Source organism: Hemitrygon akajei, chromosome 8 (assembly GCF_048418815.1).
Source record: "Hemitrygon akajei chromosome 8, sHemAka1.3, whole genome shotgun sequence".
Lineage (NCBI taxonomy): Eukaryota > Metazoa > Chordata > Chondrichthyes > Myliobatiformes > Dasyatidae > Hemitrygon > Hemitrygon akajei.
This window is the reverse complement of record NC_133131.1, coordinates 113,847,558-114,115,541: the sequence shown is the minus strand read 5'-3', so window position 1 is coordinate 114,115,541 and position 267,984 is coordinate 113,847,558. Positions and strand designations below refer to the sequence as shown.

The 267,984-nt window shown below is 41.0% G+C and overlaps 3 protein-coding genes and 1 long non-coding RNA gene across 7 annotated transcripts in view; 3 read left to right on the top strand and 1 right to left on the bottom strand.

Annotated features, from left to right (window-relative positions):
- The window catches only part of btd (biotinidase), a 10,037-nt gene extending 8,804 nt beyond the window's left edge, over nt 1–1,233 (bottom strand). The window contains exon 1 of one of the 2 annotated variants that reach the window (XM_073054410.1): nt 643–1,233. In XM_073054410.1, the coding sequence (XP_072910511.1) occupies nt 643–849 (207 nt within the window). In that variant the 5' untranslated portion in view covers nt 850–1,233. The remainder of the gene's footprint in view (nt 1–642) is intronic. The other variant, XM_073054409.1, reaches the window with a different exon arrangement.
- A 9,735-nt stretch (nt 1,234–10,968) lies between these two features.
- On the top strand, nt 10,969–17,193 carry LOC140732169 (uncharacterized). Its single transcript, XR_012100008.1, has 3 exons — nt 10,969–11,028; nt 12,411–12,534; nt 16,853–17,193. It is a non-coding gene; the product is annotated as an uncharacterized lncRNA (long non-coding RNA).
- Nucleotides 17,194–24,404: 7,211 nt separating this feature from the next.
- Nucleotides 24,405–132,999, top strand: hacl1 (2-hydroxyacyl-CoA lyase 1). 3 transcript variants are annotated; one of them, XR_012100007.1, is made up of 18 exons: nt 24,405–24,542; nt 31,706–31,810; nt 31,910–31,950; nt 32,062–32,142; nt 34,159–34,231; nt 40,843–40,920; nt 42,567–42,661; nt 44,387–44,499; nt 51,592–51,727; nt 64,213–64,318; nt 65,966–66,049; nt 79,536–79,637; nt 94,384–94,538; nt 96,173–96,331; nt 104,091–104,198; nt 128,788–128,974; nt 131,331–131,443; nt 132,270–132,999. XR_012100007.1 is itself a non-coding variant. In XM_073054408.1 (18 exons), exons 1-17 carry the CDS (start codon nt 24,459–24,461, stop codon nt 131,361–131,363), a joined length of 1,740 nt encoding a protein of 579 aa, XP_072910509.1. In that variant the 5' UTR covers nt 24,405–24,458; the 3' UTR covers nt 131,364–131,383; nt 132,270–132,999. The 3 variants fall into 3 exon arrangements, 2 of the variants coding, with proteins under 2 accessions (XP_072910509.1, XP_072910508.1); XM_073054408.1 differs by having other exon boundaries at nt 131,331–131,383; XM_073054407.1 differs by having other exon boundaries at nt 131,331–132,999.
- Nucleotides 133,000–166,933: 33,934 nt separating this feature from the next.
- Nucleotides 166,934–267,984, top strand: part of LOC140732165 (E3 ubiquitin-protein ligase HECW1-like) — a 453,787-nt gene continuing 352,736 nt past the window's right edge. The window contains 1 exon segment of the mRNA XM_073054406.1: nt 166,934–167,101. Within this exon segment, the coding sequence (XP_072910507.1) occupies nt 167,072–167,101 (30 nt within the window). The 5' untranslated portion in view covers nt 166,934–167,071.

Below are 267,984 nucleotides of genomic sequence, written 5' to 3'. Positions count from 1 at the left end.
CTATCCATTATTTCAGTCTGGTTCTCTTTCTCTCTCTTTCCTCCCCTCACTATAATCTCTCCCCAGCCTTACCTTTCTTTCTCTTTTATTTCCCATAATTCTCCACCTTCCCCCCCCCCCCCAGCCCATTTCCCTTCAGCCTATTACTTCCCAGCTCTCTACTTCATCCCTCCCCCCACTTCTTATCCCCTCTTGACCATCCCGTGTTACTTCACTTCTGATGAAGGGTTTCGGCCCGAAGTGTTGTTACTACCTCCTCCCATAGATGCTGTCTGGCCTGCTGAGTTCTGCCAGCATTTTGTGTTTTTATTAACTGAGATGATGTTGTTGTGGCACCACTCATATTTTCAATCCTCCCATATGTTGATTAATCACCGCCTCCGATACAAATGCATCGCTCCTGAAGGCCCCGCAGCGTTTCTCATGCAAATTAATTCTACCCCTAACTTCAGTGTTTATAGGTGTTACTCATCAGATAACTTTTTATAAAGACTCCAAACGTCATATTTTATTTCCCTGGCCCCTGATTTTTCGTCAGTCGGGCTTCTTATTGGAAAGAGTAAACGAATAAAGTTACACACACAAACTGGCGGAGGCGCTCAGCAGGCCAGACAGCATCTGTGTCACTTTACTACACTTTACCTGCTTGCTCGCTTCATACACTTGTAGTTGGTAGATGTCCAGGTTTTCCCTCATGTGCCTCAGCGCTGCCTGACGTGTGGGACGGACCTTCGGACTTGGATTCAGTATCGATCTGTGTTCGTAGACCGCCGCGGTGTAAACATCGATTCCGCTCACTAGCGTACATTGGCACGCCAAGAGCAGCCAGCTCAGGCTCTGAATGTCCATGACTGGACCTGGGATGAACACTTCTGTTTTTAGCGCAGCTGTCTGGTCAATAATTAGCTTCAAACGCGGGCTGGGCAAGGTGAGGTACGGGTGCAGAAAATCGGGAAAATAAAATCGGTATCACTTCCGCCCCCTAGCCCCCCATGTCACTTGTACGTTCGTAAACTTCAAGTACCCTTTTGATTTGCTAATTTATTCTCCCCCTTTGCAACGTTACAGTGCACTCTAGAGTCGAAAGTGTGCACGTCTCACTAATAAAAGCGGTGTTGTCCATTTCCGTTGCGCTTTGCACCAATTACAAGGAGTCTTTTTTAAATTCTGTTTATCAGCTAAAGCAAACTTATCTTCTGGAATACTGGCTGCTGGTCTGGTCTTCTTTCACACGCAGTACCTCCGCTCACCAATACATTATCCACGGCAACACTGCGCTACTGAGTTAAAAATGAAATTGTTAATGAATCACCTTTTGTTCAAACATTGTCATTTTAGCCCATATATGCAGCCTCAGCAAAAGGACTAGGAAAATAGCTGTTGATGAGATGGGAATAAATTAAGCCATTAGCAGCTACATAATACACACTGACCCAGAAAAGTTTAGTACCCACATAAAAGCAAACAAATGGTAGTTATCTAAAATAACTGCCAGAAGTTTCTTGAATTCAACAGCATAAACCTTCAAAATCAACATCCCAAATGTGTGATATTACAAAGGCTCTGCCACTATACGAGGGGTGATTGATACGTTTGTGGCCTAAGGTAGGAGTCAATTTTAGAAAACCTAGCACATTTATTTTTCAACATAGTCCCCTCCTACATTTACACACTTAGTCCAGCAGTGGTGGAGCATACGGATCTTGAACCTCCAGAAAATGTTCACAGCAGGGGTGATTGATAAGTTCGTGGCCTAAGGTAGAAGGAGATGAGTTATACAGCTCTCGTTACATGCACATGCAGTTCAACTCTTTGAGTGATTATGCAGAAAGATTTAAGTTAATAACTCATTGGGGTGATTGATAAGTTTGTAGCCTAAGGTAGAAAGAGATGAATTATTAAATTCAAACTTGGTGGCTTGGAAGATGGTCCCTTATTCTTGGTGGCTCAGAAGACAGTCCTTATTCGTGGTGGTTTGGCACTTGACTCAGGCTCGGAACTTGCATAGCCGCTCTGCTGAGGTGATGAAGCAGCAGCGAGTAGATGTAAGCCAGAGTTTTTATGCTGCCGGTTCAAATGAGGATCAGCTGCCCTAATCAAGAAGCCCAGTGGAACACTGGGAAAAGGAAATTAACTGAAATGAGTCATCAACGGACCAGACCATGACAACCATATGCATTTGATTTAATCTTGCATCATTAGCTTTAGGTCATGGTAAGTCCCCAATACATATAACCAGTATTTACTAAAACTCTTCTTAACCCCATTGATGAGGCCAGTTTTTATTGTAATCCACAAATGCCCTTGAGAAGATGGTAGTGTTGCCTTGTCCAACTTTGCAGACATTGAAGGAGCTCACACAGTTGAATAGGAGATACCAGATTTTTAAAGCAGTAATGAAACTAGATGGTATATGGTTTGGAAATTGGTGCTGTTCTCATGTGCCTGCTAGGTCCTTTCGAACAGTGGAGTTACAGAACTGGAAGATATTGTCCAAGAATCCGTGATGCTGTTGGGGGGGGTGGGGTAGGACAAAGGATAGGAATAGATGTCAATGAAATGAGATGCTGAGTCATGGTTCTTGATGAGTTCTAATGGAGTTGCAATTCACTGTCCCTTATAGTGGTGAAAAGCTTCGGGGAATCAGGAGTCACTTACTTACCACAGAACGTCCAGCCCTTGTTTCACCTTTATATCCTCTGAATTTGTAGAGGCAGTTAAGGTTCCACTCACTTGCAAATCCAGACTGCTGATGTTCCAGGATCCAGCTAAAGGTGTTGCTGTTCCAATGCCAGAGGGAGAGGGATAGATTCCATTTTGAAGGAAATTGTCAATTTTGTGTGCCACTTATTGTGGCAGGAGAACAAGTATGTTGTGTTCTCCTCATGTTTCAGTGTGAGACAGTGTAATAATAAGAGTATTTTATGTATCTAGGTTTAATGTTTATAACATTGGAATTCAAATCCATAAATTCCGACGGCCCAGTCAACGGCAGGAGCAGGCTAAAGTGACGAGGTTTCTTGCAGGTTGGTGGCACTTGTTTAAAAGGAGAGCTTCACGGGCGTTCGGTCTTATTCTGATGCAACAGCAGGGCACAGCGAGAAGGTTTCTCGCAGGTTGGTGACATGCTTAAAGGTACAGAAGGGATAAATGGGGCAGCCATTGTTGGGAGTAGGCAAGTGGTGAACATAGAAGTGTCAGGCTTTGCCTCAAGGGAGGCTTCAGCTTGAAAGAGGTGTTGGCTCTGGGTAAGCTACCGTTAAGGTTCCTTTTTTTCTGTCTAACTGTACCTAGTGTAGTAACTGGCTGTTGTGTGTTCTTCATGCTGGATGTTAGAGTGCTGGGAGACACAGAATCTCCGAGGGAACTACATCTGCATGAAGTGCATTCAGCTGCAGCTCCTTGAAGACCGTGTTAGGGATCTGGAGTGGCAGCTGGATGACCTTTGGCTTGTATGGGAAAGTGAGGAGATATTTGATCAGAGTTGTAGGGAAGTAGTCACCCCAATGTTGCAGGAGGTGAGTAGCTGGGTGACTGTCAGGAGAAATGGAGATAGACGGTTAGCACAGAGCACCCCTATGGCCATTCCCCTCAATAATAAATATACTGTTGTGGGGAGTGACCTCCCGGGGGAAATGCCACCGGGTTATTGGCACTGAGCATAGGTCCGAGGTGCAGAAGGGAAAGGGGGAGAAGAAGGGAGCAGTAGTGTTAGGGGTCTTAATAGTCAGGGGAACAGACTATTCAGTGGATATGAATGGGACACCTGGATGGTATGTTGCCTCCCAGGTGCCAGGGTCAGGGACGTCTCAGATCGCGTCCACAACATTTTGGAGAGGGAGGGAGAGCAACCAGAAGTCTTGGTACATATTGGTACTAATAAAATAGGAAGGAAAAGCAAAGAGGTCCCGAAAAGAGAATTTAGAGAGCCTGGTAGGAAGTTGAGGAGCAGAACCTTCTGGGTAGTAATTTCTGGATTGCTGCCTGTGCCACGTGCCAGTGAAGGTAGAAACTGGATGGTTTGGCAAATTAATATGTGGCTGAGAAGTTGGTGCAGGAGGCAGAGCTTCAGGTACATTGATCATTGGGATCTTTTCTAGGGGATGTATGACCTGTTCAAAAGTGACAGGTTGCACCCAAACCCAAAGGGAACCAATATTTTCGTGGGCAAGTTTGTTAGAGCTGTTGGGGAGGGTTTAAAGTAATTTGGCAGAGAGGTGGGAACTAGAGTGAAGGGACTTGGGATAGGACTGATGGTGAAAAAGGAAAGACAGCGTACAATCAGGCTGTCAGGAAGGGCAGGCAGATGGCAGGACATAACTGCAGGCAGCAGGGTGAGTATCAATGTAATAGGGATGCAGAATCAAAAAGGGTAGCAAATACAGCACTAAAAGTGTTAAATCTCAATACACAGAGTATAAGAAATAAGGTGGATGATCTTGTAGCACTTTTACGGATTGCTGGATATGATGTTGTGGCCATCACTGAATTGCGGCTATAGTTGGAAGCAGAATGTCCAAGGTTACACGTTGTATCGGAGGGATAGGAAGGTCAGTGGAGGAGGTGGTGTGGCTCTCTGGTAAAAATGGCATCAAATCAATAGAAAGATGTGACACAGGATTGGAAGATGTTGAATCATTGTGGGTTGAGTTAAGAAACTGCAAGGGTAAAAGGACCCTGATGGCAGTTATATACAGGCTTCCCAACAGTAGTTGGAATGTGGACTACAGATTACAATGGAAATAGACAAGGCATGTCAAAAGGGCAATGTTATGATATTCATGGGAGATTTCAACATGCAGGTCAATTGGGGATATCAGGTTGGAAATGGATCCCAAGAGAGTGAGTTTGTTGAATGCCAATGAGATGTTTTTTTAGAGCAGTTTGTCATTGAGCCTACTAGGGGATCAGCTATTCTGAGCTGGATGTTATGTAATGAACTAGAGGTGATTAGGGAGCTTAAGGTAAAAGAACAACTTGAAATTTGATAGGGAGAAAGTAAAGTCTGATGTAGCAGTATTTCAGTGGAGTAACAGAAATTACAGTAGTGTGAGAGAGGAGCTGGCTAAGGTAAATTGGAAGGAGCTGCTGACAGGGAAGATGATAGAGCAGCAATGTTGTGAGTTTCTAGGAAAAATGAGGAAGGTGCAGGATTGATGTATTCCAAAAACAAATAAACACTCAAATAGCAAAAATAGTACAAATGTGGCTGACAAGGAAAGCTAAAGCAGATGTAAAAGCAAAAGAGAGGGCATACAACAAAGCAAAAATTAGTGGGAAGACAGAGGATTAGAAAGCTTTTAAAACCCTACTGAAAGCAACTATAAGATTCATTAGGAGGGAAAGATGAAAATGAAAGCAAGCTAGCAAACAATATCAAAGTAGAAGCTTTTACAAGTATGTAAAACATATAAAGAAGATGAGAGTGGATATAGGACCACTAGAAAATGAAGCCAGAGAAATAATAATGGGAGCCAAGGAGACGGCAGATTAACTAAATGAATATTTTGCATTAGTCTTCACTGTGGAAGACACTAGCAGTGTGCCAGATGTTGAAGGGTCTGAGGGGAGAGAAGTGAGTGCAGTTACTATTACAAGGGTGCTCAAAAAGCTGAAAGATCTAAGGGTAGGTAAGTCACCTGGACCAGATGAAGTGCACCCTGGGGTTCTGAAAGAGATAGTGGTAGAGGTTGTCGAGGCATTAGTAATGATCTTTCAAAAATCATTGGGCTCTGGCCTGGGGCCAGAGGACTAGGTAATTGCAAATATCACTGCACTCTTTAAGAAAGGAGGAAGGCAGCAGAAAGAAAATTATGGACCAGTTAGCCTGATCTCAGTGGTTGGGAAGATGTTGGAATCAATTATTAAGGATTAAGTTATGGAGTACTTGGTGACACGGGACAAGACAGGCCAAAGTCAGCATGGTTTTCTGAAGGGAAAATCTTGCTTGATGAACCTGGTGGAATTCTTTGAGGAGATTGCATGTAGGATAGGTAAAAGGGATGCAGTGGATGTTGTATATTTGGACTTTCAGAGGACTTTGATAAGGTGCCACATGTGAGGCTGCTTACCAAGTTAAGAGCCCATGGCATTACAGGAAAGTTACTGGCATGGTTAGAGCATTGGCAGATTGGTAGGAGGCAGCGACTGGGAATAAAAGGATCCTTTTCTGGTTGGCTGCCAGTGATTAATGGAGTTCAGCAGAGATCAGTGTTGGGACCCCTTATTTTTTTGTCTAGCAATGACTTAGATGATGGAATAGATGTCTTTGTTGCTAAGTTTGTAGATGATACGAAGATTGGTGGAGGGGCAGGTAGTGTTGACAGTGTTGTTAAGAAGGTGTATGGTGTGTTGGTCTTCATCAACCATGGGACTGAGTTCAAGAGCCACGAGGTAGTTAGACCCCACTTTGAATACTGTGTTCAGTTCTGGTCAACTCATTACAGGAAGGGTGTGGATGCTATGGAGAGAGTGCAGAGGAGATTTACAGAGATGTTGCCTGCATCAGAGAGCATGCCCTAAGATAATAGGTTGAGTGAACTTGGCCTTATCTCCTTGGAGAGTCGGAGGATGAGAAATTACCTGATAGAGGTGTATAAGATGATGAGAGACATAGTTTCAAGATGCTTGGAAGTAGGTACAAAGGGGATGTCAGGGGTAAGTTTTTCACACAGAGAGTGGTTGGTGCATGAAATGCACTGCCAGCAAAGGTGGTAGAGGCCGATACAATAGGGTCTTTTAAGAGACTCTTAGATAGGTACTTGGAGCTTAGAAAAATAGAGGGCTATGTGTTAGGGAAATACTAGGCAGCTTCTAGATTAGGTTACATGGTTAGCACAACATCATGGGTCGAAGGGCCTGTAATGTGCTGTAGATTTTCTGTGTTCGATGTTGTAAACAGGTAGGCTGCAGAAGGACAAAGACAAATGCAGCATTCCTATTAATTTCAAGAGGTCTAGAATACAAGAGCAGGGATGTGATGCTGAGGCTTTATAAGGCATTGGTGAGACCTCACCATGAGTATTGCGAGCAGTTTTGGGCTCCTCATCTAAGAAAAGATGTGCATTGGAGAGAGTTCAGAGGAGGTTCACAAGGATGATTTGGGAATAAAAAGGTTATCATACGAGGAACGTTTGATGGCTCTGGGTCTGTATTTGCTGCAATTTAGAAGGATGAGGGGGATTTCATTGAAACCTTTTGAATGTTGAAAGGCCTAGACAGAGTAGATGTGGAAAGGATGTTTCCCATGGTTGGGGAGTCTAGGATAAGAGGGCACAACCTCAGGATAGAGGAGCATCTATTTAAAACAGAGATGGAAGAAATTTCTTTAGCCAGCGGGTGGTGAATTTGTGGAATTTGTTACCACATGCAGCTGTGGAGGGCGTACTTAAGGCAAAGATTGATAGACTCTTGATTGGATACAGCTTTAGAGTTTCCGGGTGAAGGCTGGGGAGTGGGTCTGAGGAAGGGAAAAAAGGATCAGCCATGATTGAATGCTAGAGCAGACTCAATGGGCCAAATGGCCTATTTCTGCTCTTATGTCTAAATCACAATGCTACAGCACAGTGTACTTATTTTGCTGTAGCATACACAGTATTTCACACATAAAAATGAGATCACACTTCCCTGGAAGCCATAATGAGGACATCAGTGATCCTATATCCAGACTTCAGAGTGAAAACTTCTGATGAATCACTTGGTAAGGTTTCAACTGCAAAAGAGGGCATCTCAGTTCCCAACTGAGTTTATAAGTGTAAAGGAAGAGAAAATACAAATGGAAATGTGTTTAAACACAGCAGAACCAGCCAAGAGAGCATGTACCAAGTCTGTGAAGGGAAAATTTAGGATGTATGTCAAAAACTAGTTCATGGTAAATATTAGTAATTAACATTTTGTTTTGGAAGTGTATTAATAGCTGTAAGTTACCAGGAGTAATTGGGGATCAAGTTTTTGGCATGAGAGATTCAGAATAAGATTTATTATTTATCAAAAAATGTGTTGTTTAGTGGCAGCAGTACAACGCAAGACATAAAAATTACTGTAAGCTACAAAGATAAATAAATAAATATTAAAAAGAGCAATAGTGAGGTAGTATTCATGGACCATTCAGATAATCTGACGGCAGAGGGGAAGAAGCTTGTCTAAGATGTTGCGTATGGGATTTCAAGCTTCTGTACCTTCTCCCCGATAGAAAGGAAGGCACATCCCAGAAAGTGAGGGGCCTCAGTGATGGATGCAACCTTCTTGCGGCACCATCTTTTGATAGTGAGGTGATGCAATTGGTTGAGTCTTTAACTTTCTGCAGCCTCTTTTGATTCTGCACATTGGAGGCTCCATACCAGGCTGTTATGCAACCAGCCAGAATGTTCTCCACCTTACATCTCTAGAAATTTGCTGGAGTCTTTGGTAACATACCAAATCTCCTCAAATTCCTAATGATGTATAGTGCTGGCATGCCTACTTTGTGATTTCATCAATATGGTGGGTCCAAGATCGATCCTCTGAGATGCTGATACCTAGAAACGTGAAGCTTCTCACCCTTTCCACCGCTGACCCCTCAGTGAAGATTTGTGTGCGTTCTCTTAAAGTTCCCTTCCTGAAGTCCACAATCAATTCCTTGGTCTCACTGACTCTGAGTGCAAGGTTGTTATGACATCACTCAAACAGCAGATCTAGGTCATTCTGGTATGCCTCCTGTTACGTACCCCGTAACTGGGTCACTTACCAGCAAAGATAGAGAGGTCTGTTGAAGTCTGATGGTACTATTTTTAACAGTATTTATTGATAAAATACACAAAAATAATATCAATGCAAACACACAGATAATATATGTCGTCAATACTAAATCTAAAAGCACGGGTATAATAATTATCAATAAGAAATAGCTCTATCATTGTCTAGGGGATAATGTATTGTCTGATGGGAATATAAAAGTCACTTTAGTTCATTCAGGCTGCAGCCTTTGGTTGGAGTCGAGAGAGAGATCTTGGAACTTGCCAGAGTTTTTCCTTTTTATGATGTCGATCCTTCAAAATGTCGTTGGTGTCCTTTTCCTTTTCAGCTAAGCCGTCTTCCGTGGTCAGTCCCGCCAATCCCGGCAATGGGAAAGGACGCACGCGGGCCCCACCGGCTGTCGCTATTAAACGCTGTCACGGGATTTCTAGCGTTTCTCCTGGTGCGTCTAAAGGGGTTGTTCCCCAGACCCTCTTTTATCCTTACTCACGGGGTCTCAGATGTCAATCAGGTTGGGATGATGCAATCCCTCAGCCAGCCCCCTCTGACCATTCCCTGGGGGCTTCAATGAATAGTACAGTACTCAATACACAATTCTGTCTCCAAGAGACAATGGCTGTTATCCGTGGCTTTGTATCGCGGAGGCCAGGACACATTCCAAACACCTCTCTCTCATTTCCTGGGTCTCCTGACCTGAATTAATAGCGACCTTGCGATTCTCAAAAAGGAGGGGGCTACTTTGTACCCTTCGGCCCCTCAGAGTTGGGGCACAGGCGTAACACTCCTCATCTTCATCTGAGATTCTGCCAACATCAGTGGTGACACTGGCAAGTTTATAGATGGAGTTTGTGCTGTGCCTAGCCACACAGTCATGAGTGTTGAGAGTTGAACATGCATCCTTGAAGTACACCTGTGCTGATTGTCAATGAGTGATGGTCAAATTAGTTTTCTGAAAAGGGCAAAATGTATCAAGTATATAATGTGGAAATGAAGACTTAAACCTTATTTACAATTCCATGAAATTAATTCAGGGAAATCTTTACCTCCCAAAGAATTAGTCCCCGATACACATACTGAATAGTCATGATCTTCCCATCCTATAGTCAGATCAAAAGCAATTCAAATTAAAGAGTTAAAAAATACATTTAGAATGGATTAGATTTATCAAGAGAATTGATGGGTTAGTGAATGAACTGGGGGAACAGCTCATTTGCTTTCCCGGTTGTAGCTGCAGGTACAGATTCCAAAATAATGCTGATGATCAACATAAGCACTTAAAGCATTATGAATTTCTGCCTGTTAATCAACAGTTCTGCAGATGCTGGAAATCTAAAACAAAGTAGAGAATACAGAGCCAACACAGAGTTGGAGACAATTCTTTGATGTTTATTCATGACAAATGTTCTCTGACCTGAAACATTGACTGCTTCCCTTCCCACAGATAGAACCTGTCCTGTTGAGTCTTGCAACTATCCTGTATTAATTTGAATATCCTGACTTCAGACTGTACAGCTAATCCTCTATGATGCTTGTTGTTTTTACTGAAATTTCCAACTTGAATGCTAGGCTATTAACATATTAAAGGTTGTGAATCATGCTTTCATATTTTGATCCAATATTTGAGTGGACACTATAAATTTACTTCCCATCTAACCAGATTGCTACTGTTGCTTCAAAGGAACCAGGATCAGAAATGCACAGAACAGAGCATATGACTGAATTTCAATAAACATATATAAATATATAGTAGACGTAATTTAAACATATATCATTTTCAACTGAATTGAAGAGATTTCAGTTTATTTTACAAATGATTTGTGGATAAATTTGCACCCTGTTAGATGCCTAAAAATAAATCTTGCTTATAATTTCTTTTAATCAATGCAGAATAAAAGATGTTACAAGCTTTTTGCGATAATGACGATTATATTTTCATAGGAAAGGCTGCATAATTCAAAAAATAAAACTAGCTAACTAATTGAATTACATTAATTTAAAGTAGTTCTAAATTCATAATTATACTTTCAGTTTGTCACAGTTCTGCATGAAATCATATGTTCTAGATACAATATTCATCTGAAAAGGGCAGGTAGAATAAATTATTTTCAAAGTCTTACTTTGTTGTTTGGTCTGGGCTTCTGAAAATGTACTATTTGTGCTTAGTGAGTCATGCATATGTCAGTGGATTTCTGAGTGGGCTGGGGAAGGTGTATAAATTGTAGAATTATTGCAGATCATAGATCAGAGGCAGAAGCAGAGCCTTTGCTTGTGCACAAGTATCAGTCTCCTAGATAGGTAAGAACAAACTGTGGAAATCTACTACGTACTACATTTTTTTCTGATTCCTTTATTAATTGTACTCTTATGCTTTATGGTTCAATTTTGATTGGAACAAAAAAGAACAGCAGATTTTGGAAATCTGCTTGAGGGACCCTTTGTCAGAACTGGAAAAGTGATCATTCATTTTGTTATCTCCACCTTTCCCTCTCTGCAAATTAAAGTGCACTTGTCTTCTCAGTGTTCAGTTCTGATAAACGGTCCCAATGCTCAGTCAGGCAACATCTGAAAAGAATAAAATATGTTTGAAATCAATGGCATTTCATCAAAACTTTGACCTTATTTCATCAATTGCATTGCTGTTTAAGAATTGATTGATGACAACTTGGAAGGGAAGATGAAACAGTAAAAAAAAATGGCTGGCTAATCTTTTTGTATCGGGGTCAAGCTTACTAATTTTCTTTATCTTACTTCAAACAGCTTTCCTGTTAGAGAAAAGAGTCATCGTGTTTTAGACCAGTCTCTTCCAGTGCCTTCTTCTGCTCATCAAAGAATATTTCCTGTGTTAGGATCATTTTAAGAGAAAGGAGATTATCTCAGGTTGCCTAATATAATTGGCACTTCATTATGGCTTTTGACTTTAACCTGGTTTTTACATTAGACCAACATCAGAAGCCTATTCACAAGTGGCTGACAGGATATATGGGATAAGCCAGTCTGTTCCTTCCATCATCCCTGTGGGCTTCCAGTGACTGGCTCTCAGTACCACCCTGAATGCTGCATCTCCACTTTGAGTGAACAGCGTCCACAAATGCGCAGGACTCATGGTTTTGTATTTCTTTAGAAACCTTGCCTACATCCTTCTCTCTTCATTGTCAACAATGATCTATGATTTAGTCAATGGTCTTCATTCTGACCTTTGTACGTTAATCAGTTCTTTCACATCATCACTCTTAGTATCAAAGGTTTCAAAGGTACAATTTAATGTCAGAGAAATGTATACAATATACATCCTGAAATATTTTTTCTGCGCATCCAAATCACTCTTCACCATTCACTTGATTCTCAAGATGTTTTTAAAACAGTGAAGGGACTAGCCAGTGTTTGTATATAGTGGATGTGTGTTCAATAGTGGGTAGGTTCAAAACCAGTAAGCCAAAGGAAACTAAGTAAATAAACTAGTCTCTAAGAAATCTAACTAGTGATCCAGGAGAAACTTCTTCATCAAGACAGAGGAAAGAATTAAGCTGAGGGGAACTGCTGATGTGCATTTATCTGGAAACTGCATTGTAAATATAGAACAAGAAATATATTCTGTTGGACTGAGATAAAAAGTGTGGTGTTTAATCTGCTGTGGATTCTATGTTTTTGACTGTGTAAACAACATTCCTTATTATTAGGATGAACAGTATTCCGCTCCTCATTCCCTTTGCATTTATCTTCCTACTGGTATGTGTAACCCCTGAGCCAATTGGAAATGAAGATGGATGGAAATCTTTAGAGAAGCAACAAAACAGGGACTTGGTAAGTGTTTAGCAGACAATAATGTAATTACTTAGCAAGCAATCTTTGGAGGAAGGAGGGATACAAATTCTCCTTTAAAATGGGTGTGATACTTAATAAAACTTGGCATTGGCATTCATCAACTAGAAGGACAAGGAGGATAGTGAGCTCAGGGAGGAGGAGGATGATATTCTAGGGCATGTGATATCCAGAAGAAGGTGTTGGGTATTTGGAAGAACATTAAGGTGGATTAACCCATTGGGCTTGATGAGGTCTACCTCAGATTATTGAGAGAGCCAAGGGAGGAGGTTGCTGGGGCCTTGACAAAAATCTTTGTATCCTCCTTAGCCCAGTGTGAGGTTCCAGAGGGCTGGAGAATAGCCAGCGTTGTTCCCTTGTTTAAGAAGAGCAATAGGGACAATTCAGGATGTTATAGTGAGGTGAACCTTACATCAGTGGTATTGAAATTACTGGTGAAGATCCTTAGGGAAAAGATTTACTCACATCTGGAAACATATGGACTTGTAGGAGTGTCAGCATGGCTTTGAATGGGAGAGGTACATGGACTTAAGAAAAGCATTTGATAAGACCCCTTACGTTCGATAGGCTGATCCAGAAGATTAAGGCTCATGGAATCCATAGATTGGACCCAAAACTGACTGTGGCATAGAAGACAGGGAATACTGGTGGTGAGGTACTTTGAATGTTGATCTGTGACCAGTGGCATTCCATGGGGAACAGTGCATGGACTTTATCATCTGCCACTAATGGTTTGGATGAAAACTTGGGTAAACTAATGGAGAGGGTTCTTAGGGTCAAGATTTATGAGCTTTTGGAGAAGCACAGTCTTATTAGGGATAGTCAGCATGGCTTTGGGAGTGGCAGGACTTGCCTCACAAGCATGATTGAGTTTTTTGAGGAGGAGACAAAACAAACTGATGAAGATGGAGCAGTGGATTTTGCGTGTATAGAATTTAGTAAGGAATTTGACGAGGAAGACTCATCCAGAAACTCATGGGGCTTAGGATCCTTAGAAACTAGGCAGCACTGATTCAGAAATGGCTAGTTGGGGAACTGAGCTCAAGAGCTGTGGGGTAATGTTGCAGTTCTATAAAACTGATTAGATCACCATTGGAGTATTATGTTCAATTCTGGTCACCTCATTATAGGAAGAAAATGGATGTTTTACAGAAGATGCAGAGTTGTTGCTGATTGGATTGGAGAACATGTTCAATGTTCAAGGTTCAAAGTAAATTTTATAATCAATGTACATATATGTCACCATGAACAACTCTGAGATTCATTTTCCTGCAGGCATACTCGCAAATCCATAGAATAGTAACTATAACAGAAACAATGAAAAATCAACCAGAGTGCAGAAGACAACAAACTGTGCAAATGCAAATATAAATAAATAGCAATAAATAATGAGAGAATGAGATAAAGAGTTCTTAAAGTGAGATCATTGGTTGTGGGAACATCTCAATGAATGGGCAGGTGAGTGTAGTTAACCCACTTGTTCAAGAGTTCGATGGTTGTGAGGTAATAACTGTTTTTGAACCTGGCGGTGTGAGTCCTGAGGCTCATGTACCTGCTGGTAGCAGTGAGAAAAAAGCATGGCCTGGGTGGTGGGGATCTCTGATGATGGATGCTGCTTCCCTATGGCACCATTTCATGTAGATGCACTCAATGGCTGGGAGGGCGGAATCCACTACCTTTTGTAGGATTTTCTGATCAAAGGCATTGGTGTTTCCATCAGGCCATGATGCAGCCAGTCAATGCGCTCTCCACTACCCAGACTCCTAAGGAAGTAGAAGCGCTGCCATGCTTTCTTCTCAATTGCACTTACGTGCCGGGTTCAGGACAGGTTCTCTGAAGTAGTAACACTCAGGAATTTAAAGTTGCTAACTCTCTCCACTTCTGATCCTCCAAAGAGGACTGGCTTGTGGACCATTGGTTTCCTATCCTGAAATCTACAAACAGTTCCTTGGTCTTGCTGACATTGAGTGAGAGATTGTTGTTACAACACCACTCAGTCAAATTTTCAATCTCCCTTCTGCAAGCTGATTCATCACCACCTTTGATTTGGCCCACAACAGTGGTGTTATCAGCAAACTTGAATATGGTGTTGGAGCTATGCTTAGCCACACAGTCATAGGTGTAAAGTGAGTAGAGCAGGGAGCTAAGCACACAGCCTTGTGGTGCACCTTTGCTGATAGAGATCATGGAGATGTTGCCAATCCAAACTGACTGGGGTCTACAAGTGAGGAAATCCAGAATCCATTTGCACAAGGAGGTACTGAGGACGAGGTCTTAAAGTTGATAGATTAATTTTGAGGGGATGGTAGTATCGAATCCTGAGCTGTAGTCAATAAAGAGCATCCTGATGTACGCATCTTTGCTATCTGATGTTCCAGGGTTGAGTGAAGAGCCAATGAGATGGCATTTGCTGTTGACCAGTTGTTCCGGTAGACAAATTGGAATGAATCCGAGTAATCTCTCAGGAAGGAGCTGATATATTTCATCATATATCCTATATGAAGAAATGTTCAGCAAGCAAGGGCTTTTCTCTTTGAAGCAAAGGAGGATGAGAAGCAACTTGTTGGAGGTATTTAAGATTATACAATGCACAGATTGAGTGGACAGCAAGAGTCTTTTCCCAGGCGGCAATGGTTAATACCAGAGGATAAACTTTTAAATCGAGTGAAGAGAAGTTTGGGGAGATGTCAAAGGTGTTTCTATTTCACCTAGAGAGTGTTAAGTGCCTGGAACATACTGCTGGGGCTGGGGTAGAGGCTAATACAACAGGGATAGGCACATGGATGAAAGAAAATGGAGAGAGTGGAAGAGAAGAGTTGGATAAATCATAGAGTAGGTTAAAAGGTTGGCATCACATTGTGGGCCGAAGGGCCTGTATTGTGTTGTACTGTTTCATGTTCTAAGAAAATGTAGATGGGCTGATTAGTAAGCTCACCAAAGACATAAAAGTTGGCAGAGTTGTGGATAGTGAGGAAGGTTGTCAGAGGATACAAAAGGATATAGATTAGTTGGAAATATGGGCCAAGAAATGGCAATGGACTTTCCCCTTGAGGTGCTGCACTTTGGGAAGTCAATTATAGAAGGAAATTATACAATAAATGGCAGGACTGTTAAGATCATTGATGTACAGTATGATCTTGGGGTGCAAGTCCATAGCTCCTTGAGGTTGGAAACAGAGAGGGTATCCTTGCCTTCAACAGTTAGGCATGGAGTATGAATGTTGGCAAATCATGTGTCGACTTCATTAAACCTGACCTAGCCACTTTTAGGATGTGGATGCTTTGCAGTGCGTGTAAGCAGCCTCACCAAGATGACGCCTAGATTAGACTGTATTAGCTATAAGGAGAGGTTGGACAAACTCAAATAGATTTCTCAGGATCGCCAAAGGCTGAAGGGGCAACCTGATATAAAATGTTGAGAGATATGGATAAAGTAACTCTGCTATTGATGGCCCCAAGCCTGGCTGTGAAAGGAGGAAAATTGGAGAACTGTTTAGCAATCCCATCCTGTAAAAACCCAGAACTACAGGAACTCCTTCCTTCCCTGGGAGAGGGAGGATCCTCGTCTAGAAGATGTGTGAAGTTGTGTGATGAAGTTGGAAGCCACAAGGCCAATCAACCTTTGGCCCAGGACAGATGATTCTAGCAACTTGCTGCTGGCGGCCTATGCTCCATGGGGGAAATGTGGGCTGAAGAAGAAGAGTGGATAAAATAGATATCCAAAGTTTTTCTCAGGGTGTAAGTCCTCGAAGGCAGATCCCTGAATTAAGAGGAGAAAGGTTTAAAGGAGATTTAGAAGGCAAACTGTTTTACACAGAGGGTAGAAGGTGCCTGGAACACGTTGCTGGGGAGCTGCTGGAGGCACTTCGACAGGCAGGAAATGAAGCGAAATGGGTTCTGCGTGCATTCAGATATGATTAGGTTAAATAGGCATCAATGTTGGCACAGGCATCGTGGGTTGAATGGCCTGTTCTTGTGCTACACTGTCCTATGCTCTATTTGAACTAGCCTTTACAGTATTATGCAACCTCACCCTCCACATCCATGTCAACCTTATTGCCCATTCATTTGTACCTCTCAATGCTTAACTAAATGCACTTATTGTATCCGACTCCACCTACAGATAGGATAAGGCATAAGTATTTTCCAATTTGCTTGTTATCTTTAACTTCTACTGGTGAAGATACAAATGATTTTTAGACAATCCAATTCTTAATACATTGGAAAACACAGTGGCAATATTGGAATTTAAATGCTTACCTTGGATAATTATTTTCATTTCTTTTTCTACCACTGAACAGTTTTTCCGAATCCTTCAGTCCTATTTCACTGGTAGAGGGATGAGTTTTGGACTTGGAAGAAAAGAAAAGCTTCATGGAAGATATGAAAGCAAAATTGGTTCATATGATGACAAATTCAACAACAATCTGGAAACTAAAGACATTTTCAGTGGTTAGTTATCCATTCAGTGGGTAATCAATACTTGTTCATTAGAAAAAAAGATTGTCAGAATTAATGTATAATTATAGTAAGTGCCAGAAGAATGTCTACATCAGTTGAGACTGTAAACTGCAAAAACATTTTGTTCAGTTTGTTGTTGCCGATAATAAAATATTTAAAATAACGGCCCAGAACACACTTACTCCTATGACTCAAACATATTTTGATTTTACTTGTGCACAAGGAAAATAGTATCTTTCACCCACACTGTTCTGAGGCCAGCACAGAAAACTTGCTCTTTATTATACAGAATTGGCTTAGCAGTTATAGATATTGACCATTTGGTAAATTTGGCACACATCTTAGGCGCATATGTATAGTTTGGGCGCCTGAGACTTTTGCTCAGTAGTGTATTCATCAACGTGGAATGGAGAGTGAATTTTTGTCAATCTGGAAGAAGCAAAAGATGTTGGGAATGGCGAGTGTGGAGTGCCGTGGGAGGGGTGTGGGATGGATAGTAAAGAAGCAGTGGCAAGAGCAGAGGGTGCAGACTCACCGAGCCCTGAGACACTATGCAAGGTAATTTGATTCCAAACAACTGGGTTATTGATCATTACAGAACGTACCTCTCAGAGGTTCCCAACCTTTTATATGCCATGGACCAATACCATTAAGCAAGGGGTCTATGAACCCCATTTTGGGAACCCCTGGTCTCTCTGGTGCTTCCTGCACCCTCACTTCTCCCTTCCCCTTTTCACAACCATGATTCCCCTCTCCCTGCCCCCTTCCCTCACTCAGTCCACAATAGAGACCCATATCAGAATCAGGTTTATCAATACTCATATGTCATGCAATTTGGCTTTTTTGTGGCTGCATAAAAGTGCAATACATAAAATTACTACAGTACTGTGCGAAGTCCTAGACACCCTAGATATACGTGCCTAAGATTTTGCACAATACTGTATACGTTTGAATTCTTTGCTTGCAGATTTAATTGCCATTCACAAAAGAGATGGTAAAGTCAATTGAACGTTCAAGCGGACAGCTGCTGATATTTTGAAATTATTAAAGACAATTGTCCCTGAGTTTTTCAAATCCTTCCATTATTCCTATCTCATTTGCAACTTCCACACTCCCTCCTCTTTGTCCTGTAAAAGACAAAATAAACCTTATTGAATTTCAATAGCACAGCGTCCCTGAAACTCCATGACAGTTTCATCAAGGTCAGTTGGCTGTTGATAACAGGGGAATATGTGCAACACTCCTGGAAAATAATGCCCCACCTCTCTTTGACAACAGAAAATCTGGTGCTAGTTGATCTTAAATGGCCGCAGTATGGATTGCCAGCAGTTCAGCAGTAATGTCATTGATGGCCTGGCTTGTGCCATGTAGCACTAAGGCTGTGTTAGTAACCTATTTCCCCAGTAGCGCTGAGGCCATGTTAATGCTTTCATGAACCAGTCTGGCAGGTTCCCAGACAGGAACACTACAGTCCAGAAACACTCAGTCTCCATAGTCCTTCAATGGCAGCCCCACACATAAGGATGTAGAGAGAGCGTGGAGATGGTACATCTATGGTACTACGTAGGCCAGATAACATCATCTCCTCCATGGCTAAGCATCACCCAAATATCCCATTTTAGAAAGGTTAACACTGACAGCCAGTGATAGGCCTGCTGGCTATTCCCAGTAAGTACCATTAGTGGGATTCAGATTCAGAGTGTCACCGGTAGTATAGACATAGCATGTACTGTACTGCTAACTAGTCTAGTCTCATCCCTTGTTGGTTACAGTAACATACTTCACCGCTAGCCCCATGAAGCAGTTTCAGAGAAGGATGATTATGCAATGATTGTAAATAGTTTGATACCAACTCTCTGAACTGTTGCATCGGCAAGAGACATTCCTGTGGACAGTGTAGTCCTGGGCTCCCTTTGCAGTTCTAATACTGCTATCAAAGTAAAACACAGAATCAAATTCTCCGTGATTTAGGAGTATAAACACATTGGCAATCCACCTTCTGAATGTATAGACCCTCTCTAGAGCACACCCAACATAACCTGACTGGTTAGTGCACAACACATATTCTTAAATAAGGTGAAGAGAGGTATTAGGAGTATTAACGTAGTGAGATACTTCTGCATTTAGGCAGAAAATGGATGTCCAGATTACCCAAAATGTATAATGCATGGTGATTACTCAAGGTGGCAAATAGGAAAGATCAAGAGTCCAGTCCATCAGTCCTTATCATCAGTTCTACTGGCCACCTGTTCCCTAGTCCAATGGCATCGCTGTCTTAATGTGTTTTCCTTGGACGTTTAAAGCAGTATATGTGGTCAGCAGCACTTGGAATGGACCTTCCCAGCAGGGCTCCAGGCAGTTCTTTCAGCGGTAGGCTCTCTCCAGCACCCAATCTCCTGGCTGGTAGGTCTGATACTCTGCAGCCAGAATGATCTTCTGGGCTCCAGGCACCTGTTGATGGGAACTTTTAGGACACCTTCAAAAATCAGTACCTCAAAAAGGCGGCATCCATTATCAAGGACCCTATCGCCCAGGATATGCCCTCTTCTTATTGTTGTCATCAAGAAGGAGGTACAGGAGCCTGAAGGCACACGCTCAACATTTCAGGAGCAGTTTCTTCCCCTCTGCCATCAAATGTCTGAAAAGACAATAAACCTATGAACACTACCTCAGTCTTTTTCCCTCTCTTTTTTCAGTATTTATTTTATTTAATTTTCTATTGTTATATATACATCTTATTGTAATTTATAGTTGTTATTATTATGTATTGTAATGTACAGTACAATACAACACAGCATACTTCACAACATATGCCAGTGATATTAAACCTGATTCTGATTCTAAACAGCATTTCAAAGCCCCATAAGACTGAGTGTGGTAAGAGCAGGTGAAATGATGCTTACACTAAAAGGCTTTCGTCAACTCATATAACTACATCTGTAAAGTGAGGACCATTATCACTTGACACTTTTCTTAGGGATCCCAAACCCAGGAATAAACAGTTACCATTTCTCTGAGTTGGATAAGCTTTTACCCATGGAGATAAAATAATAACACATGCACAAGCACAACCCATTTAGGTTACTGCATAAAGTCTGCTTGGAGATGCACAAACAAATTCCAGGCCTCTGATAAATCATACAGTTGCTGCTACTTTACTTGCTTTGGTCAAGAATCTCTCATTTTCAATTGTACCCATCATCCTTTATAGTCTTATACATAGTGTGCTTTAGTCCATAAAGTCTTTTCAGCTACTGATGCATCATGCTGTAACTTTTACAAATTTTCCAAAGAATTTGGAAAGTATTGGTAGCCTGATCACAATGGAGTACGACGTGGCCGTAAAGATCTGCTGTTGCTGCCTTAGCAAAGGAGTCAGCTCATTTGTTCCTTCTAGTTATTTCAACATTCCCATTATTTAGAGTCACCTAGTTTATAATGGCAATTGTAGTAAGTAATTGAAAAGTAGGAAAAGGACCACTATGTTTTATCAGAGTTTCGAAGAGGTGAGGAACCCACTCACTTCCCTTGTTTGTCCATTGTCATGTAGTACCCCTGAAGCACAACAAGATGCAGTGCACCAGCTACAGGCTTTCGGCAAGGCAAAAAGGTTCAGCTGCTTGAGCAGAACAGGACCGAAGGTGCTGTATTTTATTGTATTTATTTATTTAGCGATACAGCGCAGAGCAGGCCCTTCCGGTCCTTCAAACCTCACCACCCCAGCAAACCTGATTAACTCTAGCCTAATCACGGGACAATGTACAATGACCACTTAAACTATCCAGTCAGTATATCTTTGGACTGTGGGAGAAAACTGGACGACCTGAAGAAAACCCACACATTCCACAGGGAGGACCTACAGGGACTCCTTACAGAACAGCACCGGAATTGACTCTGAACTCCAGAATGCCCTGAATTATAATAGCATTGTACTATCTGCTATGCTACCATGGTGTGATGTACACACTCCACATCTTCTTTTGTAAGAAGATTCTTTTATTAATCTTCTTTTGTAAGTCCAAGGAGTGTTGTGTGTTATGGGGATCATTGAAGTGTTGAATTGATTTATGAGGGTATGCTGAACACTGTGTTGATAGGCTCACGTTGCATGTGAAGAAAGAAAGGCTGTGTGGAGACAAAAAAATCAAAGGAGTTGTTTTCTCATGGGGTGTTCCATGTCTGGGAAATTCGTAGTTATTCGGTGTCCTTCCCAGTTTCATTGGACTTCGCCCAGAACGGAAATCGCGATCAGTGCCTGGGATTCATGAGTGAGTTGGAATTCGGATTTCCCCTGACAACAGCAACAATCAAGAAGAGACTAAGAATTGTGAGCCCTAAAATCTTTTTGGAAATCTATGTGACTTGCTACATAGTATTTTGTGTGGTTTATTTGTGCTTTCTATTTTATGATAATAAATTAATCTTAAATTACTTGTGCAATTATTATCACATCTCCTGGACACTCAAAATGTTGGCTCTGATCAACCCAGCCTGCTACATAAAGGAGGTAAGAAATTCTGGAGCCCAAGATATTTGCTTCATCTTTAGTCACAGCTGAAGTTCTAAAAGACTGGACTGGGGTTAATGTACTGTTATTTAAAAAGGCTAGCAAAAGCAAAGCATGGATCTATAGGCCAATAAGTCTGATATCAGTGGTGGATAAGTTACTGGATGGAACTCTGAAAGATAGGATCTACCAACATTTGAATAGACAAGGTCAAATTTGAAATAGTCAGCATGGCTTTGTCCATGGGAAATCATGTCCGATGAATCCCAATGGTAGGAATCAGAGGGTGATGGTGGAAAGTTGGTTCTTGAACTGGAGGCCCATGAATAGAGGTGTGTTATAAGGATCGGTGCTGGGACCTTTGTTGCCTGTGGTTATTAAGGTTGTAAACAATTCTAAAATTGGTGGTATTGTAGACTGTGAGAAAAGTTAGGGGATCTTGATCAGTTAGGTAAGTGGGCTGAAGAATAGCAAATGGCTTTCAATCCAGGACTATGTGAGATGTTGCGTTTTGGATTAGTTGGACAGGGTAGGTCTTAAACAATTAATGGTTGGGCCCTGGGGAACAGGGGACCTAGGCTAACAGGTGCAAAATTTACTGAAACGTTATCACAGGTAAACTGAGTGGCTTTTGTGGCACATTGGCTTTCATCAACCTGTGCACTGACTATAAGAGATAGCATATTATGTTGCAGTTGTATAAGACTGATGAGGGTGCACTTGGGAGTGTTGTATTCAGTTCTGGTCACTCTTTTATAGGAAAGAATTCAGCAAGTTGTAAAGAGTACAATGAAAACTTACGAGAATTTTGCCAGGACTCACTGGCCTGAGTTATAAAGAGAGGTTGGGCAGGCCATAACTTTATTCCTTGGAACATAGGAAACTGACTTACTTCCCTTAGCTCCCTGTGGAGTTCATCAATGCTTTTGCAATCCATTGCATTACTGTACGGGGAATTGGTCTACACAGCTTCGCCAGTGCCCTGTTGTCTGGCCTTACCCATTTCTACCTCTCTGCCGGGCATGTAGGGCTGGACTTTGAGAGGCATGGGCAACTGAGGGGCGAGTTTATTCATGTGCATAAAATCAAAAGCGGTTCAGAGAGGGTGAATGCCTGCAGTCTTTTTCCCCAGAGTAGGAGAACCAGAAACAAGAGGGCATAGGTTTAAGACGAGAGATCAAAGATTTAAAAGGGTTCTGTGGAACTCCTTTATCACAAGGAGGGCAATGGGTATATGAGACCAGCTGCCTGAGAAAGTAGTTGAGTTGGGTACATCAACGACATTAAGTCACTTAACTCAAACACAAATTAGCAGAAGAGCATGAAGTGGAACATGCTCCACAGCTGGTGGATGTTTCGTGGTGAACAATAGAACCTATCATGCCATAAACCTGTCAGATAAACACTATTGACATCCGTCCTCAAGAGCTGGCCAGGTTAGACTCGTCCATTATTTTAGGACGTTTATCCCAGTCCTTTCACTTTGGAAAGGTGTTACTCCTGGGGGAAAACCGAGCAGGGATCCTCAAAATGACCTGGTCCTTAGTTTTCAGGTGCAATATTAGCAACCCAATAATGGCCTTCACTATTCTGACACATGAGTTTTATTTTATTCCACACTTACTTAATTAAGTTTTGCAGCTTCATGGTCAGACTTGAATTTGTGCTCCAGATGTTATTTCCCTTTACTTCCAGAGAGGAACCATGCAGAATCAATCTAAATTTTTGCTCAAAATCCACTGTGCAAGAAGCAAAGTTACAACTCTCCATCACTCCTTTCTTCCTTCTTGTTTTACAGCGGTTGGCACCCAGCTTAATGGTGCATTACTGCCACCTCCTGCTCCGGAGTGTGGACCAGACGAGACTTACATTCTAAATCCCTTCACCCATTCACACACACACATACCCTAATCTACACTTTATCCTTTCTTCTTTGGCCATCCTAAATGCCCTATTCCTGCTTATCCATCATATCCTATAAAAAAAAACCCTGTATCCCTTAAGAAAGCTAAAAGTACCCTGACCTGTGTTCTCTCACCCATGCCCAGTAACCCTTTTAATGTGAATTCCTGCACCTCCAATTCCCTTAGATTAATTCTCATCATCTCTCTGTATCCCATACTTGCTGCAACTCAGAATTACATATTCTACTGACTCCTCTTCCTGACATTCCTCACACAATCCTGTCTGGTGTTTCCCTATCATTTTCAATGTTTTGTTTAGTGCACAGTGCCCCAGCCTTAACCGAGTCCACACAGTTTCCTCTCTTCCGTATCCACTGCATCCCTAGTACCTGTAGCACTCTTTTGTATTTGATATAAATGCCTCCCTTTCCCCTCTCTGTCCCATCTTTCTTGCCACATTTGGATTATTTTTCCCAAATTATACACTTCGCCTCTACTTTGCTAATACTAATGTGCATTTCTATATTTCCTTTCTTTAACACCCTCTTTGCCAACTCATCCACCCTCTCATTCCCCTTCACCCCTACATGAGCTGGAAGAAACCCACAGAAATTTAACCTGACCTCCCTGATTTGTAACTCTTGTGACTGACTGAAGGATTTCATAAAGTACATCTTGCCGGCTGTTGAGTGAAAACCCCATCACTCCGACACGCACGACACGCACTCTTTCATCCGGAATGACGTTCTGGTCCTGGTCAACCAGACATCATGTCCCACACTCGGATTGGTCAATAAGGTATTATATCCCACACTCGGATTGGTCAATAAGGTATTATGTCCCACACTCGGATTGGTCAATAAGGTATTATGTCCCACACTCGGATTGGTCAATAAGGCATCACGTCCCACACTCGGATTGGTCCCGGTACTTGTCATTCAGGACTCAGCGCTGCACGCTCTGATTGGTCGCAGTCCTTGTCACTCAAGGCGCTTGAGGCCGGTGCTTCTTCCCTTCGTTGCCTCGGCAATCTGAATGAAAATGGAAGGGACTGGGGTAACTGGAGAGTTGGAGGAGCTCACTGGAGCTCAGGTTATAGCAGATGCTCTGAGAGAACAGGTGAGTGATGTTAGTAGCATCAAATTTATTCACCGACATGAAGATGAAAGCTGCGAAACCATTGCAATATTTTAACAATGCCATTTTGTAACTATGATTAATAGTTACAAGAGCCTCCGACTCTTCGACCAGACTCACTACCAGACCCACATGTACCTTTCCCACCCACCTGACTTCACCTTCTAGTCACCCTACTTCCCCTTTCTCCACCTTTTTCTTCTGGCATCTTCCCCCTTCCTTTCCAGTCCTGAAGAAGGGTCTCGGCCCGGAACGTTGACTTTATTTCCATAGATGCTGGCTGACCTGCTGAGTTACTCGAGCATTTTGTGTGTGTTGCTTTGGATTTCCAGCATCTGCAGAATTTCTCGTGCTTATGATCCACTCACTGGCGGGTCCACTCACTAAGCAGGTCAAGCAGCATCTGTTAGGGGCAAGGAGAATTATGATATGCTGATGCAGGATTTCCACTCGAAAGGTCAATAATTTCTTTCGCACTCTCCCCTTTCCACGGATGCTTCTTGAGTCTCTGAGTTCCTCCAGCATTTTGTTTGGAATAGCCATTCTGTGGTGTACTATACTTCTGTAGTTTATTCATCAATGCTTTTAGTTGATGTGTTTTAACTTAAAATCACTTACCTTTTCATGCTTAGACTTTTTTGCTCTTTAAATTTTTTTACCATTTTGTATCTTCTTAATATCTCAAATTATGACACATTCCTCTTATTAAAATTAATTCTGCTAAATGGTGTTCTCTTGAGGGCATCTACAATCCTCCCTATTTTTGTGTACCCAAATATTTGGATAGCAAGCCTCTATTTTTTTTTAATCTAGAGCCTGATCTTGTTTTGAAGTCAGCAGGACTGACTCCAATAATGATTCCTGGAACCTAAGCCACATGTATTATCAGATGATTATTAAACAAGATCAGTTGTGCCAAGTATGAGGCAATAACCCTGTGAGTCTCGTCTTATCAGCCTGCCACAGGATTGGGAATAATGATACTCCACTGTTGATGAGCTACCATCATCACTGGACTCTTATTGTTTGTCATTTTCTGGCTTCATTATTTCTGGAAGAACCAGCTGTCTAAATTTTCCTAAATGTTTCTTTCATGGTCAAAGTCTGGAACACAGGAAATAATGAAGAAATATTGCAGCAACAGAAATGCTCAGTGCCTCTCAGACCGTGGGGGGGGTGGTATGAGAACACCTATCACTGATCGACCCAAAGATTCATCATAAATTCAGATAGAAAGAGTCTGAAATGAAAATATCGTGCAGCATCTACGGAGAGAAGAAGCAAAGTTAACATTTTTGATGAAATTATAGAATTGGAAAGAATTAAAACTAAAATGAGAAAAGCAGGTAATGGGCAAGAAGAAATGCAGTGAACATTCTGAATGGTAGAAGTGATGGCAAAATGGGCTGGCAATGAAAGATATATTCAGAACAGAGCAACACCGTGGTGCAGTCAGCCTCAGCTTCAGTGACCTGGATCCAGTCAATCCTGACCTCCGCTGTTGTCAGTGTGGTGTTTGCACGTTCTCCCCATAACCATGTGAATTTCCTCCAAGTATTCAGTTTTCTTCCACAACCCAAGAATGCGAAGGTTGGTAATGTAATTGACCTCTGTAAATCCCCCCTTCGAGGGATGTGATGATGTGGTCTGTATGGGTGGCTCAGTGTAGCTCATAACACGTGACATCATAAACTGGTATGATCAAGAAGCTGAATCTGGGGAGAGTTTGATGAGAATTGGGGAGGGGAAAGTAAAGTGGGTGAGCATAGGATTATATACATTAAATTAATAAGCAGTGCAAAAAAAACAAATAAAAAAAGTAGTGAGTTAGTTTTCATGGGTTCAATGTCCATTTGGAAACAGATGGCAGAGGGAAAGAAGCTGATCCTGAATCATTGAGGCTTCTGTACCTCCTTCCTGATGGTAGCAATGAGAAGATGGCATGTCCTGAGTGATGGGGGTCCTTGATGATGGACACCGCCTTTTTGAGGCACTGCTCCTTAAAGATGTTCTGAATGCTACAGAGGCTGTTGTCCATGATGAAGCTGACTATTTTTACAACTCTGCAGCTTACTTTGATCTAGTACAGTAGCCCCACCCCCCCAAACCAGACAGTGATGCAGTCAGTTAGAATGCTCTCCATGGTACACCTCAAAGGTACATTCAATGTCAGAGAAATGTATACAATATACATCCTGAAATCCTTTCTCCTTGCAAACATCCACAAAAACAGAGGAGTGCCACAAGGTATGAATGACAGTTAAATGTTAGAACCCCAAAGCCCCCCCACCCATAAGTAGCAGCAAACCAATGACCCCCACTCCCCACCAGCAAAAAAAAGCATCAGCGCCCCCCACCAAGCACTCAAGCGTGCAGCAAAGCATCGATAAAGACACAGACTTGCAGTACCCCAAAGACTACTCGTTCACCCGATAATTCGACAGGCTCTCTCTCCCTAATAAGGGAAAAAGAAGTGTCCCCGTTTCACAGCAAACGGGGGTGGGGGGGGGACATAACAAAACAACTCGCTGATTTATGGTGTTAAAAGTCTGTTGTGTCGCTTCACTTGAAGGAGACTAGTGTTGAAATTGCAGGGGCTCTGGCGGTTATCTTTAAAATGTCAGTATCTACGGGTGAGGTGCCGGAGGATTGGCGGATAGCTCATGTTGTTCCGTTGTTTAAAAAAAGGCTCTAAAGGTAATCCAGGAAATTATAGGCCGGTAAACTTGATGTCGCTAGTAGGTAAATTATTGGAAGGAGTACTAAGAGATAGGATCTACAAGTAGTTGGATAGACAGGGACTTATTATGGAGAGTTAATATGGCTTTGTGCATAGTAGGTCATGTTTAACAAATCTATTAGAGTTTTTTGAGGAGGCTACCAGGAAAGTGGATGCAGGGAAGCCAGTGTATGTTGTCTGCATGGACTTCAGTAAGGCCTTTGACAAGGTCCCGCATGGGAGGTTGGTTAGGAAGATTCAGTAGTTAGGTATTCATGGTGAGGTAGTAAATTGGATTAGACATTAGCTCAATGGGAGAAGTCAGAGAGTGGTGGTGGAAGATTGCTTCTCTGAGTGGAGGCCTGTGACTAGTGGTGTGCCACAGGGATCAGTGCTGGGTCCATTGTTATTTGTCATCTATATCAATGATCTGGATGATAATGTGGTAAATTGGATCAGCAAATTTGCTGATGATACAAAGATTGGAGGTGTAGTGGACAGTGAGGAAGGTTTTCAAAGCTTGCAGAGGGATTTGGATCAGCTGGGAAAATGGGCTGACAAATGGCAGATGGAGTTTAATACAGACAAGTGTGAGGTATTGCACTTTGGAAGGACAAATCAAGGTAGAACATACAAGGTAAATGGCAGGGCACTGAGGAGTGCAGTAGAACAGAAGGATCTGGGAATACAGATACAAAATTCCCTGAAAGTGGTGTCACAGGTACATAGGGTCGTAAAGAGAGCTTTTGGTACGTTGGCCCTTATAAATCAAAGTATTGAGTATAAGAGTTGGGATGTTATGGTGAGGTTGTATAAGGCATTGGTGAAGCCAAATTTGGAATATTGTGTGCAGTTTTGGTCACCGAATTACAGGATGGATATTAATAAGGTTGAAAGAGTGCAGAGAAGGTTTACAAGGATGTTGCTGGGACTTGAGAAACTGAGTTACAGAGAAAGGTTGAATAGGTTAGGAGTTTATTCCCTGGTGTGTAGAAGAATGAGGGGAGACTTGATAGAGGTATACACAATTATGATGGGTATAGATAGAGTGAATGCAAGCAGGCTTTTTCCACTGAGGCTAGGGGAGAAAAAAACCAGAGGACATGGGTTAAGGGTGAAGGGGCAAAAGTTTAAAAGGAACCTGAGGGGGGGCTTCTTCACACAGAGTGGTGGGAGTGTGGAATGAGCTGCCAGTTGAAGTGGTGAATGCAGGCTCACTTTTAACATTTAAGAAAAACTTGAACAGGTACATGGATGAGAGGTGTGTGGAGGGATATGGTCCAGGTGCAGGTCAGTGGGACTTGGCAGAAAAATGGTTCGGCATAGCCAAGAAGGGCCAAAAGGCCTGTTTCTGTGCTGTAATGTTCTATGGTTTTTCCGAGCTCTGGGCACACAGCCAACAGCCAGCTTGTGCTTTTGATCTTCCGTGTACTTCCACAACATATCAGACGGCAGTATCGACCCCAAGTCCACCCGCCTCCAGAGCCACGAAATCCGGGAACCCTGAAGGCACGCTAATCTTCTAGGCCACATTCTTAAGATGCAAGCAAAGGAGTCACCGTTAGGCACCATCGTCATCCTAAGCTTCACCTATTATTTGTACCATGTAGAATGCTTGAGATGGAACTAAATTGAGAGGTGACCAAAGCCTGTGATCATATTTATGAACTGAATAAAAATGTAGCACAAAGTGATCAGAATCAGGTTTATTATCACCGGCACGTGACATGAAATTTAACTTAGCAGCAGCAGTTCAATGCAATACATAATCTAGTAGATGAAAAAAATATTAATAACAAATAAACAAGTAAATCAAATACATATATTGAATAGATTAAAAATGCGCAAAAACAGAAATACTGTATATTTTTTGAAAAGTAAGGTAGTATCCAAAGATTCAATGGCCATTTAGGAATAGGATGGCAGAGGGGAAGAAGCTGTTCCTGAATCGCTGAGTGTGTGTCTTCAGGCTTCTGGACCTCCTACCTGATGGTAAAAGTGAGAAAAGGGCATGCCCTGGGTGCTGGAGGTCCTTAATAATGGACGCTGCCTTTCTGAGACACCGCTCCCTAAAGGTATCCTGGGTACTTTGTAGGCTAGTGCCCAGGATGGAGCTGACTAGTGTGACTCACCTCTCCACTGATAAGCAGTGAACAGAGACATACAACACAGAATCGGGCCTTTGGCCCAACACATGCATGATGAGTAAAATGCCTATCTAAGCTAATCCCAGTTCACCACATTTTATGTATATTCAGCTAAACTTTGCCTATTCATGTACCTGTCCAAATTTCTTTTAAATGTTGATGTTGTACCTGCCTCAACTACTTCTTCCACCCTGTATCACCCTGTGCACGAAAAAGTTGTCCCTTCTTATTAAATCTTTCCCTTCTTACTGTAAATCCATGCCTTCTTAAATTCTGATATCCGAAGCCAGGGAGAGACTGCATGCATTCATCCTATCTGTGCCCTCATGTTTTTATACGCCTCTAAAAGATCACCCCTTACTCCGCTGTGTGCCAAGGGATAACATCCTAGCCTGCAAACACTTCCTATAATCCCGTCTCTCGAGAATGGGCAACATCATCATCAATTTTTCCTGCACTCTTGCCAACTTAATGCCATCTTTCCTATTGTTGGAACCCACACGACATTCAGGCACCGGTGGACTTGAATTTGATCACCAATGCTCTACTTGACATTGAATAAAGGCACAAAGTTTGCAGTCAGTTTGGAAGGAAGAGAGAGGGAATTGGTGATGGGGACTGAAGAAAATAGCTTTGACTCATTCTGATGTTTTACTGAATTTTGCTTATCCTGGATATCAGAAATACAGTCGGCCCTCCTTATTCGTGGGGGATTGGTTCCGGGTCCCCCCTGCGGATACCAAAATTCACGGATGCTCAAATCCCTTATTTAACAAGTATCAGTGTGGTGGTCTTTAGGACCCAGCGGAACCCCGGACTTTATTTAACATGTCTCTGTGCAGTGGACATTAGGACCTGGTGGCGCAGCTCTGAATCTGCAGTGTTTCTGTTCACGAAAATAATCACGATTGCATTGATAATAAGGTGGAAGTAATAAAGTGATCGGAAAGTGGTGAAACACCATCGGTCATTGGAAAAGCGTTAGGCTACAATCGGTCAACGATCGGAACAATTTTAATGGAGCGTTAGGCTACAATCGGTCAACGATCGGAACAATTTTAATGGAGAATGTGAAAGGCCCTGCCCCGATGAAAGCTACAATTATTACTAAGCTACGCAGTGGTTAAATTATTGAAAACGTATGTTTAAGTATTTTATATGCATGGAAAGATAAAATATGTACTATATACTAAGAAAAACGTTTGACTCTAAATAATATCGGATGTACCCATTCCAACTTCAAATCCGACTTAAAGACAGACTCAGGCATGGAACTCATTCATAACCCGGCGACTGCCTGTACTTTTAAGTCATTTCTAGATTACTTATAATACCTAATACAATGTAAATGCTATGTAAATAGTTGTTATACTGTATTGTTTAGGGAATAATGACAAGAAAAAAATAGTCTATACATGCTCAAGCAATGAGTGCTGGAGAGAGAACTTCCGGGTTTTCCCGATCCGCGGTTGGTTGAATCCGCGGATAAGGAGGGCCGACTGTATAGTAGAATAATTCAGAGAAAGTGGAGGAGTCAGGAAATATAACAGTGAGTAAGTTGGCTGTCAGAAGTGAAGCCATGGAATAGAAGGTGACACTGAAAATGGAGGGAGCACACCTAGGACTAAGGGGAGATAATTGGAGGTAACAATTAGGATGAGAAGTCATTGATTCACAATGAGAACAAGGGATGAGAAGTGAACAAGGGATGAGAAGTCATCACTCATTGATTCACTGTTTATGATCAGGTAGATAAAAATGATAAAAATATAAATAAAACAGCATGATACATGTTTATTAATCTGGTTTATGGTGGAGAGGATTGAAAAAAAGATATTTCAAAAGCTATGGCTGCTTGAGAAGGACAATTAGGGATAAATTATATTTGCTGTAATTATATCAGAAGTCATGAGCGACTTTGATCAGTTCTTTGATGAATTAATACTGGCTTTATACACATGGTTTTAAAACAAAGGATACTAGAATAATGCTATCAAGAGCCCTGAAATAAATTTAAGGTACAACCCATGAGAGAAACAGTGCATAATGAGAACTATTGGGTCTACTACAAGTACTGTACTTCTAAAGCTGGCCTATTTGACCAGGACATCACTGACAGCATTTTTAAAACAAACTTTCCAACCTCATTAAATTATGTGATATTTATTGTTTTGATTATCCATAGCTTTAATATGTGATCTAAAGAGTATATTTTTCTTAAATTCAGACGGTTTATTTACATTGCGGTAAACATTAGGTCAGTTTTTTTCTCTTTGTAGGGTATTCAGTACATGTTTGGTGTTGTTGGTATCCCAGTGATTGAAATTGCTATGGCAGCCCAAGCTGTTGGAATGAAGTACATTGGAATGAGAAATGAACAAGCTGTAAGTAAAACAGTTAACTTTATGTTGCTCCTTAACACAGAATTCCTAAAGCAAAGGCCTGGGATGTTTCACTGGCTCTTTGTTTTCTTGTCCAAACAGGCTTGTTATGCAGCTTCTGTGGTGGGATATTTAACAGGAAGGTTAGTCTCTCTGTGGTTGACTTTTAATTTCATGGATTTGCTGCATTGTAGTATGTGTTTATATGTGATTCTGCTATGTAAAAGTGATTGTAACTAATCTTTCTGTTTCAGACCAGGAGTTTGCCTTGCAGTCTCTGGGCCAGGTCTTATTCATGCTCTGGGAGGAATGGCAAATGCAAACATAAACTGCTGGTAACTTCACCAGATTATTGTATTTGCATATTTCAGTTTGTTCTGTGAAAAATACTTCTGCATAAGATACAAATATGGAAAGTTAGCTGATAAACAGTAACTTTTATGGACTCTGTGTCTTTAATTGGTATTATGATTATTTTTAATGGTCTTGTACAGGTCAGAGAATGAACCTGAGTTTATCCTGGTCTGTATAATTCAACTTCACATTGAATATTATGTTAGCAAATAAGCATTCATGAGGAAGAAAGGATAGGGATGTTTTTGTAATTTTGGTTTTTTTTTGGTGTTGTTCAAATGAACCTGAAACATGAAACTTTTCTAATTTTTCTTTGTCTCAGCCAGAGGAAGCAGGTGCTCCTTCAACAGGAATGTTCTGGTTGAGCAAGGATGAGGGGGAGGAGATGGTGAAGTCATGTATTGACTGGTGGAATAAGAAGAGTTGAATTTATACAAGACTAATACAAATCATAAACGAGAAAATCTGCAGATGCTGGAAATCCAAGCAACACACAAAATGCTGGAGGAACTCAGCAGGCCAGGCAGCATCTAAGGAAAAGACGTTTTGGGCTCAAACCCTTCGGCAGGACTAGAGAAAAAAAAATTCTTTGGTCCTTTAACATTAGTCATAGAAACTAAGACAAGAACATTTGATCCATTGTGCCTACACCAGCTCTTTGACTCTTATCAAATTTGTCTCTTGCCCAATTGACTTTTAATGCACAATCATCATTGCACAAATAGTGTTTACTATTGGGATTTTTACTATTTTGTGACATTGATCAATATGAACTCTTGGTGCTTTTACCCTGCTGATGAAATGTTATAGATATAATCTGAACTGGAATTGATGTAGAGTCACAGGTGAAAAGATGGTAGCTCACTGCTATCTGTTCAAACCTACCACTCCCTGCATAATCAGTACTGCAACAGTATACATTTTGACCTGGAATGAATATAAGTTCACCTTTGGGGTTTGGCGTTTTCAGTGCAGATTGATGGCTGTGGACTGTTTTCCTCTGTCTGTCTGTACCGTCGTTAATGTGAGGCAGCACAACTAACTACGGTACACAAGGTTTTGAAAAAAATATGATGATGATGTGGAGAAATATTGCATGTCATTTGTGGGGAAGGGATGAAAAGGAAATAGTTGACGTTTTGGATCAAGACTGTGCATCAGGTCTGAGTCCCGATGCAGTATTCCAAATGTCGATAATTCCTTTGCTCCCACCGAGCTTGCTCGACTCACTGAGTACCTCCAGTAGATTGTTTGCTCCAGATTCCAGCATCTGCATTTCCAAGGAGAAATTACTGTGCATTTTATACATTTAAGCTTTTCAGTTTGAATAATTTGTTTAGTTTTGCAGTTAACACTATTCAATCTGCCTTGCATCTCAAAGACAAAGAATTGAATTTTATGGATACGGCTATTGTGAACCACACCTGCTTTACTTTAAAAATATTGGTGGCCTTTGCTGAATTACATGGCCTCCAGAGTGATTTTAAGCATCACATCATCAGAGAAAGGATGAATTAATATTTTTAGGTGTTTACTTTGTATTGAACCTGATTCTGATGATGAGACTTCCCCTATATTGTTACCCTTTTGAATGTTGGCAGGCCTTTTGAAAAATTCTGTCTAATATTTTTACAAAAGGCAAAGTGCAGAAATGACATAGATTGCTGATTATTTGAGGAGGGACTGACAAGGCTTTAATCCTGGTGTAGCTACAAGTCTCATTAATTCAGGTTAAGAGCAGTTGTTCTACACTTTAGCCTTCATTGTATGTATGAATTTTCCATACTCTAATCACTAACTAGAAAATAGTTTGTCAGCTTTTATGCATTTCAAGACTTGTACATATTTTAATATGAAAAAATTGCCTGAGAAATTGAGGTGACAAAATTAATTCATGTCAGCTAAAACTGTTAAATAGTAGTTCTTTTGAAGGTGTAACCCTTTGGCATGAGTGAAATTTGAAACATTTTTATTCAGTGGAATTTAATTATTTTCAGGCCTGTTATTGTCATAGCAGGATCATCTGATACAAATCAGGAAACGATGGGTGCTTTTCAAGAGTTTCCACAGGTTTGTGAAATTTGTCAACTCTTTAGAATTATGATTATTTTACCCTTGCTTATTTTGGGATGTTTGAAGTCACTGTCGAGATCACTGCTTGTGCAACTGAATTCATTGCATTGTATGATAAAATATTTTAATGACTAGTTAATTGTTTTTTCCATTACCCTGAATTTCACTTTTTTCAGTTTTAAGATAGAAGGCATACGGTGTATTGGTGTTCATCAATTGTGGGATTGAATTTAGGAGCCGAGAGGTAATGTTGCAGCTATATAGGACCCTGTCAATATGATCCTCAGGGTATCATACATTGAAAGGAATTCCAACAATTTCATCCTAGAAAAGATTGGCACGAAACCAATACTTCTGGAAACCGTTATCCAAAGGAAATTTCGTTATTTTGGACACATATCAAGAACTGATGACACACTGGAACGCACTGTGTTCGAAGGCAGAGTAGAAGGAAGCCGCTCCCAAGGCAGACAGAGGACAACCTGGATCGACAACATAAAGATGTGGACCAGCCTCACTACCAGAGATGCAAGAGGTTTGACTGCAGACAGATCACAGTGGAAGAAAGTGGTCGCCGAGATTCTGGCGGAGTATGGCACATGATGATGTTGTTGTCAATATAAGAAATAATGAAAAAAATAAACACTTGAAAACTTCTATAGATGTACAGCAGAGAGCATTCTGACAGGCTGTATCATTGTCTGGTATGCAGCAGGGGAGAGGGGTTACTACACAGGACCGAAAAAAAGCTACAAGAAGTTGTAAAATTAGTCAGCTCCATCTTAGTTACTACCCTCTGTAGCATGCAAGACATCTTCAAGGAGCAGTGCCACAGAAAGGTGGCATCCATTATTAACAACCCCCAAAATCCAGGACATGCCCTCTTCTCATTGTGACTGTCAGGAAGGAGGTACAGAAGCCGGAAGACACACACTCAGCAATTCTGGAACAGATTCTTCCCCTGTACCATCAGATTTCTGAATGTACATTGAACCCATGAACACTACCTCACATTTTTTGTATTATTTCTGTTTTGCACTATTGTAATCTAACTATTTAATATACATACTTACTGTAATTGATTTACTTTTTTACATATTATCATGTATTACATTGTACTGCTAATAAGTTATCAAATTTTATGCCACATGCTAGTGATAATAAACCTGATTCTGATAACAATTTTAGCAAGTAATATTTGACTAAATTGCTACACTTTAGGCTGCTAAACAAGATACGAGCCCATGGTATACAGGAAAGATACTAGCATAGATAGAAGACTGGCTGATTGGCAGGAGGCAAAGAGTGGGAATAAAGAGGGCTTTTCTGGATGGCTGCCAGTAACTTGCAGTGTTCCACAAGGGTTGGTGGTGTGATTGCTTTGTTTCATGTTATATGCCAATGATTTGGATGATGGAATTGATGGCTTTGTGGCCATGTTTGTGGATTATACAAAGATTCGTGGAGAGGCGGGTAGTGTTGAGGAAGAAGGGAGTCTGTAGGACAGATTGGGAGAATGGGCAAAAAAGTGGTAAATAGATCACAGTGTAGGGAAGTATGTGGTCATGCACTTTAGTAGAAGAAATAAAGGCATAGATTATTTTCTAAATGGGGGAGAAAATTCAGAAATCAGAGGTATAAAGGAACTTCGGAGTCCTCGCTCAGGATTCCCTAAAGGTTAACTTACAGTTTTAGTCAGTGGTAAGGAAGGCAAATTCATGCTAGCATTCATTTCGAGAGGACTAGAACATGAAAGCAAGGATGTAATACTGAGGTTTTGTAAGGCATTGGTCAGATCATTCTTAGAGTATCCTGAGCAATTTTGGGCCCCTTATCTAAGAAAGGATAAGCTGGCATTGGAGAGGGTCCAGAGGAGGTTCATAAGAATGAACCCGGGAATGAAAGGGTTAATGTATGTGGAGCATTTGATGCATCTGGGCCTGTACTCTCTGGAAATTAGAAGAATGAGGGAGCATCTGATTGAAATGTACCAAATATTTAAAGGCCTAGACAGAGTGGACGTAGGGAGATATTTCCTATTGTGAGAGAGTCTAAAATGAGTGGGCACAGCCTCTGAATACAAGAAAGTCCCTTTAGAACAGACATGAGGAATTTCTTTAGCCAGAGGATACTGAATTGGTGGAATTTATTGCTACAGACGGCTACGGAAGCCAAGACATTGAGTAGACTTAAAGTGGAGGTTGATAGGTTCTAGATTAGTAAGGTCAGTTGATTGTCAGTTGAGTAGTATAGTTAAGCAAGTTGAATATAAGAGTCACATTACATCTGTATAAAACTCTGGTCAGGCCACACTTGAGCTATGTGTGCAGTTCTACCAGCTGCGTTATGTGTAAGTTTTGAGAGAGTGCAGAAGAGGTTCACAAGGGTATGCCCTGGGTTAGAGAATATCAGCTTCAATGAGAACTTGGGCAAATTTGGATTGCTTTATTTGGAGCACTGATGGCTGTGGTCTGATCTTACAGAAGTATATACATTTAAGAGAGGTATAAATAGGGTAGATAGTCAGCTTTTTCCTAGGATAAAAACAGTAAATGGGAACATAGAGCAGTACAGCCTTCGGCTCACAATGTTGTGCCAACCTTTTAACCTACTCCAAGATTAATCTAAGGCTTCCCTCCTGCATAGCCTTCTATTTATTTTCAAATAATAGAGAGCATGGGTTTAATGTAAGAGGAAGAAAGCTTAAAGAATGTGATCAGTGTGATAGGTGCCTGGAAACAGATGTAATAGCAGTGTTTTAGAGGTATTTAGAAAGGGACATGAACTGGCAGAGAATGGAAGGATATAAATCATGTGCCAGCAGATGGGATTAGTTTCAACTAGCATCATGGTTGGCACTGACATTGGGCCAAAGGGTCTGTTCCTGTTCTGAACTATTTTAGAGTCACAAAGTCAGAGAAAAGTACAGCATAGAAACAAGTTCTTTGGCCCATCTAATCCATGCCAAACCATTTAAACTGCCTACTCCCGTCAACCTGCACCTGGACCATAGCCCTCCTTACCTCTGCCATCCATGTACCTATCCAAACGTCTCTTAAACATTGAAATCAAGCTCTCGTGCACCACTTGTGCTGACAGCTCATTCACACTCTCATGACCCTCTGAGTGATAAAGTTTTCCCTCATGTTTCCCTTAAACTACTTTTCACCTTTAACCCATGACCTCTAGTTGTAGTCCCACCCACCCTCAGTGGAAAAAGCCTGCTTGCATGTACCCTATCTATACCCCTCAGAATTTTGTATATCTCTTATCAAATCTCCCCTCAATCTTCTAATTATCCAAGGAATAAAGCCCTAACCTATTCCATCTTTCCTTATAACTTGGGCTCTGCAGTCCCGGAAACATCCTTGTAAATTTTCTGTGTATTCTTTTACCCTTATTTATATCTTTCCTGTAGGTCAGTGACCAAAGCTGTACACAATACTTCAAATTAGGCTTGTACAACTTCAATAAAGTATCGCATCTCCTGAACACCTTGTCAGGCCCTGGGGATTTATCCACCCTAATTTACTTCAAAATAGCAAACACTTCCTCATCTCTAATCTGTATAGAGTCCATGACCTCTCTGCTGCTTAGTCTCACTTCTATGGACCCTGTGTCCATCTCCTGAGTAAATACAGATGCAAAGAATTAATCTAAAATCTCTCACCTCTCTTTTGGTTTCATGTATAAATTATCTTCTAGAGGACCAATTTTGTCTCTTGCAATCCTTTTGCTCTTAACGTATCTGTAGAATCCCTTGGGATTCTCCTTCACTTTGTCTGCTAGGGCAACCATATCCCTTCTTTTAGCCCTATTGATTTATCTCTTAAGTATTCTCTTGCATTTCTTGTACTCCATAAGCACTTCATTTGTTCCTACCTGCTTATACCCACTATGCAACTCCTTTTTATTTTCTCATTTGCTACTAGCAGATCAAATGTCACACACTCTCTTGCTGAGACTTCTATGTACTGTTTAAAGAAGCTTTCCTGTACACATTTGACAAACTCTGTCTCGTCTAGTCCTTTTACAGTATGAAAGTCCAAGTCAATATGTGGAAAGTTAAAGTTAGTTACCACAACAACCTTGTGTTTCTTGCAACAGTCTGCAATTTCTCTACTAATTTGTTCCTCTAAATCTCGTGGGCTGTTGGTCACACCTTTTGTCTTCCCCAGTTCTACCTATAAAGCCCCACTAGACAAGTTCTTCAGTCTGTCCTGACTGAGCACTGCCATGACATTTTTCCTGACTGGTAATTGTGGGCAAGTCCCTGAAGCCAGCCCCACTGGACCCAGAATCTTGTCCTCCCTCCCCCCGAGCACCTGAATTCGGCCTCAGCAACAACAGAGGCTACAGAGGGTTGTAGAGTCAACCATCCCCATCAGAGGTACAAGCCACCCCACTATATAGGACCTTCTGAAAAGGCAATGCTTTAAGAACACAGCATTCATCTTTAAGGACCTTCAGCATCCACGGCATGTCCTTTTCTTATTACTACCATTGGGGAGGAGGTACAGGAGCCTTAAGACACACAGTCAACATTTTCGGAACAGCTTCTTCCCCTCTGCCATCAGGAGGATTCCAGAATCAGAATCAGGTTTAATGTCACTGGAATATGTTGTGATATTTTTGACCAGAAACATCATGTCTACAGTCAATACTGTGGACTCCAAGGGCTGGTCCCTTCTACGTACACACCAGTGCTGTACCAGAGATTTCTAAAACTCCGAAATCTACCTATTCTCAAGAAATAAAATAAATTGATCACTACCTCAGAAAATAGCAAAAAAAATGACTAGAAAGCTATAGACTACAAGACCTCTAAAACTATATATACTGGTGTACCAGAGAGACTGGACATACCCAGTGAATGTGGTACAGTCAGACATTATCTGCAAAGTCTGATTCTCTCAGCATAACTAACCCATTTGGGTAAACAATTCCAAAGATCACCATTTGTTTGGAGAAAGAAAAACTTCATTCTGTGTTTATTTAGTTGATAGTTAATACACTGCTGTGGTTTATTCTAGTACAACAACTAAGATATTTCATTGGCTCCAAAAAAGTGTTTTGAGATGTCCTGAAAGAGGCATTAAACTCTTTCCCTCCAAACTACCCGTGTAAATACAGGAGCTTCTGTATGTTTATCCATCACCTTTTTAGTGAGAAATAGTAGGGTGGAAAGCCTGATCAAATGTGACCTTGCTTGGTTTGGAATATGGACGGGGAGAGATATCTTGTGATGAGGATGTGACCAGTCCTATTGTGATGGTGAACAACTTCCTTGAACCCATACAGTCCTTCTGGTGAAGACATTCTCATAGTGTTGTTCGGCAGTTCAGAATGGTGGTGTTTGCATGTGATTGCTGTCCTTTTCCTTCTTGGTGGTAGAGATTTGGAAGCTGTACTGGTGTACCCTAGTCAATGCAATTTATAAGTAGTGAATACTGCATGTTAATGGAGGAGGGAATGAGTGTTTACAAAGGAGGATGGGTTACCAATCATTGCAGATGGCTGGAGCTTATTTCAGCAGTGCCGTGTATAAAATCATTGAGAATTTAAAGGCTACACGCTCTAAGAGGAGTTGACATAATCTCTCCCTGAATGTCACCTTGCATTTTGCTCAGAAGCTGTGTAAGATGGATGTGGCTGAATAATTCAGTATAAATACTGAGTGTGGGAAATGGGATGGAGGGTAATCCCCATGAACTGCGTGAGGAATCATTAACGGCGTGTGCTCTTTGGTTGTCACAGAGGAGCTAAAGGTGCTCCAAAAGCTTAGAATTATCAATGTAATAGGGGTAGGTGGAGCTAATGATTTTCATCACGTCCTCCTGCACACATTTGAGGATAATTTAGGGTTTAATAATTATGCAGGAACCAACTTTCCAGCGTGCTTTCCAATGTATTCTGAAATGAAGACTCATTTACTTATTATTTTAATATATAATAGACAAGTAGTTAATAGTCTGAGAGTTAATTATCAATTGATTTTTTTTGCTATTTTAAAAAAATTGATCAGCTGCACTGCAAAATAAAAGTCAATAAGGAAAGCTCACTTAAACAGGTTCAAGCAACAATGTTCAAAGAATATTTTATGAATGGTGTGAGGAGACATTGTATTGAGTGGTATTGAGTCTTGTAAAAGAAGGTCATTCTATTGACATTAATTAAAGTTATTCTTAATTAAAGTCATCAACAATTCTTTTTTCTCTTTTCCCCGTGTGTGTGGTTGTCTATGCCTCGTTGGCTGGGTTCTGCAAGGTTGGCAGTATTAGCTTTCACACCCTCCATACTCCACTGCATCTCCCTGCCACCCTAACCTTCCCAATTAGTTACTAAACAGTAGGTGCACTTGATTAATTTCCCAATTGTATACCACAAGGATTGAAATAGTTTTATTTATATTTAGATCCTGAAAGTCAGAGTTCTCAGTACTTTGTGTTCTCAATAAAGACCAATTTGAGAGATCCTGCTTCTGTGTCTCTGTGACATGCACTATGTATGCGTTCAAACTGTAAAACCTGCTTCATGATAAGGTTGTGTTCTGTCTATGTAAGCCAAACTTTATTTAACTGACTTAATCACATCATTAATTTTGGCAGGTGGAGGCATGTAGACTCTACAGCAAATTCTCGGCTAGACCAAGCAGCTTGAGATTTGTACCGGCCATTATTGAAAAGGTAATTTGCAAATCAAAAGGGATGGTATGTAAGATGTCCAGTTCATTGAAAAAGATCGCTGTAAAAGATACTTGGAATTGACCACGGCATTCAACCCTTTTTCATGGAGCAGTGGTTTCGTGTGGAGCAGGAAGCTGTGACTGAAGTTGCTGTGGAGGAACTCAGCAGGTCAGGCAGCATCTAAGAAGAGGAATTACAGTTAATGTTTCAGGCTGAAACCTTTCATCAGGATTCTGCAGATTTCCGGCATCTGCAGAATCTTCTGTTTGTGACTGAAGTTGTAGTGGTGACACAGGAAGGTCATTGCCCATGCTCAGAGATATTAAATGGTACACAATACCCACATCTTATTGCTTGTGTAATATTCTATTGTGCATGTGAAGCTTGTGAGAGTACTGGAGCAGATTTGAAGGATAGTTTTGGTCAGCTTTAGTGAGCTGCAACCTATCCAGGCAGATGGCAGAGAGTTTACAATTCCCTCTTCCTCTTAGTGGCTGCCATGTTTAATTTTTCATTGTTACCCACTTCAGCCCCTTTTCTCCTATCATTTTGTATTCCCCGTATCATTGTCTTGCTATCCCCTCTGTAACAAATCCTTTCTCCAACTCTGACCATCTTCCCACTCTCTCCACCTCATTGACCTCTCCCAGATGGATTTCCTCTGCAATGTTAGAAGGTCATGCAGGGAAGTCTTAACTTAAAAGTACCTTCAGGGGTGGGGTATTGAAGTTGTTTCAGTAGGCCAATGAAAGAGTGATTGCTGGCAAATATTCTGACTTGCAGCATAAATGGATATACTTGAAAGTAAAAAGTTGATAGCGATCATTAATTACTGTAAACAGTACTTGTTCTTAACTATCTCAGTAAAGTGATCTCAAAGGACATACTTCAAGATCTTTTCTAAAAGGTTCATCTGTTATTAATCAAATAGTTTTTGGTAAGGAGAGCAAAATTGTTTTTTTTCTTCACACCAAATGGATGAGAGAAAGGGGGAGAGGGATGTTCCTTTTCTCACATTTATATTTGGAGGAATTCCTGCGATTGATGATTGTGGATGAGTATTTTACTTTTTGGTGGGTTTTTAAAATTGGATTTATTTGATCAGAAACAGGCTGGTTATGCGTTTGACTAACAATGAGCAATTTTTATCAAGGTTGTTCACATGTTTAACATGCATGAATTTCGTCTGCAGGAAGCAGAGTTTGTTGCATTTTTATGAATAAATCTCTGTACAAAGTAAATATATAACTATGCACATAGAAATTATAATGATTTCAGTTAATTGATGAGGGAATTCTGTGTCTTGGGAGATGGCACTTTCAGAAGGTCTGTTAAGTCCTGCTATATTGATTAGTTAGAAAAGACAATTTCAAAGTCACACAGGAAAATTATACAGATGTCCTAACCTATATTTTCTCCCATCAACATCCTTTACTAAGTAGATATTTTGATTCTTTTAATCACATTGCTGTTTGTGAAAGCTAACTTTCCACAAAGTAATTACTTTGACATATTTTTGATGTTAATGCTGTGACTACTCATGAAAGTTGTTTAATTGACTGTAGGTGTTTTGTGTCATTCTGAGATGGTGATCTGTGCTATGTAAATACATGTCATTCTTTTTAATTCTTTACCATTTTTTAAAGGCAGTTAGAAGTAGCATGTATGGGCGTCCAGGAGCCTGCTATGTTGATATCCCTGGAGATATGGTGACTTCAAAAATCTACACTACCTCGCTGAGGTAAGTGTGCATGCCAAGTTAGTCAGATGTTGGTCAATCGTTCAGACTCAGACTCAGGTTTACTATCACTGACATATGTCATTAAATTTGTTGTTTTACGGCAGTAATAAAATGCAGTAAGTAAGAACTATAAGAAAAATAAATAGTGCAAAAAGAGAGCAAAATGATGAGGTAGTTGATAGTTTCACGGGCTGTTTATAAATCTGATGATGGAAGGCAAGAAGTTGCTCTTAAGACATTGTGTATCTTCAGGCTCCAGTACCACCTCCTTGATGGTAGTAGTGAGAAGAGGGCATGACTTAGAGGCTGAGGATCCTTAATGATGGATGCAACCTTTTTGAGGCATCCCTTTTTAAAGATGTTCTCAATCTTGGGGAGGCTAGTGCCCATGATGGAGCTGGCTGAGTTTATAACCCTGTGCAGCTCCTTCTGATCCTGTGCATTGATGCCTCCATACCAGGCAGTAACACACCAACTAGAATGTTCTCCATGGTACATACGTCATAGGAGCAGAAATCTCCTGTTTCTACACCTGTAGAAATTTGCTAGAGTCTTTAGTGACATATCAAATCTCCTCAAACTTCTAATGAAATTTAGCAGCTGGTGTTCCTTCTTTGTAATTGTTTCAAGATGTTGGGTTTAGGATAGATCTTCAGAGAAGTTGACTCACAGGAACTTGAAACTGCTCACCCTTTCCACTGCTGATCACTGCTGATACTGGTGTGTGTTCCCTCGACATTCCCTTCCTGAAGTCCATAATGAATTCTAGTCTTACTGATGTTGAGGTCAAGCTTCTTATTGCACCACCACCTCTGTCTCACTCTGTACACCTCCTCACCATCTGAGATACTGCCAACTACAGCTGTGTCATCTATGAATTTATAGATGGCATTTGAGCTGTGCCCAACGAGACAGTCATGGGTATAGAGAGAGTAAAGCAGCGGGTTACTCACGCATCCTAACGCGCACCTTTGTTGATTATCAGCGAAGAGGAGATGCTATTTCTGATCCAGACTACTGAAGACTCCCAATGAGGAAGTCAAGTATCCAGTTGCAGAAGAAGGTACAGAAGCCAGGGTTTCGAAGTTTGTTGATTAGTGCTGAGGGTGTGATGGTGATTGTTTCAGAAATTTTAATTTATTCAGTCATTCTGCTTATCAAAATAGAAAAATATTATTGAAACTTAGCATGCCAAGCAGCATGTGTGGAAATGAAAACAGCAGGTAATTCAGATTGTTTATGCTCATTGATGTTTCTTGTCCTGAGATTTTTATCTAGTGTAGAAGGAATTCTTTGAACACCTTTGAACACAGGATCTTTGAACTCCTCTTTGGTAGTAAATTTCACAACCCTGAGCTACTTGAAACAATAGCTGGCATTTGATCCACTGACAGCATGTTTTGCAGTTTTGGCATTTCTTTGTTTTACCAATTTACAGTTTCAGTCATTTAATCATAGTTTTATTAAGAAACCATGAACGTTTGAAATTTTTGTCTTGGCTTTTACTGTGAGGTAAATTACTAGCCTTAATTTATCACACACTTGTAAATGCCGCCTTTTGTTCTTGATGTTAATGGTGTATTGTAGAATAATGTGATTGATTTTGCAATGAAACATGCATCTGTGACCCTATAGTGGGTGCTTGTTCTGTAATGTTGAAGCTTATTGTGTGTTTCAAGACGATAAGAGACAGGATAATCAATCTAATTAACTTTCTCCCTGTAGAACTGTTCCGTGTTGTTCCCATCCTCCGTTGGCTTCAGCAAATCCCACTGCAGTGAGAGAAGCAATTTTGATCATTAAGAATGCCAAGAAGCCCCTTGTTATCATCGGAAAAGGTATGGTGATCAAACATCGTATTTTAAAAGAGAGGAATTGGAATCTCTGGCATACAGATAAAGGAATTCATTCTTCTTGCTAATGGATTCCATATAGGCAATGGTAATTAAGAATAAATTATACAAAACTAATCACTTCCCAATATGAACAGTAAGAAAGTTGTTTAAAAAGGATTGGTTTCAGGTAACTACATTTCTGAACAGTAGGTGGCAGCAGCACTCTGAGTTGTACACTGTAGGGTGCAGAAACTGACTGCACAGCAAATGAAATTTACAGTAAATACATGGGGGGGGGGGGGCTTCAGGCATATGCAGGGGGTGGTAGCCTACCTGTTCGTTTGGCTTCCTCAACAATCATCTTAATGCAGAAGTGGGTTAAATTTTCCATTTCTACCTCATGCATATTTAGCTCTCTATGCATTTGCAGTTCATAAACAGGCAGATACAAGGGACTTTTTAAAAAGATAACTGACCTTATGAGTATTAATCAGCTTCCAAACTTCTTCATTTTTGAAATTGCTTTACTGGGCATTGAGAATGTGGATCACACATCAAATAATAACGGGACCTGGCAGAGATGTCCAATTTCCTTGAGTCCCTGGAATTTGTGGAAAGGGACAGATGGATGATGGGGGTAATAGTTGTTTGCATGCCTTCTCTTTGTTGGCAAAAGCCACTAGGGGAGGGATTGGATATTGTCTGCCAACATCTCACTCCACAGAGCCAAATAACACCTGACAATACTGAAAGGGTAGGACTTATAAAAGTAAACACTTATGGAAATCGCATATAGTTGTAGGATGATTTTAACTTTCCTAATATTGACCTGGACTGCTATTGTGCAAAGTGTTCTGATGCGGCAAAATTTGTTAAGTGTGCCTAGAGAAGTTTTTCTCAAGCAAAATGTAGATTACCCTTCTAGAGAGAGGACAGCACTCAACCTCCACTGGAAAGAAAGCTGAGCAGCTGGCTGAAGTGTCATTGAGATCAGTGACTATAATTGTATTAGTTTTCAAATGGTTGTGGAAAAAGTAGTACCAGTCTACAAATTACAGCCCTAAATTGATGCAAGACCAGTTTTGATGGTATTATGCAGGAACTTGTAAATTTGATTGGGAGTAGCTGTTACAAGGTAAAAGGACATCAGGCAAATGAAAGGTTTTTAAAAGTGAAATAGGGTTTTAATTGTGTTTTTCTGAAGAGGATTGTCAAGGACAGGACTGCAGATGTTGTGTAGATGGACTTCAGCAAAGTCTCACATGGTAGACTAGTCCAGGGGTTAGATCTTGTTGGATCTGGGAGAATACAGAATTAGCTTGATGGTAGGCACCAGAGGGCAGCACTTGAGGCCTTTTTATCACATTGGAGGCCTGTGATCACTGGTGTTGCACAGGGATCAAGTGCCATATATACGAACAGTTGGGATGATATCGCATATGGCATGATTAGTAGATTTTCAGATTTCACTCATATTGGACGTGTGGTGAACATTGAAAAAGGTTGTCTGAGGTTACAGTAGGATCCAGATCAATGGGGACATTGTGAAAAGGAATGATAGATGGAATTTAAGTCAGACAAGTGTGAAATGAAACGTTTTGGGAAATTAAACTGGAGAATAGTAAATGACAGACTTTGACAAAGTCCCACATGGGAGGCTGGTCAATAAAATTCAGTCGCACGGCATTCAAGTTGAGCTAGTAAATTGGATTAGACATTGGCTTGAAGGAGAAGCCAAAGAGTAGTAGTAGATGGCTGCCTTTCTGACTGGAGACCTGTGACTTGTGGTGTGCTGCAGGGATTGATGCTGGATCTATTGTTGTTTGTCAACTATATCAACTATCTAGATGGTAATATGGTAAACTGGATCAGTAAACTTGCATAGTGGACACCGAGGAAGGCTGTCAAAGCTTGTGTTGGGGTCTGGAGCAGCTGGAAAAATAGGCTAAAAATGGCAGAAGGAGTTTGTAAGACCATAAGATGTAGGAGCAGAACTGGGCCATTCAGCCCATCAAGTTTGCTGTACCACTTCATCATGGCTGATCTATTTCCCTCTCATCATCATTCCCCTGTCTTATTAAGACCATGAGACATAGGAGCAGAATTAGGACAATTAATATGGACAAGTGTGAGGATCAAACCAGAGAAGGACATACATGTAGTAGTGGCTTTTGTCCCATGTTAACTGCTAAGGTTAATAAAATGGCTTCCCTGTAATGTAAATTAACATGGGGTCTCTGTTGTTCTCGGCAGCAGCTTGTTTTGGTTGTTATACTGATAATGGGTTTACTGTCCAATGGGAGAAGTGTCAATACTCCCCAATGCCATTACAATTCAACTGCCAGGACTTAAGAACTTTTTTTTTAAAGCTATTATTAATGCTTTTTGAGTTAGTGATTTAGATGCATATCATATTATTACTGAGTTAAGTATTGTATGTAATGAGTTTTTGCTACAACAAGTGTATGGGACATTGGAAAAAAATGTTGAATTTCCCCATGGGGATGAATAAAGTATCTATCTATCTATCTATCTATCTATCTATCTATCTTTCTTATGTCTGGGAACCTGGGTTTTCGCGCGCTGGGTCAGGGAGGCGGGCGAAGAGGATGGACGTGTGGGAGTGGACAGAGTCCCAGGACAGCGGATACTGGGATTTGGTGGTTCGGAGGTTGTCAGAGGCTCGGAGGTCGTTGTGGAGGGTCCGGAGGTGTGAGCTCCAACGCAGTAAACTTTCTTGTGCACAAAACTGATAACTTTACTGATTTGGTGCCTTTATTTGTTTCTACTAACCCATCACCAAGAAATAATTATAAAGTGTTATCATTTACTTGCATATTGTGTACTGTCTGATATTTTATGTTGTGGGTTTGTACCGCGGAGCATCACACAGTATCCACACCAGTGAAATTACAGTGTTGGTGGGGTCACCGCCAGTTAGACGAACAGGAGTCAGTTTGGGGCATAGTTGCTACATACATATTGTATGGTAGGGGATTGAAGCATGTGGTAGAACATAAGGGATCTGGGAATACAGATCCATAATTCTTCGAAAGTAGCTTCACAGGTAGATAGGTTCATAAAAATAGCTTGTGGCACATTGGCCTTCATAAATCAAAGTATTGGGTGTAGGAGATGGGATGTTATATGGAAGTTTTATAAGATGTTGGTAAGGCCAAATTTGGAGTATTGTGTGCAGTTCTGGTAATCTACCTGCAGGAAAGTTATCAATATGATTGAAAGAGTCCAGAAAAAATTTACAAGGACTTGAGGACCTGAATTATAGGGAGAAGTTAACTAGGCTAGGATATTTTTTTCTGGAATGTAGGAGAATGAGAGGAGATTTTATAGAGGTACAGTGTACAGAATTACGAGAGGTAGAATTCTGAGATAGGGAGACTAGACCTAGAAGTCATAGGTTAAAGGTAAAAGGTGAAATATTTAAGGGGAACCTGAGAGGGTTCAGTCAGAGGGTGGTGCATGTATGGAATAAGCTGCCAGCGGAAGTTTTGGATGTGTGTTCAATTGCAACATTTGTGAGAAGTTTGGATGAGTGCATGGATTGAGGGCTGTGGTGCAGATGTGGTTTGATGGGACTAGTTGGAATAACAGTTCAGCAAGGTCCAGATGGGCCGAAGGGTTCTATGACATGGCCTTGGGATGTTTTATACAGCAGTGAGAGCTAGGGGTGCAAGTACGTAACTCCCTGAAATAGTTGATAAAAGTAGATGGTGGTGAATAAGATGTGTGCATGCTTGCCTTCGTTGGTTGGGGATTTTGTAACTATTCTGTCAGACTTTAGTAACACTATACCTGATGTATTGTGTATAGTTTTGCTCACCGTTCTATAGGAAGGCTGTGGTTAAGTTAGAGAGGGTGCAGAGATACTGATACGAATGTTGCCAGGATTAGTGTTTTTGTGTTTTAAGGAGGGACTGATTAGGTTGATTGGTGAATTATAGAGGTTTATAGTGTTACGTACCCCGTAACTGGGTCACTTACCAGCAAAGATAGAGAGGTCCGTTGAAGTCTGATGGTACTATTTTTAACAGTATTTATTGATAAAAATACACAAAAATAATATCAATGCAAACATACAGATAATATACGTCGTCAATACTAAATCTAAAAGCGCGGGTATAATTATAATCAATAAGAAATAGCTCTATCGTTGTCTAGGGGATAATGTATTGTCCGATGGAAATATAAAAGTCACTTTAGTTCATTCAGGCTGCAGCCTTTGGTTGGAGTCAAGAGAGGGAGATTTTGGAACTTGCCAGATTTTCCTTTTTTATGATGTCGATCCTTCGAAATGTCATTGGTGTCCTTTTCCTTTTAGTTAAGCCGTTCTTCTGTGGTCAGTCCCGCCAATCCCAGGCAACGGGAAAGGACGCACGCGGGCCCCACCGGCTGTCACTATTAAACGCTGTCACGGGATTTCTAGCATTTCTCCTGGTGCGTCGAAAGGGGTTGTTCCCCAGACCCTCTTTTATCCTTACTCACGGGGTCTCAGATGTCAATCAGGTTGGGATGATGCAATCCCTCAACCAGCCCACTCTGGTCATTCCCTGAGGGCTTCAGTGAATAGTACAGTACTCAATACACAATTCCATCTCCAAGAGACAATGGCCGGTATCCGTGGCTTTGTCTCGCTGAGGGCAGGACTACATTCCAAACCCTTGAGGATTCTCTCTCATTTCCTGGGTCCCCAGACCTGAATTAATAGCGATCTTGCGATTCTCAAAAAGGAGGGGGCTACTTTGTACCCTTCGGCCCCTCAGAGTTGTGGCACTTTCGTAACAATAGAATCATGCAGAGCATAGATAAGTTGGGTGGTCATAGCCTTTTTTCAAAGGTGGGGGGGGGGAGTAGTCTAAAACTAAAGTGTAGGTTTGAGAGAAAAGATTTAAAGAGAAACTGAAGGGCAAGCTTTTCCCAGATAGAGGGTGCTGGGTGTATGGAACGAGCTGCTTGATAAAGCTGTAGAGTTGGGTACAATTACAATATTTGGATAAGTGCCTGAATAGGGAAAGCTGTGAGTGATGTGGGCCATATTCTGACAAATGGGACTAGTCACCTTGGTTGGCATGGATGAATTGGGCCGAAGGGCCTTTTCCATGCTGTATAACTCTGTGACTTGGAAAAAGCAACATAACTAAAACTGTGGCTCCAAAGAGGAGAAGTGTGTGGATCAAAGTACAGACATCTTAAATATAGAATTGATAATTATTTTCTAAAATTGGAAGTCAGCCAGAGTATCACCTAAAATGGCTTTTTTAAAATCTCACTTCAAGTTCCAGTGTGGGCTGGAACACCCAGCTCCACTGCAGTCCCTCTCACCCTTCAGTATTTCCGAATTGAAGACAAAACTGGAATCTAGAATGAAAAGCAGAAAGCTGAAAGAACTCAGTGGTTCAAGCAGCATCGTGGAGGGACATGGTATTAACCCACAGACAAAAAGTGCTGGAGGAACTCAGCAAGTGGCATTGACATTTTGGATTGATACCCTACGTCAAGACTGGGGGGAGCAAGAAAGAACCGGTTGTATATATCAGCATGCAGCAGGTGGGATGGAGGATTGTTGATGATCGATGGAACCATTTGGGGAAGGGCTAATGGGTGAATGGAACTAGATGCGGGGTGGGTAGATGAAATGCTGGTAAATGATATATGGGGCCCAGCTGGGGAGGGGATGATGAGCAGATGGAACCAGCTGGGGGAAGGGAATGGGAGGGATCAATTAAAGGATAAGGTAACTAGGTGAGCAGGTGAGTGTTTGTACTGTAAGATTGTACCAGAGGTGGGGGCTGCTGAAATTGGAAAACTCAATATTTGTGCCATTGATTTGGAAAATACCCAAAACGAGATGTTCTTTCAATTTGAATTTGGCTTCTCTGTGGCAATGGTAAAACAATATCCTTGTAAATCTCAACCCAGCATATTGATTTATTCCTTTTCCCTTTGCAGATGCTGCTTGACCTGTTAGGTTTCTGTTTTAGAATCTCTGAATTGGTTGATTGTTTGCCTGACTTCCTGTTCTAGATGAGCTGGAAATTCCTCTCTAGATTCGTTTGACATGCTGTACGTAGTCTAATGTACAGAGGAATTTCTGGGATGTTATGTATTCATCTCAGGAAAAACATAAATTACTGTTTCTAGAATAAACAGTAATATGAGGGACCACCTACCACTTAATTTAGGTTTAATATTCATCCCTTGAATTTTGCAACAATTAAATAACATAGAAAGATCTCAACACCAGGTAATTAAAATTGTAGTTGAAACATCTGCAATGTTCCTTCTGGCTTCTCCATGGATCTGATGTGCAAATATATGGGACTTCTAGACTTGCGCTGTGGTGTTTAGCAACATTTCTGTGAATGTTATTCTGTGCACTGTAGCTGTGAATGGTGCAGGCCACTTGTGTACAAAGAGGCTTTCACAGCACACACGTTGGTGGCTTCTGTGTTACTTAATTGAGATCGTAACTGGTCCCAGGAAGTGAAATCTAGCACAGAGAATGGACTCAAACTGAATGGGTCCCTTGCAACGTTTCTCCTTCAATCTCCCCAAATCCTCACCAATCCTTTTACGCCCTCATCCCAAATTACAACTCTGGCACCCTACCTCACAATTATGAGCCTAATATTCACCGGTCATTTCCCTAGGTTATATCTACCACACACCCGACCCTGGTCCTGGCCTCACCAGCTGTGAGGTTGAGCCCTCCCCATTTTCCCAGCTGCTCTCCCCACTGTGTGTAACCTGCCCCTCCTAGTTTTGATCCACTGTGACCAATGATTTGAAACTCCCGTGCAGGGCAATCCCATCTCACCTCGTCCTGGGGTCTGTATGGCATGGAGGGAAAAGGTGTTTTTTAATGCTCGAACTAGACAATCTATTATGCACAATGGTTTGTGCTATTTTTGCAGCTTTGTGTCCTTAAGAAAAAATTTGCACCATTGAGCTAATATACCCTTAAAGAGCTCAGAAGAATTTCTAAACTATTGTTTTTTCTTATCATAGTTATATTGGAAGCATTTGTTCATGGGTGCACACATGAATTGGAAGACATATTCCTTCATTTTCTTAAAGGTGCAGCCTATTCTCGTGCTGAGGAATACATTAGGAAGCTTGTAGATGTCTGTGGATTGCCATTTCTGCCTACTCCAATGGGGAAAGGTGTGATACCTGACGACCATGTAAACTGTGTCTCTGCAGCCAGATCCAGGTTAGTGTCTGAAGCAAAGCTGATATTTTTCCAAATTTAAAGAGCAACTCAAGGTTTCAACACATTCTGAAAGTTGAGCGATCTCTAAGCCGGGAGTTCCTAACTTTTTTTATGCCGTGGATCAATACTGTTAAGCAAGGGGTCTGTAGACCCCAGGTTGGGAACCCCTGCACTAAACAACCTTAAATTTACACTTAAGTCAAATTTCCATTTCTGGACTAATCTAAATTGTATACTTTATGCACTGAATTTGCCATCATTTTGCTATTGCTGACATGTTTGTGGCTGCCAAATTGTATTACCTTTAACTGATCTGCTACATGTTTGTTATCATCGTCACAATTCATGCACTTGCCTTTTCCCATCTGCCCACGGCAAGAATGTCAGTCTCATGCTCTCCTTTGTCAAGTCTGTGAATTTGACTCTATCATGGTTTGAAACTTGAACAGAAATACTTAAGCAATTACTGAAGGTTTTTTTTTCAGTCAACTTCACTAGGTAGTGTGAATGCATCAGATATTTTCCTGTGGCCCAGAGTCAAGGGTGCTAATGTCAAGGATAAAATCAAGGTTTGTAAGTTCTTCAGATTTCCCCTTCAAGAGGGCACTGGCTGCCCTTCTGCCCTGTAAGTTCCCACCACCTCAAAATGTTACCTGACTGCCAACATTTTCCAGTTTTAGTTAAAAATTTCCATTAGTTTCATGCCTTTGAGAATGCTTTAGTATGATTAGCTGCTCAGCCAACTTGATTGCATCACAACTGCTGGATGCTAGAGGCCCAGCTGAACTGGTACATGGCAATGCTAACTATCAGAGAAGTGGAAATAATGATCACAGGATTTGTAGAGAGAACTTGTAGCAAGGTTGGTAGGAAATGCTGTTGCTTTGTTGTTGACTGGAAATAGCGTCCAATTAATTTTCTGCATCTTTCTTTCTTAAACCATCCACTCCAAACCCTTTAACTTTTACCATCACCATCTTTTTTAATCTCTGCTACATATTGAAGGCATGTGCACTATGGTTAAGGCTAATATAATGATTTTTGAGTGAACTGAATTTACAATTTTGTGAGTTCATCCCATATTACACCATGCTGGGAATTACTTCAAAGCTGCTCCTTTTCACCCACTGTAATTTAAAATTTGACAAGAACCTATATAAACAACTTCCACTCCAGTAAAGTTAACTTAAAACTATTTACGTACTTGCACATCAGTTACACGTTTTACTTCAAAGAGCCGAACTGAAATGGATGGGGATGTCTAATAGTAAACAGACACACAATTGTTCAACAATTTTAATTATAAACTGGTTTAAGTGCAGTTTTCTTGTGTCATTTGCTGCAAATAATGATGTTCTGAATAATGAGATAAATAAACACGAGAGAATTTGAAGTGAAAGCTTGAAATTGCTTAATTATTTTGGAAGAAAATCGCACTTGTTTCCAATTGCTCAAGGAGTGAGCTTAGGCAGTTTAAATTTTGAATATTAAAGTTACTATGTTCCTAATTTTAGTATTTTGTCTGCTTTATTTCATATTCCATTTTAAATTAGAACATTAGAACCTTGTGTTGACATTGATGAAGGAAGGTGTGGTGTTATGATGCTGTTTAGAATAATGTTAATTGTTACCTCTTAGTAAAGTGTAACTTGTATTCTGATATACCAGAGTATTGTATGAGGCAGTGTCTTCCAACATACCAAAAAACTTTTTTAGGTGGGCAGCTTAAGCAGTCAGGGAGGTGTTTTGAAAATTGTATGCATGAATATTAACTGGGAATTAGAGATAAACCATATCATCATCTATACAAACTTTCACGTTGATATATGTGAGCAGATAGCTATGCTAGGACAAGGTGATGCCATCTCTTAAGCATTTGCTTTTACTTTCTTTAAATTTGCTTATGTTCCCTAATATTCATTTAGAGCAGAAGGTCACAGTTCTTGATTAACTATGTGAAATCAGGGCTATAGCAGTTCATCTGATCCAATTATATCTTCCCACATTTTTTAAACATAAAACATAAAGGTACAAAATTTAAAACCTTTTTACTTTGTGCATGAAGGAACAAGATATGTTAGATCTGGTATTATGTAATGAGAGCAGATTATTTGATGAACTGGTAGTTAAGGGGCCTTAAGGAGAAAGTAATTAATAATTTGATAGAATCTTATGTAAAAATTGAAAGTGAATTGAGTCCTTTTTGAAACCAGTCCCTTAAGTCTGAATGAAGAAAACCACAAAGACAAACATTTGAGCTGCCTGTGATAGGTTGTGAAATTACATTAAAATGTGAGAGAGTAAACAAGCCACAGCTAATAGTTAACATTTTGTATATAGTTTATAGGTAATATATATCCCATTTAAGGCAAAAACAAACCTCAGTAGGAAAACAGTTGTACTCACTGCAATGTTGCCACAAAAAGCAGTAATCATGAGGACTGGGAGATTTCAGAATACAAAGACACTAATTGAAAAGGGAAAGCATAATTTAAGGGTAGGATAGGAAAAACTGAAGTAGATATGAAGATAGTGGATGCAAGTTGCAAATGTTACAATGCTGTTTAAGGAAAGAGAGAGGGGAAAAATGAGAAACTATAGACCAGTAAACATGATAAGATAGAACTGTTTATTAAGGAAATATTAAAATTTTCTTAATATTTTGGCATTGGGACATGAAAATAATGGCATTGGGACATGAAAGGGAAGTAATGTAGGCAAAGTTCGAAGTAAATTTATTATCGAAGTACATATATGTCAACATATACAACTCTTGAGATTCTTTTTCTTGTGGACATACTCAATAAATCCATAATGGAATAATAACCATAATAGAATATAAATATCACACCAACTTGGGTGTTCAATCAGTGTGCAAAGGACAAACTGTCCATAAAGAATTAATAATGCTAATAAATAAACAAACAATAAATATCAAGAACATGAGATGACGAGTCCTTGAAAGTGAGTCCATAGGTTGTGGGAACTTTTCAGAGATGGGCAAGTGAAGTTGAGTGAAGTTATCCCCTTTCGTTCAAGAACCTAATGGTTGAGGGGTAATAACTGTTCCTGAACTTGGTGTGGTGAGTCCTGAGGCCCCTCTACCACATTCATGATGGCAACTTCATGATGGCATTTTCACTTTGTGTAAATGTGCTCAGTGGTGAGGGTCTTACCCACAATGGACTGCGCTGTATCCACTACTTTTTGTAGGATTTTTCATTTAAGGGCATTAGTGTTTCCATATTAGGCTTTGAAGTTTGTAAAGTTTTATATGCGATGCCAAACCTTCCTAAACTCTTAAGGAAGTAGAGAGACTGTCGTGCACTTACTTGCCTGGCCCAGGTCAGGTCCTCCAAAATAATGACACCGAAGAATTTAAAATTGCTGACCCTCTTCATGTGTGATCCTCTGATGAGGAGAGGTTTACAGACCCTTGGTTTTCTCTTCCTGAAGCCAATAATCAGCTTCTTGGTCTTGCTGACATTGAGTAAGAGGTTGTTGTTATGGCACCACTCGGCCAGATTTTCAATCTCCCTTCTATACATTGATTTGTCACTACCTTTGATTTGGCCTACAACAATGACGTCATCAGCAAACTTGAATATGGCATTGGACCTGTGCTTGGCCACACAGTTATGTATAAAGTGAGCTAAGCATACAGCCTTGTGGTGCACCTGTGGTAATGGAGATTGTGAAGGAGATGTTGTTGCCAATCCGAACTGACTGGGGTCTGCAAGTGAGGAGACCAAGAATCCTATTGTAAAAGGAGGTATTGAGGCCAAGGTCTTGAAGCTTATTGATTAGTTTTGAGGGGATAATGGTATTGAATGCTGAGCTGTAGTCGATAAATAACATCCTGATGTATGCATCCTCACTGTCCAGATGTTCCAGAGTTGAATGAAGAGACAATGAGATGGCATCGGCTGTGAACCTGTTGTGCTGGTAGACAAATTGGAGAGGATCCAAGTCACTTCTCAGGCAGGAGTTGATATGTTTCATCTCCAGTTTCTTAAAACAATTCTCACTGTGGATGTAAGTGCTACTGGACGATAGTCATTGAGGCAGGTTACCATGTTCCTCTTAGGCACTGGTATAAGTTACACCTGCTTGAAGCAGGTGGGTACTTCAGACTGCCGAAGTGAGAGGTTAAAGATCTCAGTCGATCAGTACAGGTCTTTAGTACTAGACCAGGTACCCCTTCATGGCTGGATGCCTTTCGTGCGCTCACCCTCCTGAAGGCTGCTCACATGTTGGCCTCAGATCCTAAAATCACAGGATCAGCAAGAGATGTGGGAGTTCTTGATGGTTCTTCCATGTTTTGACGGTCAAAACAAACATAGACGGCATTGATCTCAACTGGAAACAAAGGTCTGTTGTTGCCTATGTTGCTTGATTTTACTTTGTAAGAGCTGATAGCATTCAAGCCTTCCCACAACTGTTGGGAATTCTTTGTTGATTCAAGTTTAGTCTGGAATTGCCACTTTGCCCGTGAGATGACTTCCTGGGGATTGTACCTGGACCTTTTTTAACTTTGCTGGTCACCAAAGTTACAATGACTTGGTTCTTGCAGATCTCGTCGTTCATCCAGGGCTTCTGGTTAGGGAAAGCTTTGATGACTTTGTAGGTACACAGTTGTCTACAACTGTTTTAATAAAGTCTGTGACAACCATGGTGTATTTACTCAGATCCACAGTTGAGTTCTTGAATGTGGCTTAGTCCGTTGTAAAACTGTTGTAATTTAGCAGATTTTGGAGTTTCAGCGGGCTTTCAATAAGTGACATAAACACAAGGGAGAAACAAATTTGGATTTTTAGTATTGATACAGATTGAGAATGAATGAATGAGTCATTTTTGAAGTATAATCAATGAGAGATTGTGAACGCAAGATGCTGCAAGGATCTGTGCTGGACTCCCAGATGTGCTTAATTGATATTGATAATTGAACGAGGGTAACAAAGATAATATATCCAAGATTGCTGATGATTCAAAGCTAGGTGACAGCATAGGGCATGGAAGATTTAAAGAGTTTTGGAATGGATATAGAAGCATAATAGAATGGGAAATGTGAAAAATGAGAAGCAAACTACTTATCAAAATAGAAATGCAGATTGTTACTTAACTCTGATGCCCTTGAGGTGAAGAAACTTCAAGACGGAGTGCAAGCCGATGTTCAATTCCATTTCACAGATGAAAGTGTCCATTAATCACCGATTAAAGTGTTGAGGAAGATTGAGACATCGAGGAGAATGTGGAAGACGATCAAGAGTTCAGCACCGACTGTTCTTGCTGCTGCCACGAGGGGGTCTGTGGGTGGCCTATCACTGTGTGTCTCGCTGTGGGACACTCTGGTGCTCTGAGAAAATGTGGTGTCTCTCCCTTGGGTGGTGAAGGAGGATGTTACTGTGGTTTTGCATTATGGATTGGAGTTTTGCGTTTATAGATTGTGGACTTTTTTCAGACTTATGGTTTCTATATTCTGTGTTTTTCGCCCGTTCCTTTCTATTTTGTTGTGCAGGGGGGTGGGGGTATGGGAGTTGTTGTTCTTATTGCGTTCTGTTAGTATTTTTGTGTGTGGGGATGGGTTGTTGCATTCTATTTGTACTTTTATGTGGGGAAGGGAGTCTGGGGCATTGATGTTGTTTGTTGTGCAGGGGGTGGGTTTGATGTTTCTCTTTGGATGACTTTCAAGCTTTTTCTTTGTGGCTATCTGGAGAAGAAGAATCTCAGAACTGTATGTGGATACATACTTCGATAATAAATGAACCTTTGAACATTTAAAATATTCACAAACTGAAAGGTCTAAATCGAAACCTTGTTATGTCTATGAATAGTTGCATGTTAACATGATGGTAGAGTAAGCAATTAGGTACATCATCGTAGCATAGCAGTTAGTACAGTACTATTGCAGCTCAGGGTGTTGGGAGTTCAGTTTTGGTGTCCAAAGCAAGTTTGTACGTTGCTTCCCATATATGCTTAAGTTTCTTCCGGGTGTTCTTGTGTCTTCCCATAGTCCAAAGACAAACCAGTTGGGAGGTTAGTTGGTCATTGTAAATTGTCCCGTGTTTAAGCCAAAGTTAAATTGCTGGGTTACTGGGTGGTGTGGCTCGAAGGACCAGAACAGTATGTAACTTTAAATAAAATAAAAGTAAAAGGCAAATGTCCTTTATTCCAAAAGGATCTGAGTGCCAGAGTTGACATATCTTAAGAACTTGGAACATAGAACAATATAGCACAAGGAGAGCCCACAATGTCTGCACTGACCATGATATAAATATAAACTAATCCCATCTGTCTGCAGTTGGTGTGTATCCCTCTATTGTTCCACTGTTTATATGTTTAAAGGCTTCTACCACCTTGCCAAAAGGTGTGACAAAGGCACCAATAGGTTCAATAGGTACATTTAATGTCAGAGAAATGTATACAATATACATCCTGAAATTCTTTATCTTCACAAACATCCACAAAAACAGAGGAGTACCCCAAAGAATGAAGGACAGTTAAACGTGAGAACCCCAAAGCTCCCCCCCAGCTCCCCCCTTCCACGTACAAGCAGCGGCAAGGTAACGACACCCCCTCCCCCACCAGCAAAAAAGCATCAACGCCCTCCACCGAGCACTCAAGCATGCAGCAAGCATCAATAAAGACCCAGATTTGCAGTACCCCAAAGACTACCTGTTCACCCGGTAATTCAACATACCACAGGCTCTCTCTCTCCCTAATAAGGGAAAAAGAGGTTTCACAGCGAGAGGGGAGACATAGAAACAACTGGCTGATTTACGATGTTAAAAGTCTGTTACGTCTACGCCCAAAGAGTCAGCCCCAGAAAGGTTCAGGTCTCTGGACACACAACCCATGGCAGCTAACCCGCTGCTCCTGATGTTCCGTGATCTCCTGCAACGCTTCAGTCAGGAGCACACTGTCTATTTTTAAAAAAGCAAAATTGCCTCACAAATATCCTTTAAACTTTCTCCTTCCCACTTAAAACTATGCCCTCTAGTGTTTGACATTTCCATCCTGGAAGAAAGACTGCCTACCCAGTCTTCCTCTTTCATAATTTTATATACTTCTATCAGATTTTCCCTCAGTGTCTGGTACTCCAATAAAGAAAATACGAATTTGTCCTACCTCTATAGCTAATACTCTTTAATCTGATAATCATGCTGGTGAACCTACTTTATATCTTTTTCAAAGACTCAAGACTTGCACCCCAAGATCTCTCTTTACATCTCGCCGACAGTCAGTACCAGTGTACCTTAAGGATGCATGCTTAGCCTCCTGCTTTGCTCTCTCTACAGCCCTGACTCTGTGGCTACTGTTACGAACCGGCAGGTTTTGTTTACTGTGGACTGTCACTTTAAAAGAGCACTTCAGTGAGGCAGGACTATGATGGTGTTCACTGACTGACTAGCAGCTTGTTTACCTTTCAAACAACAACACAGACAGTTACGGTCAGAAGTCAGAAGAAGAGAGAGAGAGGAGCAAACCTGGAAAAGGTAGCAGCTCCAGCTTGTCGAAGCTGGGGATTTGGAACTCTGCCATACCCACGAGGGTGGGTTGATTATCGATCCAGTGCACATGGAATGTGTGGCTGTCACTTCGTGTAATCCATAGGAGTGGATTTAGGAATGTCCTGTGGGACCACTCTAAGTTAACCCTTGCCTGGGTATATTATGTGGTAACCCCTTGAAGACGACATCCCTGACATCCCTGATACCATCTCTGATGGTAATTCATTGGCCGGTTCATTGGCTATATTTAAGAGGAAGTTAGATATGGCCTTTGTGGCTAAAGGGATCAGGGGTATGGAGAGAAAGCAGGTACAGGGTTCTGAGTTGGATGATCAGCCATGATCATACTGAATGGCGGTGCAGGCTCAAAGGGCCGAATGGCCTACTCCTGCACCTATTTTCTATGTTTCTAATTCGTACGTGGATTTGGAACGGCTCGACGAAGGACCTTCCACCACATATTTATTAATTAACATCGTGGAACCTGTGGAATTCAACATAATTGCCTTCTCTCTACATAATACCTTGGATTACAAATATCCCTCTCCCATTATTTATTCCTTGGATTACTGAACTTTCCTACTTTACCATCTCAAGACTCTCAGCCTTGTTCCCCCAGGCTCGATAGTTTGGCAGTTATATTTATACATATTGATACACATAACACTGTTAATTTTTGTTTATCTTGTTAAGTTACAATATTATAAGTAGATACTAATAAAGATAGTGGTTTAAACATCAAAACCAGACTCTAGGTGTAATGGTTTGTTTCTAAAATGTTACAGTTTGTAACACTACGCCATCCATCAATTTGCAATTGATAAACTGTTGTTAGCAGATGGTAATGAGTTTATAGGAGGGAGATAGATCTGCTGGTAGAGTGGTGTTGTAACAACACTCTTGCACTCAGTGTCAGCAAGACCAAGGAATTGATTGTGTAGGGGAAGTCGTGGAATCACACACCCACGACTTACTGAGGGGTCCACAATGGAAAGAAGGAGCAGTTTCAAATACCTGGGTGGCAGCATCTTTGAAAATCTTTCCTGGCCCAGCATATTGATGCAATTACGAAGAAGGCATGGCAGTGGCCATATTTGATTAGGTGTTTGAGGAGATTTGGTATGTCACTGAAGACGCTATCAAATTTCCACAAATGTACCAGCATTCTAACTGGTTGCATCACCATCTGGTATGGAGGGTTCTCTGTACAGGATTGGAAAAAGCTGCAGGAGATTGCAACAACCCTTTACTCGCTGTTAGTAAGACCAAAAAGCTGATTACCGACTTCAGAAGAAGGAAACCAAAGGTCCGTGAACTAATCCTCAAACGAGCAACTTTACTAGGTGTCGTAATTTTGAGGACCTGTCCTGAGCCCAACATGAAACTGCAGAACTGCAGTTACGACGAAAGCACGACAACGCCTCTACTTCCTTAGTTTTCCAGGATTTGGCACGACATCTAAAACTGTGACAAACTTCTGTAGATGTGGGGTGGAGAGTATATTGACCGGCTGCATCACAGCCTAGTATGGAAACGTAAAATGCCTTTGAATGAAAAAATCCTACAAAAAGTAATGGTTTGGGATAAGTCCATCATGGGTAAAACCCTCCCAACCATTGAGCACATCCACATGAAATGCTGTCACAGGAAAGTAGAATCTATCATCAGAGACCCCACCACCCAGGACATGCTCTTTTCTCATTGCTGCCAGTAGGAAGAAGGTACAAGAGTCTTAGGATTCACACCATTAGGTTCAGGGATAGTTATGACCCCTCAAGCATCAGGCTCTTGAACCAGAGGGGATAACTCTCTGGTTCATTGAAATGTTACCACAACCTGTGGAGTCACCTTCAAGGGTTCTTCCTCTCATGTTTTCAGAATCAGAATCAGGTTTATTATCACCGGCATGTGACGTGAAATTTGTTAACTTAGTAGCTGCAGAGAGAGAAAAAAATAATAATAAATAAAATGAAACATAATAATAAATAAACAAGTAAATCAATTAGGTATATTGAATAGATTATTATAAAATGTGCAAAAACAGAAATACTGTATATTAAAAAAAGTGAGGTAGTGTCCAAAGCTTCAATGTCCATTTAGGAATCGGATGGCAGAGGGGAAGAAGCTGTTCCTGAATCGCTGAGTGTGTGTCTTCAGGTGTCTGCATCTCCTACCTGATGGTAACAGTGAGAAAAGGGCATGCTGGAGGTTCTTAATAATGGACACTGCCTTTCTGAGACAGCACTCCCTAAAGATGTCCTGGGTACTTTGTAGGCTAGTGCCCAAGATGGAGCTGACTAGATTTATAACCTTCTGCAGCTTCTTTTGGTCCTGTGCAGTAGCCCCTCCATACCAGACAGTGATGCAGCCTGTCAGAATGCTCTCCACAGTACAACTATAGAAGCTTTTGAGTGTATTTGTTGACATGCCAAATGGCTTCAAACTCCTAATAAAGTATAGCCGCTGTCTTGCCTTCTTTATGACTGTGTTGGGACCAGGTTAGATCCTCAGAGTTCTTGACACCCAGGAACTAGAAGTTGCTCACTCTCTCCACTTCTGATCCCTCTGAGGATTGGTATGTGTTCCTTCGTCTTACCCTTCCTGAAGTCCACAATCAGCTCTTTCGTCTTACTGACGTTGAGTGCCAGGTTGTTGCTGTGGCACCATTCCACTAGGTGGCATATCTGACTCCTGTACGCCCTCTCATCACCTCCTGAGATTCTACCAACAATGGTTGTATCGTCAGCAAATTTATAGATGGTATTTGAGCTATGTCTAGCCACACAGTCATGTGTATACAGAGAGTTATCACCAATCCGCACAGACTGTAGTCTTCTGGTTAGGAGGTCGATCCAATTGCAGAGGGAGGTACAGAGGCCCAGGTTCTGCAACTTCTCAGTCAGGATTGTGGAAATGATGGTATTAAATGCTGAGCTATAGTCGATGAACAGCATCCTGATGTAGGTGTTTGTGCTGTCTATCTAGGTGGTCAAAAGCCTTGTGAAGACCCATGGAGATTGCATCTGCCATTGACCTATTGTGGCAATAGGCAAATTGCAGTGGGTCCAGGTCCTTGCTGTGGCAGGAGTTCAGTCTAGTCATGACCAACCTCTCAAAGCATTTCATCACTGTAGGTGTGAGTGCTACTGGGCGATACTCATTAAGGCACCCACGTTATTTTTCTTTGGCACTGGTATAATTGTTGCCTTTTTGAAGCAAGTGGGAACTTCTGCCCATTAGCAGTGAGAGGCTGAAAATGTCCTTGAGTACTCCCGCTAGTTGGTTGGCACAGGTTTTCAGAGCCTTACCAGGTACTGTACCAGGATCTTCTGCCTTGCGAGGGTTCACCCTCTTTAAAGACGGTGATATTCATTGTTTATTCATTTATTGTTATTATTTCTTCTTTTAGTATTTGCACGATTTGTTGTCTTCTGCATTCTGGTTGTACTTCCTAGTTTCGTGGTCGTTCATTGATTGTGTTATAGTTATTATCTTATAGATCTGAGTATGCCTGCAAGAAAATGAATCTCAGGGTTGTATATGGTGACATATATGTACTTTGATAAAATTTACTTTGAACTTTGAAATTCTGCCAGCTTTATCATAGGTACTGATCTCCACAGCAGTATGTCCCTGAGGACATCTTCAACAGGTGATACCTCAAGGGGGCAGCATCCATCATTAAGGATCACCATCACCCATGAATGAATGTACACTGAACCAACCCATGAACACTACTTATTTAATTACATTTTATAATATATTTGTTATTGTAATTTATAGTATTTTATATATGACACTGTACTGCTGCCATGAAACAACAAATTTCATGACGCATGTCAGCGATTTCTTTGTTTAGAGATGCCGTGTCAAATAGGCCCATCTGGCCCTTTGGGCCTTGCCATGCATGTGATATTAAACCTGATTCTGACTTCTGTGATCCGAAGGATCCAGCAATTTACTGTATACTTTATTCTAATGTGACTTCCCTGAATGCAACACCTCACACTTGTGTGGATTAAACTATATCTGCCATTTTTCTGGTGCAGTTTAGTCCAGTCTTATTCTTCTTCCCTCTCTAGAGAGGCCCTCCATTTCCCTTTTGATTCTGTCGCCATCATCAGATTTGAAGTGAGTTCCAAATCTGAGCTACTCTCTGAATTAAGAATGATGCTTTGGCAAAATTTGCAATCTCTGCTCCTGGTCCTTGAACGGTCCACTAGTAGAACGGCATCACTGTTTTTACAAAATTTAAGCCAGACGTGATCTTGTACACCTCTGATTAATCTCCTCCCAACCTTCTGTGCTCCAGGGGAAGAGTTACAGCTTTTCCAGTGCAGTAAACCTTACAGCTGAAATCCCTTATCCCCAGATCTATTGCAGTGTAAGTAGGTTCTATAGTAAATCTTAAGTGTATTTTCTTTTAATTATTCGCCCAAGCTATAGTTTATTTACAAGAAAGAAATTGTCTAATTTAGTAGATGGAAATGATTGCTGGCTCTACTTGTCATTTTTTGATTGCCTATTTCTTTCTCTCAGAAATCTGGACCCAGTTCATGGTTCTGAAATGTAATTCATATTGCATTTACTGACTCAGCATCTTTATAATGAATTATTGCCAACTTGTTTGCTTCTTGTAGGATGACAGTACTAGAAAAAAGTTGCATCAAATGTTTTGTATAACTGCATTGCCTCTTAATATTAAGCAATATCTAGTTATATAGTGGAAATGTTTTGTGACCCCAAAATGATGCTGGTGGTGAATTAGTTACTCTGCAAGTGGGGAACAAAAAGTCTAATATGATTAGACTCACAAAAGACCCAGAGATGCCACATTTAATCTATATGACCCCAAGCTTGCGATGCTCTAGAAAATTTTGAGGGCCTATTTTCTTCCCAGAAATAATAATTAAGGGATATATCATTAATTAGTCTGCAACCTGAAATAATTTTCAGAATTTTATTATTCCTCAGAGCCTTGTTGAATGCAGATGTGATTCTGCTGTTGGGAGCCAGGTTAAACTGGATGTTGCATTTTGGCCAACCGCCACGATTCGGATCAGATGTGAAAATCATACAGGTATTATATGCTAAAACACTGATAAGTATGCTGTTCTGGTTAGTGTCTAAATTCATGGTGCTGATGTTTGCCTTCAACTGTACTGTATATTTAATTTGTATTCTCCTCTAGTGTGTTTATTTAGATTAAGTTATAAGATAATTTCGTTTCTAAGCCATTTATCTCACTCTCTGAGTGATGCACTCTTAGTTTTCTGGTGTTGAAATGTTGACCTTCAAATGAGTGCATAAAGTGCATATCACAAGGGAGTCACCACACCATTGTGGAGGAATTTTTCACTGCAAGGAATGCTTGACAACCGGGCTTCCTTCCCTTGATAAGAATCAGTATCCAACCTTACCTGCTGCAAGTCCATATAACTTAAAAGTGCATTTAGACAGATTCCTTGCACAGACGGCTAGTAACCTGATGACCAATATGAGGATAATTTGGAATTCATTTATATTGTTACTTATTTAAAGATCATGCATGGTAACAGGTCCTTCTGGCCCAATGAACCCATGCTGTTCAATTGCACCCATGTGACCAGTTAACATACCAACCCATACGTCTTTGGAATTTGGGAGGAAACTGGAGCACCTGGAGAAAACCCACATGGCCGAGGGGAGAACGTACAAGCTCCTTGCAGACAACGGAGTGAATTGAACCTAGGTCGATGGTGGTGTAATAGCATTATATTAATTGCTACACCACTGCGTCACCCAGTTTGATGCACATCAATAGAAATGAGCCCTGGTAATTAAAATATTTTTGGGCCTCAAGCACGGCGAATTCAGTGCTCACCGTTGCACCTCCATGCAGTAATTCCATCTTTCATTAAGATCTTCCCATTTATGTCAGTGGATGCTGAGAAATAGTAGTTCTGCCATTTTTAGGTGAGCCTCTAAGCAGCCAGAGAGATAGAATATTGGAGCCTTAGAAAGAGATTAATTTCCTTTCTTCTCTTTCGTAGTTAATAAATGGCACTGCAGCATGCTATTGTGTACACTGCATTGAAGAGAAATTTAATTTATGGAATGTTTGTGGAGGAGGAGAGTGTTTGACATTATTAGGTATACAATTTAAACCAGCATGTGCCTCAAAGCAATTCTGATGCTAGTCTACTCAAAGAAGTGGGAAAATGCCAAAGCTGAAATTGATTATAAAACAAGACATGCAGTAAACTATAACACTTTATTTTTGGTGAGGCAGAGGCATCAATTTATTCTTAAAGAATTGGAAAATAAGCATTTCAGTTTCCAGCAGCTTTATAAAATGCTTTATATCTGACCTTGTTCAGAAGTCTGATTTCTTTTTCCCCAAACTGAAATTGGAATGTTACTGCGCATGTTAATAGGGAATTGTCGATCACTGAAGAAGGCATTGCTCTTTTAACTTGAGCAGAAAAATGTTGAAAGTGCAATGCAATTCCTGAGAGAAATAGAAATTAACTTTCAAGTACAATACATCCCTCCCTAAAATATTTATTGCTTTTGGTTCTCTCAGGTGCATATTGACCTGGTGTGTGTTTCAAACATTTTCTGTATTTTGGAACTTTAACATTTGTTTTCTTCCCCTCTCATCTCATTTTAATTATATTTTGTCTAATGTGTTTTAAATTTATTACTCTTTAGAAATTGAATATTAACTTCTATATGCTTTGTTTAGGTAGACATTTGTGCTGAAGAATTAGGAAATAATGTGAGACCTGCTATTGCCTTACTTGGTGATGTGAAATCTGTTGTTCAGCAGGTAATGTGTTTTTCTTTTTCATAATTACTTGGGTTTTCCATTTCTTTGCTTTCTTACACACTCCCTGGAAATTTTTTTAGCCATGGCAACAATATTTTGCTCAATGGCACATCTGACTGGGCCACACTAAGTGTGTTATCAAGGCCTACTGTTCTCAGCCAAGCCTTCACCCTATTTGAAAACACTCTAAAAATACAAAGGCAACCTCTAGTTTCTTTTCTGCACTGCAAATTATCATCTTCAATGTATTTTCTGATTCCTCACTTCTGATAAAAATACAAAGAACTCATAGACTTTGTCACGAATGTTGAGGTCCTTTTGTGCTTCAGCCCCCTTCCTTTGGCGTATCAAGCCAATCAATCCTCCCTTTCTTAGCCCTGAATTTCTTCCATGGTTTCATTAAGCCAATATCCCACACTCCCAGTCCTTTACCCATGAAACTGTTAAATATCCAACTTCCCTTTTGTGGCTATAAACTAAATGCTAAAAATATCCTATAGGTTAGACATGATCTGTTCAAGGTGAAGCAGAGTTTATATCTCAGGTAAAGGCACTTACTAAGAAAACTTTATTCTGTTTTCTTTCCATATATGCTCCCAGACATTTTGAGATCTTAAACTTTTATATCAGATTTCTAACATTACAGTTTTGGCTTCTGGTGATATTGATAATAATTCTTCTCCTTGAGTACTGTTTCTTTCTGTTTCCAAATGCCTCTTCCAAAAGCTGTAAATGAATGCAGTAACTATTCCTAGTTCTTCTCAACCCGTTTGAAGCCCTTGACATGCTTGATTATACCATTTTCTTTTAGTCCCTTCCAACTTCATTCATAGGTTGAACTCAAGTTGGGAAGATCACAAGCACAAGAAAATCTGATGATGCTGGAAATCCAAGGCAAAACACAGAAAATGTTGGAGGATCTCAGCAGGTCAGGCAGCATCTATGGAAATGAATAAACAGAGCTCAGTCAGGACAGACTGGAGAACTTGTATAGTGAGGTGTTATGGGTAGAACTGAGGAGTAAGAAACGTATGACCATGTTAATGAAGCTATATTACAGATCACTCAACTGTCCTAGGGATTTAGAGTAACAAATTTGTAGAGGGATTACAGACTTTTGTAAGAAACATAAGGTTGTTATAGTAGGTGATTTTAACTTTCCACATATTGATTGGGACTCCCATATGGTAAAAAGACTAGATGGGATAGAGTCTGTTAGATGTGTTCAGGAAAGTTTCCTTAACCAGTACGTAGAAGTCCCATGGAAAGAGTGTGCAATACTTGATCTGCTGTTAGGGAATGAGATGCTGGTGACAGCAGTTTGTGTAGCGGGACACCTTGCATCTAGTGATCATAATGTCTTTAGTTTCAAAGTAAGTAGGGAAAAGATTCTAAAATGAAGAAAGGCCAATTTTGATGGTATCAGAAAAGATCTGGCAAGTGTGGATTGGGACAGGTTGTTTTCTGGCAAAGGTGTACTTGGTAAAAGTGAGGCCTTCAAAAGTGAAACTTTGAGAGTACAGAGTTCGTATGTTCCTGTCGGAGTAAAAGGCCAAGATAAAAGGTTGAGGAAACATTGGTTTTCGAGAGAGATTAAGGCCCTAGTTAAGAAAAAGGAACAAATATGCAGGAAGGCACAAATGAGGTACTTGAGGAGTATAAAATATGCAAGAGAACACTTAAAGAAGTTAGCAGGGCTAAAAGAAGGCATGAGGTTGCTCTAGTAAACAAGGTGAAGGAGAATCCTAGGCTTCCACAAATATATTAAGAGCAAAAGGATAACAAGGAACAAAATTGGTCCTCTAGAAGATCAGAGTGGTAATCTATGCATAGAGCTAAAAGAGATGGGGGAGATCTTAAATGAATTTTTTGCATCTGCATTTACTCAGGAGACGGATACAGAGTCTGTAAATATTAAACAATGCAGCAGTGAGGCCGTGGACCCGATACAGATTACAGAGGGGGAGATGTTTGCTGTCTTGAGACCAAATTAAGGTGGATAAATCTCAGAACCTGACAATATGTTGCCTTGGATCCTGTGGGAGGCTTGTGCAGAAATTGCAGGGGCCCTAGCAGAGATATTTAAAGCAACCTTAGCCATTGGTGAGGTGCAGGAGGATAGGTAATGTTTTTCTGTTGCTTAAGAAAGCTTCTAAGAATAAAGAAATTATAGGCCAGTGAGCTTGACACCAACAGTGGGTAAGTTATTGAAAGGTATCCTAAGGGATCAGATATATAAATATTTGAATAGACAGGGACTGACTCAGGATAGTCATTGTGGCTTTTTGTGTGGTAAGTTGTGTTGAACCCAACTTAAAGAGTTTTTAGAGTAAGTTACCAGGAAAGTTGATGAAGGCAAGGCAGTAGATGTTGTCTTCATGGACTTTAGCAAGGCCTTTGATAAAGTCCTGCATGGGAGGTTGGTCAAGAAGGTTCAGTTGCTTGGCATTTAAGTTGAGGTGGTGAATTGGATTAGACATTGGCTTTGCAGGAGAAGCCAGAGAGGGATTGTAGATAGTTGCCTCTTTGACTGCAAGCCTATGATTACTGGTGTGCCACAGGGATCAGTGTGGGGTCCATTGTTTTTTGTCATCTATATCAACAATCTAGATGATAATATGGTAAACTGGATCAGCAAATTTGCAGATGACATCAAGATTGGGAGTATAGTGGACAATGAGGAAGACTGTCAAAGCTTGCAGTGGCATCTGGACCAGCTGGAAAAATGGGCTGAAAAATGGCAGATGGAATTTAATGCAAACAAGTGTGAGGTGTTGTATTTCAGGAGACCAACCAGAGTAGGTGTTATGCAGTGAATGGTAGGGCACTGAAGAGTGCTGTAGAACAGGAATCCAGGAGTACAAATCCCAAATCACTTGTGAAAGTGGTGTCTCAGGTAGATAGGGTCATAAAGAAAGCTTTTGGAACATTGGCCTTTATAAATCAAAGTACTGAGTACGATGAAGCCTAATTTCATTGTTTAAAGTAAAATTGTCATTTAAAGTAAAATTGGATAGGTATATGGACCGGAGCGGAATGGAGGGTTATGGGCTGAGTACAGGCCAGTGGGACTAGGTGAGAGTAAGCTTTCGGCATGGACTAGAAAGGCTGAGATGGCCTGTTTTCGTGCTGTAATTGTTATATGGTTATAATTTGGAGTATTGTGTACATGTTTTGTAATCTTCCTATAGGAAAATTGTAAATGAGATTGAAAGAGTACAGGGAAAATTTACAAGGATGTTGCCGGGGCCTTGAGGACACAATTTATATGGAAAAGTTGAATAGGTTTGAACTTTATTTCCGAGAACAGTGGTTCTCAACCTTTCTCTGTTCATGACCCACCTGTGACTTTCATTTACCTCTATGGTTCCCATCCTCCATGGTCTCTGTCAGTTGCTAATTTTTTTTGTCAACTGTCCTAATTTTGAATGAACGACAGTTGAATGTAAGAACCCCAAAATGCCCCCAGCTCCCCTCCCTCCTGCGCGTAAGCTGCAGCAAGGAACAATCCCCCCTCCCCCATTAGCAAAAAGAAAGCGTCAGCACCCACCACTGAGCACTCAACCGTCAGCAAAGCAATGACAAAGACACAGACTTGCAATTACCCCAAAGACTTTGCGTTTCACCCTGCATTTGACACACCACAGGTTCTGTCTCTCCCTAATAAGGGAGAAGGAGGTGTCTCCGTTTTTTCCCCGGCAAGCAGGGAGACAGAACAAACAACTCGCTAGTTCACATGATGTTAAAAGTCTGTTACGTTGCTTTTTCTGAGCTCTGTTCCCAAAGATCTCAAAGATCCCGGGTCTTTGGGCACACAGCAGTAGATTTTCCGACTCCCCCAACGACACATGGGTCTGGCGTGACACCAACCTTCGATCCGCCCATCTACAGAGCCCCGAGATCTTAGGCTTCCAAATCCAAGCCAGACTCTCAGGCCGAACCCTTGTGGGCAGTCCTGAAACCCCGAGAACGGGTCCCATTCCCTCAAAGAACCGAAGTCAGCATGTAATTCCAGGTCAGGGTCTTCAAAAGAACCCTGAAAGGGAAAAATAAAGATATTAAAGATGCAAATAGAACTGTTTCTGAAGATGCAAGCAAAGGAGTCACCACTTAGCACCATCTTGATTTTGTTTTGCCTCTCCGTATTGCCTCTCCATCAATATTTATGTTTTAAGAGGTTATTGGTGTATTATACATTAATTATAATGTTACAGGTGAATATGAAAAATTATTTCAAAATTATTTCTGCTAAAGATGCTTTATTTATAATATTCTTCCAACTGGCAGTGGAAGAAGCGCTTAATATTGTTACTTTGGGTCTTCAGTGAGATCCTTGTGACTGATGCAAACGCGAGTTTTTCAATATCTGGTTGCAACTTGGTTAAAGGAATTCAAGATCACAATGTCAAGTCAGTTATGAGCTTTTGAAAGCAGGTGAATAGCTTGACAAAACCACATTCTAGATAAAAGGTGGGAAATCCACTTAAAAACAACTTTGCTTTCTCCTAGAGCTGTGGAAACTTATTTTGAATATCCATGAGTAATTCAGAAATTTTGCTTGTTGTTTGAATCTTGCTTCAGTTGTTATATCACTCGGCAGCTCAGTAAGACGTTGTTACAATGTGGTGATAACGTCATTCACATTCACCCCAAATGGATCCACCATCCAATCTGGAAATAGCTCTCCAGCAGGTCTCAGAACTGAAATTCCATATCAGTGTGCAGTTGTTTCAAATGATCATCATCTTGCAATTCTATTTTAAGTGGCCAGTGAAGGAAATTGCATAAACACCCATCATCCAGTATTGCTGCTGAAAAGTTTAAGTTTGCCAAAGAAAGTGGTAATAGCCTCTTTGCATGATATGAGATTACAGTTTTTTCCTTGAAACTGATTAATAAATTAGTTTTCTTAAACATATCTGACAGGTAAAATGTCAGACCTAGCAGCGAAAATTTGTTGCATAAGCCATTAATGTTTACCAGTGGAATACTGTTTTCTGAGAAATAGCTCTTGACTTCTTCAAAATGGTTTCATATTTTGTATCTGTCAGTATTGAATATACATGTAAAAATAAAACTAGCTTTTTAGACAGTATTTTTTTCAAAATTATTTAGTATTTTATGCAAATATTTTTAAAGTGCTATTATATATGCAAATTCTATGCGGCAAAAAAAGTGTCCTTAAAGAAAAGCGAATTGAACTTCCTTTCAAAATATGTTAAGTATCAGGGATTTAATGGAGGTTGTAGGGTAGAGATGCAGTGGTAGAATTCACATGTTTGTGCCTCTCTGCAGTTTAGCCTTTGCTAGAAGATGACCCCACTGCAGTAACTGCATCCTTCATGTCACAGGCTCGAGTCAGGGGAAGGCAAACAGAATCAGCCTCCTGCTGCATGGTTGCTGATTGACCTTGCTGCAGACAGACCCACTCAATCTGCAGTTTGTGATTTGGGGGTGGATGTGGAGCAGGGCTTAGCAAGCTGTTCTTGTGCAGGGTCAAGCAGGAGCAGATATAGCGATTGACATGCTGCACACAAACACACACACACAGCTGTTTTGCTTTCTCACTTGTATCATCTAGCATATTTTCCCATTCAGTTCATTCTTGATGATAGTATCTGTTAGTCTCCCGAGAGCATGGATCTGCGCCTGGAAGCTTGCTACAGTCTGTGTTGGTAGAGCAGCATCTGTTTTGGCTGTAGAGGCCTACACAGGAGTGACAGTCTCGGCTGCAGCAACTGCACTTGAAGGTGCTGTCCTCCGGTGTTGTCTTGGTGCTGTTTTTTGGGCGAGTGTGCTTTTCTTCAGCAGGAAAGCCTCAGCTTTTCTTCTCCTCTTTTTAGACCTCTGCGTAGTTCCAGCCTCCAGCGAGAGCAATCGCTTGCAATGTCCTCCCACCTCTCGACGTTCATGTTCAGTGACTTAATGTCTCTCTTGCACACATCTTTGAAGTGAAGATGGGGCCACCCTTGTGCTCTCTTGCCGGAGGCCAGTTCCCTGTAGAGCAGGTCTTTCGGGATCCTCCCATCTGACATGTGGTGTAGGTGGCCCAGCCAGTGGAGACCACGTTGTTGGAGCAGGGTGAAGAGGCTGGGTATTTGAGTGCAGGCCAGGACCTCATTGTTGGTGACTCGGTCAGTCCACTTGATGTCCAGGATGTGTCTCAGGTTGCGAAGGTGGAAGATTTGAGACGCTGCTCTTGTCTGAAGTAGAGGCTCCAGGTCTCGCTGCCATAAAGCAGTGTGCTGAGGAGCGGGCCCTGAAGACTGCAATCTTGGTGTGTGTCGTCAGCTTTCTGTTCTCCCAGGCTCTCTTTGTCAGCCTGGCGAATGTTGAGGCTGCTCGTCCGATCTGTCTGTTGATCTCAGGGTCTAGGGAGAGACTGTTCGTGATGGTGGAGCGAAGGTATGTAAACTCATGAACTACCTCCAGCTCATAGTTGTTGATAGTAATGGCGGGGGGTGCTCAACGCCTTCGCCCAACACGTTGGTTTTCTTCAGGCTGATGGTCAAGCTGAAGTCCTGACGGGCTCGTGAGAAGCTGTCCATGAGGTGTTGCAGTTGCTCTTCAGAGTGTGTTGCCAGTGCTGCGTCATCTGCAAACAACATGTCCCGGATGAGTACTTCATGAATCTTGGTTTTTGTCCTCAGCTGGAACAGACTGAACAGCCTCCTGTCTGATCTGGTGTGGAGGGAGACACCATCAGTTGATGTTCCAAAGACGTGCTTCAGCATGACTGCAGAGAAGATGCTGAACAGGGTGGGGGCAAGCATACAGCCCTGCTTCACACCGCTGCGGATATTGAAGGCCTCCGAAGAAGAGCTGTGAAACTGAATGACGCCCTTCATGTCTGTGTGGAATGACGGAACTATCCTGAGGAGCCTCGGGGGACAACTAATCCTGGCGAGGATTTTGAACAGGCCGTCTCTGCTCACAAAGTTGAAGGCCTTCGTTGACCTCAGTTCATTCAGAGTTCTAATTAAACTGCAGTGCATACATCCATTTCTTTTTTCATTTATACTGCAATTTTAGTCATATTTCATTAAAACAGAAAACTTATCATGGTCTATTCAGGCCCCCAGTTTCTTGTTGTTTACTTGTGGCTCCATGAAGGACAATATGGCCCATGATGAGAACCACTGCCCTAGCGCATAGAAGATTGAGAGAAGTTTACAAAATTATGAGTGGTATAAATACAGTAAATGTAAACATGCTTTTCCCACTTGAGGTTGGTTGAGACTGCAACTAAAGGGCATGGGTTAAGGTTGAAAGGTGAAATGTTTAAGGGGAACATGAGGGGGAACTGCTTCACTTAGATGGTGTTGAGAGTGTGAAATGAACTGCCAGTGCAAATGGTAGATGAGGGATCGATTTCAAAATTTAAGAGAAATTTGTATAGGTACATGCATGGGAGAGTTATGGAGGGCTATGGGCTGGCTGCAGGTGGATGGGACTAAGCAGATTAATGGTTTGGCACAAACTAGATGGGCTAAAGGGCCTGCCTCTGTGCTGTAGTGCTTTATGTCTATGAATCTATATTAAAACTGTTAGATATTGAGATATTCAAAATTTAGATCTAAAATCTGAAGTGCAGGAGTTACAGTGAAATTGTCCAATCAGTCCAAAGAATATAAGCAATTTGTTCTAATCACAATTTTGGCAACCCATTCCTGTATCCCATGTTTCTCTTTATTCATTTTTCAAAATAATTAGATATATTTTGTTTCTTCAGAGTGATTTGAAGTTGTAAGATTGCATTCAAAAACCTCTTGAAACAAATCGATCTCATCTGTTAAGAATGTGCTTTAAGTGAACATAAATAATTACTACTCTATAAGGCACTTTAGACGTTCAGTTGCCTTGCCTTTGCAATCGTTTCTAAAAATACTTTTTTTTACTTTGTGGAGACCTAGCTGTTCTCTATTTTGTTCAGTAAAGTGCAGACTAGCTCCACTAGGAATAAGCCCAGAATAGGCCAGTGTATTTTTAAATGCTGCATTGGATCATCTATATTTTGCAATGTCTAAGAAAAATGGGTCTGACTGAGGATTAGTTGCTTCAACTGGCTCAGCTAAGAGAAGAAGGTAAGTGCAATTCCTTAAAGAAAAAAATCTAATTCTGGAATCAGTGATCACATCAAGCATATTGAAGAGAGATATTGCACATCTAAAATCAACTCTCACAATTGACTAATGAAGATAATTAATTGGGTAGTATGTCAGAGAGTAAGGGAACATTGTGGGAGGGTGCTGATGGTTGAAAATACTTTATTAGGAGTTTGAAGCGATTTGGCATCTCAACAAATACACTCAAAAACTTCTTTAGATGTTCTGACAGGCTGCATCACTGTCTGGTATGGAGGGACTACTGCACAGGACCGAAAGAAGCTGCAGAAGGTTGTAAATCTAGTCAGCTCCATCTTGGGCACTAGCACAAAGTACCCAGGACATCTTTAGGGAGCGCTGTCTCAGAAAGGCAGCGTCTATTATTAAAGCCCTCCAGCACCGAAGGCATGCCCTTTTCTCACTGTTACCATCAGGTAGGAGGTACAGAAGCCTGAAGGCACACACTCAGCGATTCAGAAACAGCTTCTTCCCCTCTGCCATCTGATTCCTAAATGGACATTGAAGCTTTGGACACTACCTCACTTTTTCTGTATTTCTGTTTTTGCACATTTTTTAAATAATCTATTCAATATACGTAATTGATTTACTTGTTTATTATTATGTTTTATTTTTTTTCCTCTCTCTGCTAGATTATGTATTGCATTGGACTGCTGCTGCTAAGTTAACAAATTTCACATCATGTGCCGGTGATAATAAACCTAATTCTGGTTCTGAAATAACCAGGGGAGGCAATGAAAATGAAGAGGGGTGCTATAAGTGGCAGCAGTGGAGAAGATGAGCAGTGAGGAGAGCAGCCATCTGGGAAAAACAGGAGTGTGATTGTGGTAGACGCAAATAAACTTTATCCATTTGGGGCATAAACTTGGGAGTTTTGATGGGGAAGGAAGAGTGTGGTTTGCATTCAAGGTGCACTTCTAGCAGTACCAGAGATAAAGAGGAAGTGGCAACAAAATAGGCCAAAGGGACGGGAATGTGAGAATGATGGCAGGCCACAATATTGAAGGTCAAAATGGGACCCCAGTGTAAGGCTGTAGAGAGCATACATCCATCAGACTGGTGGCATTATATTAGACTGAGCAAAACTTTCAACCCCATTTGTATTCTATCACTCAGATCCAAAATACATTTTCCACAATGTGGCCCTCTGTACACCATGCTGCTATCTCAGCTCATCAATAGCTACGATACTTACATGTGCCTTTGCTGCTAGACCAACCCATTCCAGTGCTCTCTTGACAGTTACATGTCCTTTTGTATTTGAGCTAATCCTAATCTCAGCTCCATCACATTTTGCACCAACTCTTCATGAACTTCACATCCTTGTGCTCATGGAGGAGGATTCTCTCTCGCTTAGGCAATTCTTTGTTCTAAAATCACTCCATGATCTTCACTTTTCTCTTTTTCTGTGAATTCATGTGGCCCTATGACTCTCTGAGGTCTATGTCCTTCTGCATTGTGTCCTCATGCATATTCCTGATTATATTCGCTTATCTGTTAATGGCTCATCATTCAGCTGCTCTGGCTTTAAATTCTAGAATACCCTCCCTCAATCTCTCCAATTATATAATTGTCTTTCCACCTACTGTATCTGAGGAGATTTTGAAAGTGAAACTCTTTGCGAAAGCTGTCCATTATTTCTAATATATTTTTGTGGCACAGGATTGTTTTATTTGATATTGCTTCTGTGAAATCTTATAAAATAAAGATTTGTGTTTGTCATATTCTGTTACAGCATAGAAAGAGACCACTAGATCTCAGCTCTCAGAGTAACTCCATCAACCCTGTTCCCCCATTTGTTTTCCAGTAGTCTTTCATTAAAGGCAATCATCTCTGATTCTCGTACTGCCACTCATTTTCATTAGGGTTAACATGCGGTCCCCAATTAATGTACCACCATGATTTGGGATGTGGGAGGAAAGCAATGTAACTGGGGGAAATCCACATAATAACAGGGAAAATGCAATCTTTAGAGTTCACAGGTCAGAACCAACCTGGTTCATTGGTGTTAATCAGGCAGTTGCGTTGCCTGCAGCAGAACTGTGCTGCATTTTTCGCAATTTCCATCTCTTACACCATGGCTTTCTTTGTTATTTGGAAATTATTTTTTGATAGGACTTCATTAAGGGTGAGTAAGTCAATGGAATGGCTGTCCTCTACCCTGCACCCTTTCCCCACCCCATAGCCTGTCTCTGAGGAAAATTTGAAAGCATTTCCTAAACCAATAACAGTTTTAAAATTAGTATGCAGGAAATAGTATTTTGCCTGTTGGGTGAGAGAGGAAAACTAGAAAAATGTTTTAAAATATTTTCAATGATTTGGTTGGCACAGATTGTAGTTGACAAATATTGCTGTTATTCAAAAATGCATGTGGACTAATTATATATACTTTGTATATAAATAGAGCATAGTATAAAATTTATTTATTGCATTAAGTTAACTGTGCAAGAGTTTTAGCTAGTTCTGTTGTACATTATTTAGTAATCAGAGTGCAAGTCAGAACAAATACAACCTGCAATATTACTTAAGGCTTGCCAACTGTACTCTGTTGATTTCAACACACTTGTGGAATAACTGCAACCTTGGAGGGGTTTGAAAACAAATAAATTCAGTTTGGAGGGGTGTGTAAATTACAGTTCTATTCTTAGTGATTGTCCCATGATCCTAGCTAGCCTTCAACAATACCTTAAGTATAGGAAGCTCTAATTATCTTAGTGGCAAGCATAATGATTTTGTGATCAATTTTTTTCATTATTGATTAACAGTAATTTTCAATTTAATGAGGTGAAGCATCACACAACCTTGTTGATTTTAAGTCTTGCAATCAAGTAAGATGATAAATAGTGACTTTGGTCTATGAATGTGCTGCATGTAGATTATAGCTTGGAAAGTCAATGGGACTTGTGAAGCAAGCTGTGTAAGTAATTAGCACTATGGCTAAGAATCAGCACTGCTATAACATGCATAAAATGCTGGAGAAACTCAACAGGTCAGGTAGTATCGACGGAGAAGAATGGAGTCGACATTCGGGCCAAGGCACTTGGTGTTGCCTGATGATCTGAGTTCCTCCGGCATTTACGTATGTTACTCTGCATTTTCAGCATCTGCAGAATTTTTTGTGTTTATAATCAGCACTACTGGTTTTTAATAAACTACTAGTGGAGGCTTCTTATCGCAAAACTTGTATCAAGGATCAAGAGACTTTAGACTTATCACTGCAGCACAGCACAGATGAGTTTTTCCTCCAAAAAAAGAACTAAAATTATTTACAAGACAAGATAGCAATAATACAATGCTGGGACTCTGACAAGATAGTAATTAGTGATATCTTAGGTTAGCAGTAGCCCTGATTGGGAAGTTATCAGCTGAAGTCCCACCTCCAGAGATTTGAACGTTAACATTTAGCCTGATGCAAGGCTGAAGGAAAATTACATTGTTAGAAGATTTTTTGGGTAAGATGTTAGTGGAAATGTTTCTCTTATCATTGTGGTAAGTAAAAGAAAAGAGTGAACAGGTAATTAAACATAAAGATAATCATTTCCTTGACAAAAATACACAAGAGAACCAATCTTGGTAGGGATTGGTGTCAAACAAAATTGTGTATTAATCTCAACACTTTCCTCCACCCCTCTTGCTGCAATACGGTATTCACTCAGCGGCTGAGCTCCAGGTCATCATTAACTAGCTCACTGAAACATGCACGTTGTACGTGGCTCCATGCTGTACATGGCTCCAATCCTCCCACTCTCCATAACTAGGCCCTGAAAAGATGTGGACCATTTCCATATCTTTAGAGCCACTTGTTGGTGAAAGCAGACTATGTTAACTGAATTCATCAACGATGTCAGTGTACTAGGTAAGTGTCTGAATATCAAGGCCTTAGAAGTAATGTTCTACCAGGCAGCATTCATTCTTGCCCATGTGTAATCTTCCACCTGTCGTAGGCATCTCAGTGCACCTGATGAGGTACCATCAAATGCTGCTCAGACTAATACTCCATCAGTACTCTTGAGTCATGTCCAAAGGGCTTGCAATGTTAATGTGTTTGACAAATGACTTCTAAAGTAATGTCCTGGTCCAACTTTTGTCATAGCAAGAGATTAGTAGGGAGACAGAGTAAAAGATTCAAGTATGTTATCAAAACTTCCTTGTGAAAATGTACCCAATTTTTGGAGTCCATATGATATATTTGCCTTACAACACAGAAAGAGGACAGTCAGCTGATCATTTGTGCTGGCTCTCAAAGCAATCTCATTAATCCCATGCCCCCAATTATTTCCCTGTAGCCTGTTCTCTCTCACAGGTCCATCAACATCCCTCCCCCAGCTCCTGATTCTCTTGCTGACCCCCAACACTGTGGGGAATTAGCAGTGGCCAATTAACCCCTCAGCATATCTTTGGGATGTGCAAAGAAACTGGTACACCTGGGGAATTGGCAATCTAATTAAAAAACAGAAGTGCACCAGTTCCCAAGCCAAATAGCCCCAATATGTGGTGGAGCCTCCAAATGTCAGGTTCATCTGCCATTTCAAAACCTAAAGAACTGAAATGAAAACTTGTCATCCATAACCCCAAGAAAGAGAGGGGAAACTAAGTAATGCATCTATGCACTTTGTAAACCTTTGTAAAAATAGTAAGTTAATAGTTTTGCATACATTCCATCAGCCTATTTCTGTTGTAGTGTGTTATATTTTTAAATAAAGTTGTGTCTTATGGTATTTTGCTTAAATTGGTGCTTGTGGAGGGAATGCCAGATTTGCATTGGTATAGGGTAGCAATAAACATCATAAAAACCTTACTGTAGATCCAAAAGTCTTCCTGAGCAATGCTACAGGATTCAAAAAGAAAGGATTAGCATTGATATATCTCTTGTTTATAATCGTGGGATGTTCTGTCAGCTGCAATGTACTGCAGAGAAGACTCACTGCTGAAACATTAAGAGTCGTAGTAGATGATATGATAGGCGGCTTCTATTAATATGTAATGGTTTTAAAAGGTTCTACACTAATGTTTGGTCATTGCATTTTCACATTTTCTAACTAATACAAACAGAAAGCAAGATCTAATTACAAAACGATAGTAGTTTGATCAGTGTGTTTCTAGTAGAATGTATATGATGGGACTTAGTACAATACTTGGAATTTATGCCCTGTGTAATTAACTATATCTTGCAACTGATGTGCTTTTTAAACTTTGACCATATGAGCATTTCTATATGAGCGTTTACCATTTTAGGTTCTGTCGTGTGCGTTTCGCATTCACTGTGAGGTGGCTGCAGGCTATGGCACAAATTTCTGTGATCAATGTGCAGTGTATATGCCATTTTTAAATTCAGGAATGCAATTACAACTTTTGTTTTTCAGTTATTGGATTTCTTCAGGATTGCACCATGGTTTTACCCATCCAACTCCGAATGGTGGTTATTTCTGAAGGAGAAAATGAAAGCTAATGAAGAATTATCTAAGGTAAATCACTGAAACTGTTGAATTGCCCATAAATGTTTTAAGTTATTCAGATCTCTGTACTAACATGTATCATTTAAATCTTTCATCGGGGATAATCTACTTGAAATGTGACTCATTTACTTTCCATGGCAGTATTGTAGCTCATGACTTAGAGTGTCAGTTTTGAGTGACATATTAATTATTTGACTGACATATTACATTAGTTACCTGTTTTTGCTAACAGAAGGTGTTTTCACTGTTACCAAAAAAGTCAGCGCACGTCCCGAGCAGCCAAGCTCCTCCCCCGGAACTGCATTCTACTCGGCATTGCTTAAACACATGCCTGTGAGCATCTGTGCTTTATGTCGATTTATTTTGTGCATCTGTTAGCAAGATGAGTTCTAAGGTATCGGAAAAGCGTAAAAGAGCATGTAAGGGTGTTACACTTAGCGTAAAACTAGACATAATTAAGTGTTTCAGTCGTGGTGAACGGAGTAAGGTTATAGTGAGTTTGGCTAAGGGTTTGTGGAAGTTGACGAAGATGATGTTGAAGAGGTTTTGGTATCCCATGACCAAGAGCTGACAGATGATGAGCTGATGCAATTTCAAGAGGAAAGGATAACAATTGAAACTGAATGCAGTAGTGAACAGCTCGAAAGTGAAGTCGTCCAGGGACTGAACGTGAAGAAATTGCGTGAGATTTTCGCTGTGATTGACAACGCTGCAATGATTGAAGAAAAGTATGACTTTAATTTTGAAAGGGTACGTGGGTTTAGGGCATATTTGCAGGATGGTTTGAGTGCTTGCAAAGAACTGTATGATAGAAAAATGCGCGAGGCTAAGCAGTCAAGCATACTGTCGTTTTTCGAGCCTTCCACATCAGCCACAGCAGATGACAAACCTCAATGTTCGACATCGAGGCAGGCAGACAGAAGAAGGTGACCTGCCTGCCCTGATGGAAAGAGATGACAATGAGATGACACCCCAGTGTCCTCTACCTCCCACCACTGCAACCTCCGACGACTCAGCCTAACACACCATCATCAGTCTGCTTGCTGTCTTCCTGATTCCAGTAAGTGAAACTACACTGTACATACATTATTTCTACTTTATGTAGGCTGTGTATTTTTATGTGTTATTTGGTATGATTTGGCAGCTTCATAGCTTAAAGGTTACTGGAGAGAGTGCTGCTGAGAGCGCTTGCTTGAGATTTTTGCTATGCTAGACAGTGCTGTAATGATTGCTGAAAAGTATTTCTACTTTATATGGGCTGTGCATTTATCATATGCTGCTTTCACTGTTATTTTAGGTTTTATGTGTTATTTGGCATGATTTGGTAGGTTATTTTTTGGGTCTGCGAACACTCACAAATTTTTCCCATATTAATAAATGCTTATTGCTTCTTCGCTTTATGACATTCCGGCTTACAAACCGTTTCATAGGAACGCTCTACCTTCGGATAGCGGGGGAAACCTATTTATGTTTTTTTGGTTGAATCAATTGGTGGAATGTTCCAAAGTGCTCCGCTTCTGAGAAAAAAAGTGAATAAGAGAATCCTATCAGAAAAATTATGATATATTTAAAACGTACCCACTCTTTAAATTGAAAGTATTGCTATGATTACTCAGGCCATTTTTAATTTCTGGGTTTGATTGACCCTTGGTTATTTTGTGCAAGGCAGGATATTGCCAGGTGTGATGTTGTGCCATCACTGAAATGTGGCTGAAGGATGGTTGTAGTTGGGAGCTGAATGCCCAAGGTTACACATTGTAATGGAGGGGTAGGAAGGTAGGTAGAAGGGATAGTGTGTCTCTACTGGTAAAGAATGGCATCAAATCAGTAGAAAGATGTGACATAGGATTGGAAGATGTTGAATCCTTATGGGTTGAGTTAAGAAACTGCGAGGGTAAAAGGACGTTGATGGCAGTTTTATGTAGGCCTCCCAACAGTCGCTGGGAGGTGGACCACTGGCTACAACAGGAAATAGAAAAGGCGAGGAAAAAGGGCAATGTTATGCTAGTCATGGGAGATTTTAACATGCAGGTCGATTGGGAAAATCCAGTTGGTAATGGATCTCAAGAGAGTGAGTTTGTTGAGTACCTATGAGATGTCTTTTTAGAGCAGTTTGTCATTGAGCCTACTAGGGGATCAGCTATACTGGATTGGGTGTTATGTAATGAACTGGAGGCGATTAGGGAGCTTAAGGTAAAAGAACCCTTAGGAACCAGTGATCACAATATGATTGAGTTCAACTTGAAATTTGATAGGGAAAAAGTCTGATGTAGCAGTATTTCAGTGGAGTAAGAGAAATTACAGCAGTATAAGAGAGGAGTTGACCAAAGTAAATTGGAAGGAGCTGTTGGCAGGGATGTCAGCAGAGCAGCAATGACGCGCGTTTCTGGGAAAAAATGAGGAAGGTGCAGGTCGTGTGTATTCCATAAATGAAGAAATACTCAAATGGTAAAATAATACAGTCATGACTGACAAAGGAAGTCAAAGCTATTGTAAAAGCAAAAGAAAGGGCATACAACAAAGCAAAGAGGTCTATAAGATGATGAGAGGCATTGATCATGTGGATAGTCAGAGGCATTTTCCTAGGGCTGAAATGGCTGCCACAAGAGGGCACAGGTTTAAGGTGCTTGAGAGTAGGTACAGAGGAGATGTCAAGGGTATGTCTTTTACAGAGGGAGTGGTGATTGCGTGGAATGGGCTGCCGGCAACGGTGGTGGAGGCAGATACGATAGGGTCTTAAAAGAGACTTTTGGATAGGTACATGGAGCTTAGAAAAATAGAGGGCTATGGGTAAGCCTAGTAATTTCTAAGGTATGGACATGTTCGGCACAACTTTGTGGGCTGAAAGGCCTGTATTATGCTGTAGGTTTTCTATGTTTCAAAACTTAGTGGGAAGATAGAGGATTGGGAAATTTTTAAAAACCTACAGAGAGCAACTAAAAAATCCATTAGAAGGGAAAAGATGAAATACGAAAGCAAGCTAACAAATAATATCAAAATGGATAGTAAAAGTATTTTCAAGTATGTTCAAAATAAAAGAAAAATGCAAGTGGATATAGAACCACTAGAAAATGAGGTAGGAGAAATAATAACAGGGGACAAGGAGATGGCTGATGAATTAAATGAGTATTTTGCATCAGTCTTTACTGTGGAAGACACTAGCAGTATGCCTGATGTTGTGTGTGAAGGAAGAGAAGTGGGTGCAGTTACTGTTACAAGAGAGAAGGTGCTCAAAAAGCTGAAAGACCTAAAGGTATGTAAGTCACCTGGACAAGATGAACTGCACCCTAGGGTTCTGAAAGAGGTAGCATTAGAGATTGTGGTGCCATTAGAAATAATCTTTTAAAAATCATTGGATTCTGGCATGTCACTCCATTCTTTAAGAAAGGAGGAAGGTAACAGAAAGGAAATTATAGACCATTTAGCCTGACCTTAGCAGCTAGGAACATGTTAGAGTCAATTGTTGAGGATGAGGTGATGGAGTACTTGGTTACACAGGACAAGATAGAACAAAGTCAACATGGTTTCCTTCAGAGAAAATTCTGCCTGACAAACCTGTTGGAATTTTTTGAGGAGATCACAAGTAGGATAAACAGAGGGGATGCAGTGAATGCTGTGTATCTGGATTTTCACAAGGCTTTTGACAAAGTGCCACACATGAGGCTGCTTACCAAGTTAAGAGCTCAAGTTGGCTGCCAGTAACTAGTGGTGTTCCACAGGGGTCGGTGTTGGGACCACTTCTTTTTATGCTGCATGTAAATGATTTAGATGATGGAAAGTTTGTTGCCAAGTTTGCAGATGGTACAAAGATTGGTGGTGGGGCAGGTAGTGTTGAGGAAACAAGTAGGATGCAGAGGGATTTAGATGGATTAGGAGAATGTGCAAGAAAGTGGTAAATGAAATACAATGTTGGAAGATGAATGGTCATGCACTTTGGTAGTAGAAATGAATGTGCAGACTATTTTCTTAATGGGGAGAAAATCCAGGAATCTGAGATACAGAAGGACTTGGGAGTCCTTGTGCAGAACACCCTGAAGGTTAACTTGCAGGTTGAGTCGGTGATAAGGAAGGCAAATGCCATGTTAGCATTCATTTCAAGAGGTCTAGAATACAAGAGCAAGGAAGTGATGCTGAGGCTTTATAAGGCGCTGGTGAGGCCTCACCTTGAGTATTGTGAACAGTTTTGGTCCCTCATTTTAGAAAAGATGTGCTGGTATTGGAGAGGTTCCAGAGGAGTTTTACAAGGACGATTCCAGGAATGAAAGGGTTATTATACGAGGAACGTTTGATGGCTCTGGGTCTGTACTCGCTGGAATTCAGAAGGATGAGCGGAGATCTTATTGAAACCTTTCGAATGTTGGAAGGCTTAGACAGATTAGATGTGGAAAGGATGTTTCCCATGGTGGGGGAATTTAGGGCAAGAGGGCACAGCCTCAGGATGGAGGGGCACCCTTTCAAAACAGAGATGCAGAGAAACTTCTTTAGCCAAAGGGTGGTGAATTTGTGGAATTTATTGCCACACGCAGCTGTGGAGGCCAGGTCGTTGGGTGTATTTAAGGCAGAGATTGATAGGTTCTTGATTGGATATGGCATCAAAGGTTACGAGGAGAAGACCAGGAACTGCGGTTGAGGAGGAGAAGAGAAAAGGATTGGCCATGATTGAGTGGCAAAGTAGATTCAATGGGCCAGATGGCCTAATTCTGCTCCTATGTCTTCTGGTCTTAATATCAAAGATGTTGCAAATTTTGCTTATTTGTTTATGATGATTTTGGCAAGAAGTTCTGACAATTATTTTGCGATTTTTTTTGTTTATATATTCGGAATATGAAATATTAGATGTAAGACCATAAGACATAGGAGCAGAATTAAGCCATTCTATTTCACAGTTTTGTCATGGCTGATTTATTATACCTCTCAATCCCATACTCTTGCCTTCTCCCTGGAACCTTTGACATCCTCACTAATCAGCAACCCAATGACTTGGTCTCCACAGCTCTATGTGGCGATGAATTCCACAGATTCACTGCCCCAATCTTTTTTTAATGTTTAGCCATTTCCACCCAGATAATTCAAGATTTTGCAGGAAGAAAGAGAACAAATCTGCATGGAAAAAGAACAAATCTCTATTTTCTCAGTGTTAATCTAAAAGGATAGTAACAATATGGAAATCTCTGCTACACATTGACGCAAAATACACTATTTAAAGAATGTTACAATTTTTAATTCACAGTGACTAAATAAAATATAGATTTGTCTTTCAGTTTTAATGTAGCAACTCCTTCAATTAATATGTGAAAAGTATAAAAATGCCTGAAATAAGGCAAGCAGAAACTAAAGCCTTTCAATGCTGAGGCTGAGGAGATGAACTATTACACTTAAATCTAATGAAATACTCGTACAGTGATTAAAATGTATTTGTCCAGATTTTCTCTCTGACTAATCAGACTTTAGTTCCTATTTCTTTTTGCAGGTTGGCCATGAGAGACCACCACAAGCTGCCAAAACAGTGATGTGAATGAAACAATTGCTACAGTCATAATAATAATGGCCAGCTGGAAGTTTTTCATGCACATTGTTCTTGCTAGGTTTCTGCTGGTGGTTTTAACTCTGACTGAAGAATCTACTAAATTACCAGTTTAGTCAATCAACAATTCTACTTTTTCCTCCTCTTTGTGCTACCAAATCAATATTTTAGACCATGATTCCTTTCAACTTGTCTACTTGAGTCTGAGTCTCCAAAATATGGTCAGAGTTATTGGTTTCTGATGAGTATTTCATTTGTGCAGCTAAAACACTGGAGAATTCACTATATTGCATCAGCCTATGCAGTTTGTGCCTTTGAATCATATGGTCTAAAATTGCAGTGCCTCTTGCAATCTTTGCAAACAAGATATCCATGGCTCCTCTCAAAAGGTACTAAACTGCCTCCTACCTAAGGCCCTGTTATGCTGAAGCAACTCCCTCTTTACACATTTCCAGTTTCCATAAAGAAGTAAGATTCATATAAAACAGCAAAATCATATTTGGGTTAGTAATTTGATCTATAAAAGAATGATGTGTCAAAAATTTTATAAAGATGAAAATGTTACAAAACACAGCTAATCTGAAAAACCTATCAGGTTTTCCATCTTAGTTCTAGCTGTTTAGAAATAAGTAATGATACAGGATTAAGTCTGAGGTAATGACCTGCTTTCTTTTAATCAGCCTTCTGCATTGTTCTATCTAATTTAGTAATCCAGATGGGAACAGCTTTGTGATAGGTTTTGATTTTCACTGTTGGATAATTAGAACAGTCATTAATCTGTGAATCATGTAACATCCCATTTGGTTACTGTTTGTAGTAAAACAAAATTATTTGTACAAGTAATTAATGTAACCATCTAAGTATCAGAAAAGAGAACCCTTTTGTATTTATAATGTACTTTATTAACGCTCAGAAATATTTATATGTTTATGGTATCCGTGACATGATCCCATAATGTGCACTGATCACGGATACTGAAATTGAATTTAGACCTTTGATTGAAAATGCAGCCCTTCTGAAAATTCATGGAAGTTTTAAAGTGTTTTTCTAAATTTGTTTTGTAATATGAGCACCGCTGATTTGTATTATCCAGTCTGAAATGATGTTAGGACATTATCAGCTATGTCAGGTAGAATTACATATTTGTATGGAGATCAGACCAGATCACGGTGGCATACTTTTCACTGATGGTCATTAATAAACTGGATTTCAGCATCATCCTATCATCCATCACTATCCATTTTCACTGGACTTTTTTTTTGTTCTATTTCAGAACTTTCCATTGTGGAACACAAATTATAATCTCCTTTATAATAGGATCTGGCATAGTGGATTAACTAGTCTGTAGTCTCTACAATGTCCACCTGCAGCATAGAAATAGGAGCAGGAGTAGCCCTATTTAACTCAATCATGAGTCTGAATAGACCAGGACTTTTTTATCAGGATAAATGGAGGCTGAATGATGACCTTGTAGCAGTATATACAAGGGAGTAGGTAAGTTGCATGGTCAGTCTTTTTCCCAGAGTCGGAGAATCTGATAACTATAGGGTGTAGATTTAAAGCGAGGAGAGAAAAATATAGTTGTGACCTGAGGAGTAACTTGGGTATACGGAACAAGCTGCCAGAGAAAGCTGTAAAAATGAGTTGTTTTGGAAAAAAAGAAGAGTTACATGAGTGTTGCACAACTCTAAGTTTATTCTTTGTGCAATCCCATTAAAGTTTTCCAAGCTTTCTGTTATTGTACAGTATATTATATTATAGTGTATTATTGTATATTTATAGTTTATTCCAACATTTTCTTATTAGATTAACTAATTTGTAATTCACTATATTCCCCATATTTTCTCTTCTCCTTTTATAAATTAAATCTGCTATCCTCTAATCTGTAGAAACTGTATTAGGATAAAAAAAACAATGAGATGACCACCAATGCATTCACTTTTTCTACGGCCATGTTCTTTAGTATTCTGGGTTGTAAATTAACAGGGCTTGGGGATTTGTCAGCCTTCTACTGAATTGATTTGTCCATCATTATTGCTTTACTCACACTAAATTCCTTTAATTCCTTGCTCTATCCTGTTCCTAATGTATTTAAGAGATTATTTGTACCCTCCATTGTGAAGATAGAGCCTAGAACATAGACATCTACAGCACGTTACAGGCCTTTTGGCCCACAATGTTATGCCAACCATGTAACTTATTCTAGAAACTGCCTAGAATTTCCCTACTGCACAGCCCTCTATTTTTCTAAGCTCCACGTACCTAAGAGGCTCCACCACCATCACTGGCAGTACACTCCACGCACCCACCACTCTCTGTGTGAAAAACATACCCCTGACATCCTCTCTGTACCTACTTCCAAGCACTTTAAAACTATGTCCACTCGTGTTAGATCAAGTGTTTGTTGAATTGTTCTGCTACGTTTTTGCTCCCAATCATAATTTGCACCTACATTTTCCTCCACAGGCATTCACATATTTACAGAAGCTTTAACAATCAGGTTTTATTTTCTGTGTAAGATTACTCTTGTACTCTGTTCATCTCTCATCCAACCCTTCCTACAAGCTTTAGGTTCTTCTTTGATGAATTGCAAAATACTCCCAATCCATACTGATTATTTTTTCTGGCCATTTTTTAGCCTGCTCCATAGATCTAATACTATTGCTAATGCCCTTCTTAAGCTATAGTTGAGTTGTTTTCCTGATTTATTTTTGAACCAGACAGGAATGAATGACTGAATTTTGAAACAGCTGCTGAAGCTGGTAATCTGGAATAAAAATATCCCAGTAGGCCAGACTATGCACAATTAACTCGAAGAAACTTAGGCTGATTTTACTTATTATTTTGCATTATTTTGCCCTATTAGTGAAATACCCTTTGTTTCTTCACATCACCCCACCTTCTCCTTTACCTTGACTAAGCAGTTTTCTCTTTTTATGTGATAAAGGGTACAGACCTGACATTTTAACAGCTTCTCTTTCTAGAGATGCTGCCAGACCTGTGGCCTGAAGTGTCATTCACTTGTATATTTTAATATTTTCAACTTCCCATACAGTGTCAACTCATTAAATTCTCTGGATCTTTCACAACTATAGATTCAGGAGTCTAGTTTCTAAATTTACTCTTGTATTCTCCATCCGAACTAAGAATTCTATCATACCAAGGTTATTCTTCCCTAAGGAAGCATAAGAAGATTGTTATTTTTTTCTTTCTCATTGTAGTCTAGGACAATCTGTCTCCAGTTAAGCTGTATTGATCTAAACATTCAGAATCAGGTTTTCTGTCACCAACATTAGTCATGAAATTTGTTTTGTGGTAGCAGTACAGTGTGGGCATAACAAATAGCATAAGTTTACAATTACAAATAAATTGTGCAAAGAGGAATAGTGATGTATGCTTATGGGTTCAAGGACCATTCAGAAATCTGATAGTAGAGGGGAAGATGCTGTTCCCGTCCTGAAACAAAAGCTGCAGAACCTGGGCCTCTGCAACTGGATCTTCGACTTCCTAACCGGAAGACCACAGTCTGTGGGGATTGGAAATAACATCTCCACCTCGCTGACGATTAACACTGGCACTCCACAGAGATGTGTGCTTAGCCCACTGCTCTACTCTCTTTACACCCTATAGTTCAAACAGCATCTATAAATTTGCTGATGATGCAACCATTATGGGCAGAATTTCAGATGGTGATGAAAGGGCGAACAGGAGCGAGGTATACCAGCTAGTTGAGTGATGTCACATCAACAACCTTGCACTCAACATCAGCAAGACCAAACAGCTGATTGTGGACGTCAGGAAGAGTAAGACGAAGGAACACATACCAATCCTCATAGAGGAATCAGAAGTGGAGAGAGTGAGCAGTTTCCAGTTCCTAGTCTCAATATCTCCGAGGAATTAACCTGGATGCAACATATTGATGCAGCTATAAAAAAGGCAAGGCAGCTGCTACATTTCATTGGGAGTTTGAGGAGATTTGGTTTGTCAAATGAAACACTCAAGAGACTACTACAGATGTACCATGGAGAGCATTCTGACTGGATGCATCATCATCTGGTATGGCAAGGGGGGCATGGCTACTGCACAAGATCGAAATAAGTTGCAGAAACTTGTAAAATTAGTCATTTCTATCATGGGTACCAGCCCCCGTAGCATCCAAGACATCTTCAAGGAGCAGTGCCTTAGGAAGGTGGTGTCCATCATTAAGGATTCCCACTGCTCAGGACATGACCTCTTCACACTGTTACTGTCCGGAAGGAGATACAGAATCACACACTTGGTGATTCAGGAACAGCTTCTTCCCCTCTACCATCTGATTTCCAAATGGACGTTGAACCTATGACACTAGCTCACTACTTTTTCATTTCTGTTGTTTTCTACTACTTATTTCAACTTCACTATTTAATAGACATACAGATACTTAACGTAACAGTTTTTTCGCTATATTTATCACGTATTACACTACTGTTGCCATGAAGTTAACAAATTTCATGACTTATGCCAGTGATATTAAATCTGATTCTGTTTCTGATTCTTAAATAATAAGTGTGGGTCTTCAGGCTCTTGTACCGCCTCCCTGAAGGTAGTAATTAATAAGAGGACATGTCTGGGATGGCAAGGGTCCTTAATGATGAACATCACTTTCTTGAGGCACTATCTTATGAAGATAGTGACAGAGCTGGGTGAGTCTACAACCCTTTGAACCCTCAAATGATTCTGTTCATCAGCACCTCTATACAAGACGGTGATGGAACAAGTCAGAATGTTATGCGTGGTACATCTGCTAGAATCTTTGGTAGAACAGCACTGTAGCATAGCAGTTAGCATAATGGCATTATGGTGCCAGGGACCTGGGTTCAGTTCTATCGCTGCCTGCAAGGATTTTGTATGTTCTTACCATAGCTGCATGGGTTTCTTCCAGATGCTCTAGTTCACTCCCGTACATGTTAGGAGTTTAATTGGTCAAATGGGATTAATTGGTAGTGTGGGCTTGTTAAGCTAGATGAGGCAGTTACCATGTTGTTTCTCAAAATAAAATAAAAACCATATCTCTGCAAAATCCTCATGAAGAATAGCTGCTGGTGCATTTGTCCTGAGTGCATCGATATGGTGCACATACAAACCGGAAACAAACATCTCCCAACTACCCCTTCCTGAAGTTCACAATCAGTTTATAGGTCTTGTTACCGTTGAGTCACCACTTAACTAGACAGTCAATTTCACACTTTGTGCCTCCTCATTGCCACCAACACTAAAGTCCTCGGTCAATGTGTAGATGACATTTGAGCAGTGCCTAGGCACACAGTCATGAGTGTAGAGAAAGTAGAGCAGTGGCCTAAATGAGCATTTTTGAGATGTGCCTGTGTTGATTATCAGCAAGGAGGAGATGTTGTCATTAGTCTGTATTAACTGTGAAGAATCTATCCAATTGCAGAGAGATCCAGGCTTTGATTCTTGTTGATTGAATTGAAGGTACATCCTAGGAATTTATCCTTCACAGCATTATTTCTGAATTGATTTGACCAGTCATTTACTAGATTATAGTTACTCACTGTTACTGTTGTACTGTATTTGTGTATTTCTCTAGTTTTCTGTTTACTTCCACTTCCTACGTTAACAGTGCTCTTTAGGAACTTATGGACAACATCCACTAACCTCTTCTGTCATTTGGAGTTTCTTACCCATACAAATTCCACATTTTGATATTCTAAGCCAAAACCCATCTTCACCATTGCATTTTAACATCATAATCTCACTTTTTTTCTTTTAGCCTGTCCTCCCTAAATATTAAATATTCCTACAAGTTAATTTCCCATCCTTGGTTATCTTGTAGCCACGTCTCCATTATAGTATCAATCAGTGTGTTATTTCATTTATTGTACTGCAAGCATTCCGGGCACTGAGGCATAATGCCATTACACTTATGATTTTAACATAATTGCGGTAGTCCTCTTTGCTTTTTATCTGCACAAAGGCCCTAAGTGCCACTTGTCTTTGTTTTCTCTGCTTTTCCATATTTGGTTCTACTTTTCCGTCTTTCATTTATTTTGATGTTTCTCCTTCCCTGTCTGTGCTCAGGTTCCTCACCTCCTGCCAGTCTAATTAAATCCTCCAGCACAAAACTAGTAAATACCTCCGCACCCCTTATTGAGTCTGTTAGTGCTGGTCCTGGTACTGCCCAAGTGTGATCCGTCTAATTAGTAGTGATCTCACATCCCCCAGATTCAGTGCTGAAGTCCTACGAGGTTCTACCTTCTCCAGCATTTCAAAACTTGAACAAGTGTTGAGACCTTGGTTTAAGATCATCACACAAGTATGATTAAATGTCAGTTCAGAATAACTTGGGTCTTATGATTTATTACTTGAACCCAAAATGTTTCTACCCCATGTTCTCAGGTAGCCAACTGATTCAAGCTTGCGCTCTTGGAAAGAATACAAATTTTGCATTCTCCACAGCATTTTCTCAAGATTACTTGATGGATATTGAATCTGTAGTATACTGACTTCATATGAAGATAAAAATACTTTGCCATTTTTCACATTTTTCTTGACTGTTGGATTGTTGGAATTTTGGCCAGAGAACAAACCGTTAACAGTAAGGACAGCAGTTTCAGCTGAGAGGTAGTTTCTTTGACAATGTAGCACCTGCTCAATGTGAAGTTGAGTGTTTAAATGATTTAATAACACTTAAATGGATAAGCTTTCTAAGTTTATTGAGTGCTGCCACTATATTTGTCATGCTAATAATATTCATTTCATCATTTTACATTGACCCACAGAGAAGCTTTTTACCATAACAAAATATAGATTTGTTGAAGTATGGAGAGTGGCCATACTGTTTTGAATATTAGTGCAGTTGGTTTTGTTCCCTCGCCCTTTCCATTCCTTTCATATACTTATTGCATTTTGTTTGGAAAAACTGCTATTGATTCTACTTCCATGATCTTTGAGACAGGAAATGTTAAATTACAAGTATCTGCTGTGAGAAAGAATGTTTCTTCATCTCACCTTAAATCTGCCTCCTTGTTTTCCACCTTCAACTAATGGAAAAATCTTTATTGAGACAATTTATTTTCTGATCACATTACCTCTGCTGTAAGGAGAAAAGCTCCAGCTTTTTCATCCTGCCTACATAAGTCATCTCTGGGACCATTCTGACAAATCCTTTGTCCATCCCTTCCAAGGCTAGACACTTTTTAAAAATTGTGTCTGGAAATGGACACAGTATCTGTGGTTGAATCAGTGTTTCATAGGAGTTCATAAGAACTTGGCATCTCTTCAGCATTTTCAAACTCTTTTCTCTGCTTATTCTACCACCTTTAAATATTTGTGCATCTATATATCTATGTCTTTTTAAAGCTTCACCACATACTCTTTGGACCAGGTATTCCCCTTCTTTCTCAAGGAGGCTTTGACTGCACCCTTGAGGAGTTTTTTTTTGTACATGCCCAACTCTCTCGCCATATGGCAGTTTAAATGAACAATGCCTAATGGAGCCAGCTAATTTAATTGGAACCTCAGTGCTGGAAGTATCAGCCTGGTAGAGCATGCTAACACTGGTTCTCTTATCCTTTCTTTGGATTTGGAGGATCTGTGATCTCAGTCTCTGAGACTGTTGTGAGAGTATCCGTCAGTAGGGTGCATCCATGGTAAGCATCTGGCCCAGGTGGCATACTTGGCCGAGTACTGAAAACCTGTGTTAGTCAAGTGCCTAGAGTGCTTACATACATCTTCAACCTCTCACTTCGGCAGCCTGAGGTACCTATCTGCTTCAAGTTGCCGTCAATTATACTGGTGCCCAAGAAGAATGTGGTAACCTGCTCCAATGACTATCGTCAGTAGCACTTGCATACGTCCACTGTAATGAGAGGTTGGTCACAAAACATATCAACTCCTGCCTAAGGAGTGACCTGAACCTGTTCCAATTTGCCTACCATGACAACAGGTCAACAGCAGATGCCATTTCATTGGTTCTTCCCTCAGCTCATGGGCACCTGGACAATGAAGATGCCTATGTCAGGTTGCTTTTCATTGACTACAGCTCAGCATTCAACACTAACATCTCCTTGAAACACATTACTATGCTCTGAGACCTGGGTTTCAGTACAAGTGGGTCCTCAGTTTCCTAACTGGCAGACCCCAGTTAGTACTGATTGGCAACAACATCAGCTCCACATTCACCATAATGCTGTATGCTTATCCCCATGCTTTAAACTTATGATGGTGTAGCTAAGTACAACTCCAACACTGTATTTAACTTTGCTGATGACACTGCTGTTGTTGGCTGAATCAGGGAGGGAGATTGAAGATATGGTTGAGTGATGCAATAACTACAACTTCTCACACAACATCAACAGAATTGAAGAGCTGATTATCAACTACAGGAGGAAGAAGCCATAGGTCCATGATCCAGTTCTCATCGGGGGATCAAAGGTTTAGAGGGTCAATAGCTTTCATTACCTTGGTGTTATGTCGGAGGATCTGCGCTGGGACCAGCACACAAGTGTTATCACAGACTTTCTGAAAAGTTCTATAGATGCACAGTGAAGAGTACCCTAACTGGTTACATCACAGCCCAGGGATCAAAAATGCTACAGTAAGTGGTGCATACAACTCAGTCCAACACAACAAAGCCTACCCCACCATTGAGTCCATTTATATGGAGGACTACTACAAGAAAGCAGCATCTGTTGTCAAGGATCTCCACTGTCCAGTCCGTGCCCTGCTCTCTGGACTAACATTGGGCAGAAAGTATAGAAGCCTTAGATCCCACATCACCAGGTTCAGGAACAGTTATTATCCTATAATCATCAGGCCCCTGAAATGGCATGGATAACTTCATCTACCGCTTCTCTCATCTGATTATATCTATAACCTGTAGACTCACTTTTTCTTTACTGCTCATGTTCTGAGTATTATTTTTATTTGCTATTTGTCTTCTTTTGCACATTGGTTGCGTGTTAGTCCTTGTCTGTTTATATGTAGATTTTTGTAAAATTCAATTGTATTTTTTCCTGTAAATGCCTGCAAGAAAATGAATTTCAAGATAGTGTATGGTAACATTATACATACTTTGATAATAAATTTACTTTAAACTTTGAACTTGCCAATTTTCTTGAAATCTATCCATGTTTACCATACTTTAGTTTCATGCCTTGATTAATTTGGCAATTTTTAAAATCTCACTCCATATGTGATTGTACTTAATACATTCTAACTTTTCCTTACTAGGCAATGGCAGTAAAGGACTCTCTGCCTATGAACTACTACACTGTTTTCCACACCATTCAACCACTGCTGACAAAAGATTGTATTATCGTTTCTGAGGGTGCCAACACCATGGACATTGGCCGTACCATCCTCCCTAACTACTTGCCAAGGCATAGGTAATTACCATTATAATAATATCAAGGTTACTTAATAGAAAACTTCAAAAAGTTGCAGAATATTTAATTTAACTTTTGTACCTCTACAAAACTCCCAATATTTTGTCCCAATGTTTCACATTAAAGGAAGTTTCAAAGAATGCAAATGATTGTATCCAAGAAGTTTTACATATTCTCAAAAGATGTTGTCATGCATAGAAATACTATGCTGGGTGCACACATTCACTCACACTTGGGTTGCAGCTACCAAAATGCATTTCTTGTCACATTCTTGGAGATACATTCTCTGATGACTTTTGATTTTCAACTAATTAATACTTAAAGGAGATAGGGAATTGATGTGATTAAATGGATGCTACAAGAAATGTTAACCTAAACACCAAGTACAGTGTTTGCTGAACATCTGAAAACTGGAATATAATGGAAATAATGATTTCAGTTCACACCAGTTGAAGAAACAATTTCATTTATAATTTTTCAGCTGTGAAAGCCAAGTTATTATGTATTTTTAAAGCAGAGGTTGATCGATTCTTGATTAGTAAGGGAATCAAAGATTATGGGAATAGGGTTTAGAGGGATAATAAATCAGCCATGATGGGCAAACTTGAGGATCCAAATGGGCTAATTCTTCTCCTATGTCTTATGGTCTTTTGCTCTGAACTCCTTGAGAAAGGACATATTATTTGTCCTTCTCTCCTGTGGCGTACTCTTTGCAAACAGAGAATACAATCCCAGTCCAAGGGTATGACATTCAAAAATGATTTGTTCACTAGATGTGGATGCTGATGAACAGACCTGCGTTTATTAACCATCCCTAATTACCTTTAAACTGTGGAGGCTGACAGGATCAACCACACTGGCTGGGCCTGGATTTACATGTAGACCATACTAGGGAAGGCCTGTGGATTTTCTTTCTTGAAGAACATTCATGAAGTAGTTTACAACCATCTGATAGCTTAATGAGTATTGTGATGAAGAACAGACTTTATTTTGAATTCCTCATTTAATTTAATTTGTATCTCTCGGTAGTCCAATACTCTAGTTGCTGGTCCAGTAATTTAACCGGCATGCGCTGACGTTTGGGAAGCATTGTGCAGTTTGGAGGTTATTTGCCACTCATCAATTATACCAAACTGTGAAGGTGTGTGAAGGAGCAAATATTGACAAATATTGCAGCATAATTCAAGAAACAAGACTGGAAATTAAATGCATTTTAACAAAGATGCAAATGAGATATACTCAGGTCAAAAAAATCAAACCACTTTTAGCATCTTAGAAAATATGAAGGTGATCAAGATGGGAAAGCAAAGGGATCAAAGGACACTGGTGAACAAGCCCTTAACGAAATCCCACATAAAAGTGGTAGAAAAACCACAGAAAGTGTTAGATGCTAATTCAAATTGTGATTATAAATTTGAGATTAACAATTCTTGCAGGATGTGGAACCAAGAGTGGAGACATGATAAAGATGAGTAATAATCTGATTGAAAGGGAAAGCAGGTTTGAGATGTTGAACTGTTGTTCCAGTACTGCTGTACAATTTCTTTATAATGTTGTTGCTTTTCAGCACGTATCTAATTTGTGTTGTTGCCATTAAAACTGTGCAAAATTCCATCTGCTGCCTTTTCTTTTAGGTTGGATGCTGGCACTTTTGGTACCATGGGGGTAGGCCTAGGTTTTGCCATAGCTGCAGCGTTGATTGCCAAAGATCAGACTCCACGTCAACGTGTTGTCTGTATTGAAGGAGACAGTGCATTTGGGTTTTCTGGGATGGAAGTGGAGACCATGTGCAGGTAATGTATTTAACATGGAGCATATGAAAGAAACGATCTTTTGTATTGTTGTGTATGTATCAGTGCTGGTGTTGAGAAAGAGATTATTTACGTTTTCAATATTTATCAATTGTGAAAACTCAAGGCTGGAGGTTCAAAGAAAAATTAAAATGGTAACATTAAAAATGATAAAGTTTAAAATTAAAATGCCATGAATTCATAAATAATGATTGTGCAACATCATGGTGGATTTTCAAGTGGTGAGACTATGGTAATTTCTTCAGTTTCTCTCTGGTGTATCCATTTCAGGACACTGTTTCTGTGGCTGATGAGGCCAGTGTGGGAACCACAGAGGAGAGAGAAGTGCTTGGTGGAGTGTGTGGGTGAGGAGCTTGGGAAGTGCCCCTTCTGCCACTGTTGCAGTGGTTCCTTGTGCTTCTGATCAGTGGATTTGAGGTTTTCAATGCCACTCCTTTTTCTTTGGACCAGGGATTTCCACTCTTTCTCAAGGAGGCATTGACTACATCCTTGAAGAGTTTTCTTTGTCCACACACATATTTCTCACTAAGTGGCAGTTAAAATGAATGATATGACCTGCCTGTTGGAGCCATTTAGTTTAATTGGAACCTCAATGCTGGAGGTGGTCCTGGGAGAGGATGCTAACACTGGTTCCCTTATCCTTTCTTTGGATTTGGAAGATTTTGCAGAGATAGCATTGATGGTATCTCTCCAGTGCTTTGTGGTATCTGTTGTAGGTTATCCATATTTCAGAGCATACCTCAGGGTACATTTCAGGGCAGGGATCATAGCTGCCTGGTAGTTTGTGAACTTCCTGCCAGGCTTGAAGTCTTGATCTTCAGACAACTGAAGGCTGTGTTAGCACATTTGAGGACATTCAGTGAATATCATTGTCTGCTTTCATTGGAAGGTGGCTCCTGAGATATGGGAAGTAACCTACATTTTTAAGTTAAGTGGCAGTGTGGTTTGTTTGGAGGATGCAGTGTGCTTCAGGGATATATAATCAGGTTATCGGAATGGCAGGGCCTTTTTAACTATTTGATTTTCAATGTGTATTTTTAACTTTGTGTCTACACTTAGGCATTTTATTTACTTGAATGTATTTTAATTGGTCCTGATCTTTCTGAAAACTCTGTCCGACATTGTTAAGTGATTTTGCTTTCTCACATTGCTTCAGCAGGAATCAATCATTATCTTACTAACATAAACAAAACAAAAATCAGGGTCCAAGTCCATAGCAGCTCAAAGCAGCTGCGCAGGTTGACTCTGTGGTTAAGAAGGCATTTGGTGTGTTGGCCTTCATCAATCATGGAATTGAATTTAGGAGCTGAGAGGTAATGTTACAGCTATATAGGACCCTGATCAGACCTCACTTGGAGTACTGTGCTTACTTCTGGTTGCCTCACTACAGGAAGGATGTGGAAGCCATAGAAAGGGTGCAGAGGAGATTTACAAGGATGTTGCCTGGATTGGGGAACATGCCTTATGAGAATAGGTTGAGTGAACTCGGCCTTTTCTCCTTGGAGCGACGGAGGATGAGAGCTGACCTGATAGAGGTGTATAAGATGATAGCCATCGATCGTGTGGGTAGTCAGAGGCTTTTTCCCAGGGCTGAAATGGTTGTGACAAGAGGACACAGGTTTAAGGTGCTGGGGAGTACGTACAGAGGAGATGTCAGGGGTAAGTTTTTTACTCAGAGAGCGGTGAGTGCAGGGAATGGGCTGCTGGCAACGGTAGTGGGGGCAGATACGATAGGGTCTTTTAAGAGACTTTTGGATAGGTACATGGGGCTTAGAAAAATAGAGGACTATGGGTAAGCCTAGTAAATTCTAAGGTTGAGACATGTTCGACACAACTTTGTGGGCCAAAGGTTTTCTACTTTTCTATGAGTCAGAGTGGCTATTTGAGATTTATTGCTTATTCAGTCCAAACATGTCTGATCCTCTATTCTCAACATCAAATTTCTTACTCTTTTCCTCTGCCTTTTGATACATCCTTCTGTAATAATTGGCCACCACCACTTTCTGTGATGGATAATTCCATAGGTTCACACAATTGAGTGAAGAGTCTGACCCAATATCCTGAGACATTGCCCCTATTTCTAGATGTCTCATCCTCCCTGTATCTGGCCTGTCAGGCCCTGTTGGAAGTTTCTACTGTACATTTCATTGAGATCTTCTCTTATTTTTCTAATTTGTGCTGAATACAGACCTAGATAACCGAACCTCCCTCTGGACAGCAGCCCTATATTCCAGGAATCAGACTGGTGAACCTTTGTCCCTTATTGCACTTCTTAGTGCCTCTTCACCTTGATCTAGGCTGCTGGACTAATACTCATTTTGTCATGTCTTTTACAAATCCGTGTGAAGTCAGCTAACTCAGGTAAAGCCTTGCTTATGAAGTGAATAATGAAGAATAATAAGTCACAGTCAGCACATGAAACTTCTGGGGGAGAAAATGTAGTGAATTACCAAATTATTTTCTCATACAGTAGATTACTTTTCATCTCATGTATGCAAGACTTATAAAGCAGCGGTGCTACATTTACTGCATGCAAAAAAACAGACAAAATTTCTGCTCAAAGGCATTGGTGTTCCCATACCAGGCCATAATGAAGCCAGTCAACACATTTTCCACCACACACCTATAGAAGTTTGCCAAGGTTTTTGAAAACATGTCTTATCTCCTTAGACTCCTGAAGAAGTAGAGGCACTGTCATGCTTCCTTTGCAATAATATTTATATGATGGGACAAGGATAGGTCCTCTGATATAGTGACACCCAAGAATTTAAGGTTACTGACCCTGTCCATCTCTGATGCTCTGGTGATTACTGGCTCATGGGCCTCAGGTTTTCCTCTCCTGAAGTCTACAATCAGTTCCTTGGTCCTATTAACATTGAGTGACAGGTTTTATTTATTACACCACTCAGCCAAATTTTCAGTCTCCCTCCTGTATGCTGATTCAACACCACCTTTGATACAGCCCACAACAGTGGTGTCATTAGCGGGCTTGCTTATGGTGCTGGAGCTGTACTTAGCTGCACAGTCATAGGTGTAAAGTGAGTAGAGCAGGGGCCAAGCACACATCCCTGTGGTGCTCCTGTGCTAATGGAGATTGTGGAGGAGATGTTTTCACAAGTGAAGACCCTGTTCCCCCTCAAGTCTTCCCTGCTATCAAATCATAGCTGATCTGATCTTGGCCTCAGCTTCACTTTCCTTCCTGTACCCTATAACTTTTGATTATTCTCTAGAGCAAAATTCTGTAAGTTAGTTCCCTAAGATGTTGGTGAGACCTAATTTGGAGTATTGTGTGCAGTTTTGGTCACCTGCCTACAGGAAAGATGTCTGTAAGATTGAAAGAGTGCAGAGAAGATATACAAGGATGTTGATAGGACTCGATGATCTGAGTTATAAGGAAAGGTTGAAAGGGACTTTATTCCCTTGATCATCGGAGAATAAGAGGAGATTTGATAGAGGTATACAAAATTATAAGTGGTATAGATAAGACATATGCAAGCAAGCTTTTTCCATTGGGGATAGGTGAGACTAGAACTGGAGGTCATGGGTTAAAAATGAAAGCTGAAATGTTTAAGGAGAACATGAGGGGGAGCTACTTCACCCAGAGAGTGGTGGGAATGTGGAATGAGCTGCCAGCGGATGTGGTAGATGCAGGTTTGATGTCAATGTTTAAGATATTTTTGGATAGGTACATAATGGAAGGGCTTATTGCCTGGATGCAGGTCAGTGGGACTAGGCAGGTTAATAGTTTGGCACTGACTTGATAGGCTGAATGGCCTTTTTCTGTGCTGTAGTGTTCTATTACTTTTTGTCTCTTTTAGGCCTTGAACATGGTTCAATCTCCATATAGAAAATTCTAATGGTTTACAACCCTCTGGGGGTGGGGTGTGGGAAGTTCTCCTGATCTATGCCTGAAGTCCGTTTTTGAATCTATTCTCCCTCAATCAAGAATCCCCATGTGAAGTAACCTCTTCTCACCATCCACCTTGTCAAGCTATTGACTACACTCTTCTAAACTTCAATTCTAATCTGTTTGTCCTATCCTAATTAGACAATTACTTCATCACAGAGATCAGTCCAGTGAATCTTCCTGTGCACTACCTCCTCTCCTCCATAAAAGTACATTGTTACTCTTGCCTCTGTAAAATTGTGGAAAGACTCCTGAACAGATGACATCCAGATCCCTCTGCGTAACAGTATTCTGCAGTCTCCCGTTATTTAATTGTTATTCTACTTTTGTATATTTACTATAAAGTGGGCGACCTTATAGTTCAGTTCTCCACCTGGCAATGTTTTTGATGGACATTTACTTCTTGTTTTTTTGCTAAGCTTGCTTTCTAAACACAACTATCACTTCTAAGATCAAATACAGATGTATCTGGTCATGGATGGAAGTCCGTCTTCAATTCTTAAAATGGAAATGGAAAATAGTTATCAGCTTGAAGTTAAAACAACTTTTCATACAAGCTCTGTATTTTGCAGATGCTCAGTCTGTGCAGAAGCAGGTACTAACTCACTGCACCTGGTTTATTATTGCTCAAGATGCAGTATGAACAATAGGTTGTTTCAAACAGACAAGCTGACTCTTAAGTTACTTAGTTCAAGGAAGTTTGCAGAACATATGGAGAATATTATTTAGCATATCAATAACTGTGTATATAGTTGAAATGTTTATGTACCCAGAAATTAGTTTTACAAATCTTCATCTCCAAAAAACTGCTTTTAGATTATTTGTTTTAAAAGGATATCTGAGGAATTGTCATATGTGTGTTAAGTCACCCAAATCGGAGAAAAAAGAAAGAGCAGTTGAAGTTTATTAGGAACGGGGTGAGAAATATCATGAAGAATCATGGGAAGAAACATGGAGTGAATGAGAATCCCTTCCTCCAGCTTCGGTTTCTGCATTGGGCAATTCATTGTCTGAGTTGTGGTATTGTAAATTCCGGTGTACAAGCTAACCCAGAGTATAAGCCGATCCCCCATTTTCAAGGTTAAAAAAGTGACTTTTTCATGTTACCTTTGTATAAGCCGACCCCTTTTGTAGAGGTTTTTGATTTAACCAGAAAAGATCACAAGATCTCACATCAGTACTCAGCTTTGCTGGATCCGGAGCCTGGAAATTTTGTGTACCAGTACCTGTTAAGAAAACAGGCCTACACATTGTAGAGCGTTATAAGCGAATTCTTAATAAATAAATCAGGGAGGGAAATATTGGATTAGGTTTCCAAAGTAAAAGAATCCTCTAAAATGTAACCCCCGTGAAACTATTTAATGCCCATCGTAATCTCGTTAAAACATAACACGGGGTAGCGGGATCAGTACGTGTACTCAGTATTGAGTTTGCGACCACCATGTACAAAAGATTAAAACGAATGTGATATGATGCTGGCTTCAAGCTGAAGGTTGTTGATTTTGCTAAAGGAACGAATAATTCTGCAGCTGCTAAGAAGTTTAGTGTAAACGAGAGAGAGAGAGAGAGAGTGGAGAAAGGCAGAGGACACGCTGAGGGAAATGCCATAGATGAAATGTACAAACTGCAGGAAAACATGCCAGTGGCCAGAACTGGAAGAAAAAGTGGATCACCAGCGATCGTCTGGATACATTGTTACCAGAGAAATGATTTGAGTTCAAGCATTGAAATAGGAGGGAAAACACCGTGAGGTCAGCGAAAATTTCAAAGCTACGTGAAGTTGGTGCACCCGATTTATGAATAGACGTTGAGGCAAAAAACAAAGATTGCTCAGAAAATTCCTACGGGGTGTTGTTGTTTACGTTCAAGAACGCTACTGGATGGATGAAGCGGGTTGCTTGAAGTGGGCTAAAGAGGTGTGGCATCGACGTCCCAAAGGTTTCAGGAAGGAAAAGTCGCTACTTGTCTGGGACATGTTCAAAGCGCACTTGTCAGGTGAGACACAAAAGCAGCATTGAAAGCTGAAAATACAGACATTGCAGTCATCCTCAGTAGCTTGACATCCGTGCTCCAGCCACGAGATGTGAGTTTAAACAAACCATTCAAAGAATTCATGTGTCGACAGTGGAACACATTTGACTCAATAACAGCCAGTAAATACGACCTGTCTTCCATGTATTCGTTTTTCCAAAGTTGGCACCTTCTGTATAAGCCGACCCCCTAATTTTAGGACCAAAATTTAGGGCCAAATTCTCGGCTTATACACCGGAATTTACACTATATCTTTTTAATTTATAGGCATTGTACCTGTGTTTTTGGAAATCCTTTGCATTTAAGAAATCTTTACTTTGGGTTTTTGAGCTTTGTGCTTTCTTTTAGAAATGGTTTGTGTTTTAGAAACTGGTTGTAATTTGGAAATGTTTTATAATTGTTTAAGATTCAAGATAATGATTTAGTGATTCAAGCTGAGATAGAAATGCTCTGTGAGAATTCAGAAATGTTTAGGATTGAAATTCTGAGTCTTAAATGTCTTTTGAGAATGTGTGGATTTAAAAGTGTATCACAGAAAACTAATGAATTGTGTTTTAAACTATTTTGGTAGCTGGAAGGGAGAGGGAGAGGTAGGGAGAGGGGTCCCACTACTCAAATAGTGGATATTGGCAGCAAAACTTGCCGAAGAGAATATACAGAGAAGTAAACTACTCTTTGCAGTTACAGGATAGTCTCCCTATAGTGGGCGTGCTCATAGCTATTTATATTGGATAGACTTAAGGTCTTTGAGTCTAAAACTTTGTGAACCCAATACCATCACAATTTTTGCCTACTTATTTAGTCCACCTACTTCCCTTCTGTATACTTCCAGTTGACTTCAAATTTTGCTTAGCCACCTATCTTTGTGTATGTATATTCGACCATAATGCATTCAATCATTTAATTTAATTTGCTAAAGTAGAATATAAATAATGGAGGCCTGAGAACTGACCACCATAGCACTCCACTAGTAGCAGTCTACCCACGTGAAGCTTCTGCTTATTAGCTACTTTTAATGGGTTGGTTAACTAACCATGGTGATTCAATGTTTGTGCAGCTTTCTCCTGAGTCATGTCATCCTCTTGCTCTGATTTTTCAGCTTTTGTAGTCACCTTTGGAAATCACAATCGATGATCTGATCTCTTCATACCAAAAGAATTTATCGTCGGCAATTTGCCTAGGTCAATTTTGTGGATTATTAAGCCCCATTTTCCTGCAGGTACAAACACAACTTTCAAAAGACAATTGTGCAGGTATATGAATTGGAAAGATCTGAACATTATGGGCCAGATGCTGGGAAATGGGACTACTGTATCTTGAATGGACATCTTGGCGGCATGGACTATTTGGGCCAGAAGACCTGTTTCCATGCTGTATAACTCCATGACTCTATCTTCAGTTACAGAAGTATCCTTTGTATCTTAAATAGCTAACTAAGAAAGTTCATTGTTACCAGTCTTGAAAATTTCTAAACCTTTTTGAAGAAAGTTTCAAATTTCCACTGCTTATATGTAGTTCCTACTATCACTCTTGAATTGGCAAGTTTTGGATCTCACCAGATTGAATTGAATACCTCCTGTTAAGCCACAATTTTATAAATTCTATGATATACAAAGCATCTTTTATGAGCTGTCATATTTAAGCTCTAAATCTCTGCTATCACTCTGGTGAAACTGTGCTGTGCAGTTGCTATCTTGACCATTTTAAAATTTGCTTTGCAGTCTTGTTGATTATGACTGACAGTTGGATTGTTGTATATTAAAAGGATGTTCTGATTAGCATTAACCATTTGCTTTATTTTAGATATAATCTGCCAATAATAATCATTGTAGTGAACAACAATGGAATTTATTGTGGAATGGATGAGTGCTCCTGGAAACAGATGGCAGAATTGGGTGAGCCTTCAATTGTGTGAGTAATGACAGTTTTTTTTGGGGGGTGGTTAATAAATCTCTTGATGTTTGTAATAAAGTGTAAAATCTTAGAGCTTCCTTTTGAAAGCATAAAGCTGTATCTGGAACTGATTAGATTTCTGCCAAGACCTACAACTGGCTGCTGTACAACAAGCCCTTCTCGACACTCAAGATTTAATTGACTAGTCTGTCAAACTTAATGAAACAGAGGTACATCTGCTTGCTCTATGCCAAATGTAGCACCACATTTCTGAAGTTAATTAGAAACTGGTATCTTGTGGATTCTTGGCTGCGAAACCTGAGTTTCATCCCAAGTTACTGGTTGGGGGTGGGGTGCGTTATGGAGGGAAATGTTTTTTCATTTGCTAATGATCTCATTTTATTATTTTAATTGTGCAAATCCATAATGAAGTCTTGTATTTTACTGCACACATCTTTTATATCACTTATATGTGATTGTCTATAAATAGCCAGTTTATTTTTAAGAAAGTATTGGGGGGAGGGGGGAACAAAAGCATATCACATTCGCAGTCAGAAAGCTAGCTATTCTATTCCCCTTTAATAAAATAAAATGCAGAAAATGCTGGAAGTACTCAGCTGATCAGACAGCACGTGTGGAAAGAGAAACCAAGTTACAATCTTCTGATGAAGGGTTCTGGACCTGAATTGTTAACTGGCTGTCTTTCCTCAGATGCTGCCTAACCTGATGAGTGTTCTCAACACTTCCTTGTTAAGAATGACCAAAAAACATTTCAATGCAATACGTAGAGAGTCCTACCAAGAACAGGTCAGTACTCAAACTTGGGGATATAAAATCAGGCAGGTGGCATGTGGTGGGAGAGCTCTTTGGAAACAGTGACTACAATTCTTTATGTTTCAAGTTAGCTAGGTAAAGGAATATAATTGGCCCTCAAGTTAGGAAATTGAATTTGGGGGAAGGCAGATCTCAACAGTGTAGGAGAGGACCTAGAAAAGTAGATTGGGAGATGATGCTTGCAAATAAAGCTACTACTCACAGGTGAGCCTCTCTTAAGGGGGAGCTAATACTTGCAGGTAAAACAACAACTCACAAGTGGGGCTCTCTTAAAAGGAAGTTAGTTCTTCCAATAAAATCAAAACTGTGCTGGATCTTTGAATGAATCCTATGTATGCCTCATTATAAAAGAGCATTTTACAGTTTAAAATTTTCTTCTCAGACCAGTAATTGAAGAGATTAGCAAATGAAGAATGGCTCCTCTTAGCAAATAAAGGGTTAATATGTGTGTGGAGCCAGATGATGTAGGTGAGGTCTTAAATGAATACTCATTTGTATTATCTCAGAAGAAGAGCCTGAAAGATAGTGAATTCAGGGAGGGTATATAGATAATCTGAATCAGATCAGTTAAAAAGAGGAGGTGCTAAATATCACGGGATATATGAGGGTTGATAAACCTGCAGGGCCTGATTAAATCTATTCCAGTTTGCAACGGGAAGCAACGGATGAGATAGCTGGGCTCTAAAGGAGATTTTTGCATGTTAATTAGTCATGGTTAAATGCCAGAAATTTGGAGGATAACTAATGTTCCTTAATTTAAGAAGGGCCGCAGGAATAGGCCATATAACTGCAGTTTGGTTAGCCTTATGTCAGTGGTAGTGAAATTACTGGAGAACATTTTAAGGGATGGTACTTATGAACATTTGGAAAGGCAAGGTTTGATCATGGTTTACAAAGTCCCACATGGTTGGCTGACCCAAGAGGTTAAGGTAAATAGATCGAAGGTGAGCTTGCTTATTGGATCCAAAATTGCCCTGGTGATAGAATGCAGAGGCTAGAAATGGAAATGCGCTTTTCTGAATGGAAGTCTGTGATCAGTGGTGCACCCTAGGGGGGCCCTGTGCCTGTATTCTTGTTTGCGATATACTCTCAGTAGCCACATCATTAGGTACAAGACTGGAACACTGTGTGCTGTTTTGCTGCTGAAATCCATCCACTTAAAGGTTTGACATGTTGCACATTTAGATATGCTCTTCTGCACAGCTGTTGTTACACATGGTTATTTGAGTTACTGTTGCCTTCCTGTCACTTTGAACTGGTCTGGCCATTCTCCTCTGACTTCTGTCATGAACAAGGTGTTTTTGCCTACAGGACTGCCGCTCGCTGGTTATTTTTTGTTTTTCACCCTATTCCCTGTAAATTCCAGAGACTGTTGGGTGTGAACTCCAGGAAATCAACAGTTTCTGAGATGCAACCTATCTGGTACCAACAATCATTCCACAGTCAAAGTCATTTAGATTGCACTTCTTTCCCATTGTAATGTTTGATCTGAACAACAACTGAACCTCTTCACCATGTCTGCATGCTTTTGTGCATTGTGTTGCTGCCTCATGATTGGATGTTTAGATATCTGCATTAACGAGTAGGTATACCTAATAAAGTGGGCACTGAATGTATATTAACTCTTGGATATGAATGTAAAAGATATAGGACATTTCAGCACAGTGCAGGCCTTTCACCCATTATGTTGCACTGCCCTTTTTCCTACTTTAAGATCAATCTAACCCTTCCTTCCTACGTGGTCCTTCATTTTTCTATCATCCATGTGCCTATCCAAGAGTTTCTTAAATGCTCCTAATGTATATGCCTCTGCCACCATCCCTAGCAGGATGTTCCCCACTCCAACCACTCTCTGTAAAAGAATTGTCTCTAACATTCCTCTATATTTTCTTCCAATCAACAGTGCCCTTGTATTAGCCATTTCCGCCCTGGGAATAAGTCTCTGTTTGTCCACTCTATCTATGTCTCTTATCATCTTGTTCACCTCTATCAAGTCTTTCATCCTCTGCTCCAAAGAGAAAAGTCCTAGCTTGCTCAGCCTATATGCCTGTTGTGACTGTGATCAAAGTCACTGGAGAGTAACTGAAAGCGATGATATAGAAGACTTTATTCATCACAGAAAGCAGGCATCATTGTGGAGACACTTGCAGAGGCTCCCAAACCTAAAGATATATTACATCTTGATCCAAGATGGCGGCACGACGCAGCTTGCAGTGGCCACTCCGGAGCTGATTATCTGTTATTTGTGAAGTGGGGTGCCGTGCGCAATCAAAATCGATTGAAAACGGACGTGGGAGCACGGAGGAACATCTGGAAATCTCAAGGAAGACCTTCTTCGTTGCTGCTGCTGCTGAGAGGTTCCGGGACTCTGCTGGGAAGAACAGGCCCGCAGTCCTCGGGGTTGCGTTGCTGATGGCCATTGGCGGGGCCGTCTTAATATGTTTGGCAGAGGATGGTGCTCGGAGAAGCTGTGCCGGAGGGGACGGTCGTCGGCTCGGAGGTTCGACGGACTCAGAGTCCGCTGCAGTCAGGTCACTTTCGGTGTGTGCTGCGTCTGCGAGGCTGGGATCGACGGAGCTTTCATTGTCTGCTGCGTATGCAAGGCTGAGTCGGGCGGCGCCGTGGAAGTCCATAGCGGGGGTATTCCCTTCTGCCGCCGGCGTGGGATGGCGTCTGTCGGGACCCTGGGGACTTGTGGAAACTGTGTGGTGATTTCTTTTGAACTTATAGTCCTTTAACATCTTTGGACTATTTTTACTGTGCCCTTGGTCTGTTTTTGTAATCAATTATGCTATTGTTTGCACTGTTGTAACTATGTGGTTTTGTGCAGGTCTTGTAGCTTTAGTTTTTGGTCTTGTTTGTCTGGTGGATTTGGAGCGCCTTTCTGGGGAACGCGCTAAGACGGTAGCACGATATTAATACGCAGCAGCCTCTCCGGACTCTGGATTGGGGATTGCCAAACGTTATGTAGATTTTCTGGTGTAGTCTGTTTTGTCATATGCTTTTGTGATATCATTCTGGAGGAACATTGTCTCATTTTTTAACTGCATTGCATTTATGGTTTCTAAATGACAATAAACTGAATCTGAATCTGATTTTTATACCCTTAGGATTGAAGGTAACAGTAGGTGATTTAGTGCAATTTCAAAAGATATAATAACATTGTTTACTTCAATACTTTTGGTTGACGAATGGTTCCTTTGAGATGTATAGTGAAGTACATTGTAATTGATAAGACACTTCTGAAGATTCAAAAGCCTTTCGAAGAAACTAATTAACATAAATATTCTAAAATCTTTTGACAACAGAGAACCAGGCACCCAAAATTAATGCTGTCAGGGCTTTGTACATAAATATCATAAGTACACAAAAATTATTGATCGCCTGTACCTGTGGCCATGTTTAATATGTTAAGTGATTACATCTGTTTGACTTGCCAGTTTGAACTCGAGTTACAATGTTGTAAATAACTTAGCAGTGTTGCCTGGTTTGATGCAAGCCAATTAACACAACCCCATTGTCTTAACATTTATCAGTTGCATATACAACCTCTTAGTCATTGGGCCAGTTTAACTTCAGTTTACTGTTTGCAATTTACAATAAGACTGAAGCCTAACTGCAAGTCTCCTGAACTTTCTTAAATTTACAACAAGAACTGAAAATTGGTTCTTGTTTGAATTAATATCTGCTATATAGACATAACTCTTGAATACTCCCTAACAATGCCTTCTAGTCCAGGCAGCAACCTTGTCAATCTCTACACCATCTCTAAAGCTTTCACATTCTTCCTAAAATAAGACAACCAGAACTATGATTAGTAAGTTTATGAATGACAAAACAAGTTGGTGGTTTTGTAGATAGCAAGGAAGGTTGTCTAAGGCTAAAGCTGCTTATAAATCAAATAGAAAGTTTGGTAATTAGCACAAGATGGTGCAATTTGGGAAGTTAAGTTGGGGTAGGAGAAAAACAATAAATGGTAGTACAAGAAGTACAGTTATACCAAGGGTCTTGCAGGTTCAAGCACAAAATTACCTGTAAGTGGCATCACAGGTTGAAAAGGTGGTGAAGGCGCATTGTAAGGGTAGGTTACTTTACAAAGTGCTGGTTAGACCGCACTTGTGGTATAGTGTACATTGGATAAAGGATATACTGACATTGGAGAAGTTCAGAGAAGATTCACAAGAATGATTCCAGGAATGAAAGGGTTACTGTATGAGGAACATCTGGCAACTTTTGGGCTGTATTTCCTGGAGTTCAGGAGAATGAGGGGGGATCTCAAAGAAACATTCAGAATGTTAAAAGGCATGAACAGACTAGATATGGCAAAATTATTTCCCATGGTAGGGGATTCTAGGACAAGAGGGCACAACTTCAGGATTGAAGGAAGCCCTTTTAGAACTGAGATGTAGAGAAATTACTTTAGTCAGAGGGTGGCAAATCTGTGGAATTTGTTGCCACGACCATCTGTGGAGGACAAAGTCATTGGATGCATTTATGGCAGAGATAAACAGGTTCTTGATTAGCCAGGGCGTCAAAGGATATGGGGTGAAAGCAGGGGAGTGGGGATGACTGGAAGAATTGGATCAGCCCATGATTGAATGGCAGAGCAGACTCAATGGGCCAAATGGCCTACTTCTGCTCCTATATCTTATGGTCTAATATCTCTGACTTCTTGTCCATGGTCCACTCATTTTGCCAATATTTGCTGACTGGGTCATACACTCTGTAATCTACTCCATTAACCTCACTACCTACCTTTACTCTCTTAAAATCTTCATCTTAGGCATCAACACACCCCCTCCAATATCTCCATTTTAAATTATTTATTTATTGAGCTAAAGTGCAGAATAGACCCTTCTGGCCCCGTGAGTCACACTGCCCAGCAATCCCCCGATTTAATCCTAGCCTGATCGGGGACAATTTACAATGATCAATTAACCTACCAACTGGTATGTCGTTGGATTATGGGAGGAAACTGGAGCACCCTGAGGAAGCCCACATGATCACAGGGAGATCGTACAAACTCCTTAAAGACAACGACGGGAATTGAATCCAAGTTGCCTGTACTGTAAAGCATTGTGCTAACCACTATGCAATCGTGCCGCCTCAATTAGGTAATCTTTGACCAAAAATGTTAGCTGTACACAGGTACAATTTTGGTCATTCAAAATGACAGAGTATAGAAAGACATGATTTTCCAGTGGGTAGAAATGAGACAGCAGCTGATGCTACAAAATCGGCAGGTGTTGGAGAAAATTGAAGGAGTTCACATTGAATATAGAGTGGCTGATGAGAGCACAAAAACCCACATTGTTAGTGTCAGTTTTGATTCAACAATTTATATAGAAACTAAATATTTGAAATCAATTACCTCTTTTGGCTTGGAATATTATAGTGCATGCATACAACTTCTTGTACTGAATTATGGAAGAGGCATTGAATGTTGGGTTTTCTTTCAGAGGATATCATCCCTGGTTTGTTTAATAAGCGGATTTCTTTTCAGGAGGTTATGTAAGTTCTTTTCATAACTGTTGGATCAAGTGCCCTTTTTAATAAAGAAGCTATTTATCTGGGTCACTGGATTGCTAATTTCTCCTCGCTCGATGCAACAGCTGATCCTTTTGTGACATGTCTCTCTTTGTTCTCTAATAAATAAATAATCTTGGAGACATACTGTCTGCTGCTTTGCCCTGTTCACAATTATTCTGACTTTATACTGTAGGTAGATTTTTGACATGTTATTTTGTATGTTTTCTGTTTCCACCAAAACCTGGACTATTGGCATAATTTGTGTCTCAAATGATGAGATAGGCAGCTTTTATTTATTTCCTAAACTAACCAGTATTATTAAGTGTTTTTTTTTACCTGGAACTTTTAACAGCCATTGAATAAATTTGTTTACCCCATTTTGTTGGGCTTGGTTAAAATGAAAATCTCTGAAAGAGCATTGGTTGGTAAGGATTTGGAACCTTCAGTCAGAAGAGGATGCAAAAGAAAAGGTGGCATTCTACTATTGATCAGAAGTCCATTGCTTTAGTTATCAGGGAGGATATCCCAGAAAACTCTTCAAGTGAGGCTGTGTGGAATTGTTGAATACAACGGGGTGATCACATTGGTGATATATAGTGCAGACCTCCTAACATAAGCAGATATGTAGGCAAATCACTGAGAGATGTGAGAGTAATGAGGTTTTAGTAGCAGAGGAATAACTAAGGGATACTACATCCTCTAAGGAGAAAGACATTGCAATTGCTGAATTCAGGAAGGGGGCAGTGAAAGTTCAAAGTGAATTTATTATCAAGGTACATATATGTCACCACATACAAACCTGAGATTCATTTACTTGCAAGAATACTCACTAAATCCAATAACCATAATAGAATCAATGAAAGACTGCACCAACAAGGAGGGCAACCAGTGTGCAAAAGACAACAATCTGTGCAAATAAAAAAATAAATAATAATAATAGCAAATAAACAATAAATATCGAGAACATGAGATGAAAAGTCCTTGTAAGTAAGTCCATAGGTTCTGGAAGCAGTTTAGTGATGGGGTAAGTGAAGTTATCCTCTCTGGTTCAGGAGCCTGATAGTTAAGGGGTAATAAGTGTCCCTGAACCTGGTGGTGTGAATCCTGAGGCATTTGCACCACTTTGCTGATGGCGGCAGTGAAAAGAGAACTTGACCATGGTGGTGGGGGTTCCTGATGATGGATGCTGCTTTTCTGTGACAATGCTCCGTGTGGATGTGCTCAATCAGGGGGAGGGCTTTACTGGTGATGGACTGGGCTGTATCCACTATCTTTTGCAGGATTTTCCATTCAACAGCATTGGTGTTTCTATACCAGGTTGTAATGCAATCAATCAATATACTGTCCACCACATCTATAGAAGTTTATCAAAGTTTTAGTTGTCATGCCGAATCTTTGGAAACACTTAAGGAAGGAGAGATGCTGCCGTGCTTTCTTCATGATTGCACTAAGGTGCTAGACCCAGGACAGGTCCTCTAAAGTAATAACACCAGGGAATTTAAAGTTGCTGATCCTCTCCATCTTAGAACCCCCAATGAGGATTGGCTCTTGGACCTCCAGTTTCCCCCTGAAGTCAATAATCATCTCCTTAGTCTTGTTGACATTGAAAAGATCAGAATCAGGTTTATTATCACTGGCATGTATTGTAAAATTTGTTAACTTAGCAGCAGCAGTTCAATGCAATACATAACATAGAAGAAGAAAAAAAATTAAATAGTAATAATAAATAAATATGTATATTAAATAGATTAAAAATTGTACAAAAACAGAAATTATATATATGTGTGTGTGTGTGTGTGAGGTAGTGTTCATGGGTTTGATGCCCATTTAGGAATCGGATGGCAGAGAGGTTGTTGTTGTGGCACCACTCAGCCAGATTTTCAAACTCCCTCCTATATGCTGTTAAATCACCACTTTTGATTTGGCAAATGACAGTGGTGTCATCAGCAAACTTAAATATGGCATTGGAGCTGTGGTTAGCCACAAGACATAAGTGTAAAGTGAGTAGAGCAGGTGGCTAACCACACGGCCTTGTGGTGCATCTGTGCTGATGGAGATTGTGAAAGAGATGTTGTTCCCAATCCAAACTGACTGAGGTCTACAAGTGAAGAAATCAAGGCCAAGGCCTTGAAGCTTATTGATTAGTTTTGAGGGGATGATAGTACTGAATGCTGAGCTGTAGTTGATAAAGGGCATCATGATGTGTGGATCCTCGCTGTTCCAGAGTTGAGTAAAGAGCAAATAAAATGCATTTACTGTGGTCTTATCTGGTAGTCTAGAATATGTTACTATTTAAAAAGGAGGTAGCAGAAGTGATAGTAGATAAATCCCCAAGCTTGATGAAATATATTCCAGGCAGGAAATATGTTAGGGAAAGGTGAAATGTTGTTGGTGCCCTGACTGATTTTTAAATCTTTGCTGACCAAAGTAAGGTACCAGATAACTGGAGGGCAGGAAATATGGTACCTTTATCCAAGAAAGTCAACAAGAGTAAGCCAAGTAACTACAAGCTTGTGGGTCTAACATCAGCATTACTGAAGTTATTGGAAAAGTATTGAGATATAAAATTAACTTACACTTGCAAGGCAGGTGGTCAGATATTCATCATACTTTGTAGATGGTCAGTATGGCTTTGTTCGAGGGGGTATCCTCTGACCAATTTGACTACGTTTTTGAAACCCAGTAGTAGGATTTAGAGGAGCAAATTTGTAGAGAGATTGCAGACAGTTGGAAAAACCGTAATGTTGTGATAGTAACTGATTTTAATGTTCCACATATTGACTGAGACCCAGACTTGCAAACTAGCTGGATGGGATAGAGTTTGTCAGATGTATTCAGGAAAGCTTCCTTAATATATAGAGGTCCCAACTAGATGGAGTATAATACTGGATCTCCTATTAGGGAATGAGAGAGGACAGATGACGGAGGTGTGTGTAGGGGATCACTTTCAATCTAGTGATCATAATAACATTAATTATAAGATAACTTTGGAAAAGGATAGTTTTGGTGCTCAGATTGAGATTCTAAATTGTTGCGAGGCTAATTTTGATGGTATCAGAAAAGATCAGACAAGTGTGTTCTCAGACAAAGTTGAAAAGTTGTGCTTGGTAAGTGGGAGGCCTTCAAAAGTGAAAATTTTCAAGTCTATTCCTGTCAGAATTAGAGGCAAGGATAGCGGGTTTAGGTAGCCTTGGTTTTTGAGAGAAGAAGGAGGTGCATGGCAGCTATAGGCAGTGAAGAACAAATAAGGTGCTTGAGGAGCATAAGAAATGCAAGAGAACACTTACGAAGGAAATCAGGAGGGCCAAAAGAAGGCATGAGGTTGCCCCAGCAGACAAGATATACAGATATATTAGAAGCAAAATGATAACATGGGACAAAACGGGCCCTCTTGAATGTCAGAGTGATCATCTACATGTGGAGCTTAAAGAAGTGGGGGAGATCTTAAGTAGTTTTTTTTGCATCTGTATTTACAAGGGAGATGGACACAGAGTCTATAGAAATGAGGCAAAATGCCAATAAGATGTATAGACTGTACACGGATTATAGAGGTCGAGGTGCTTGCTGCCTTGAGGCAAGTTAGAGTGGATAAATCCCCAAAGCCTGGCAAAGTGTTCCCTTTGTTATATATGTAATATTTTGAATATATTGTTTGCATTCTTTATTTGTTTAAATAATTCATTATGGGTTATATGTAAAATTACATGAATTGCATACATCATGACACTGCCATGTGATATGTGCATGCCTCACTTAAAGTAAAAATGAAACTAAAATCTTTTCTCCTGGGCTCCCATGTTTTTCTTGGAATTAGTTTTGGAGTTACAAAGCACAATACCCTTAGACCCAGCGGGGGGCAAGTGCAGAAATTGCAGGGGCCCGAGCAGAGGTATTTAAAGTGTCCTTAGCCATGGGTGAGGTGCTGGAGGTTTGGAAGATAGATTATGTTGTTCCATTGTTTAAGAAAGGGCATAAGAATAAGCCAAGAAATGGTGGGATGGTGAGCCTGATATCAATAATGGGTAAGTGATTGGAAGATATATTAAGGGACTGTCACTTATATAAAGGGACTGTCCCAAACCCAGCTGTGAAAGGAGGAGGGTTTGGCATAGGGAAGCAAACCCGTCCCGTAAGAACCCAGAGCAACAGAAGTCTCAGAGGCCTCATCCCTGGGAGAAGAAGATGGGCTATACCTGGGGACAGCTTGAAGGACTGGACCTGGAGAGAAGACTCTAGCGAGCTGCTTTCGGCCTATGCCCCAGAAGGAGTGATGGGCTGAAGAAAAAGAAAAAGAATTTTAAGTGACTGGATAGATAAAGTATTTGAATAGATAGGGACTGATTAGGGATAGTCAACATAGTGCATAGTAGGTTGTGTCTAACCAATCTTAAAGTTTTTCAGGGAAGTTACCAGGAAAGTTGATGAAGCAAAGGCAGTAAATAATGACTACATGGAATTTAGCAAGGCCCATAACAAGGTCCCGCATGGGAGGTTGGTCAAGAAGGTTCAGTCACTTGGCATTCAGATTGATTAGTAAAATAGATTAAACATTGGCTTTGTGGAAGAAGTCAGAGAGAAGTAGTAGATGGTTGCCTCTCTGACTGGAAGCCTGTGACTAATGGTGTGCCGCAGGGATCAGTGTTATGTCTGTTGTTGTTTGTCATCATTGTCAGTGATTTGGATGATAATATAGTTAACTGGATCAGCAAATTTGAGGGTGTAGTAGATGGTAAGGAAGAACGTCAAAGCTTGCAGTGGGATTTGGATCATTTGGAAAAATGGGCTGAATAATGGCGGGTGAAATTTAATGCAGACAGGTGTGAGGTGTTGCAATTTGGGAGGACAAACCCGAGTAGGATTTGTGCGGTGAGTGGTAGGGCACTGAGCAGTGTGTTAGAACAGAGGGATCTCAGAATACTTCTCCATAGTTCCTTGATAGTGGCATCACAGGCAGCCAGGATTGTAAAGAGAGCTTTTGGCACAGTGGCCTTCATAAATCAAAGTATTGAGTACAGGCGTTGAGATGTTATGTTGAAGTTGTACAAGAGATTGGGGAGGCCTAATTTGAAGTATTGTGTGCAGTTCTGGTAACCTACCTACAGGAAAGATATAAATAAGATTAAAAGTGTGCCAATAAAGTTTACAAGGATGTTTCTGGTACTTGAGAACCTGATTTATAGGGAAAAATTGAATAGGTAAGGACTTTATTCCCTAGAGCATAGGAGAATGAGAGGAAATTTTATAGATAAATACAAAATTGTGAGCAGTATTGATAGGGTAAATGCAAGCAGCCTTTTTCCATGGAGTTTGGGTGAGAATAGAAGTGGTGGGTCATATGTTAAGGGAAATAGGTGAAATGTTTAAGAGAAACGTGGAGGGAACTTCTTCTCTCAGAGGGTGGTGAAAATGTGTAACAAGCTGCCAGTAGAAGTGATAGAGTGGGTTTGATTTTAACATTGAAGAAAAATTTGGATAGGTACCTGGAATGGAAGGGTATGGACCATTATGGTCTGGGTGCAGGTCGACGTGATCAGGTTGTTTGGCAGGGACTGGATGAGCCACATGACCTTTCTCTGTGCTCTAGTGTTTCATGACTATAGGTAACAAAATGTAATGATAAGGGCAGTGGTCTCAGAGTAGGGAAATGAGGGCATTGTGCTTGAGATTTGTAACATGGACTTACAGTAGTAAGGCATTTGTCATGATCCCAAATGAGAAACTTACTCAAAAGGTTAGAATCCATGGAATCCAGGACAAGTTGGATATAAAATGTAGTAGGTGGTGGTCGATGATGGTATATTGTTTGGTATGTACATTAATGACTCATATATGAATGTGGAGGTATAATTATCAAGTTTGCAGATGACAGAAAAATCAGTGGTGTTGTTGACAGTAAGGAAGATATCACAGTCTTCAGCCCACCATGTCTCTGTCAACTTGTCTATACTAATCCCATTGATCAGCCCTTGGTTCATAGTCATCAAGTGTTAGTCTCAAAAATTATTAAATATTAAATGTCTTCCTCCACTGTGTACTCAAAGCCCTCCATTCCAGATTAAAGATATCCTCTGGCTGAAAAGCTTAAACTCAGATCCACTTTAAAACACTCAATCTTCACCCTATATGCTGATAAATAGGTACTTGATGGTCAAAATGGATATCTTGGGGCAAGGGGCCTTTTGCAGTGCCATATGACTTATAATTCTATCATTGTCGGTAGTTAACTCACACCTGTTTATGAGTCATTATTATTATGTTCAGATGTCCTTTGCTCGTCCCCGAAACACATCCATTTTCCAATCTCTGTGGTCAAGCTAATTTTGCAAGGAAGTGATTGTAATGTTATTCAGCTGTCATTCTTAGTGGGAGTTAAACTTGGAAATTTATTTTGGCTGCACATATCATTTCTGCTCATGTGCAATGCATGTAAACTTTGGAAGTGTGTGATTAAGAAATATGTACAGGTTTTGCCTGCTATTCGAAGGTAGAGCGTTCCTATGAAATTGTTCATAAGCCAAAATGTCGTAAAATGAAGAGCAGTTACCATTTATTTCTATGGGAAAAAATTTGTGAGCGTTCGCAGACCCAAAAATTAACCTACCAAATCATGCCAAATAACACATAAAACCTAAAATAACAGTAACATATAGTTAAAGCAGGAATGATCTGATAAATACACAGCCTATATAAAGTAGGAATACTTTTATGCAATTATTGCAGCCCTGTCCACCACAGCGAAAGTCTCATGCAAGCGCTCTCGGCAGCACTCGCGGCAAAAACACGGCGCAAGCACTCTCGGCAGAAGCACTCTTTCCAGAAACCTTTAAGCTATAAAGCTGCCAAAACATACCAAATAACACATAAAAATATACAGCCTACATAAAGTAAAAATAATATATGTACAGTGTAGTTTCACTTACTGGAATCTTGAAGACAGCCAGCTCGCTGATGATGGTGTGTTAGGCTGAGTCGTTGGAGGTTGCTGTGGTGGGAGACTTGGGTGTTATCTCATCGTTGTCTGTTTCCATCAGGGCAGGCAGGTCACCTTTCTCTATGTCTGCCTGCCTCGATGTTGAAGGTCGAGGTTCGTCATCTGCTGTGGCTGATGTGGAAGGCTTGTAAAACGACAGTATGCTTGACTGCTTAGCCTCACACATTTTTCTGTCATACAGTTCTTTGTAAGCACTCAAACCATCCTGCAAATATGCCCTAAACCTGCGTACCCTTTCAAAAATTAAAGTCATACTTTTCTGCAATCATTGCGGCGTTGTCAATTGCTGCGAAAATCTCACGCAGTTGCTTCATGTTCAGTTCCTGGACGACTTCACTTTCGGGCCATTCGCTACTGTGTTTGGCTTCAATTGTTATCCTTTCCTCTTCATCAGCTCTTCATCTGTCAGTTCTTGGTCATGGGATGCCAAAACCTCTTCAACATCATCTTCGTCAACTTCCACAAACCCTTAGCCAAACTCACTATATTCTTACTTTGTTCACCACGATCGAAACGCTTAATTATGTCTAGTTTTATGCTAAGTGTAACACCCTTACGCACTCTTTTAGGCTTTTCCGATACCTTAGAACTCATCTTGCTAACGGATGCACAAAATAAATCGACATAAAGCACAGATTGCTCATAAGCAATGCCGGGTAGAATGCAGTTCCGGGGGAGGAGCTTGGCTGCTCGGGACATGCGCTGACTTTATTCATAACATTGAAATCACCTTCTGTTAGTGAAAACAGGTAACTAACATAGGTCTTTTGTAACAGCGAGGTGTTGTAAAGTGGACGTTCACAAAACGGGACACCTGTACCCCAGATTTTCCTGCAAGTATACATTCCCAGCTGACCACAGAAGAGTCAGGGAATTCAGTCTTCTGCCTAAGTTTGTGCTAATGCCAATGTCCCAAACTATCCAAGACATCCTTCCCATTGCTTGTTTTGACTGCACTCTGACATTGATCCTCCATGTGTTTCTCAGTAGTTACATTACACTGCGAAATCAGCTTACAGGATACAGTTTTAGTAACTCCCTTCAGCTTCAGGACATTTGTGGTATTTAATAATTTAAATGTGGTAATTTACACTTAATTGTCTCTTATATTTTCTGTGTTTTTATTTTTCAAAAGTATATGTGAACCTTTATGAATGCCTTTAACATATATCTTCAAAGTAAAATCTAATTGACAGTGGATGTGGTATATTTAGATTTTCAAAAGGCTTTTGACAAGGTCCCACACAGGAGATTAGTGTGCAAACTTAAAGCACACGGTATTGGGGGTATGGTATTGATGTGGATAGAGAATTGGTTGGCAGACAGGAAGCAAAGAGTGGGAGTAAACGGGACCTTTTCAGAATGGCAGGCAGTGACTAGTGGGGTACCGCAAGGCTCAGTGCTGGGACCCCAGTTGTTTACAATATATATTAATGATTTAGCCGAGGGAATTAAATGCAGCATCTCCAAGTTTGCAGATGACACGAAGCTGGGCGACGGTGTTAGCTGTGAGGAGGATGCTAAGAGGATGCAGGATGACTTGGATAGGTTAGGTGAGTGGGCAAATTCATGGCAGCTGCAATTTAATGTGGATAAATGTGAGGTTATCCACTTTGGTTGCAAGAACAGGAAAACAGATTATTATCTGAACGGTGGCCGATTAGGAAAAGGGGAGATGTAACGAGACCTGGGTGTCATTGTACACCGGTCATTGAAGGTGGGCATGCAGGTACAGCAGGCGGTGAAAAAGGCAAATGGTATGTTGGCATTCATAGCAAAAGGATTTGAGTACAGGAGCAGGGAGGTTCTACTGCAGTTGTACAAGGCCTTGGTGAGACCGCACCTAGAATATTGTGAGCAGTTTTGGTCCCCTAATCTGAGGAAAGACATTCTTGCCATAGAGGGAGTACAGAGAAGGTTCACCAGATTGATTCCTGGCATGGCAGGACTTTCATATGAAGAAAGACTGGATCAACTAGGCTTATACTCGCTGGAATTTAGAAGATTGAGGGGGGATCTTATTGAAACGTATAAAATTCTAAAGGGATTGGACAGGCTAGATGCAGGAAGATTGTTCCCGATGTTGGGGAAGTCCAGAATGAGGGGTCACAGTTTAAGGATAAAGGGGAAGCCTTTTAGGACCGAGATGAGGAAAAACTTCTTCACACAGAGAGTGGTGAATCTGTGGAAATCTCTGCCGCAGGAAACAGTTGAGGCCGGTTCATTGGCTATATTTAAGAGGAAGTTAGATATGGCCCTTGTGGCTAAAGGGATCCGGGGGTATGGAGAGAAAGCAGGTACAGGGTTCTGAGTTGGATGATCAGCCATGATCATACTGAATGGCAGTGCAGGCTCAAAGGGCCGAATGGCCTACTCCTGCACCTATTTTCTATGTTCCTATGTTTCTATGTCTTAGCGTTGTTCGGCTTGAGGGCACAGTTTATATGTGCTCTTTCCGGTAAGACTCGTGGTGGTAGCTTGTATGTTTACATCAATATGGAATGATGCAAGAACTCTGTGCTGGTTTCCAGATAATGCTCATCGCTAGTGGAGTTTATAACTGTTAGATGTAGACCATTTTATTTACCACGGGAATTCACCACTGTTCTTATAGTCAGTGTCTACATTCCCCCCCAGCACTCACACTAAGGAGGTGTTATGTGAACAGTATGGGGTTATTAGCGAACTGCAGAATGCACACCCTGATAGACTGTTTATTGTCAATAGACAATAGGTGTATGAGTAGACCATTTGGCCCTTCGAGCCAGCACCGCCATTCAATGTGATCATGGCTGATCATCCACAATCAGTACCCCATTCCTGCCTTCTCCCCATAGCCCTTGACTCTGCTATCTTTAAGAGCTCTATCTAACTCTTTCTTGAAAGCATCCAGAGAATTGGCCTCCACTGCTTTCTGAGGCAGAGCATTCCACAGATCCACAATTCTCTGGGTGAAAAAGTTTTTCCTCAACTCTGTTCTAAATGGCCTACCCCTTATTCTTAAACTGTGGCCTCTGGTTCTGGACTCCCCCACATCGGGAACATGTTTCCTGCATCTAGCGTGTCCAATCCCTTAATAATCTTATATGTTTTCCAAAGAAACTTCCTCACATATTTATTTAGCTCTTGAAAAAACTTCTGGGGTAATTGTATTGGTAGTGATTGAAATAAATATTGTAATCTAGGGAATATATTCATTTTTATGGTATTTACTCTACCTACTAATGTTATTGGTAATACCATCCATTTATCAAGATCTTCTTGAATTTTTTTCAATAATGGTAAATAATTTAATTTGTATAAGTTCTTTATGTCATTATCAACTCTTATACCTAAATATTTTATACCATTTGCCGGCCATCTAAATTGGGTTATTAATCGACATTGACTATAATCTCCTTTAGTAAGAGATAAAATTTCACTTTTATCCCAATTTATTTTATAACCTGATATTTTCTCATATTCTTCTAATCTATAGGATAATTTACGCAACAAGTGCAATGGGTTTGTTAGATAAAGCAGAACATCATCAGCAAATAAGTTAATCTTGTATTCTTCCTGACAAAAGTGGGAAAGACAAAAATGGGAAAGTGACTTGAATATTAAAATTGAAGAAAAAAATTGGTCAAGACTATGTCTTGAGAGTATGACAAATACAATAAATGTCCGATTAAGATTAGTGCAATACAATTTTTTACATCAATTATATATTACACCACAAAAAATAAATAAATTAAACCCAAATTTATCTGATCAGTGTTTCCCATGTAACCAAGAAATTGGTACTTTTTTACATTCTATTTGGTCTTGTTCTAAAATTCAATCTTTTTGGACAAATTTGAGAGTTTTATTGGAACAAATTATTGGAATACAACTTCCACATAATCCAATATTACTTTTACTAGGTGATATTGAAGGGATAAAACCGATATCCAAATTGAATAAATATCAGAAAGAATTTATAAAAATTGCATTGGCAGTAGCCAAAAAGGCTATTGCAGTTACTTGGAAATCGGATACATATTTAAGTATAGGTCGTTGGAAGAAAGAAATTTATGGCTGTATTCCACTTGAAAAAATTACTTATAATTTAAGAGATAAATATGAAACATTTTTGAAAATTTGGCGCCCTTATTTACAAAAGATAGGATTAAATATATAGGTGCTCCGAAGATGAAATAATTGGTTACTTGGGGAAAGAAATAAATATATATACTAAAGTTATTACGAACTCCATGGAGCATGTGGGGATCTTCCAATATCCAGGCATTCCTTCTTTTTTTTTCTTTCTTTCTTCTTTTTTTTCTATAGGGATGTTAGGGGGGAGGGGTTAAGGGGAGGGGGGATGGATAACATACATTTTCTTTTTCATACACTTTTATTCTGTAACTACTTGAAAACACAATTTTAAAAAGTTTTAAAAAATAATAATCTTATATGTTTCAATCAAATCTCCATTCATCCTTCTAAATTCCAGTGTATACAATCCCAGTCGTGAACGTACGCTGTACTCCCTCAATAGCAAGAATGTCCTTCCTCAAATTTGGAGACCAAAACTGAACACAATACTCCAGATGTGGTCTCACCAGGGCCCTGTACAACTGCAGAAGGACCTCTTTGCTCCTATACTCAACTCCCCTTGTTATGAAGGCCAACATGCCATTAGCTTTCTTCACTGCCTGCTTTATCTGCATGCTTACTTCAGTGACTGATGAACAAGGACACCTAGATCTCGTTGTACTTCCCCTTTTCCTAACGACACCATTCAGATAGTAATATGCCTTCCTGTTCTTGCCACCAAAGTGGATAACCTCACATTTATCCCACATTAAATTGCATCTGCCATGCATCTGCCCACTCACCCAACCTGTCCAAGTCACCCTGCATTCTCCTAACATCCTCCTCATATTTCACACTGCCACCCAGCTTTGTGTCATCTGCAAATTTGCTAATGTTACTTTTAATCCCTTCATCTAAATCATTAATGTATATTGTAAATAGCTGCAGTCCCAGCACTGAGCCTTGCGGTACCCCACTAGTCACTGCCTGCCATTCTGAAAAGGACCTGTTAATCCCCACTCTTTGTTTCCTGTCTGCCAACCAATTTTCTATCCAAGTTAGTACCCTACCCCCTATACCATGTGCTCTAATTTTGCCCACTAATCTCCCATGTGGGACCTTATCAAAGGCTTTCTGAAAATGCAGGTACAGTACATCCACTGGCTTTCCCTTGTCCATTTTCATAGTTACATCCTCAAAAAATTCCAGAAGATTAGTCAAGCATGATTTCCCCTTCGTAAATCTATGCTGACTTGGACCGATCCAAATGTGCCGCTATTTCATCTTTTATAATTGACTCCAGCATCTTCCTCACCACTGATGCAAGGCTAACTGGTTTTTAATTCTCTGTTTTCTCTCTCCCTCCTTTCTTAAAAAGTGGGATAACATCAGCTGCCCTCCAATCCTCAGGAACTGATCCTGAATCTATAGAACATTGGAAAATGATTACCAATGCGTCCATGATTTCTAGAGCCACCTCCTTAAGTACCCTGGAATGCAGACCATCAGGCCCTGGGGATTTATCAGCCTTCAGTCCCATCAGTCTACCCAACACCATTTTCTGCCTAATGTGAATTTCCTTCAGTTCCTCCGTAACCCTAGGTGCTCTGGCCACTATTACGTCTGGGAGATTGTCTATGTCTTCCCTAGTGAAGACAGATCCAAAGTACCTGTTCAACTCGTCTGCCATTTCCTTGTTCCCCATAATAAATTCACCCGTTTCTGCCTTCAAGGGCCCAACTTTGGTCTTAACTAATTTTTTCCTCTTCACATACGTAAAGAAGCTTTTACTATCCTCCTTTATATTCTTGGCTAGCTTACTTTTGTACCTCATCTTTTTTCCCCATATTGCCTTTTTAGTTATCTTCTGTTTGTTCTTTGAAAGTTTCCCAATCCTCTAGCTTCCCGTTCATCTTTGCCATGTTATTTTAAAGGCAAACACGAGGAAATCTGCAGATGCTGGAAATTCAAGCAACACACACAAAATGCTGGTGGAACACAGCAGGTCAGGCAGCATCTATAGGGAGAAGTGCTGTCAACGTTTCTGGCACTTATCCTTGCAAGCGGAACAAGTGCTACACCTGCCCTTACACTTCCTTCCTCACCACAATTCAGGGCCCCAGACAGTCCTTCCAGGTGAGGCGACACTTCACCTGTGAGTCGGCTGGTGTGGTATACTGCATCCGGTGCTCCCGGTGTGGCCTTTTATATATTGGTGAGACCCGACGCATACTGGGAGACTTGTTTCGCTGAACACCTATGCTCTGTCCGCCAGAGAAAGCAGGATCTCCCAGTGGCCACACATTTTAATTCCATGTCCCATTCCCATTCTGATATGTCTATCCATGGCCTCCTCTACTGTCAAGATGAAACCACACTTGGGTTGGAGGAACAACACCTTATATACCGGCTGGGTAGCCTCCAACCTGATGGCATGAACATTTACTTCTCTAACTTCCGTTAATGCCCCTCCTCCCCTTCTTACCCCATCCCTGATATATTTAGCTTTTTTCCCCCTCCTTTTTTTTCTCTCTCTCTGCCCATCACTCTGCCTGTTCTCCATCTCCCGGCCTCCCATCCTATGATCCTTTCCTTCTCTAGCTCTGTATCACTTTTGCCAATCACCTTTCCAGCTCTCAGCTTCACCCCACCCCCTCCGGTCTTCTCCTATCATTTCACATTTTCCCCTCCCCCTCCTTTCAAATCTCTTACTCTCTTTCCTTTCAGTTAGTGCTGACAAAGGGTCTCGGCCCGAAACGTTGACAGTGCTTCTTCCTATAGATGCAGTCTGGCCTGCTGCGTTCCACCAACATTTTGTGTGGTTTGCCATGTTATACTTCTCTTTTATTTTTATACTGTTCTTGACTTCCCTTGTCAGTCACGGTAGCCCCCTACGCCCCTTAGAATCTTTCTTCCTCTTTGGAATGAACTGATCCTGCACTTTCTGTATTATTCCCAGAAATACCTGCCATTGTTGTTCCGCTGTCATTTGGCTGGTTCCTCCCTCATGGCTTCATAATCCCCTTTGTTCAACAGTAATACTGACACTTCCGATTTTCCCTTCTCCCTCTCAAATTGTAGATTAAAACTTATCATATTATGGTCACTACCTCCTAATTGCTCCTTAACCTCGAGTTCCCTTGTCACTGGAGATTTTAACCACGCAAACCTCAAGTCAGTGCTCCCCAAATTCCATCAGTATGTGGACTTTGCAATGAGAAGGGAGACATGTTGGACCTTGTTTACACAAACATCCCCAAAGCGTACTGGGCGGAGCCCCACCCCCACCTCAGTTACTCAGACCACACCTCTGTTATGCTTTTTCTTTTTCTTTTCCAATCTTTTTATTATTATTATTAATAACATAATAAGATTAATACATAGATAATGGGATTACAACATACAAATTTAAACTGAACATGAAAAGATACATAAACAATAGTTACAATATAAATGAGTCTTCCCAAATCATGAACGATACAAGTAACATATAAACAAAGCAAAACTAGGTATATCATAATATATATTTTTAAAAAAGAGAAAAAGAGGAAAAAAATTTATGCTAGAAAAACTAATCTAACAATCTAATAACTAATAAAGAGAAAAAAAGAAAAAAGAAAAAAAAAGGGAAAAAAATGATAAGAAAAAAGGGCTGTTTATAATATCTGACAAAAATACAAAATCATCAGTGTCATCAACTCCGATCCTCTCAACATATGTAAAATCAAAACTGGAAAAACAAATAGGCTTGGAACAGGGTCACATTACATCATATGAAAATATTGAATAAATGGTCTCCATATCTTTTCAAATTTAATAGAAGGGTCAAATACAACACTTCTAATTTTCTCTAAATTTAGACATAACATAGATTGAGAAAACCAATGAAATACGGTAGGAGGATTAATTTCTTTCCAATTCAACAAAATAGATCTTCTAGCCATTAATGTAAGAAATGCAATCATTCGACAAGCAGAAGAAGATAAATGGATTGAGTCCATCATTGGTAAACCAAAAATTGCAGTAATAGTATGAGGTTGTAAATCAATGTTCAATACCGTGGAAATAATATCAAAAATGTCTTTCCAATATTTTTTCAAAAGCGGACAAGACCAAAACAAATGAGTTAAAGACACTATCTCAGAATGACATCTGTCACAAATAGGATTTATATAGGAATAAAAATGAGCCAATTTATCCTTGGACATATGAGCCCTATGCACAACTTTAAACTGTATTAATGAATGTTTAGCACATATAGATGATAAATTGACTCTCTGTTATGCTAATCCCAGCATACAGACCGCTCGCCAGGCGCTCCAGACCAGTTCAGAAGCAGGTGAAAACCTGGCCAGCAGGAGCCATCTCTGCTCTTCAAGACTGCTTTGAGAACACTGACTGGCACATGTTCAGGGAGGCTGCAACCGATGGCAACTCTACCAACTTAGAGGAGTACACAGCATCAGTGACCAGCTACATCAGCAAGTGCATTGATGACGTCACTGTGTCCAAGACCATCACTACATGCACTAACCAGAAGCCATAGATGACCGCGGAGGTGCGTGTGCTGCTGAGGACCCATGACTCCACCTTCAGAGCAGGTGACAAGGCAGCCCTAACAACAGCGAGGGCCAAACTGTCCTGGGCCATCAGAGAGGCAAAGCGTGCACACGTCCAGCGAATCCACAGCCACTTCCAGGACAGCGGCGACACGCGGCGCATGTGGAAGAGCATTCAAGACCACTAACTACAGGACAACATCACCTGACTGTGCGGCTGATGCCTCCCTTCCAGATGCGCTGAACAACTTCTACGCTCATTTTGAGGCGGAAAACGACATGGCGGCGAAGAAGACCACCCCTCCTCCAAATGACCAGGTGCTGTGTCTCACTGTGGCCGATGTGAGAAGAACCCTGTGCAGGGTCAACCCACAGAAGGCTGCTGGACCAGACAATATTCCTGGTAGAGTGCTTAGAGGATGTGCAGACCAGCTAGCAGACATCTGATATCCACTGACATCTTCAACATCTCCCTGAGCAGCACCATCGTTCCAATGTGCTTCAAGGCCGCCACCATCGTCCCCGTGCCGAAGAAGTCTTCAGTGTCCTGCCTCAATGACTACTGTCCCATTGCTCTCACATCCATTATCATGAAGTGTTTCAAGAGGCTTGTCATGAGGCACATCAAGACCCTGCTGCCCCCCTTACTGGACCCTCTGCAGTTCGTGTACCATCGACACCATTGCCATCACCCTCCACCTGGACAAAAAAGACACGTATGTTTGAATGCTGTTCATAGACTTCAGTTCAGCATTCAACATAATCATTCCTCAGAAACTGATTGGAAAGCTGAGCCTACTAGGCCTGAACACCTCCCTCTGCAACTGGATCCTAGACTTCATGACTGTGAGACCTCAGTCAATCCGGATCGGAGGCAGCATCTCCAACACCATCACACTGAGCACGGGGGCTCTCCAGGGTTGTGTGCTCAGTCCACTGCTGTTCACTCTGTTGACCCATGACTGTGCTGCAACACACAGCTCGAACCACATCATCAAGTTCACCGATGACACGACCGTGGTGGGTCTCATCAGCAAGAACGACAAGTCAGCTTACAGAGAGGAGGTGCAGCAGCTAACGGACTGGTGCAGAGCCAACAACCTGTCTCTGAATGTGAACAAAACAAAAGAGATCATTGTTGACTTCAGGAGGGCACAGAGCGACCACTCTCTGCTGAACATTGACAGCACCTCGGTAGAGATCGTAAAGAGCACCAAATTTCTTGGTGTTCACCTGGTCCTTCAACACCAGCTCCATAGCAAAGAAAGCCCAGCAGCGTCTCTACTTTCTGCGAAGGTTGAGGAAAGTCTATCTCCCAACACCCATCCTCATCACATTCTACAGAGGTTGTATTGAGAGTATCCTGAGCAGCTGCATCACTGCCTGGTTCGGAAATTGCACCATCTCGGATCGCAAGACCCTGCAGCGGATAGTGAGGTCAGCTGAGAAGATCATCGGGGTCTCTGTTCCCACCATCACAGACACTTACACTACATGCTGCATCTGCAAAGGAAACAGCATTATGAAGGACCCCACACACCCCTCATACAATCTCTTCTCCCTCCTGCTATCTGGCAAAAGGCACCGAAGCATTCAGGCTCTCACGACCAGACTATGTAACAGTTTCTTTCCCCAAACCATCAGACTCCTCAATACTCAGAGCCTGGACTGACACCAACTTACTGCCCTCTACTGTGCCTATTGTCTTGTTTATTATTTATTGTAATGCTTGCACTGTTCTGTATACTTTATGCAGTCCTGGGTAGGTCTGTAGTCTAGTGTAGTTTTTTTCCTGTGTTTTTACATAGTTCAGTGTAGTTTTTGTACTGTTTCATGTAGCATCATGGTCCTGAAAAACGTTGTCTCGTTTTTACTGTGTACTGTACCAGCAGTTATGTTTGAAATGACAATAAAAAGTTACTTGACTTGACATGATTGTCAGTCTTTCTGGTGCTTTACAATCAAAAGACACTTCGCTGCACAGAGACTTGCCAATCAAGTTGGGACTAAAGTTCGGGCAGTTCTTGATGGGAAAATTGCTGAAGTTAAGAGTAGATTTAGTAGGTAGCTCACTGCTCCCATTAATTCTAAAACTATTGTTTTATTTGAGTATTCTTTAGGAAAAATCTAGTGTTGGCAGAATTCTTTTGGGTCTCATATACTTGAGATAAAACATTGGAAGAGAGGTGAATTTTGGTTGTGCTACAGTTGGCACTCGGATAAATGGCCATTTTATGCTAAATGGTATGTGGTTCTTTGCCTTTTTTTTCACTGGAACATAGAAACTAAAAATACTGCTTTAAAAATAAAATTGACAAGGCTTGACCTTGTCTTCTGGTAAAAGTGCTAGGTGCCCCTGATATCTGTCTCTGTCTAAGTTGATATTTAAAACACATTACTAATGATTCCCTCAGCCATGTTACCTACTGATGATATTAAATTAAGGAACCATCAGTTGGCAGCTTCTGCCTTTTTATACCCCTTTTAAATAACTAAATTCATTTTAGCCTCTCAGGACAGTTATATTAAATAATAAATTGCTTGAATTTTAAGATTGGGTTATGTCACTGGGTACCTGTACTGAAAGAGAAGTAAATGTCTGTTTTCCTTCATTGAGCTGCTTTATTTCTTTCAGATCCCCTCCCACAAGCCTCATGCCTAATGCTCATTATGAGCAGGTGATGACTGCATTTGGGGGCAAAGGTTACTTTGTACAGACACCAGAAGAACTAAAGAAGGCAGTTGTTTCATGTTTGGCTCAGGAGAAAATGCCATCTCTTATTAATGTGATGATTGATCCATCATCTGACAGAAAGGCACAAGTAAGTATATCTGAAGTTGTGCATCTTGTGCCCATTAAAATATAGATTAATTTTAGTCATTTCGATTAGTGAAAATGAACAAGATAGTGGAAAGGATTGAAGGAGTCTTGTTCTGTGGTGTAAATGATCTCAGTCATGGTCTTGCATATTCAGTCTTTGTTCCTTTTAGTTTAACTTACAGCAGAGAATATACCTGCAGTCTTTATCTCATTCAGTAAGCTTCCACATCCTTTTGACAATGAGGTGACCAGAACTGAACACAATATTCCAAGTGTGGTTGAAACAGAGTTGCAAATTACATTATGGCTCTTGAACTCAGTCCATTGACTAATTTAGGCCAACACACCATACACATTCTTAACAACCCTAATAACTTGCACAGTAAGTTTGAGAGATCTATAGACATGGACCCCAAGATCCCTCTGTTCCTCTATAGTGCTAAGAATCCTGCCATTAACCCTGTATTCTGCCTTCAAATTCAACTTTCCAAAGTGAACCTCTTCATCCTTTTCTGGGAAACTCCATCTCCACTTCTCAGTTGAGAGGGCATTTGAACTCTATCTACCACTTATAAGAGTGTATGAGATGATGACGGACATTGATCGTGTGGATAGCGAGAGATTTTTTCCCAGGGCTGAAATGCTTAACATGAGGGGGCATAGTTTTAGGGTGCTGGAAATGGGTACCGAGGGGATGTCAGAATAAGATTTTCACACAGAGTGGTGGGTGCATGGAATGCACTGCCAGTGGCAGTGATGGAAGCGGATACAACAGGGTCTTTTAAGAGCCTCTTAGATAGGTACATGGAGCTTAGAAAAATAGAGGACTGTGCGGTAGGGAAATTCTAGGCAGTTTCTAGAGTAGGTTACATGGACGGTACAACATTGTGAGCCGAAGGGACTGTAATATGCTGTAGATTTCTATGTTCTATGTTCTCAGTCCAGCTCTGCATCCTATCAGTGTCCCATTGTAACCTTCAACAATAGGACCTGCTACACTGTCCACAACACCACAACCTTTGTGTCATCTGCAAATATATTAAACCATCCATTCACTTCTTCATCCAAGTCATTTATAAAAATCTCAAAGAGCAGGGGTCGCAGAACTGATCCCAGCAGAACACCGCTGGTCACCTTCCTCTAGGCAGAATACACTCCATCTGCTACAACCAGCTACCCTCTATGAGCAAGCCAATTTTGAATCCATACAGCCAAGTGTTCCTGGATCCCATGCGGTCTCATTTTCTGAATGAGCCCACCCTGGGGAGCTATATCAAGCTCCTTACTAAAATCCATTTTCATTCTGCCTTCATCAATGTGTTTAGTCACATCCTCAAAGAATTCAGTCAGGCTCCTGAGCCATGTCCTGCCTCTCACAAAGCCGTGCTGACTATCTCTAGGTAGCCTGTGCTTCTCCACATACTCATAAATCCTGTCTCTTAGAATTGTCTCTACTAATTTGTCCACCACTGAGGTAGGACTCATTAGACTATAATTCCAAGCAGAACACCAGAATTATCTCTACTCATTTTCAAGAACAAAGGGATAACATTTGCCGCACTTCAATCATCTGGTACTACTCCTATGGCCAGTGAGGAGGAAAAGATCATCACTGAAGGCGTAGTGAGCTCTGCCATTGGTTCCCGTAGTAACCTGGAGTAATTCCAATTCAACCCGGGGGACTTCTCTATCCAAATTGATGAAATAAATTTCTTCTGAATTTTATTTAATTTCTTCTGTGTGCACCTGTAAATGGTGGGGACCATGTTGCAACAGTTTCAGTTTGTCTTTTTGTTCAAGTACCGACAATCCGATCAGTAACAGTGATTGAATACTGTTCTTTGATAAATTGTTACTAATAGTTGAGAGAGATATTAATAGTACCACATGCTTTCAATGTTCAGTACTTTTTCTTTCACCTGTTTTGGCCTTTCATTTTTCATTTATCTTTTGCCTCAAGTATAGATTTTGTTATTCACTATCCTTTATCATCCTCCTTCAGCCAGCTTACTCGCTTTCAATCTAGCTCGGTCTCAATTGGATTGCAGTTCTCTCCTTTCGTTCCTTCTTGCTTTACTATCAATTTTAAATTTGCTTCATTTTCGACTTTTCCTTGTTTTGATGTGAAGTCATCAACTTGAAACGTCAGTTGCTGCTCTCTCCACAGATGCCAGCTCACTTTGGGTAGTGCTGGTATTTTATTAGTTGAACTGTAACTTCAAGAAGAAAGGCCAAATATTATTGTGGAGATAAATAACTCCATAATCAACTTACCTTATGATCTATGGATATTTTGAAATTGATTGGACAAATAATCTTTTATCACTCTCAACTTTCTGTGTGTTATTTGCTTTCAGGATTTCACCTGGCTGACTCGCTCCAAAGTGTGAATTGAATGACTTGTGAAGAGGTGTTGTATTTACATAGCAAGCAAAATCCCAGATTAAATCAGGCTAAACAAACCAAACAAGCAAGTTTTTTATACTTAAGATTCTGCAAATATATTAAGATATATAAAAAGGAAAATATGCTACAAATTTTTGGGTGAACAATGTAGTCTTTGGGTAACTGCAAGTCTGTGTCTTTGCTATTGCTTTGCTCAGGCTTGAGTGCTGGTAGCGGGTGCACTTTATTTTTGCCGGAGGGGGAGGGGGATTTTTGCTCACTGCCGCTTACGTGCGAGAGGAAGGGGAACTGGGGAGGAGACTTTGGGGTTCTAACATTTAACTGTTATTCATTCTTTGGGGGCACTCCACTTTTTTTTTAGATGATTGTGAAGAAAAAGCATTTAAGGATGTATATTGTATACATTTCTCCGACATTAAATGTACCTTTGAACCTTTGAAATTCTGAAACCTCGATGAAATTGAATGCTAATTTTCTTTGAGCTTAGAATTGATTCTGTTAGGCACTTGTGCCTTTCTGATGGAATAAAATTAACTTATTGGTGCTATTTAAAATATACATCTAAGGATATAAAGTTGGCCAGGAGTGCTGGTAAAATTAGCATTCAGTCTCATTGACAATAACACTAGTATCAGTAATTGGTATATCAACAAGTGGGTAGAATTATTAAGTTGTACTAGTAGCTCAAAGTATCATTATCACCAATATGAACAACTAGTAAAATGTGTACTTGCTGTATTTGTACCAGATGATACTCATTTTTGTAATTTTTCATTTTTAATCTTGATTACAAAATGAGTAATAAATTATATAATATTTCAAAAATTCAAAGTACATTTATTGTCAAAGTATGTATGCAATATACAACCCTGGGGTTCATCTTCCCACAGACAGCCACGAAAGAAAGAAAACCAGGGAACCTGTTCAAAGAAAAACATCAGCCCCCCCCAACTCGATTAAAGAAAACAAATCGTGCAAACAGCAAAAAAAAAGAGTGAGAAGCACAGAATGTGAAACACAAACCCACAAAGGTCATTGGAAGAGTCCAGTCCTATTCAGTTCAGTTCAGTTCTATTCAGTCTGGTGCTGTGTCATTCGTTATCTGCAGGCCACCCCAATCAAAATTGCACAAAACAGCAGAAACCCAAAACACATCGTAACGTGAACTACAGAGTCCAGTCCACAAACCACGTTGATTAAACTTCGCCGAAGACCCAGGAATCCGGCACCGTCTTCCAATAGCATCAGGGAGAGAGAGACGAAATCGGCGAGAAATGGAGCGGTTCATGGGCTTGCACACACAATCTTCATCCCCGAGGCCGCTCGCCTTCTGGAACCATCTCAAAGACAGCAAAGTGCCAGATCGCTCAATCATCCTGAAAGCCCACCACCAAAATGTAGACCACAGGTTCCAACAGTAGCAGAACCCATTTGAAAGAAAAAGAAGACGTAAAAGAAGTGAAAGAAATAGTTGTGTGAACTGTCTGAAGGATGTCACCTTTGGTCGCATTGTTTGCTGGTGCCATTTTCTTCTGGATAACTTATAAAGTGTTACATCCTGGCCTAATTTAGTTGAGAAGTTGTATTTCATTGAGGTAAATAAAACTAAGCTTTTTTTCATTTTGCAGAGGTTCCTTTGTAATATAATTTTAAGTATTTAAAGAGCTAAGTTACCTGATGCATGTTTGAGAAATGAAGTACAATGCAGTATATTAAATACAAGCAATGTATTTTCATTAACCTCTTGAAGAAGAAAGCTTTTAGGGATATTTAATATTTATTTCATTGCCAATTTAACCTTGGGAGTTTACATGACTCATAAAAAGGGGCCATTAATCAAGAACAGCACACATAAAATGCTGGAGGAACTCAGCAGGTCTGGCAGTGTCTATGGAAAGGTCCAAAGTGTCCACTATTAATTCCTTTCCATAGATGCAGCCTGACCTGCTGAGGTCCTCCAGCATCTGCAGAATCTCTTATGCTTGTGGCCATCAATCAAGTTTTAGTTTTCTGTGCATAGATAGCATTGCTAGATCTATCATAAGAAAACTGATCATAACAAATGTAAACACTAAATTTAGAGCCAGTCTGTTTCTCTTCCTATTTATTGTATTTATTTTTTAAGTCACATTTTAATTAGTCTTTGGATGTCATGGGCATAAAAATAGGTGCATTGATTGAATTTAAAAATAGGATTCTAGATAATTGGAGCAAGTAAAAGGGCCACTAATTGGGCAGGTAGTTCACATGTCTCTAGTATATCTTTGACATCTATAACCTCAGGGAGGTTGGTGCTAATTAGTTAAACTTAGAGTTAAAATGATATTGAGCAAGCAAAAGATACTGATGAAGCATATGAGGTTTTAAAATTTTAATATTTCAATGATATGTAATACTGTACATCAAGTGAGCATTCTAGGAGTTTAAGTCTGTTACTTGCATTTTATTTGATCTTCTGTAACTAACAGTGGTGTCAAGACAATTGAAATTATAACTAGCAAAAAGAATGGTCTTCAGAGCTGAAGTTCTCTTGATTTTATTCATTATTTGAAGGACAATATATGTGGTCACTTTGGACCTTGAAATTTTAAAAATTGAAAAAAATTCTGAGAAATTGTTTGATTATACAGGTGTGTGACAGATCTGTGCAAATTAGTTTCAACTTTGCAATTTGGCAATGTGAGTGGAACAAAACTGAGCAAAATCTGCACCCAAGGCTTTACATTATTTTATGACTTTGTTCCCTTTGCACTACATGCCTTACAAGCCACTGATACAAGAACTGTCTTAGTGTCACAGCCAAGGTATTTGCTATCTTGGCCCTCTTAATGCTTTATTTTAATGAATATTAATGAAAGCAGCAGTAAAGTTATATTAAAAATGAAGAGTATCATACTTTGTGAATCATTACTATGTTGACCAAAAACAGGACGTACAGTTAGCTATTTACTGTGCCAAAGTTAAAAATTTTTTATCCAATGTATATCAAAAAGTCATTTTGTCATCTTAACTTTATCATTGCCACTTCCTCCAACTCTTTCCTGTAATGTTTACAACACCAAGGGGCTATTACATTGACGTTCCACTTGCATCATTCCCATAGGGACCAATGAATCACTTTTGGTGGTTTTTACTGTGTGCAAAGAGTAGTGTTCCATTTACTTGAGACTCCACTATGTGCATTCTAAGCTAGAAATACTAACTGCTTTAAGTCCATCCGCATTAATGTTAATTTACCTGCAGAGATCAGTATCCTGTTTTCGTTCTGGAATAACACATTTGAATGGCATAAAATTTGTTAGAGGATACTAATATTGAAATTGGATTGATAAACATGAGAAATCCTAGAATCATGTTGAACTCATGTCAAGGTTCCAGCAGAATGTACCAGAATAGGCAATTTTTTCTTGTGAATGGTTACTCATTTTACTATATAATTATTGGTGAAGTGTTTTTGAATATTCCAAGAGTATGTTTTATGGGCAAGGTTTTATTTTCTCAGATTTCTTTGCAGATGTGTGTTGATACAGATTAGATAACTGAATACTATTTTTGTACTAGCATTTAGGATATGAATTCTCTGAATCACTAATCAGTATCAGAGCTACAATATATTGTAAAAGTACATAGCAAGCTGAAAGTATATGTAAAGTGTTTTTTTAAATAATTCCTTGATTTAATTATTTGTCCAATATGCAAGTTAGAGGATCAATATCCAGGAGTAGAAATTTTTTTAAACTGCCAATGCTGGAAATCTAAAATTAAAACAGAAAATGTAGGAATCACTCAACAGCTCAGGCGGAATCTGTAATGGAGTATTTCCATAAATTTTTGTTTTTATTTTATAAGGAATTTCCATATTCTGTCATTATGTGTATCCAGATACTGGGAAGTTTGCAGTAACATCCCAGATTAAATCTTGTTGCTATATTAATTATATAGCAGGTGGGTTCCATAACTCCCATTTGTTATTTACGGATTGCTGATTTAATGTTCTTGTTTAGAAATTCAGTGGCTACTAAATAAATTGAAATGCTAAATTGATTAGCACTTTAATGTGTGATTCTGATTTCCAACCTCCATCAAAGGGGAGTTGCTGAGCATGCAGCAGTGAATTAAGTTGGCACACAATCATGCTTGATGATCCCAGATATCGGGTCGCTCAAGATCCGAAGTCAAACCCACATTTGGCAAGTCCTGCAATCAAACCCATGATTGGCGAGCCCTGGGATCAGGGCCCAAAGGTCTAATCCATGATTGGCCAGTCCTGGGGGTGAGGCCCAAATGTATTACCTGTGGTTGGTGAGTCCTGGCATCAATATCCAGAGGTCGATGAAGTACAGAGGGCATAGCTGAAGGTTGAAGTGAGTCCAGACGTAGAGGGCAAGTCTGGGCTGGAGCCTGGAGGTTGAAGGCCTGATGACTGCAAGTCTTGGAGTCCAGGCCACAGGAGGCCTGACATCTGTGAGTCATAGAAAAATACAGCATAGAACCAGGCTCTTTGGCTCATCCAGTCTTTGTTGAACCATTTAAACTGCTTCCTCCCATTAACCTGCACCTGAACCATTGCACTCCGTACCCTTACCATCCATGTACCTATCCAAACTTCTCTCAAGTGGTGCATGCTCCACTTGTGCTGGCAGCTCATTCCACACTCTCATGATACTATTGAGTAGAGAAGTTTCCCTTCATGTTCCCCTTAAACTTTTTACCTTTCACCCTTAACCCATGACATCCATCTGTAGTCCTATCCAATCTCAGTAAAAATTTCTGCTTGCATTTTCCCTATATAACCCCTCATAATTTTGTATACCTCTATTAAGTCTCCCCTCAATCTTCTACATTCCAAGGAATAAAGTCCTAACTTATTCAATCTTCCCTCATAACTCAGGTCCCCCAGTCCCGGAAACATCCTTGTAAATTTTCTCTGTACTCTTTCAACCTTATTTACATCTTTCCTTTCGGTAAGTGACCAAAATTGCACACAACACTCCAAATTAGGCCTCACCAACATTTTATACGACTTCAACATAACATTATTACCTAATACTTTGAGTTATGAAGGCCAATGTACCAAAAGCTTCTTTATGACATTATCTACCTGTGCTGCCACTTTCAATTAATTATGGACGTGTATTCCCAGATCCCTCTGTTCTACCCCACTCCTCAGTGCCCAACTGTTCACTGTCCAAGACCTACCTGGTTGGTCCTACTGAAATGCAACACCCCTCACTTGTCTACATTAAGTTCCATCTGCCATTTTTCACCCCTTCTTTCCAGTTTCTCTATATCTTGCTCTATACCCACGATAGCCTTCCTCTATGCCCCAATCTTGGTGTCATCAGCAAATTTGATAATCCAGTTAGCAACATTATCATCCAGATTATTGATATAGATGACAAACAACAACAGACTTAACACCAATCCATGCAACAGTCCACCAGTCACTGGCCTCCAGTCTGAGAGGGAACCCTCTACTACCACAAAGCCAATGCCTAATCCAATTTACTACCTCATCTTAAATGCCAAGTGACAGAACTTTCTTGACCAACCTCCCATGCAAGACCATGTAAACAACATCCTCTGCCTTCCCTTCATCAAGTTTCCAGATAACTTATTCAAAAAGCTCTATCGATTGGTCAGGCATGTCATGGTCCGGTCCGGGGTCCGCGTTCCGGTCAGTGGGCTCCGGACTCCGGGTCCTCCAGCTGTCCCTTGTTTCGGTTGGACTAAACCATAAACACCTGATGCTCATCTTGTTGGCTGTGAATATAAGTGGCCCTGGGATTGAGTGTGGTTGGGGGGTCGTCTTGTCAAGCTTCCCTGGCATGATTCTCATAGAGCAAATGGCTTGTGGAAGGCTGGTATGGCCACTTGCCGTCTTTAGGCTGTGTTGGAGAACCATTGCTTCTTGGAGCCTTACTGTCAGTAGTCAGAGCTGTCATTGCAGTATGGATTTGGCCGTTTCTCGGGCCAGCTGGGTGGCCGTCAGCCACTCTGAGCTAGGTAGGGATCCGGTTGTTTCTGTAGCCAGTCAGGGTTGCCGGCCGTAACGGCTTCTTGGAGCAGCCCCGATGCAGAGATGGAACTGTCTGTTGTTCTTCGGTGTTTGTCTCTTCCTGTCCTCGCCCCATGGGGTGTCGGCTGACCTGCCATTGCCCTGCGGGATAATCTGTCTTGTCCTCACCTCCATGGGGTAAGTCAGGCCGCTCTGCTGTTGCCCTGCAGGGGAAATCTGTCTTGTCTTGTCCTCTCCTCCATGGAGTAAGTCAGGCCGTTCGGCCGTTGCCCTGCAGGGGGAATCTGTCTTGTCTTTGCCTCCGTCGGGTAAGTCCGGCTGTTCTGCCATTACCCGATGGACGGTCCTGCCCCATCTTGGTGTGGAGTGAAAGTTGAGTCCCGGCTTGTCAAAGGAGAAGTCTCGGCTCTATGTCTATGTTCTGTCCAGTCTCATGTTAGTGTCTTGTGAAAGATGAGTCCCGGCTTGTCGAAGGAGAAGTCCCGGCTCTATGTTTATGTACAGTTCCTAGTCTACCTCCAAGCTCCAGCCAAGCCTCGGCCCCAGCCTCAAGCCTCCAGCGAAGCCTCGACTCCAGCCTCAAGCCTCCAGCCTCCAGCCTGGCTTCGACCACAGCCTCAAGCCTCCAGCCTGGCCTTGACCCCAGCCTCAAGCTTCCAGCCAAGCCTCATGACCCCAAGTGTCTAGCCAAGCCTCATGACCCCAAGTGTCTAGCCAAGCCTCAAGACCCCAGGTCTCTAGCCAAGCCTCAAGACCCCAAGTCTCTAGCCAAGCCTCATGACCCCAAGTCTCTAGCCAAGCCTCAAGACCCCAAGTCTCTAGCCAAGCCTCGTCACGTCTTCGCCTGGTTTTGGGGGCCAAGCCCGAGGCAAGACCCAGGTTCTGGGTCCTTGTCCAGTCTCGGGCTTGGAGTCCACCCCAGGTTCCTTGTGCCCAGTCCCTTGTCCTGCCCTGTTCCTGACACTGCAGTGTCTGTGTCCTGTGGGTCCTGATACAACACCCCCGTATGATAAGGCATGACCTACCATACACAAAAGCATGCTGACTATCCTTAATCAGTCCATGTCTATCCTAATACTCATATACCCAGTCCCTTAGAATATCTTCCAATAACTTTCCCACTACTGATGTCAAGTTTACCAGCTTATAATTTCCTGGTTTGTTCTTAGAGCCTTTCTTAAATAACAGAACAGCATTACTTGACCTCCAATCCTCTGGTATCTTACCTATTGCTAAGGATTATTTAAATATCTTCTGGGGAAGGTAGGACCTGTACAGATTGGATGGGTTGCACGTGAACTCGAGGGGGAGCAATATCTTTGCTGGTAGGTTTGCTAGCATGGTTCGGGAGGGTTTAAACTAATTTGCAAGGGGGGTGGGACCCGGAGCAATAGAGCAGTGGAAGAAGTGCATGGAGTAAAGCCAGATCCACTAAATAGAGAGGCTTTGAGGAAAGAGAAGCAGAATAAAGGGTATAAAGATAGTAAGATAGAAGGGCTAAGGTGTGTGTACTTCAATGCAAGAAGCATCAGGAACAAAGGTGATGAACTGAGAGCTTGGATACATACATGGAATTATGATGTAGTGGCCATTACAGAGACTTGGCTGGCACCAGGGCAGGAATGGATTCTCAATATTCCTGGATTTCAGTGCTTTAAAATGGATGGGGGGGCGGGGGAGGGGAGGAGGGGTGGCATTACTGGTCAGGGATACTATTACAGCTGCAGAAAGGGTGGGTAATGTAGCAGGATCCTCTTTTGAGTCAGTATGGGTGGAAGTCAGGAACAGGAAGGGAGCAGTTACTCTACTGGGGGTATTCTATAGGCCCCCTGGTAGCAGCAGAGATACCGAGGAGCAGATTGGGAGGCAGATTTTGGAAAGGTGCAAAAATAACAGGGTTGTTATCATGGGTGACTTTAACTTCCCTAATATTGATTGGCACTTGATTAGTTCCAAGGGTTTAGATGGGGCAGAGTTTGTTAAGTGTGTCCAAGATGGATTCCTGTCACAGTATGTTGGCAGGCCGACTAGGGGGAATGCCATACTAGATCTAGTATTAGGTAACGAACTGGGTCAGGTCACAGATCCGTCAGTGGGTGAGCATCTGGGGGACAGTGATCACCGCTCCCTGACCTTTAGCATTATCATGGAAAAGGATAGAATCAGAGAGGACAGGAAAATATTTAATTGGGGATGGGCAAATTAATGAGGCTATAAGGCTAGAACTTGTGGGTGTGAATTGGGATGATGTTTTTGCAGGGAAATGTACTATGGACATGTGGTCGATGTTTAGGGATATCTTGCAGGATGTTAGGGATAAATTTGTCCCGGTGAGGAAGATAAAGAATGGTAGGGTGCAGGAACCATGGGTGACAAGTGAAGTGGAAAATCGAGTCAAATAGAAGAAGGCAGCATACACGAGGTTTAGGAAGCAAGGATCAGATGGGTCTATTGAGTAATATAGGGTAGCAAGAAAGGAACTTAAGGAGGGGCTGAGAAGAGCAAGAAGAGGGCATGAGAAGGCCTTGGTGAGTAGGGTAAAGGAAAACCCCAAGGCATTCTTCAATTATGTGAAGAACAAAAGGATGACAGGAGTGAAGGTAGGACCGATTAGAGATAAAAGTGGGAAGATATGCCTGGAGGCTGTGGAAATGAGCGAGGTCCTCAATGAATACTTCTCTTCGGTATTCACCACTGAGAGGGAACTTGATAACGGTGAGGACAATATGAGTGAGGTTGATGTTTTGGAGCATGTTAATATTAAGGGAGAGGGAGGTGTTGGAGTTGTTAAAATACATTAGGACGGATAAGTCCCCGGGGCCTGACGGAATATTCCCCAGGCTGCTCCACGAGGCAAGGGAAGAGATTGCTGAACCTCTGGCTAGGATCTTTATGTCCTCGTTGTCCATGGGAATGGTACCGGAGGACTGGAGGGAGGCGAATGTTGTCCCCTTGTTCAAAAAAGGTAGTAGGGATAGTCCAGGTAATTATAGACCAGTGAGCCTTACGTCTGTGGTGGGAAAGCTGTTGGAAAAGATTCTTAGAGATAGGATCTCTGGGTATTTAGAGAATCATGGTCTGATCAGGGACAGTCAGCATGGCTTTGTGAAGGGCAGATCGTGTCTAACAAGCCTGATAGAGTTCTTTGCAGAGGTGACCAGGCATTATAGATGAGGGTAGTGCAGTGGATGTGATCTACATGGATTTTAGTAAGGCATTTGACAAGGTTCCACATGGTAGGCTTATTCAGAAAGTCAGAAGGCATGGGATCCAGGGAAGTTTGGCCAGGTGGATTCAGAATTGGCTTGCCTGCAGAAGGCACAGGGTCATGGTGGAGGGAGTACATTCAGATTGGAGGGCTGTGTCTAGTGGTGTCCCACAAGGATCTGTTCTGGGACCTCCTACTTTTTGTGATTTTTATTAACGACCTGGATGTTGGGTTAGAAGGGTGGGTTGGCAAGTTTGCAGACGACACAAAGGTTGGTGGTGTTGTAGATAGTGTAGAGGATTGTCGAAGATTGCAGAGAGACATTAATAGGATGCAAAAGTGGGCTGAGAAGTGGCAGATTGGAGTTCAACCCAGAGAAGTGTACACTTTGGAAGGACAAACTCCAAGGCAGAGTATAAAGTAAATGGCAGGATACTTGGTAGTGTGGAGGAGCAGAGGGATGTGAGGGTACATGTCCACAGATCCCTGAAAGTTGCCTCACAGGTAGATAGGGTAGTTAAGAAAGCTTATGGGGTGTTAGCTTTCATAAGTCGAGGGATAGAGTTTAAGAGTCACGATGTAATGATGCAGCTCTATAAAACTCTAGTTAGGCCACATTTGGAGTACTGTATCCAGTTCTGGTCGCCTCACTATAGGAAAGATGTGGAAGCATTGGAAAGAGTACAGAGGAGATTTACCAGGATGCTGCCTGGTTTAGAGAGTAAGGATTATGATGAGAGATTAAGGGAGCTAGGGCTTTACTGTTTGGAGAGTAGGAGGATGAGAGGAGACATGATAGAGGTGTACAAGATATTAAGAGGAATAGACAGAGTGGACAGCCAGTGCCTCTTCCCCAGGGCACCACTGCTCAGTACAAGAGGACATGGCTTTAAGGTAAGGGGAGAGAAGTTCAAGGGGGATATTAGAAGGAGGTTTTTCACTCAGAGAGTGGTTGGTGCGTGGAGTGCACTGCCTGAGTCAGTGGTGGAGGCAGATACACTGGTGAAGTTTAAGAAACTACTAGACAGGTATATGGAGGAATTTAAGGTGGGGGGTTTATATGGGAGGCAAGGTTTGAAGGTCAGCACAACATTGCGGGCCGAAGGGCCTGTACTGTGCTGTACTATTCTATGTTCTATGTTCTATCTTTGCTAGGGCAATTTCTGCATGCCTCCCACAGGATCTTGTCAGGACCTGGGGATTTATCTACCTTAATTTGCAAATTTAAGACCAGCAAACCCTTCCTGTCGCTGTCTCCTCAGGTGCAAAAAAAAAGATCTATTTAAGATCTTCCCATCTCTTTTGGCTCCACACATAGATTACCATTCTGATCTTCCAGAGAACCAATTTTGTCCCTTGCAATCCTTTTTCTCTTAACATACCTGTAGAATCTCTTAGGATTCTCCTTCACCCTGTCTGCTAGGGCAAATTCATGCCTTCTTTTAGATCTCCTGATTTTTTTAAAAGTGTTCTCTTGTATTTCTTATAATTCATAAGTACCTCATTTGTTCATACCTGTCTATACCTGCTATGCACCCCCTTTTTTGTCTTAACCGGGGTCTCGATATCTCTTGAAAACCAAGGTCCTCTAAACCTGTTATCCTTATCTTTTACTCTGACAGGCACATAATAGCTTTGTCTCTCAAAAGTTCACTTTTGAAGGCTTTCCACTTACCAGGTACACCTTTGCCAGAAAACAGCCTGTCCCAATCCACACTAAGCAGATCCTTTATGATAGCATCAAAGATGGCCTTTCTCCAATTTAGAATCTGAACTCAAGCTCCAGACCTACCTTTTTCCATACTTACTTTGGAACTAATGGCAATATGTCACAGATGCAAAGTGTTTGCCTTACACAGACCTCTGTCACCTGCCCTGTCTGGTTTCCCAATAGGAGATCAAATATCACGCAATCTTGCATTGGGACTTCTATGCACTCATTAAGGAAACTTTCCTGAACCCATTTGACAAACTCTATCCCATCTAGTCCTTTACAGAATGGGATTCCCAGTCAATATGTGGAAAGTTAAAATCATTAACTATAACCTCATGTTTCTTGTAACAATCTGTGATCTCTCTACAAAATTGTTCCTCTAAATCCCACGGACTGTTGGGTGGTCTATAATAGAACCCCATTAACATGGTCATAACGTGAGTTTAAAAGTCTGGTGCCAAGGACTAGAGCCTTTGCTGTGGTTGGTGATCTGTGTGTGCAAGGGGATGGCAGGGTTGGAAAGGGACTTGTTTAGCTGTTGTTATCTTATGTTGTTGTTGCTGCTTTTGTTTTTCTGTTGAACATTGTGGGCATGCTGTGTTGGCGATGGAATGTGTAGCAACACTTGTGGGCTTCCCCCTGCACATCTTTGGGTGTGTTGGTTGTTAACTCAAATCATACATTTCAATGTATGTGTGGTTTGATGCATATGTGATAAATTCTGTAAATCTGAGTCTGACAGTCAGCTGTGACTTTAGACCTTGGAGCTATCTGTTGAAAATAATAAGCCTTGATTACAAGAGGGTGAAAGCTGGCTTGAGCATAAGTTAATGTGTCCACCTATATCAGGTAATTTCAGCTTGTCTGCCACTTGAAACCAATAATAATATTTTATTCTTGTACCAAATGCCCCAATGATCAAGATAAGATCTTTCTCTTTTGCAGGAAACCCTGTCCACTTCAGTGCTATAGCTAGGTGTTCGCATTTTTCTTCATGATGCCTGACTTTTCTACTGTTATAAATGCCAAATCGTGCATGCTGATCACATAAGAAATTTCTCCCCTGTGGCTTTGGTGATGAGGTCCAATGAACAGCATCTTTTTAACAGCATCTCTACATGCAATACCTTTTAAAAACTATAAAGAATGTTGTCTGACCCATATGAATGTTTACTGGTTGTTTTCCCCCAGGTGAGTATGCAGATTTACAGCCGTTCACCATTAAAGATGTAGAATTACTTGATACTCTGTGTGGACCATTAAAACAAGATACTTTTGCATCTGGGAGTTACTCTGATTGACAATGTGCAAAGCCGGAAAATAATTTTGAGTAGTAAATGGGAATCAGAATGAGCACTATAATGGGTCATTAGCTGTGGATCAGTTTCCATTGAAATTCTCATCATGTGACCTAGCAATGACTCGCAAATATAGAATAGGCCTTAACAGACTTGCTGCTGGTTCATTTATTTTTACATTTTTATGAATTTTGATAGAATCAATTTATTTTTATATAATCACAAATGGAATTAAGTCAGTATGACTCGTGTAAAGGAAACAAGACTATCCAGCTCTTAATGTGAAGCACTGAGTCTGTTTACAATGGAGAAATGCAAGGAAGATCACAGGTTTGATTTATGAGTCAACTTTGCAACACTAAACATGCATGTATTAAATAAGATGACTGTAAGACTTGGGAGCAGAATTAGGCCACTCAGGCCTTCGAGCCTTCTCCGACATTCCATCGAAGCTTATTTATTATCCCTCTCAACTACAGTCTCCTGTCTTCTCCCTGAAACTTTTGATGCCCTGACTAATCAAAAGCCTATCAACTTTTGCTTTAAATATACTCCATCATTTGGCCTCCGCAGCCATCAGTGGCAATGAACTGCACAGACTCATGGCCCTCTGGCTGAAGAAATTCCTTCTCATTTCTGTTTTGAACGGACGTCCTTCGATTCCAAGGGTTCCCAACCATTTTTATGCCATGGACCAATTATATTAATCAATGGGTCGGTGTACCCCAGGTTGTGAATCCCTGCTCTATTCTGAAGCTGTGCCCTCTGGGACTAGGCACCAGAAACATTCCACATCCACTCTGTCTAGGCCATTCAATATTCTATATGTTTCAATGAGATTGCCCCACATTTGTCTAAACTTCAGTTGCGTACAGGCCCAGAGCCATCAAACACTCCTCATATGTTAACCCTTTTATTCCCAGAATCATTCTCATGAACCACCTCTGGACCTTCTCCAATGCCAGCCCATCTTTTCTTAGATAAGGTGCCCAAAACTGCTCACAATATTCCAACTCCAATGTTTTGTAAATCCTCAGCATCGTATCCTTACTCTTATATAGTATTCTAGTCCTCTCGAAATGAATGCTAATATTGCAGTTATCTTTCATACCACTAATTAAACCTGCAAATTAACCTTTAGGGAACCTTGCATGAGGACTCCCAAATACCTTTGCACCTTGGATTTTTGAATTTTCTCTCTATTTAGAAAATAACCTACACCTTGATTCCTTCTACCAAAGTGCGTAACCACACATTTCCCTACACTATGTTACATCTGCCACTTTTCCCATTCTCCCACTCTATCCAAGTCCTTCTGCAGACTCCTGCTTCCTCAATGCTACCTGCCCTTCCACGTATCTTTGATTTGGCTACAAACTTGGCCAAAAAGCCATCAACTCCATCAACCAAATCGATGACATATAACATGAAAAGAAGCAGTCCCAATACTGACCCCTGTGGAACACCACTTGTCACTGGAAGCCAACCAGAACAGGTTCCCTTTATTCTGACTCTTTGCCTCCTGCCATTCAGCCAGTCTTCTATCCATGCTAGTATCTTCCCTGTAATGCCATGAGCTCTTGTCAAACAGCCTCATGTGTGGCACCTTGTCAAAGGCCTTCTGAAAATACAAGTAAACAACATCTATAGGCTCTCCTTTTTCTATCCTGCTTGTTATTTCCATAAAGAATTCCAACAGATTTGTTGGACAAGATTTCCCTTTAAGGAAACCATGCTAACTTTGGTTTACTTTGTCATGTACCTCCAACAACCCTGAAACCTCATCCTTATTAATGGACTCTACCATCTCCCCAACCACTGAAGTCAGGCTAACTGGCCTATAGTTTCCTTCTGCCTCCCTCTTGTCTTAAAGACTGGAATGTCATTTGCAATTTTGCAGTCCTCTGGAACCATGCCAGAATATATTGATTCTTCAAAAATCATTACTAATGCATCCACAATCTCTTCAGCTACCTCTTTCAAAACACTGGGGTGAGTCCATCTGGTCTAGGTGACTTATCTACCTTCAGAACTTTCAGCTTCCAAAGAACCTTCTTAGAAATAGCAACTACATTCACTTCTGCCCTCCGACACTCAAATTTCTGGCATATTGCTAGTGTCATCCACAGTGAATCTTCTCAGTCTTGACGATTGGACAATCAAAGACAATTCACTGCCTTTTATAGTAGTTCTGGTACATCAAATCCTTATAATGTGGTGACATAGGATTGGAAAATGTGGAATCCTTCAAGATGGAGTTAAGAAACAGCAAGGGTAAAAAGACCATGATGGGAGTTATATACTTAATAGAAATTAAGTAAATCTGCCATTTCTTTGTTCCCCATTACTACCTCTCCAGCATCACTTCAAACAGTCTAATTTCCACTTTTGCTCTTAATGTATGTGAAAAATCTTTTGGTATCCTCTTTGATATTTTTGGCTAGCTTACCTTCATAATTAATCTTTTCACTGTTTTTAGTTGCCTTCTGTTGATTTTTAAAACCTTACCAATCCTCTAACTTCCCACTATTTTTTGCTATATGCCCTGTCTTTCGCTTTTATACTGTCTTTTACTTCCTTTGTCACTCACAGTTGCCTCATTCTCCCTTTACAATACTTCTTTATCTTTGGGATATATCTACCCTGCACCTTCCAATTTGCCTCCGGAAACTAGCCATTGCTGATCTGCTGTCATCCCTGCTAGTGTTCTCTTCCAACCAACTTTGACCAGTTCCTGTCTCATGCCTCTGTAATTCCCTTTACTCCACTGTAATACTGATACTACAGACTTTATCATCTTCCTCTCAAACTGTAGGATGAATTCTGTCATATTATGATTACTGCCTCCCAAGTGTTCCTTCACCTTAAGCTCCCTAGTCAAATCTGGTTCATTACACAAGACCCCATCTAGAATTGCCTTTCCACAAGCTGCTCTCAAAAGCCATCTCAAAGGCATTCTACAAATTTCCTCTTGGGATCCAGCACCAACCTAATTTTCCCAGTCTACCTGCATACAGAAATACCCGTCACTATTTCCCTTATTACATGTCTTTTCTATTTCCTGTTGAAATTTGTATCTCACATCCAGGCTACTGTTCAAGGGCCTGTATATAACTTCCACCAGGGTCTCTTTACCCTTGCGGTTTCTTAACTCCACCCCCAGGGATTCTGCATTTTCTGATTCTATTTCACCTCTTTCTATGAATTTGATTTACCAGAACCATTAGGCTGTGAATTGTCTTTGGTTGCCCAAGAGGCCAAGCTGAGAAGGTGGATGTCAAGCCCCTGAAAATAGTTTATGTACTCTGCAAAAACTGAATTCGGATCATTCAGTAGTTCAGAGATGCGTCATAAGGAAATGTCTGAAACAAAAAACTGAAGACTAATATTCTGATCATTATGTCTGATTCTAATGCTTTTTTCCTAATTTCTTCTAGGTAGTTAATCTTTGGAGTGCCATATTTGGAATCAGCTTTTATAGTGTCATGTGAAGATTTCATATTATCATCATATTTTCCAATTATATAGATGACCTTTTGATCCATCATATCTGTGCAGCTTCTCAGAGCAATCCCATTCCCGATTTATATTGTTATAATCAATTCTCTCATACATAAACACAAGATGCTGGCAATCCAGAGTAACACATACAAAATACTGGCAGGTCAGAAAGCATCTATAGAAAGGAATAAACAGTTGATGGTTTGGGCTGAGATCCTGGGGGCTGGAAATGAAGGAGGGAGGAAGAAGCTAGGTTAAGGTAGTGGGATGGGGAGTGGAAGGAAAAAAGCTAGAAGGTGACAGGTGAAGCTAGGTGGGGTGGGCAGGTGGGAGATGGTGAGAAGCTGGAAAAGGTAAAGGGCTGAAGAAGAAGGAATCTGATAGGAGAGGAGAGTGGACCATGGAAAAAAAGGAAGGAGGAGGGGCACCGGGGAGAGGTCATAGGCAGGTGAGGAGAAGACTAATAGATAAGAAGGGAGTCAGAGTAAGGAAGAGAAGAAATATAGAACTGATATAGTACCAATATCTATGGTATGGGGTAATGTTTATTACTATCTACCAAATCTGGACATCTCTATCAGGTCTCCCCCTCATTAATTTAGTGTTCTTGCCTTTTTCTTGTGATTTGCCTAGTTTCTGTTAACCTAGGCTACTTGTGAAAACCTGCTAACGAGTTAATTTACTATGGCTGAATGATGATATAAAGGTGGTATGTCTGCAGGGATCAGCTGCTCATTGTATTAGTGAATTGAGTTCACTGAGTACCCAAAAGTAGCCTTAAATCACAATTTCAGTACCAGCAATGCAGCAGCATTTTGATATCGAGCAGTATGCAGTGTGAAGTCCTAAGGACTGACAAGCTTGGCTGCAATTAAGCAAGAGAGTTTAATTATGTGGGGTATTGCCTTGATATGCAGATGATAGGGTAAGGTTGTACAGTCGACTTGATAAGATAATCTAATTAATAAGTCATTAGAACAGTTCTCAAAAGCACTGGAGGACTGATGTGTATAAATTTGAAAATCTGATGAGCACCTTTTAAATGAAGATCAGGAACAGAAGATAGAAGTTCACCGATTTTTGTTCTGGCAATCTTGAGATTGCGGGAGATTAAAACCAGCCTTTTATCTCTGGGTTTAAATGAAAGAACCAGCCAGTGTTCTTAGTGTGACTGTTGATTTAGCTGCCTGGCAAGAGCAGGATCTGGCAAAGGGTTGCAGCTGTGGGGTCAGATATCCTGCAGAGTTAGCCTACTTTCATACACTTGCTTCTCTTTGCTCTCTCCTTTCTTGTAAAGCCTTAACATTTGGGAGAAGTTCCTCTGAAGGCTACCTCTGACAGAGACACGTTTGTCTGAAATGTGCATGTATGCTTCATGAAAACCAATAGCCTGTTCAGCTTTGTTGAAGTGATGAGCTAATGACTTCCACCTAAGTGTAATAACCACTTTTAATAACATCTCACAAAAGAATTTCAGTGCAGGTGTTTACTGCTCTACATGGGATAACACAACTGTATCACAAGAGCTATATTTGGTTCTGCCTTTATTCAGAAATGTCAGAGGTCTCACTTCAACATGAACTTTGCCTTTTCATAGAAAACCTACAGCACAATACAGGCCCTTCAGCCCACAAAGTTGTGCTGAACATGTCCCTACCTTAGAAATTACTAGGCTTACCTATAACCCTCTATTTTTCTAAGCTCCATGTACCTATCCAAAGTCTCTTAAAAGACCCTATTGTATCCTGCCTCCACCACCATTGCCAGCAGCCCATTCCACGCATTCACCACTCTCTGAGTAAAAACTTACCCCTGACATCTCCTCTGTACCTCCTCCTCAGCACCTTAAACCTGTGTCCTCTTGTGGCAACCATTTCAGCCCTGGGAAAAAGCCTCTGACTATCCACATGATCAATGCCTCTCATCATCTTATACACCTCTGTCAGGTCACCTCTCATCCTCCGTCACTTTTGACTTTCAACACAAACTATATCTTAAAGTTGGATTGAAAATTTGGTGCAGCTAAAATAATTCCACATGAGGCTTCACTTTGAACACTGTATATTTGTAAGTGTATAATCTCTTTCTCCTCCCAATCAGGTGAGGAGAAGATAAAGGATAAGCCAGGTGCAGCCTCGTCAACAATCTATACAGCTACAACATAATGTCCCTACTCCTATACTCAAGGACCCTAACTGATAAAGGCCAATGTGCTAAATGCCTTTTTCACCACCCTGTCTACCTGTGATGCTGCTTTCAACTTGTTCTCCTGTGTCCCTCTGTTTCATTCCATGGCCTTGTGCCGTACCATTCATAATATGAGTTCTACTTTGCTTTGAATTTCCAAAAAATTTCACCTCATAACCATCTGTATTGAAATCCATTTACCACCCGTTCGCCTATTTCCCTAAGTGAGCAAGATCCCCTGTAATCTATAATAATCTTCACTATGTCAAACACCTCAGCAAAAACCTTATGCATTCCCACCCAAACCATTAGTATAAGTGATGAATAATAAGCATCTCAATACTAATGCCTATGGCACACCAATAGTCGCTGGCCTCGATTCTGAGAAATAACCTTCAATCACTACCCTCTGCTTCTGACCTTGGAGACAATTTTGAATCCAACTAACTATCTCTCCTTGAACTCCCTGGGACCTAACCTTCTAGATCAGCCTGCCATGCAGGACCTTGCTAACGTTCAAATAGACAATATCTACTACCCTATCCTCATCTACCATTTGGGTAACCCCTTCAAAAATGCAAAAAGATTCATCAAGTACAAGGGGTCATCAAATCACTAAAGGCATTGCACCAGGGCCTTGGGACTACACTTAAGACCTTCAACTTCATCATTAAGTTTTCTCCATTCTTCAACTCTCTGGACAGTTTGTCCTGCTTCATCCTCTTCCTCCAGCAAGTCCTCATGTGAAGCATCTAGAAATCGGAGTACACCCATTGACATCCCTTTCCCAGGTTATTTTTAGTTTCAGAGTTCTCGTGTTTTCTCTTATTTCTAATCACCAGTGGTGGTGGCCATTTGGCTTATTGTGGCTACACTGCTTGTCTGAGTGATGGCTGTTAGCCTCTACTGCAACCACAAGGCACATCCCCTTCTAAAGAGAGCAGATTCCCTTTAATGATATCTCCCACCATGGTCAATGGCTGCTCACAGAAATCATTGTAATTATCAGCCAGCAAGAAATTAGTATGCTGCCTGCATTCCAGCCCATGGGGTTAGTCATGTGTGACAATTCCTGATCTGCGTGAGATCCGATAAATTTAAAACTAGCTCTTTATTTGAATCAGAATCTAATTTATCATCACTGACTTGTATGATGAGAAATTTGTTGCTTTGCAGCAGTGATATAGCGCAAAATCATAAAATTATATATTGCAAACAAAACGAATAGCAGAGAAAAAGGAATAATGAGATAGTGTTCATGGGCTAATGGGCCATTCAGAAATCTGGTGGCAGAGGGGAAGGAGTTGTTTCTGCATGTGGATAAATGATATTAAATGTGTGCTGTTAACAATGCGCATTTAATATCACAACCACTACCTAATAATTCACTTCGTATCTTTCATGTTTTGCATTGATTTTTCAATTTTTGTCCCTTTTCAGATACCTTGTAAAATCACCTCCATCTTTCTGCTTGAACTTTGTCCTGTGTAAAAACTTGATAATAATTGGAAGGGATTTATACTAGAAAATATTGGTTCCATAGCTCTTTTAAAGAATGGCTATTTCTTCCAAATTTCCAATCCTGTCACAAAGGTGAGTTTTATGCACTGGTTGGAAAAAGGCCATGTGAACAAAGTCTCGTTTATGTTTTCCATGAGTATTTGTGATGCTTCATTTGTTTTTTGGTTGGGATTTCTTAAGTGTGTTTCTTAACAGTTCTAATGGTATGGCTTATGGTTTAGTGGTAGCTCGAACAAAAGATCTTACGAAATTGCTCCAGATGAAAGGTTCACCCAATTAAAAATTTGCAGATTCTACTTGTTTTTTTTTAGCTGAGCCGTCAGCTGTGACAGTATATTGTGGCACAAGCATGGGTATCTGTGGTTCTTACCTTCAGTAGGGCAGGGGTTGATTAGAAATGTAGTTGTGATGAAACTAGCTGTGGCTGCCGATCATAAGCAGTGCCACTGATCCTTACTCTTGCTGTACATTTGTAGGTGATGAGTGATGATGGGATTGATAAAGAATCTAATTCTCACTTGATTAGATAGCCTGCCAGGATTGGTTTGGTGATATATGGAAGGGAAAAACTTACTGGTAAGTTTCAACACTGATAGAACTGCCTTCTGGCTTTTCTTGTACTTTATTTGATTTTGATTTCCCATAGTGAGATCTCCAACTTTCTAATTGTGATTTAAATCTGAAACACCACAATGCCATCATATCCTTACTGGTCAATTCTGGACACAGTAATGCTTTTAAAGGTACATCACAATATTGCTCACTGTACTGTCAAATATAATGACTGAATATGTAGTAAATAGCCTGAGAAAAGTAAAGCGAGGTATGTAAATTGATTAAATAAGGAACAATAAGTTATATTATAAAGTGTCCAAGCCACAAACATCATTTTGATCAGCCAGTGTTGATAAAGCTATTTGACAGAGAAATTAGTGATGAAAATTATTAAAATTTTCATTTATGAACTGTTTTCATGTGGTTCTTTACAAATGATAAAGGATATGTGTTTCTAGTGTTCAGAATCAGCTTTATTATCACTGACATGTTATGAAATTTGTTGTTCAGTGGCATGTCTTTCTTTTGATTAGTAATTTGGAGTTACAAAACATAACAGTGGCAACAAGGATGGGATTGGAAAACTCAAACATATCAAGGGTAAAATAGTGCTAAATGAAAATACCACACCCAAGTTTTGCAAACCCCATCTGGTGATAAAGCAGCCAGTGAGCTAGATCACATGGATGCTAAAGGAATTCTTTCCAAGGTTGCGTGGAGCCCGTGGGCAGTGTCAGTGGTCCCAGTAGCGAAGAAGAATGGGTCCACCAGGATTTCTGGTGATTCTAAGGTCACCATCAACCCAGTACTGAAGGTAGATCAATAGCCCCTACCCGGGATAGAGGATATCTTTGCAATCCTTTCTGGAGGAAAACTCTTCAGCAAAGTGGACTTAGCTGAGGCTTACCTTCAGATGGAGATGTAAGAAGAGTCCAAAATGTTTCTCATGGTAAACACTCACAAGGGGCTTTATCACTACAATAGGCTTACTTTTGGAGTAACATCTGCAGCTGCACTCTAGCAAGGCTGTCCAGACACTCGTTGTTACCTGGATAACATCATTGTAACCAGTAAGGATGGATGACAAAGCACATTACCAAAATCTTAAAATATTGTTAAAAAGATGAGAATATTATGGGCTCAGAACACAATGCAACAAGTGTGAATTCTTTAAACCAAGTAGTCATACCATTAACGCTTGAGGATTCTAGAAGTGTGCTGAGAAAATTCAAGCAGTTATGTATGCCCCAGGTTTAAAGGACATGTCACAGTTGTGGTCCTTTTTAGGATTTGTCAATTACTACAATAGGTTCCTGTCTAACCTGACTACTGTATATACGTTTAATGTCAGAGAAATGTGTACAATATATAGTCTGAAATTCTTTCTTTTCTCAAACATCCACAAAAACAGGAGTGCCCCAAAGAATGAATGACCGTTAAATGTTCAAACCCCAAAGCACCCAAAGTGCAAGTGGCAGCAAGGTAGCGACCATCCCCCCTCCCCCACCAGCAAAAATCATCAGTGCCCTCCAACGAGCATTCAAGTATGTAGAAAAGCATCAATAAAGACACAGACTTGCAGTACCCCAAAGACTACTCGTTCACCCAGTATTCGACATACCACAGACTCTCTCTCTCCCTAATAAGGGAAAAAGAGGTGTCCCCATTTCACAGCAAGAGGGGAGACAGAACAAACGACTCACTGATTTACGATGTTAAACGTCTATGCATTGCTTTTTCTGAGCTCTGTGCCCAAAGAACTCGAGTCTCTGGGCACACAGCCAGCTGTCAGCCCACTGCTTCTGATCTTCCATGTTCTCCTGCGACACATCAGTCTGCAGCGGCACCAGCCTTGAATCAGCCCATCTCCAAAGCCACGAAAATCCAGCACCCTGACGCATGCTGGTCTTCCAGGCCGCGTCCTTGGCATGTCGAAAAGCGGCCAGTCGTAAGGGCCCTGAGAGCAGGTCCCATTCCCGCAAAGAACCGAAATCAGCGTGTAACTCCAGGTCAGGGTCTTCAAAAGAACCCTGAAAGGGGGAAAAAAAGAGATATCAAAGATAGAAATAGAGCTGTTTCAGAAGATGCAAGCAAAGGAGCTGCCGTTTTGCACCATCATTAAGCTCCGCCCTCTATTTGTTAATTATGACACCATTAGGAACTTTGCTAATATAGGCATGAGTTCAAATACATGAAAATGCCTATTGCAGTTTTGTGGTCACCTAGATATAATCACTTGAATGATCTTCTCCAAGTAATTTAAATTTAACAATTAGCACTTTAAAAATTAGAGTTTGTTGAACAAATTTCCAGGATTTGATCCTAACATATATCCAGCAGGTTAATTCTGCAAGGATACAATCATCAAGATAGCATATGGAAATCTGGCGATTATTTGCTTGCCTTTTCCCTGTACTTTATCAAATCTTACACATTTTTTTGATTTGAACGTTTCCTGTCTGACCATATCATTGCACAATCCAGTTGGTTGATAAGCAAGGCATTCAAAGGACTGCCAAAATCTTTCTAATTAAGGCAGATGATTACAATACACTGAACTGGTTTTTGTTAATGTCACACTATCGTTGTCTCATACCTGATTTTCTATTAAGGATGTTGGTTTCTAATATGGGTCTTGATATTAGTAATCCGAGTTTTGGTCAGAAATACAGGTGGGAAATTGTGTGTGTTGCAGGAAAATGCAGAAGCTACCTTCAACCTTGAGACAAGATCTAGGGAATTAGTGAGTTTATTAAATGGGTTAAAATCGGTCATGACCATTCCAAAGGTAAGCTTTGCAAGGTTGCTGCTTATATTTTAAAGATATATCAAGTCATATATTAAATTCACTGTGTCTATAAAGCACCTCTTGTAATTTGTATGCAAAGTGACCTCACATAAAGAATTACCTTCAAAGTAGTGTTGGAATTCATTAAATCTAAATGTCTTCTTTTCCTGTATTAAAATTATCTTGATTGAATTTATTTAGATACTAGTTGATATATATGGCATTTCCCACATAGAGACAGATTTATCACTTAAACACATATATGTTTAAGGCATCCTAGCATTTCGCATAACACTACAAAAAGTAGTGGATACAGCCCAGTCCATTATGGGCAAAGATCTCCCCACCATTGTGCACATCTACATGGAGAACTGTCACAGAAAAGTTGCATCCTTATCAAGGACTTCAACAATCTAGGCCATGCTCTCTTCTTGCTGCTTTCATCAGGAGAAGGTATAGGAGCCTCTGGACCCACATCACCAGGGTCAGTTACTGCTCCTCAACCATCAGGCTCTTGAACCAGAGAGGATAACTTCACTCAACTTTACTTGCCCCATCACTGAACTGTTCCCATAATTTATGGGCTCACTTGCAAGTACTTTTCATTGCATATTCTTGATATTTATTGCTTATCTATCTATCTATCTATTTATTTTTCTTTCTTTCTTTCTTTCTTTCTTTCTTTCTGTATTTACTCAGTTTGTTGTGATTTCTACATTGGTTGTTTGTCCATCCTGTTGGGTGCGGTCTTCCATTGATTCTGTTGTGTTTCATATTTCATGTATCATGAATGTTCGCAAAAAAATGATCTCTGGGTTGTATATGGTGACGTATATGTATAGTACTTTGATAATAAATTTACCTTGAACTTTTGAAATTTGAATGTTGGTTCGGGAAGCATGGTGACACTTGTGGGCTGCCCCCAGCACGTACTTGACACGAACAATGCATTCACTGAATGTTTCTATGTGCAATGTACATGTGACAAATAAAGCTAGTCTTTAAAATACTGTATATGTGTGAGTATACAGTGAGTGAGTGAGGGCCTCCGTCAGCAGAGCTGACTATGGATATTGCAGCTTAGCTGTCTACATATGCAAGCCTGGGCAGTACAATATGGAGACCATGCAGCAAGCTCCCCTCTCCACACATCTGATGAACCCAAATGAACGGTAGAGACTGATAGAGTTTGGCAGCAGCAGTGGATACAGGAGTTGCCAGTCAGCATTGACTCAATGTAGAACTGTGTCAGGGACTCCAGCTCTGTACTTTTCCCTGGGGGTTTACTCCCGAAGCCTTCTCCATGAAGGGGCATAGCCACAAGGCAGTGGAGGTTTGAGATCAGAGTTTTCCTCCTCCTTGATGGGCTATCAACCACGGCTGATGGGCCTCATCTGCCCGAAGCTACTGGTTTTAGGATGCCAGCAATTATAAACCTCCTGAAAGCTGCAATCAAATTCACTAGAAAGAAAAAAAACTTGTTTGTACAATAAATTTAGACAGGAGTCAATGTTAGTACATTGGTGATCAACTTATGAGTAGTACACTGCCATGAAATCACAGTAAAATCATGAGATAAATAGATAATTCAAGTATGAGGCTCGTGGTTGGAGGATCATTGTTAAGCTTGATACTACAGGATCTCTACTACAGGACAATAATGGGTTAAGAATGTTCAACTTATGGACACTCCTACAAATGACCAAGCTCCCATAATATTATTAAATTCAAAAGTCTGATGTACGTACATTGCCTGTAATAAGTATTCACCATTGTCCCCCCAGGGAGGTTTTCATATTGTTTTACAACATTGAATCACAGTGGATTTAATTTGGCTTTTTTGACACTGATCAACAGCCAAAGACTCTTTCATGTCAAAGTGAAAACAGATATCTACAAAATAATCTAAATTAATTACAAACATAAAATACAAAATAACTGATTGCATAAGTACTCACCCCCTTTAATATAACTCACCAAATAATCACTGATGCAGTTAATTGGTTTTAGAAGTCACATAATTAGTTAAGGAGTGCTAGCTATATATAAACCTGTGTGCACTCAAGGTGTTTCAATTAACTATAGTAAAAATACACCTGTATCTGGAAGGCCCAACTGCTGGTGAGCCAGTATCCTGGCAAAAACTACACCATGAAGACAAAAGAACACTCCAAGCAGCTCTGTGAAAAGGTTATTGAAAAACATAAATCAGGAGATGGGTACAAGGAAATTTCCATGTCACTGAATATCCCTTGGGGTACAGTTAAGTCAGTCATCAAGAAATGGAAAGAATATGGCACAGTTGTAAATATGCCAAGAGCAAGCCGTTCTCAAAAACTGAGAGACCATGCAAAAAGGTGACTAGTGACACCAAAAGATCTATGACAACTCTGGAAGAGTTACAATCTTCAGTGGCTGAGATGGGAGAGACTGCACATACAATAACTGTTGCCCAGGAGCTTCACTGTTGCAGCTTTATGGGAGAGTGGCAAAGAGAAAGCCACTGGTGATTTTTTTAAAAACTCACATGAAATCTCAGCTACAGTTTGCCAGAAGACATGTGGGAGACTCTGAAGTCAGCCGGAAGAAAGTTCTATGATCTGATGAAACCAAAATTGAAGCTTTTTGGCCATTGGACTAAACACTATGTTTGGCATATGCCAGACACCGCACATCATCAGAAACGTGAAACATGGTGGTGGCTGCACTGTGCTGTGGGGATGCTTCTCTGTCTTGTGAGGATTTGTGGCTGGACTTGAAAAGGGCTTTTTCACTCACGATCCCAATGCAATCTGACAGAGCTTGAGCAGTTTTGTAAAGAAGAATGGGGGGAAATTGCAGTATCCCGATGTGCAAAGCTGATAGAGACCCATCCACACAGACTCAAGGCTATAGTTTCTGCCAAAGGTGCAACTACTAAATACTGACCTGAAGGGTGTGAGTAATTATGCAATCAATTACTGTATTTTGCGATTAATAATTGAAATAAATTTAGACCAGTTTGTAGAAATTTGTTTTCACCTTGACACAAAGGAGTCTTTTCTGTTGATCAGTTTCAAAAAAAGCCAAACTAAATCCATAGTGATTCAGTGTTGTAAAACAATCAAACATGAAAACTTGCGAAGGTTGGTGGGGGGGGGGGGGTGAATACTTTTTATAGGCACTATGCATTCGTTCTTACCAACAGCAGAACTAGTTTCAGTAAGAATGCCCAGATTAACTCTTAGTATGGCAGACTTATGAGGAGAGAGTAGGTATACAAGGCCTGGACAGGCTTGCCCTTAGTGATATAGAAATGATCCCATTCGATCAAACTGCTTGGAGGCTTTCATGCTGATGGTTCCCCTGACTGAGCGTGAGAATGCAGGGATCACAGTCTCATAATAAGTGTCTGCTATTCAGGCAACTTTTTCACACTGGTAGGTTTATGGAACAAGTTGGGTGAGGCGGGTACAGACGCAGTTGTGAAGCACTTGGACAGGTACATGGATGGAAATGAAATAGTGGAATATAGTTCAAACACAAAAAAATGGGATAAGTATAGCTGAGCATCTCAGTCAGCATGAACAGGTCGTGCCAAATGCTTGTTTCCATTGTCTATGACTGTGGCTAGTGATCCAGTGATATGGACTTGAGGCTTTCAAATGATGGCATCCACAAAACTGCAGAACATTTTAGATTATGATATTGCACATGCAATTTTGTGTGAAACAATGTGTCTGTATCCATCCTGCCAAATCTCTGGATCTTTTAAATGCATCAAATGCACTTCTAGGTAATTTGCAAAAATTAGTGGAAAACATACTGAGATTACATAACCCAGACTTGTGGAGCACAGAAACAGCCGTTTGGCCAAGCTCATCCATCCCAACCAAAGTGTCTCCTTCAGTGAGTCCTGTTTCTCTGTATTTGGCCTATATCCCTATAAATCTTCTCTATCCATGAACCTGTTTAAATGACTTTTCAATGTTGTAATTGTATCAAACCCACCACTTCCTTTGGCACACACCAATTAATGTAATAATATGCCTCAGAGAACATCTTCACCCTCTGTGCAAATTAAAAACACTTGGCCCTTGGGTCCCAATTAAATCTATACCCTCTAGTTTTAGACTCCGCTACAATGATACAAATGGCCAGTCGCTGGAAGCATTCAGCTGACAGAACTGCTGCATCTCTCTAGCATATTCTGCTTTTATATCAGGTTTCCTATATCTGCAGATTTTCTAGAGAATATAGGCTTCTGATCTACTCAATTTCTCCTTATACAGCTAACTTGATATCCCTGGATCCAATCTCATGATCTAAACATTGGCATTATTCTGTTGGTCTTTACAGTTTGACTGAAAACTGTGTCTGATAGTTTTGATGAGAATTAATCCAAAGGTGGGATACACAATTTTGTATGTATGAAGAATTGTAGGGAATTCTGTCAAGCATACTGCAACTGCATATCCTACCAGGTTAAATAGTAACTCCTGTAGACAAAATCTAAAAATTAATGATCTGCAAATATTTAACTATTATCTTAATTTGATGTACTCTACACTTGATGAGATGGCCATTTCAAATTTTGTTGAACCATCTGGAAAAGCATAGACCACCACCAAGTTCAAGAACAGTTACTACCCATTAACCATCAGGCTCTTGAACAAAAGAGAATAATTACACTCATCTATTAAGATGTCCCCACAGCCAATGATCTCATTTTAAGGGATCTTTATCATGTTATTTCATGCTCTTGTTGTTTTTATGCTATTAATTTATAGTTGCATTTCATCATTTTGTTGTCTTTTAAACTCTTGCTCTTTCGTTGATCCTGTTTACAGTTCCTATTCTATTGATTTACTGAATATGCCCACAGGAAAAATATCTCAGGGTTGTATGTGGTGACATGTATGTACTCTGATAATAAGTTTTACTCTGAGCTTTGACTTATTAGGGATAGTCATTTGGCTTTGTGCATGGGAAGCCACGTTTTACAAACTTGAGATTTTTGAGGCAGTACTGAAGATGGTTGATCATATAGAGCAGTGGATGGACTGGAGTAAAGCTTTGACAAAAACCCTTATGGTAGACTGATCAAGATGAATAAGCACTTGTAATCCATGGAGACTTGGTAGATTGGATTCAAAATTGGTTTGGCCTTAGAAGACAGAATGTAGAGGTGGAGGATTGTAACCAGTGATGTTCTTCAAGGATCACTGCTAGGATCTCCTTTTATTCTGCATTCATGAGTTATAAAATAAAATTATCGAAGTTAACATTGATAAAAAAAAGAACAGATGCAGGATTTTAACAATACATTAATAAAATTCCAATAATTTCGACCTTGGTGGTATTGAACTTGCAGAATTTCTGGACTATAGGACGTTACACCTTTTAATACCCAAACACACATTTATTCCACTCCTTGTACCACGTCAGTGGAATGTTAATTTTTTTTTAGCAACGCAATGAGTTCAAAAGGGGTGGGAGGTATGCAATAGCTCTGAAACCTGGCTCCAGCTAGCCATGCTCCTGATTCACAGCATACCACGCCCAACTTTGACTCTGGCTGCAGACCCAGCCTGAAGTCCAGACTCAGAGTTCATCCACACTTCAGAACCCCTGTGCTGGATGCACATCCCGGTTGTGTGCTAGACTCCCATCGTGTATCCTGGACAAATGAAGGAGCCAGATGCTGAACTATTACGTTTTCCAAACAAGGACCTTGACAGCAGACTATCAGAATTTTACTATAAATTGATGAGATTATCCAGTATTTCACGATCAACATTATGGAAATATATTGTTCATAGCATAATCTAGTCAGCACATATACCTCTTTTAATAAAACATAGCACTGATTCTACAAGTAGATTGGCTAAAATTTCAAATTTTATTGAATGAAGGATCTTTGCTTGTAACTAGTTTTAGATATACCACTTTGAAAGATTAATCTGAAAACTACCTAAAAACAGATTATTTAGGAAGTACTGTTGGAAGCTAAAATCCAATGTCCATGAAGTCTATTCCTATGAGGAATACTGCTCTGCAAAGACACATGGATGTGATTATGGAAAAATGCAAAAGCTCATACACAAACTTGCTTTGGTTTAATAAATCAATGTGAAGGTGTGGGTCTGGGGAGGGTTAGGCTAAGGCCCACCTCATCAAGTTGGTTTACTTTCCTATTGGAGTTAATATCTATAATGATCAGATTTTCATCCTGTCTAGATTGTTTTCAAATAATCAAGTTCATAATTTTATAGCCTCTTTGGGTTGAGAATGTCTTGCTTTCATTCTAGTTCCATAGGATTGGGACAGTCTCATGAGGTGAGTGTGAGTTCCACAAACTCTGCTTTAGGTCGTGCTTGGCATGGAAGGTGGGTGGGTGTCTTGGAAGGCGATGATCTCCTTCCATTGTGGTGCTTCCGTCCTGGTGAAGAGACTTCTGGTTCTCATTGTAGGATCTTCCTCCTTTTTAAATGATCAGGGGCCAGGGACTCTCATTAACCAATGGGAATGTTCATTTAAACTTTTCCAATGTCCTGCTGATAATCTCTTGCCACAATTTTGAAACTTGTTTCAAGAGTCTGTTGTCAGGAATCTGAATGGTGTGGTCTGCCCATTGGGGCTGGCTGAGTGTGACTAGTGAGTTGGTACTCTGGGTGCTGGCTATAGCGAGGGAGCTGGCATTAGTTAGATTACACTGGTAGTGAATTGAGAGGATTTAGTGGAGAGAGTGGTGGGATCTGTCCAAGGTTTTGTGGTTCCTGCTTCAGACAATCCATGTGGCAAATGAAATGGCAGAGATTAATGCTTCTTACTGTGAGGTCTGTGGTTTTGACCCACAGACATTCTTTTCTCAAAAGGATGACTAAAGGATGTGCCGATGTGCAGGAGGTTGGTATGATTTTCTTCACTGTTATCTGAACTCCACCTTGGACAGTCCCAAGCATAGCAATGAAAGGAGGAGTGTTGGGCATGGGGCTGGCAACTCCAACCCGTTTTTAAAAAAAACAGCTACAGAAATGCCAATGTAGACTCCAGGGATCTCACCCCTGGGAGAGGAAGGAAGATTGGCTACACCTGGGGACAGCTTGAAAGACTGGCCCAGGACAGAGAACTTTGGTGAGCTGCTTTTGGCAGCCTATGCCCCAGTAGGAGTGATGGGCTTAGGAAGAAGAAGAAGAAGAAACCGTTATCTGAATGCTAGCACATTATTCAAAATGATTTTATCAAGTACGAAGTTGCTGCCTGAGCAAATCAATTTCAATTGAGAAGCTACCACCCAAATAAGTACCCATCAGAATGTTCAGATGTACTCTGAGGTACTTCTTATCCATGGCTGTGTTTGCAGCAGCTTTGTCTTTAAATTACGGGACTGCTGGTTTAAACATTGTGCCAAGCAGTTGAATACAGAAACCCAGGATACCAAACAAATACACAAAATTTAGTGCTGTTGTAGATAGCGGGTTATTTCTCAGCTGGAAATTTGAATGGAGCAATGGCAGGTGAAATTTAATCATGACAAGTGCAAAGTGATGCATTTTGGAAGGTCAAATAAGGGTAGGATTTACACAGTACTTGGTAGGACCCTGAGAGTGTTGGGGTACTCATCCATAGATCTCTGAAAATGGCAACACAGATAGAGAGGTTGGTTTAAAAACACACATTTGGGATAGTTGTTTTCATCAGCTATGATATAGATACAATTGGAGGGATATCTCTGAAGATCTAATCTGCTCCCAACATATCAATGCAGCTAGAAAGAAGGCAAGACAGCAGCTGTATTTCATTAAGAGCTTGAAGAGATTTGGTTTATTACCTAAAACACTCAAACTTCTGTAGATGTACCCCGGAGAGCATTCTGACAGGCTGCATCACTCTCTGGTATGGGGGGGGTGGGGGGCGCTACTGCACAGGACTGAAATAAGCTACAGAAAGTTGCAAAATTTGTCAGCTACATCTTGGGTACTAGACTCCATAGTATCCAAGACATCTTCAAGGAGTGGTGCCTCAGAAAAGTGATGTCCATTATTAAGGTCCCCTATCACCTAGAACATGCCCTCTTCTCATTGCTACTGTCAGGAAGGAAGGCACACACTCAGCAATTCAGGAACAGCTTCTTCCCCTCTGCTGTATGATTCCTAATTGGGCATTGAACCCATGAATACTTCCCCACTTTTTAAATATATATTATTTCTATTTTGCACTATTTTTAATCTATTTAATAAACATGAATACGCTTTAATTGATTTACTTTTTTTTCTTTCTCTGTTATCATGAATTGCATTGTACTGCTGCTGCTGCAGAGATAACAAATTTCAGGATGCATGCCGATGATGATAAAGCGGATTCTAATTCTGATCATGTTTTGTAGAAACATAGAAAACCGACAGCACAATACAGGCCCTTCAGCCCACAAAGCTGTGTCAACCATGTCCCTACATTAGAAATTACCTAGGGTTACCCATAGCCCTCTATTTTTCTAAGCTCCATGTACCTATCCAGGAGTCTCTTAAAAGACCCTGTTGTATCCACCTCCACCACCATCACTGGCAACCCATTACACGCACTCACCACTCTCTGCATAAAAATCTTACTCCTGACATCTCCTCTGTACCTACTTCCAAGCACCTTAAAACTGTGCTTTCTCATGCTAGCCATTTCAGCCCTGGGAAAAAGCCTCTGACTATCCACATGATCAATTCCTCTCATCATCTTGTACACCTCTATCAGATCACCTCTCATCCTCCATTGCTCCGAGGAGAAAAGGCTGAGTTCGCTCAGTCTGTTCTCACAAGGCATGCTCCTGAATCCAGGCAACATCCTTGTAAATCTCCTCTGCACCCTTTCTATGGTTTCCACATCTTTTCTATAGTGAGGCAACCAGAACTGAGCACAGTACTCCAAGTGGGGTCTGACTAGGGTCCTATATAGCTGCAACATTACCTCTCAGCTCCTAAATTCAATTCCACGATTGATAAAGGCCAATACACTGTATACCTTCTCAACCACAGAGTCAACCTGCGCAGCAGCTTTGAGTGTCCTACGGACTTGGACCCCAAGATCCCTCTGATCCTCCACACTGCCAAGAGTCTTACCATAAATACTATATTCTGCCATCATATTTGGCCTACTAAAATGAACCACTTCACACTTATCTGGGTTGAATTCCATCTGCCACTTCTCAGCTCAGTTTTGCATCCTATCAATGTCCTGCTGTAATCTTTGACAGCCCTCCACACTATCCACAACATCGCCAACTTTTCTGTCATCAGCAAACTTACTAACCCACCCTTCACTTCCTCATCCAGGTCATTTATAAAAATTACGAAGAATAAGGGTCCTAGAACAAATCCCTGAGGCACAACACTGGTGATCAACCTCCATGCAGAATATGACCCGTCTACAACCACTCCTTGCCTTCTGTGGGCAAGGCGGTTATGGATTCACAAGGCAATGTCCCCTTGGATCCCGTACCTCTTTACTTTCTCAATAAGCCTTGCATGGGGTAGCTTGTCAAATGCCTTGCTGAAATCCAAATATACTGCATCTACTGCTCTATCTTCATCAATGTGTTTCGTCACAACCTCAAAAAATTCAATCAGGCTCGTAAGGCACAACCTGCCCTTTACAAAGCCATGCTGACTATTCCTAATCATAATATGCCTCTTCAAATGTTCATAAATCCTGCCTCTCAGGATCTTCTCCATTAACTTGCCACCACTGAAGTAAGACTCACTGGTCTATAATTCCCTGGGCTATCTCTACTCCCTTTCTTGAATAAGGGAACAACATTTGTAAACCTCCAATCCTCCAGAACCTCTCCGGTCCCCATTGATGATGCAAAGATCATCACCAGAGGCTCAACAATCTCTTCCCTTGCCTTCCACAGTAGCCTGGGGTACATCTCATCCAGTCCCAGTGACTGACCCAACTTGATGCTTTCCAAAAGCTCCAGCCCATCCTCTTCCTTAATATCTACATGCTCAAGCTTTTCAGTCCACTATAAGTCATTCCTACAATTGCCAAGCTCCTTTTCTGTAGTGAATAATGAAGCAAAGTATTCATTAAGTACCTCTGCTATTTCCTCTGGTTCCATACACGCTCTTCCACTGTCACACTTGATTTGTCCTATTCTCTCATGTCTTGTGTTTTAACCTTATAAACATTGCTTAGGCTACACCTGGAGAATTGTGTGGCACATTATCGCCACATTAGAGGAAGGATGTGCTTATGCTGGAGACAGTGTGGGAGAGATTCACTAGGATGTTGCCTGGATTGGAGCATTTCAGTTATAAGCAGAGATTAGGGTGGTTGGTTTGGTATTCCCTAGAGCAGAGGAGGCTGAGATGGACCTGATAGAGGTATGTAAAACTATGAAATGGGGGAGATGGTGTCACAGGTAGACAGGATGGTGAAGAAGGATTGTGGCATGCTCTCCTTCAATCAGGGCATTGGGTGTACAAGCTGGCATGCATTTTTATGAGATGTTGATGAAACTACATTTGGAATATTGCTTCGCTTTTGATCCCACATTATAAGAAAGATGCCCTTAAGCTGGAAAAAGTGCAGAAAAGAATTAAGAGGACATGACCAGAACTTAATGGACTGGGTAATTTGGAGAGGTTTAGAAGGCTAATCACTGGAGTATTGATTCATTGAATGAGTAGTGTATAAAATCATGAGGACCAAAGACAGAGTGAATGACCATGATCTTTTCCCCAGGGCTGGGGAATCAAGAACTGGAAGTTTAGATAGAGATAGAGGTTGAAGGTAAGAGTGGAAAGAGTTAATGAAAATCTGAGGGGTAACTTTTTCACCCAGAGGGTGGTCTATATACAGAATGAGCTGTCAGTGGAAGTGGTTGAAGCTGGTACGTTAACAACATTTAAGATTCACTTGGACAGGTGCATGAATTGGAAAGATTTAGAGGGATATGAGTGAAACTTAGGCAATTGGGACCAGCTTAGATGGGCATTTTGGTTGGCACGGACCAACTGGACTGTTTCCTTGCTGTATGAGATAGAAATAATCTTTCTGTCTTGGCGGGGGTTGGTGGGGGGAAGTCTAAACCATGTTTACAATAAGAGGTAGGAGGCTCAGAGGAAATTTGAGAAAGGATGTTTTCACACAAAGAATGGTTGGAGTCTTCAAAACACTACTACCCAGGTGGGTGGTGCAGACAGATACTGTCTTGGTAAGACATCTACATAAGCATATGAATCACTCAGAGAGAGAAGGCTTTGAACCAAGTGCAGATAAATGGGATGAATGCAATGATTAATATGGACATGATAGGCTTCTTTCTGATTCCATTTCGATGCAATACTGAAAGTGCTGAAGGTATCTAAAGGTACAAATGAATCATTAAAACATTCTCTCAGTTTGACATTTTTAAGAAGTGCATTGTTTATAAAAGCAATACCATGTGTCCTGGCTTAAATATCCTTCAGTCAGTGTCCTGGCCTAAATATCCTTCAGTTAGTATTGGAAAAAATGTAATCTGGTTAAAATGACACTGCCGCTTACTGAACACAAGTTGACTGCTATCATGCTATATTGCATGAATGACTGCATTTTGGAAGCTATAAAGTCGTTAGTCATATTGGATAGTTAACACTGAGCTGTTCACAAGAGGAGAAAACGAACAGGTACTGGCAGATAACTGGTTAAGTATTGTGATAAAGGTATTTCCATTAGTGACTCCTAAATAAGTGCTTAATCTTATAATTCATAAGTGGAGAGATTTTCAGTCTTAGGAAAAAATCATAGTGCTTAACATTTAAAGTTGAAGTGATGCAGGAATTTACACTCCATCACTTCATCTTGTTCAGATATATATTTTTAAATTGCTTGTAGTTACAGCTGTAGTAGAATATCAATAATGCAATCTTACAAAGTCTACATCACATTTATTGCAATTACTGATGATGAAAAGGAACTTTTTGAAATAGATTTAATTTCTTTAAAATGAATTTAAAAACACGATTTTGCGTGAGATTTACTGCCGAAATTTAAGCTTGGTTAGCAGAGTTCAGACCAGTATTTGGAAAGGCTATCTGTATCAGAATAAATGACACCAGTATCATTTGCTCAATTGCTTCTGCTTCCTCTGCAGTTTCTGTGAAAGTGTTGCATTTTGGCAGCCACCAGATGGAATGCAGAGAGCTGTCTTACTGAATGAATTTAACCTTCTACTCTGCCAAGACCGGTTAATACAAAAATAATATAACTAGCTATCTGTTTTCCCTCATCTAATCTGAGTGCATTAAAAACAGGTAGGAAACACTAGTTTTCTATGAAATTCAGAATATTGAATCTTAAACGTATATTAGGATATTTCTGTGTCCGACCTATCTTTAATATGCATACCTAAAATTCTAAATTACTATTGTTTGGAAAACCTAATTCAGGATAAATGTCTTAAGAGATGCATCGGACTACATCTACTGCCTATACCTAAATATCACACATCAGCAGCAGCAGCATGTATATAAATTTCTAATAACGCTGCTTCCTAGCCTGAAGGAAACTCGGAGCTGCAGCAGAAAGTGCGGAAATGATCGGGCTTGTGTCCGGACAGCCCCCTGGGACAGGGAGGTACAGCTGCAGAACTGACAACGCTTTGCTGAGCACTTGCTTGATATGTGTGGTATTAGTGTGTTTGTGTGTACGTGGGGAGGATAAGGAAAGAAAGGGGTTGGTTTAATAGCCTAAGTAGCTGGTTGGCTGCAGCTGTCTGGTGCTGAGAGAGAGGCAGAGGGTGGAACGGAAATGAAGTGTGCAGCATCTCTCTGTAGCAACTGTTGTTTGTGCTGGGATATGATGAATCAGTGATTGGCTTACGGACTGTCACTACTAACCTAATCATGAGGGGTTTGCGCCTGATTTAGCCAGCTTGTGAAGTATGATTCCTGCCCAGACCATTATTGTACAGGTAACGTAATGAGATGCTCTTTCCGTTGCTAAGCAAGTAATGTGTATTTGGTATGATGTTTGCTTAAAAATACAAGGAAAAACTGATTTTACTGCTTTCTAGTACAGCATCAGGCAATGCATTAATGTTGACATTAGGCATTGACAAGGGATAGCGTTTAATCAACAGATAACAGGATGGGATCGGTGTGTGTTTGGATCTAGGAGAGCTGCTGCAGCTACTTTGCAGGTGAATTACTAGCTGAGCACTTTTGTTCCCGTAGTTCTGTGAATGGTACGTGATGTGGCATATTCACGAGAAAATCGTTGCACTGCTGGCAAGAAATGGACACTCAAGAGTAATCATAAGTGAAACGCGTGTAATGCAGTGATGAAAACTGTTTGCAGAAGAAGATGATTATAATATTTTAGAAATGAAAATAATAACTGAAGTACCATGTTTCCTTTTGCCAGTGAAGTAAGATCTGCATAAATAACACAAGCACTGAACAGTACACAGCCAGGTTATGTTGCGGCAGGTTATCAAGCCTGTAGCGTCTATTTTTCCAGACCTGATGGCTCATTGAAAAGACAAAAACAATGCTCCTAACAGGCTTTTCATTCTAAGTCCCGGCAAAATTAAAAGAAATAATAATGGCAGCACATAATTAAGGTAGATGTTTTCAATCAAAGGGAATGACATGTATTGCGAGTATTATGCACGCTACAGATCGGGGTTGATGTAATATGTTTTCTGTAGTGCTCAGCAGAAGTAAGGACTGACAGTAGTATCTTCCAGTGACAGAGATGACCAATTCTTCCAGTACAGGGTGGAAACCTCTTTTGTTGTCTGCTGCTGTCTTTAATTAGTAAGGTTAGGGCGCTGCAAATACAACCTTAGCTTGAATAGGATTTTGATTAGTAGGGACCATTTTGCAGTCCCAAAAAATTCACAGTCAGATGTTCAGCTATACTTCCATGCTTAAAAAATGATTGCCATTAATATAATGTCTCGTTTTGGTTAGATTTATTTGTGCTCTAATGTAGTTTGACATTATATTTCAAAGGAGTATACGAATTTTATGTTAATTGTACTTGCATTCGGTTATTGACAAATGACATTTGAAAGAAAATGTATTAAGCTGGAAAAAATATGCATCGATAAACATTGGAAATTATTACTACAGGGTTATGTGGAATGTACAAATTGGCTACTGTTCAAGAGCCCGTGTACTTTAAATGAGGAGAGAAGATAGCTTTAAACCACTGCCCAACTCTCAGTGTCAATCATTGGATTGTCTTGGAGTCAGATTAGCAGTCGGGGTTTTATATATGACCTGATTAATGATTTCAAGTCACTTGGTTTGTATTTAGCAGAAGTTCTAAGAAACTGTTTAATGTATTTTAATAGTGGTGATACCGTGTAATTGCCAGGAGTTAAGATTATAGACTGGAAGAATATCTACAGTATATTTGAGAAAGCTTGAATTTAAATCAATTGAGAAGATCTGGATAACTTTTCCTGTACATCTAACTTTTAATATTCTGCTTCTCTCTACCATCATCATTTAATGCCTTTCACAAAATACGCATATACTGAAAGTTTTATGCTAGAAAATGTGATGTGCATATCTTTGCAATTCTTTTGGTGAGGGCTTTTTAAATGATAGTAATATTTCTATAAGAAAGTAGGAAATAAATACAGGCTCTATTTCTATAGATTAATTTTAAGATCGATTTTATGTATTTGCAGTATTTTAATATTTTCTCTATTATTAACAGTATAATACAAAATGTGTAGTAAGCTGCCAGATTTTCTTTTAACTGCAGTATTTTGTGAACCAATGGAAATAATAGTTTCTTTCTCATTGTCTGGAAAAAGCATACTGTCTCTGGCAAAGGACAGTTATAATTTCATTATGCAAAAGAAGCCCATACTAGCACATTCCCAAATATTCCACATTTGGTATGTTAGATTATAATACCTGGCTACCTATAAAAAGCATTATTTTGAATGGATTAAATGATTTGTAATAATCACCATTTTTACTCTTTTAAGTGAATGTTATGTGTATTACTATGTATACTACTTGCAACACTTGTTAAAATAAAAACTGCCTTGTTTGCTTGTTACTTGGATTTCTGCTTGTTCTGAGCACAAGGTTTCTTTCTGTAGTTGTGCACTATATGCAAGCTAACATTGTAGTCACACTATAGAGTCTCTCAAATTAAAACGTTATTCCGCGGATTTATTCATTTCCATTCAATGGAAGCACTGTTTCCAACATTACTAACATTTAGTTAGACCAGTTGGCAAGTTATCCAGTTTTGCCTATTCCATCTTTTTTGAAACAAGATGGAGTTTTCTATCACTTCTGCTTCTTTCCCTTTCCTCAAACAAGATGGTGTTTTTAAAAAATCAGTTCCATCTCATCCCCTACCTATCTCTTCATTGCTGGGTATATAATGTATAGATACTTTCAACCAATGTATAGGCATTGTCCCTGTAGACACTCACTCATCTACCCATTGGGAGATGTACCTCAGCATGTTGGGAGATGGTCCCTGGCTGCTTTTTCTTCATCTCCACATGCCAAATTAGAGACAGATGACAAAGTTTCCTCAGTAGGTAACCTAGTGAAAATGTTTCCCTTGGCTAAATATTAACTTTGAGATTAATAGCAAAGAGTGCATCATTTTAATGCTCTAGTTTAGAAATGCTTTTTCTGATCATGCAAGATTGAATGCAACTAAATGTACTTCAGTGAACATAGAATAGTACAGCATAGTACAGGTCATTTGGCGCATGATATTGTGCTGACCTTTTAACCTGCTCTAAGGTCAATCTAACCCTTTCCCATAGCTCTCTTTTTTATTTCATCCATATGCCTATCTATGAGTTTCTTGAATGTCCCTAATATATATATATATATATATATATATATATATATCTATGCCTGGAATCCTTCAATGTATTCTATGGAGTGGATAAGTAAGAATGAAAATCTTCCTGTTAAATATAATTTAGCAGAATGACCTGATAGCAGCTGTATATTTTAGCAACAAATGGGTGGTTATCCTGTGTTATCTGGAATCTAGACTATATTTAACATTTTACCTGTTTTTTTCCATTTTAAGGACATTGCTTTAGATTTGTAGTATCTGGTGTGATTAGCTGTTACATTGGACAACACTACTCAGACTGATTCAAAGCAGGATGACTTACAAACTTCAAGGTTAAGATTAAAGCAGGCTTTCTTGTAAGAAAACATTTTGCTACATCATAAAGCCTGACACTGACATTTTAATCTAGATGTTGCTAAATATACAGTAAACACAAAATAAAAATTTCTTGGAGGTAGGATGCTTGTCTGTTGTTTGTGGAGCATCTCACTGGGAAATGCATGGTTAAAACTTGAATGTGATGTGGTGATGAATTCTAGTGTTTCACACTGCTGTCCGTCAAAATAATTCAGAGAATTCTTCAGAATTATTCAAGTTCCGCAAAAATATTATGTGAGCAATCTCTAATAGGACCACACTCAACTAGATCCAGTGCATTGTCCTGAGTTGCTCCATGCCTTCATACAGAAGATGGGTAGGCAAGCCATGATTGAATGACAGGGCAAGTTTGAGGGGTTGTGGCCCATCTCTGTTTTCCTATGTTGTTCCTGTGTTCTTATTAACCCCACAGCCTTCAATCTCAATATAGACAAACATACTCAGTTTTCTTCATCATCTCCATGCAGGCAAAGACAGCAAGAAATGAGAGGAAGAACATCTATATGAGAGGTGTGGGAGAGATGGAGAGTCATGATTTCATTGTCTTGTTTGCAATACAGGAAACTGATTCCCAACCTCAGGAGCATGTGATCTAGCAGGTCTGCACACTGACAGTGCTTCATTGTGATCACTACATTCCCTTGGTTTTAATCCGGAGTAGATATCGTAATTACCATCTGAGCTGCTTACATCATCAGAAACGTGCTTATACTACAGCTTGCATGCAGCTTCCTTCTGCTTTACCTCTGCTGACTATCAGAGTAGTCTACCTGCATCCCCTTCCCTTAAAGAGGAAGACACCGAGCAAGGGAAATGGGAGGAAGAGGAAGAGATATTGGAAGTAGGAGGACAAGAAGTGGATGAAGAAGACTTCAATTCATTGTGTGTCATTGCACCTAATATACTCAGGAGCATCTCAAAGATCAGCAAAATAAGAAGAGAGCAGGTTAATTTTCATGCCCTCTCCCTGCCAATAATGAATTATTTTATATTATTTATTCTGTTATTGTAATCAACTATTGGCTCTTGACCTGAGGAAGTGAGGGGAAATGAACACAACTCTATCCACTTTAATGGAGCACTGATCAAGAAAGTGCTTACATAAATTTGACATGTCCACAAGGATTCTTGAACTCGCTATAGAAACTGGTTTGCTCTGAACTAACGTAACCTGCAGAGAGTTGTAAACACTGCCAAGTCCATCACAGGTTCATCACATTCTTCCATCTAGTCTGTTTTGACAGCACATTGCTTCAAGAAGGCTGATAGAAACATCAAGGATACCTGCCATCCTGCCGTACCCTTTTCACTTCTCTGTCTTCTGGGAGATGATGCAGGAGCTTGATATCCCAGACAACCAGACCCAAGAACAGCTTCTTCCTCACTGCTTTCAGACTTCTGAACCAATCGCCTCTTTCACACCCCTTTCCAGTAGTGGTGCTATTCTCCTATACGCTTAATTCTACTTCTTTTGGTGATTCTGTAATTGTCACCTCAGTCTGCACTGCAATTTACCATTTTGTTCTTGTATTTGTTGTTGTGTTTGTTATTATCATGTATACTGTTTACTCTCAACTTCATATTGGCCAGGAATTTCATTGCACCTTGGTGTATATGTTAATAAACTACCGGTAATCTGAATCTGAAATGTTGATTCACCTTAAAAAGGGTCCTAACCGTTTCCACTTGCCAGGTCAGTTTTAATTGATATTCTGTGCCATATGATTGTTAATTTGCTCTTCACTATCAAACTGCTCTCCTGTTAACTTAGCAGTTAAATAAACCTTGCAGAGTAGATAGTTCCAGTTTTAAATTACAACATGCACTGAATTAACTGACTTGAGCCTTGAAATACCTGGACAAACCTTATTATCCTTCAGTGTTTGCATAAGTGCTAGTCAGGGAGAGGTTTACCTTTTGTACTGATCAACTAACTCATAGATCCAGTCTAGTGCAGATTGTCTTCCACAAAATCAGATGCTACGTAAATGCAAACTGCTGCTGCTCACTTGATGAACAATTGTTGGTGTATGATTTCTATTTTACTGGATTTTGAAAAAGAACTTAGTTAACATGCTACACATCATTACCTTAATTTTATCCATTGTCTGAAAAAATGCATAAAATTAGTTCCACATTGTCCTGTATAGGCTTTCTAAAGGCTTATTCTATAAAAGCTGGCAATTCCAGTTGCTGGACAAGCTTGAAACTCTCCTTAGAGGGAAGAAGTCTTTTAAAGAAGTAGTCACTTAAGTAGAGTTGAATGCTGTACACACTATAATTATCAAACATTATGTTATATGAAAGAAGCTAGGAAATTAGAGAGCCACTCACTTAATGTCAATATGTCTGATCTTGACATGTGAAAAAGGCATCCAAGGTGAAGTATGGCTTAGAAAAATACAAAGGGGCTATGCAGGCACACAAAGGCTGGAGCTGAAGGTAGAAACACAATGTAGCTTGAAGATATTCAGACGCCAAATCAAAGGGATTAGGATGTTGCATGCAAAAACTACAAACCACTATGAAGTTAACTAATTGAGAAGGATCCAATGTGAAAAATGTGGTGGCCACTTTATTAGGTACATCATCAATGCAAATATCTAATTGGCCAATCACGTAGCAGCAACTCAATGCATAAAAGCATGCAGACATGGTCAAGAGGTTAAGTTGTTGTTCAGACCAAACATCAGAATGGGGAAGAAATGTAATAGAAATGGTTTTGATCAGGACTATCAAGACTAGGACTGGTAGATTGGGTAACAGCTTCTTCCCCAGGCTGTGAGACAAATGAATACCTAGCCACTAACGAAGTCTCATCACTAGGACAGAGGTGTTTACTGTTTACTGTTTACGTGTACTTCACACTTTACATCCATTTTGAATTATATTTTATGTGCTGTGTGTGATGTATGTGTTGGGGTGAACTATGGTGTGGAGGAATGCTGGTTCGTTTGGTTGTATATATGTGCTGTCAGATGACAAACTTGAACATTGACAGTGGAATGTTTGTTGGTGCCAGATAGGGTGGTTTGAATATCTCAGAAACTGCTGATAAAACATAGAAATCTACAGCACATTACAGGCCCTTTGGCCCACAATGTTGTGCAGACCATGAAGCCTACTCTAGAAACTGCCTAAAATTTCCCTAGCGCATAGCCCTCTATTTCCCCAACCTCCATGTACCTAACTAAGAGGCTCTTAAAAGACCCGATTTGATTTATGCACTTCCACCATCGCCATGGGCAGTGCATTCCATGCACCCACTACTCTTTATCTGAAAAGCTTACCCCGACATCCCCTTGGTACCTATTTTGAAGCACCTTATAACTATACGTGCTTGTGTTAACCATTTCAGCCCTGGGAAAAAGCCTCTGGCTATCTACATGATCAATGCCCCTCAGCATCTTATACACCTCTATCAGGTCACCTCTCATCCTCCGTCACTCCAAGGAGAAAAGGCCAAGGTCACTCAATCTATTCTAACACTGGACCTCCTGTATTTTTCACTCAAAACATTCTCCAGAATATACAGAGAGGGGTGTGAAAAACACCCAGTCAGTGGCAGCTTCTGTGGGCAAGAACGCCTTGTTAATGAGAGAGGGCAGAGGATAGTGGACAGGCTAGTTCAAGCTGACAGTAAATCAAGTCACTGCACCTTACGACGGTGTGCAGAAAAGCAGCTCTGAATGCACAACACATAGAAACTTGAAGAGGATAGGCTACAGCAGCAGAAGACCATAAAAATACACTCAGTGACCACTTTATTAGGTACAGGAGGTACCGAATAAAGTGGTCACTGAGTGTATATTCATTGGCGGATGTGGTTAAAGAATTATTTAAGATAAAATGAATGAAAAATGCTACATTCTTTAAATAATTAATTCCTTTAACTTAGATACTCAAGTGTATAGAATCAAATTCCTTACTACACTAGGATGGAAGAATCACTGATCAAATCAAATCAGATTTATTATGATGACAGTCAATTGTACAACAGAGTAAAAACAGAAATATTCAGCATCTGTCAAGGAAAATATTTCAGAGCAATCACCTTTCATCGGATGTAGACAAGGTTGAAGCTGAGAGTGTTTTAATGTGCAGAAGGGATGGAATAGAGAGAACACTGATAGTGTCAGTGATGCAAATGGCTTTGATGTTGGCCACGAGAGAAGATCGTGAAGGTTACTAGTGGCAGGTGATGTGTCTGAAGGAAGTATGGGCTCTGATCAACAGAACACCACAGCAATTGGTACTGCAACCCTTGCTTCTCAATAAGCAAGTACTTAGACAGTAACTTCTCAAATGACTCAAAGATTGCTGGCAGTGAGTCAGGGAGTATTTTGGAGTTATGTGAAAGTACCTGCTATTAATTCAAACTGGAACCAGTCTTCAGTTTTTATTGTAAACTGCAAGCAGTAAACTGAAGTTAAAAGCCCACAAGCTAAGAGATATGATTTGCAAAATGGTGACCGTGAGGCATTTGCACATGCAAGGACCAAATGTTAAGACAGTGGGGTTGTGTTAATTGGCTTTGCACCATTGTGACTTGAGCTCAAGCTGTCAGTTCAGACTGATGTTGTCACTTAGCATATCAAACATGGTCACAGAGATAGGCAATCAATAGTTTGAGTACTCAGGATATTTGTGCACCTTGACAATATTAAATTTGAGGTGCCTGGCTCTCTGTCATCAGAAGTTTTTAGAATATCTGTGGCAATTATTTGCTTGCAAAATAGGTGTTTGAATCTTCAGAGGCGTCTTATCAACTACAATGTGCTTCCACTTTAAGTAGGTACCTCAATGGAACCATTTGTCAACTCAAAGTATTGAAGTAAACAGTCATTGTAACTATTGAAATTGTATTGAATCAGCTGTTAACTTTGACTTTTAAGGTATAAAAATGTGATGTATTTTTGGGTTTGTTAGCCTCTACCAAGGTGACTCCCCAATGATGGTCTACTTTTTGTGATGAAAAAAGACTTCTGTATCACCAACTTCATTGACTCTCCAGTGACTTTGTTCACAGTCTCAACATTTGGGACCTCGTCTGGGATACATTTGTGACCCACTGTGTGGCCAACGACTTAAGTAGTTGAAGGTGGTGAGTATTTTTAAGAGTAGCCCCAATGCTTAGGTCAGAGTTCACATGGTCAGTTCAATGACCACGGGATCACAAAGTATCAAAGAACATGGGAGAGAGAGAGAGAGAGAGAGAGAGAGAGAGAGTGCGTGCATGTGTGTGTGTAAAAAGACCAGCAATCAGACAGTGTTTGGGTAGTTTGGTGAGGCAGGGCCACTAGTGACGGCTACTGACTGTTTAGGATGTCAGAGGGATACGTGTATAGTTGGGATACTGTCTAGTAGTATATTCGTTTGTGAGTGGGTTTGCGTGTTTTAAGAATAAGTTTGAAACTTTTTGGAGTAACAGACTTTTACATGAAAGGGACTCTTATATTGAGTGAAAGGTTATAACTAAGGATAGCTGTTAGGATGGCATCTATTGAGGTAAGACAACGACATGTTGAGAACCCTGACGATCCCAGCAAGCCCTTGACCCTGATTGCTACCATTCACAGACTCCACCCCTGGGGAAAAGCAGAGCAATTTGTATGAACTGCCTTCACTTAATGTTGCTTGTGGGAATTCAGAATTCTGATGCAAGCTCAAGGAAGTGATTGAAATTCCAGATGTATTCCAAAGATATGTATGTGTGTGAAAGCAAAATGCCTGAGGGATACGTGGGACAGGGTGTGTGGGATGGTAGATGGGTAACTACTGGTGATGCCAGTAAAGGGGATAGATATCATTTCTTTAAAGGTGAAATGAAGCAGTGACTAGTGGAGGTGAGAGTAACTGGGGAATGTTAATGTCAGTGGTTCAGAGAACTGATGAGCTAGCCATGGTGTTATACAGAGCGTAAATATTGAGTATACTGTATGAGGAGTGCATAGGACTGGACAGTCCAGAGAAGGATGATCTAGTCTTCCTGAAAATGCTGAAAGAAGCCCAAAGTTAAACCCACCAAGAAGTTTTAGATATTGGATAGCAGTAGGATCAACCTATCCCACAATAGTAGCATAGGCCGGGAGATAAAACGAAGGAGGGGGAAGATAAGTCATAAAGTAACTGTAATGGATGTAGCTGCTGTGAAGATACAGAAATTTGTTTTGTGTGCCAGCAGCCGGGGCCCCTAGCAAAGAACTGGCAGAATAGACGCAGAAGGAAAAAGGAGATGATTTGATACAGCTGTGGCCTCTCAGACCATGGTTGGAGGCAGTGCTCTAAAAAGGGAGGAAGGTGTGAGAGTCACTCACCAAAACGGACAGAAATGACAATGCCCTTTCTGTCCAATTTGACCTCTGACCAGCTTAGAGAGCTGTTAAATATAGCATCCATGTTTGAGAAATGGCTGGCAGTAGTGGTCACCCACAGATGTACAGGAAAGGTTTATTAGAGGGCTGGGGTCAGCATTGTGATAGGTTAGTGGACACGCGCTCATCAGTGTCAATAACTGACCTACCCTTCCCACGACTGGAGAAGGGATTTACATATCAGTGCTGATCGTAAAACAACAAGGGCAGAGAGAAGTGAGCCTCAATATCTCAAATTGAGGGACTGCAGTATGCCCAAACAGTGAGGTACTGAAATGGAGATAGGTGCATTAAATAGGGCAGGTGCTAGCATAGATTCAGGAAAGGGAGAAATCACATGGACGTGACAGGGACAACAAACAAGTATGATCCACAAGGCAGACACCATGGCCCACAGCGAGACAGCAGGAACAGTGTGGGAGTCACGTTAGAAAGTCCCAGGAGTAGGGCCCCAATGTAGACAAGAACTGTAGAAGCTGTGCAGTTGCCTGCAGAAGGAGCAACAATTAATGTAAAGACACACCAGAAAGGCAGAGTAAGGGGCAGAAAGGAAAAGAGTGTGCAGGCCATGGAGCAAAGATGTAGCAGAAGAACATGAGACAGAATTTGAAGAGAAGGAAACTAATTGGAGCCAATTTAGTTAGATTAAATGGAGATGTGAAGGACAACTACAACCAGGTAATGTGTTGAGGGATAGAGCAAAAAAAACAGCAGCAACATATTGCAGATCAGAGAGAGGTGGAGGGAGGGAAGATGGTCACACCTCAGCGAGTGACCAAGACATATTAAGGGAGCTGCCTGAAAAGGCTCCCAGGTGGATAGGACCAGAATCAGAATCAGGTTTTTTTTATCATTGGCATGTGTTGTGAAGTTTGTTAACTTAGCCCCAGCAATACAATGATAATATAGAAAGAAAAATAAGTAAATCATTACAGTAAATACAGTATATATATGATTATTAGATTAAGAATAGTGCAAAAATCAAAGTAATATATATATTTAAAAATGAGGTAGTGTTCATGGGTTCAATGTCCATTTAGAAGTCGTATAGCAGAGGGGAAAGCTGGTCCTGAATCTCTAAGTGTGCCTTCAGGCTTCTGTATCTCCTTCCTAATGGTAACAATGAGGAGAGGGCATGTCTGGAGGGTGTGAGGGTCCTTTCTGAGGCACTGCTCCTTGAAGGTGTCTTGGATACTACAGAAGCTAGTACCCAAGTTGGAGCTGACTAATTTTACAACTTCTGCAGCTTCTTTCAGTCCTGTGCAGTAGCCACTCCACCCCACTCTCCCCATACCAGATGGTGATACAGCCTGTCAGAACACCCTCCACGGAGCATCTATAGAAGTTTAGAGTGTTTTAGGTGAGAAACCAAATCTCTTCAAACTCCTAATGAAATATAACCTCTGCCTTACTTTCTTTTTATACCTGCATCAATATGTTGGGACCAGGTTAGATCATCAGCGATCTTGACACCCGGGACTTGAAACTGCTCCCTCACTCCACTTCTGATCCCTCCAAGAGAATTGATTTGTGTTCCCTCATTTTACCCTTACTGAAGTTCACATTCATCTCTTTTGTCTTACTGACATTGAGTGCAAGATTGTTGCTGCAGTGCCACTAAACTAGCTGCTATATCTTGCTCCTATATGTCCTCTCATCTCCATCTGAGATTCAACCAACAATGGTTGTGTCATCAGCAAATTTATAGATAGTATTTGAGCTATACCTAGCTACACAGTCGTGTGAGGGAGTAGAGCAGTGGGCTAAGCACACGCCCCTGAGATGCACCAGTGTAGATTGTCAGCAAGGAGGAGATATTATCACCAATCCGCATGGATTGTGGTCTTCCGGTTAGGAAGCTGAGGATCTAATCGCAGAGGGAGGTACAGAGGCTCAGGTTCTGTAACTTTTCTATCAGAACTGTGGGAATGATGGTGTTAAACGCTGAGCTATGGTAACAAACAGCATCCTGTATAGTACAGGTGATCTGAGGCCATGTGAGGAGCCAGTGAGATTGTGTCTGCTGTAGACCTATTGTGGTGATTGGCACATTGCAGTGGGTCCAGGTCCTTGCTGAGCAGGAGTTCATTCTAGCTGTGACCAACCGCTGAAGGCATTTTGTCGCCGTGGATGCGAGTGCTACTGGACAACTGTCATTAAGGCAGCTCACACAGGTGGTGCTTTGATAAATGACACCTGTGTCTGTGTGCAGACCCGGCGAGGCAGCCAGTGGAAACACTGGACCCTATGACTCACCTTAAACCACATGACTCACCTTCTTGTTGCCCTCACAAGGGATCAGGTCTACCCATTAACAATGTCATTTTAGAGAAGCTGTGATGAACGCCAGCCCTGCTGCTTCACATCTGACCTGATACAAGTAGACCCACAGATGAAAGAGAACGGAAATACAAATGCAGAAGGCATGGAGAGAGTGTGTCAGCAAACTGTAATAAAGTGTTAAGGTAATGCAGCATCTGAACTTTGCAATGAAGGCTGGTTCTGGAAGGTAGATGATTAGTTGTATGGATTAGAATAGAAAGATATTGGGGAAAATAGATGGGAAAGGATCTGAGTTACAGCAGGGACATCAAGTTCTACAACCTTGATGGCAAGACAGACTGGGAAAGAGAAGAAATTACACGCAGCATCTAAAGGCATTGACCTCCAGCGTGGAATGGGTGTGTGGACAAAGGAGCTGTTTTTCTCAGCTGGGTCAACGACCGCAAGGATAATCCAGGAGGAGGAGCTACTAGGGTGAGTTCCTTGCAGGCATTCAAATAGAGACCACTCCAACCCTCCTGTACCCTTCACTTTGGATCCTTTCTCCAATTACTAGAGGGTCTGAGAGACTTGTCAGATTATTCTGACAATCTTTTGTCATTGTGTGGAATGTGAGCAGTTGTCTGTGAGTCTGATACAGTTAGCTTGCTGATGGCCCCTGCCCACAGAGTAACTACTAGCCACTGCTGAGTTTTAGCTATCAGAGGATAAATGGACGAAGATGAGGATATGACGGGCCAGCGGGGGAGGAGGCAACAAGCACAAGAATGACAAAACTGCATTTTAAAGACTGTTTGACAGTGAGAGGACAGAAGTATCCAAGGAGAAGATGTGATCAAATCTCTAATGTTTTGTTGTCTTTTCTGTTTAATCTTATAGCTAGCCAGTTAGGGATGATAATGTAAATGCAGATGCACATAGAGACATAATAGATCAGTAATTGGAGAAAGGATCCAAAGTGAAGGGTATTTTTGCTACCCTACTTAATTAGATCCTCCTTAACATTTGGCTTTCCTGGGACAGATTTCTGTCTGGGGCCAAGAGGAAGGTATGTTAGGGAGTATTCAAGAGTTATATGAATTTAGTAGATATTAATTCAAATAGGAACCAGTCTTCAGTTTTTATTGTAAATTGCAAGCAGTAAACTGGTTAAAAGCCCACAGACTGAGATATGGTTTGCAAAATGATGAACATGCGATGTCTGCATATGCGTGAGCCAACCATTAAGACAATGGGGCTGTGTTAATTGGCTTGCTTAAAACAAAGCCATATGGGCTAAGTTATTTGCACCATTATGACTTGATTTCAAGCTGGCAGACCAAATGGATGTTAACACTTAGCCTATCAAACATGGTTACAGGTATGGATAATCAATAATTTTTGTGTACTTAGAGACAGTATTGACAACTTTACTTTTGAGTGTGTGGCTTTCTGTTGTGAGAAGGTTTTAGAATATCTGTGCTAGTTATTTGCTGCAAACAAAGGTGTTTGAATGTTTAGAGGTGTCTTAGCAATTACAATGTGCTTCCACTATAAATATGTACTATATCTCAAAGAAATCATTTGTCAACCCAAGTGTTGAAGTAAACAATGTCATTGTAACTATTGAAATTGTATTGAACCGCCTGCCGTTGACTTTGATCTTAAGGATATAATAATGTGGTGTACTTTTAGATTTGCGAGCCTCTACCAAGGGTGCTTCCGGAATGTTGTGTTGAATGAAGACTTTTATATCTCTGGCTTTAGTGTCTCTCTAGTGGCTTTGCTCACAATCACAACAGTGAGATAGATCATCTTCAGCTGTGCAGTATTACTAATCAGTTGGTAGGATTGGTGATGAAACAGCACATGGAATTGAATCCTGAAGGAAGTGATATGATGCATTCTGGGAAGACTCATAGGGCTAGGCTGGGTACAATGAGTGCTAGGATTCTAGGGACTACTGAGAAACAAAGGGATCTTGGTGTACATGTCCAATGGTCTCTGAAGGTTGCAATATGTGGGTGGTATGATTAAAACGTCATACACAATTCTTAACTTTATTAGCTGAGGCAATGAATATAAGAACAAAAGGTTAGGTACAACTTGATGAAACATTGGATAGGCCATGGCTGGATACTATACACAGTTCTGGTCAGCAAAATATAGGAAGGAAGTGATTGGAGAAAGTGTAGATGAGATTCACCAGGATGTTGCCTGGAATTATTTGTTCCAGTTATGCAGAGAGGCTGTTTTCTTTGGAGCACAGAGGGCCAAGCGGTTACCTGATGAAGGTTACCTCCCACTGTGTGAGATCGCTGCTCATTCTCCTATGTTCCAGGGAATAAAGTCCTAACCTATTCAACTTTTCCCTGTAAGTCAGGTTCTCAAATCCCAGCAACATCCTTGTGAATTTTCTCTGCACTCTTTCAAGCTTACTGGTATCTTTCCTGTAGGTACAGTAGATGACCAGAACTGTACACGATACTCCAAGTTCAGCCTCACCTATATCTTGTTATATCTTCAACACAGCATCCTAATTCCTGTACTCAATGGTCTGATTTATGAAGGCCATTATGCCACAAGCTGTGTAGACACTACTTATCTACATAAGGCAGAGTGCAGGGAAGATCTACAAGGATATTGCTGGGTCTCGAGAATCTGAGTTATAGGGAAAGGTTGAAAAGGTTTAGGGCATCATTCCTGGAGCATGAGAATAAGAGCAGATCTGAAATTGGGTGAGACTGGAACTACAGGTCATAGTTTTCGGATAAAAAGTGAAACATTTAAGGGGAATGTAAGGGAGCATTTCTTCATTCACAGTGCGGTGCAGGTGTAGAATGAACTGTCAGCACAGATGGTGGATACACGCTCATAGAGTCATAGAAAAGTACAGCACAGCAACAGGCCCTTCAGCCCATCTAGTCCATGCCAAGTCATTTAAACTGCCTACTACCATCAACCTACACCCGGACCATAGCCCTTCACATCCTTACCATCCATATACTGTACCTATCCAAACTTCTGTCAAACGTTGGACTTGAGCTCTCATGCGTCACCTGTGCTAGCAGCTCATTCCATACTCTCACGACTCTCTGAGTGAAGAAGTTTCCACTCATGTTCCCCTTAAACTTTTCACCTTTCAACCTTAACCCATGACTTTTAGTTGTAATCCCACCCAACCTCAATTGCAACATTTCAGAGGTGTTTAGATAGGTATGTGAATGTGAGGTTATGGAGAGTAATGATGCAGGTAGATGGGACTATGAAGAAAAATAGGTTGGCATGAACTGGATGGGCCAAAGGGCCTGGTTCTGTTCTGTAGTGCTCTATTACTCTATTGACTTGACAAATCAGACAGCATCTCTGGGGTGGGGTGGGGGAGATAGTTGAAGTTTTGATTTGAAATCCTGCCTGTCTGACTTTTTAACCTGGAACATTGACTCTGTTCCCTCCTCACTCATGCTGCCTGAACTGCTTTATTTTATGTATTTATTTTGATTTATTTATAGAGCACTTTCTACGCAATGTAGTTCAAAGTGCTTTATAGTGGGATAAAGTGCAAACACGAAATAAAAGGCAAAACGATGTTACTTATTGCAAAGTTTTGAGCTGGACTTTAGAAGTGTCAACTGAGTTCATCCCTTATAGTTTTAGGTTTTGAATTCCACAGTTTAGGAGTGTGGTACAAAAAAGCTGACCTGCCAATTATCTTTTGAGGTAGATTGTTTAAATTTGAGTGACTGGCAGAAGAAGACCTGAGAGCTTGAGGAAGATTATAAAACGGAAGCGATTCTGTGATGTACTGTGGTCCTAGACCATTAGAAGCTTTCAAAACAAGTAGGAGAACCTTAACATCAGTCCAATAAGATACAGGAGCCAATGCAGGATAACTAGTTTGGAAGTGATAAACTCCCTCATCCTGTTTTCAGTTAAAAGTCTAATAGATTTTGTTTGTCAATAGATTGCTTAGGAAGGTTAGTAAAATGTGCTTTGTAGTAATCTAGTCTAATCTATATTAAGGCATGAATTAGTTTTAACTAATTTTAACCTAACATACCTTTGTAATATTTCAATGCTACTCTGGTCATTTTCTTTATGAAGGATTTAAAATTCAAATCTGAATCAAGGATAACACCAGGTTTGTTATTCTGATATTACAAGTTCTACAGTTTATATATTTTTTTCTCCTTTGGCTTTGGAACTAACCAAAAGTATTTCAGTTTTATCTTCATTTAGTTTGAGGAAATTATTGCTCATTCATCTGTGTATTGCATTCTTAGCAAAAATCAGAGAAGAAGGGTGCTATCATCATCAGGCTTAACTGAGATATGCAATTGTGTGTCATCTGTATAAGTGTGGAAATCAAGTTTGTGCTCTCTATTGATGTCTCCTAAGCGGAACATGTATAAGGAGAAGAGTAGGAGACCAAGATCTGAGCAAAGCCAAAAGGTATACTGTATCTCTTAGAAAATTGGTCTTTAAGACAGATCAATTTGTGTCCTTTCTTGTTTGTCACTTAGATCTTCAGCCTGTTGACTTGAGTAATAAATAGTGCATATGCAGAAGAAGTTAATTATGATAGATGCTGTTTTAAGAGTAAAATTCATTAGTAGGTCATGTGGCAAAGTTCCAGTTGAAATTTTATTGTTTTGGTTTCTTTATCCTGCTGGTTTCAAGGATACTAGCTTACTACTCTAATTCCTCTTTCAATGATCTTATTAGATTAGCTCAGTATACTGTACAGTTAGAAGTAAACTTGCCTCATGCTGAGTTCATGAGGAAGAACACATCTTTACCACAAATTGGGCCTAGGGCTGAATTAGAAATTCCTGGCATGAATTCTAGGCTGAGATGATTGACTTCCAACACCACAGCAATTTTCTTTGAGCTATTTTTAAGTATTATTTTGCTTGTACAAATGCTACTTCAACAATAAAATAGCCTTTTCAATATGGAAAATGTCCACACTTGCAGTGCTCCAGCATAGGTGTATAAGATGATGAGAGGCATTGATCGTGTGGGTAGTCAGAGGCTTTCTCCCAGGGCTGAAATGGTTGCCGCAAGAGGGTACATTTTTAAAGTGCTGGGGAGTAGGTACAGAGGAGCTGTCAGGGGTAAATATTTTACTCAGAGAGTGGTGAGTGCATGGTATGGGCTGTCAGCAATGGTGGTGGAGGCGGATATAATAGGGTCTTTTAAGAGACTTTTGGATAGGTACATGGAGCTTAGAAAAATAGAGGGCTATGGGTAAGCCTAGTAATTTCTAATGTAGGGACATGTTCGGCACAACTTTGTGGGCCAAAGGGTCTGTATTGTGCTGTAGGTTTTCTATGTTTCTATGCCCTTTCTGTGATTACTGATGATCAATAGATATGAACTTGTATTTGTCAGCTGATAATGCAGCAGCGTACAAAAATTCTTCAACTTATTTTCATTGTTTAATCTTGAGTATGATATTCAAACCTTACAGTAATACAGGAAGCTATCTTGCATTAAATCACCTCTGTAAGCAAGTTTTACTGAGGATATTGTGCCCAGTAGGTATTGAGATTGCTTTTCAAGTCCTGAGTAGTGTCAGTGGGAGAGCAGCATTTCATGCAGGGGAGATTATTTAAATTGCTGATGATATTTAGAAGGATGTGTTTGCTTATTATTAAGTGGATTCAAAGAGACACAAAAGGTCTTTCCAGCTGTGGAAGTTCACCACTGCCTAAAAGTTCATCGCCAGTCAGAACCACTACATTGACATCATCCTAACATCCCACTTTTAAACATTAATTTCCATTGATTTCAGTCACTGCTATATAATACATCTACTGTAGTTCTCTCACTTGGGGCAAATTGTGACAAGTCTTAAGAACCATGGAATGTTACGCAGGTTTTTTGAGTTTAGGATGTGGACATTTTAGTCTTATAGTCTTCTGTGTTTTTTGCCTGATCTTTCCTTTTTTTGTCCATGGAGGGGGATTGGGGGTGTCAATGTGCCTGTTCTGTTTTGTTAATTTTTTTGTGTGGGAGGAGGGATTTTGGGGGTTGATGATCGTGCTGCCTTTCTTTTCTTTCTTGGTTTCATGGTTACCCGGAGATGAAGATATTCAGAGTTGTATACCTTGATAATGAACCTTTGAAAATAAGCCAGGCCAACACTGCCATATAACAAGTGAAAGGTCCAATTGTGACACAGTTATGCTTACTGCTTCATCATGCTTACATACAAGCGATAGATCTTTGATTACTTTACAATTTGCAACTTGGCAAATGTGGTGTATTTATATTTTCCCAGTGATGTCTATATTGATCATTACTAACACAAATATGGTTGATTATGATACCTAGATTACAGATGCTGAAAACATAAATGAAAACAAAAATTGCTGGAAATACTCAGTGGCATCAGTAGTGAAAAAAACGGAGTTAACACTTTAGTTTGATTACATTTCCTCGATATCAGGTACAGTTATGCGCATGTTTTAAGTTGTGCAGAGATGGGTGGGTGGCAGAAGGTTGTGGAGAGAATAAAGGGAAACGTGACAAGATGGATCTCAAGTAACACAGCGATGTTGGGAGAAGGTTGCTTAAGTGCACGTGGTTAATACAATCATCAATGATTGTTAGGACAATCATCAATGTCCCTTGAACTTTAGGAGAAGTTTTGATGTAGTTATTGTCAACTGCTGAGATCGGAGGGAAATTCATTTCTGATTAATTCTGTACATGTGAGTGGCATGTAGGCATGAATTTAAAGCTCATCCGTAATTGCTTTTAAGAAGGTGATGATGAGCCACTTTTCAAACTGTTGCAGTCCTTGTCGTGAAGTTGTTCCATGGTCCTGTTTGGGGAGGGATATCCAGGACTTTGACACAACAATGATGCAAGAAGAATCAGAAATTTCCAAGCCGGTGCGAAGTGCACTTGGAAGAGTACTTAGAGGTTATAGCATTCCTGTTTGACTTTTGTCCTTGACAGAGATGTTGGAAGGATCAGGTTAGAGACACGATGTCAAAGAAGTAGTGTATAGTAACTACAGGACTAAATGCATTGAGTGATCGCTGGAGCTGCCAATTGATTGTCTGACCCTTTCCTGAATAGTGCAAAACATCTTGTGTGTTATTGGAACTGCACTCATCCAGTACGCTCAGTCACTTGTGCGTCCTGTGTGGTGGAAAGGCTTTGGGGTGATGTGCTGAAAGTTCACTGCAGAATGCCTGACCTCTGACTTGCTTGTGTATGGCCAGTCTGTTCCCTTCTCTGGTGATTCCCCCCCCCCCCTCATGTTTGTGAACTTTGGGGGACACTGCAAGGTAATGATAGGGAGTATCTTTTTCAGAGATGAAAATTGACCTGCACGTGGATGGTGTGAACATTTCTTGCCAATTATTTCAGTATACCTGAATCTTTTACAGGTTTTATTACATGCAGAGATAAGCTGCCTAATTAACTGAGGAGTTCCTAATGGATTTATATAGGGTACAGTTATCAGTAAACTTACCTCATTCTGACTTCATGAGGAAGGACATGTCTTTAAAGCGAATCGAGCCTAGACTGCATTAGAAATTCCTGACGTGTATTCTGGGGCTGAGATGATTGATTTCCAACACCACAGCAATTTTCTTTGTGCTAGTTGTGGCTCAGTGCAATGGATATTTATCCAAATGGCTTGGTGTCAAGGGCAGTTACTGTCTGTTCATTTTGGAACTCAATTTTTCTGTTCATATTTGGGCCAAAGATGTAATAGTGTCTGGATCTGGATAGTCTTGGCAGAATGCTAAGGGAGCATCTTTGAAAAGGTTAACTCTAAGTTCTGCTTGGTAACCATGTTGATGATTCAGAAAAGGCAGTCAGATCAGTAATTGGTAGGACTGGATTTGTCCTGATTTCTATTTTAGTTTATTTATTTACGATACAGCGCAGTAACAGGCCCTCCTGGCCCAATGAGCCCATGCTGCCCAATTACACTCATATGACCAATTAATCTACTGAGCGGTACCTCTTTGGAATGTGGGGTAAACAGGAGCATCCAGAGGAAATTCGCGCTGTCACAGGGAGAATGTGCAAAGTTCCTTACAGACAGCACTGGAATTGAACCAAGGTCGCTGGTGCTGTAATAGCATCATGCTCACTGCAATGCTACCGTGCTGTGGGGTGTTTTAACAGCTATCATTGGCCAGCGAGCTTGTTCCTGTACTCTTATGTTTGTAACATAGCTTAGGTGATGCGCATTAACCCTGATGGAAAGTCAGTTTATCAAATGTAGATATCTATCAATGTAGAGGACTGATGAATAGACACCATTATCACTGTTCATTTGTAATCCTCATTATATAGCCACCAAGGAAGCATTCACTCAGTCTTATTACATCCAAAATGGAAGGTTGAATTAGAACTGGTAATTCCTGGCCGAGTTTTTCTTATTTTCTTTATATGGGCTGGTCTGCTGAGCATGGTCCACAGCCTTGCTGTTTACAAAAACATGATGCAAACAAAAAGTTTATTGTGCTAATAATTAATCCCATTAACTCATTTGGACATCTATCAAAGGGATTGCCTTGTATTATACCCATACCTCCTTTACTTTCTCTTTTATTCTGTTAATTTGTTTATTTTTTCCCCACTTTTGATGAGAGTCCCAGACCTGCACATAACTCTTTTTCCTCTTTCTATGGGTGTTCTGAAATGGATGTTCCTTGCTTTTTCTGTTTCAATTTCAGATTTCCATCATCTGCAGTTTTTGATTTTCTATTCTGTTGAATCATTGAGTTATACAGTAGTGTTCAAAAGTCTTAGGCATGTGTATATAATTATAGTACTGTATATTGGTTAAAATAGGAAGGTGGCAAGGAAACAGAAATAAGTCTACTTAGCTTTGTAATAGCTCAGTATTGTTAAGTGTTATTTGGCAACTGAACATATGTAATATACAGTACTGAACAAAAGTCTTAGGCACTCTAGTTATGTGCCTAAGACTTTTGCACAATATTGTAAATTAAAATGAGTTCATTTTTTAAATTCATAACTGAGATAATGGACAAAAATGGAACTTAAATTTTTCAAAACAGTAAAGGAACTTAAAGGAGTGAGGTATGAAATCTTTGAACGGAGTATAGTTGTAAATCAAAATACATAAATTGTGATGTATGAAGTTTGCTAAAATAATTTTGCACATATTTTCAACAAGATCATTCAGCCAGCTTTAAGCAGGTTCAAACTTACATCAAAATAGCAATAGAGTGGAAATTTGGTTGATCACAAGGAAGGACTGTGCTGCTTAGTTAGAAGTGGTGGATTCCCAAGTTGGTAACTGAACAATATTTTGATTCCAAATACCTCCTCCTCTTGGGTTTGGGTATAATAAAGGCCAACTTGCTCACTGTTTAGGATAAAACAGAAGGCGAGCTGGCAAATGGTGGAGAAATGTCAACACTTTAAGAATATGGAAAGCCACGAGATGATACTTTATAGGGAAAAAGTAAAGGAATGGTAGTATGGACTCATAGAAAAGACAAGAACTGATGTGGATGAACAAAAACTTTGCTGCTTAAGTATATAATTCCATTAATGCATGAGTACAGACAGATTAAGTAAGTATTTTGAGGAGAATAAAGAGATGTTGTTTACTTCATACAAAACATTGGCTTGAACATTTAAATTAATGGTGTGTGCAGTTTTGTAGAACTCATTCTACAAAGACATTAAAACCAAAGTAAGTGTTCATTATAAATTTCGTAGGCAGCATACCCCATTATAAGGAGAAACTTGAAATGCTGGGGCTGTTATTGGAACAAAGGAGGTTAAGAGAAACTTTAATAGCAGTTTTCAAAAGTTTGAAGAACTCTGACAGAATGAATAAGCAAAGGCAATTATCTCTGGTTGTAGAGTTAACAGCAAGGTTTCATTGAGGAGACTGGGAAGCAGACATCACTTTGCATTGAAAAATCACTGATATGGATACAAAGACATGCTCCAGTCATAAATCAGCAAACCTGACTAAAGTTCAGAATTGCTGAGTTCAAATATGATCATGGGAGTTTGATTTTTTTTTAAGTAAACTGCTAAAATGAAAATTGGATATTTGTAAATAAAGATCATAAGACTATCAAAGTGCCATAGACACCCACTATCATTTATCTTTTTACTTAGCTGTCCTGAATGCAACTGCAATTACACATCTCCAACATGTTTAACTTCCTCAGTGACAACCCAATATTTCACTATGCCCGATTAAAGTTAATACAAAATAACACACAGAATGCAGAGGTGTATCACGTCCTAATATTCACATTCCAAAAATAGGGGGGAAGCTGTGTTGAGCACTAGTCTGGTTACACATGTCTGACATCTCTCTGGCCCTACACTCAGGTGCATCTGGACAGTAAAGACACTTTCATTAGACTATTGTTTATTGACAATTGCTCAGCCTTCAATTACAAGTAAACTTCTCTCTACATCTTTAGATCTGGGACCTCACATCTCCCTTTTCTTGACCTCCTGACCAACAGACCACGATTAGTAAGCATAGGTAGCAACAACTCTGCCATGATTATTCTCAGTACTGATGCCCGACAATGCCACATCCTCAGCCCGCTATACACTCACGAATATGTGTTCTGATTTACTCTAATTCACCATACTGGGCCATACCTCAAATGATGAGTAGGCGGACTACAGAAAAGAGATAGTGACATGGCATCATGACAACAACCTTTCTCTCAATGTCAGCAAAACAAAAGAGCTGATCATGGATTTGGGTTGAGGTGGGGGGCAGTGCACGTGCTGCTGTTTACATTGATAGATTTGAGGTTAAGAGGGTTGAGAGCTTCAAATTCCTTGCCTGTCCAGATACAACCACATTGACACTTCAGCCGAGAAAACTCACCAACACCTCCACTTCCTCAGGAGGCCAGTGAAACTTGGCCATTTCTCTTGACCTACACCAGTTTTACTAATGCATCACAGAATGCACTCTGTCCAGCTTGGGATGACAACTGCTCTGCCCATGACTGCAAGAACACTGCAGAAAGTTGTGGACACAACCACAGCACATCACAAAAAGCAAACTTCCCTCCATGGACTCTGTCTACACCTCACTATCTCTGTAAAGCAGCCAACACAATAAAGACTGACCCCTTACCACGCCCCCCACCCGGACATAAGACATGGGAGCAGAATTAAGCCATTTTGCCCTTTGAGTTTGTTCTGCCGTTCCATCATGGCTAATCCTTTTCCCACTCAACCTGTCTTCTCCTCTTCATATTTCATGCCCTAATTACTCAAGAACCTATCAACCTTTGCCTTAAATATATCTAATGACCGGCAATGAATTTCACAAATCTACCACCCTCTGGCTAAAGAAATTCCTCCACATCTCCGTTTTAAATAGACATCCTCTATTTTGAGGCTGTGCTCTCTGATCTTGGACTCCTCCAACAAAGAAAACATCCCCTCCACATCCACTCTATCTAGGCCTTTCAACATGCGATAGGTTTCAGTGAGATCCCCCCTCATTCTTCTTAATTCTGGTAAGTACAGGCCCAGAGTCATCAATCACTCCTCATGAAATAATTTTCCCACATGGACTCATTCCTACAATCATTCTCATGAACCACCTGTGAATGCTTTCCAATATCAGCACAAAACTGTTCACAATACTGCAAGTGAGGTCTCATCGGTGCCTTAAAGCCTTAGTGTTACATCCTTGCTTTTAAATTCTAGTCCTCTTGAAATGAATGCTATCATTGTATTTGCCTTCCTCACCACTGACTCAACCTATAAATTATTAACCTTTAAGGAATCTTGCAAGAGGACTCCCAAGTCCTCGGATTTTTGGATTTTTCTGTTTAGAAAATAGTCTATGTAGTTCATCCATCTACCAAGGTGCATAACCTTGCACTTCCCTACACTATATTGAATCTGCCACTTCTTAGCCCATTCACCTCCTCCAGCCTCCCTGCTTCCTCAACACTATCTTCCCCTCCACCTTTCTTCATATTGTCCACGAACATAATCAAAAACCCATCAATTCCACCATCCAAATAATTGACATACAATGTAAAAAGAAGTGGTCCCAACACCGAACCCCGTGGAACACCACTCGTCACCAGCAGCCATTCAGTAAAGGCTCCCTGTATTCCTACTTTGCCTCCTGCCAATCAGCCAATGTTCTATCCATGCTAGTATGTTTCCGATAAAACCATGGGTTCTCATCTTGTTAAGCAGCCTCACATGTGGCACCTTGTCAAAGGCCTTCTTTATCCTGCTTGCTATTTCCTCAAAGAGTAACAACAGATTTATCCAGCAAGATTTTCCCTTGAGGAAACCATGCTGACTTTGGCCAATTCTATCATGTGCCTCCAAGTACCCTGAGACCACATCCGTAGCAATAGATTCCAACATCTTCCCAACCGCTGAGGTCAGGCTAACTGGCCTATAATTTCTTTTCTTCTGCTTCCCTCCCTTCTTGAAGAGTGGAGTGACATTTGCAATTTTCCAGTAATAGACACCAGAATCTATTGATTCTTGAAAAATCATTACTAATACCTGCACAATCTCTTCCGCTACCTCTTTGCAATACTGGGGTGTAGTCCATCTGGTCCAGGTGATTTCAGTCTTCCCAAACACCACCTCCCTAGTAGCAGCAAATTCATTTACTTCTGCCCTCTGACACTCTTGAACTTTTGGTATTCTGCTAGTATCTTCCACAGTGAAGACTGCTGCAAAATATTTATCTAGTTTATCTGCCATTTCCTTGTCTTCATTACTAACTCCCCAGTATCATTTCCCAGTGGACCAATATCTTTTCTCAACTGACTTTTACTCTTTATATGTCTGAAAAAACATCTGGACATTCTCTCTTCCCTGCCTTCCTTCCAAGCAGAAGCTACAAAAGCCTGAAAGTACTTACAACTAGGCTCAAGGACAGCTTCTGTTTTGATTTTATAAGCCCTAGTGTGATAAGATGGACACTTAACCTCACAATGTTGTGATCTTGCACCTTATTGTCTGCCTGCATTGCACTTTCTCTGTAACTGTAGCACTTAATTCTCCATTCTGTTATTGTTTTACCTTGTATTACCTCAATAAACAGTTGTAATGAATTGATTCGTATGGAAGGTATGCAAGAGAAGTTTATAACTGTACCTCAATATATGTGACAATAATAACCCAGTTTATGAAAGCTAGCAGCAAGGTATTCTACAGCCATAAGTAGGACATACATTTGCTTGGAAATATTAGAAATTCTAAATAAATAACAGAACTGCAAATTCATCAAAAGAAATTCGTCAAAAATTTCTTGCATAGCATGTGGAACACTTTTAGAAACATGATAGAGAACATGTCAGATAAATGCATGATTAAATTCGGCAAGGAGAAGCCTTAACTTAATTGCCTTTAGATCAATAAATTGATTAACAAGAGTCATAGGCACAGTAAAAGGCTCTTTAGCCAATCATGTGCATGATGTCTATTGAACCTTTTACACTAATCTGATCTATCCATGTTAGGGCTGTCCCCTTCTGTACTTTTTTGATTAAAGCACTGGTTTAGATGCTTCTTAAACAGTTTGAGAGTATCTGTCTCCACTACTGCTTCTGAAAGGATATTCCAGCCACCCACTACCCTTTCCATGAAAAACATTGTACCTCAGATCTCCATTAAACATGTCTTACCTTAAACCTACAGTATGTCATCTCATCTTTGACACCACCCCCCCCCCCACCAGATATTTTTACTATCTATCCTCTTTATAATTTTATATACCCCTGTCAGGTCACTCCTCATTCAGCCTGCTTGCTCAGTGTCAGGGAAAAGAAACCCAGCCTGTCCAACATTTTCTTACAACTGAAATACTCTGATCCAGGCAACATCCTAATGAATCTCTGCCCCTCTCCAGTGCAATCATATCCTTCCTACAATGTGATGATTAGAACTACGCAGGACACTCCAAGTGTGGCTTAATCAATATCTAACAAATTTGGAACATCATGTCCCAGCTCTTATCAGCCGTCTTCATCACATAATCCACCAGTGCTCCTTTTTCCAGAGATCTTGAACCCCAAGATCCCTCTTCTCATCAACAATACTACTGTGTACATTCTACCATTGTTTGTTCTCTCAAAATGCATCATCACACACTTGAAAGTATTAAATTCCATTTGCTATTTTTCCACACAATTTTCCAGCTATATCATTCTGTAGCCTTGCTACCCATGATACCACCAATTTTCATATCATCTGTAAACTTACTGATCATAACTCCTACATTCACCTCCAGCGAAGAGCAGGAAAAGTAATTTTCCCCAATAGGGAATAAGCATGCTAAAGACTGATAAGAGGAGGAAAGAAAAATCTATATATAATCTGAGTTGAGAAAAGAAAAAAGTAATGTGGAAATGTTGCTCAGCAGATTATCATTGCTTTGGTAGGTTTCTGTCATTAGTTGGACTTCCCCTTGTCTTTCAGTTGTGCAACAAGGGATGGAATAGGACAGCCAATATCTCCTTCGCCACAGGGATTTAATAACTGAGGACTAAACAATGGAAAGTCCTCACCAGTTATAAACAAACCAGTTATATTCAAGGTTTAATCTGGTACTGGAAAAGAAATATAGAAAAGGAGACTTGGGAATGAAAAGAAAACATTGGGAAAATGGGACTGTTCTCTCAAAATCATGAAGCTCGAGGACTGAGCTCTGCACTGTTAACTAATTCCAGAGGAATGATGGCAGTATTTAATAACTATTACATTGGTCAAACAGAACTTGCTCTGTTAAGTACTGGACATAAATAACTGTGTGGTTTCAAATCATGTCTGCCACTCTAGTCCTTAATGCCATTAAAGGTGGTACAGTAGCATTGTGGTTAGCACAATGCTTTACGGTGGCAGTTATAAGACTGGGTTTCAATTTCAGCCGCTGCCTGTGAGGAGTTTGTACATTCTTCCTGTGACCCCATGGGTTAGGGTTATTACGATGTGATCCTGCCTTGCTGGCATTGGAAGCATGTTGACACAGGTGAGTTGCCTTGATGCAAGCAATATATTTTACTGCATGTATCAATGTATGTACATGTAACAATTAAAGCTAATCCCTGTGTATATCAGTGGAGAGAGGAAGTGAGCAAAATGGTACTTTTGTAAAGCTAATAGTGGAGAAATGAACCCAGAGCAAATTTTGGATATTTATGATGAGCATCTGATTCTCATGTACAGTTGCAGTAGTATTTATTTACATAGTAGTACCAAGGAATCTTATTACTTCAGGGTTAGCTTGATTGGAAATCTGGGCCAATGGTAATTTTTTCCGGTCGTTCAATTGTAAGAGGGCAGTAAGAGTACAAAAAGTGATGAGAAAATTGCTCTGAAAAAAAAAGATAAACATATGTTTACTTGGAAGAAAAACATAATGTTTTTCTTCCAAGTATTCAAAGGGGCACTGATGAGCAAGAGTTTGAACTCATTCAATGATATTGATGTAAATTAAGTAGAAATTCTAATCAATGACATTGGTTAAGTTCAATTGCAACTTTAGATGGGAAGCAGATACTCATTCACTGTTAAGATCCGAAAGTTGCTTATCTGGTTCGCTTCTCCATCATTTGCTTTATGAAAGTGACATTGTGACAACTTCCACATTACTGATGCACAAGAATGGCACATTGATACATTTGCATGGTAGACTTGTTTGGAGCTATTTAATAGAACAAGTACCCTTTGAACATTGCAATAATTATAATTAATTTAGATCTTATTTTTCCAAGAGAGAAACGATGAAAAAACCGTGTAATCCATTGATGAACATTATAGTTTGGAAAAATACTACAGTACAAGGAAGTTCAGTAAACAAGGTAACACAATGGGACATAGGACGGTATAGCACAGGAATAGCCCTTACAACCACAATGTTGTGCCGAACTAATTAAATTAGTAATCAAATGCCCAAATAGACTAATTCCTTCTCCTTATACCATGTCCATATCCTGCATTAATCTTTCTTCATATACATGTAAATAATGGACTGAATTACCATGAGTAAGCTAATTGTGTATCTAAGCAATAATCAGGTTTTACTCCCAGCAACGGGCTGCCTCTGCTTCTTGCTGTGGTAAGTAAAATCACGGATAAGTAAAATCATGACACCATGGTCAACTTTCAATCCCAAGCTTGCTTGATTTCTGATGACAGACCCATGTGTGGAAGTAGCCCCTTGTACAATATGAAGTTCTCGTGTTAGGGGGCAGAATAAGTCCCATCTAACCATAAACAAGCTGGCTAATCTATACTCCCTGCTTTGTCAAATAAATGTTTCTGAATGTCACTGGCATTGGAATCCCAAACTCTATCAAAAATTCAAAAACTGTTAAATTCCAATTAAAATAATTTAAATGCTATTCAAAATTACAATAAATAAACAAAAACTAAAATACTTGGAGCACTTAACACATTAAAATAATTAAACATGTTACTAATTAACGATGTTAGTTAGCTAATAGATAACTTGTTTCAAATTCACCTGTGCCAGGACTAATGTGAAGCAGTTTCAATGAGTAGATTTTTCCCAGGGAATTGCTGTAAGTTATAGCACAGCTTATGGGGGTCATTGGGAGCTCAATATCAGAGAGCTGGGAGGAAATTGCAAATGAATATTGGCTAGTAGGCTTGTGACACCTCTGCTAGCATTGGAATCCCAAACTCTTTAAACAAAACCTAGTAGTTCCCCACAAAATAATTTATAGTCAATGGGAGTCTACATGAATTACAAAGATAATGATTCTGTCTGAACTTGTTGACCTTAGTTTTAGACATAATATGAGTGATGTGCCTGAAATAATTTTAGAACTGGGAGTGGAGTGGGATAGGATGGGTTGCAAGGGAAATCTAGACTCTTGTTTGATGGATAAAGTAAGATGGTTTGAAGGATATTATACAAGCCTCTGTGTATTTTAAAGGGCTTAAACTTCAATAGAGTTTGACCCAGTCTCCAACCATAATTTGCAGGATCAGCAAAATCTCCTGGAAAGGAGTAGGTAACTAATTTTTGTTCATTTGGCTATGGTTTTCATCTGTCTTTGGGTAAAGCTAGAATTAGAGATTGAGACAATAACGACAGAAGTTCAATGTTCCTGCTCTAATTGCAGCCAGAGTAATTGGTGCCATCCCAGTTTAAATTAAAATAATCAAGCCCTATCTTTTTGGAGATGTCACATTTTGGATGAACTATTAAAACAAAACCCCTTCTGCTTCTGCATTCCTTCCTAAACAAAGGCACCACCTTAGCCACCCTCCAGTCTTCAATGTCTCACTCAGATAAGAAAGGTACTAAAAACTTTTATTAGAGTCCCTGCAACCTTTTCCCTGGCTTCTCACAATGTCCTGGGATAGACTTGATCACACTGCAAGGATTTATCAACTATTATATGCGTCAACACTCCAGCACCTCTTGTTTCATAATGTCGATTTCCTCAAATGTGTGAAAAAAAAATTAGATTATTTTAATTATTTTAAGACCTTCTGGACTAGGTTTTCAGTGGACTTAATACCTGGCTGTTGAATGTATTTTAGAGAGAAGTTGCCTTAAAAATATTTCATAAATCGCAAATTGGGTTCACAGTTTATCGATACCATATTTTGCATTGTGAGCAATCGGTCAGGCTTGCAGAATGTCTAGCTTTCCTTTATCCTGTGATTGAACTTTCTTCACAGGTGTATCTTTTCACTGCAGAGTCAATCTGGGTATAACTCAACACTAACGCTTAAGTATAAACAAGCAACCAAATCACCAAGCCTCAGGATTTGTGTGCTGGGGGTTAGGCTGTAACTGGTTCGTATAATATCTTGTCAGTAATTGTGTGTCAGTAATCTTGCTGAGCAGGTCACCCACCCATTGCAGCAGCTGCCATTTCTATTGATTTAATTTGGGGGTTAATGAATTGAGGTATTTGAAAATGTTATGAGATCTTACAGAGTGTGATAGAGAAATTATTCCTGAGTCAGAGCAAGAGGGCACAAGAATTATTTCTTACAATTGGAACCAGACAGACCTTTTAGAAATCAAGAAACATTTCATCAAAGAAGGGTTAGCGACAATATGCAAGTCCCACCCCAAAAGCCTATGGATGCAGGTTATTAAAATTCTGATGACTGAGATTAACACATTTAATAAGGAATGATTTTGGGACAAAGGAAAATCAATCTGGAGTATGATGTAACTGGTGAAATGGATTTGAGAAGCATGGAAAGAGCAGCCCAATCATGTGAAAATTCTTGTATTTATCTGGATTGTAATGCTTGTTAATTTTAATTAATACATGTTTTTCCTGCATGCTGAAAATATTTGTATCTATGGCAGATGTTTTGTTTAAACCTTTTGTACTTACATTATGGTTGCAGTGGAGTATTTTGAATTTTTTTTGACAATTTCACAATGTAGTAAATTTGCATGAGCTTTTTTGTACTATAGCTGCAGCATTAATTGTGAGCCACAGCCTTGGGCACTGCAGTCAGGGATATAATGACGCATACTGCTAGGCAAGCCAGTCCAACATTTCAGGCACTCTGCCAGCTGCACAGGCATTTTATTTCAAAGCTAGGTAATGGATTCTTTTTCAAAGGTCCAACATTCATGCTTCCTTTATCAGAAAATCAAAAAATCAACATATACAGTGGGAGGCAAATTCTCATTCATATGTTACAAGTGGTAAACCTCGGACACTGACTGAATACTAAACTCATCCAGAATTAGGCAAGATTAAATGAATTAATGGAACATAAAAATTGGTTTCAATATGTATATAATTTGCATTGACCTATTTTTAAAAGAAATTATATGCTGTCACTCAATTTTTAGCTCCCTGGGGTGTTATATTGTATTAAAAATAAGTAATTTTTGATTGGGAACAGGTTGCAAAGATGGCAATCAGACTTAAGAGAAAGGCAATCTTCCACAATATCAGTTTAACAGCTGCTGTGGAATATAATTTGGCAGGAGGGATGGTATTACATTAGAAAGATGCACACTTACCAATCATTCTAATTCGATTGCTAGATACTTACCCAGGTCCTCCTTGAAGTTTCCAGAAACCTATACATCCACCATTAGAGTAGAAAACCTTCTTGATAACTAATATCTAAAGCAATTAAACATTGCTCCTCCAGGGCAAGCATTTATTGAATCCATATCAATATGGGCATCTTAAATTAGCTGCTTCTCTTAGTATCCTGTATTATACCTCTGTATAAATATACCTGTGGTAATAGACTTGTGAAAGCCAGGAAGAAAATTAATATTCTTATTCAAATCACAGTGTTTTGAACAGGATCATTGGTATGGATGGAACAAGTAGTATTTTGGAAACTATCAATATTCTTAAAAGAGTATGAAGATCCTATGGAGAAAACTGTCTCAAGTTAAATAGCATTAGATCATATCTTACAAATCTGCTCTAAATTGGTAAGCAAAATAACAGGTATAATTTAGTAATATTTGTAAAGGTTGCCAATGCAAATCCATATCCCCAACTTAAACATCTAGTCACTTAAATGAGCAATTATTAGTTGTATAGTTGAAAGTTGACTCATCAACAGTAAACAAAAGTGGCAACATGTGGACATGGCTCTACTAGTGTACCAAAGATTAGACTTGGCCTCCATCGCTATCTGTGGCAATGAATTCCACAGATTCACTACCTTGGGTGAAAGAAATGCCTCCTTATCTGCTTTCTGCATGGATATCCCTCTATTCTGAGACTGTGCCCTCTGGTCTTGGACTCACCCACTATAGAAAGCATTCTGTCTATCTAGGCCTTTCAATATTCAGTAGGTTTCAATGAGATCCTCCCTCATTCTTTGAAACGCTAGCAAATAAAGGCCCGGAACCATCACATGATCCTCAGATGGGAATCCTTTGATTCCCAGAATCATTCTTGTGAATCTCCTCTGGACCCTTTATAAGACCAGCACATCTTTTCTTAGATAAGGGGCCCAAAACTGCTCATAATACTCCAGGTGTGGTCTGAACAATGCCTTATAAAACCTCAGCGTTACAGCATGCTTTTATATTCTAGTCTTGAAATGAATGCTAACACTGATTTGCCATCCTTTCTACCAACTCAACCTGCAGGTTAACCTTCAGGGAATCCTGCAAGTTCCTTTGCATATATGATACATTGAATTTTCTTTCCAGTTGGAAAACAGTCTGTGCCTTTATTTCTTTTACCCAAGTGCATGACCATATACTTCCCCACACTATATTTCATCTGCAGCTTCTTTGTCCATTCTCCCTATCTGACTAAGTCCTTCTGCAGATTCCTTGCTTCCTTGACACTACCTGCCCCTCAACCTATCTTCGTATCGCTGGCAAACTTGGCCACAAAGCCATTAATTCCATCATCTAAATCACTGATATATAATGAGAAAAGAAGTGGTCCCAACTCCAACCCCCACAGAACACCAATAATCATCGGCAGCCAACCAAAAAAGGACCCCCTTTATTCCCACCTGTTGTCTCTTACCAGTCAGCCAATCTTCTATCCATGCTAGATCTTCCCTGTAATGCCATGGGTTCTTATCTTATTAAGCAGCTTCATGTGCGGCTCCTCCTTCTGAAAATCCAAGTAATCAACATCCGCTGTCTACCCTGCTAGTTATTTCCTCGAAGAATTTCAAAAGATTTGTCAGGCAAGATTTCCCCTTACCATGCTGACTTTGGCCTGTTTTATCATGTGCCTCCAAGTACCCTGAAACCTCATCCTCAACAATCACCTCCAACATCGTCCCAACCACTGAAGTCAGGCTAACTGGCTTGTAATTTCCTTTCTTCTCCCTTCTTAAAGACTGGAGTGACATTTGAAATTTTCCAGTCCTCCGGAACCAGTGTATGTTGAAAGATCACTGCTAATGCCACAATAATCTCTTTAGCTCCCTCTTTTAGAACCCTGGGGTGAAGTCCATTGATCAAGGTAGCTTATTTACCTTCAGACCATTCAGCTTCCCAAAAATATTATCCTTACTAATAGCAACTACATTCACTTCTGACCCCTGACACTCTCAAAATTTCTGGCATACTGTTCGAGTCTTCCATAGAGAAGATTGACACAAAAACTTACCAAGATCATCTACCATTTCTTAGTTACTCATTACTACCTCTCCAGTGTAATTTTCTAGCAGTCTGATATCCACACTCCCCTTTCTTTTACCCTTTATGTATCTGAAAAACTTTGGGTATCCTCTTTAATATTATTGGTGAGCTTCCCTTCATATTTTGTCTTTTCTCTCCTTATGGCCTTTCTAGTTACCCTGTTGGATTTTAAAAGCTTCCCAATCCTCTGACTTGTCACCAATTTTTGCTATATTTTATGCCCTCTTTTGCTTTTACGCTTCCTTGTCAGTCATGGTTACCTCATTGTCCCTTTAGAATACAACTTTATCTTTGGGATGTATCTATCTTGCACCTTCTGGCTTGCTTTCAGAAACTCCAGCCATTGTTGTTTAGCTATCATCCCTGTTAGTGTCCCCTTCCAGTCATCTTTGGCCAGATCTTCTCTCATGCCTCTGAAATTCCTTTTAGTCATTTGTATACTGATACATTTGACTTTAGTCTCTCTCTCTGTCTCTCTCTCGCTCTCTCGCTCTCTCGCTCTCTCGCTCTCTCGCTCTCTCGCTCTCTCTCTCTCTCTCTCTCTCTCTCTCTCTCTCTCTCTCTCTCTCTCTCCTCAGTGTTCCTTTACCTTAAGCTCCCTCATCAAATTTGGTTCATTACACAACACCCAATCCAGAATTGCCTTTTTCCGGGTATGTTCAATCTCAAGAAGCTTTAAAAAGACATCTAGTGGGAATTCTACAAATTCTGTCACTTGGGATCTAGTGCCAACCTGATTTTCCTAATCTACTTGAATATTGAAATTCCCCAATGACTAGCATTTACCCTTTATACATGTCTTTTCTATCTTACATTGTTATTTCTACACCATCCAGGCTACGGTTTGGAGGCCTGTATATAACTCCTATCAGGGTCTTTATAGCTTCTTAACTCTACCCACAACGATTCTATATCTTCCCATCCTATTTCACCTCTTTTTAAGGATTTGATTTTACCAACAGAGCCGCCCACCTCCTCTGTCCACCTGTCTGTCCTTTTGATATGGTGTGTATCCTTGGAAGTTAAGCTCCCAACTCTGATCTTCTTTTAGCTATGACTTGGTGAAGCCTGCCCATCTCTAACTCTGCTACAAGTTCATCTACCATATACTACATGCATTCAGATATAACATCTTCAGTCCTGTAAACATCACCCTTTTTGATTTTGCTCCTGTGTTACACTTCAACTCATCCCACTGACTGAAATTTGCTGTTATCATCTGCCTGCCTTTCTTCACCATCTCACCACACACTGTTAGACCTTGTATACAAACTGCTCCATCCTCATCCCTGTCGCTCTCATGCTCATCCCCCTGCCAAATTAGTTTAAACCCTTCCCAACAGCTCCAGCAAACCTTCCCACAAAGATATTGATCCCCCCTGGGTGTAACCTACTCATTTTGTACAGGTCATACCTTTCCCAGAAGAGATGGCAATGGTCCAGAAATCTGAAACCCTGCCCCCAGCAGCAGTTCTTTAACCACATGTTCATTGTCCTATTTTTACCCACACTGGCACGTGACACAAAGAGTAATCCAGAGATTACCAACACTGAAATCCTGCTTTCTACCTAACTCCCTATACTAACTGGAAAGATGGGGAGTATTGAAAGAAATCTGCGTACAGTAAGTAATAAATCCAGAATTCATAAGCTACTGACATGAATACATTTAAGGATAGAGAGATTGATGTGAGAGTGACCATTTGCAGTAAAAATACAGGAAGGACACTGAACGGGTTGTATTTTAAGCATATTTCTGTTGCATAATTATTAAAAACCAATTTTTGAAATGGAAAATATGACAGAATCAATACCTGCCGATTTTTCATCATTTCCTTGTTCTATTTGGTCCCTCTTGCAATCCTTCACTAAGTCCTGAGCTCTTTAATTTACATCTTAAATATGTTAATGACCAATGGTAGCCATGTGGCTTGATGTCTCCTGCTTTCACATTTGCATTCAGTAATTCAATCTGAGTTTTGTAAGTGTGCAATCTAGAGTTTTATTTTGTAGTAGCTGCAAGTACAACAACTCAGACAAGGGAGAGCCACCAACAGAATATCCTGTACTGAGGACAGCTATTTAAATTAAACTATAATGTTTGGATCAACAATGTATGAGGGCTACATCTAATTGTAAACTCAGTTTTTAAAGCTACACTCACACTTATACATGTTACATTGCCCCTTTTAATAAACATGCAATAAACCCTTACAGTTACTTTCATACATGTAAATTTGATCAGTTGTTAATTGCCTTTGTCTAAAGTCTTAATCTACAAAACTTTTCACTTTCACCAATGCCTCTCACTTCTTTTGCTTTTTATTCTTTCTTGTGGATTTAGTCACCATTTTTCCCCTCAGGACACATGAATCTTGGGCTTTGTCTCCATCAGAACTCTCCAGTGCAGTGCTGCTGTGGTGGGGCTATGTACACAATCCACTGTTGGATCTTACAAACTTCCTTGCACTGTCAGTGGCCTACAAAATCTAAGTGTGTTGTTCCCTGAGCAACACTGATCAAGCATGTGTGACATTTAATTTGAATGAGGGGAGTCATGGCTCATATTCTCTTTAAAGCTTCTTCATTTTCTTGTTTGCACCCACATCCATTGTCACTTATTTTCATATTCTGGCTTCTGACTGTCGACTTGTTTACAGCCCTGTGTTCACTGTACTGTTTCCATTTCTGGTGCCTTAGTCTATCTTTAGATTACTCTTGCCCTCAGCCTACAGCGACTGGAAGCATTTCTCCTCCTTTTCTTGACCAGTGCTGTGTATTTTTATGTCAATGTCCGTTATATCAGAACTTGCTGTTTTCAGTGTTATAAGTATCTTTGAATCTTGATGTGTGTTTGCAAAATCTACTGTTAATATGCTGATGCGAATTGTAAACCAGCCCTTAGTTTCTGCACCGTATCCCCATTCCAGTGCTTCTGCTGCTTTACTCTCAGATTAAATAAACATAACACTCAGTTTTCAATGACAAACCAGGAGCCACCTATTCTAATATTTAGAGCATCCTTGAATATTTCTTTGAAGTCAGCCAGCAACATCTTGTGGGAATGATTCTTAACAATGCTCTGTAGCTAATCTCTGAGTGGCCATCTCTGCTGCAACTTCATCTGTTTCTCTCCAGTTATCAGCAATTCCTTGAACGGTTTCTCCTTCAGTGGCTTTCCCAACGGTGGGGACTTCAGTTAACACACTTTTGTGAAGAATTGCTTTCTCTTGTACTACCCTACTGTGCTGAAATGGTGTTCAGCAGATAACTTCACTGGTTTTTCCTGGAGATTAGGCACCAATGTTTCTGAATTTTTCAGCTACTCTTGACACCTCAGTTTAATTTGCTTGATCTGGTCCCAGAGTGAAGGATTCTCTTCTTCCAAAGCCATTAAGTTATCTGCCGTACCCTTGTGGGTAGAGCTAAGAAACTGCAAGAGTAAAAAGACACCGATGGAAATTGTATGTAAGCTTCCAAATGGTAGCCAGGATGTGGGGTACAAATTACACTGGGAGATAAAAACATAAAAAGGGCAGTGCTAGTCATGGGGGGGGGGGGGGGAATTTCAATATGCAAGTAGATTAGGAAAATTAGGTGCTGGTTGGTGCTGGATTCCAAGAAAAGGAATCTGTAGAATGCCTACAGGATGGCTTTTTAAAGTTGCTTGTAGTTGAGCTCACTAGTGAAAAGGCAATGCTGGATTGGGTGTAGTGTAATGAACCAAATTTGATTAGGGAGTTTAAGGTGAAAGAACCCTTAGGTGGCAGTGATTAATATAGGATAGAATTCACACTGCAATTTGAGAGGGAAAACCTAAAGTCAAGTGTACTGGTACTACAATGGAGTAAAGGGAACTACAGAGGCATGAGAAAGGAGCAGGCCAAATTGATTGGAAGGGGATACTAGCAGGGATGGCAGCAGAACACCAATGGCTGAAGTTTCTGGGAGCAATTGGGAAGGCACGGGATAGATACATTGCAAAGAAGAAGAATTTAAAGGCAGAATGATGCAGCCATTGCTGACAAGGGAAGTGGAAGACTGCTTAACAGCAAAAGAGACAGCATGTAATATAACAAAAATTAGTGGGAAGTTTTTAAAAGCCAACAGAAGGAAACTAAAAAAGTAGTAAGGAGAGCAAAAAACAAACTGTGATGGAAGCTACCCAATAATGTTAAAGAGGATAAGAGGATTTTTTTCTCACGTATAAGCTTATAAAGAGAGGTGAGAGTTGATATCATAGTGCTAGAAAATGATGCTGGAAAGATAATAATGGGGGGGGGGGAGAACAAAGAAATGACGGACAAACCTTAATAATTTTGCATTGGTCTTAACTGTGGAAGACGCCAGCAGTATGCCAGAAATTTGCAAATGTCAGGGGGCAGAAGTGAGTGGAGTGAATATTAATGAGGAGAAAGTGCTTGGGAAGCTAAGTTCTGAAAGTAGATAAGTCATCTTGACCAGATGGACTACACCCCATGGTTCTGAAAAAGGTTGCTGAAGAGATTATGAAGGCATTAGTAGTGATCTTTGAAAAATCCCTTGATTCTGGCATAGTTCCCCAGGACTACAGAACTACAAATGTCACTCCAGTCTTTAAGGAAGGAGGGAGGCAGAAGAAAGGAAATTATAGGCCCAATAGTCTGACTTCAGTGGTTGGGAAGATTTTGGAGTCCATTAATTAAAGATGAGGTCTCAAGGTTCTTGGAGGCACATTGTAAAATAAGCCAAAGTCACCATAGTTCTTTAAAGGGGAACCTTGCCTGTCCAATCTGTTGGAATACTTCTAGGGGAAAAAATACAGGATACATCAAGAGTCAGTGTCACAGGAAAAATGTTTGCAAAAGTAGAAGATTGGCTTAATGGCAGGAAGCAGAGAGTGGGAATAAAAGGGGCCTTTTGTGGTTGTCTGTCAATGACTAGTGGTGTTCTGCAGGGGTTGGTGTTGGGAGCATTTCTTTTCATGTTATGTGTACAATATGTCAATAATTTGGAAGACAATTGATAGTTTTGTGGCCAGGTTTGCGGATGATATAAAGATAGGTGGAGGGGCAGGTAATGTTGAGGAATTAGATATTCGGCAAAAGGAGTTAGACAGTTTGGGCAATGAAGTGGCAGATGGAATATAGTGTAGGGAATTGTTTGGTCTTGCACTTTGGTAGAAGGAATAAAGGTGTAGTCTATTTTAAAAAAAATCAGGTATGCAAAGAAACTTGAGAGTCCTTGGCAAGATTCCCTAAAGAATAACTTAAAATTCAAGGTTATTGTCATTCAACTGTACATATATAGACTGCCAATGAGCCAGTGTTCCTCTGGACCAAGGTGCACAACACAGTACATATAACTTACACACATAACACAAAGTAATATTACCACAAATAAATTAAGAAAAAGTAAACAGTATCATTACTAGCTCTTCATATCATATGTGATGAGACCTGGATGGTGGGGAATTCAGACTTTACAGCCTGGGAGAAAGAAACTGTTTTCCCATCCAACACTTCTTGTCCTAATGCTACGGTACCTCCTGCCTATTGGTAGGGGGTCAAAAAGATTGTTGAACTGCTTCTAGCAGTACATCCGTGTCACAGCAGCGGACTGAGCACGCAGTGCCAGCGCTCAGCGGGATGGAGCTGGGGATGGAGCTGGAGATGTTTCTGCTGACAAGGACCTTTCTGTGAAGTCCAGGATCCAGTTACAGAGAGGGGTGTCGATACCCAATGAGGACAGTTTACCTCGCAGTTTCTGAAATGTGATGGGACCGGCTCCATTTTCGGGCCACCATCAAAAAAGACAACTCCTGTGAGCATCAAATACTCCTATTTCAACCTGCTACAGGGGAGAACCATAATGGCACCTAAGGTCTGTACAGTTAGTAAGGATGTTTTCATGTGACTTAAAAATTTTTTTGCTACTTAAAAGCAATCAAATGGATTGATCTGGTTGCCAACATTGGCACCCTTCCCCTTTAAAGTGGCTGAAGAGTGGACGCAGATCTGAACTAGAAGTTTGTTTAAGAAAACAAGGCTTTCAACTCCCAATATCAGCCATCTTGCTGGGAAACGTACAGTCTCTGATAAATAAAACTGAGGATCTCAGAGCAAGTGTGCCGTATCAGAGGGACATTAGGACCACTTGCATCTTCTGTTTTGCAGGGACTTGGTTAACCCCTTCTGACTGGATGCTGCGATTTGGATTGATATGTTTACAATACACCACCAAGGTAGAACTGCTGAGTCTTTCGAAGGCAAGAGTGGTGGCATATGCTTCACACCTAACTCCTGAGGGTGTACAGATGCAGTCCTGTTCACCAGACCTGGAGCACCTCGTGATAAAGTGATGTCCATTTTACCTGCCGTGGGAGATCTCAGTCATCACTTTGGTAGTGGTGTACATCCCACCACAGCTCAATGTCAGGATCAAGATGAACTGTGATGAACATACATGAAACAACACAGTCTGGTGCCTTCCCCTTTATTTTGGGGGATTTTAACCAGGCCAGCTTGAAAAAGTCACTAAATAATTATCATCAACAAATCACGTGTAGTATCAGAGGAACTAACACACGGGACCACTATTAGAATCAGAATGTTACACCATCTTCAGGAGCGCTTACTATGCTACCCCATGCCCACACTTTGTAAAGTCTGATCCCCTGGCTGTACTTCTACCCCCTGAGTATAGGCAGAGACTGAAAATGGCAGCACCAGTCGTGAGGACCAAGAAGGTATGGACAAGGGAGGCACAGAAACATTTACAGGACTGCCTTGAATTGGTGAACTGGAGCGTATTCAGGGATTCATCTTTGAGTGTGAATATACCACAGCTTTCAAGGACTTTGTTAAAACCTGTATGGATGAGTGTGTGCCTCTGAGAACCTGCTGTATATAACCAAATCAAAAACCATGAATGAACTAGGAAGTTGGTGGTTTGCTGAGAGCTAAATCTGTGGCATTTAAGTCTGGCAGCTCAGATCTGTACAAGAAAACCAAGAATGACTTGCAGAGGGCTATTTCAAGAGGTAAGGAACAATTTCAAGTGAAGCTTGAGGCGACATCGGATGTATGTCAGCTCTGGCAGGGTTTGCAGGCCATTACTTCCTACAAAGGGAAAAGCAACATCATGAATGGCAGTGATGCTTCACTCCCGGATGAGCTCAACGCTTTTTATGCTCGCTTTGTAAGGGAGAATAAACTACAGTTACTAGGAACCTTGCAGCACCCAGTGACCCCATGATTTCAGATTTGCAGGTCAGACTGTCTTTCAGGAGGATGAACTCTCGCAAGGTGCTAGGCCCCAATGGAGTACTTGATAAGGCCCTGAAAACTTGTGCCAACCAACTGGCCAGCATGTTCAAAGATATTTTCAATCTCTCTTTGCTACAGTTGGAAGTTCCCACCTGCTTCAAAACGGCAAAATTATATCAGTTCCCAAGAAGAGCAGTGTGAGCTGCCTTAATGACTATCATCCAGTAGCACTGAGGTATACGATGATGAAATGCTTTGAGAGGTCTTTCATGGCTAGAATCAACTCCTGCCTCAGTAAGGAACTGGACCCACTGCAATTTGCCTATGACCACAATAAGTCCACAGCAGACCCAATCTCATTGGCTCTCCATGCAGCCGTGGATCACCTGGATGATATAAATACCTATACCTGGGTGAAGTTTATTGACTACAGCTCAGCGTTTAACACCATCCTACAGTCCTGTTGGAAAAGCTACAGAACCTGGGCCACTGTACTTCCCTTTGCAACTGGATCCTTGACTTCCAAGCCAGAAGACCACGATCTGTGTGGATTAGAAATAACATCTCCACCTTGCTGACAATCAACACTGGTGCACCTCAGGGATGTGTTCTTAGCCCACTGCTCTACACTCTCTACACCCATGACTGTGTAGCTAGGCATAGCTCAAATGCCAACTATGAATTTGCTGATGATACAACTATTGTTGGCAGAATCTCAGATGGTGACGTTAGGACGTACAGGAGCAAGAACCTTGCACTTTATGTCATTAAGACCAAAGAGCTGATTGTGGACTTCAGAAAGGGTAAGACAAGGGAATACACACCAGTCCTCAGAGAGAGATCAGAAGTGGAGAGAGTAAGCAATTTCAAGTTCCTGTGTGTGAATATATCTGAGGGCCTAACCTGGTCCTAACATATCGACACAGTTGTAAAGAAGGCAAGACAGTAACTATATCTCACTAGGAGCTACTGCAAAGTTTACAAATTTCATGACATATGCCAGTGATATAAAACTTGATTCTGATTCATAATGAATGCTGAACTGAGGTCATTAAACAGCAACCTGGCATTTAAGTCACCATTTTCCAGGTGGTAGAGGACAGAGTGGAATGCAGAGGCAATGGGATCAACAGTGGACCAATGTGAGTGATGTGAACTGGAAAGGGTCCAATGTAGCTGGAAGATGGGACTTGATGCGTTCCATAACTAGCCACTCAAAGTCCTTAATTGTTTTTGAGGTCAGTGCTACTAGATGGTATTTGTTGAGGCAGGTTACTGTCATCCTTCTGGGCATCTGCATGATGGAGATGTGCTCAATGGTGGGGAGGTATTTACCTGTGATGGACTGGGCTGAATCTGTTACTTTTTGTAGACTTTCCATTGAAGGGCATTGGTGTTTCCATACCAGGCTGTATATTCTCTATCTATAGAAGTTTGTCAAAATTTAGATGACATGCCAAATTTCTGCAAGCTTTTAAGAAAATAGAGGCACTGAAGTGCCTTCTTTGTAATGGCACTTAAAAGCTGGACGTGCATTGTTGCATGACCTTGACTCATAACCATAGCACCTCCTACTCACCCAACAGTCCATCTCATCCATGTCTTGGTCCACTTCCTTAAACAGTGGTAGAAATATTCCTTGATCCACTTCTTGGTCCACTTCCTTGGACAGTAGTAGAAGTATTCCTTATATGCATCTTGTCTCAATATAGAAGGGTTCAGAACACATCCTTATGATTGCTCCCTCTGTGGCGTTACAAGCATCATCGTAATCATTGTTTTTAGCCATTCAACCAAAACCACTGAATATTCCCAGTTCCAGTCTACATGGCTTTGTAAGCCTGTTCTGTTAACTTGCCTTTTATTAACTCAGGTGTTGCTTCCTCCATTGGCTACTAGCTTCTTGAAGGAGTTGTACAAGGTACATTGTGTTTTGTCCAAAGGCAGTTTTAGCACCGAGGTGTAGAATGAGCATTTGGAGATTAGGTGCCTCCCATGGCATCCATAAGAACGTAAGAAACAGGAGCAGGAGTAGGCCAACTGGCCCAGTGAGCCTGCTCCACCATTCAGAAAATCATGGCTGATCTGGCCGTGGACTCATCTTCACCTACTTGCCTTTTCCCCATAACCCTTAATTCCCGTACTATGCAAAAATCTATCCAGCCTTGTCTTAAATATATTTACTGAGGTAGCTTCCACTGCTTACTTGAGCAGAGAATTCCACAGATTCACCCCTTTCTGGGAAAAACAGTTTCTCTTCACTCCGTCCTAAATCTACTCCCCCGAATTTTGAGGCTATGTCCCCCTAGTTCTAGTCTCACCTACCAGTGGAAACAATTTTCCTGCCTCTACCTTATCAATCTCTTTCATAATTTTATATGTTTCTCTAAGATCTCCTCTCATTCTTCTGAATTCCAGTGAGTACAGTCCCAGGCAACTCAATCTCTCCTCATAGTCTAACACCTTCATCTCTGGAATCATCCTGGTGAACCTCCTCTGCACTGCCTCCAAAGCCAGTATATCCTTCCTTAAGTAAGGAGACCAGAACTGTACACAGTACTCCAGGTGCGGCCTCACCAGTACCCTGTATAGTTGCAGCGTAACCTCCCTGCTCTTAAATTCAATCCCTCTAGCAATGAAGGCCAACATCCCATTTGCCTTCTTGATAACCTGCTGCACCTGCAAACCAACCTTTTGTGATACATGCACAAGCAAGAATTCATGGCAAGGGTCCAGTCTTTCCACCCCCTGTGACCTGTAGCTTTCCTTCCTTTAATGCTAATGAGACTTATTTTCCAGCTTAATCCACATGAGCATTCAATTCTCTTGCTGTCACAAAGATCTTGGCACAATTAGCAACTCAATGCTAAAAGCTACCTCACTTTTCCACATGACACCTCCCTACTGGTGGTGAAGCCCTCCTCACCTTTGAGCACCTCTACAAGGAGTGTTGTTGTAGGATAACAGCATCTATTGTGAAGGACCACCAGCATCCCAGCCATGCTCTCTTCTCACTGCAGCTGTCAGGAAGGAGGAAAAGGAGCATTGGGTGCCACACCACCAGGTTTATGTCCAGTTGTTACCCCTCAACTAACAGGCTCCTCAATCCGAGTGGGTGATGTTACTCACCCAACACTGAACTGATTCCACAAACTTTGGACTCACTTTTAAGGGCTCTGCAACTCACGTTCTCAATACTAATTATTTATTCATTTATTATTATTTTTCTTTTTTTTCTTTTTTGAATTTACACAATTTTGCATATTGGTTGTCCGTCTTTGTTGTGTGCAGTTTTTTTAAACTTGATTGTGTTTCTTTGTTTTTACCGTGAATGCCCATAAGAAAATGAATTTCCGGGTAGTACACACTGACATATATGTACTTTGATAATAACTTTATTTTGAACTTTGATCCTGCTGCTCCCTCACACATTAGATCTATTATATTGACTCCTTTTGCTTGAATTGTCTCATCATTTCCCTTCAGCATCGGACTGGAATGCCCCATTAGTTGGACAACCCAGGTCAACAGTGCATAAAAAGAGCTAGCTTTCAATCAGGATGGCGATCAAGATCTTAAAGGCAGAGCATTGTGGCACTTTCTCTGAGTCGAGGAGTGACAAATCGGTAAGAGGGATTAATTAGAAAGGGCCGATAAAAATAGCCCAGGTGCGAGCAGAGTGGCCATTGTTGTGAGTGTGCCAGTGTTCAAAACGGCTTTGGCTCATCAGGCCAGAGATCTGGCTTGGGTGAAGTACCTTGGGTAAAATATCTTTTAAATTACTCTCATTCTGTTCTTATTTGTTCATTCCTCATCTGTTAGGACATAGAAGCTTAATGAGAATAGCTCCAGGGCCAGTGCTTTGTACTGTGTGTGAGATGTTGGGAAGTCTGGGAGACCTTCAGTCTCCCTGATAAATGCATCTGCACCAGGGGCACCAAGCTGCAGCTCCTGAGAGAACGTATTAAAGAACTGGAACTGCAGCTCGACGACCTTTGACTCATACAGGAGAATAAGGAGGTGATGGACAGGAGCTGCAAGGAGGTAGTCACCCCTAGATTGCAGGAGACAGGTAACTGGGTGACTGTCAGGAGGAGGGAGAATGCACAGCCAGTGCAGGGTATACCTGTGGCTGTTCCCCTCGATAATAAGTATACTACATTAGATATTATTGAAGCAGATGACCTAATTGGGGGGGGGGGGGGGGGAGGTGGTTGACCATGGTGACCGGGTCTCTGGCATTAACTCACTAACTCAGGTGCTGTGGCTCAGAAGAGCAGAGAAGAGGACTGCAGTGTTGATAGGAGATTCCATAGTCGGAGGAACAGAGATGAGGTTCTGTGGGTGTGATAGAGACACCCAAATGGTACAAATGGTATGTTGCCTCCCTGGTGCCAGGATCAAGGATGTCTCAGATCAGGTGCATGGCATTTTTAAGGGCGAGAGTGAGCATTCAGAAATCTTAATGTTGTGCAGTGAGCCAGAATTGATTAGAGAGCTTAAGAACAATTGGACAAGTGATCATAATATGACCAACTTCACCTTGAAATTTAAGAAGCTAATGTCAGATGAGTCAGTATTACATTAGAGTAAAGGGAATTACAGAGGTACGAGAGATGAGTTGTCCAGAATTGATTGGAAAGGAATACTGGCAGAGATGACAGCAAAGCAATAATGGCTGGAATTTCTGGAAGCTGTTTGGAAGGCATAGGATATATATATATATCCGAAAGAGGAAGGAGTATTCTAAAGGAAAGAACACGACCATGGCTAACAAGAGAAGTCAAAGCAAATATAAAAGCCAAAGAGAGGGTATATAATAGAGCAAAAATTAGTGGGAACAGAATATTGGGAAGCTTTTAAAAACCAACAGAGGCAACTAAAAATGTCATTAAGAATGTAAAGATGGAATACAAAAGCAAGCTAGCCAATGATATTAACAAGGATACCAGAAGTGTAAAGTGTAAAAGAGAGGCGGGAGTGGATGTTAGACCGCTGGAAATGATGCTGTAAATGTCCTGAGGTGGTAATGTAGGACAAGGAAGTGGCAAATGAACTGAATAAGTGTTTTGCATCAGTCTTCACTGTGGAAGACACTAGCAGCATGGTGGAAGTTCCAGGTGTCGGGGTGATGAAGTGTGTAAAGTTACCATTTCTAGAGAGAAGGTTCTTGGGAAACCAAAGGGACTGAAGGTAGATAATTTATCTGGGCCAGATGGACTACACCACAGGGTAGAGAAATCTGTTGGAATTCTTTTATGAAATAACGAGCAGAATGAACAAAGGAGAATCAGTTGATGTTGTTTACTTAGATTTTCAGAAGGCCCTTGACAAGATGCCACACATGAGGCTGCTTAACAACCTATGAACCAATGGTATAACAGCAAAGATTTTAGCATGGATAAAGCAGTGGCTGATTGGCAGGAGGCAAAGAGTAGGAAATAACGGTTTGCTGCCAGTGACTAGTGGTGTTCCATAGGAGTCTGTGATGGGACCGATTCTTTTTACGTTATGTGTGAATGATGTGGATGATGGAATTGATGGCTTTATTGCAAAGTTCGCAGAGAGTATGAAGGTGGTGGGGTAGGTAGTTCTGAGGAAGTAGAGAGGTTATAGGACTTAGTTTAGGAGAATGGGCAAAGAAGTGGCAGATGGAAGTGTTGGGAAGTTTATGGTCATGCACATTGGTGGAAGGAATGAAAGGGGTTGACTATTTTCTAAATGGAGAGAAAATACAAAAAACTGAGGTGCAAAGGGACTTGGGAGTCCTTGTGCAGGATTCTCTAAAGGTTAATTTGCAGGTTGAGTCTGTGGTGAGGAAGGCAAATTTGATGTTAGCATTCATTTTAAGAGGACTAGAATATAAAAGCAAGGATGTAATGTTGAGACTTTATAGAGCACCAGTGAGGCCTCACTTAGAGTATTGTGAGCAGTTTTGGGCACGTATCTGTATACTACTCTGAAATTTGTCTTCTCCAGACAGCCAGCAAACAAAGAAAGAACATGAAAGTAGTTCAGAGTGAAACTGAAAGTACAACAACCCCCCATACAAAAAAGAATGGCATCCCCATCATCAACCCCCCAAAACCCTCCTCCCCCACACAAAATGGAACAAGAACATCAATACCCCAAACATCTACCCCTTCCCCACATAAAAAACTAACAGAACACAACCCCAAGCCCCCCTCCCCCACACACAACAAAACGGAAAAGGAACAGGCGATTTAAAAACCCACAATATAAAATCCATTTCTGAAAAAGTCCATAATCTACTTGTACAATCGATACACCCAGAACCACGATGAGATAGGCCGTGAGGCCTACCCACCCGCCACAGTGAGCCACACAGTGAAAGGCTGCTCACAGAATCCTTCTCTGGCAGCGATCAAAAGTCAGGCAGTCAACATTGAAACTCTTGCTTGCCTTCTGCTTTCACCTCGATGTCTCAGTCATCTTCGACTCTTTATCAGTGATTAATGGATGCTTTAAATGGCAAAATAGGATCGAACATCAGCTTGGGCCCCATCTTGAAGTTTCTTGGCATTGAGACTGCTTCCCGGAATCTTCTCAGAGCCAGTAAAATGCTGGATCACTCAAACGATCTCCAAACTGTAAATTGCAGGCTCTAGCAGTCCCAGAAATACATTTAAGGTGAAAAGCAGATGTAAAAGAAGTAAAAAAAAAAGCTATTTTAATTTGCTATCTGGAAGATGTCGACTGAGGGAGCACTGGATGCTGGCGTGATCTTCTCTGTGTGTGGCATACATTTATCTATTCCTGACAATTCTAGACCAGCAATAACCTCTCTGAAACTCCTCAACTTCAGCTTCAGCCTTCAGTGAGCTCCCTGGAATTGCATATGTTCTTCTGCAAGTGTGGGGATCAGGGTGGAGTGGGTGTTGAATGCCAAACCACAGGAAGCTGTCATCATGGATCTAAAGCAATGGATTGTGATGGTTAACCAAGTAGCTGTGAGAAGGTTTGGAAAGGCTTGTGGTGGATGGACGGGAGTAGTGAAACCCAGAGGGCCAAGGCAAGCTGGAGATCAAATAGTGGTGTATCTGACCATCTGCTGATGGATATTATCTGTCATGTTTTAATGTGTTTTTATTATTTTTAGAATTTTGTTAATGACTTTAATATTTTCTGAATGACTCTGGGTGTCAGAAAAGAAGCTCCAGAGGTGGCCAAGATGTTCTGGGGCACAGCATCAGATCACATTCAGGTTCAGTTTATTGTCATTCAGCTGTTTCCATGTATACTGGCAAACGAAACAACATTCCTCCAGACCAAGCTGCACAACACAGTACATATAGCTCACACACATAAAGTAATTTATTTGTGGTAATATTAACAAATAATAAGGTGCTTCATATATGGTGAGACCTGGGTGGTGGCAGGGAGTTCAGTAGTCTTTCCACCTGGGGGAAAAAGCTGTTTCCATCCTAACAGTTCTTGTCGTAATGCTCGGGTATCTCCTGCCTAATGCTAGGGGTTCAAAGAAATTGTTGCACCTAGGGACTTAACAGCTGAGGCCTACTCACCACTCAGAGCCAACTCTGCCTCTCAAGGGATGCCTTAGGTTCAAAGCTGAAGGAATCAGCTCTTTCAATCTTTGCATCCAGAGAATCTGAATCCAAATGGCAGTGGCCAGAGCATGATGAGCCTGGACAATGGATGGCCCCACTGTGATCTAGACCAGGACATTGAGATCTTATTCTTGTGTTTTCCTTCAGAGACTATAAACATCTGGAGAGACTGTTGAGCAATAACAAATATTCATGTTTTAAGAGTGGCAGATAAACCGATAAAGAGTCAGCACAATACAATTTATAATTGGTTTAATGGATGAAACGTGTACAATAGTCTTCGTGGTTTCATATTGCAGATGACATCAAAATTGATGGTAGAGTGGAGAATGAAGAAGATTACAATAGGATCTAAATCAGCTTGGAGCATGGGTCAGGGAATAGAAGATAGAATTTAACTTGGATAAGTACAAAGTAAGACATTTTGGAAATCATGACAGAACCCTACAGAGTACTGGTGAACAGAGAGACCTGAGGTACAGGTACATAGTTCCCAAAAAGAGGCAATACAGTTGGACGGCATGATGAAGAAGCTGTATGGCATCCTTGCCTTCATCGATCAAGGCACTGACTCTAAGAGTTGGGATATCATGGTTCAATTACACAAAACATTGGTTAGGCTGTACTTAGAATATTGTGCATAGTTCTGGTTGCCCCAGTACGGGGCAGATGTGATGAAACCAGAGAGGAGCAGCAAAAATCACAAGGGATGTTGCCTGGATTGGTGGCTTGAGTTATTGGGACAGATTGGATGGGATAGGTCTGTTTTCCCCAGAGCAAAGGAGGCTGAGAGGTGACATGATAGAGGTATATAAAGTTATGAAAGACATGCATAGGGTAGATAGCCAGAGGCACAAGTGTCATATAGGTTTAAGGTGAAAAGAAGAAGGTTTAAAGAGGATATGAGTGGGTACTTTTTTCTAGTTGCTGGTATTTGAAATGAGTGACCAAAGGAGATAGTGTAGGCAAGATTTAAGAGGCATTTGGACAAGTACTTCAGTGAGAAAACCATAGAGGGATATGAAATTTATGCAGGCAAGTGGGATGTGCAGGTAGGCAATATGCAGTATAACATGGTGGACCAAGGTTCTGTATTTATGCTGTACTGCATTCTGACACAGTTTCTTACTGTGCAAGCAATTAAACATTAAACAGAATCTATTGTTATATGGTGACATCACCATTATAAACCCACTTAGAGGGAACAAGTATGGTATTGTCTCAGGAAAAGATAGTTGGGAAGAATAATACAGTGAAGGGTAATTACATGCTAGTTGTTCATTATTCTAACTAAATAATCTATTTTTTATCAGTTCCTCCTTGGAAGCTTGTGATGTACACCATTAGTGTCTGCTGAGGAAATAGAGCATGCCAAAGGAATCCCCTTGGTGTGAACAAAATAGCAGAAGAATGAGCACACTGACTCCAGTGACAATAACAGGATTCCCTTGACTGGGGTTTCAGTGCCTTTGCTTTTAACACATTATACGAATGAGTCAGTAAGGTCTCCATGGAGTATTATCTGAAATGAAAATTTAAAAATTGAATATTTAAAATAGATATATTAGTAGATTTTTAATTTGTTTTAAGATTCATATTTATGGGTACATAATTTACAAGTTAAAGTATGTTATCCCAGTAGTCTCTCGTTTGCAGGGATAATTTCTCATTGAAGACTTACTGACCCGGTGATGCTGATTGGGGTTTAAAAACTAAATCCGTTACATATCAAAGATGAAATATAGTTACTGCCATGCTGGATTTCAGAATATAGTTAAATAAATATGTTGTTTCATTTCTGTTTATATTTCTGGTTCAGACCCTTGGGATGTTTGATTTCTTTCCAAAGATATTACGTTGTTCTTTTGCAAAATGTTGCCTATTTATTCTTGGTACTTTCATCGTTATAGTTCTTGCAATCCATAGTTTGAACTGCTTTTCTCTGTCATGTAACTGCAGAGAGACAAATGGTTGAACATGCAATTATGATGTAGTGGCCATTACAGAGACTTGACTGGCACCAGGGCAGGAATAGATTCTCAATATTCCTGGATTTCAGTGCTTTAAAAGAGATGGAGAGGGGGGAAAAGGGGAGGAGGGGTGGCATTACTGGTCAGGGGTACTATTACAGCTACAGAAAGGGTGGGTAATGTAGCAGGATCAGTATGGGTAGAAGTCAGGAACAGGAAGGGAGCAGTTACTCTATTGGGAGTATTCTATAGGCCCCCTGATAGCAGCAGAGATACCGAGGAGCAGATTGGGAGGCAGATTTTGGAAAGGTGCAAAAATAACAGGGTTGTTATCATGGGTGACTTTAACTTCCCTAATATTGATTGGCACCTGATTAGTTCCAATGGTTTAGACAGGGCAGAGTTTGTTAAGTGTGTCCAAGACAGGTTCCTGTCACAGTATGTTGACAGGCCGACTAGGGGCAATGCCATACTAGATCTAGTATTAGGTAACGAACCAGGTCAGGTCACAGATCTCTCAGTGGGTGAGCATCTGGCAGACAGTGATCACTGCTCCCTGGCCTTTAGCGTTATCATGGAAAAGGATAGAATCAGAGAGGAAGGAAAATATTTAATTGGGGAAGGGCAAATTATGAAGCTATACGGCTAGAACTTGCGGGTGTGAATTGGGATGATGTTTTTGCAGGGAAATGTACTATGGACATGTGGTTGATGTTTAGGGATCTCTTGCAGGATGTTAGGGATAAATTTGTCCCGGTGAGGAAGATAAAGAATGGTAGGGTGAAGGAACCATGGGAGACAAGTGAGGTGGAGAAGCTAGCCAGATGGAAGAAAGCAGTGTACATGAGGTTTGGAAAGCAAGGATCAGATGAATCTATTGAGGAATATAGGGTAGCAAGAAAGGAGCTTAAGAAGGGGCTGAGGAGAGCAAGAAGGGGGCATGAGAAGGCCTTGGTGAGTAGGGTAAAGGAAAACCCCAAGGCATTCTTCAATTATGTGAAGAACAAAAGGTTGACAGGAGTGAAGATTAGAGCGATTAGAGATAAAGGTGGGAAGATGGGCCTGGAGGCTGTGGAAGTGAGCGAGATCCTCAATGAATACTTCTCTTCGGTATTCACCAATGAGAGGGAAGTTGATGACGGTGAGGACCATATGAGTGAGGTTGATGTGCTGGAGCATGTTGATATTAAGGGAGAAGAGGTGTTGGAGTTGTTAAAATACATTAGGACGGATAAGTCCCCGGGGCCTGACGGAATATTCCTCAGGCTGCTCCACGAGGTGAGGGAAGAGATTGCTGAGTCTCTGGCAAGGACCTTTATGTCCTTGTTGTCCACAGGAATGGTACGGGAGCATTGGAGGGAGGCGAATGTTGTCGCCTTGTTCAAAAAAGGTAGTAGGGATAGTCCAGGTAATTATAGACCAGTGAGCCTTACGTCTGTGGTGGGAAAGCTGTCGGAAAAGATTCTTAGAGATAGAATCTGTGGCATTTAGAGAATCATGGTCTGATCAGGGACAGTCAGCATGACTTTGTGAAGGACAGATCGTGTCTAACAAGCCTGATAGAGTTCTTTGCGGAGGTGACCTGGCATACAGATGAGGGTAGTGCAGTGGATGTGATCTACATGGATTTTAGAAAGGCATTTGACAAGGTACCACATGGTAGGCTTATTTGGAAAGTCAGAAGGCATAGGATCCAGGGATGTTTGGCCAGGTGGATTCAGAATTGGCTTGCCTGCAGAAAGCAGAGGGTCGTGGTGGAGGGAGTACATTCAGGTTGGAGGGTTGTGACTAGTGGTGTCCCACAAGGATCTGTTCTGGGACCTCTACTTTTCGTGATTTTTTTTAATGACTTGGATGTGGGGGTAGAAGGGTGGGTTGGCAAGTTTGCAGACGACACAAAGGTTGGTGGTGTTGTGGATAGTGTTGAGGATTGTCAAAGATTGCAGAGACATTGATAGGATGCAGAAATGGGCTCAGAAGTGGCAAATGGAGTTCAGCCCGGAGAAGTGTGAGGTGGTACACTTTGGAAGGACAATCTCCAAGGCAGAGTACAAAGTAAATGGCAGGATACTTGGTAGTGTGGAGGAGCAGAGGGATCTGGGGGTAAATGTCCATAGATCCCTGAAAGTTGCCTCACAGGTGAATAGGGTAGTTAAGAAAGCTTATGGAGTGTTAGTTGAGGGATAGAGTTTAAGAGTCGCTGGGTATTGATGCAGCTCTATAAAACTCTAGTTAGGCCACACTTGGAGTACTGTGTCCAGTTCTTGTCACCTCACTATAGGAAGGATGTGGAAGCACTGGAAAGGGTACAGAAGAGATTTACCAGGATGCTGCCTGGTTTAGAGAGTATGCATTATGATCAGAGGTTAAGGGAGCTAGGGCTTTACTGTTTGGAGAGAAGGAGGATGAGAGGAGACACGATAGAGGTATACAAAATTTTATATTTGCCCTCTTTCCCAGGGCACCACTGTTCAATATAAGAGGACATGACTTTAAGGTAAGGGGAGGAAAGTTCAAGGGGATATTAGAGGAAGGTTTTTTACTCGGAGAGTGGTTGGTGCGTGGAATGCACTGCCTGAGTCAGTGGTGGAGGCAGATACACTAGTGAAATTTAAGAGACTACTAGACAGGTATATGGTGGAATTTAAGGTGGGGGGTTATATGAGAGGCAGGGTTTGAGGGTCAGCACAACATTGTGGGCCTAAGGGCCTGTACTGTGCTGTATTGTTCTATGTTCTGTATTTTAATGTCATCCACAAACTTACTAATCACACCTCTCTTAATATCCAAGTCATTAATATATATTACACACATTAGAAGTCACAGCACCAAACGCTGTGGACACAAATGATAATAGGTTTCCAATCAGGCTGCAATCATAATGTCTCTGAGACACTTGGCAGGGGCCAGTATAAAGCTGTGAGGCGTAAGCAGAACAGCCATTGTTAGAGTGGCTAGGCTTTGCCTCAACAGGCTTGGGCAAGAACAGGTATAAGCTGGAGCTCAAGCCTGAGAAGTTAGAGGCATAACAAGTTTAGGCAGGATGGTAGTTAAGGGAGTGGAATGCTTCTCCTGTGAGATGTGGGATTTCAGGCTATGTGACAGCTTCCATGATGACTTAATCTATGAGAAGTACATTCAGCTGCTGCTGACTGACAAGTTCAAGGAACTGGAGTTGGATTTTCTGAGGATCGACCAGGAGGCTGGAAACCTAATAGACGAGACTTTTACTGAGGTGGTCACACCTGGAGTGCAGGCTTCAGAGAGTAGATGGGGACCACCAGGAGAAAGAAGAGGAGTAAATAGTCAGTGCAGGCCATTCCCTTCTGCAGCAAGTATACCCTTTGGATGCTGCTGGGGGTGACCTATCAAAGCACAGCAAGTGCAGCCAGGCCAGTGGCACTGTGACCAGCTCTGAGGCTCAGTAGGGAAGGATAAAATAAGGCAGAGTGATAGTAATAGGAGACTCAATAGTTAGCTGGATGGACAGGAGATTCTGTGACCACTAAAGAGACATCAGGATGGCATGTTGCCTCCCAGGTGCTAGGGTCTAGGATGTCTCAGAGCAGCTGCAGAAGATTCTCAAGAGGGAGTGTGAATAGCCAGAGGTCATGCTGCACGTTATGATACAAAGATAGGCGGAGGGCAGGTAGTGTTGAAGAAGCAAGGATTCTGCAGAAAAACCCAGACAAATTGGGAGAGTGGGAAAAGAAGTGGCAGATGGAACATAGTGTAGGTAATTTTATGATCATGCATTTTGGTAGAAGGAATATAGGCACAGACTGTTTTCTAAACGGAGAAAATTCAAACTCAGGACTTAGGAGTCCCTAAACATTAACTTGCAGGTTGAGTTGGTGGTAAGAAAGACAAATATAATGTTAGTATTTGTTTCAGGAGATCTAGAATACAAGAGCAAGGATGTAACGCTGCGGTTTTACAAGGCATTGGTCAGACCACACCTGGAGTATTGTGAGCAGTTTCAAGTCAAGTCAAGTCAAATCACTTTTTTTGTCATTTCGACCATAACTGCTGGTACAGTGCATAGTAAAAATGAGACAACGTTTTTCAGGACCATGGTGTTACATGACACAGTACAAAAACTAGACTGAACTACGTAAAAAACAACACAAAGAAAAATAAACAACTACTCTAGACTACAGACCTACACAGGACTGCATAAAGTGCACAAAAACAGTGTTTATTATAATAAATAATAAACAGGACAATAGGGCAAGGTGTCAGTCCAGGCTCTGGGTATTGAGGAGTCTGATAGCTTGGGAGAAGAAACTGTTACATAGTCTGGTTGTGAGAACCCAAATGCTCTGGTGCTTTTTCCCAGACGGCAGGAGGGAGAAGAGTTTGTATGAGGGGTGCGTGGGGTCCTTCATAATGCTGTTTCCTTTGCGGGTGCAGCGTGTAGTGTAAATGTCCATAATGGCAGGAAGAGAGACCCCGATGATCTTCTCAGCTGACCTCACTATCCGCTGCAGGGTCTTGCAATCCGAGATGGTGCAATTTCCGAAACAGGCAGTGATGCAGCTGCTCAGGATACTCTCAATACAACCCCTGTAGAATGTGATGAGGATGGGGGGGGGGGGGGGTGGGAGATGGACTTTACTCAGCTTTCGCAGAAAGTAGAGACGCTGCTGGGCTTTCTTTGCTATGGAGCTGGTATTGAGGGACCAGGTGAGATTCTTCGCCAGGTGAACACCAAGAAATTTGGTGCTCTTAACGATTTCTACCGAGGAGCCGTCGATATTCTGCGGGGAGTGGTCGCTCCGTGCCCTCCTGAAGTCAACAACCATCTCTTTTGTTTTGTTCACATTCAGAGACAGGTTGTTGGCTCTGCACCAGTCCATTAGACGCTGCACCTCCTCTCTGTAAGCTGACTCATCGTTCTTGCTGATGAGACCCACCACAGTCGTGTCATCGGTGAACTTGATGATATGGTTCGAGCAGTGTGTAGCAGCACAGTCGTGGGTCAGCAGAGTGAACAGCAGTGGACTGAGCACACAGCCCTGGGGGGCCCCCGTGCTCAGTGTGATGGTGTTGGAGATGCTGCTCCCAATCCGGACTGACTGAGGTCTCCCAGTCAGGAAGTCTAGGATCCATTTGCAGAGGGAGGTGTTCAGGCCCAGTAGGCTCAGCTTTCCAATCAGTTTCTGAGGGATGATTGTGTTGAATGCTGAACTAAAGTCTATGAACAGCATTCGAACGTATGTGTCTTTTTTGTCCAGGCGGGTTAGGGCCAGGTGGAGGGTGGTGGCAAAGACCCAGACTTGCAGTACCCCAAAGGCTACTCGTTCATCCAGTGATTCAACATACCACAGGCTCTCTCTCTCCCTAATAAGGGAAAAAGAGGTGTCCCTGTTTCACACCTTTTTGGCCACCTTTTCTCTCATGCCTTTGTAATTCCCTTTATTCCGCTGTAATACTGATACACCTGACTTTACCTTCTCCCTCCCAAACTGCAGTAAGAATTCTATCATATTATGATCACCGTCTCCAAAGGGTTCCTTTACCTTAAGCTCCCTAATCAAATTGTGTTCATTACACAACACCCTATCCAGAAAAGCCTTTCCCCAAGTGGGCCTAACCACAAGCTGCTCTGAAAATCCATCTCATAGGCATTCTACAAATTCCATCTCTTGGGATCCAGCACCAACCTGATTTTCCCAATCTACCTGCTTAGAGAAGTCTCCCATGACTATCATAACATTGCACTTTTGACATATCTTTCTTATCTCCTGTTGTCATTCGTACCCCACATCCTAGCTACTATTCCAAGGACTCTATATAACACCTATCATGGTCTATTTTTCCTTGCAGTTTCCTAACTCTACCTACAACAATTTTACATCTTCTGATCCGATGTCACTTCTTTTTAATTTTACTTTTTACAAACATAACCACCCATCCCCTCTGCCTACCTGCCTATTCTTTTGATGTAATGTATTTCATTGGTTATTAAGCTCCCAACTGTGATCTTCATTTAGCCATGATTCAGTGATGCCCACAATGACATACCAATCTGTCACTGCACTACAAGATGATCTACCTTATTCTATATACTGTACTACATGCATTCAAATATAACATCTTCAGTCCTGTATTCATTTTTGATTCTGCCCCCATATTACACCTCAACTCATCCCACTGACCGGAATTCTGCCCTACCATCTACATACCCTTCCTCACAGTCTCACAACAAACTGCATCAAAATCATACCAACTGCCCCATCCTCAGTCCATTCAGTTCTCATCCCCCTGCCAAATTACTTTAAATCCTCCCAACACCACCAGCAAAATAGCCCACAAGGACATTGGACTGCTTGTGTTTAGGTGTCATCTGTCCTTTCTGTGCAGGCCATACCTTCCCCAGATCCCAAAGATCCAGATATCTGAAACCCTGCCCCCTGCACCAATTCCTGAGCCACACATTCATCTGTCAAATCATCCTATTCTTACCCTCCCTGGCACGTGGCACAGGCAGCATCCAGACATTACTACTCCAGAGGTCCTGCTTTCTGGATAAGTCACTATATTCTCTCTTCCAGACCTCCTTCCTTTTCAAGTCAAGTCAAGTCACTTTTATTGTCATTTCGACCATAACTGCTGGTACAGTACACGGTAAAAATGAGACAAAGTTTTTTCAGGACTTTTGTGATACATGACACAGTACAAAAACTAGACTGAACTACATAAAAAAACAACACAGAAAAAAAGTAGACTACAGACCTACCCAGGACTACATAAAGTGCACAAAACAGTGCAGGCATTACAATAAATAATAAACAAGACAATAGGGCAGTAAGGTGTCAGTCCAGGCTCTGGGTATTGAGGAGTCTGATAGCTTGGGGGAAGAAACTGTTACATAGTCTGGTTGTGAGAGCCCAAATGTGACTTTTCCCAGATGGCAGGAGGGAGAAGAGTTTGTATGAGGGGTGCGTGGGGTCCTTCATAATACTGTTTGCTTTGCAGATGCAGTGTGTAGTGTAAATGTCCGTAATGGCAGGAAGAGAGACCCCGATGATCATCTCAGCTGACCTCACTACCCGCTGCAGGGTCTTGCGATCTGAGACGGTGCAATTTCCGAACCAGGCAATGATGCAGCTGCTCAGGATGCTGTCAGTACAACCTCTGTAGAATGTGATGAAGATGGGGGGTGGGAGATGGACTTCACTCAGCCTTCGCAGAAAGTAGAGATGCTGCTGGGCTTTCTTTGCTATCGCGCTGGTGTTGAGGGACCAGGTGAGATTCTCCGTCAGGTGAACACCAAGAAATTTGGAGCTCTTTACGATCTCTACCGAGGAGCCGTCGATGTTCTGCGACTCTCAGCAGTTTTGGACTCTATATAAGAAAAGATGTACTGGCATTGGAGAGGGTCCAGAGAAGGTACACGAGAATGTTTTTTTTGGAATGAAAGGGTCTGTACTTGCTGGAGTTTAGAAGAATGAGGGGATATCCCTTTGAAACCTATTGAATATTGAAAGCCATAGATAGAGTGTATGTGTAAGAGGATGTTTCCTATAGTGGGTGAGTCTAGGACCAGAGGGCACAGCCTCAGAAAAGAGGGACATCCATTTAGAACAGAGATGAGGAGGAATTTCTTTAGCCAGAAGGTGGTGAATCTGGAATTCATTGTCACAGACAGCTGAGGAGCCCAAGCTATTGAGTATATACCAAGTAGAAGATGAAGTGTTCTTACTTAATCAGGGCATCAAAGGTTACAGGTTGAAGGCAGGAGAATGAAGTTGTGAGGGATACTAAATCAACCATGACAGAATGGCAGAGCAGGCTTGATGGGCTGAATGGCCTTTTCTGCTCCCCTGCCTTATGGTCATATTCAATCATTGTGAAATACTTTAACTCTGGTATATTGTATGAAGATCTGAGGTAAAGGGCCTCACTGTTTTTCTTTTATGATATGAATATACACGGGCAATTTCTTGGCATTTTCTGCGTTTATCATCTTGAATTTGTTGGTCTTCTACGATGTATTTTTGATTATTTTTGTGTCATCCACCTGGTCCTGTACTGACACAGGGAGCACTCCTGTTTCTGGGACGAAGTCTCCAACTCTGAGCCAGGCATTTGATGCTTCTTTGTTGACATCTAGTTGGCTCAGATCATGGGGATGTCTTCCATGGAGGATCATGCTCTTCCATTAGTTAACCTTTTCTTCAATAGTGATAATGTCTTCATTTTTCTGGATTGTGGTCTCATTTAAGTTTAGTGGTATATACTTTGTGTCAGAATTGCATATGCTTGCAATTATTATTATTGTGTTCTTATTTTCTGTGTAGTTTTTTTTGTGTTGCATCAGATCCAGAGTAACAATGATTTTGTTCTCCTTACACTTGTGTACTGGAAATGACATTAAACAATCTTAAGTCTTTTCTGCACCCTCTCCAGCGTAATCACATTTTCCCTATAGTATGGCGACCAGAATTACACACAGTATAAGTGTTATACACAGTATCAGGAGGCAGTGATCATAATATGATTGAATTCATACTGCAATTTGAGAGGGAGAAGCATAAATCAGATGGATCAGTAAGTATATCACAATGGAATAAAGGGAATTACAGAAGCATGAGAGAGGAGCTTGCCTAGGTGGAGTGGAGGAGGATACTGGCGGGGATGATGGCAGAGCAGAGATGGCTGAAGTTTCAGGGAATAGTTCACAAGGCACAGGATAGATATGTCCCACAGAAGAAGTTGTTCTTAAATGACAGGGGTAGTCAACCATGACTGACGAGGCAAGTTAAGGACTGCATAAAAACCAAAGAAAGTGTGTATAAGGTAGCAAAAGTGAGTAGGAAGTTGGATGGTTGGGAAGCTTTTAAAATCTGACAAAAGGCAACTAAGATATAAGAGGGAAAAGATGAAACATGAGGGCAAACTAGCCAACAATATAAAGCAGGTATTTTGCATCAGTCTTCACTGTGGAAGACACTAGCAGAATGCCAGTGGTCCATGAATGTCAGGGAGCAGGAGTGAATGCCATTGCTATCATGAAGGAAAAAGTGCTAGGCAAACTCAAAGGTCTTAAGATGGATAAGTTACCTGGACCAGATGGACTACATCCCAGAGTCCTGAAAGAGGTTGCTGAAGAGATAATGGATGAATTGGTCATGATCTTTCAAGGATCGGTTGATTCTGGCATAGTCCCAGATGATTGGAAAGATTGCAAATGTCACTCTACTCTTTAAGAAGGGAAGAAGGCAAAAGAAAGAAAATTATAGTCTAACCTCAGCGGCTGGGAAAGTGTTGGATTCTATTATTAAGGATGAGGTTTCGGGATACTTGGAGACTAATGATAAAATAAGTCAAAGTCAGTATGGTTTCTGTAAAAAGAAATCTTGCCTGATGAATTTGTTAGAGTTCTTCAAGGAAGTAACAAGCAGGGTGGACGAAGGAGAGGCAGTGGATGTCATTTACTTGGATTTTCAGAAGGCATTTGATAAAGTGCCACACATGAGGTTGCTTAATAAGATAAAATCCTAAGGCATTACTGGAAAGATACTGGCATGGATAGCCAGGAGGCAGGGAATGGGAATAAAGGGGGCCTTTTCTGGTTGGCTGCCGGTGACTAGTGGTGTTCCTCAGGGGTCAGTGTTGGGACTGCCACTTTTCACATTGTTTGTCAATGATTTGGATCATGGAATTGATGGCTTTGTGGCAAAATTTGCAGATGATTTCAAGATAGGTGAAGGGGAAGATAGTGCTGAGGAAGCAATGTGATTGCAGCAGGACTTAGACAAGTTGGAATAATGGACAAAAAAGTGGCAGATGGACTACAGTGTTGGGAAATGTATGATAATGCAAATTGGTAAAAGGAACAATAGTGCAGACTATTATCTAAATGGGGAGAAGGTTCAAACATCAGAGGTGCAGAGGGAGCTTGGAATCCTCGTGCAAGACTCCCAGAAAGTTAATTTACACATTGAGTCTGTGGTAAAGAAGGCAAATGCAATGTTGACATTTATTTCAAGGGGAATAGAATGTAAAAGCAAGTAAATAATGCTGAGGCTTTATAAGACACTCGTCAGGCCACACTTGGAATATTGTCAACAGTTTTGGGCCCCTTATCTCAGAAAGAATGTGTTGTCATTGGAGAGAGTCCAGAGGAGGTTCATGAGAATGATTACAGGAATGAAGGGAGTAACATATGAGGAATGTTTGAAAGCTTTGGGCCTGTACTCACTGGAATTTAGAAGAATGCGTGAGGATATCATTGAAACCGATCAAATGTTAAAAGGACTAGATAGGATGGATGTGGAGAGGATGTTTCCTATGGTGGGGGTATCCAGAACTAAAGGGCACAGCCTTAAGATTGAGGGGTGGCCTTTTAGAACAGAGGAAAGGAGGAATCTTTAGCTGGAGAGTAGTGAATCTGTGGAATGCTCTGCCCCAGACGGTGGTGGAGGCCAAGTCCATTGGTATATTTAAGACAGAAGTTGATAGTTTCCTGGTTGGTCAGGGCATCAAAGGATATGGTGAGAAGGCAGGTGTATGGGGTTGAGTGGGATCCGGGATCAGCTATGATGAAAAGGTGGAACAGATTCGATGGGCTGAATGGCCTTGTTCTGCTCCTATGTCTTATGGTCTTATGACCTAATCCTTTGTAACTATGTTCTTAGATCTTAGGTTTTCTGTTATATTCTTATAGACTTCAAGCCACTCATTTGATAACAATTTCCTATACTTAACATATGCCTCCTTCTTCTATAGGAGTGACAAGGTAGTGCAGTGGTTAGCGTAACACTACTACAGTGCTACCAACCCAAGTGCAGTTTTGCTGCTGTCTGTAAGCAGTTAATAGGTTCTCCTTGTGATGGCATGGGTTTCTTCCCACATTCCAAAGATATGCAGGTTAGTGTGTTAATTGGTCATATGGGTGTAATTTGCTAGTGTGTTTCATTTGGCCAGAAGAGCCTGTTGGTGTGCTATATATCTACATAAAATAAAACAGACTTAGCATTCATTAACCAAGTTTCCTGAACTTACAATCATGCAGACTCTGAACTCCTATTATCTTGCATTTAAATACTTCTTACTTATCAGGTCCTGTCTTACAGTATTGGAATCTGCCTTCTCCCGGTTTAGTTCTATAACTGGTAAATCAACTTTATTTTTTTCTAATACTACCCCATAAACTCTTCTCGAGCTTCCAACCAGGTACAAGTATTGGTTATAACTGATGTTTCTATGACAAACTCTGTCATAAATCCCGGAAAAAAAAATGGCGGTGTTTGTCATTGAATTCTAAGTTATAATTGATACCCAGACCTGGCTGGAAGCCCGAGAAGACTTTATTCCCAAAGGGTGCCTCCAAAGACACCTCAACACATGTCTGACCTCATTCCTTAAGATATCTGTCACTGTTAGTAACTTCTCCCTCAGTAGTTTTATTGAAGTAGTCTTTCCCATATTTACTAATCACTGAGGAAGAATTTCTCACATGTACTTTGTAGGCAGATATATAGTTCAAGTGCATGAAGGCACACACACTCAGTGTTTCAGGAACAGCTTCTTCCCTTCCGCCATCAGATTTCTGAATGAACAATGAACCCATGTACACTACCTAACTTTTCTTTAATTCTCTTTTTGCACTACTTTTTAATTTAATGTAAAAATATTTCTTAGAGTCGTTTATAGATTTAAAATTGCGTATTGCACTGTGCTGCTGTAAAACAACACCTTTCATGACATATGCCAGTGACCTAGGTTCAGTTTCTGCCACTCTCTGTAAGGAATTTGCATGTTTTGCTCGTGCCCATGTAGGTTTCTTCCTGGTGCTCCAGTTTCCCCTCTCACTTCAAAAACGTACCATTTGGTAGGTTAATTGGTGATGGTAAATTGTCCTGTGATTATTATCTGTCTGTTACACTGCTGGTGTTTAGATCAGAAATGAAGGTGCTCCATCTTGGTTTGTCCATACAGTCCTGTACAGATAGAGAAGGATTCTTCATTGCTGTTTCCGTAACAATTTTTTTTTTACCAGTCAGGGTTGTTAGCCCTGAGCTGAACCCTTGAACCTGAAGGACCACTTCTAAAAATTCTCATGCCTGCTTCATGTTTGCCTGAGCAGAACTTCTGCAGTGTCCCAGTTAAAGTGGTGTCCTTCATGTACCGAAATCAGTGACAGTGGATCGTGTCTCTGTACCGCTGGTTTCTGCTTTGGTAAACGGGTTGAGAGTTTGTTTTCAGTGATTGTGATGACATGAGGTTTGTGCAGTTGAGCTGTAGGTTCTGAGATGTTTTTGATGTAGGACAAGGTTGTGCATTTCAGTGATATACTTTAAACTTGGTAAAGGTGCTCAATGGATTGGGGGAAAAAAAATCTAAAGTGCTTCAAAGTAAGTGTAAAGAATGTAAAGAATGTAGGAAACTAATGAGTTTAAAAGGAATTGATTTCTTTTATCCAAATATCTAGACTCAAGAGAAGAAACAAAAATACAGCTACGAGCTGAAAACATGGGAAATTAATGTATTGGGAGTAAATGTATTGTGATGAGGTTGGTACCAACTGATCCAGGCAAGAATCAGACTGGATGTTGTTGATGAATAACTGCTACTTGAAAGCATATTGTGATACCTTAAGCACTTTACTGATGGTTAAGATTGGAATTGATTTGTTCTCTTTAGAAATTGTACATTGCTAGGGTTCTCAGCAGTGGCATGATACAGCATGAACTGTATCAAATTGGCTGTCGATTAATTTCCAGGATGGTAGGAATCTTGGAAGGAGTCCACAGTTGGTCATCCGCTTTCTTGTTTTGACTGAGCATAGTTACAAATGTTTTGGTCAAGTTTTCCTCATTCATGTGGTGGGCCCTACCACTGTTGAGGTCGGGGTGCCTCCACTATTCATGACAAGATCTGGTAGGATTGTGGAAGCTCCATTTTGGGATCACTTGTCTTTGTCTTCTGCATAACGTTTTCTTTCTCACAAACATGTACTCCCATGTTGCACCTTTGGTGGGATGTGACCTCCTCATATTTAGGTACACTGATTGACCTGGTGTAACTCCCAGCATGCCTTCTAGATTCCTCCTTGAGCTTGGATTGGTTTCCTTGGAGGGATAACTGCTGGGTCATGAGTCTGAATACAATTCTGTTGCTGCTGATAGTGCAAAAGCTTCATCAGTTGCCACATTTTCATGATCATATGCATATTAATTAGACTGAAAGCAGGAGATGGAATATTTCCAAAGTATTTAGAATTTCTTCAATAAACATGATGTTGGTTTATCTGTAGTAGTGGAGGCATTGCCAGCTCTGGTATAGGTATTAGTAATGATTTTTGTGGAATATCTAAGTATAGGTAAGGAACTTGGACATTGTAACCATTGTAATTTTTGAATTTCATTGTTGTGTTATGGAACTTTGGGTGAGATACCACAGAAGCATATAGCATGGAAGGATACCACATTGGCTATTGTGTCTATGGGATTAGTGAATAATCACCAAATATTTTCCAGTATCTCAAAGAAAGATAGAGACGTTATCTCATCCTTACCAATTATGCCAAACTCCCTACCAGTACAAATATTTCTCTATATCTACCTGCTCAAAATTGTTGAAAATGTTGAGACTTTATAAAGCACTGGTCAGGCCACTCTTGGAGTATTGTGAGCAGTTTTGGGCCGCTTATGTTAGAAATGATGTGCTATAACTGGAGGTGTTTCAAAGGAGGTTCGCGAAAATGATTCCAGGATTGAATGGTTAGTCATATGAAAAGTATTTGATGGCTTTGGGTCTATATTCACTAGAAGTCAGAAGAATGAGGGGTGACCTCATTGAAACCTATCGGAGGGTGAAAGGCCTTGATAGAGTGGATGTGGAAAGGATGTTTCTTATGGTGGGAGAGTCTAGGACCGCAGGACACAGCCTCAGAATAGAGGGGCATTCTTTTAGAATAGAGATAAGGAAGAATTTCCTTAGTCAGCGAGTAGTGAATCTGTGGAATCCTTTGCCATAGGCAGCTGTGGAGGTCAAGTCTTTATGTATATTTAAGTCAGAGGGTTGATAGATTCTTGATTGTTCAAGGCATGCAGGGATACGGGGAGAAGCAGGAGATTGAGGCTGAGAGGAAAATTGGATCCGCCATGATGAAATGGTGGAGCAGATTCAATGGGCCAAATGGCCTAATTCTGCTGTTATATATTACGGACTTATGGTCTTATGGAAAATGTTAAGCACTTCTGGTAAATCCATGACAAAAGCAGGAATTGCTGGAAATTCTCAGCAAGGTCAGGCTGAATCTGTGGGAAAAGAAACAGGGTCAGGGTCAGTGTATCAAGTCAGAGAGGTGAAGGGTCAGTTCTGCTGAGTATTTCTAGCTTCTTCTGTAGTCAAGTTAGATTTCCAGTATCTGCAGTTCTTTTTAAATTTTCTTTCTGGTAAGTTCATCTCTGCTGTAAGGAAACTAGCCAAAACTGCACTCATTCCTGTTAAAATAATCATAAATCATTATGTGGTTTCCAGAATTGAAGCCAGTACAATAACTGAGTTCTAACCAATGGTTTGAAAGCTTTTGCCAAAGTTTCTTTGTGCCTGTTTTTTAAATGTCTGCTCTGAATACGTTCTTTTCCTGACATAGGACATGCTTACAAGTAAATTGGCAAAATTAGTTTATCACACATGTACTGAGATACAGTGAAAAATTTAGTTTTACATGCCATCTATACAAATAATTTTAATACATCAGTACATTGAGGTAGTACAAGGGAAATACAAAAGCAGAATGCAGAATATAGTGTCATAGTTACAAAGAGAGTTCCTTGTGAGTAAGCAATAATGTGCAAGGCCATGATGAGGTGGATTTAGAAGTCAAGAGTCTTCCTGATTGACGAACTATTCAGTAGACTTATATCAGTGGGATAGTAGCTGTCTTTGACCTAGAGGTACATACTTTAAGGCTTTTCTTTTAAATACATGCCCCATGGGAGGTGAGAAAAGTGAGAATGACTGGGGTGGGTGGAGTCTTTGATTATGTTGGCTGCCTAACTGAGGCTGTAAGAAAGATAGACAGAGTCCGTGGCGATGAGACTGGTTTCTGTAATGTGCTGATCAGCATACGCACTTGCTACAGTTTTTGACAGTCTCGGGCAGAACAATTGCCATAACAAACCCCGAGGCCCCTCCAAATACTTGGAGAGCATCAAAGTGGAAATGCCAAGTTTCTTCAGCCTTCTGCTGGTGCACTTTCTTGTTCATGGAGTCTATGTGATTGAACCAGGACAAGCTACTAGTGAAGTTCACTCCTGGGAACATGAAAATCTCAACCACCATGCTGTTGATGTAGACAGGAGCATGTGCACTACCCCCTTCCTAAAATCAATGACCAGCTCTTGTGTTTTGACGACATTGAGGGAAAGGTTGTTGTTATTGGCACCCTGCCACTATCACCTTCCTACACTGAGATTCAGCCTACTATGGTGGTGTTGTGGTAACTTCTACTTTACAAAAAGACCACTCAACAACTTGATGGCCAAAAGAGCATCTTTATCTGGACGGCAAATGATATTTACAATACAGAGGCTTCCAGGTACCTCGTGCGGCATGGGTGGAGGAACTATATACAATGCATACTGGGAGTAAAAAGAGCGGAAGGAAAGACCCCGCCAACCCCGGATCCCGCCTCTTGCTACCAACAGCTTCCTGATTAGTATTAACTTACTTTTAATAATACTCACATTACAACACTTCTCCCCCTTTAAAATCCAACATTCCCCAAATATAGAAGAACTGGGAAATAAAAACAGTGGTATCATTAGCAACAGGTTACCAATACAAAAACACCTAAAAAAACATGGCAAATTCAACATTCAATCTAACAACAAAAGAAACTATCCAATCAAAGATTCAGTCTGTCAGGAGGTTTGTGAGGGTGCTGCGATCTACGCACTACCCCCGGTGACCCAGCAGGCACCTAGGTGAGGATGTTTTGGGTGGATCTAGTGTTGGGGGCACGAGAGGGGTCTGTGTGTCCGCGTGAGAATGTCCATCCTCTTCAGGGGATTCTGCCCCCTCTGCCAGTGTGTCTCCCACTAGCAAAGTCACTGGTGGACATGCTTCCCCAGTAGTCTGTCTCACCACCAATTGGAAACTCCATGGAACTGTCTACCTCTGAGCCGGAATCATGACGCAGGTGCACATGATCCTGATGTCTGCAGAAAACACGCCCATCAGTCAGCTTAACAACATAGGAGACTGGACCACTCTGCTCAAGAATAACCCCAGGTAGCCATTGCTGATTGTTTCTCATATAGACATTGTCATCCAGTTCTAACTGTCTGTCTCGCGTATGTTGATCATGTCCCTCCTGCTTTTCCTGCTTTCTCTCCACTTCTGCTTTCATGTCTGGGCGCAGCAGGTCCAATCTTGACTTGGGCCTACGCCCCATCAGCATCTCTGCTGGAGTGCGTGCAGTCGTAGTCTGTGGAGTGAGGCGGTATTTAAAAAGGAAATGTGAAAGCCGGGTGCTAAGAGAGTCCCCTGTCATCCGCTTCAGGCCTTCCTTCACTGTCTGAACAGCCCGCTCAGCCAAACCATTTGAGGCTGGGTGGAAAGGGGCCGTCTGAATGTGACGAATGCCATTCTGCTGCATGAACTCACCGAATGGCCACTGGTGAACGTCGGGCCATTATCAGTGACCAGAGTGTCAGGCAACCCGTGGACCGCAAACACTTGCCTGAGTTTGTCTATGGTTGAGGGGGCTGTGATGTTGCTCATGATGTGAGCTTCGATCCATTTGGAATGCACATCTACCATTACAAGAAACATCTGTCCCATAAAGGGGCCAGCAAAGTCCAAATTGGTGGTGGCATGTTCTGATTGGTCTGACATTGCGTGCATGATTTTACCTTGTTCTGCAGATCCTGATCCATTCTTGGCCACCAGATGTAGGATCTTGCAGGGCTTTTCATTCGAGACACCCCTGGGTGAGTCTCATGAATTTCCTCCACAATCTGTGAATGGCCAGGGGGAGGCACGATGACCTTCGCCCCCCAGAAAATGCAACAATCGTGAAGACTCAGTTCTGCCTTGCCTTTGGCATAAGGTCTCAGTTCCTCTGCTTCCACAACTCTGGGCCAACCTTGTAAAAGAAAAGTCTTGACTTGAGACGGGACTGGGTCCCTCTCTGTCCACTGCTTGATCTGGGTCGCCTTTACAGGTGTCTCTGACAGCCTCTCCAATGAAAACAGTCTCTGGAGGCACATATGTAGTAACAGGCGTCTCAGGTAAAGGGAGTCGACTCAGTGCATCGGCGTTTGCATTATCCCCATCCACTCTGTACACAATAGTATACTGGTAGGCTGACAATGAGAGAGCCCAACGCTGTATCCTAGTTGAGGCTAGCAGTGGGATGCATCTGGTCTCCCTAAAAAGGCTCATCAGTGGCTTATGGTCTGTATAAATTGTGAATGCACGTCCATAGAGGTACTGATGAAAACGTTTGACCGCAAAAACAATGGCCAGACCTTCTTTGTCTAGCTGTGAATATCCCTTCTCAGCTCCATCAGGGTACGTGAAGCAAAACCAATAGGCTTCTCTGAACAGTCCGACATTACGTGTGAGAGAACTGCCCCAATTCCATAGGGCAAAGCGTCACATGAAAGGGTGATCTCCTTGTCTGGGTCATAGCGAACGAGCACCTTCTCTGAGTGCAGGAGTTCTTTCACTTTCTTGAAAGCTTCCTCCTGCTCTTCACCCCACCGCCACTTAGTGTCATTGTGAAGCAGCTTATACAGTGGGACCAAAACCTTTGAGAGGTTCGGAAGAAACCTGCCATAATAATTCACCAGGCCCAAAAATGATCTGAGTTCCGTGACGTTCTTGGGGCTTGGGGCCTCCTTAATAACTCTCACTTTTTCCTCCACTGGGCAAAGCCCCTCAACTGTAATCTTGTGTCCCAGGTAGGTCACACTCGGAGCCAGGAACACACATTTTCCGCGTTTCAATCGCAGCCCTGCATCTGAGAGTCTCTTCAGCACCCGTTCTAAATTAGCCAGATGCTCCCCCTCCATGGCCCCTGTGATCAAAATATCATCAAGATACACTGCTACATGTGGAATCCCCTGCAGCAAAGAGTCCATTGTCCTTTGGAAAATGGCGGGGCTAGACGCCACTCCAAACACCAGGCGATTGTATTTGAATAATCCCTTGTGTGTATTGATGGTGATGTACTCCTTTGAAACCTCGTCGAGCAGCAGCTGTTGATAGGCGTGGCTCATGTCCAGTTTTGTGAACAGCTTACCCCCTGATAGGGTCGCAAACAGGTAATCCACCCGTGGCAATGGGTACTCCTCCAGGTTAGAGACCTGATTCACCGTAAGCTTGTAGACCCACAAATCCTCACCGTTTTGTCTGCCTTCAAAACTGGAACAATGGGAGCCGCCCACCTTGAAAACTGGACGGCTCACTGATGCCCAGCCCCTGTAAACGTTCCAGCTCCTCCACGACTTTGCCATTCATGGCATAGGGCACCGACCTGGGCTTAAAAAAACGTGGTGTGGCCTCAGGGTCGACATGGAGTTTCACGGTCACGCCCTTCAGTGTGCCCAGCTCGTCCCTGAAAACGTCACTATACCGCTGCAGAATGTCTTCCGTCGTGAGTGCATGCTTAATTTCATGCCAGTTGAGCTGGATTTTGCGAAGCCAATCACAGCCCAAGAGACTGTCCCACTGCCCTTAGCTATCACCAGCCTGGCTTCAGCCTTCTGAAATGTCCAATATAACACCCCTAAATGAGGTATGGGCTGCCCCGTATAGGTCCCGAGTTTGAGCTTAGATGGTCTGATGGGAGGCAGGTTGGACCCATATGTCCTCCTGTATGTCTCTTCACTAATGACCGATGCAGTAGTCCCTGAATCAATCCCGAACTTAATGTCCTTTCCCTTGACAGTGACTGTGGCATAATATGGTTCAGGTGGTCCCTCATCCATTTCCACTCCAAACATGTTGGAGGCCCATCTGCTTCTCCTAGGTGGTGTGTGGCTGCCTGAGTCTGTTGAGCTTTCCCCTGCCCAGGCTTAACCTTACCCTTTATGCTCCTGCACTTTTTAAACTACATGTCCCTTTTTGCCACAAGCATGGCAGACAGTATGTTTGAATTTACAAACATTTGTATAGTGCATTCCTCCACACCGAAAACATTCCACATTCTTTTCCTGTCTACCAGTCTCCCTCCTGACTTGGAGCACTGCCGTCGACTGCGACCCCCCATATCCTTTCTGTATATCCTTGGCATTATCAGCAGCCATCTCCATGTCTTGGGCAATCTCTAGGGCTTTCTTGAAAGTCAATGGTGGGGTTTCCCCCAACAAGCGGCGTTGTACGGCGTCATTATTAATGCCGCATACTAATCTCTCACAGAGCACGTCATCCAACACGGCTCTGCAATCGCAATGCTCGGCCACAAAATCGCCCACAGACTGACCTGGCTTCCGGACATGGCTGTGAAACTTGAACCGTTGAACGATCACCAAAGGCTTCGGATTGTGGTGGTTCCCCACGAGCTTGACCAGTTCGTCATATGGAATTTCTCCCGGTTTCCATGGTGTAGCTAAGTTCTGTATTAGCTTGTACGTCTTTGTACGTCACACACACTCAGGAGAATAGAGCACTTCTTAGCCTCCTCAGTAATTCCATTAGCACAGAAAAAGTGGCCCAACCTTTCCTCGTACTCCGGCCACTCCTCGATTTGCTCGTCGAACACACCGACCATTCCGAATGCAGCTATCTGAACACGAGGCTTCTCACCCGCTCACAGCTCCCGATCGAAAACAGGGCCGACCCATACACAAAACCAGTTTACCTCGTCGCCAAAAATATGTGGTAACTTCTACTTTACAAAAAGACCACTCGACAATTTGATGGCCAAAAGAGCATCTTTATCTGGGACGGCAAATGATACTTACAATACAGAGGCTTCCAGGTACCTCGTGCTGCATGGGTGGAGGAACTATATACAATGCATACTGGGAGTAAAAAGAGCGGAAGTAAAGACCCCGCCAACCCCGGATCCTGCCTCTTGCTACCAACAGCTTCCCGATTAAAATTAACTTACTTTTAATAATACTCACATTTCAACAGGTGCCATCTACAATCTTGTAGATAGAGTTAGAGCCGAAGCCGGACACGTCATAGGAGTACAGGCAGTATAGTAATGGGCTGAGGATGCGGTTTTGTGGGGCACCGACCGGTACTGGGAGTGATTGTGACTCTGCAACACTGGGTGTTGCTGCCTATCCTTACTGATTGGGGTCTGTTGCTCAGGAACTTAAGGAATGATCAATACTATATTTTGAGCCTGTGACCCATGTGTTTATGCACTGCATTCAAGGGAAATGTCATCCCTGCATCTCCCTTCTAGCTCGGAAAGAAATTGTATATTTCATTGAGATCACCTCTCAGATAATTGCCCTGCCTAAGAAATCCATCTGATATACTTCTGCTACATGTCCTCTTGCAAGTGTGTCCTTCCTTAAGTACCCTTGTACTCAAACCCCCTTGCAATAAAAGCCAGTTATGCTGTATTACCATTCAGTCATCTGTATGCCACTGCAGCTAGGTTCCTCTGAACACCAACACCTTTCAATCTCTCTTCATTAAAAAAGAGTGATTCCATTCTTCCCATCACATCATAATTAATAAAACTTTGTATAGTAAAGATGTTGGATCATCAGTGATAGGAGTCTGTTAGTGTCATAATATCATTTGGAATTCATTGAACCTGTGGCATTATTTGAGTTGAGGAATATAGAGTGAATCATAACTTCCAAGGATGGGTGGTGTGTCCAATGTAGGGTCTAGTGTTGGTTTGTTCCATTGCAGTACGATTCTGCCCTTCCATTGGGCCTTCAGTGACAAAACAGGCTATCTGGTGGGACGGTTGGCCTGCAGGCCAAGTTCCATGCACACAAAAGCCCGTAGAAAATCCCTGACAGCTGACTGTCAAAATTAGATGGATATTTCTGTTTTGAATATTTCTGTCATTGGATTAAACACAATTAGAACAGACTCTAAACAGATCCAATTTTTAAAAAATAAATACGTTCACACAATTGTTTAAAATATCCAAATTAATTAATAGCTAACTGCTCCATCGCATTTCAACCCCCTGTTCAAATGCATAGACCTGCTGCCCATGCTCTGAGAACTATGCCCAGATTCCCCACTGAAGGTAGGGGGTGTTATGACACCATTACACTGGCTTGCTGGATGTCAATACAGTGTAGTGTTAGCTAACCAATGGTATTTACTGGACCAACAGCCTCAGAAACAGAGAATAAACTCTAGAGTTGAGTCAAATCCCAAGGCAACTCTGGAATTTAAATTTGTTTTAAGAAATAGAGTCAAAATGACCAGATTATTGTTAAAATATGGTTCTGATCAGCTGACAGCACTTAAAAAGTACTTAGATGAACATTTGAGCAACGCGTGCAAAATGGTAAAGGAACTCGAGTCAGGCAGCATCTATGCAGGGAAATGACCAACTAATGTTTTGTACTGATTAAAGTACTGATGAAGGGTGTTGGCCTGAAATGCTGGCTGTTTATTTCCCTCCGTTGATGCTGCCTGGCCTACTGAGTTGATCAAGAATTCCAGCATCTGCAGAGTCTCTTGTACCTCTATAAATGTACACGTATAAATTGTCTGGTATAAGGACTATGAGACATGTACATTAATATGGAGGAATCTCTACAAGTCTGCATGAATGTGGTGACCTGAATGGGTATTTCCGTGGTATAGCTTGATCATTTTATGATGCAATTTCCCTTAGGAAATATCTCCATATCACCAAGACCAAGGAGATGGTGGTGGACTTTAGGAGATCTAGGCCTCATATGGAGCCAGTGATCATTAATGGAGAATGTGTGGAGCAGGTTAAGACCTACAAGTATCTGGGAGTACAGTTAGACGAGAAGCTAGACTGGACTGCCAACACAGATGCCTTGTGCAGGAAGGCACAGAGTCGACTGTACTTCCTTAGAAGGTTGGCGTCATTCAATGTCTGTAGTGAGATGCTGAAGATGTTCTATAGGTCAGTTGTGGAGAGCGCCCTCTTCTTTGTGGTGGCGTGTTGGGGAGGAAGCATTAAGAAGAGGGACGCCTCACGTCTTAATAAGCTGGTAAGGAAGGCGGGCTCTGTCGTGGGCAAAGTACTGGAGAGTTTAACATCGGTAGCTGAGCGAAGGGCGCTGAGTAGGCTACGGTCAATTACGGAAAACTCTGAACATCCTCTACATAGCACCATCCAGAGACAGAGAAGCAGTTTCAGCGACAGGTTACTATCGATGCAATGCTCCTCAGACAGGATGAAGAGGTCAATACTCCCCAATGCCATTAGGCTTTACAATTCAACCGCCAGGACTTAAGAACTTTTTAAAAGCTATTATTAATGCTTTTTGAGATAGTGATTTAGATGCATATCATATTTTTTACTGAGTTAAGTATTGTATGTAATTAGTTTTGCTACAACAAGTGTATGGGACATTGGAAAAAAAGTTGAATTTCCCCATGGGGATGAATAAAGTATCTATCTATCTATCTATCTAGAAGAACTGGCCTAACCGGATCTGGCCTGTAAGTTACTCCAAGCCCAATAAAATGCTCAGGAACAATTAGGGATATGGAATAAATGGTGAGCTTGCCAGTAAAACCAAGTCCTGAAGAATGGAAAAAAAACATAGAAAACTGATTTGATGTTTAGGACATGCGTTTGCATATATGTTGTTAAGCTGCTGAAGGCTGAATGGGAAATATTGTCAGATTTACAGACAAAATGTGATGTTTTTTCACATTTTACAAAATTGGAACACTTGGTCTAACCGTTGATTGTACAGGTTGGTGTTGTATAGATTAATTTTGAAGGTAGTTGGAGTGTAACATTAAAGTTAGAGCATGACATGGTAAAATAAACCAGACTCTTGCACTGAGTGAATGACCTTTATTGAAAAGAGTGGCAATGTAGATGCAGAATTGAGTTTAACTATATTGTCCTCCAGAATCACATGGTACACTGACACTCAATGATAAGGATGTTTTTATAGAAAGCTGAAGGTTCCCCTGAAATACTATATAGATATACTTCCAGATTTTCCATGTTGCTAATGAAAAGTATGGGGTGCAGAAGTGCATCTTCCAGTTTTTGTACAGCACAAGATTTCCAGATTTATTTTTGGGTATAAAAATTTCTGAGCCATTTGCTATTGCATCTATGGTGCATCAGGAATATACTTTTATACTTCAGCATTAAATTTTGAAATATGACTGATCCCTAGGCATGGAGGCTGGTGTTTATATGAATATAGCAATGTAAATTTACAGAGAACCTGGAGTTTTGATTGATGCCAGTGAAGTAAGATGAAATAGCTGTCAGAAAAAAAGACAAATTTTTGACTCTTTTCCCATCAAAGTCATGACACCTCAGTAAATTTTCATTCTGGTGTTCATAAAATTGAAATTCTCCCCTTATATTTCAACATGAAATTGTTTTCACTTTAATATGTGAACCAAAACCTTTGTGTTGTTTCTTTTCTAATTCCATCATTGTGACAGAATATTTTCTGTGCTTCAGAGCTATATAAAACCTTTGCAGCTACAATAGTTCTTTATAGATAAGAAACAAAGTTCAAAGTAAAATTTATTATCAGAGTACATACATGTCACCATATACAACCTTGAGATTCTTTTTCTGCGGGCATACTTTGCAAATCTATCAAACAGTAATTGTAAACAGGATCAATGGACAACAAACTGCAAATGCAGCTATAAATAAATAGTGATAAATAACAAACATGGAATAACAAGATAAAAGAGTCCTTAAATGAGTGTGGTTATCCCCTTTTGTTCAAGAACCTAAAGGGTGAGGAGTAGTAACTATTTTTGAACCTGGTGGTGCGAGTCCTGAGGTACCTGTACCTTCTACCTAATAGCGACAGTGAGAAAAGAACATGGCCTGGGTGGTGAGGATCTTTGATGGATGCTGCTTTCCAACGGCCACATTTCATGTAGATGTGCTCAGTGACTGGAGGGTTTTCCCTGTGATGTACTAGGCCGAATCCACTACCTTTTGTAGGATTTTCCACTCAAAGGCATTGGTGTTCCCATACCAGGATATAATGCAGCCAGTCAGCACACTTTCCACCACACACCTATAGAAGTTTGCCAAGGGTTTTGATGACATGCAGGCTCCTGAGGAAGTAGAGGCACTGTTGTATTTTGTTTGCAATAATATTTATATGATGGGTGCAGGACAGGTCCTCTGAGATATCGACACCCAGAAATGTAAAATTACTGACCCTCTCCACTTCTGATCCTTCAATGATTACTGGCTCATGGATCTTGGTTTCCCTCTCCTGAAGTCTACAATCATTTCCTTGGTCTTAGTGACATTCAGTAAAAGGTTGTTGTTGTTACACCACTCAGCCAAGTTTTCAGTCTCCCTCCCGTATGTTGATTCATCACCACCTTTGATACAGTCCACAATTTCATTAGCAAACTTGTATACGGTGTTGGAGCTATACTTAGCCGAACAGTCATAGGTGTAAAGTGAGTGGGGCAGGGATCTAAGGACACATCCCTGCGGTACTCCTATGTTGATGGAATAACCTAACGATGAAGAACCAAAGTAATCAGACTTTGTGACCCAAGTTTTTCACAGGGTACATATGTAAGCAAGACTGGTATAGATAAACTGCAGCTCGTCCGTCTGTCCACAAGGTGAGCTACTTTGAGACACATTCATAACAAAGGTTGTCTTTCTTCAGGAAATATATAACCAAAGATATCCAGACTCAGAGTAAACTGTATAGGCTTCTGAGGTCAGGATAATGAAGGTATGCCTGAACATGCAGTGTCTTGTTAGACAGATGGATGGATTTCTCACCAAAACTTTTAGGTCAAAGGCACCTTTTACTTTTTCTAATTATAATATTTACAGCATTAATATTATGTCTGTGCAAATTCCTTAAGATTTGATGTTACACAACATTAACTTACAGCCACTTTTGTCATCTCAACTATTATGTGGCTACACAACCTGTACATATCTATGTGCAGAGTATGTACTGAACGTGTGTCACTGTGGAAGTGTTGCACATGATTCCCATTCTAAGTAACTTAAAAATTGTTCTCTAGAGTTAAATAGAAACCATGTTGCTAATTTTGACATAAGCCTTGAATCAATTTCTTTCAGCACATTGAATATAATTCTGCAAATTAAGGACGTAGAAATAAATGCAATGGAAAGTAATAAAATACTTCAATTGTACTAGCCAATATTCTTGAATAATTTAGTGGAACAAAATCTTGCTTTCCCAGTATTTTATTGTTCTCCACTTTCACTTATACCTACTTGTTCTTTGATATACTCTCCTTTGAATCATTGCCTAGCTACCATAGAGAAGGCCTGGTGATGGTACTTGAAGTGAGTTTCCAATAACATCCTCACAAGAGGAACAGATAAAGGAATTTTGCAATGCTGTTTCAACAATGGCTTTAAAGACAAGCTTCACAGGATTTTTCCCCATATTAGGTTAATGTTAAGAACTTGCCACATAAAATCCCTTTATTCTTTTCAATTACACTGCTTTTCCTTGTTATCTGGAAAGGAGTTTGAAAATCAGGCAGAGAACTGGTATTATTTTCTGTGCTAGAAATGACTTTGGGTGTTCAATAACATAAGATCAAGAGGTTCCGCAGATACTGCAAGTCTTGAGCCGCACACATAAAATGATGGAGTAACTCAGCAAGGCATGATCTCCCTGTGGCTATCCATTTCAGTTCAACTTCTGATTTCCATTCTGTCTGTCCATGGCTTCCTATTCTGCCATGAAGAGGCCAAACTCAGGTTGGAGGAGCAGTAACTCATATTCCATCTAGGTAGCCTCCAACCTGGTAGCATGAACAGGAATTTCTGTCCGCCCTTCCTTTCTTTTTTTTTAGTTCCCAATCTGGCTCCCATCTTACCCCATATCTTCTCCTCACCTGTCCATCACCTCCGTTAGGTCCTTCCCTTTCTTCCATGGACTTCCACCCTCTCCCATGTGATTCCTTCTTCTTTGGTGCTTTATCTTTTTCACATAATCCTTCTCAGCTTCTTACTTCATCACCCCTCCCCCAATCCATCCAGCTCCCCCCCACCTGAGCTGCCCTATCACCTGCCAGTTTGTATTCCTCTCACACCCCCCCCCCCCAACCTTCTTATTGCTGATTCTGTCCCCTTCCTTTATATTCCCAATGGAGCATTTTGTTTGGGTGTTCAATATTCTTGCTGAATTTAGGACAGGTACGCTGAACACTGGAAAGATAGTAACATGTCTTACATATTTCCTGTCACCTACACCCTGGTAAAACTGGCTGAAGGGAATACTAATTGTAGCCCTGCCAGAGATCCACCCTCGGCTTCTCAAGCAGCAATCACTCTATAGATCAAAATCTGCATTTTTTTGAGGGGATTTGATCGTGATCAAGGCTGATATTTATTTTCCATCCTGTGGTGAAAATAATATATTTCTTACTGGAATGATTATATAAGTTTCTTGTTCTAGGGTCATAGCGTAAACATTGCTTCTACCATTTCCTTACTGCTGTGCCTGTATTGAATTACTTTTTTTCTGTGTTCATTCCCTAATACACTTGAGAAGGTGGTGCTGAGTCAACTCCTTGGATACTGCAGACCGTACGGTGTAGGTACTCCAATGGTGCAGGGAGTTCCAGGACTTGGACCCAGTAACCATACAGGACCTGTGACATGTTTCTCAGTCATGATAGTGAATAACATGGAGAAGAACCTGGAGATGGTGGTGACCTCATGTACCTGCTGCTCTTAACCCTCTTGATGTTGTTGGAACTGCAGTGTATTTTGTTGGTGTTTACATTGCAACCACTGTGCATCTGTGGAAGTGGCCATGAATATTTGGGCAGTGCATGTGTTACCAGATTTGAATATTTGGAGCCACACTCATTCAGACAAGTGGATGAGTGTGGCTCCACTTTGCCTTGCTGGTGGTAGAAAGACTATCTGTTGTCGGAAATAGGCGATCCATCCTTTGACCATTTTGTTTCAGGTCACTGGTAGCCTCAAACATACTGAAAGCAAGAAACTTAGCAGTAGAAATGTCATTTAATAACAAGGATAGGTGGTTAAGCTCTTTCTTACTAGAGATAATCACTGTTTCATTGTTTCTCATGTCTGTGACATGAATGTTACTTATTGGGCATCAGCCCAAGATGATTGAATATTGTGCAATTCTTGACAAATGTACACACTTCTGACTTTATGACGGAAGCTTGGTTATTGCTGGACCCAAAATAATACCCTGACAAACTCATTAAAACATAAGGAGTAGGAGCAGATGTAGGTCATCCTGCCTGCTCCACCATTCTCAGGATCATGGCTGATCCATCTCAGCACCATTTTCCTATATCCCTTGATGTTCATAAACCTATCGATTGCTGCTTTGAACATCATGATAGAACTCCTCCTGTGATGCCCTCTGATGCGGTATTGACTTCCAACAACTACAACCATCCTTCTTTGTGCAATTTATGACTTCAGTTCTATCAGAGCTTCTTGATGCTCAAGGTCAACCATTCTTCTGTCTTTGCCTCAAGCTTAGACTGTTTCTGTGATGAAACACAAAATCTTGTCGAAACTCAAATTAGACATCAGTTATTGGAGAGCAGATGCTGTTTGATAGAAATGCAAATAACACTTTCCATCACTTTGGTTGTTGAGAGTAAACATTGAATGGCGATTAGCTGGATTGAATTTTTATTATTTTATTGTTCAGCTTTTTTGTGAACTGGACATATCTATAGATGCCAGTATTGGAAGTGTACTGGAACTGATAGAGTATACTGTATGGCTTAATCTGCAGTGCAGGTCTTCAGTACCACAACTAGGATGTTGTCTGGTCTTATGGTCTTTGCTGAATCCCTTGTCTCTTGAGTGGTTTGAATAATGACGGAAGCTGAAACAAATCATCCGTTTGATTCTTCTTGATCAACGTGGTTGTATATTCTGAGGCCTTGTTTTTAGCAATCGCATTCTGGGCATGACATTGTTGAGATCTTGAAATCTTCCTCCTCCTCCCATCAGTTGCATAATTACTGTATTTTCTTACATCATAGAAGGGGAGCCATTTAGCTATCAAGTCCATGCTGGATCTGAAAGCAATCCTGTCAACCCTATTTCTCTGTATTTGCTCTCCCGTAGGCCGATTGACGCTCCTCTGAGACTCCCACTGTCAATCGACACTGGGAGCAATTTACAGGAGCCAAATAAACTACAATCAGCCTTGTAGCATACATGTACCTTGTTGTGGCAGCTTCAATGGGTTGGCAACACATTTTTAGCTATTCCTAGCATGTCCTCATTGAATCAAGATCATTCCCTTAGCTTGATATATGGTAGAGTGATGGCCATGAGGTTACCGATGGTGGCGTACGCACCTGCTGATGTTGCTGGTCCCATTTGTTCATTATTATCATATGTACTGAGGTAACTTGAAAACTTTCTTTTGCATGCCATCCATATAGATCATTTCATCACATCAGTACATTAAGATGATACAACAGAATGCAGAATAATGTGTTACAATCGCAGAGAAATTGTAGTGCAGGTAGACAGTAAGGTAAAAGGTCATGATGAGGTAGATCGTGAGGTCAAGTGTTCATTATTGGTTAACAGTGGGGTAGAAACTATCCTTGAGCATTGAATTTGAGCTTTGGTTGTCATGAACGGTCAGTTTTCACTAATCAGATCTATTATAACTTTATTCTATTTACTACAATTGTGATGCCACACACCATGAAGGAGGATGTCCTTTCTGTGACAATGGGATTTTGCCTCCACAAGGATTGTATTGTTTGCACCTTAAACAATGCTATCATGGGCAGAGAAATTGTAGACTGATGAGGATAAGGGCAAGGACGTTTATCTCCAATATTCCTAGCTTCCAACTTCCAGCAGAGCCAGTCCGGCACCAATGTCCTACATGCCATGGCTAGCTCGATCCATAATGGTGTTACCTTATTGGTAATGATGGATGTGGAAATCTCCCAATTAGAGCACATTTCACTGGTTCAATGTTTCTTTGATGCCTCGTGCAACAAGGAGGAGCACTAATTCATCATCTAAGGTGAGGCAGTGAGTGTTAACAAGGAGGTTTCCTTTTCCATGCTGGAGCTGCTGCTCTGAGGAACCACAGGTTCATAGAGTAATATGGAACAGGCACAGCTCATGTGAATCATCAAGCATTTATTTGCATTTACACTAATCCCATCTGCAAGAGGATATTGATTTGAGACAAGGATTAAATGCTAAGGCGTAATTTGAATGACTTTTCCATACAGTGAGTGGCTGGAATCTGGAGTACGCTGCCTGAAAGGACATTAGAGACTGGTGTTATGCTGCTGTCATTTCACAACAGAATCTGTTGTGAGTCCAGCATGTAAGTGATATTACAATGAACACACAGCAGCATCTCTACTTTCTTAGAAGTTTTTGAAGACTTGGTACATCACCTAAAATTTGACAAACGTCTATAGATGTGTGGTAAAGAATATATTGACTTGTTGCATCACGGCTTGGTATAGAATCACCAATGCCCTTGAATGGAAAATCCTCCCAAAAGTAGTGGATACAGCCAGTCCCCTACTTTGATGGTAAAGCCTTCCCATCACTGAGCATATCTGGTGCAGTTACATACCAATGGGCGTAATGTTTGTTTTATGTTCTTTATGACTGCATGACTTGAGCCTGATAATTCAATCACTACATCACCACCATTCAGAGTGAGAGAACTCTATCCATCTGATTCCTGGCAGTTTTGAAGCTATTTTTCACATTCGGGTCTATTGCAATTATACCATCAGCAATGGAACTATATCACTCTGGGTGCCAAATTAATACGATAGTCTGAAGAGATTTTTTAAAGCCATCACCTCATCTATAAAGTGTACTATGTGGGGGTTTCATCATAATTCGTTATTGGATTGTTTTCATTTCTTTGCAATCATTTACTATTCAGCCATTTACTGACCAGGTTTAGGGATGTTGGACATCTGGGTTTACTTGTACTTTCCAGCAGGAGGCTGCTTTTTCCAGAAAGATGAGTGGGTATTTTGAAAAGGATGGGTAGTAGTGGTAGATAGCGAGAGATAATAACTAGAGCAGTACACCGTGTGGACCCAGTGATGGACTAATTGAAGTGAGTTGTGTAGATGTATATTCAGCAAAGCTTGAAAGTAATGTGATACTAAGTTTTTGAAGGATTTGTTGATCGATTTCAATGAAGCAGAAACAAAAGTCTCTCCATTGTATAGATGACAAATAGCCTCCTTGTATGCTGCAGTGTAGCAGTGTAGTTATTTTGGCCTTGATATATTGCAAAATTAAAAGAAATATATAGCCCTATTTTTAACTTGAGGGTGAAACTCTCCATGGGAATGTGAGAAAATAAGTTAGCCATTTATCCTCTGGAGCCTGGTCTGTCATGCAACGACGTGGCTATTTAATCTCACAACTCCATGTACCTGGTCTTTTCCCCATATACTTTAAAATCTCAGGGTAACACAAACCTTGAAATCTCAGATTTGACCCAGTGTCAATTGGATGGCAGATTTTGGAAGTAAATTGAAGGGAGGTTTTTGCAAGCAACACAACAGAAATTCAATTACACTCCCAGGTATTATTGCAAGGAAGATGAGGGGATAATTTTACCCTGGGGGGCACATTGCTGCTTCAAGCTTGCGGACATTTCTAATTCTCTCAGCAGCAGGTTACTTTCAAAGGAATGATACAGCAGGTAGGTTGTGACTCCCTATTTTCAGCAGGTTGGCTACATCCTGGCACTTGCTGGAGATGGCACCACCGCTTGTAGATGCACATGAAAGAAAATCAAAAACGTTCATTCATTGAGTGTATAAAAATGTTAGGGCATTTAGAGGTCAAGGAGGAGGAAGTGTTGGACCTCCTAATGAGTATTAAAGTGCATATGTCCCCAGTGCCTGATAAGATTTACCCCAGGTTATTGATTGAGACAAGAGATGAGATTGCTGAGGCCTTGAACTGTACCTTTGTGTCCTCACTTGGCACAGGCGAGGTCCTGGAGGACTGGCGAGTGGCTAATGTACGTCTATTTAAGAAGGGAATGAGGGAAAATCCTGGGAACTACAGGCTGGTAAGTCTCATGTCAGTTATAGGGAAATTGCTGCAGAAAATTCTCCGGGATAGGATATTTGAGTATTTGGAAACCCATGACTTGATTAGAGAGAACTAGCAATGTTTTGTATGGGGCATGTCATGTCATGCCAGCTTGATTGAGTTTTTTGACAAGGTGATGAGAGGAGTGATGAGGATAGGGCAGTGGATATTGTCTACACAGATTTTAGTAAGGCATTTACCAAAGTCCATCATGGGAGGCTAATTCAGATGATTAAGGTGTATGGAGTCCGGGGTGATTTGGATGTTTGGATTCAGAACTGGCTTGTGCATAGAAGACAGGATAATGGTTGAAGGGACTCATTCAAGCTGGAGGTCTGTGATTAGTGGTGTTTCACAGGGATCTGTGTTGGGTCTTCTGTTGTTTGTAATGTATATAAATGACCTGGACGAAATGTAGATGGGTGGGTTAGTAAGTTTGCAGATAATGTCGAGATTGGTGGTGTTTTGGATAATGTAAAAGACTGGCAAGGAATACAGAATGATATAGGTCAGTTGCAGATAAGGGAAAAGAGATGGCAGATGGAGTTTAACCCAAACAAATGTGAGGCGTTGCACCTTTGTAGGGCAAGTGCAAGGAGACAGTACGGTTAAGGGCAAGATCCTTAACAGTGTTGCTGAACAGAGAGATCTTGGTATCCAGGTTTTCAAGTTGCTACTTGAAAGTGGCTATGCACGGATTAGGGTGGTTAAGAAGGCTTATGGAATGATTGCTTTTATTAGTCTAGGCAATGAGTTTAAAAGTCAAGAGGTTATGTTGCAACGTTATAAAACTCTGCTTTGACCACATCTGGTATATTGCATACAATTCTGGTTGCCCAACTATAGGGAGGATGATGAGGCTTTGGAGAGGGTGCAGAAGAGGTTTATCTGGATGCTGCCTGCTTTAGAGGATGTGCTCTCATGAGGGGCTGGATAAACTTGAGCTGTTTTATCTGGAGCAGCAGAGGCTGAGGGGAGATCTGATAGAGGTTTGTAAGATTATGAGATAGATACATAGAGTGGACAGGGAGTATGTTTCCCACGGTGGAAATGTCTAATAGCAGAGGACATGCATTGAAGGTGAGAGAGGGTAAGGTCAAAGGGGATGTGAGGGGTAACTTTTTTCTCAGAGTGATGGATGTTTGGAATGCATTGCCTGGTATGATGGTAGCGGCAAATACATTAGAGGCTTTTAAGAAACCTTTAGATAAGCATGTGGATGTAGGGATGGTGGAGGGATATGGACATTGTGTAGGTAGGAGGGATTGGTGTCTGGGTGTTTTTGATTTACTTTTTAGCTGGCTCAGCACAGCATCATGAGCCAAAGGGCCTGTTCCTTTGCTGTACTGTTCTGTGCTTACCTTCCTTGTGGATCCAAAGGTGTGCTCCTCCTTTCCCTTGCCAACAGACTCTAAGTGGCCACTTTATTAGGAACACCTGTACACCTGCTCATAAGTGCAATTTCTGTGTGTCACGGTTCCTGGGGAGGCGTTCAATTACATTGCGAGAGTGAGCGAGTTCAAAAGATGCGAGCGGAGACAGTTGGGCCATTCTGTACACCACAGTTCCCAAGGAGACGTTAGATTGCATAGCGGGAGAGAGAGAGAGTTCAAAAGAAATGAGAAAGAGCAGTGGGGATGTTCTGCATGCCTCAGTTCCCAAGGAGACATTGAATTGTGCCTAACTTGGCATTTGGATGTGGGTAGACAGGGAGACCTGTCGTGTCGCTGATGACAAAACCTGCAAGAAATACATCCAGCTGTAGCTCTTTCAGACAGTGTTAAGGAATTGGAGCTGGAACTGAACGAATGCAGGATCATTCAGGAAGCTGAGATTTTGATCGATAGGAAATACAGGGGGGTAGTTACACCCAAGGTGCTGGGCACAGGTAACTGGGAGAAAGGGGTTAGGCAGCCAGTGCAGAGTACCACTGTGGCCATTCCTCTTAACAACATCTGTAGTGTTTTGGATACTGTTAGGGGGGTGGGAAATGACCTAGCCTCAGGTCTCCGCCACTGGGTCGGGTCTGGCTCTATTGCTCGGGGGGGGGGGGGGGGTGGCGGAGAGAAGGGGAGTGTAGTAGTGATAGGGAATTCCATGGTTAGAGGAACAGAGAGGCGGTTCTGTGGACATGAAAGAGACAGCTGGAATGGTATGTTGCCTCCCAGGTGCCAGAGTCAGGGATGTCTCAGATCAGGACTGTGGCATTCTAAAGGGGGAAAGTGAGCAGCCTGAAGTTCTAGTGCATACTGCTATCATTGACATAGGTCGGAATGCTGTTCATAGACTTTAGTTCAGCATTCAACACAATCATCCCTCAGAAACCAACTGGAAAGCTGAGCCTATTGGGCCTGAACACCTCCCTCTGCAACTGGATCCTAGACTTCCTGACTGGGAGACCTCAGTCAGTCCGGATCGGGAGCAGCATCTCCAACACCATCACACTGAGCATAGGGGCTCCCCAGGGTTGCGTGCTCAGTCCACTGCTGTTCACTCTGCTGACCCATGACTGTGCTGCAACACACAGCTCAAACCACATCATCAAGTTTCCCGATGACACAACCGTGGTGGGTCTCATCAGCAAGAATGACGAGTCAGCTTACAGAGAGGAGATACAGCGTCTAATGGACTGGTGCAGAGCCAACAACCTGTCTCTGAATGTGAATAAAACAAAAGAGATGGTTGTTGATTTCAGGAAGCACGGAGCAGCCACTCCCCGCAGAGCATCGACTGCTCCTCGGTAGAAATCGTTAAGAGCACCAAATTTCTTGGTGTTCACCTGGCGAAGAATCTCACCTGGTCCCTCAATACCAGCTCCATAGCAAAGAAAGCCCAGCAGCATCTCTACTTTCTGTGAAGGCTGAGGAAAGTCCATCTCCCACCCCCCCATCCTCATCATATTCTACAGGGATTGTATTGAGAGTATCCTGAGCAGCTGCATCACTGTCTGTTTCGGAAATTGCACCATCTCGGATCGCAAGACTCTGCAGTAGATAGTGAGGTCAGCTGAGAAGATCACCGGGGTCTCTCTTCCTGCCATTACGGACATTTACACTACACGCTGCATCCGCAAAGCAAACAGTATTATGAAGGACCCCACGCACTCCTCATACAAGCTCTTCTCCCTCCTGCCGTCTGGGAAAAGTCGCATTTGGGCTCTCACAACCAGACTATGTAGCAGTTTCTTCCCCCAAGCTATCTGACTCCTCAATACCCAGAGCCTGGACTGACACTTTACTGCCCTATTGTCTTGTTTATTATTTATTGTAATGCCTGCACTGTTTTGTGCACTTTATGTAGTCCTGGATAGGTCTGTAGTCTACTTTTTTTCTGTGTTGTTTTTTATGTAGTTCAGTCTAGTTTTTGTACTGTGTCATGTATCACAATGGCCCTGAAAAAACATTGTCTCATTTTTACCGTGTACTGTACCAGCAGTTATGGTCGAAATGACAATAAAAATGACTTGACTTGACTTGAAAAGGAAGGAGGTCTGGAAGAGAGAATATAGTGACTTATCCAGAAAGCAGGACCTCTGGAGTAGTAATGTCTGGATGCTGCCTGTGCCACGTGCCAGGGAGGGTAAGAATAGGATGATTTGACAGATGAATGTGTGGCTCAGGAATTGGTGCAGGGGGCAGGGTTTCAGATATCTGGATCTTTGGGATCTGGGGAAGGTATGGCCTGCACAGAAAGGACAGATGACACCTAAACACAAGCAGTCCAATGTCCTTGTGGGCTATTTTGCTGGTGGTGTTGGGAGGATTTAAAGTAATTTGGCAGGGGGATGAGAACTGAAAGGACTGAGGATGGGGCAGTTGGTATGATTTTGATGCAGTTTGTTGTGAGACTGTGAGGAAGGGTATGTAGATGGTAGGGCAGAATTCCGGTCAGTGGGATGAGTTGAGGTGTAATATGGGGGCAGAATCAAAAGTGAATACAGGACTGAAGATGTTATATTTGAATGCATGTAGTACAGTATATAGAATAAGGTAGATCATCTTGTAGTGCAGTTAGAGATTGGTATGTCATTGTGGGCATCACTGAATCATGGCTAAATGAAGATCACAGTTGGGAGCTTAATAACCAATGATATACATTACATCAAAGGGATAGGCAGGTAGGCAGAGGGGATGGGTGGTTATGTTTGTAAAAAGTGAAATTAAAAAGAAGTGACATCGGATCAGGAGATGTAAAATTGTTGTAGGTAGAGTTAGGAAACTGCAAGGAAAAATAGACCATGATAGGTGATATATAGAGACCTTGGAATAGTAGCTAGGATGTGGGGTACGAATGACAACAGGAGATAAGAAAGATATGTCAAAAGTGCAATGTTACGATAGTCATGGGAGACTTCTCTAAGCAGGTAGATTGGGAAAATTAGGTTGGTGCTGGATCCTAAGAGATGGAATTTGTAGAATGCCTATGAGATGGATTTTCAGAGCAGCTTGTGGTTGGGCCCACTTGGGGAAAGGCTTTTTCTGGATAGGGTGTTGTGTAATGAACACAATTTGATTAGGGAGCTTAAGGTAAAGGAACCCTTTGGAGACGGAGATCATAATATGATAGAATTCTTACTGCAGTTTGGGAGGGAGAAGATAAAGTCAGATATATCAGTATTACAGCGGAATAAGGGGAATTACGGAGGCATGAGAGAAAAGGTGGCCAAAAAGCTGTGAAACAGGGACACCTCTTTTTCCCTTATTAGGGAGAGAGAGCCTGTGGTATGTTGAATCACTGGGTGAACGAGTAGCCTTTGGGGTACTGCAAGTCTGGGTCTTTATTGATACTTTGCTGCATGTTTGAGTGCTCAGTAGACGGTGCAGATGCTTTTTTGCTGGTGAGGGCATCGTCACTTTGCTGCTGCTTGTGCATAGGAGGGGGAGCTGGGGGGAAGCTTTGGGGTTCTAACTGTCATTCATTCTTTGGGGCACTCCTCTGTTTTTGTGCATGTTTGCAAAGAGAAAAAATTTCAGGATGTATATTGTATACATTTCTCTGACATTAAATGTACCTTTGAAACCTATTGAATTTGATTGAAAGGGAATGCTAGCAGGAACGACAGCAGAACAGCAATGGTCATAGTTTCTGGGAGCAATTTGGAAGGCTTAAGATAGATACATCCTAAAGATGAAGATGTATTCTAAAGGTACAATGAAGTACCCATGGCTGGCAAGGACAGTAAAAGACAGCGTAAAGCAAAAGAAAGGGCTGTAGAATAGAGCAAAAATTAGTGGAAAGTTAGAGGTTTGGGAAGCTTTTAAAAACCAACAGAAGGCAACTTAAGGAGAGAAAAGATGAGATATGAAAGTTAGCTAGCTGATAATATAAAACAGGATACCAAAACGCATAAACTCTTCTTGGGCTTCCAGCTGGGGACAGGTATCGATTTTAATCAATGTTTCGATGACAGATTCTGCCATCTTCATCAGGGATGATGCTTGGGCATGTCTAGTCCAGTGGTATTTACACCCCCATCATCCCTCCCTCCTGACTGGTTAGTCCTCATCCAATCAGGTTTCTGTTCTCCCATCTTGTTCACAATCGAATTCCAATTCTTACTTAGAACAAGACCTTCATCTTTGTTAAAATTCTTTTCCTCTAGTTTTATTTCAATGGCTTCCTTCACCTGGCGGTTCCAGAAGCCATTGGCGCAGCACAGTAGTTTTGTGCCATCAAAATCAATCCTATAGTAATTGAGAATGCAATGTTCTGCCGATTTCTCCAGGTAAACCTCCCGTGCTCCTTGGTGCGGGTTTCCACTGTGTGTCCCATCTGACTGATACATGCTTCCCAGCATTCTGAGGGAATCCTGTAAACGCCAGCCATCCTGAGTCCCAGGTCACCTTTGACCCACATAAGCTGCAATTTGAGCTCCCTTACAGATTTATGGATGGTACTAATCCGGTATTTCTTCAGGGTCATTCCTACTTTCTTTATACTTTGATTAACTGTGTGAAAACTATTTTGAATCCAGAGAGTATCCACGAGAAAATAAGATGATTATGCATGATATTCCTTCAGAATGGCTGCATGGTGAAGCAAATCAATCGGGCCTCTAAAAGGGTTGGATGGAAAACCAGGAAACCCAACAATGAGGAGGAACCCGTTGCTACCACTTGTCTTCCCTATATTTCCATGATTTCTGGAAGGACCGCCAAGATCCTGAAGAAATACCAGATTACTATTATCCACAAGCCCGTAAGGAAACTCAAATCACAGCTTATGCAGGTCAGAGATGAACTGGGTGTCAGGACAACTGGTGTTTACAGGATTCCCTGTAACTGTGGAGCAGCATATATCGGGCAGACGCAATGCACGGTGGAAACCTGCATCAAGGAGCACAGGAGGTGTATCCATTTGGGTAACCAGGAGAAATAAGCAGTACCAGAACATGGCATTTACAATGGCCATAGGATTGTCTTCGACACCACAAAACTACTGTGCCACACCAATGGCTTTTGGGACAGCCAGGTGAAGTAAGCCGTTGAAATAAAACCAGAGGAAAAGAATTTTAACAGACAAAGATCTCTAGGTAAGAATTGGAAATCAATTGTAAACAAAGTTGGACAGTGGAAACCTGATTGGATGAGGACTAACCAATCGGGAGAGATGGATGATGAGGGTATAAATACCACTGGATTAGACATGCCCAGGCATCATCCCTGATGAAAATGGCAGAGTTTGTCATTGAAACCTCAGTTAAAATCAATACTTGTACCCAGCTGGAAGCCCAAGAAGATTTTATTCGTCATATATGCTGGGAAAGCACTAGATCTTCTTTTAGGATACCAAAAGTTTATTCAGATATATAAAGAATTCAAGAGAACTTGGAGTGGATATCAGACAACTGGAAAATAATGCAGGACATGTAGTAATGGTGGGGGGGGGGGGGGAAGAAATGGTGAATGAACTTAATAGTATTTTGAAACAATCTTTACTTGGAAGACACTAGCAGTATAGCAGGAATTCAAGAGTCTCAGAGACAGAAGTGAGTGTAGCTGCTTTTACCTGGGAAGAAGATGCTTGGGAAACTGAAAGGTCTGAAAGTAGATCAGTCACCTGGACCAGATGAACTGCGCCTCAGGGTTCTGAAAGGGGTAGCTGAAAAGTGGTGGAGGCATTAGTAAGACTCACTAGATTGGTTCAGGATGCCTGAAAATTGCAAACTTCACTCCTCGTTTTAACAAGGGAGGGAGGTGGAAGAAAGGAAATTGTAGGCCAGTTAGCCTGATGTCAGTGGTTGGGAAGATGCTGGAGCCGATTGTTAAGGTATTGGAGGCACATGATAAAATAGGTCAAAATCAGTATGGTTTCCGTGAGGGTAAATCTGCCTCGCTAATCTGTTAGAATTCTTTAAGGTAATAACAAGCAGGATAGACAAAGTCAGTGGGGATGTTGTATACTTGGATTTTCAGAAGGCCTTTGACAAGGAACTGCACATGAAGATGCTTAACAAGCTAAGAACCTATGGTATTACAGAAAAGATGCTAGCATGGATAGAAGAATGGGTGTCTGGCAAGAGGCAAAGAGTGAGAATAAAAGGGACCTTTTCTGGTTGGCTGCCAATGACTAGTAGTGTTCCAAAGGGGTCAGTATTAGGACCACTACTTTTCACTTTATAGGTCAATGATTTGGATGACAGAATTGATGGCTTTGTGGCAAAGTTTGTGAATGATTTGAAAGGTGGAGGTGCAGGCAGTGTTGAGGAAGCTCTGCAGAACGGGCAAAGAATTGGCAGATGTAATATAGTGTTGCAGGGTGGTGGTACATCACTACCAAAGGAGGCATAAGGCACTCCCCTCTGCTAGCCTGCAGGTCACCCTTGGGCAAGGGGTAGCACCTGCTTAGCCCTCCAATTAGGAACTCGTGACGACACAGGAGTAGGTGGCGGATGGTCATATGAGTAGCTGGTGCATATCCCAAGTCCTGGTTATGCAACCACTGATGTCAGGCAGACAATCTCTGAAGAGTATTGATGATGGCTGGGGTCAACTGTCTTTGTAAAGCCAATGCCCAGAAGAAGGCAATGGCAAACCACTTCTGGAAAAAAATCTGCCAAGACTATGATCGCCCACGTCATACAACATGGCACATAAAGATGATGATGAATTTAGTATAGGGAAGTGTATTGACATGCGCTTTGGAAGAAGGAATAAAGGTGTGGACTATTTCTCAATGGAGGGTAAATTCAAAACTCTGAGGTGCAATGGGACTTGAGAGTCCTCCTGCAATATCCCATAAAGGTTTATTCACGTTGAGTCGGTGGTAAGGAAGGCAAATATAATGTTAGCATTCATTTCAAGAGAAGTAGAATATAAACTGTGACGAGCCCCGTAACTGGGTGTCTTACCAGCAAAGATAGAAATGTCCGTTGGAGTCTGGTGATACTATTTTCAACAGTATTTATTAGTAAAAATACACAAAAATAATATCATTGCAAATATACAGATAATATATGTCATCAAATCTAAACCTAAAAGTGCGGGTATAATAATAAGAAGAAGAAATAAGCTCTATCATTGTCTAGGGGATAATGAATTGTCAGATGGAAATATAAAGTTCAGTTCAGTTCATGCAGGCTGCGGTAGTTGTTGGTCGCGGTGTTTCAATTGTTGGAGAGAGAGAGAGAGAGAGAGAGAACAGTAACAGCTATTGACTTGCCGACTTTCCTTTATGATCTTGATCCGTCGATGCGTTGTTGTTGTGGCCATTCACGTATGACCCCTCCGTCCTTTAGCTAGATCGTTCCGTGGTGGACTCCTCACCCAGGCAAGGGTGGACACACACACAAGCCCCCACCGGTCTTGTAGCGTCTCTCCTGGTGCATCTGAGGGATGTTCCCCAGATCTCACTTTTATCCCCACCCACAGGGTCTCAGGTGTCAATCAGGTTGGGATGATGCAACCCATCAAACCAGCCCACTCTGGTTGCCCCAGAGGGGTTTCAATGAACAGAACAGTACTCAATAAACAATCCTTCTCCAAGAGACAATAGCAGTAATCAGTGGTTCCGTTCCGCTTTTGTTAGGAGGAGACATTCCACCTTTGTGTATCCCTGCATTGTCTCTCTCTCATTAACTGACATGAGCTGTTTATCAATAACAACTGTCTTGGCAGCTTTCCTGTGTCTCTCTCCTCTCCCTTGATAACAGCATCGGAATAGTAGTGATTTGTGATTCTCCAAAAGGGGGGGGGGCATTGGTGATTCTGTACCCTTCTGCCCATCAGAGTTGTTCATCATTCATAACACCCCCATCCTTCTAAGAATTTTCACCAAAGGGGAAAATTAACTAATACAGAGTCTTACAGAATTTCAGAATCTAACACAATACAAAAGAGTTTTTCACTACAGAGTAATACAGATATACATTCAACTTAGCATCTAGATCAGGGGTGTCAAAATCATTTTAGGTCACGGGCCGGATTGAGCAAAATGCAGCTTCATGTGGGCCGGATCAGTCGGACGCGTGCGAACGCAGCTTTCGTTGCCTCCGTTTTTTCAGCCTGCTCTCATGTGTCTCAGTCTCTGCTATAACTACAAAGTGTTTCACTTTACAAATTCCATTTCTTATGAAGAAGACTGCCGAATAAACACTAAAAACCCTGAAAACCTGGTACCTGAATAAACTCAGCATTAGCCATATCATACGCCATAGGCGCTTCGATTACTGGGGCCAGCTTTAATAGTAATTAGATATTATCTCGCGGGCCAAAGATAATTCCTGGCCCGCGGGCCTTGAGTTTGACATATATGATCTAGATAATTAGCGATTATATTGTCACTTCCTTTAATATCTTAATATCTTGTACCTTAATAAATTCCTGTAGCATCAGATTCCAATTTAATAACCACCCATTTTTATTCCTTTTCTTCAGCAAAAACAAAACTAAAGGGTTGTGATCTTAAGTATATATTACAAAATGTGAACTAATACATGTGTGATTATTCTGTAGTACATTACAAAAGTTTATGCAAATACTAATCTTTATTTTACTTTTAAACTTAACAGTCAATCTTCCATGGTGTTGTCTTTATTATTTACATGCTTTGTCGAAATCCCTCAAAACCAGATCCTGTTATTTAAAGTGGCATTTTGTCAACCTTCGCCTCTTTTCCACTTAACTCTCACGTGGTTAGCTTGCTCACCAGTGTGGAATAGGCTTTCGCATACTCCTTTCATAGGAGTTATTTTATCAACAATGTTTTCCAAACTTAGCCCATCTTCTGAACTTCCACACAATTCTTTATTTTTAAGCAAGTCGTTAGTTTTATCTTCAGGACCCTTCATTCTATTAATTTTCAGTTTCACATCTGCAAGTGATCCCTCTTTGTCCAAACAACATTTCAAATTCTGCCTCTTCACAGCACGCCCTTGAATAACATTAGTGAGTGGGGTACCTTTACATTCCAAATCAAACTGTAATTGATTCGCAGGCACCTTGTTAACAAGCCATTGTTCCTTCAGCCTGGTTACTGCTTCTGACACCAATCCAGACTTTAAATTTTCTTCATTCAATTTAGGAACTACACTTTTCCCTTCTCCTTCAATAATAATATTCACATCACCAGCCTTCTCCTCACTAAATTTTAACACACCTTCTAACACAAACAACTGGGAATTCTCACTTCCCACTGGTACCAAGGTTAACCCTTTCTTCACTGAACCAAGTCCATCTGACCCAAAAGGACTGCATTCCTTTTCAACCAAATCAGATACCTCAGACTTTTCCTGAGTTTCATTACTAGGTTCAGTACCACGTGCATCCACATCTTGGAACACACTCAGACGGGACATCTGCCTCTTCCAGGCTTTCAATACCTGTTCACTTTTCAAATTCTAAGTTCCCCTGATCCTCCCAGCTACTCTCTGGGCAACTCGCATCCGGAGTAAACTCAACCCTGTGGGTTAAAACAACCTCATCTGCTAACCCAGCAGACTCCTTCAAGGTAATGGCATCCTTTTCATCTAGGACTGCCCTTATTTCATTATCGGGAACACATTTAAAATTTTCAACTTCTTCAAACAGTTCTGTCAAGCCAGACAGATCATCCATGTCCAACCCTGGACCTTCTAACAGCCTTATCTGTTTCTCATCTTTACTCCGTGCCTCTATACATTTCCTCCTGGCTAAGGGTAGGTCTACCTCCTCTCCTTTACTCTCTTTCACCTCCCTACTCTCCGTTTTACCACCCTCTAACCCCTCTTGGTACAGGGTCGGTAAAAACGTCTCAACTAGATCGACACTGGACTGATTTAAACTGGTCTCTTTCTCAGCTGCCCTTCTCGACATGCTGAGAGTGGTTGCGCATGCGGGATAGATCTTGGAACCTAGGGGCGGGTCCTCAACCCTTACAGGCTGGCTCGTCAGCTCCACGGCTGAACACACCTGACCCCCTGCTAAATCATTACCGAGAAGGACGTCCACGCCGTCTCTCAGGAATTCTGACCGTACCCCTATTTCAACTGGTCCAGATACCAGATCACAATTTATAATGATCCCATGCAAAGGTACAGCTTCTGTCCCTTTTCCTATGCCTCTCAAAAGTACCTCTCCCGTCTCAGGACCAAAATCTAGTACCTTACTGAGAATCAATGACTGCTCAGCTCCAGTATCTCTCCAGATCCGCACTGGAACTGGTGTTTCTCCCTCTTTCGCAGACACGGTCCCTTCTGAAATAAATTTCTCACGCCCCTCTCGTATTCTATCTACCTGGGCCTTTCTCGTCGATTTGCTGATTGACACAATACACCCTGTAGGGACTGCTGCGTTCCCTTTTCCTGTCTCCTTCCTCGGAGCAAAGCACTTAGATGCAATATGACCAACCTTTCCACAATTAAAACAGGTCAAGCCAGAAACCCTCCTGCCATCTTGCCTTTCTTCCTCCTTACTTTTACCACTAGCTCCCGGCTGAATTTCTGCCTCAGCCGGCGGGCTTTCTCTACCGTCCCTACGGTCTTTCTGGTAACTCTTAGTCGAGGAAAACTTTGTCTTGTGGGTTAGGGCATATTCATCTGCGAACCTGGCAAATTCTGATATGGACTTATTCGGCTTCTCGTTCAAATACATCCGGATATCATCTGGAACACAACCTTTAAATTCCTCAATCAGAATTAACTCCCTGAAACGCCGAAAATCCTCTTCCACCCTTTCTGCCGCACACCAGCGATGCAAGAGCACACCCTTCTCATAGGCAAACTCTGCATACGTCTGATTCCACACTTGCTTTAAATCTCTGAACTTTTGTCTATATGCCTCAGGTATTAATTCATAGGTCCGAAGGATAGCCTGTTTTACTTCCTCGTAATTCTCAGACTCCTCCACAGATAACGCCGCATATGCCCGTTGTGCCTTCCCTTTTAACACACTTTGTAACAACGCCACCCATTGCTCTTTGGGCCAATTCTGATTCACTGCTACCTTTTCAAAATGCAAGAAATAACTATCAACATCTGTCTCCTTGAACGGAGGTACTAACCTAAACTCCCTACTAACATTAAACCTCTCTTCTCGGTCTGCCCCTTGGACCCTTCTCTCTTGCTTTAACTTCTCCATGTCCAGCTCATGCTGCCTCTGTTTCTCCTTCTCCTCATACTCCCTCTGTTTTTCAGCTCTTTCCTTCTCCCTTTCAGCTCTTTTCTTCTCCTTTTCAGCTCTTTCCTTCTCCTTTTCAGCTGCTTCCAGCTGTTTTAACCTAATTTCATGCTCCCTCTTCTTCTGTTCTGCGTCCAGCCTCAATTTTTCCAACTCTAACTGAGCCGTCCCAATAGCTGGTACCTTTTCAGGGATATTTTCCAATACCTCAGCTGAAAACACATTCTTCTCAATATAATACTGAGTTATGGCCCTCTGCATCTCCCACTTTTTCATTGATGACCTCACCTCTGCGAGATTTAGTCCTTTCGCAATATTTACCAAGTCCGTTTTTGTGGCCTCCTCTAGCGCCTTCAAAGTCGGGTTTTGTGTAAATTCGTCTACGTCCATCTTTGCTGGTATCCCGTCTGGTTGCCCGCGCAACCAGATCCAAGTCTGGACTTAAGCCCGATTCACTGGCCCTCCAATTTGGTATCAAATCTTGAGACGAGGCCCCAAGTTGTTACGAACCCCGTAACTGGGTGTCTTACCAGCAAAGATAGAAATGTCCGTTGGAGTCTGGTGATACTATTTTCAACAGTATTTATTAGTAAAAATAAACAAAAATAATATCATTGCAAATATACAGATAATATATGTCATCAATACTAAACCTAAAAGTGCAGGTATAATAATAATCAATAAGAAATAAGCTCTATCGTTGTCTAGGGGATAATGAATTGTCAAATGGAAATATAAAGTTCAGTTCAGTTCATGCAGGCTGCGGTAGTTGTTGGTCGCGGTGCTTCAATTGTTGGAGAGAGAGAGAGAGAGAGAGAGAGAGAGAGAGAACAGTAACAGCTATTGACTTGCCGACTTTCCTTTACGATCTTGATCCGTCGATGCATTGTTGTTGTGGCCATTCATGTATGACCCCTCTGTCCTTTAGCTAGACCGTTCCATGGTGGACTCGTCACCCAGGCAAGGGTGGACACACACACAAGCCCCCACCGGTCTCGTAGCGTCTCTCCTGGTGCGTCTGAGGGGTGTTCCCCAGATCTCACTTTTATCCCCACTCACGGGGTCTCAGGTGTCAATCAGGTTGGGATGATGTAACCCATCAAACCAGCCAACTCTGGTTGCCCCCTGAGGGGTTTCAATGAACAGAACAGTACTCAATAAACAATCCTTCTCCAAGAGACAATAGCAGTAATCAGTGGTTCCGTTCCGCTTTTGTTAGGAGGAGACATTCCACTTTGTGTATCTCTGAGTTGTCTCTCTCTCATTAACTGACATGAGCTGTTTATCAATAACAACTGTCTTGGCAGCTTTCCTGTGTCTCTCTCCTCTCCCTTGATAACAGCATCGGAATAGTAGTGATTTGCGATTCTCCAAAAGGGGGGGGGGCATTGGTGATTCTGTACCCTTCTGCCCATCAGAGTTGTTCATCATTCATAACAGAACACAAGGATCTAATGCTGAGTCTTTATAAGGCATTGAAAAAGTAAGGAGGCATAGGATCCAAAAGGACATTGCTTTGTAGATCCAGAACTGGCTTGCCCACAGAAGTCAAAGAGTGGTTGTAGACAGGTCATATTCTGCATGGAGGTTAGTGACCAGTGGAGTGCCTCAGGGATCTGATTTGGGACCCTTACTCTTGGTGATTTTTATAAATGACCAGGATGAGGAAGTGGAGGGATGGGTTAGTAAATTTGCTGATAACACAAAGGTTGGTGGTGGTGTGGATAGTGTGGAGGGCTGTCAGAGGTTATAGCGGGACATTGATAGGATGCAAAACTGAGCTGAGAAGTGGCAGGTGGAGTTCAACCCAGATAAGTGTGAAGTGATTCATTTTGGTAGGTCAAATATGACGGCAGAATATAGTATTAATGGTAAGACTCTTGGCAGTGTGGAGGATCAGAGGGATCTTGGTGTCCAAGTCCATAGGACACTCAAAGCTGCTGCGCAGATTGACTCTGTGGTTAAGAAGGCATACGGTGTATTGGCCTTCATCAATCGAGGAATTGAATTTAGGAGCTGAGAGGTAATGTCGCAGCTATATAGGACCCTGGTCAGACCCCACTTGGAGTATTGTGCTCAGTTCTGGTCGCCTCACTACAGGAAGGATGTGGAAGCCATAGAAAGTGTGCAGAGGAGATTTACAAGGATGTTGCCTGGATTGGGGAGCATGCCTTATAAGAATAGGTTGAGTGAACTCGTCCTTTTTTCCTTGGATCGATGGAGGATGAGAGGTGACCTGATAGAGGTGTATAAGATGATGAGAGGCATTGATCATGTGGATAGTCAGAGGCTTTTTCCCAGGGCTGAAGTGGCTAGCACGAGAGGGCACAGTTTTAAGGTGCTTGGAAGTAGGTACAGGGGTAAGGTTTTTTTTAATGCAGAGAGTGGTGAGTGAATGGAATGGGCTGCCAGCGACAGTGGTGGTGATGGATACGATAGGGTCTTTTAAAAGACTCCTGGACATGTACATGGAGCTCAGAAAAACAGAGGGCTATTGGTAACCCTAGGTAATTTCTAAGGTAAGGACATGTTCGGCTCAGCTTTGTGGGCTGAAAGGCCTGTATTGTGCTGTAGGTTTTCTGTGTTTCTAAGGCATTTGTCAGACATTTAGAGTACTGTGAGCAGTTTTGGGCCCTTTATCTAAGAAAACATGCCAGAATTGGGGAGGATCCAGAGGAGGCTCATGAGAATGATTCGTGGAATGGAAGGGTTTAACATATGAGTTCCGTTTGATGGCTTTGGACCTGCACTTGTTGGGGTTTATAAGAATGAGGGGGGAATCACATTGAAACCTGTTGACTATTGAAAGGGCCAAATGAAGTGGATGTGGACAGGATGTTTTCTATAGTTGGGGATTCTAGGGCCAGAGGGCACAGCCTTAGAATAGAGGGATATTCATTTAGAACAGAGATGAGGAAGAATTTCTTCAGCCAGAGGGTAGTGAAGCTGTGGAATTCATTGCCAGAGACGACAGTGGAGGCCAAGTCGTTGGGTACATTTAAAGCAGAGGCTGTGAGGTTCTTGATTAGTTAGGGTATCGGGATTTGAGGAAAGAAGGCAGGAGATGGGGTTGAGAGGGCTAATAAATTAGCTATGATAGAATGGTGGAGCACACTTGATGGACTGAATGGCCTAATTCTGCTTCTGTGTTTTACGATCTAATCAGCCAATCATGTGGCAGCAACACAATGCATAATAGCATGCAGACATGATCAAGAGGTTCAGTTCTTGGTCAGATGAAACATTAGAATGGGGAAGAAATGTGATCTTTGTGACTTTGACCATGGAATGATTATTGGTGCCAGACAAGGTGGTTTGAGTGTCTCAGAAATTGCTGATCTCCTGGGATTTTCATGCACAACAGCCTCTGGAGTTTACAGAAAATGGTGTGGAAAATTTTTTAAAAATCCAGTACTGGCAGTTCTGTGGGCGAAAATGCTTTATTAATGAGAGGTCAGAGCAGAAAGCCCAGATTGGTTCAAGATGACAGGAAGGCAACATTAACTCAAATAATCACCCACTGCAGAAGAGCATCTCTGAACCTTGAAGTGGACGGGCTTCTGCAGCAGAACACCACGAAGATACGCTCAGTGATCACTTTCTTAGGTATGTTCATAAAGTGACCACTGAGTGTAGAACCTTCCTCTCCACGACCTGTGGCGCATCAGGCAGCAACCATAGAACATTACAGCACAGAAACAGGCCTTTTGGCCCTTCTTGGCTGTGCCAAACCATTTTTATGCCTAGTCCCACTAGCCTGCACCTGGACCATATCCCTCCATACACCTCTCATCCATGTACCTGTTCAAATTTTTCTTAAATGTTAAAAGTGAGCCCACATTTACCACTTCATCTGGCAGCTCATTTCACACTCCCACCACTTTCTGTGTGAAGAAGCCCCTCCTCCATGTTCCCTTTAAACTTTTGCCCCTTCACCCTTAACCCATGTCCTCTTGTTTTTTTTCTCCTCTAGCCTCAGTGTAAAAAGCCTGCTTGTATTCACTCTATCTATACCCATCATAATTTTATATACCTCTATCAAATCTCCCCTCATTCTTTTACGCTCTAGGGAATAAAGTCCTAACCTATTCAACCTTGCCATTTCTTTAGCATTTGTCTCTTTTTTATGAGGCCAAATTGCTAGCTCGACACAACCCAGTGCGGATGGAAAGTGTGCAAGGAGCCGGCCGGATTCGAACTTGGGACCACTTGCCTCGAAATCCAGTGCAGGTGCTATTACACCACCAGCCAGCGAGTGTAGAGCCTATTAAGAATTATTTCAACTTGTAACAGTGTGCTGGAGGTCACCTGCTACTAACTTTCCAGCTAGTTTTGTGGCTGTGCATTTCTTGTGTAAGAACACCTTACAGTATTAGCTAATTTACAATGACACCAGGTTTATTATACAACGGCCTGGTCTGAGATTCAACCTCATCACTACCCCTGCCCTACCCTCCCATCATACCAGCTGAAGCCTTTCAACTTGGGACATTGCGGAACAGGAGGTGACATATTGAGTAGGAGCTCAGAATTCAGTCCATTAATGTTTGTGATTGTAATGTATTTTATGTTGGCTGTAAAAGGGTGACTGTAGCTTTAAGACTGTGTCTTTATTAATTACTGTCTGACATGAGCGATCGTGCTGTGGTTTGTAGCAGTGGGGTTGATGGGAATAAACAGATATTTTGCTGCTTCTGAATTTGTGAGTCTATTCCATTCCACGTACGTTCCTTGCCTATGATGATGAGAGTATCTGAACTATGTCATCTTTTGTTAGGTGCTGTACAAAGGTGAGAAATTTCTCACAGAGAATGACATATATATTGGAGGGGTATCATGGGCTACTGTTGTGCAGTCTCCCAGGATTGTTGATTGTTGATTGGAAGGGGAAACTAGTAGGATGAAGGTAGAGCAGCAGTGACTGGGGTTTCTGGAAGTAATTCAGAAGACACAGAATTGATCCATCCCAAAGAAGAAGAATTCTAAAAGGAGGAGTAGGCACCCATAGCTGGCAAAGGAAGTCAAAGGCAGCATCAAAGCAAAAGAAAGGGCATACATTATAAAGAGCAAAAATTAGTGGGAAGCTTTGAAAAAAAAACAAGGCAATTAAAAAAAATAGCAATAAGAAATGAATATGAAGGTAGGCTAGCCAATAATCAGCTTCAGGTTTATTATCACCGGCATGTGACTTGAGATTTGTTAACTTAGCAGCTGAAGTTCAATGCATCATCTTGCAGAGAGGAAAAAAGTAATAAATAAAACATAATAATAGAAAATTAACAAATAAATCAATTATGTATATTGAATAAATTTAAAAATATGAAAAAACAGAAGTACTGTATATTAAAAAATAAGTGAGGTATTGTCCAAAGCTTCAATGTCCATTTAGGAATCAGATGGCAGAGGGAAAGAAGCTGTTCCTGAATTGCTGAGTGTGTGCCTTCAGGCTTCTGTACCTCCTACCTGATGGTAACAGTGAGAAACAGGCATACCCTGGTGCTAAAGGTCCTTAATAATGGACGCTGCCTTTCTCAGACAGCGCTCCCTAAAGTTGTCCTGGGTACTTTGTAGGCTAGTGCCCAAGATGGAGCTGACGAGACCTACAACCTTCTGCAGCTTCTTTCGGTCCTGTGCAGTAGCCCCTCCATACCAGACAGTGATGCAGCCTGTCAAAATGCTTTTCAGAATATACAAGAGGATACCAGAAGGTTTTTTTTCAGATATATAAAAGGAAAAAGAGAAGCAAAAGTAGACAATGGTCTGCTGGAAAATGAGTCTGGAGAGATAGTAATGGTGAATGAAGAAATGGTGAATGTACTGTTGTGTACTTTGCATCAGTGTTCACTGTGGAAGACACCAGCAACATGCCAGAAATCCAAGAGTCGGGACAGAAGTGAATGTAGTCACTATTACTAAGGAGAAAATATTTGGGAAGCTGTAAGGTTTGAAGATAGGTAAGTCATCTGGAGCAGATTGACTATAGCCCAGGATTGTGAGTGAGGTGGCTAAAGAGACTATAGAGGCATTTGTAAAGATCTTTTCACAAATCACCAGATTCTGGAATTCTTCTGGAAGCCAAGAAAATTGCAAATGTCTTTCTCTTCTTTAAGAAGGGAGTGAGGCAAAAGAGAAGAAATTATAGACTAACTAGCCTGATTTCAGTGATTGGTAAGATGTTTGAGTGCATTATTTTAGGATACTTGAAGGCATTTGACAAAATAGACCAAAGTCAATATGGTTTCCTTAAGGGGAAATCCTAACTGACATATCCAGTGAAATTATTTGAGGCAATAACATGCAGGATAGACAGAGGAGAATCAGAAGATGTTGTTTACTTGGATTTTCAGAAGGCTTTTGACAAGTACTGCACATGAGGCTGCTAAACAAGGGAGGAGCCCATGGTATTACAGTAACACTTAGAGTCTTTACTAATCAAGAACTTAGCAATGGTAGAGGATCAGCTGAATAACACAGGTGGAGGAGCAAGAGGTGTTGAGCGAGCAGGGAGTCTGTAGAAGGACTTGGTACAGAAATGGCAGATGGAATACAGCACAGGGAAGTGTATTGTCATATACTTTGGTAGAAGGAATAAAGGCATAGTTTATTTTCATTTTGAGAGGGCTAGAATATAAAAGCAAGGATGTGATGCTAAGGTTTTTAAAGGCATTCGTCAGATCGCATTTGGAATATTCTGAGCAGTTTTTGGCCCCATAGCATAAAAGGATGTGCTGACATTGGAGAGGGTTCAGAAGAGGTACACAAGGATGATCCAAGGAATTGAAGGCTTAATGTATGAGGTGTGTTTGATGGCTCTATGTCTATACTCACTGGAGTTTAGAAGAGTGAGGGGGATCTCTTTGAAACCTACAGCAAATGAGAAAGACTGGATAGAGTGGAAACTGGGAGGATGTTTCCAATAGTGGGAGAGTCTAGGACCAGAGAGCAAAGCAAAATAGAGGACATCTCTTTAGAACAGAGATGAGGTGGGATTTCTTTAGCCAGAGGGTGGTGGATTGGTGGAATTCATTGCCACAGACAGCTGTAGAGGCCAGGACATTGGGTATATTTAAATCAGACATTGCTAAGTTCTTGATTAGAAAAGACTCCAAGTGTTCTCCAAGAACGCAAGAGAATGGGGTTGAGGGAAATTAAATCAGCCATGTTGAAATGATAGAACGGACTCGATGAGCCAAGTTGCCTAATCTTCTCCTGTGTCTTATAGTCTTT

Coding starts and splice junctions, on each gene's coding strand:
- hacl1 (XM_073054408.1), top strand. CDS start 24,459: ATGAAAATGGAAGGGACTGGGGTAACTGGAGAGTTGGAGGAGCTCACT. Junction 31,811..31,909: donor GAATGAGAAATGAACAAGCT/GTAAGTAAAACA, acceptor TTGTCCAAACAG/GCTTGTTATGCAGCTTCTGT. Junction 42,662..44,386: donor ATCTACACTACCTCGCTGAG/GTAAGTGTGCAT, acceptor TTCTCCCTGTAG/AACTGTTCCGTGTTGTTCCC.